This window comes from Lepus europaeus, chromosome 12, assembly GCF_033115175.1.
Source record: "Lepus europaeus isolate LE1 chromosome 12, mLepTim1.pri, whole genome shotgun sequence".
Taxonomy (NCBI): Eukaryota; Metazoa; Chordata; class Mammalia; order Lagomorpha; family Leporidae; genus Lepus; species Lepus europaeus.
The window spans coordinates 13,312,886-13,601,243 of record NC_084838.1 but is presented as its reverse complement, the minus strand read 5'-3'; the positions used below and the strand labels follow the sequence as shown (position 1 = coordinate 13,601,243).

The window sequence follows — 288,358 nt, the reverse complement described above, 5'->3', positions numbered from 1 at the left end:
GCACCCAAGACCATTTCTCCTCTTCCTATTCGCTGTCCTCAGGCAGGTCCACCCCCTTCTGGGGCTTCGCATCTAGCCCTTGGAGTCCCATATTCCAAGTCTCTATCCACAGTCCAGACTCCCTGTGCTGGACTCCACACCCATATCTCCAAACTCTTGAGCATGTCAAACGCATCCTGTCCAAAGTGGAGCTTAGCACCCACTCTTCTCTCCCCCATGCCCCCTGTCTCAGTCAATGACATCATTACTGCCCCAACCCCTCAGCAGTTACCTTTAACTCTTCCAAACCACCACTGGAAACCCATGATAAGTGGATTCTAGCAAAAAGTCTGAAATTTGTTTGGGTTAAGTGAGTCCTCGTTGGGACACTCCTCAGGGCTCACACACAAGGGATTTATTTGCCCTTGGGTTGACAGGGTGGATTCTGCAAAGATGAGCTGATCAAGCTGGCTCCAACTGTCATGAAGGGAAAGAGCTAAGCCAGTTCAGTGTTTCCAAACCAGCTCCAGAGATCTCCTTGCCTGCAGTTGGAGAAACTTGACACACGTTATTTGGATAATTTTAGCACCAGAACTTGGTGGTCAATGGCAAAAGGGCACCCAGAGAGTTCATTGGCTCCTAAATCCCTCCGTTTTATCACAAAGAAAACCTGCAGCTAAGTGCTCCAGTGGTCAAGGGGTTAAGCGCAGCTTAGCATGGAGGTTAAGAACTTGGAGTCAGATGGAATTGAATCAAACACCAGTTCCCTTGTTTGCTCACTGTGCAACCTCAGGCAGCTCACTTCTTCTGAGTTTCAGTTTCCTCATCAACACAATGGGATAAATATCCCTACCCTATAAGGCTGCTGTGGGAATTCAGTGCAATTATATATGCACAGCTACTACATAGTCCTATGGTATATTCCTATCATAACAGGGAGGCAGGGGACTGCCTCAGACTAAGAACTGGGGAGACTAAAATGACCCAGACACAGCTCCTGCCTTCAAGTGTGTTAAGGTTGTAAGCAGAGTTCAGACTTCTTACCCATCTCTTCTTCACTGTGTGAGGTTAGCAAAAAAATTCACTCTTCGAACGTTAACATTTGTCATCTATACTGTGAAGAAATGTTGTTTATTTTTGTTGGTTGTATTGAGCATGGAGAAAGGCAAGAAGGGGGAGTGGGATGGAGGGACAGAGAGAGAGAGGAAGCAAAAAGAACAGAGTGAAGACAAAAGTGCCCTGGGTATGAACAGGTGTATGCAGGAGTGGGTGCGTGGGCCCTAACCCCTCGCTGTCTCCAGGTCGCACAAGCCATCCTCCTTCTGTCCCGAGTGGCGGGGTGCCTGCTGCCATGTCATTATCATTCTACCTGCAGAGAGATTTCATTTTCTCCCTTTTACGGCCCAATTTTCAATAAGTGAAACTTGTTTAAAGGCTGCGCCTCCAAGAAAAGTCATCGTTGGACAGCAAGCGTGCACCCTCACCCATTTACGGGTATTAATAATACATGGGGAAAAAAAATCCTCAGCTTTATTTTATTTTGTCCTCCAAGTCAAGCTCTTTAAATCAAATATTTAAGGAGGAAATATTTGCTCATGCATCCTCCAGGAAGCATTTCTGGTCTTAAAGGCAAATGTGCCCCATTGAAACTGAGGGCCGACAAGGTGCAGCAACAGAATTGCAACCTCTTTAATTCTCACCAAAAAAAAAAAAAAAAAAAAAACCTTGTTCACATCACATTGTATTGATAAGGAAACAGAGACTGAGGGATGTTCCTTAGACTTCCCTGAGGTCAGGCAGCTGCGAAGCAGAAGGGCAGGGCTTCAACCCCAAGCAGGGGCCACCTGCTCTCCACATCACTACTCTGCCTCCCACCACACCCAGATGTGGACAGCAGGAGGCTGAGCCCAAAGCATGCATAGGCATCAGCCAGGTTGTGTACAGGTGCCCACCAATGGGGGGACAGGGCAGGGCAGGGAGAATGGTTCAAGAGTAGAAAATAAAACAAAGGAAAGCCCTGATTCAAGTGTGAGGCTAACTCAGAAATTCTGGCCAGGGCTTGGAAAGCTAGAAGAGATGTGAGTCTACAGGAGAGCCTCATGGGTTCACTTAAGAAGCTTGGAGTTCGGTTGAGGGTCCTGGGAGGACATCACATGCATTGGAGAGCTCAGGGCAGACCAGCATTGTGACTCAAAAAGAGAAGATACAACGTGAGTCCTTGGTGCCAGGTGCCCAGCCCTGGGCCTAGAGAAAGGGATGCAGACCAGGGGCCCATACAGGGCCTTCTCCTGTGAAGGGACAGCACGCCAGCACTGACTGGGCACCTGCCCTGGTTGGGCCACTGAGGCAGGCACTCTGCAGAGCTTGCATCCTTAAGGGACAGCTATTAAGTGCCATTGCATGCAGGAACCCCTGGGGACTACACAAATGGCCAACCCCAATGCACTGCAGGAATCAGAACAGCACACCATTCAGTTCCAGTCACCAGGCCAGGCATTTTCCCAGGGAAGCCCTATGGAGAAGACACTGCTATCCCCATTCTGCGGATGAAGACACTGACATTCAAATAAGTTACCTGAAGTCACTCAGCACGTAAGGGCAGAGAATGCTCATTCTTGGCCACCGTGTTCCACTGCCTCCTCTACTCACTGCCGCACCGCCCGGGTGTGAGTGTGCGAGGAGATCTGAGAGTAGAAAGGGGAGGATGTAACCAACATGACGAGGGTTGAACTGGGCTTTGGTGAGGAAAGACGTTTCTCAGACAGAGGACGGGGGAAGGGTACTGCATGCACTTGACAACATCCAGGGACGGTCAAGGGCAGAGTGTCTGCATGGGTGGCGGTGGGCACAGGGAAGTGGTAGGAAATGAGGTCCCAGAGAAGCTGGGGTAGAGCCCGACGGACACTGAATGCCACGCTAAGGAGGGCTGGTTCTACCCTGCAAGCAGCAGGAGGCCGTCAGAGAGGGGGATGGGTGCAGATTCCTGGTTAAAAGAGCAGCTCGAGAGGATGCACACTGGTGATTGTGTTCATGGCTTTTCTGCACTTGTGGGACACCTGTTGTTGCAGGTACTGTGCATACTTTCTCTCGGGTGTTTACCCTGCCAGGCAAGGTGTCTTTGTCCCCATTGCACAGATAGGAAGGTCATGTCAGCCCCCAGTGACCCACAACCAACCCCACTGCCCTCTCCAGACAGCAAGGCCTGATGGTGATTTGTGCACACGCACTTGCCTGTGTGCACATCCAGCACTGGGCTCCAGCAAGGAGTCCTGGGCCAGACACAAGTGTTCTTACTGATGAGTTAATCAAAAGGAAACAAATCAGTCTGAATCCTGGGCTCGCAGCCCTAGCGCCATTCCCACCCCCCTGCTGCTGTCCTGGGCTCTCTAAACAATTACATCCAGGCACACTGGCGGCCATGAGCTAAATGCTGAAATGTGTATTTCCTGCTCAGAGGGATCGCGTATCGCTGACTCCGCAAGGGTTGCGCTAAGTGCTTGAGAGCCTGGGAAGGGGCCAGGCAAGAGAAGGGATCAGCCTGAGGGTGGGCTGCAGCCCTCCCCCTGTGGTGCTCAGACTCCCCCCCCCCCCATTTAAAAGGCAAGAGCTACTGGGGAGGATTGGGAGGGAGGTTCATGTTTAAATGCATTTTAAAAACACCAGACAATCTGTGCAAGCCACAAATGGAGAGAGTAAGGGAAGGGAAGGAGGTCTGATTAATGGAATGAGTAGAAATTAGAGTAGAGAGTGGAATGGAGATTGTGGAAGAAAGCCAAAGTTCCTTTTGCCTGGGATTAAGATGTTTCAGAGGGCGCTCCGCGACCTAAGGAACCAGCCAAGTTCATTCACATCCTCGACATTTGTTGAGAATCTACCTGGAGAGCAAGGTCTCACAGCTGGCTGTCAGGATCACCTCGCAGCACTGACAATCCAAGGACATTAGGGGGATCCCCAGCTCACTGAGCAGCTCAGGGGCCCAGGTCACCTCCTGCCCCCTGCTGGGCCCTCTGGGTATAGAATTTAGACTCTTCGAAGTGCATTCTGGTTCCCAGTATGGTGTTTGTCGTGATTGACTATCTTCCTTCATAGGCTGCACACACTGTTCCTTCCCATGGTGCCTCACCGCGCCTCTTCTCCCTCACCCACCAGCATCCTGTTCCAACAACTGTGCAAGGCAGACTTTGCTAAAAGTGCCTTGGCAATGGACAGAATCCTCCACACCCTCCTGCACATCACCTCTACCCAAGGCACCGTCCTTGACCCAGGCTGTCTCCTGCCTTCCTGTGCATTCTGGTCCCCTCTCTCTTCAGCTTCACCTAGCCCAGCCACCTCTTGCACCTTGAGATCTAGCTGCCCTCATACATTCTTCACTTTCTTGGGTGTGTCGCACTCCATCCTACCCCCTGCATCTTTGCACAAGATGCTAGCTCTGTCTCCAGTGCTCTTTCTCTCTGTTCTGCCCCTGGAAAACTCTTTTTCAGGTCTTAGCACAAATGTCATTTAATTAGTGAGGGCTTCCATGACCAGCCAAGTAGAATGAGATTTCCCATCCCTTATCCACCAGTGTGTTCATTAGCTCACTGTTCTCTTGTTTTGTTACACAAATTGCAATTTGTCTGTGTGTGTTAAATGTCTGACTCTCTCCCCCACACAAGTCGGTATCAGACACCTAACGGACAGTCAACAAAATCTGATAAATGAATGAATGAATGGGTGTCCGGGAGTGACAAGTATCTTGATCACACTGACAGGGGCAGCAAAGAGAAGGCAATGCTAAGTAGAGTTTTGATGAACAAGATTGTGCTCCAGAGGATTCAGATCAGAGAGCAGGCATTGTCATTCCAAAGAGGACAGCCTGAGGCCGTGGAACAGAATAAGTGTTCTGGGAACCACACAGTGCGGTGCGACTCAGGAGTTCAATGCAAGGGAAAGGAGACTGGGGGAGAGGTTGGAGAGACTTAGAACTTGGTAACAAGACAAAGGGGAGCCGCTGCGGGATGGAAGTGATCTGAGATGATTTAAGAGTCAGGACTCTGGTGAATCAAGAGAGAGAAAGGGACCAGGGATGGCTGGGCAGGGCGGTAAGGTGATGGCTCTCGCTGGTCTGGCTGGGACACGTTCTGTGGGAGGTGGAAAGGACTGTGGGGCATCAGGAGCCATGGACCAGGAGCAACAGGGAGACAGCTAAGCTGGCAGTGACTGGCAGAGAGGCCAGTGTAGCAGTGAAACGAGGGCGCAGGTGAGAGAACACAGGAAGAATGGCTGGAGGCGCAGCGCTCCCCGGGGGGCTTCCAGCCCTGGCAGTTGATGATTTCATGAGCACCAGAAACTGAGAGGAGCAAGGGAGGAGAGCAATTCATACTCTCTGCAGCAGAGGCAGGAGGAAGAGGGAGCCACAGAGCGAAAGGGGCTTTTTCCCCTCCCACTGCTGGTATCAGGTGTCACACAGGTCAGTGTTGACTTATGAAAAGGCACGCCCACAGCACTGCAGCCTGCAATCTGCAGCTCTCAGGGGCGGCCTGGGCTGCCAAAGCCTCTCGCTCTATCCCTCCTCGGCCCACGCCTGGTAGGTTTGAACCAACTGTGTCTCCAGGAGTGTGTGGCCCACCTTCTGCAGCATGGATTTCCACCCCAAATGCCAACCTCTCTGAGCCACGTGCACCAACACAACGTTCCCTGGCAAAAGTTCAAATTGGCTTCATGGGACATAAAGAAAGAACTGGGGTGCTCAACCTGGAGAAGTGAGAGCCAAAATGCCAGGAGGCTTCTCCGGGTGCAAAAGTGAACTGGGGGTGACAGTAGCAAGTCCCTTGTCACTGCTGGAGAAGGAACTGTCATTCATATAGAATGCAAGAGTGGAACGAGGTGACTCTTTTTTCTTTTTTTTTTTAAAGATTTATTTTATTTATTTGAGAGACAGAGTTACAGAGGGAGGTAGAGACAGAGAGAGAGGTCTTTCATCCTCTGGTTCACTCCCCAGATGGTTGCAATGGCTGGAGCTGCTGCTCTGATCCGAAGCCAGGAGATTCTTCCAGGTCTTCCACGTGGGTGCAGGAGCCCAAGGACTTGGGCCATCTTCTACTGCCTTCCCAGACCATAGCATGCAGCCGGACCAGAAGAGGAACAGCCCAGACTAGAAACGGTGCCCATATGGAATGCCGGCACTTCATGCCAGGGCGTTAACCACTGTGCCACAGCACCAGCCCCTCGAGGTGACTCTTGAGGTCCCGTCTGACCCTTAGAGTCCAAGACTTCACAGGTCACATGAAAAGTTTCTTCTGCATATCCATTCTCACATCTTAGATGTCCCAAGATCTGGAAGGTTCTAACCAGCATCTCACGGCAGATGCTCAGGCTGAGGTCTCAGCCACCTCTGCCCATGTCAAGTGGCTGGGAGCATTCTGGAGCCACACGTTTCCCCTAGCCCAATCCTCCAGCCCCTCCCTCTTTGCCAAAGACTCCTCTGATCCCAGGCCCCATCAGTGTGGTCTTCTCCAAGTGTCTGACACCAAGAAGGTGAATGATGAGAGCCCAGAGGTCAACATTATGCAAATGGAAATTGATCCCTACTGGACCCAGTTCATGCACCTGCCCATGTGCCTCTGGCCATGGTTTTTCTGCTCAGTGTTGTTGGCAACCCTCTAGGGAGGTTGCCTGGCTATGACTTCACTCCAAGCCACAGAGGAGAACTGGGGATCTTTACTGGAGAGATTTGATAAGCTCCATCTCCATTCTCATGACAGGCATCCTGGCAGCACGGGGTTCCACATACAAGGCGATAGAGCTGTGGTGGCTGCTACCATTGGCCCTGTGTTGCTTGTAGGTTTGACCTGATAGCTTCTCTCAACTCCTGTCCTTTCACTTTGGCCATTGATTGATGTGTTAGCCACCAGTGCACATGCTCTGTGGCCACCATGAGCACAAGTGCACCCAACCAACACTGCAGGACACACACTCAAAGGCGAACACATTGCCAGCTCATGCCCAGCCACTGGGTGGTCTTGGGACTTAGCTCCTCCAGCAGCTGCTGAAGAAGTAAAGCTGTGCCATCTGGAAGCACAGGGGCGTTGGTATTTCCCGAGAGCAAAGGTTGACCAGTAGGAGAAAGGAGCCAGTAGAAAAATTCCTGTGTTTTCCTCCCTTGGACAGACTGATGAAGACATAATGCCCTCATATCATGACATCCTGTGAAATCAGGTTATGAGTTGCCCCAGACTGGTCAATCCAGTAAAGGACTCCCTTAGATTTATAGAACTTCTTCCTTGCCTCTGCCCTTTACCTCCATTCTCACTTCCTTGGGATCCTCTTCCCCAGTAACAAGAAGAACATGTGAGCTTTTGTCAAAGGCTCTGTTTTCTAGGAACTTGAGCCAATCCCTTACAACGTAACCAGTGAGTCCTGCACCCCTAAAAGGATCAAACTCTAGAAGAGCAAGGACCAAAACCTTCATCTTGTTGACTTTTCTTTGCAAAGCCTATGGGGGGTCTTCTCAGGTCCAACTTCTAGGCCATCCTCAACCCCTCTACTCACAAGGGTGTAGGACAGGGACACCACTTGCTGGCGTGACAGCATCAGAGGTCCCTAAAGCACAGGAGATTTTAGAGAGTCCACAAGACAGTACAGGTCAAGATACAAGGAAACAAGACCCGCATCAGGCTGGTGGCAGACCCTCCCTGCCCTACAAAAGTTCTTCTGACAACTCCTAGAGCTCCCAGAAAGAAATGCACTCAGCTTCCAGGGCCAAGGCATCTAAAGAAGCTGGACAGATCCCCCCAATTCACATGCAATTTATCAACAAAGGATCATTTCTGTCACAAGCAGTGTTGCCTAGTAACCACATTGACACATCCTTTTTATCCAGTTACCAGGAGAACAGAGCTGCCAGGTTAATGGGGGGTCAAATTCTTATGCAGAAGAGGAAAAGGTTTTGTTAACCCCTCATTCCATGAGCTCCAGAGAAGTGCAGATTTGCCCAAGATCTTATAGATCCAGTACAGGAAGCACTGGCCACTGTAGGTATTTTACATACAGGAAGGAATTTAATACAGGGGATTCACAGGACACAACACAGAGCTGCCCATCCAAATAACAAAAAGTCTCTGGCACCATTGCTGATATCCTTGCTCTCACCTCTCAGAGCTGGCAGCTAGAATATGGAATACAAAGTCTGGCTACCACAAACACCCATGTTTCCAGGACTTTGCCTGTGAGTGGCAATAGCAGGATGAAGTTGGCTGCCTCCTTCTTCTCCTCCTCCTCTCTTCTGCCTTTCAAAACTTCATATGAGCATATCTCATCAGTAGAGCTTAACTTAGAACCAGACCTAGCTGCAAGGGAGACAGGAAAAGCCATCTTTAGCTTTCTGGGAAGACACACAGAACATGGTAGGATGGATGTGGAGAACTAGGTGAGCTATTCAGGCATGGGACTTATTGGTGAATCCAGAATCCACCCACGAGTCTCCCCTTCCAGGCCAGATCTCCCTTTCCTTTGGACCTTCAGTCACCACCCCTAGCACATCAAACACTCCTCTATCTTCTCTCCTGTCTTCAGCATAGTACCTTAACTCCCAATGGTCCAGAAGCAGATCTGTATAGGTCTGGGGCAAGGCGGTCACAGAAGCAAGGTGGCCAGATGTTCCTTCTTAGAGCTAATTTATCTCTCCTGAAATGACCCTCCTCCTTTATTTTAGTGGCTCTAAGGTTTATTTGGGGATGTCATCATTATTATTATTTAAAGATTTGTTTATTTTATTTATTTGAAAGTTGTAGTATTGGAGAGAAGGGGAGATACAGGGAGAGAGAGATCTCCCACCCACAGATTCACTCCCCCAAATGACCCCAACAGACAGGGCTGAGCCAGGCCAAAGCCAAGAGCACAAAACTCCACCTGAGTCACCCAAGTGGGTAGCAGGGACCCAAGCACTTGGGTAACTTTCTGCTGCTTTCCCAGGTGGGTTAGCAGGAAGCTGGATCAGAAGCAGAGCAGCCAGGACCCAAACCAACACTCTGATATTGGCATCACAAGCGGTGGCTTAACCCACTGTGACACAATGCCAGCCCCTATTATTATTATTGTTATTGTTATCATTATTTCTTTGTATATGCTCCAACCTTCTGTCTCTGCATAGAGAAAATGCTTAGTAGGTCACATCAAATACCTTCTCAACCTTAACCCCCACAGGGTTGTCAACCATGGAAACAGAAAGACAAGGAGAGCAGAGCAGCCTCTCACTGCCTGTTGGGATAAGCCAACTCGGGAGAACCTGAGGACAGAGTTAAGGAACAGAGTTCTCTCCTTGCCCCAAGACAGAGGAGGGAGAAGACAGAGGAGCAGAATTTAAAATCTACTGGTCACCAAGTCTGTAGTCAGCCAGAGCAACCTGAAACCCCACTGCGGTGGTTTGCATTGATGGCCTCAATTTTCATCTCTTTCTCTCTACCCAATGACCACAAACATAGAACCTTGCAGGCCCCGCCTATTCCAAGAAGGGACAAGGGCATCAGTTCCCCACCCCTTCCCTCCAAGCTTGGCTCTATGAGTATGATGCAGCAGGTACAATGCAACCTAAGCCTCTACGTCTTAAAAAGTGCTCGCACCTCTCTTGCAACCGTGAGAAAGACACAGTCAACTCGGTCTTTTGTTCCAGGAGGCAAGCGAGAGACATGAGACCCAAATCCACCCCCAAGACAAGACAAACACATCCTTAAGAAGGAAGCAGTATTAATTTAAGCCTCCAAGCTTTGAGTTTCTTAAGCCATGATTTTGCAGAATCAAATGACACTTCACCAGAGAACCATAGCGTGGACCCAGTCCTTACCTTCTTACCCGTGTACTGCAACTTTAGGGAGCACACCCTGCCTTTCAGTCTCCCTCCAGGGGCACTGATCCGCAGGACATTCCTGCCCAGTGAGCAGGGGCCTGGCATCAGGAGACTCGAGTTCCAGTCCAGCTCTCCCCGCCTCTTTAAACCTCTGTAAAACAGATAGAATGAGGTCCCACGAGCTTGTATTTATAGAACATTCATTATGCACCAGGCACTGTGTTAAGCCTTTACACAGTTTGGGAAGGAGCTGCTTTTATTATTCACCTTTTGCAGCTGAAGAAACTGATACTTGGAGAAGTGCCGTGACTCACCCAAAGTCACACAATCATCAAGAGAAGGAGGCGGCTGGCGCTGCGGCTCACTAGGTTAATAATCTTCTGCCTGCGGCGCCAGCACACCAGGTTCTAGTCCCGGTAGGGGCACCAGTTCTGTCCCGGTTGCTCCTCTTCCAGTCCAGCTCTCTGCTGTGGCCCGGAAAGGCAGTGGAGGATGGCCCAAGTCCTTGGGCCCTGAATCCACATGGGAGACCAGGAGGAAGCACCTGGCTCCTGGCTTCAGATCAGCACGGTGTGCCAGCCACAGTGCACCAGCCGTAGTGGCCATTTGTGGGGTGAACCAATGGAAGAGGAAGACCTTTCTCTCTGTCTCTCACTGTCTAACTCTGCCTGTCAGAGAGAGAGAGAGAGAGAGAGAGAGAGAGATGGAGGATTCAGATGCAGGCTTTTCAGTTCCAAACCCCAATTGCTTGAGTTGTGACTCATTCCTCTTCCACAATTGCATTTCTAGGCTGCAGAGAGGAGATCAGCAAATCAGGTTTCCTGGCCTCCTCTGCTCCTAGGGTTTGAAATGGGATCAGGTTCTGGCTGCCAGATGCTGGCGTGTGAGCTCTGCAGGCAGACGCGGGGCCTCGGGGGGAAAGGGAACGTTCCAGCTGCAGCTTCCGCAGACAAGCCTGGTTGCAGATGTCTCGAGGCAGCTGGAGCACAGTGCCCACAGGTGGGCCCCAGAGTTGGAGGCTGTGGAAAGGTAGGGATCGAGTGTCTAGCCAGCCAGTGTGACTCCTGTAGGGGCAGATGGCTGCAACGCACAGCGCTGGTGAGGACTTCTCCAGGGTGCAGGCCCCTCCCCGCTCTACAGCCTCCTCCCTGCAGAAGCAGCAGCAGCAGCAGCTCCTTTGGGAGACCCAAGCTCTCTGTGTGGTTTCGGGAAATGATCCTCAAATTTCGAACTACAATCTGTTTCCTCGGTGCTCCTGTGACTCTGTAAGCAATGTAATACCCTCTAGCACCACCGTAGTGGTTTCATGCCTGAGCCCCAACCAGAGAAAATGCAAGCACTTCTCCCAACTCCTTAACTCCAATGTGGCCAAAAGCAAGACCCAGAGAAAGCAAAGAACATAGCTGAGACCCCTTGAGAGCCATTGCCTCCCAGGCCTTCCAAGTCCAAGCCTGGGCTCTTGCCATCCCACCTCCAGTAACAGGGAGAAAAGGCCAGGGATGTTGGGGGAGGAACCCAGGAGTCCTGATTCATTTCCACGGACCTGCTGTTGGTCTGGAAGCATCTTTTCTTGATGTAGAGAAAGTGGTGGAAGTTCGAGTGACCCAAGGAAGACATTAGACCCAAAGTCATTTCTCCCTCCCCGTGATCTCTGCCAGCCCTAGGCTACCTGGCTGAAAAGCCCCAGGCTTCGTTAAGCCAAAAATAGGACATTATTGGAGAAAATGATAAAGGTTCAGCACATTGTTTAAATACAATAAATAGTGGTTCTAGAAACTAACCAGGTTTGTCAACATTAAAAACCATCCTGGTAAGGGTGAGAAATGATTGTCTCAGCTGAACATAATTGTGGAAGGCAAGGCCCTATTGCCTTTCTTTTCCAATCATGTCAAAGCCTGTACTGATAGTATTTTTATTAGACAATATTTAATTATTAAAGTACTAGCTAATATATTATATATCAAACAATGCCTTCTAATATATTAACTATGTCATTCTAAATGCTAAATATATAAACACACACACATATATTTGGAAAATCCTAATTCCATGACAATGGCAGTCACATAAGTTGAACAAAATTGATTTTTTTTAATGGAGACCCCAAGTTTTCAAAAATGCCTGTGATGACTTCAGGATTCAAAACACATTTTATCTTAGGCCAACTATATTCCTTTTTCAGTTTCTATAGTTTCTATGTCAGCCCTAGTTTGCAATGTGGTGTCTTTTTTTTTTTTTTTTTATTCCCTTTTACACAATTTTTGCAGGGCTTAGCAAAAGGCTCAGTGGCCTTTCCATTGATTATCACGATGTTCAGGACACATTTTTCTGGCTCTGCCCTCCCTCACATATTGAAAACGTGGAGCTGCAGTATCACAAGCACAGACACAAAGCTGCCACTGCTGAGGGATCCCTTGTGATGGGACAGGGAGGAGAGGAAGTGCACAGACCATCATGGCACAGATCCCTGAAGCTCCTGCCCCTGGGCTAGGGAGCTTACAGAACTAAGACTGAGGGAGGCATTCAAGAGCCTGCAGAGGCCAGTGCTGTGGCACAGCAAGTTAAAGCCCCGGCCTGGAGCACCAGCATCCCATATGAGCACCGGTTCGAGCCCCAGCTGCTCCACTTCCGATGCAGCTCTCTGCTATGGCCTGGGAAAGCAATGGAAGGTGGCCCACGTGGTTGGGCCCCTGCACCCATGTTGGAGACCCAGAGGAGGCTCCTGGCTCCTGGTTTTGGATCAGCTTAGCTCTCTCCCTCTCTCTGGTTCTATCTTCTCTCTGTAACTCTGTCTTTCAAATAAACAAATCTTAAAAAAAAAAAAAAAAAAAAAAGCCTGCTAAGAGTGGGACATCCTGAAGGCTTCTGAAACCTGGAGCCAGCTGACTGAAAACTGATCTCCAGCTACCCCTCATCACGCACCTCACACTCGCCACCTGCACCTTGCTGTGTGTTCCTACACCACGCTCTTACACACTCTGTCCACTGCTGCTAGAGTGCCCTCTCCTGTACCCTCCCATATCCAAATCTGCCGACAAGCCACAGTCACAACACAGCCAGCAATCTGAGGCCTTGCTGTGTGCAGGAGGCCGTTTTCGAATAATTCATGTAAAGCTCATGAAAATTGTGTCTTGTGAGTTCATGGATTTCAAACAATTTTACACCAGAATCAAGTTATGTTTTCATTCCATTTTTAGTTTTTAAATGTTTTCTTCTTTGAGAGACAGAGTTCCCGTCTGCTGGTTCACTCCCCAAATGCCTGCATTGCTGGGGCTGGGGCAGGCCTAAGTTGGGAGCCAGGAACTCAATTGTGGGTGGCAGGGACCCAATCACTTGGCCGTAGCCTGCTGCCTCCCAGGGTCTGCATTAGCAGGAGGCTGACGACAGGAGCCATGACCAGATATCAAACCCAGACACTTCAGGAAAGGATACAGGCCTCTTAAGAAGTGTCTTCACTTCTTAACCTGCATCTTTTTTTTAAAAAAACAGGCAGAGTGGATAGTGAGAGAGAGAGAGACAGAGAGAAAGGTCTTCCTTTTTGCCGTTGGTTCACCCTCCAATGGCCGCTGCGGCCGGCGCATCTCACTGATCCGAAGCCCTTAACCTGCATCTTAACCTCTAAACCAAATGCCCTCCCCTTCATTTCATTGTTCCATGAACTTTCCAACGTGCCCTAGCATTAAGTCCTTTGTGTCCATTTCCACTGAATCTGTTCAGACATTCTAGCAGGTAAATGAGTTGCAGAATGAAGTAACTTGACCTAGGTCCCCAGCTAGCAAGGAGCAAAGCCATGCTAAGAACCAGGTCATTCATCCCCAGAATCACACTCTCCACTCTGACGCTCTGTGGGGTGCTGGGGAGGCCATAGGTACATCATAAATAACTGTTATTATGGGGAAAGGCTATAAAAGCCTCACCACGTTAAGCATAGCATTACCACACAACCCACAGGTTCCACTCCTAGCTGTATAGCCAAGAGAAATGAAAGCACATGTCTGCTGATATTCATAGCAGCATTATTTGCAATAGCCAGAAAATGGAAATAACCCAAATGGCCCTCCACAGACGAATGGGGAAACCAACAGCAGAATGCGCCTACAATGGAATACCACCCAGCCACACCAAGCAAAGCGAGGAAGCTGCAACTCAAATAAACATCACAGAAGTCAGTGGCAAGGTCACTGCAGGATGCTGACCTTGAAGAGGTTAAGTGCAGGCAAGTGGGGGCGGCGTGTGTGAGGGACATCTCTGCATCTTCCACTCAATTTTGCTGTGGTCCAAAACTGCTCTAAAAAACTAACCACTGGTTTGTTTTGTGTTGCTTTTTTTTTTTTAAAGCCACCCATAGGGCCACCATAGCAAAGTACCACAGACTGGTGGCTTAAAGAAACAACATCCATTTTCTCATAGTGCTGAAAGGTGGAAGCTTGAAACAAGATGTTAGCAGGGTTTGTTTCTCCTGAGATCCCTCTCTGTGGCTTGTAGGTGGCTGTTCTGTCCCTGTGTCCTCTTCCTTTTTATTTTTTTTTTTTTTTTAGAATTTAGGAGCTTTGACTTTTTATTTATTTATTTTTTTGACAGGCAGAGTTAGACAGTGAGAGAGAGAGAAAGGTCTTCCTCTTCCGTTAATTCACCCCCTAAATGGCTGCTATGGCCAGCGCGCTGCGCCGATCCAAAGCCAGGAGCCAAGTGCTTCCTGGTCTCCCATGAGGGTGCAGGACCCAAGGACTTGGCCCATCCTCCATGCACTCCCAGGTCACAGCAGAGAGCTAGACTGGAAGAGGGGCAACCGGGACAGAATCTGGTACCCCAAATGGGACTAGAACCCAGGGTACTTGGCACCGCAGGCAGAGGATTAGCCTAGTGAGCCGGGGTGCTGGCTGGCCTATTTTTTTTTTTAGACCTCCTCTTGCTAAAAGGACAGCAGTCACATTGGCTCTGCATCGCCGTGAATAACCTCGACTTAACGACCTCTGAAGGCAGTGTCCCCACTGACAGCCCCATTCTCGGCTCCCCGAGAGCAGGACTTCCCTGCAGAGACTTGGCGACTGCACATCACCTCACGGTACTCACGTGGTGTGGGATTGCTTTGATCTGAAATGTCCAGGCTAGGCCAACCCACAGGGACAGAAAGTAGATCAGTGACAGGCAGGAGGAAGGAGGCCTGATTCCTTAACGGGTACAGGGTTACCTTTGAGGGTGACAAGATGTTTTGAAGCTAGAGGAGCTTTGGTTGCGCGCACTGTGAGCGCTAAATGCCACTGATCATAAAGTTTAAATGGTTAGTTTAATGTTATGTAGATTTCACTTCAGTGTTTAAAAAGCAAGAATCGAAGAAGGGCCCTAAACACATAATCCTCTCTCTGCAGTCCCATCCCCCGCCCTCCCTCCCAGCCTCTCTGCAGGATCCCTGTGTCGGCTTCCAGGAGAAGGACTAGGGGGCGGATAGGCCCCAGTCTCCCTCAGCCTGATGCAAGATTAAGCTGTGTTTTCCAGAGAGGAGGAAGAAAATGACCCCAATTTCAGGAGAATGTAAATGAAACCAGTGCTCCACGCAGAATATCAATCAGAAGCAGCAGCTGCCGCGTGTCTGAGACCGGCCAGGTGTGCAGTCGGGGCCTTTGTTCTGGGCCCCGAGCCAGGCTTGCTGCCCGGGTTCTGTGGGAGCCTTCCCGTTGGTCTCCAAAAAGAGAGCTGTTTCCCAGACGTCGCATAAGGAGGAGAGTTAGGAAGAGGGTAACCAAACTAGGGAGCCCCGACGGACTGGATTAACGCCTGTCTGGACCAAACTAGGGAGCCCCGACGGACTGGATTAACGCCCGTCTGGGGCTGCAGCCCGGGGCCCACCGTCTCTGCAACCTCAAGGAGGCTCCACAAGGTCCTGGGTTCCCTCAACCCTAGGGCTTCCCGAGTTCGTCATGGTTCCTGGAGTTCATCAGCAGCAGGGACAGTGTCTCCTTCTCCCTTGGGCTCCCAGGGACCAGCACAGGACCTGAAACGGAAGAGATGGTCAACACAGTTATTAGAAGGAAGGGAGGGAGGGAGGAAGAAAAGAAGGAAGGTATTGAATAGAAAGGAGATGACTTGGGGAGAGACAGTCCACTTGATCTTGGGTTCCAATCATGCCAGGCTTAATTCTTGGGTGCCCAGAGAGGTTGAGTCTCCTCCAAGGGGCACTGAGGCAAGGGTGTGCTGGGAACCTTTACAAGAGGATGGGCTTCAAAACTCTCTTCTTAATGTGATGTGATGACTCCTAATTTGTTCACACACCTAATGTGGTTCATCAGACGCCCTGCTCCATCCTCTGCCCACACACACACACTGGTGGCCAGGGGTCCTCACACTTCTCTGGGCCACCAAAAGTTCTCTTTATTTGGAGAACTCTTATCTTTTTAAAGATCTGCTCGTTTATTTGTTTGTTTGAAAGGCAGTGTGAAGGGGGGGAAGGACACACACACACACACACACACACGGATCTTCCATCCACTGCTTCGCTCCCCAAATGGCAATAGCATTCAGGGCTGGGCTATGCCAAAGTCAAGAGCCCAGAACTCCATCCAAGTCTCCCATGTTGGTGTCAGGGGCGCAAGTGCTTGAACCATTCGCCCCTGCCTTCCTGGGCACATTAGCAGGGAGCTGGATCAGAAGCAGAGTAATCAGGATTTGAACCCACACTCCATATGGGATACCGGCATCACAAGCGGCTACTTAACCCATTGTGCCACAGTGCCAATCCCTGAAGAACTCTTGTTCAGGGATGATTTCCCTTTGTGTTCTGGGATTCACATTTGGACCTCGAGTCACTGCTCAACAGCCCAAACCTTAGCCCCAGACTTCCCTGGGAGTCCTCACTGAGCCCACACTGCTGCCTCTGCAGCTCACCTCCCACCTCTCAGTGAGCACCACCATCTTCACCTTGGGAACCTGGACACAGAAGAGCAGCAGGCCCCACCCTACGAAACTGCTCCTGGCCCCAAATTCTCAGCTGCACCTGCTGCTCCCCCAGGGCCTGGGTGCCCTCCACGGCTGTACCTTCCTCACGGCTGCATTCAGTCACCCAGCCTGTCCAGCTCAGTGTAGCCTCTCTCCATCCTCTCCCATGTGCACCCCACCACTGTCTTTCTGGTCATGCAACCCCAAATCTTGCTGCCCTTCAGCCCACCACACTGTAGCTAGAGTGAGGTCTCCAATATGATGGTCTGACCAGGCCTGCAGCTTCCCCATTCAGGACCAAGTCCAAAGTCCCCAGCCCTCATCAGTGGCACCAACTCACCGTGCTAGCCTGGCTCCCTCTCTGTTCTCCTCAATGGAAGGAAGACAAGTCTTCTTGAGTCAATTATTCTTTGCTTGTTTTGCATGAACTTGAGTTGTCTTCAAATGTGACTCTGCTTTATCTATGCAGTGCTTTTCCAAGTAGCATAGAATGAACATCTCAGGGCAGGCAGGTCACGGGAAGTCATGCTGAACTTTGTATTGTTTGCACTTAACAACTTTTCTATGACTCTTGTTGAATCCTTGGTAATGAGCCAAAAATCTCCAGGAGTTCCTTGATCTTCAGAGGTATCCAAATGCAACAAAAAGACAGAGTCGGACCTGAAATATGTGGTGATCCCGTTACACTGTGTGGCTTTACGACAGGTTCATGTGGAGCCTGGCTCAGCGTGTGGCATGTGAGCTCCAGGGCACCCTGGACACTGCTCTTCCTGGGTTTCATGTCACAGGCCAATCATAGAGGATAATTTGATCACAACCTGTAGAACCCTGATTTTTTTATTTATTGGAAAGGCAGAGAGGCAGGGAAAGACAAGCAAAGAGAGCCAGAAAAGCAAAAAAACAAAAAACAAAACAAAACAAAACAAAACCACCTCTAGTCCACTGATTCACTCCCCAAATGCCCACAATATCAGGGATTGGGTCATGCCTAAGCCAGACCCAAGAATTTTTTTTTTCCACAGGCAGAGTGGACAGTGAGAGAGAGAGACAGAGAGAAAGGTCTTCCTTTTTGCCATTGGTTCACCCTCCAATGGCTGTTGCGGCCGGCGCATCGTGCTGATCCGAAGCCAGGAGCCAGGTGCCTCTCCTGGTCTCCCATGCGGGTGCAGGGCCCAAGCACTTGGGCCATCCTCCACTGCCTTCCCGGGCCATAGCAGAGAGCTGGACTGGAAGAGGAGCAACCGGGACAGAACTGTTTGGTTCACCCTCCAATGGCCGCTGCGGCTGGTGCACTGCGCTGATCCAAAGCCGGGAGCCAGGTGCCTCTCCTGGTCTCCCATGCCAGTACAGGGCCCAAGAACTTGGGCCATCCTCCACTGCACTCCCTGGCCACAGCAGAGAGCTGGACTGGAAGAGGGGCAACTGGGACAGAATCTGGCACCCTGACCGGGACTAGAACCCGGTGTGCCAGCACCACAAGGCAGAGGATTATCCTATTGAGCCGCAGCGCCGGCCAGATCCAGGAATTTAAGCCATAATTTACAGCCTCCCATAGTGTGCATCAGCAAGAAGTTGGAATGGGGTGCAAAATTTGGCCAAACTCAGACCCTCCAAACAATGTCAGAACTGCTGGGGCCAAACTCCCACCCCAGAACCCTGACTTCAAATGTATGTGCCTGAGGGACTCTAAAAAGCAGAGGTGTAGTAGCGTTAACAATGGTTCTAATCAAAGGGAAAATATAAAGGGGAAAGGAAGTAGGTTAAGAGTGAGCTTTCCCCTTGTTCCTTGCTAGTGGAAATATAAAATGGTCACCACTGAGGAAAAGAGCTTGATGGATATTAAACACAAAATTGATGTATTATCCAATAGTTCCATTACTTGGTATATACCCAAAAGAACTGAAAATAGAGACTGAAACAAGGCCAACGCATAGTGAGGCACTGTGCACGATATCCAAAGGGTAGAAACAACCCCAATGTCTACCCACAGATGACTGGACAAACAAAATGTGCATGTGTGTGTATTTGTGTGTGTATGAGATATTATTCAGACATAAAAAGATAGATATTGTGTGATTCCACTTACATTAAATAGCTAGAACAGCAAACTCATAGAGACAGAAAGTAGATAAGAGGTGATCTCAGTTTGGAGTAGCAGGGGAGGTTACTGCTTAATGGTACAGAGGTTTCTGTTTCTGTTTGGGGTGAGTGACAAAGACCTTTCAGAAATAGAAGGTGGTGATGTTTGCACAATACTGTGAGTGTAATGAATGTCTCTAAATCGCACACTGAAAACATGGTTTAAATGGAAAATGTTATATTATACATATTTATGACAATTTAAAATAAAATTGGGGAACAGAGAGAGGAAGAAAAGTAAACAAACCCAAATAGATACCTGTAGGCTGGCTGGAAATTATTCTAGGATTCTTGATTTATTTCATGGTGAAACTGCTTGTGCCTCAAAATATGTTCATGGAATATAAATTACATTGGTGGTTATAGAGTATCAATATATAGAGTATGCCACAATTTTGTCACATTGGGGCCAGCCTTGTAGCATAGCGTGTCAAGCTGCCACCAGTGACGCCAGCATCCCATGTGTGCACCAGTTCCAGTCCCAGCTGCCCCACTTCAGATCCAGCCCCATGCTAATGGCCTGAAAAAAAGCAGCAGAATTTGGCCCAAATGTTTGGGACCCTGCCAGTGGATGAGATCTCTCTCTCTCTCTCTCTCTCTCTCTCTCTCTCTCTGTAACTCTATCAAATACAGAAATCTTTTTAAAAAATTTTGCCCCTTTAAAGACTTTTCTAATTCCAAGAAGAAGTAGAAGAAGGTGCAGAGGTGGAGAGAGGAAAGGAGAAGAGGAGGGGAAGACAAGTAAGGTTCCAGCAGAGAACAATAGAGGGGAATTTTAAACACAACCTGAGCATCAGTATAGTTTCTATCAGCCTTTGAGCTCCATCTCTGTGCATTTGCAGGTTCTACCTGCGATGCTAAAAGCATGTGCCCCACATCTGGACTTGAGCCTGAGGGTAAATTGCAGGAGCCGCCTGCCCATGGAATGTGGCCTTGGTGAAAATGCACACTCTAGGGTCACTTAAAGCAGGAGTGGAGATTTGAAAAATGGGCAGCCAGAGCACGTGGTTTCTCTTCCCTTCCAGCATCCAGACCTCTTTAGATTGTTCTCATCAGAACTTAATTCGAGATCCTCCCAAGAGCCCTGAAACATAACAGACAAAGGAGCTCATCAGCCCTGGGACAGGCAAGAGGGGAGAATAATTATATTTAGAGCATGGCACAATAGTTAAAAATAGACTGAGGGGTGCAACACCTAGGACCATGATGCCATTCACAGTGGTCAGGGGATGCTGTGTTGGATCTGGGGAGCTGGTATGGAATGATTGATACTTTGTATAAAGAATTATTGTAACATTAGAATTTCACTATTCTAACTTATTTATTCATAAGGTATCAGAGAAATAAGGAAGAAAAGAAAGTGAAAAAAGGAGGGAAGGAGAAAAGGAAAAAAGAAAAAACAAGGTAGATGAGAAATTACAAAGAAGTTCCTTTTTAAAGGTAGATAAACCCATGCATAGTTCTTTCACAATATGCATATTCAACAAACTTTTCGAAGACAGCTGTATGCATGGATTTAAAAAATTTTTGCACTGTAATAAGTGTGTCTTTTCCACTTTCCAGAAACTTTCTGAAGTGCCCTCATAGTGAAAAGAACATTTAGGAAGAGGTGGGTGGGGGGTAGTGCGGAATGAAAAGCATCAATCAGGAGGAATCTATTGCAAAAGTACAATAGCAAAGTATAGAGGTGGCCAGGAAAAAACAGTGGTGGATAAAATCAGGAGAAAGTCTCCAGATTAGTGAGAGCTCAGTAGGGAGAATAAAGAGAGAAGGCACAGGTGGAATGCTTTGATTTTTTTTTTAATCTCAAGAGGGAAGGAAGCCCATTTGGGAAAACAAAAATCTCCATCAAAGCCACCTGCTACTATCCCATTCCCCAGGGTCCTGCAAGCAGAAAACCTACTTTATGGTAACATGTGGAGTTAAAAAAAACAGCAAATGTGGGCTACAATCTATATCCTTTTGCCACGATGAAAAATTACCAGAAATTTAATGGCTTAAACCAACACAAATTAATCATCTTACCATTCTGAAGGTCAGAAGTCTTAAATGAATCTCACTAGACCAAAATCAGGACTGCTTTCCTGCAAAAAGGAGTTTCTCCAGCAGCATCCCTCACCCAACTTTCTCCTTCTTCTCACAGGAATCCACTTTCCTTAGCTTGTAAACCCTTCTTCCATCTTCAAATCCAGAAGCACCCTGTGTTCAAATATCCCTCTTAGTTCTCTTCTGTCTCCTTCTATAATTACATTGGCCCCACCCAGATAATTTGCATACACTAATTCATCTGATTAACAACATTGATTCCATCTGCAACTGAGAGTCTTCTTTGCCAGGTGACATAATCACAGGTTCTGAGGACCTGGATGTGGACATCCTTGGGGAAGGTGCATTGTTCTATTACACATGTGGTATGGTTAGCATCATCCTGAGAAAATGGCTGAAGAGTCATCTGGGAGGGGTCTGCTGTCAAGGAAAATGACATACAGGGAAATACTACCTATGGCTTGTGGCCAGCCTCACTTTCCAAGTCCTGTGAGTTTGTGTTGAATGAACTGTGGTGTAGCTGTGTGGCAAAGCTGTTGAGGCAGGTTGATTCATCAGCCTCACTGCCCAGAGCAAGCTCCAAATTCTCCTAAGCCAAGTCTGGAGAAGTAAAGATGTTCATTCTCTGGGAGCTCAGTGTAGACAGGGAATGGGGAAGCTCACTGCTCAGATTACTCCCCTGTCCTTACCATCACTCCAGAGGGTTGGGTTTGTCCACAAGTTGAGAGTAGACCAGGAGACAACAGTACATTTTTTATTATATCTTTTTTAAATATTAAGGAACTAACGCCTGCAGTGATGAAGTAATTTATCCCCAATCACCCATTTAATAAGCAATGAGCCTGGAATTTGAATCCAGATCTGTCTGATGCCAAAACTTGGTAGTTCATTCAATAAATGCTGGTATTTTAAAATGATGGATCAGCCATCATGTTAGGTTGTCCACGGATATAAGACCCAGTAACTATTTCAAGGGCTTAGATAGTGCAGCATAGGTATCTTTAGATCAGAAACCATGGGAGGCTAAGGGAGCTCACTAGTTAGCATAGGTATGTTTTCTATTGAAAGGGACATCCAAGCTAAACATTAAATTAGGAAGGACTTACTCAGATGAAGAGGTTAATAATAGTATTTCCAGAAAGGAAACAGTTTGTGTAAAGTCAATGATGTAAGAGAGATCAGAGAGTACTTGTGAAACCACCAGGAGTGGGCAAGGCTGGATAATATGTTGAACTAAGCTATGAGTTGGGGTGTAAGACAAGAATCTGCATTGGAGAGTAAGGCAGGGGTCAGGAAACATAGGGGCCTGAATGCCTGCTTAAGTGCTTAGATTTTGTCTTTTTTTTAAGATTTTATTTATTTATTTGAGAGGTAGAGTTACGGAAAGTGAAAGGAAGAGACAAAGAGAAAGTCTGCCTTCCATTGGTTCATTCCCCAAATGGCAGCAACGGCCAGAGCTGCACTGATCCGAAGCCAGGAGCCAGGAGCTTCTCCCCAGTCTTCCCACACGGGTGTAGGGGCCCAAGCACTTGGGCCATCTTCTACTGCTTTCCCAGGACATAGCAGAGAGCTGGATTGGAAGAGGAGCAGCCAGGATTCCAACCGGTGCCCGTATGGAATTCTGGAGCCGCAGGCGGAGGATTAACCTAATGCGCAACGGTGCCAGCCCCTAGACTTTGTCTTAATGCCTGTGAGACATGCAAGGCAAGGAGCATGATCCAGTCCCATCCAACCCATGATTTCTAAAACTTATTCTGGCCACTCCATGGTGGATTGTGGATTGGGGAGCAAGCCTCAATTCAGAAAACCAGCTTAAGTCGTTGTGGCTGGAATTCTGATGATAGAAAATGAGGACTTGGGGTTCAGATGTGGCTGGGAATGGGAAGAGTGGGTGGCATATTGAGGAGGAAGAATTAGTAGCACTTGGGGGTAAACATGTTGATGGTGAGGGAGGTGAGGACATCTGGGATGACACATTTACTTCTGACTTGAATGGTGGGAGTTGCCTGCCACTCACTGAGATACTAAGAACAGAGAATAGTTGTGGCACATTGGCACAGATCCAATGTCCGGCCATCATAGGTACACGTTTACCTGTTTTGTGACCTTGGACATGTTGCTTTACCTCTCCAAGCTCCAGTTTCCCTGGTCCTCACGCAGGAATAAATAATATGCTCCTGCAGTTCATGGGAGGCTGAAAGAGTGAGAGGGGTCTGATTAATGGAATCTAAGTGATGCAGAATGGGTTATCTGAAGAAAACACCACTCATTTCAGTCAGCTGAGCAGACCAGCAATTCCTGCTGCTGCTTCTCTGATGGTCTTCCCATCAAGAAGAATCTCTGTGTTAGGTTGAGGCTGTAGTTTCACACCAGGAGGTTCAGCACCTTGGAGAGCAACAGAGCTTGCCTGCCTACAGCCTCCAGTGTCTGTGAGCTGGTCAGCCCCTGAGATCTAACAAGGATTTGCATAATGGTCTATAATGTCACTGCACCCCAGTCCCCTGCCTGGCACGCTCCAGGCGCCTGTCGCTCAAGCATGCAGCTAAAGCGATGAACTTTGATGGCGTGAAAGGCTGATATTGGCGTAAAAAATGTCAAAAAATTCATCTGCTCACAATTACCATTCCAGAGGTGTTTGTGATTCTCCAACCCCAGATCTCACTAGCAGTGCCCAGGACAAACATTCAGTTTCACCAGATGACAGAATTTAGAGAAGGAACTGCATCAGGCCAGTGCTCTCAAGTTCACTCCCTTCCACTGACATCTAACAGCTGAAATTCTCAGTCCCAATTTACATAATAGGAAAATGAAACTCTGAGAAGGAAATGCTTGGCCAAGGTCACAGAGCAAAGAAGCCACAAAGCTCAACCTTGAATCTGAAAGTACGAGTCCCTGGTCCTATCTGCCTCTTTACATGTGCATTCATTCATTCAATGTTTTATTGCATTGCCACATATATGTCAGGCAGTGTGCCTAGACTATTCATAAACATATCAAATAAAGAAGTGGTTAGAGGGGTGAGCATTGGGATACAGCGGGTTAAGTCGCCACCTGCAATGCTGGCAACCCATTTGAGACTTTATAGAGTTCCAGCTGCTCCACTTCTGATCCATCTCCCTTCTAATGAGCCTAGGAAGGAAGCAGAAGATGGCCCAAGTTCTTGGACCCCTGGCACCCACATGGGAGACCTGGATGGAGTTCCAGGCTCATGGCTTTGACCTGGGCCAGCCCAGGACAATTTCAGCTATTTGGGGAGTAAACCAGTGGATGGAAATTCTCTATCTCTCCTTCTCTCTGTAACTCTGCCTTTCAAATAAGCAAATAAATCTTTAAATAACAAGAAGGAGGAAAGGAAGTTAGATGTTACATGTAGAAGGAAGGGTGTACTCAAAGAGTGATGAGTTAGAAGGAACAGAAACCTTGCATTCAAGGTTCAGATCTGCCTCATCCTACCTGTGTACACTTGGGTAAGACAATTCACCTCACTGAACCTCAGTTTTCTCATCTGTGAGATGGATATGAGATGCATCTTTGCCACCAAGTTTGCTTTTAGGATTAAATAACAGTATTACATTCAGCATTGAATACAGTGCCTGATATGTAGCTACACTCAGTATGAATTTGTTCAATTAAATAATTCAGAAGAAGTTTCATGGGGGAGGGAACTTTTGAACTCAGTGAGAGTAGGGGGGAAGAGCCATCGTTTTTTGTCTACATGAAGTCTCAAACAAGTAACTCCAACACTCAGTAGCCCCAAAAAAGAGTTCTTTTTCTCCCAAAACCTAGAGGCCTCTGGGGAAGAACTTGTGGTCCATTGAAAGATTCAGCTCATCACCCCTTGCCATGACAACAGAACAACTGTGGTTTAGCTAATTACAAAGGAAGGAATATTTTTCGAAGGAGGATCAGATAGTGAATGCTCTCCAGAGAGCACTTCTATGCCCAGCCTCTGTGCTTCACTCACACTGCAGGTACGAGAGCTCTGTCTAACATTTATGCTTTGGCTCCAGAGAAACAGACTTAGGATCTAGCGCCATCTCCATCACATGTAAGCTGTGTGACAGGCAAGTCAAGGAAGCCTTGTTCAGTTCTATCATTTGGAAGTGGTGACAACATTGTTCCAAGAACAATTTGTCCGCCTTAATCTTATCTCCCCAAGAATTTATCCAGTGCAAGGGTACATTTTAAAGCTCATGGAAAATTAAATTAAAAGATATTTGTGGCCGGCGCCACGGCTCACTAGGCTAATCCTACACCTGAGGCGCCGGCACCCTGGGTTCTAGTCCCGGTCGGGGCGCCAGATTCTGTCTCAATTGCTCCTCTTCCAGTCCAGCCTCTCTGCTGTGGCCCGGGAGTGCAGTAGAGGATGGATGGCCCAGGTCCTTGGGCCCTGCATCCACATGGGAGACCAGGAGGAAGCACCTGGCTCCTGGCTTCGGATCGGCGCAGCGCGCCAGTCGCAACACACCGGCCATAGCAGCCACTTGGGGGGTGAACCAACAGAAAAAGGAAGACATCTCTCTCTCTCTCTCTCTCTCTCTCTCTCTCTCTCACTAACTCTGCCTGCAAGAAAATTGTTGATGGCAGGGCTGGCTCTGTGGCAAAGCGGGTTAAAGCCCTGGCCTGAAGCACCGGCATCCCATATGGGCGCTGGTTCAAGACCCGGCTGCTACACTTCCGATCCAACTCTGCTATGGCCTGGGAAATCAGTAGAAGATGGCCCAAGTCCTTGGACCCCTGTTGCCAACATGGGAGACCAGGAAGAAGCTCCTGGCTCCTGGCTTCGGAAGGGCACAACTCCGGCTGTTGTGGCCAATTGGAGAGTGAACCATCAGATGGAAGACCTCTCTCTCCCTCTCTCTCCCTCTCTCTCCCTCTCTCTCCCTCTCTCTCCCTCTCTCTCCCTCTCCTCTCTCTCTGTGTAACTCTGACTTTCAAATAAATAATTAAACTTTTTAAAATTTGTTGAGGGGCTGGCACTATGGCACAGTGGTTTAAGCCATGCTTGTGATGTCAGCATCCCATCTCAGAGTGCCTGTTCAGGACCCAGCTACTCTGCTCCTGATCTAGCTCCCTGCTAATGTGCCTAGCAAGGCAGCAGAAGATGGCCCATATACTTGGTCCACCCATGTGGGAGACCAGGATGGAATTCCTAGTTCCTAAGTTCAGCCTGATGAAAACCTGACTGTTGCAGTCATTTGGGAAGTGAACCAGCAGTTGAAAGATTTCTCTCTCTCTCTCTCTCTCTCTCTCTCTCTCTCTCTCTCTCTCTCTCTCTCCCTCTCTCTCCACCTCTTCATAGCTCTATCTCTAGCTCTCTATATCTCCGCCTTTCAAATAAATAAATCTTTTAAAAATTCTTTTTAAGAACCCCACATAGAGTTTTCATAATATGTATTTCCACAAACTTTTAAAAGACCCCTGTACACATGGATTTTAAAATCTTTTCACACCAAAACAAATGCATTTTTAATTCCATTTTCCATGAACTTTTTGATGTGCCCTCCTATTTGCTTAATTGAGCACCTGTATGAGCATTGTCCTCTTTTTGGTGCTCAGGCTCTAGTTACTAAAATCCAGACTTTGCACTCCAGAAGGAACCAGTCTAAAACAGGTAATGTATAATTGACTATTACTATTGAAAGTAGTCACTGCTTGGGCATATTGATTTACTTTTGCAATAAAATATAAGCAAAAGTGATGGTATCCCTTTTGAAAAAAACTTTAGAAGTTATTACAGCTTTCCCTATATCAATTTTTCCCTCTTCCCCAAGACTGGCAATGCCCTAGATAGGACTGTTTCTGGAATAAAATTAACCTAGAATAAAGCCACAGCTGATCTGTGATAAATATGAAGCATGACCAATGATCTACCTTTATTTTAAGACACTGAGATTTGGGAGTTATTTGTTATTGAAGAATAACTTAGCCTACCCAGCTAACATAGAAATCTGTACTCTTAGTACCAATTTCAAAAATCACTAAAAAAATGCATGGTATTAGCATAAATCTAAGCAGGAGCTACAGGAAAACCCATCAGAGACTAAGAGACTAGAAAGACAGCACCAACAATGCATCACAGTGGAATATTTGGTTAAATCATTTTTTGCAATAAGTTGGAAGACAGAAAATATAGCAAACTAACTATCTTGTGAGATTAGCTGAATGGTTTGTGGAATACAGTATTAATAGCTTTCTTGGGTTGCTATTAGTTGTGCAATACAGTTGAGCTCAGATTGAGAGCAGAAATGAAAGATAATTGACTCCAGAAATTCTAGTATTTACAATGGAAAATGCAAGCTCTTTTCAAGTCCAGCTGGTAGCAGACATGATTAGGAAGGACTTCGAATAGCAAAGGCCTAGTAGCAGCCTACTGAGAAAGACCAGATCAAGACTGTGGTCATTACAGCTTCTATCAAAGTCTCAGAACTGACTCGGGTGGCACCCCCAATTACTTTCTGTTGGACAAAGTGGCCCCAGGAAGAAAGATTCAGCATATGGCTCCTCCAATAGAGATCTGAGATTCTCAAAGTACCTACAATTAAGGCAAGAGAGATATGTATCTAAAAGTGAACTCTAAGTGTAGCTAACAGTACATAGACCTAAAGAAAATTTGAGAGTTGTTTGATCTACCAACATATGAAAAAGAATGCCAATTGTTTGAGTTGTAAAATAACCCATAGGCAGCCAGTCTTCCATGGGCAAAAAGCAAGCTTATAATTCTGATTTCTTGATACCTCTTTCAAGTGTAGCCAAAGAGAACAATGAGAAGGGAAGGATCTCCAGAAAGCAAAAAGCCATAGAGAACACAAGATGGAGAGATAAACCCAGGAGTAAACCAGTGTTCCTCTATCAAGGAACACTCTCCATCCTCCAAGTAATGAGCCTTCATCATGTCTTCCCAGAGAGAAAGGAGAACAGCTATGGACCAGAGACTGCTGTGTGCCTCTCAGGTGTCCTCTAGGTGTAGAGCAGTGTCTAGCACAGTTATCCTGTCTCTGACCAGTCATAGTACATTACAGGTGTGAGGAATGGAAAGCTTGCTTTCATTTTAGACGTCACCTAATCAAGACAATCCACACCCAGACCTAGCACAGAGGCTATCTCATGACTCGGACTTGGAGCGCCATGCTGTGATTGGAAGGAACTTACACTTTGTGCCCTTGAGAGAGGGAGTGCATTACAGGGGGAAGAAAGGGACCATGAAGAAAGACTGGCGGATTTATCATTCGTATACAACCCTCCTTCCTTGCAATCCTTTGCCACCAAACTTGGCCAGGTGACTCGCTCTGGTCAATGAAGTGTGAGAAGTGGCCAAGGCCTCCTCGAAGCAGAAGGTTTAAGGCCATTGTGTAATCTACTATCTCGCTTTTCCTCCTTTGAGGACAGGCGCCATTGTTTCAGCCCTGTCCCAACATGAAGATGACCTGGGGCACAGTGGCGTTTGTCTGATGGCTGTGTAGTATGAGCAAGGAACAAAGTGCATGTTGGCAAGTCACTAAGGATTGGGGGTTGTTAGCTATTGAAGCCAAGTATAGGCTGGCCCAACTGACATCCAAAGGATGTAAATAACAAGAGGAGCTAGAGATGCTATAACAGAAAAGCAAGGCAGGTTTCATAGGAGATCGGAGGAGAAAGAGAAAATTCTGGCCAAGAGGATCAGACAAGACTTCAAACAGAAGGAGGGGGGCATTTGAGGTAAGCTTAGACAGAGCAATAGGGAGTGGGCCTTCAGCCGGGTGGTTAAGATCCTGGGTTCAAGTCCCAGCTCCAGCTGGCTGCTGTAGCTTTTGGAAGCAGTGATGATGATTCCAGTAGTTGGGTTCCTGCCACCCACATGGGAGACACGGATTCAGTCCCTGTTTCCTGGCTCCAGCCTGGGCCTAACCCCAGCCATGTGGGTACTTGAAGAGTGAACCAGAGGATGGGAAGAAATAAATCTCTCTCTCTCTCTCTCTCTCTCTCTCTCTATTTCCTCCTCCTCCTCCTCCTCCTCCTCTTCCTCCTCCTCCTCCTCTTCCTCCTCCTCCTCCTCCCTCTCTTTTCCCCCTCCCTCTTCTTCTCCCTCTCCTTCTCCCTCTGTGTATGAGTGCCTCTCAAATAAACAAGATAAATTTAACAAAAGAAAGAGCAATAGGACTTGACACATGGAAGTAGAAAGAGGACTCTAGAAAGGAAGAACAACATTAATCCTCCACAATGTGGGAAAGTCCAGACGTGGACAGACGCTTAGAACACAGTCCACATCTGCTTCCTCAGCCAGAGGTCTGCAAATGGAAGCTTCAGGGTCTGTAAGTTCCTACACTGATATTCTCAGTCAGCTTTGTCAACAATTCACTCGCATAATTATCCTTTAAAGTGATACTTCGATAATTTGAATTTTACAATCATTTCTTTAAAATGAATTTCTCAGGGATGGGCATTTTGGTAAAGCAGGGTAAGCCACTGCTTAAGACGCCTGCATCCTATACAAGAATTCTGGTTCAAGTCCCAGGTCTCAGCTTCTGAGTCAACTTTCTGCTGATACATCCTTGGAGGGAGCAGACAATGGCCCAAGTACTTGAGTTCCCACCACCCACATGGGGGACCTGACTGTTGCAGGCATTTGGGGGAGTGAGTCAGAAGGTGGAGGATCTCTCTCATCTCTTTTTGTCTCTCCACTCTCTCTGTCATCCTACCTTTCAAATAAATAAATACATCTTTTGTCAAAAAAATTAAATCAAATAAATTTCCTGGAGCCTCTGGCTGGCCACCTTGTATCGGTGCCCATGATCTGGTCAGCCTCACCGAGTGACCAACTTGAGTAGCAACAGTCAGCTTTTGATGCTGAGGTCTAGAGAGGTATTTATGAGGGTCCATGAGATGTTGAGTTTGAGAAGCATTGGTTTATGTTGAGTTTGAGAAGCACTGGTTTAGACCAAATAAGAGTGTAGTACAGAGAGGCTCTCCTTCAGAGTGTCCAGAAAGAGATGGGACGTGTAACTGAAATGACACATGAGGGTTAGATGTTGGAAGGGCCTGGAAGCCAGGCTGGGGGAACAGTGTGTCAATTGCCCAGCTGCAGAGAAAACTTCCAAAACATCTCCATCTTCCAGACAGCAACAAAAAGAAATGATGCTCTACACCACCTACAGGCAACCATGTGTCAGTCAGGCAAAGGCTAGGCTTGGCTGCGTAACAAACAGTACCAAAGCTCCGTTTCTCTCCCATATCACAGCTTAGCTGCATCTCTGACCACGTTGTCCTCTCTCCAGAACACATCCCTTCTCCCCACATTTCATGGGCCGGACGAATTCTCAGGACCAAGGCTGATGAGAATGGGGCACAGCAAGAAGAGGGGAATGTGCGCGAGTCCTGGGGGAATCTACTGCACAACGGGAGCACAAAGCCTCTCACATAACCACCGAAGCCCGCACAGGATTTCCACCTGTCCTTCCCAGAGGCACGAACCGCTGAAGGGATATAAAAGTTGAGTCCACAACACAGTGTCAGCTGGAACAGTTCCTGGCTGCGGGAGCCACGTCCCTCCCAAGGTCTCTTCATAATAAGGGAATAATAAACATTGCACCGAAATCTTTAAATGGATAGAGGAGTTTAATTATAATAATTTAATTTTCAGAAGCAAAAGCTGCTTTTATACAATTACAGTAAGACAACTTTTAATTAACTTTGGAAACTTTCTTTTGCTTGGGAAATCTAATTAAAAATACTTAGGGAACTATCAACAGAACACAAGATTCAGAAGGGGGGTTACACATGGTATTGGTAAGGTGCAGAAAAGAGATGTAGGAAACGTGTCCTTGGGGAATTATGGCCACCTGAGCTCCCCAAAGCATTTAATGGGCCCTGGGGTCTTGGGTCATCCAGGAGAGACGAGGCCCATAGCAGTGGCATGGGAAGCCTTTAAGCTTTGGTCTCTGGGAAGTGTTCTGCTTCTGTGTCTGCTACTCTGGGGACTGCCCCATCTCTGATACAGGGAACAGAGAGGAGGAGGCTGTGGATAGATTCAAAGGGCAAAGGGAAATTTCAGAGAGTGAACTCACACCGTAGGCAAGCCTGTCCTGAGAGGACACAGCAGAGTGTCTGCCCCACAGTGCCCTGGGCGAGAAGCGAATGTTCTCCACCACACAGTGCCCTGAGCCAGCGGCACAAGCATCACCCGGGAGACTGGTACAACCAGGCAGAGGTCCTCGGGCCCCACCCCGGAGCCACCAAATCTGAATGGGCATCGGTACACAACGTGAAGTTCTGGGTGTGCATGTGAAAGTCTGAGAGACTCTGGGCTGGGCTGCCGGCATCTCCAGGTGTGATGGACCAACTACCTGCCCCAGAGCCCATGCAGAGCTGCTTTAGAAAGGAGAGTCCCAGAGCTGGCGCTGTGGTACAGTAGGTTAATCCTCCACCTGCAGCACCGGCATCCCATATGGGCGCAGGTTCTAGTCCTGGCTACCCCTCTTTCAATCCAGCTCTCTGCTGTGACCTAGAAAAGTAGTAGAAGATGGTCCAAGTACTTGGGCCCCTGCACCTGCATGGGAGACCAGGAAGGAGCACCTGACTCCTGGCTTTGGATCAGCACAGCTCCAGCTGTTGCGGCCATTTGGGGAGTGAACCAATGGAAGGAAGACCTCTCTCTCTGTCTCTCTCTCTCTCTCTCTCTCACTGTCTGTAACTCTACCTGCCAAATAAAGAAATAAAATCTTAAGAAAGAAAGAAAGAAAGCACCCCAGGCCCTGGTGAGCAGAAGCCTTCGCTGGTGATGATGTCATCTTCATTGAGGATGAGGTTATCTTCCCTGCGGATGACATCATCAACCTTGGCTGCTTCCACTGCAATCAGAGAGCCAGTGAGCAATTGGTAGACCAAGAGTCTAAGCTGGCTTCACGACTCACTCACTCCAAGGCCATGGGGAATCACCATCTTCTCAAAGCCTCTGTTTTCTCAGATGTAAGAAGGAGATGGTAACTGCAGCCCAGCAGGTGCTCAGAAGGAGTAAAAGCGAGCTTAGGAGACCAAGAACAGGGCTGTGCTACCCTACAATGCATTGTACCACATCTTGCTTCAAATCACCCAGGGTGGCCATCAGGAGTCGGGGGGGGGGGGTGTCAGGACCACAACCCTGAGATCCAACTCTGGGTTGGATGCTGGAGACAGCAAGGTGCCCATGTGACCCTTGTGCTGCTGAAGGGGACAGACATAGGCCTGCATTTCAGGTCGGTGCAGGGGGGATGGAGGTAGGTGCATAGCAGGACCCTGGACCCAGTCTTGGGAGTCAGGGAGGGCTTCCTAGAGGAAGTGGCATCTGAACCAGGACCTGGAGGACCTATGTAGCCTGGCCAAGGGAAGAGCATGAGGGCTGGCTGGAGAATGCTACAGGTGGCCATGGGCAGTGAGCCAGGGCCAAGCATGACTGAGACTGGGATTAGGAGCAAAATATGAACAAGCGAGGCAGGAAGGGGTAAGATCATGCAAAAATGTGCACATGTGAGCATCATGGGAAGCCTAGGAGAAGTTTTAAGGAAGAAAAGGACATGGTCAAATAGCACCTGAGCAAGATTCCCTCACAGCTAGTGGCGGTCAGAGGTGGCCGAGGGGGGCGGGCAGCCTTCCAGCCAACAGATTCCCCGCTTTGGGCTCCATGCAGCAAAGCTGTGCTCTGTAATGCTCAAGTCTGCAAATGGAGCTCTGCAAGTCCACTCGACTCACAGAGCCCAAGGGGACTTCAGCCGCCAGCCCCTCTGAGCCCAGCTCTCAGCACCTGCCCCTCTCATCTCCCAGCCCCGGCTTGCTCTCCTCCAGCGACAGGGAACTCACGCCCTCCCGGTGCAAGCCGTTCCCAAGGAGAAGCGGGAACCCTGTGACGTGTGTGGGGGCGATGGAGGCACCCTGGAGGAAGACGCTTTCCGTAAGAGGAGTGAGCGTGATTGGTGACAGGTGCTGGCGTGAGGCGCCGTCAGAAGGCAGAAGGAAAAACACCAGCGAGAGGAACCAGGGCAAGGGCTGGGACACCTGCCAGGACCTTCCCTGATTTGACAGGCGGCCGCGGGGACAGGGAAGGGACATCCTCCTGGCCTCCTTCACTCATCTCCCGGACGCTGTCACTTCACTCCTGGAAGCTTTCCTCCTAACGACAAAGTTATGTGTGCACGGGAGGAGGGCGTGTACACACGTGTTCTTTTTTTAAGATTATTTTTAAGATTTCTTTTTATTTATTTGAAAGGCAAGTAACATGGGACCGGCGCCATGGCTCACTTGGTTAATCCTCCACCTGCAGCGCCGGCATCCCATATGGGCACTGGGTTCTAGTCCCGGTTGCTCCTCTTTTCAGTCCAGCTCTCTGCTGTGGCATGGGAAGGCAGTGGAGGATGGCCTTAGTGTTTGGACCCCTGCACCCACATGGGAGACCAGAAGGAAGCACCTGGCTCCTGGCTTCGGATTGGTGCAGCGCTGGCCATAGCGGCCATTTGGGGGGGGGTGAACCAGTGGAAGGAAGACCTTTCTCTCTGTCTCCCTCTCTCACTGTATAACTCTGTCAAATAAAAAAAGAAAGAAAGAAAGAAAGGCAGAGTAATAGAGGCAGAGAGAGAGAAAGAGAGAGAGAGAGAATCTACCCACTAGTTCACTCCCCAATGGCCAGGATTGGGCCAGGCCAAAGACAGGAGCCAGGAGCTTCATCCAGGTCTCACACGAGAGTGCAGGGGCACAAGCACTTGGTCCATCTTACACTGCTTTCCCAGGCACAGTAGCAGGGAGCTGGATGAAAAATGGAGCAGCTAGGACTCAACTGGTGCCCATAAGAGACACCAGCACCTCAGGCTGTGGCTTAACCCATTATGCCACAACACCAATCCCTATGTATTTATTTTAAAGGCAGAGTTAAGAGTGAGAGAGAAAGATCTTGTATCAGCTTGTTTAATTACCAAAGGATCGCAATAGCCAAGGTTGGGCCAGGCCAAAGCCAGGAGCCTGGAGTCCTATCCGGGTGCCAAGAACTTAGACCATCTTCCACTGCTTTCCCAGGCACATTAGCAGAGTTGGATCAAATTAGAGCAGCCCAGACTCAAACCAACACCCATATGGGATGCCGGCATCACAGGCAGTAGCTCAACCTGCTATGCCAAGATGACAGCCCCTACACACTTGTTCTTTTTCTTTTTCTTTTTAACAGGACAGTGAGAGAGAGAGAGAGAGAGAGAGAGAGAGAGAGAGAGAGAGAGAGAGAGAAAGGTCTTCCTTTGCCATTGGTTCACCCTCCAATAGCCAGCACACCGCACTGATCTGAAACCAGGAGCCAGGTGCTTCTCCTGGTCTCCCATGCGGGTGCAGGGCCCAAGCACTTGGGCCATCCTCCACTGCACTCCCTGGCCACAGCAGAGAGCTGGCCTGGAAGAGGGGCAACCGGGACAGAATCTGGCCCCCTGACCGGGACTAGAACCCAGTGTGCCTGCGCCGCAGGCGGAGGATTAGCTTATTGAACTGCGGCACCAGTCTGCATGTTCTTTTTTTTAATATTTATTTATGTATTTGAAAGGCAGAATTATAGAGAGGCATAGGCAGAGAGAGAGAGAGAGGTCTTCCATCCGCTGGTTCAATCTCCAAATGGCCACAACAGCCAGAGCCGGGCCGAGCCGAAGCCAGGAGCCAAGAGCTTCTTCTAGGTCTCTCATGTGGGTGCAAGGGCCCAAGCACTTGGGCCATCTTCTACTGCTTTCCCAGGCCACAGCAGAGAGCTGGATGAGAAGTGGAGTAACCAGACTCGAACCAGCACCCATGTAGGTTGCTGGCACTGCAGGCGGAGGCTTTACCTGCTAGGCCACAGCACCAGCCCCAACACGTGTTCTTGTACACATATTTGTGACTGTGTGCATCTTTGTGCTAGAGAACACTTTGTGTTTGCCTTTAAAGTTTCAGCAGGTGATTTTGCATATTCCTAGGGGTCCGCTGTCTCGGCATTCCCACCTGCTGGGTGGCGCCTGGGCAGCAACCTCTGCTCGCGTGTTCCAAGCTGTGTGCGGGTGTGCATTCATCGACAGGCACCGGAGTTCACTTCGCAAAACACCAGTGTGACCCTGACGTGCTCCTCTCCCCTTGAGGGCTGGGAGGAGACATCAGCCCTGATAGTGGACACAAGGGACCCGTCCACTTGAGGTGTCGCCACATCAGCCCCAAGCAGGGGTAGCTCAGAGGAGAGTTCTATGGACTCAGGACAAGTACAGGGGACGGTGGGAAGGCAGAGTCGCCAGGGCTCTCTAGCAAGGGTTAGGGGCGTGTCCCGGGTGGAGCCCTTTCTGCTCCAGCTCCACCCACCTGCACACGTTGGAGGCCCCAGGCGGCTGCCTCAGGCCGGCTTCCCGCAGCTCCCCTTGTTCACTGCAGCCTGGCCACTCTGGACAGAGTGACAAGGTGAGCCTTCCTGTAACAGCCTCTGGAAACCAGCTCCGAGGAGCTGATGGTCACAGATCCCCTGCTGAGGTTCCACTCCCTAAATCCCACACTCTGGGCTGTGGCCTCCCCTGGGGAAGCCCTGGAGCCTGGGCCGCAGTGGTTGGTGCCCAGGACCTGGAGTCAGAGGGGCTCGGCGTGGGTCCCTGCTCACCTCTCACCAGCCACTGAGCTTACCCAGATGATTTGACAGCTCGCTCACCGAAGGAATGGGGATGGCAGCCCGGCCCACCCCTGAGAAGCTCCGTGTGCCACACCCAGCCCATGAGTGCCCAGCGCTGCCAGCTCTTATTCCAACCCCTGGACGTGCCAGCCTTTGCTCACCCACGCAGACCTGCTAGCCTGGCCTGCTCTTTCTTTTCCAGCCATTCTTCAGGCATCCAGATGGCCCTGTGCCGCACACATCAGAGTCAGGAGCAACCGAGGGTAACCAGCCAGAGGGAGATTGCTAAAGGAAAACCAGCATCCACCGAACGTCACAGAAGAGCCATCACAGAGCAGCGGAGGGCAGTCCCTCTGGCCTGGGGGCTGGGTGATCAGGGAGGCCTTCCTGGAGCAGGTGGCATTTCAGCCATAACCTGAAAGACAGGAGGCATTGGCTGGATGAAGGGAGGAAAAAGAGAGTTGAGAGAGGACACAGTAGAGGAACGTGGCTCAGCCAATGCCATGGATGACAGGTGGTCTAGGAAGGGGAATGGGGAGCCAAGGAGGGGGCAGAACTGGGGCACAGAAAGGCTGGGAAGCAGAGTGAACTTCAGGATCCCGGAAATGACACCCCCAGCGGTGCACTTAGAAGAATCCCTCCAGCTGCAAAGAGGAGGAGGATGGGAAAAGACAAAGAAAGGCAGAGTAGGATGAGCAGAGCTGTAGGCTGAGTGCCCGGCCCTGTGCGTGGCCATCGTACCTGTTCATTAACCCGCTACCACCCTGCCAGACGCCCACGAGGGTGGAACCGCCCTGCCGACAAAGCGGAGGCCTGCAGCATCTAAGTCACTTGTCCGAGGTCACAGCAGAGTGACGGCAGGGAGAGCCAGGCCAGCCTCCAGGATAGGGCCCAAGCCTGTCTTTCGGGGCAGGGCTGGTTGAGGGTCTCGGGGCTTTACCTGGTGGGGCCAGGCTGGCTTTGGGACATCAAGTCCTGGCCAGACCTTTCCTGCTCTGCCATTCTGCAGCGAGGGGGAGCTCTGGCCACCGAGGTGGCAACTCAGTCTTCTCACCTCCCTTCCCCTCCCCGGCAGGAAAGCTGGGAGCTGGCAGTCGGGAGCAGCTCTCCTCCCCTGCTTCGATGCCTGTCCTGCAGGCTTGCTCCAGTGCTCTCACAGGTGGGACGCCACGGCCAGGGTTTAGGAATCACCCTGGAGTGCTGTGGAGGGTGTGTCCATCACAGCTGGGTAGAGTCTCTCCCGGAGCCCCAAGGAGGGGTGACTCTAGATGCTCCTTTGCATTTTTGCCTTGGCTACTGGGAAGCTCATCCAGCCCTATCAGTTTCCCTGTGAGGTCCTTTCTACAAATGCAGATGACTTCCCAGCATGCCTTTGGGAGAAACAAACACTCCCTTTGAGTGCCTCTCTCCTTGCTATACTTGTTTGTCCTGAGCCCCAATTTCCTTACTTTTTCTCCAACCAAATGAAAAATACACACATGCCACTTGAAATTCCACCCCCAAGACAAACACACACGTGGGCATTTTGGCAAACGTCTTTCCCAACGGGCATGAAATGGATGTTTAATTTTGTAAAAATGAGATCATGTAATTGACTCGACTGTATGTCACAGATAGCTTTTCCCATCACTGAGCTTATAAATCCACACAACTTCACAGTGTTCTATAATATGGATTACCATAATTTATTTGGTCAGATCCTTATTTCTGAGCATTTAGGTTCTTTCTCATTTTTGGTAATTACAGAGCAAGCAACTGTGTAATTCCCGGTGGAATCATTTTCCCATTTGTGTGATATTCTTCTTACAAAACACTCTTCCAAATGGTCTCTTACTTTAGTTCTTAACCTGGCAGTGTTCCTTGTATTTGGGAAGTGATTGCTAAATCTTTTGGGGAACAAGATGAAAAATATTTATAAAATAAGTAAATGATGTTATATTTGCTTATGAAAATATGAGCTATTGGGGCTGGCATTGCGGTGTCATGGGTAAGGCTGCCACCTGTGATGCCAGCATTGTATCTGGGCACCAGTTCGAATCCCAGCTTCTAATCCAGCTCCTTGCTAATGAGCCTAGGAAAACAGCAGAGATGAGCCAAGTCCTTGGGCCCCTGCAGCCATGTGGGAGACCTGGAAGAAGCTTCAGGCTCCTGGCTTCTTTTTCTGGCCTAGGCCTGGCCATTGCGTCCATTTGGGGAGTGAACCAGTGGATAGAAGACACCTCTCTCTCTCAATCTCTCTCACTCTCCCTCTCCCTCTTCCTCTCCCTCTCCCTTTCTCTCTCCCTCTCCCTCTCCCTCTCCCTCTCCCTCTCACCTCCCTCTCTATAACTCTGACTTTCAAATAAATAAATAAATCTTAATAGAAAGTCAATGACTCATTCTCATATTATGCCATCACGTTTTGGTACGACTTGGTCTTCAGCTATAACCAACTGATACAAAACCAAACTCTGACTCACAGCCCCTGTTGTCTCCAAGACTCCCACTGCCCTTGTTAGGGACCAAGCCCTGCCCCCAGCCCACCTGGAGCAGGCACGGCGCTGTCGGACCTGGATGGCCAAGTCTGACCAGGATACAGCGCCCGCCCCCCCCCCCCCCCAAGGAGCCTGCCCTCAAGTGAGACAGACCCTGAACAAGTGGTTCCAGTTCACAGGTGGGAAGCTGGCACTCAGGGGGGGCCTCACTGGTGGAGGCCACGTGACACTTTAGCGATAAACACCCAGCCTCCTGATCCTAAATCCAGAGCTCCTGGGGCCACCCAAACCCTCAAACATCCTTGCGCGCTGCTCAGAGTCCACACAGGATCCCCCCCACTGCAGACCGAGGACAGCACTGCCAGGGAGCGCTCTCCCCAGTGTGGCAAGTCTCACAGAAGGACTTCCATTTCTGTCTGAGGGCATTAACTGAAAATTTATATTTGAGGCCCCGTGTGTGGTTTTTTTATGCATCCTTAAATACCAAAACATAATTACCAGTGTCAATACATAATGTTTATTTCTTTCAGAACCGACATTTTAATTTTCCTGAGCAGGCGGGAAAAATGATATGCATAAAAATAATGACAAATATTAAAAGTCTCCCAAATAAGGGACCGGGATCACCCACGTAATCCCAAATTTAAATGCGCCCACGATCGCCGCCACATTAAAGGTCTGATAAGCCAAATTAGGTTCCATGTAAGCATAATTAATCTTCTTTTTCAACGAAGATATTATGAGGGCATTCATTTGAGTCCCAAAGGCCATTGGGAAATTGAATTATATAGATAAAGCAAATATTTGACCTTTGGCAGATAATTATTATTTTTTAAAACATCACAATGCAAATGAATACCAAGTAAACCTTGGGTGTTACCGGGCCCTGCCAAAATAAAAATCTCACTGCATATTCAGCAACCAAAGAGGCAGGTATGCGGCTCCCTTCAGCCTCCCAGCCTTTTGTGTCTAATTTGGAAGCATAAAACTTCAGCCGGGGGTCCTGGTGTTTATTAACAAATAATTGAATGGAAATCGGCCAGCACCGATTATGTCAAATTGGCAAATTATCCGTTATCGTTCATAGGTCATTAAATATGGGAAGACAGCAAGCCACGGCGGCTCCGTTGCCACAGCAATGATCTCAGGGCCAGCCAATGCCTGGCAAGGCGACAGATGCACCAGGAGGCAGGGTGCTTCTGCCGCCTCTGAGCCCGGCTCCGGGGTCCCCTGGCAGGATGGGAACAAGGCATTACGATCACCACAGCCACTCTTCCCTGTTGGCCACCTGGTGTAGAAGGAAAAGCAGGGGCCTAGGGCTGATGACGTCAGACATCTGTGGGTTCATGTTCAAGGGTCCATGGGTAGGATCAGACAGGGGCCCTGACTCTTGGGAATCTAAGGAGCTCAAGGAATCTGAGTATGCCTGCTTGGGGCACAGGCTCCAGAGTTGGCCAGACTTGTGTCTGCATTCCAGCTCCCCCACTGACAATCAGGTCTCCTGGGTCTCCCCATCTGTAAAATGGGTCTGTCTGTAGCACCATGGCGTATCCCGAGTCAGGGTTTCCAAGACACTGGGGCGTCGAGTAAGCGCCCCTTGGGGGCTGGCTCAGCGTTGCAGATGCAAAGCTGCTCCCTCACACGTCCAGGCAGAGTAACCACGGCCCCTGGCCTCCTTCCCAGTTCCAAAAGCACACAGCATCTCAGAGCCCGCAGCAGTCCCGGTGTTGGGCTACAGTCACACACAATCCCTCCTGAAGACTGTTCCCACAGCTCCTGGAGCCAATCTCTCTGTGTGGATACTGCATTAAATTCTCCAATAATCATATAAGGAAGAAGCACGCTCATCCCCTTTTCACAGATGAGGAAACTGAGACCCAGAGAGGTTAAGGAAATCCCTGAAGTGGCATCACTGGGGTTCACACCTTTAGCCCACATTCGGTGCTGCCATCCTCACCATCCAAGAGGCTGAGCTGGAGCCAGGCCACATGCCATCACCGCCATGGCCCTGGCTTCCTCCTCCTCTCTCCATGGGCACAAAGATAGAAATCCACTCTTCTGTAAAAGCCAAGGCCTCGTGTCCACCAGTGCACTGCAACAGATGTCCAGGGGCCCCGCCGGCCAGGCCAGCAGCTCCAGGGGCCCTAGGGCATGTGTAACACAGAGGGCCTGACCCGAGGGTCCAGCTGGGACCCCATCCCATCAACACAGTAGGATGTCCCTGCCTCAACTTCCTTCCAAGACTGAAACACAAGAGACAGAAATAGCCATTGTTCAGATCTAACCAGTGATTCTGTGAAAAAGGCAGGCACCTGGGAGAAGGGTAAGGCAAGCACAATGACGCTGAGCAGGTGCTAGGACAGACCAGTGACCAGTGACCGCCTTCCAGGCCCAGGGGCCGCTAGGCTTTGAGGGGACATTCAGAGCTGGCTTTGAAGGATGAGCGAGAGGCGCCCGGATGGAGCAGGGGAGGCAGGGCAGGCCGAGTGGAGGAGGAAGCGGGAGCAGAGAGGGGGAGGTGCACAGAGCAGGTGCTGAGGGGCTGGCAGGGCAGCCTCCTGCTGGCATTGGGGTCACTCCTGATGCCAGAGTTTGCAGCCCCAGGCTCCCCTCAGCCCACAACACTGCCATCAGGTACTCAGACTCACTCCTGCACCCAGGACTGGACCCAGAGCTGACCCCATCAGAGCCAGGCAGAGATGCCCTCTTCCAACAGCACTGTTGACTGCCGTGCCCCCAGCTCTGTCCAAGGCATCACTCAGAGTCCTGGCAATGGGATTGCAGGAAAAGAGGACCTGGCGGTACTGAGATTAGCCATGGCCACCCTTCCACAGAGCCCCGGCCAGGCAGCTCCGAGGCATCAACCCCCAGGAAGTGTCTGCAGCTGGAGACGTTTTGAAGCCCAGACACAAAGTTGTGTTCCCCGCCATTGTTACGCAGGAGGTTTCTATCTTTCTGATTAGAGCAGAATTGAATCTGGACGGATGAAATTGAATTTGTACATTTCCCCTAATCATACAATCTTCCAACACTCAATGTTCTAGTCCCGCTTAGTTGGCCCCAGTCTGCAGGAAGCAGGGAGATGTCCTTTTGGTGATTGGTCAGCTGGGTCCCAAATGAAAATCCAGGGCCTTCCTGAGCACTGGGCAGAGGCCGTGCTGGGGCAGGCTTTCCTGCAACGCGCCATGTGGTGCCCCTACAGTCTGCAGTGGGTTCCCAGGACTGGCCCTGAAGGTTGGCAGAGGCACAATCCACAATGAGGCTCTTGTGGCAGGTCAAGCAACCACTCGACTATAGACCACCAGGTGGACACCAGAACCCAGGGCAGAACCCAAATGAAACCTTAGCTGGTGTCTGGTCTGATCAGCTGCCTACCCACCCAATGGCAGTGCACCTGCAGTCTCTGCCCTCCCCAACACACTCACTCACCTGCCGGTCCCATCTGCCCTCAGCTTGGATTCCCATCTCCTCCCCAGGAACCCAGGGGGCCCTCTGGGGGTCTCTACTTGATGTCCAAGATGCCCCTAACTCAACAGGTGCCAACTGAAGTCATGTCACCACAACCTACACCAGGCATCATGGGCTATTTATGTGGCTATTTCATTTAATTCCCTAACGATTCTGCAAGGAAGGGCTGGCACCAACCACAGCTTATAGATGAGGAAACAGCCCGCCTTTCTTTAAAGGAGACTCTTTGGAAAGCTAGGGAATCCCTGGGCTGAGCCATGCCTTTGCTAGCTCTGTAGACCCTGGTGTACAGGGGCACAGGGAGTCTGGAGCCAGCCCAACTTGCCAGGGTCTGGGTCCCCTCTCAGATGCTTTCCTGCCTGGGTTTTTGCAAGTTACTTGTTTTTCCCTATTCCCTGGTTTTGCAGCACACTGTCCAGGATTTGCCCAGCTGCGGGTCTCCTCCCGTGGGCTTGATCAGGGAGGAAGGGGCTTTGGGGCTTGGACAGCCTCTTTCATTTCTGCATGAGTGCTGGTTGTTGGGCTCTGACCTCAGGACCGACCATAATATCCATGAGGGTGCTTCAGAGAGCTTGTAGAAAATAGAATTCAAAGAGACGTTAATTCTGGTGCCAAACATCTCGAAACCTATGCCTCGTCTTCTCATAATATCAAGTTTTCAACAAACTTTCTCAAGACTGCTTGTATGCATGGATTCCACTTTCCACAAACTTTTTGGAGACCCCTCATTTCATTGCCCCATCCTTTGCATCTTTATCCTTTGGTTCTGTCTTCAAAGGGAGATTTTGAGATCGTCCTCCACATCACTGATGTGATTTTTCCACCACCGATGATTCCAGGGGCGTGTGAGGACGTAGCAGGAAGAGGGCCATCCACAAGCCAGGAAGAGGGTTCTCACCAGGCACCAAATCAGCCAGCACCTGGACCTCACTCTCCCCCGCCTTCAGAACCATGGGAAATAAACACCTCTGTGTGTGTAGGTCAGGCCACCTCGTTGATGGTGTTTTAAGGCAGTGGCCTGAGCAGACAAGAAAGTCCAGATAGAAGCTGTGCAAGGGCAGAGAATAGATCCATCTCTACACCTGCCATAGCCCTGACTCAGGCCTGTGGATAGGCCCTGGAACCTGGAATAGGATCAAACTGAATGCCCTCAGCATGCAGGGGAGGGATCTTCTCGGGTCTGGATTTGCACAGCCAGTTCCCAGGAGATGGTCTGTGATTATATCAGGGTCCACTGATCACCCCAATATTCTCCCCATCTCAAGATCCTCAAATGTGGGGCTAGCACTGTAGCATAGTGGATAAAGCTGCTGCCTACAGCTCCAGCATCCCATATGGGCGCCGGCTGGAATCCCAGCTGCTCCACTTCTGATCCAGCTCCCTGCTAATGTGCCTGGGGAAGCAGCAGAAGATGGCCCAAGTGCTTGAGCTCCTGCATCCATGTTGGAGACCTGGAAGAAGCTCCTGGTTCTTGGCTTTGGCCTGGCCCAGCCCTGGCTGTTGTGGCCATTTGGGGAGTGAACCAGTGGATAGAAGATCTCTCTCTCTCTCTCTCTCTCTCTCTCTCTCTCTGTCCTTTTTTTTAAAAAGAGCCTCAAATGTATTTGCAAAATCACTTTTGCCATATAAAGTGATACTCACAGGGTGCAGGTATTGGGACTTGGATATTTTGAGGCCATCACTGAGCCCACACAGCTTCTAAGTTCTGAGGGAGCGTGGATTTCTCCCTGGGTCCTACTCAAAGCAGCCAAACCATCATAGGAGGGGCCGGGAGAAATAAGGATATTTCATGATTCTCAAGAACCCAGAGGAGTTCCCTCTTCTGCACCCAAATATAAAAAAAAAAGTCTGTATAGAGAAGCTTCTGCAACAAAGTAATAACAGTTTTGTAAATGTTTTCAATAACAAAAAGATAAGAAATCCGACTAAAATGGAAAGTAACAAGTGTTGGCAAGGAGAGAGAACGGGGAGAAACTGGAACATTTATGCACGACTGCTGGGAATCTGAGCTGGTGCAGCCACTGTGGAAAACGGCTTGGCAGTTCATCAGGAAGCTAAATATAGAATTACTGGATGCTGTAATGATTTCGCTCCAAGGTATATACCCCAAAGAACTGAAAGCAGAGACTCCTATGCTCATCTTTATACACAAATGCTCACAGTGCCACTATTCACGTAGCCAAAATGTGAAACAACCAAATATCCATCAACTGAAGACTGGGAAAATAAAATGTGCTATTTCTATACAATGCCATTCGGCTGTAAACAGAGAAATGCTGAGCCGGGCTCCTGCACTGGCTATTCTTTCAGCACATTCTGTTACATGGAAGAAGCCACACACAGAAGTCCACATGCTGTAGGATTCCACTTACACTAAATGTCCACAATAAGCAAATCCACAGAGACGAAAAGTCCATTCGTACAAGCCAGGGGCTTGAGGTTGGGGATGGGGCAATGTGACAGCTTGATGGGTACAGGGATTCCTTTTAGGATAATGAAAAGTTGTGGAACTAGACAGCTGTGGTGGGTGTATGATATTATGAATGTACTTAATGCCACTGAAATGTACACTTTAAAATCATTAAAATAGTAGACACAGGAAACAGCAGTGCTTAAGGGTAAGTTAGGGGACCAGCTTTGTGGTGCAGCTGGTTAAGCTGCCACTTGCAATTCTGGCATTCTGTATCAGAGCGCCAGTTCAAGTCCCAGCTGCTCCACTTCTGATCCAGCTCCCCACTAATGAGCCTGGGAAAGCAGCAGAAGATGGTCCAAATCCTTGGGCCCCTGCACCCGCATGGGAGACCCAGATGGATTTCCATGCTCCTGACTTTAGCCTGGTCTAGCCTCAGCCTTTGAGGCCATATGGGGAGTGAACTAGTTGATGGAAGATCTATCTCTCCCTCACTCTCTCTGTCTCTCCCTCTGTATCATTCTGCCTTTCAAAATAAAAATAAAGTAAATCTTTAAAATAAAAAAGGATAAGTTAGGATCCAGAAAAATGTGAATCCAACCATAAGAGAACCCTCTCACCCTGGTCTTTAAAACAGGTCTTTGGCTTGCGCCGTGGCTTAACCGGCTAATCCTCCACCTTGCGGCGCCAGCACACCGGGTTCTAGTCCTGGTTGGGGTGCCGGATTCTATCCCGGTTGCACCTCTTCCAGGCCAGCTCTCTGCTATGGCCCGTGAAGGCAGTAGAGGATGGCCCAAGTCCTTGGGCCCTGCACCCGCATGGGAGACCAGGAGAAGCACCTGGCTCCTGGCTTCGGATCAGCGAGATGCGCCGGCCGCAGCGGCCATTGGAGGGTGAACCAACGGCAAAGGAAGACCTTTCTCTCTGTCTCTCTCTCTCACTATCCACTCTGCCTGTCAAATAAATAAATAAATAAATAAATAAATAAATAAATAAAACAGGTCTTTGAGTGGTAAGCAGATTACCTTCTCTTCTCTACAGATCTAACCACACCACTAGGTTCTGCAGTGAATATTCCCATAATCTAAAGTATATAAATGACAGTTTTACTGGGTTTAAAATTTTAGAACCAACCTACAGAGAAATCATGAAAGACCATTATGGTAACAGAAGGAATATAAATGTTATGAACCCTGACAGTGTAAGAATAATTATTTAACAAGAGCTGGGTGCAGGCAGGAGACACAGAAGATACTCGTTTCTCCATTTTTCATAGCAGAGATCAATACCTACAGTCTAAAAGGAAGAAATCAAGAAATAGAGATTTAGTACATGATTAAAATTTATAGACAATCAGTGGAAGAATGAAGAATACATTTAACCACAAAATTCAGCAAGGGCCAGGCAAGGTAGAAGGCAGCAAAGAGCACAGTTCTACCACTTTCTTGGCAGGGAGGCAACAGAGACTGTGAAAAGGAGTCAAGCCACAAAATGGGTTTATATATTGAAAGGTGGGGCCCAGGGATGATCACGTGACCCAGCCTGGCCAATGAGAGCCTTCCCTGGGACTTCTTGATCAGGGCTTTCTTTGTGGGAAGATCCTTTCAGCCAAGGTTGTCAAGTGGGGAGAATGTGACTCTGGGACTTCCTCTGTCCATTTTCCTGCTACTGTGCATGAATCTATGTCATCAGTAAGTCCCCAGATGTGCCTGAAGCATATGTCGCCTGTTCTCTCACTCACTGATTTACCCTTTTGCTTAAGCAACTCTGTGGTGGTTCATTCACTCACATGCCAACCCAAGGAGTCTTCCAGGAGGAAGGGGAGTCCTCCAGCATGGAAAAAAGTTGGGACAGCAGTCCGTGTGATCTGAAGGACTTCCAGATTGGGCCACAGATGGTTTTCAGCCACTGGGACATCAACCCAAGTTCCTGCCACCCAAGAGCTACAGGTCTTGCACAGAAGTCTTAACCTCTCTTTCCTCCCTCATCATCCTATCAGGTACTCATGCTCCTGGCCAGTTCTTTCAATACTAATGTGCATTTGTAAAGGCCAGCAGCATTCAGAAGCAGAGAAGATTCTTGAAGGGAACAGGCTGTGATGTAGGTGATCTGTGCCTCTGGGAACAATGGTAGCTTTCCACCAAGATAGCATCACTTACAAATTATGTGTGGTGGGTGCCTTTTGTAAACTTTTATGGGGTTTCTTCTTATAAAAGGAATACTGTTTCTTATAATATTTTTATTATAAGTTATATAAGTAATATTGTTTATTGCAGGAAACATAGAAAAATAAAAAAGGAAATAAAAGTCATCAGCATTCCCACAATTCAGATTTAAACCCTGTTAACGTTTTGGTGGACTCTTCCACTCTGTTCTACTGATACCCATGGAATCTCACCACAGACTGCATTCTGCTTTTTCCATTCCACCTGTCAGAGCATATCTCCACCTCATTAGAAATTCTCTAAGATTGTTTTTGGGCCAGCATCAAACTCCAGGGCACCAAGATTTATTTACTCAGAGCTTCCTTATTGAATATTTTAGATGCTTCCAATTTGTCACTACTGATCACTCAGCCCAAGTGTTTTCCAGGTACTAAGAGACTTTAACCATCTGTATGCATGGTCACACTGACACAGCTAACTTTGTCCCTGTCTCAGTTCATAGTCACGCATCCGAGGTGTGAGGCAGCTGGTCCCAAGGTGTGCCAACACCACTCCACAAAGGAGGCTCAGTCCCCCTGCCTCAAAGCCAATGGTTTTTCCAGACCTTTCTGCCCTTCCTTGCTTCTGACCCTCCCTGAGGGTCACTCCAGTTCACCCTGACCCATCTAGCTAGTACTGTGTCTCTCCTAGCAGAGCCTGTGGTCTTAGCCATGTCCTTCTGGAAGGTTCTGGGCTTCTTTTTCAGCTAAGCTCCTCCATGCCAGGCTCCAGGCCCAGAGAGTAAATGTGCAGCTTTCTAAACTTCCCAAACCAGAGACCTTCCACCCCAACCCCGTCACTAGAGGTGCCTACTGATTCGCCATAACTGCCCCTCCCCCATCTGTCCTCTCTGTAAGCGGAAGAGGGTGAGGGTCGGGGAACCAAGCACAGAGGCCCCGGGGTGAGTGTCTCATCCTACAGGTCAGCTGGAGGCCAAAGGGGCAGGGAGAACAAGGACCACAGCGCGGCCAGGGGCAAAGTAAATCGGCCTGGTTCAGAAGGCGCAGGCGCCACCCCAAGAGACCCCTGCTGGCCAACGTCGGACAGTGCGAGCCTCGCCGTCCGCGGGAACACTGACAGATGGAATCCCCTGAAGTCACCAGTCTGCCCGGAGTAAGTGAATTCATGGGACATTTGAAGATGCATGAGATTGCCCTTGTGACACTGACAGAAGTGACTGAACAGTTATCGTCACCCTGACCCTGCAGTCAGCCCAGCCTCACCTGGTGCAACATAATGGAAGCCGCACACCTGACGACTGCTGTGGCGAAGGCGGTGGCATCGCTCTGGGGACAGCTCCCTTGGAGGCATGACCTGCATCTAATCACGAGGGAACATCTGACAACCCCACATTCAGAGACATTCTGGAAAATCAGTGCAAAATACCAAGAGCATGAAAGCACCCAGGCCCCTGCACCTGCGTGGGAGACCCAGAACAAACTCCTGGCTCCTGGCTTCAGACTGGCCCACCGCCGCCTATTATGGCCATCCCCGGGAATGAAACAGCGGATGGAAGACTTCTCTGTCTCTCTCTCTCATCTCTCTCCCCACCCCAACTCTGCCTTTCTTTGTCTTTTTTTTTTTTTTTTAAGATTTACCTATTTATTTGAAAGGCAGAGTTACAGAGAGAGGAGAGGCAGAGAGAGAGAAAGAGAGAGAGAGAGTCATCTTCCATCCGCTATTTCACTCCCCAATCAGCTGCAACAGCCGGAGCTGTGCCTATCCGAAGCCAGGAGCCCAGAGCTTCTTCTGGGTCTCCCACTTGGGTGCCCAAGTCCTTGGGCCATCTTCTATTGCTTTCCCAGGCCATAGCAGAGAGCTGGATCAGAAGAGGAGCAGCCAGGACTAGAACCGGCACCCATATGGGATGCTGGTGCTTCAGGCCAGGACACTAACCCACTGTGCCACAGTGCCTGCCTCTAACTCTGCCTTTCAAATAAATAACTAAACCTTTGCAAAGAAAAAAAAAATCCCTTGAGTGAGAAATGGCAGAAGAAATAGGGTGTCACTTCCTCCCACGATCAGGTTATTCAAAGACTGTGGCCGCTCCTCCACCCTATGCCCCCATAATCCACTGCGCTGTGAGCTGGGCAGTGCTCTTCCATCTGGTGTCACGCAGGGGCCCTCAGCCCAACAGCCCCGGAGGGTCGGAAGCCCCTCCCACAACCACCTGATTGAGCTGAAAGCTGGTCCCCAGGCCCACTGTCCACTGCCCTAGCCCACAGTTTTATTGCCTCTCATGGGAAACCTAGCCAGAAGCACCCGGCTAGGTTGTGTTAAGCCGCTAGTTCGGAGGCGACTGGCACGCAGCAGCAGTGGGTAACTAACGCAGTTGTAATGTGTTGTGTCCACGTGCGGACGAAGCACACACCAGGGGCATCCGAAGGCACCCTGCAGGTCTGATACCTTGGACTGAGCCCCGCTTCCTTGTGCTTCTACAAAGCCAAGGTTGCAGGCAACCCTGTGTGTCACGCAAGTCTACTGCAGCCATTTTTCCACCGCACAGAAGATTGTTAGCATTTTCCAGCAATAAAGTATTTTTTAATTAAGGAATGCACATTTTTCAGACGTGCTGCCAATGCACATGTCACAGACTGCAGTGCAGCGTAAGCATCCATTTTATGCCCAAGAACTCAGTGACTCCCTGCATCACCATATTTGCTTTGTTGCAGGGCCTGGAACCCAAGCCGCCGTGTCTCTGAGGTGCACCTGTAGGTTCAGTCGATGCTACATCTGCAGCCTTGCTCTAAGTTTAGGATTGCTTCCAGATTAATGCTCTTTAAAAGCTTTTTTTTTAATTTTAATTTTATTTGAAAGGCAGAGAGACACAGAGAGAGTTTCCATCCACTGGTTCACTCTCCAAATGCCTGCAACAGCAAGGGCTGGACCTGCTTGGGTGGCAGAGACCCAAGTACTTGAGCCATCTCCTGCTGCCTCCCAGGTGCACATCAGCAGGAAACTGGATGAGAAGTGGAGGAAACATGACTCCACCCAGGCCCTGGAATGCAGGATGTGGTGTCTCACCCTCTGCACCAAATGTCCACTCCAGGATGTTTATTTTAAAAAGAAATGCTGTTGGGCCGGCACTGTGGCGTAGCAGTTAAAGCCACTGTCCGCAGTGCCTGCCTCCCATATGGGCACCTGTACAAGTCCAGCTGTTCCACTTCCAACCAGCTCTCTGCTATGGCCTGGGAAGGCAGTGGAAGATGGCCCAAGTCCTTGGGCCCCTGCACCTGGAAGAAGCTCCTGGCTCCTGGTCCAGAACAGATGCTGGCCCAGCTCCGGCCATTGCAGCCATCTGGGCCATGAACCAGTGGGTGGAATACCTTTCTCTGTGTCTCTGCCTCTGACTCTCTGTAACTCTGCCTTTTAAATAGATAAATATTTTTTAAAAATAAAATAAAAGCTACGATGCGCTCTGTGGACACAGGGGAAGGAACTCTGAAAGGTCAGTGCTCAGGGCACACAGACACGAACAGGATCACAGATTTCAGGCGTGAGGTCTCTCTCAAACGCACAAGGACCTTCTCTCCTTCCCCAACACAGCAGAGAGCACACATTGTAAAGAGGGGCTGCCTCCTCCATCTGACTGTGAACCCAGTAAGCCAAGACATCATCCAATGTCCCGTGGGTACCCAGCACTCAACCCATGACACAGCCCAGTTCCAAGAGCACGTGACCTGACCGAGGCATGACTGGGGACAGAAGTCCCACAGCCTCACCCCACTGGCACCACCCACTCCCAAAGTCAGAGCAGGTCCCCCAGGAGTGGATGTCCCGCCATGGGGGCTACAGACCCCAGCAACACCTTGCAAAGGCCTCCTGGGGGATTCACGAGCCTGCGAAGGAGCAATTTGTACTCCAGGCTTGCGAATGAATCCCTGAACACAGGAATTAATTACTGCCTGTCGAAATTGGACTTCTTCCTTCCTTCGAGATGCATCTTCTTTTTATTCTTAATTAATTTTTAAAATTACGACGTCAGTGCGAAGTCTCATTTATTTTACTTTTAGCATTATTTCTCCGATAAGCAATTTCACTTTCTGCCAGGCGCCCACCTCGGCACCAATTTGTCACGTCGGCTCTCACTTCCAGGCCCCGACCCGGCAGGCACTGGAGGCCTCCCAAGAGCTTCCCTGGGGTCTTGGCCTCAGAGTCCCCGAGGAGAAATGCATGCCGGCCCTTGCATAGGTGCTCCATCCCAGGGCGGCTCCATCTCAGGGCTGGCGGAGGGGATGATGTGGAAGCCAGGTGGTGAGCCCAGCCTTGGGGGGTTGAGGAAGCACAGCCACACTCAGCCCCTCGCTCAAAGGGACACTTTGAGGCACAGCCTGCCATTCCCATTCTACACCTGATGACACTGCGGCCCACAGAGGAGAAATTGCCAGGAGTTGTTGGGAAAAAGAACCCGACTCGGGCTCTGACTCCAGATGTGGCAGCTCCTCCCGTGCCCCAGGGCCTGCGCAGGGCTGCTGCAGGCTGCGACACGTGGCCTTTGATGTAGACCCAGGAGCCACTGGCACCCATCCTTAGCGATACCAGTGCCAGTCTACACAGTGCTCTTCCATCTACTGGCTCACTCCCCAAATGGCTACAACAGCTGGGTCAGGGCTAGGCCAAAGTCAAGAGCCTGGAATTCCATCCACGTCCCCCACGTGGGTGGCACTTGGGCATCTTCCATGGCTTTCCCAGGGAGCTGGGTTAGTAGGGAACTGCATGGGAAGCAAAGCAGCCAGGATCGAACCGGCACTGCTTTATGGGAGTTGTAGGTGGTGGCTTACCCAGCTTCACCAAAACACACACCCTCTGCAGTAATGTCCTCCCTGTTCTGATGAACGCCCTGCCGCCCAGAGATCAGGGATCTGCTCCCCTTAACCCACCCTCCACCCACCCCACAGTCTAGCCTAGATCCCACATAAGGGGGGCTTGCTTCATCCAGAACCCTACGCTCCCCTGCATGGATGTGCTTGGCTCTCCTGGGGCCCTGTGGTGGCTTCCCTGGGGCAGTCCTCATGGCCAGCACAGAGAGAGAGCAGTTCCCCTCTGCCAGCGTGGCCGAGAGCTGTAAGCCCAGAAGCGGCTGCCACTGGGTCCCCACGCCCAGCTCACAGAGGCAAGCAGGGAGGAGGGATGGGGAGAGCCCCTGCTCTGGCTGCCTGTCCCAGCTGGCTCCCTGAGACACTAGCCCCTGCCATGAGAGGGGGCTGTCACTCACTACCCCTGGGCTCTGGGTGGTGCAGGGGGGCCAGACTGGCTGCAAAGAAACATGCACTCAGCCTGTTGGGCCCAGAAACCACCTCCAGACCAAGGCCACCGAGCACCGTGGTGAAGAACATACGCACCAAGCGTATGTTCTGACACCAGCAGAGACTCGCCGCTGCTGCTCAGCCCCTCTCACTCTTACCCTGGAGGCCGCCACAGTGGGCTCAGGCCCTGCGACCTACGCCGGGCCGGGCTCCTCTCCCAGCCCAACAGCTGGAGCACAGCCTCCCTGCCTTGCTGCGCACGGCAGCCTTTGGGCAAGAGCTCCCCAGGCCTCTGGCCAGGTCCTCCTACCACTACCTGATCATTCAGACGGCTCCATGGAAGGCCCTTCTGCCACCCCAGACGGAGAGAGTCAGCCACTCCTCCCTGTGGAACCCGAGCACACGTCATAGTCCCCTGCCATGCTATGAGTGCTTTAGTACGGCCCATGCAACAGTGTCCGCAGGGCCCCGCCCCGGGCCTGGTGTGGGGCAGTGTCACTCAGCCACAAATGTGTTTTACTGAGTGCGTACTAGAAGCGAGACATCATGCTTCTTTTTTTTTTTTTTTTTTGGACAGGCAGAGTTAGACAGTGAGAGAGAGACAGAGAGAAAGGTCTTCCTTCCATTGGTTCACCCCCTCAAATGGCTGCTACGGCTGGCATGCTGCGCTGATCTGAAGCCAGGAGCCAGGTGCTTCCTCCTGGTCTCCCATGCAGGTGCAGGGCCCAAGCATTTGGACCATCCTCCACTGCCTTCCCAGTCCACAGCAGAGAGCTGGACTGGAAGAGGAGCAACCGGGACAGAACCGGCGCCCCAACCGGGACTAGAACCCAGAGTACAGCGCCGCAGGCGGAGGATTAGCCTAGTGAGCCATGGCGCCGGCCTGAGACATCATTCTTGGTGAGCAAGACACACAAGGCCTCTGCCCTTATGGAGTCTACAGTGATGAGGGGAAAATAAATGAGGAATGACTTGGGGCTGGCGAGGTAGCGCAGCACGGTAACTGAATGCCCACGGCTTAGCCACAGCACCCCGTATCAGAGTGCAGGCTCGAGTTGAACTGCTCCATTTCCTGTCCAGCTCCCTGCTGGTGCATCTGAGAAAGCAGTGGAAGATGGCCCACGTGCTGAGGCCCCTGCCACTCCCTGCGGATGGAGTTCCAGGATCCTGGCCTCAGCCTGGCTCAGCCCTGGTGGTTGTGGCCATTTGGAAAGTGAACCCAGCAGATGGAAGATCTTTCTTTCTCTCTCTGTCACTCTGCCTTTCAAATAAGTCGAATGAATCTTTAAAATAAATAAATAAATAAAGAATAAACAATCAGCAAAACACGTGCAAAAGTGACCCAGCAAGAAGCTGGCTAAGGGGGATCAGGCATCAGGGTCGGGTATGATTATAAATCAAGGGTCCACGTGGGTCTGATTGACGTGACATCAAGGGAGTGACCATGGCTGTCTGGGGGAGGGTATTGCAGGCAGAGGGAGAGCCTGTGAGAGGGGTTCAGAGAGAAAGCAAGGGAGCCAGGGAGGTGAGTGTAGAGGGAGAGACAGGGTAGGACAGAGGCTGGGAGAGGTGCCGGCCTGTTTGGCTAAGGAGTTCACAAAATGCTTGTTGAAAGACGGAGTTGAAATTTGACAAGATCCTTAAAGTCTAGGTAACAAGAACTACATGAATCATTAAAGTTGGGCAGCAGCCATGATATTTCACGGCTCTGTGGTGACGAGAGACCGCTCGGCCAGAATGAGTCGGGGGACCTCTCAGAAGCAGTGTCTGCAGCCGGACGTGGGACTGGCAGGGGGCAGGCCGTGCACACGGGCAGCCAGGGCCGGGGGCCGTAAGAAGGTGCTAAGATCCAAAGAAATCTTCCCCCACAGTTCTGGAGGCTGGAAGCCTGACACCAGGCTGCCAGCGGGGTTTGGGCCCTCGGAGCCTGAGTGGAACCCTGCCTTGTCTCTCCCCGGCTCCGGAGGTGGCCGGCGACTCTCAGCCTTCCCTGGCTTGCAGCTGCAGCCCTCCGATCCCTGCCTCAGCTGTCCCATGGCCAAGGCTGTGACGTGAAGATTTTTCCCTGGTGCAGGAGTGCTATCCTCACAGCCTTATGTGCAAACTTCATCCAGTCTCCGTGTTTCGAGGGGGGCCTTGGAGAAGTGATCACAATAGATTAGGTCATTACAGTGGGGCCCCATAATTGAGTCCTGGTGGCTTTGTAAAGAGAGAGACCATGTAGGGTGCCCTGCCTGCCTCTCGTCAGGCGATATCTTGTGCCACCCAGGGACTCTGCCAGTAATTAAGCCATCAGCAGATGCCAGACCAACATGGCCTGATGATCTTGGACTGAGAACCAACACAATCGAGAGTTACAATAATCCCTCTTTTCTTTATGAAGTTAGACTGTCTCAGGTATTTGGTTACGGTCATGAAAGCTGAACAGCACAGCCATCTTCTCCCTGTCCCTGTCTCTTCCTCCTCTCTTACAGCCGCTCGGCCAGAGTGAGTCAGGGGACCTCTGGGAAGCAGTGTCTGCAGCCGGACGTGGCACTCGTGTCTGTTGGATTAGGGGCCCACCCTACTCCAGTCTGGCCTAATCACACCTTCAATGAGTGACTCTGCGTCTTGGGTTAGGACTTCAGCAATCATTTAGTGGGGCACAAGTCAACCTATACCCAATGCTGAACGCTCCAGGGACTCACCGTGTGCTTTGTGCCGTCCCCCTCCGTGCTGACACAGCTCCCATCGCAAGCGTGCTGCCTGTGGATCTGCACTCTCTTTTGAAGGCCCTGGTCCCCCAGCTCTCACTGCACCACCGCCTCTGATCTCCACTACAGCGACATGGGGACAGAAACTCAGACGATTCCAAACTGTATCATCACCATAAAACAAATATTTTGAAAAGCCTTTTGATGTCACTTTAATGGAGTACGGAAAACACTCTTCAGCACCCCCCTCCCCAGACTTTTTAAATTCCATCCTTTCTGCTATTTTTTTTCCTCCTTTAAAGCTTGTGTTTGCTTTCATGTTGCACGTTATTTATTTAGTCCTTGTCAATTAGTGTCTATTCTCCCAGCGACAAGCACATTAGCAGCTGCAGAGACTGGAGTTGGAATTTGCAGCCCAGTTGGAGCTGCCGAAGCCGCGCCTTCCCGACTGAGAAAACAGCACCTCTCTGTCATCTCCAAAGATGGCCTTCCTCTCCTTCCTTCCCCTTCCTGGCCTGCCAGTCCATATTCCCACCAGCTCCTCCACGGTGACCGCTCAGACGTGCTGGCTTTGAGATGCAAGTTTTCAAATGCACAGAGGAAGATGTGGCTCCTGGTAACAGTGGCCTTGGATGACAGCTGGCATAAAACAGGAGTCCGTGGCCAGATTTGGATCACACGCTCCGAACTGCCTGGCTGGGGGTTCTAACTCAGCCGGCTGAATACTCCGCGCTCCAGGCTTCCGTTCAGCAAGCACTTAACGTGCGGCACAGCCCAGCTCCAGGGAAGCTCCTGGGTTCACAGGGAACATGCCTCTGAGTATGGGAACTCACCTCGCCGAGCTTGATTCTGCAAAATGGGTGAATTAAGCGCCCCCACGTGGAGACGTCAGAACTGAGGCTGGGCGTGCAGCACCTTTGCACCCTGAGCCTCGCTGGAGTCTGCCTCTTCCGATGACCCCAGGCGTTGGTTTGAGCGAGTCAGGGAAAGGAAACTGAGGAATGGGAGCCTGCAGGGCAGAGACAGGGGCTGTCCCCAGCCCAGCCCCGGCCTTGATCTGACCGCTGAGCACCTGAAGGCTGCACACAGAGGGCGGAGGGGACGCGGGAGCCCAGTGGCAAGGCAGAAAGCAGGCTGCTGGGACGGCGGCATTTTCCCGGGCTCCGATCCCAGCATGCAGAGATCCAGGCGATGGAGTTGCTGGGGCAACATTTGCTCCCTCATCGTGAGTTCAGGAAACGCCCTCAGAAAGTCACCTTTCTCTGTCCTTGGTCTCTGGGGAGTGGGAGAGTCCCAGATCACAAAGTAACACAGTGCCTGTGCCCACAGGTCAGACATGCACACACACGTACATGATTCCATGTTTGTCGTGTTCTCTCACTACACTGTCCCGGGAACCCGTCAGGACAAAATCGGGCTCGGGGTTAAGACTCGAGCTGGGATGCCCGCATCCCATATCAGAGTGCCGAGGCTCGAGCTCCGGCTCTGCTCTGGTCCCAGCTTCCTATGATACGCACCCGGGGAGGCAGAGGTGATGACTCCCAACATGGGAGCCCATGGCTTTGGCCCAGCTCAGTGCAGGGCCCACAGCGAGAGGGTCAGGTGGAAAGGTCCTGAGCTCACCAAGGGCAGCAGCATCTCCAGAGGCCCCTGTTAAAACCAGGGCCACCTTGGCCAGCGCCATGCCTCACTAGGCTAATCCTCCGCCTGCGGCGCTGGCACTCCAAGTTCTAGTCCCGGTTGCTCCTCTTCCAGTCCAGCTTTCTGCTGTGGCCCAGGAGGGCAGTGGAGGATGGTCCAGATCCTTGGGCCCTACACCCGCATGGGAGACAGGAGGAAGCAGCTGTTTTCTGGCTTTGGATCGGCGCAACGCGCCGGCAGCAGCAGCCATTTGGGGGGGTGAACCAACGGAAGGAAGACCTTTTTCTTTGTCTCTCTCTCTCTCACTGTCTAACTCTGCCTGTAAAAAAAAAAAAAAAAAAAAAAAACACAGGATCACCTGTGCCTGGCCAGGCCTCCAAGCCACACGATGAACTTATGATGAGCGCCCCCACAGCCAGGGCTGGGGGCCATGAGGGAAGGATGTGGCCCCACCGCCCAGCTCTGCCACCCCCACCCAGAGACTCAATTCTCCCCTCCAGATAAGGAAGGTGTTGGGCCACTGGACTTTAAAGGCTGTCCTGGGGGCCCCGTGCAGGCCACGGGGAGCTGGCGTAGCAGGTGCTCTGGTGGTTGGAGGAGCCCACCCACCTTCTCCCACAAATGATCCTGCTGCACGCCTCAGATGTGGGCTCCCACCCACAAGGCCCCGGGCCTGGCAGGGGCTCAGGAGACAACAGCGTCACCAGTTCCGCACCTCAGGGCCTCGCTCTCCCCTCTGTGTAATGTGGGGTTGGCCCTGACAGCCCTCCAAGTGTCTCTGCAGTGGGGAGGGGGGGACACATGCTTGGCGGCAGCAGCAATATCACGAGGAAGGGTGGGAAGCGAGCAGGCTGACAATTATCATCACACAATATAGCACGCTAATGGCGGCATCTTTTATATCACAGTAGACATTCCGGAGCACACATCCATCAAGTGCATATAATAGGCTTGCTTTATATCACCATGCGCGCTGTAATTACACATTTCCATAATTCCTTCAGTGCATTACAAAGACGCCAACTAGAGCATCGGGGTCCTGGACCCACAGATAGCAAGGGAGTGTGTGCCTGAGGGAGGTGGCCCGCAGGCCCCTCTAGCCCCAGGCCACACAGCTCCCACCATCAAATCTGAAGGCTCCTGGGAGGGGCCCCTTTGTCCAAGCACCTGCCTGACCTGGCAGAAATCTACTCTACAGCACCCCTAGCAGCCAGCCCGCAGCCTCAGCACCACACCTCCAGGGCTGGCGAGCTCACTACCTCACAAGCTATGAAGTCGACAGACCCATTATTAAGAAGTTACACTGAGGCTGGCGTCGTGGTGCAGAGGATTAAGCCGTCACCTGCGATGCTGGTGTCCCACATCAGAGCGCCAGTTCAAGTCCCAGCTGTGCCACTTCTGATCCAGCTCCCTGCTAGGACTGTCGGGAAGGCAGGAGATGGCCCAAGTGCTTGGGCCCCTGCCACCCACGCAGGAGACCCAGAGGGAGCTCTGAGCTCCTGATTGTAGCCTGGCTCAGCCTTGGCTGTTGTGGCCATTTGGGGAGTGAATCAGCAGATGGAAGGCCTCTCTCTCTCCTTTTTCTCTGTCACTTGCCTTTCAAATAAATCAAATAAGTCTTGAAAAGAAATCACACTGCTACAAGCGCACAGCATCAGCTCCGGAGCTCATACGGCTGAGTTCACTTTGTTCAGGCACCATGTGAGCCATCTACGGCTCTCATGACAAATGACCACACACTCAGTGGCTTAAAACCACACTCACGGATTATCTTACAGTGCTATGGGCAGGAGCCTGGCACGGGCCAGCAGGACTGGACTGGCCTGGCACGGGCCTCAGGGGAGAATCTGTCTTTGCTCCTTTCTGGTCTCCTGAGGTCACCCGCAGCCCTGCACTCATGTCCCCTCCCTCGGTCCTCAAAGCCAGCTGCTCCCAACCCTCCTCTCATTGCCTCACAGCTCTCTCCGCAGTGGTGGTGGGGGGAGGGTCTCCTCTTTCAAGGATGGGGAATGACAGTGCCCCCAGGGACAGCCCAGGTCTCTGCCTTCCCTCCCCCTGGGGACTCCCTGTTGCCTCACAGGGCCTGGGGTTAGAGCCTGGCCGGCTTCGGGCCGCTGCTCTGCCTGCCCAGGGCGTTATCTCCCCATCATTACACCAAGCAGACCAGTGCCTCTTCAGCTGTGGAAAAACACATACTTTTAGGATTAAATGTGACAATACCCATGTAGTAACTGGCATACACACAGTTTTTGTTTTTATTCATTTTTAAAAAAATATTTTACAATTTTACCAACTGTATATATTTATGGGGCCAGTGTGACGTTTCAGTACTGATGTACGCTGTGATCTGATCAGTCAGGACAATCACTCTCCCCCCACCCCGCCTTTCTCATCACCTGATGGTTGGAGCCTCCAAGCTCTCTCTTCTGTTTGCTCCGAAAACACAACAGGTGGCTGTGTCACTCGAGGAGGGCGGGTTCCTTCCAGTCGTCATTTGGTGCCCATTACCCAACCTCCCTCCAGCCCCTCCCCCTCCCAGCCTCCTAACTACTATTCTGTGTTCAAACTGAGAATTCCTTTTTTCCTTAGTTTTCAGTTGAGGGGGAACACAGGGTGTTTGTCTTGTCTGGCTTCTCTCATTTCCCATAAATGTCCTCCAGTTCTGTCCGTTTTGCCACATATACGTGTTTGATGCATGGAAAATCCATAATACAAACCAGGATAAGAGCGTCAATGACATAACCTACTTTGTGAATGTCTCTCCTGAATCAAGACACAGGGAATGAATCCATGAACTCCAGGGCAGTCTACAAAGCACGGACAAAGAAGACAATCCACTCCTCTTGTTTGGCCTCTGTGCCTTCCCTAGTGCAGCCAAGGTACCATTATCATGTTCTTGTCTGGTCTCAGTTAACTTGGCTGCTTGCAATTGATTAAACCCTAAGCCTGGCCCGAGTTACAAGGGGGCAACGGGATCATGCCCATTTTGTGGGAGGATACACTGAGGCTTAAAGGATGGAAGCTCTGAAGTGGTGCCTGAGAGGAGCCTTTAAGGATGAGCAGGGGTGAGACCACAGTGGTGGGTGACAGGCCCTCAGGCACAGGAGACACATGTGCAGTGAACAGGCCGGTGAGGAATGTCGCGAGGCTGGCACCTCACGGACGCGGCAGAGCCATGCCATCAAGGATGAGCCCAGGTCCGTGGGCAATGAAGGCCAAGGCCAGTTCAGGCAGGGTTTGCATACCAAGGAGGAGTGAGGACTTGGTTTTGGGAGGGCCTGCAAGCGGGAAAGCGATTGGTCAAGCTTGTGATTGACAACCTCAAGCTCATCTGGCTGCACACACAGAAGCCCCACAGGCGAGACAGGTGAGGGTGGAATCCCCACCCCCGGGTGCCTGGCTGCAGGCAGGACGCTGGAAGGAGGAGGTGGGGACCAGGAGGTGAAAAGAGAGGCTGAGGAAGTGGGAGCCCTTGGGCTGGTGAGAGCATGGGAGAGGCCACCGAGGAGCTCCTGGAGGCCGGAGCAGCTGCCGGAAGTCGGGGAGGCCCTGAGGGAGGAGGCGGCTTGGGTAGAGAAGGAAAGGGGCAATGACTGACCGCCTTTCTAAAGAGGAGGACATCAAGGCTGACAAGTTCAACTCGCGGCCCAGAGATCGGGCAGCTGGGAGGCTGCAGAGCGTCTCTGGGCAGCTGCTTGGATGCCATCCCGTCCCCAGACAGGAGCAGCCTGCGGCTGGTCACCGGGTCACCCTGAGCAGGAGCCCGGGGAAGTCTGCAGGGGGCAAGAGAGCAGACTGTGGCCTCCAAGCCCCTGCTCACCCTTCAGCTGAATGGCCTGTCACTAGCCCTTTCCCTCTGCCTCTTCCCCGGCTCTCTCCTTGCTTGCTGGAGCAATCACCAGGGAGTCCCTAAAGCAAGACCAAAACAAGAAAAACACCCCCACCTCTGGCCACCCTGGCTTCCATGGCTCTCGCAGCAGCCTCCAGGCCTTTGGCCGGGCTTTTCCCGTTCCTGGAGGGCTGCTTCCAGCCCCGCCGGCAGCCCGTGGGCATCAGGCAGCCTCACAGTGCTGGCTCCCTGCTGCATCGCCTGGGCCCTAAGGCAGCAGCGTCACCCTGCTCTCCTTCCCCACTCCCGCCCAGGGCAGACAGACACAGGGCCTCCTACTGCTGGCAACAGAGGCCCCCCACCCCCCCCCTCCTGTCCTTCCCTCCACCTGTGAGAGAATTCCAGGTGTGCAGAGACAGCAAAAGTACACACTCTACAACCAAGTGCAGGCAAGCTTGAGACACAATGATCCCCTCCGACATGGCAGGGAGAGGGGGAGAGAGAATGAACCAGAAGCAAATTCCACAAAAAAAAAAAAAAAAATCCCTTGATAAGGTTAGGGCCATCCTTTTATACAACTGAGAGGCCTGGGCAGGGGTGGGGTCTGGGGTGGGGCTTGATTGCATATTCAAAAGGGGCAGGGTTTGGGGCCGGTCTTGAGTACCACCCATTTCCATGCCTTAATTGGCAGTACCAGTACACGGTGTCAGGTGTATGATGGGAGTGGGAGTGCCAGTCAGTCATTTTGTTATGATGACCTTGTAATGACCTAGAGAGCACAGGGACACGTCCCGCAGCCGTACTGGGCTGGCTCTAGGTTTGCTACATGGTGGAACTTGTAGTTTCGGCTACATGGCAAAGCAGGGAGACTTGGTGGTGTGGATGGGGCTGTCCTACCGGGGGCTGGGCACCCAGACCTCAGTCCCCCTCCTCTACCACCACCTACCTGCCTGTATCATCACTCCCAAGTATGCCCAGGCCTTGCCCAAAGGATGCTGCCCTGGCCAGGGCCCCTCAGCAGCCTCTACTCTGTCCTCTTCCCCAAACACCAATTGATCCATGTCTCTGCCCAGCTGCTCCCCTCCCACAATGTCTCATGGTGGCGCCCCTAGGCTCTGGCACCTCTGCCGACAGATCCAGGCTCAGCCAGGCTGATGGCGCCATTTGCAAGCCTTTGCCCAGGCGGGTGCCTCTCCCGGGAGCCCTCCCCCATCGCCCTGCCTTCTGCACCCCACAGATTCCCAGCCTTTGTCACTCTGCCAGGTCACCGCCTGGGCACTTTCCCTGTCCACCTCCAAGGCTGGGTAGCAGCTCCTTTCCTGGGGGCACGGCCGGGCTATGACCGTTTTTCATGGTACAGCATAGGTAGTTATGCTGTCTCTCCCCACACCACGCTGGGAGTGTCTTGGGAGCACACACGCCCAGGTGGGGCAGCTCTGGGGAAGGCAGGTGTTGCCAAGTCCCGTCCCAGGCTGTGTCCGTACCACCCTCGCGCACACACATCCCAGCCAGGCTCCCAGCACCAAAACGCCTTGCAGCCCAGTCACCCTCTCTCTGCAACCCTAACCCCCACCGACCTGGAGCAGCCAGGGTTTTCTGCTTCTCTGTGCCTGCAATCCCCACTGGTCCAGCTCCACAGACAAGCCGGGACCACACATTGCTCTGTTTGGAAAGACGAAGTGGCATTGACACAAAGAGAGGATCTTTCTAAACCCGTAAATGTGTAATTAAGCTCTCGAGTGAATGCTTGCTAACACTGCCATGATTTCGGTGTCTGTTCGAGGGGCATGTGGGGAGGCGGCTTGGAGCACTGTGCGTTAACACCGCCTGGCGCCCACTCCTGTCCTCTGGGGTCAGGGACAGTGATGGGGACCTGGGAAACCAAGTGTACAGAGGCCAGAAAACATGAGTTAAAGGGGACCCCAACTCCCTGTCCCCCATTGAGGATGGAAATCTAGGCCCATACAGTGGAGGAGATGGCAGGGTCGGGCTCTGGACCACCAAGAGCCTTTTTAGACAGACATTTTGCCCAGCTACCCCCAGCCCTCGGAGCACTTACCCCACTGAGCCCTGCGACCCCCAGCTCCTTCTTAATCCAGCTCCTCATGTGATCTTGGGCAGCTTGCTTTGTGGCCCAGTTCCTCATCTGAAGAAAAGCAGTTCCCCCTCCTCCACGGTGGTCACCTAGATTGCATGGACTAATGTGCCAGACCACCAGGTGGGCAGGCCCTGGCCCAAGTGTTCCTGGTTAGTCCTACTAGACTGTTCTCCCTAGCCTCTTGGGTCCCTCCAGGAGACAGGGAGGGTGGCTCCAACAGTGTCTGGCAAGTCAATGTACTTGTCGGCCCTGTCCCAGCACTGACGTGCCCTCATGGAGCTTTGGCCAGTGCCAGGGAGCAGGAATCAGCATGACCCCAGCTACACACTGACAGTCTGCTCAGGAAGACCTCTCGACTGTGTTCTCATGCATGAGGAGGAGCGAACTAGCAAGAGAAGCCCGGGTGGGAACATGCTCGATTGGGGACAGCATATGCAAAGGCCCTGTGGCTGGAGAGGAAAGGCAGAAGGGGCTGGAGCATGGGGCACTGAGAGGGCAGCAGCCAGAGACTGACACAGAGAGCAATGGGAGGCATTCTGCCTTTTACCATAGGGATAACATGATGCACTTTGAAGGCTGAAGAACTGCCCAGCTGTGGGACGGGGGACACGTGCAGAAGGCAGGGTGAGTGGGGAGGCCAGCCGGGAAGCTACTGGTCCAAGTGAGAGTCAGTGATCACCGGGACCAAGAATTGAATGAAGCATTGGCCTTGGGAGATGGTGGTCATGATGGCAGCATCGATGGGATAACGGGGGGTGAGCGAGGAGGAAGTGCACGGCTCAGGCTATGCTGCTGGCCGGAGGCAGCCGCTCCCCTGATGTCAAGCACCAGCCCAGGGATAGCTTGCTTTCTCCGCGCCTCTAGGGCCCAGCTGCCAGCACCCAGCAGAGGGAGCTGGATGAGGCCCCACTGGGGGCCAGGGGTAAACACGTCTGTCCCGGAGGCAGTGTCCAGGGCTCCTCCGGAGACAGGATGAGTAATCTTGATAATTGAATTTTTGAGTTCGACTTAACATATGGCCAAGATTGAAGAGGCAATTTGGCAGGCCGGGCTCCCCCAGGCAGGTTTCTCGGCCTCCACAATTCTGAGAACTTATTAACAAGATCACTCTTTCTCCCGTCCACGGGCCATTTACAAGCTGTTCAGGGGCTGCTGTGTCGAGGAATTCAATTGTGGGTCCCTGGGCCCCTGCCCGAGTCACTGGAGATGTTGTGCTAGAAAAGGCAACGCAGGGAAGGACCACAGGGCTTCGGGGCAGGCGTGGCCGCTGCAGCCCAGGCAACAACAGCCTAGGTCCGAGGGCGCGTGTGCGCGTTATTCAGACTCGGGTTCAAATCCTGGCTCCAGCCTTCCATCTTCCCATTCATAAACCGAGGTGCGGAGGAGGGAGGGGCACACAGCGAGGCTACTGCTGTCCACGCTGGCGCAGGTCTGGAGGGGCGGGGGCTTGACTGGCCAGCTCGGGACGGGGAGGGGGCTTCAGAAGTGAGATGGCAGTGCGACCCCCGAGGAGGCGGGGCAGCAGGAGGCCCTGGGCCCAGCTCCCCCTCCCTGTAGTTAGCCCTGCAGCTGCTCCTCTCAGGTGCAGCTCCTCAGGCGCGGGGTGATTAATCTCACTGCTTTCCGAGGACGGCTTCAGAGGCGCCCGAATTCAGCTGCCGGTGAAATTAACTCACCGAGGACAATGGCGCTTTCTCCAAGGTCCAAATTGTCCTTATTTGCAGAGTCTGTTCTTGGCCCCGATCCAGCCCAAACAAGCCAGGCTGCTCCCCGCCTCCCAGAAGAGGGAGGCCCTTCGGCAGCCAAGGCTGGGGATGCTGGGCACAACCCCGGGCTTTGGATCGCTGTTTCTGCAGAGCTGCGGGTGACCTGTACGGTCGCACAGGCCTGTGATGAATCCGAGGGGCCCCACCCCCAGCCCCGCCTGCACATGCCCTAGCCAATGACCAAGTCTGGCTCCCACAGGCTGTGCCTAACCACGGGCCAGGCAGGGTAGCAGACATCTGATGCCAGGTGAGTCCAGCCAGGGCACACCCCACTGCACCGGCCTCCTTCCCCCAATCCCCCACCCCGTCCCAGGCCCTGCCCATCCCCCTTCCCACGCTTGCTTCAGTACTCCTTGGCTACAGGAACTTAGAACTTCACAAACTGGCTCGAGACCGGCCATGAGGCGTACCGACGAAGGGTCGTGCATCTGGGGAAGGGTCCTCGAACAGCCGCTTGCAAACGGTGGGGCTCACAGCAACTCTGGGAGCAGGACTGGGCGGAAGGTCGTTCTCATTCTACAGGTGTGGACACCGAGACAGACGCACGAGGCTCGGGGCTAGCACCGCACATGCTAGCCCTGTTCTCCTGGGCAGACCGAGCCTCCGTCTGAGAAGCCAATCGTGTCACTTCTGGATAAAGCAAGTCCAGAGGACGTCACGCCTCAATCTGAATTTGCACACTGGCCTGAGGTGCATCTGTGCAGTATTTCTCAGGAAGAGAGCACAGACAGGAACCCAGGCAGGAAGGTCCATCCTGAGCACTGGCCCGAGCCCGGCACTTCTCAGATGGAGGCAGGGCAGTGGGGCGCCCACTATGAGGACCCCCTCCACTCCCAGACTGCTGGCCTGGGCTTGCTCCCCCTGCCTCCAGCTGGTGCAGCCGCGTCACCTCCGGTCACCTCCCATCATCCTGTGTCTGAGCAGCTGCAGGGGGCAGCAGGGCAGACCACGGGAACAACAGGAGGGGGTCAAGGCCCTTGGCTGTCCTGGGAAGACAGGTGTGATCCTGACCAGCACCAAAGTCCCCACGTGGCCTCGGAGAGGCTCCACCGTGGTAACATAGGGAGGTGCCTGTGCACTGGCCTGGACTGAGCCAGGCAGTTGCCACGACGCCTCGGCAGCTGAAGGCAGGGTCTCCTCACATGACCTCCCCCAGGGCCCAGTCCCTCTGCTCAGCTGTTTGCTGTGCACCTGTGAGTGCCAGGCACCGGGTCGGGGTATGCACACGACTCTGCTCTCACTTCAGGCATGGAAAGCCAAGACACTGTGGTAAAAAATGACCTACAGGAAAGATCTCTGTGAGATCCTAGTAGAAAGAACGGGCCACCAAAGGAGGTACCTTTCTCCGAAGCAAGGAGAGAACTTCCACTTTGATTGTCTAAATAAAGTCAGAGTTTATGAACTCCAGAGGTTTCCATAGCCTGGGCAGCTCATGACAAGAGCCTCGGGTGATCACTGACGTCATAAATAAGAGTATCAATTGTTAAATCAACAATGGGAGTCACTGTGCACTTACTCCCCATGTAGGACCTCTGTTCTTAATGAGTTGTACTACGAGAATTAATGGTAAAACTAGTCTTTAAACAGTACTTTATACTTTGTGTGTCTGCAAACTGTTGAAATCTTTATTTAGTATAGAGTTGATCTTCTGTATATAAAGATAATTAAAAATGAATCTTAATGAATGGGATGGGAGAAGGAGTAGGAGGTGGGACGGGAGTGGGGGTGGGAGGTTGGTTATGGGGAGAAGAACTGCTATAACCCAAAAGCTGTACTTACGAAATTTATATTTATTAAATAAAAGCTTTCTTTAAAAAAAAAAAAGACTCTGCTCTCTGGGGGCTCAGGCAGGAGCCACCACCAGCAAGGGGCCATGGGGGCTACAGGAGTAGAGGGGAGGGGCCAGAGAGGCTTCCCAAAGCAGGGAAATACGGCTAAGGACCCAGGAAACGAAAGTGCGGGAGGCATGTTGAAAAGAAAGGGTGCATCTGGGGCCCAGGCCGGGACAGTGGCCTGGAGCACAGAGCACAAGGAGGCAGGACCAGGGAGGGCCCAGAGGCGCCAGCAGGGGTCCTCGGAAACCTGGCAGGGGGCCTGGGCTTGGGGGGAAGCGGGAAGCCACCACCCTGTTTCCAATGCCTGCTTCTGCTCAGCAGTTGGCAGCCACAGGTGGACGGGGGATTTGGGTGTGGGCAGCAGTAAGACCAGAGAACCGGTTAGAAACAGAGCCTATGGGCAGGGGAAGAGGCACCGGGGCCAGGCAGGGAGGAGGCTGGGGGTGCAGGGCAAGGGGAGAACGAGCGGCTTCCGAGGAAAGCCAGCTGAAGGCGTGTCGCCAGCGTGGCGGCAGTGACAGGGCTGGAGGGCGCTCCCCGACAGAGGCCCATCTGCCCGGCTGGCGCCTGCTCTGTGCACCTGCAGCAGGCACGCGGCTGAGGCGGGAGGCAGGGCCAGGCAGTGCAGCGTCTGTCAAAGTCCGGCTGGGGAGTCCCCGTCTGTCACCTCCTCTCGGGGGTATCTCATCTGCAAACAGGGCTCAGCGCGGGGCTGTTTACTTCTCAGGAATGATCGCGAAGCTCAGAGCAAAGGTAAAGGGTAATTAACACGGAGGCCACCGGCAGGGCTGCGGCAAGCAGGCGCCTCCAGCAGCGGCACAGACAGCTGTGTGTGGAGGTCAGGACCAGCATCGGAGCAATGCAAATGCAAGTGCCCACTCAGGGCCTCAGGGCACCCCCCCACACCAAATCGGGACCGGCACCACCTGGGAGGGCGAATCCAGGACTTGACTGCGAGTGCCGCACACTGAGCAGGAGCGGGGCCCCGCAACTCCCAGGAGCCTGGCCAGCCCCGCCTCGGGGTTTGGGGCCTGAGCTTTGGGGTTGCACACGAAGTCAGGGAATCCTCAAGCTGAAACGGAATGAATGACGTAATGAGGCTCTGCGGGCTACAGTGCTGGCTGAGCTCCGAGTCCCGGTGGGGTCGTGCAGCTCAGCAGTGTGCAGCCCCGGCTCCAGGTCCTGGCCCAGCTCCAGCACAGCACCTGAGAGCTCCGGGCTGGCCGAACGCCCCGGGACGGGGCACCGGAACCTTCTGCCCACACCCCTCTGGCCAGGTTCCGGTCGGAAAAAGCATTAAGGGAGAAACCACGTTTCCTTTGTCCTGCAGAAGTGGGGAGCACGCTCGGAACAAAGACACGGCATGAGCCCCGTGAGAAGCACGGCTTTATTCGTGGCTGAACGCGTCCCTAGGAGCCTGGTCTGCTGGGGCCGGACGTTCCCGGGAGGGCTCCCCCCGGCCTGAGCTGCGGAGAGGGAGAGAAGAGACGAGACTTTGAGTCCAAAGGCAGCCAGGTCTCTGGCAGAGTTGGAGGGCGGACTGCTGCTCTGACACCTGTCAGTCATGCTGCAGCAACAGTCCACATTTCTACAAGAGGCCAACACGGTCATTAGGACCCATGCATTCAGGAGTTGTTCACCAAATGCCTACCACGTGCCAGGCACCGGTTGCTGTATTTCTCACGGGTGGAAACAGCACAGAAACCGGAACTAGGAGAAGCTCTGATGACCTAGCACATGGGCCTCGCCCTGCCCAGGGGCGGAAGCACGAGCCCTGGCCCTGCACCCGACCCGCACCCCCCAGCGGCCTTCAGGGACTTCACCTCCAGGTTTCCTCTGGCCTTCCGCAGCACTTTGTGGGTCACGACCACTGCGGAGAAAGCAGAGGGCAGCGAGATCAGAGGCAGTGGCCAGGAGGGCGGCGCCAATGCCAAAGCCCCACACCCACCCCACCCCCCACCTCAGAGGCTTCACACACGTGGGTTGGACCATCCAGAGCATCCGGACCAGACAGAGGCAGGAAGGCCCAGTTGTCCCACCACAAACCCCAGGACCCAAATACCCCCCCCCCCCCCGAGAGGGCAGGCCCCAGGCAAGCTCTTCCGACACAGACTCAGCCCTACACAGCAGCCGGTCCCCCAGGGGCACGCTCAGGAGAGGTGCACTGGGGTGGCTTTGGGGAAATATTTACTTCTTCCCTCACAGAAAGTTCCACCTGGAGGTGACAAAGTCTATTTGCAGCGTGTGACATCGAGGGAAGGGACAGTGTGGATTGCTTTTAGATGAGCAAGCAAATCTCCACGCTGGCCGCTGCCTCTCTGTGTCCCCACCCCCACCCCCTGCTACAGAGCAGAGGGGCTCGGCTCGGGCAGGGGATGTGCTCTGCGGGGTCCTGGCCCCCGGACAGCGCGCCTGTGAGTGTGTCTGCATTTTCCTGGGGACTGAACCACAGCTTTCCTGAGATTCACCAAGGGACCTGTGACCCAGAAAAGATGAACTATCACGGCAGTGGAGGTTAAAAATAACTCTGAAAGAGGACGGAATGTTCTAGAGAACACACTCCCTGTGGCAGAGCTAAGGGTCACCCGGACCAAGTCTGGAAGGGGCCCTTACGGGCAGGGCGGCTGGCAGAGCACACGGTGGCTCGGACCCAGGACTGCCCGACCTGGTCCCAGGCTCCTCTCACATGAGCAGATCCTGGCAAGGAAGATGGCAGCCTAGCAGTGGCCGCCCTGGGCACATGTGCAGGAAAGTCGCTGTCCCCTCAGTCTTTCTGTCTAACACACACTCCAAGAAGAGCTGTGCACAGCTCTCCCGGCACAGGCCAGCATTGCGGGCCGCTTCTAAGAACAGAACATGGACTACTGCCAAGCGCAGGTTCTCCTTAGCCATCCCCAGGAAGCTTCCGACTCCGTGACACTGGCAGAGGCTCCGGCACAGAGGCTGGGGAGACGCTGTGGCACCGCAGGGAGACCCAAACATGAGCAAGCAGCCTGAGAGCTGGCCCAAGGCTCTGGGTCATGGGGAGGTCAGGACCTGCTGGGTCTGGACGGATGAGCAGGAGTTAGTCAGAAAAAGTTAGTCTCCTACTCAGGCAGATGACCTCGTGGCCCCAAGGCCGCACTCCCAGGAACGAGAGAACCAAACATTTGCGGACATGCTTAGGACATACCAAGGCTTTTGCCTGAGTGAGAGTGGGAAGGAGGCGGGAGCAGGTGGCAAGGAGCCTCGTGGGCTATCCTCAGGGAGCAGCAGCAGGGATGACCTGTGACAGGCATGTGCCGGTGTGGCTCACTGAAAACCCCACCCTAACTTTGGAAGTGAGGATCTGAGGCTCAGAGGCAGAGCGAGTGACCTGCGGCAGGGTTTTCGGGTGTTCTGGGGACCCCCTTTCTTCACACTCCGCTGGACTCTGGCAGGGGGTGGCGTGCCTGATGCAGACTGGGACTGGCCCTGGCCATTCCCTGCTACCCCGTGGGGAGCAAAGGGAGGCGACACTGCCACCTTTTACTCAGTCACTTCAATTTTTAATTACTGTCCATTTTCATGTTATTTGAAAGGTAGCAAGAAAAAAACAGAGAGATCTATCTTCCACCTGCTGGTTCACTCCAAATGCTCGTAGCAGCCAGGGCTGTGCCAGGCTGAAGCCAGGAGCCCAGAACTCCATTCAGGTACCCCATGCAGGTGGCAAGGACCTGGGTACTTGAGGTATCACCTATTGCCTCCCAGGGTGTGCAGGAGCAGGAAGCTGGGCAGGAAGAGGAGCCAGGACTCAGAGCAGGCACTGGGATTCAGGATGTGAGTGTCCTACGTGGCAACTTAAGCCACGGTGCCAAACGCCTGCCCTTACTTGGTCACTTGAGAGCCAGCAACAGACCTGTGAGACTGGCAGGGTTCGGGAAATTTCCAGTGAGCTGCAGAGCCCGGCACAGGAGGAGGAGTCGCAACCCCAGTCAGCCACCAGATGCGCACGCTGGGCCAGGCCACGCCCACTCTGTGCCAGACCTTGGTGATACGAGCTAGGAGACTCCACTTTGGCAGGGGGAATGCTGCGAGAAGACCGTGACTTTCTTACAGGACTGATTTGCCACCACCACGCATGGGATTCGGCCTGGCGTAATGAACAGAAGGACGAAGACAACATTTGCTGGGCAACAACTCCATCCTGAGGTCACGCCAGTACAGTGCGGCTTAGGCAGCAACGTCGCCCCTGGCTTGACAGCCGAGGAAGGGAGGCACTTTATCCAGAGCTGCGGTCAGAGCCCAGGCCACCTGGACAGTCTGAGTCGTCTGCAAGCTCAGAGTTCAAGCATTTCACGCAGGTGACCCAGGGCACTGGAGAACCAGCTGTGCCCACGCATGAGTCCGTGCCCACTGCCCAGAACGCAAGGGCCCGTGTTCAGCCCCCTTGAGCTGCGTCGGTAACTTGACCTGTGGGAAGCTAATTCTGCCTCCTTCTGAAACGTCCTCACCTGAAACGCGCCCTGTGCGTGTCGAAGGCCGCAGACGTGCGGGGGCAGAGGGTGCTGCTGTTCCCGGACTTGGCTGAGCAAAGCATCACTTCCTGGCCCTGCTGCTCGCACAGTCCCGCTCAACGTGACCTCTGCTGGCACTGTCCAGCCCCTCCACCTGGCTCCCTCCCACGCTACGGTTCTTCGAATGCACCAGTGGGCCAGGTCAGTCCCTGCTGCTGCTCCCTGAGGGCAGCCCGTGAGGATCCTGGTAACCTCCTCTCTCCCCCATCTCACACTCAGGCAAAAGCCTCAGTATGTCCTCAGCACGTCCCCAAACGTTTGGTTCTCTCTCTCTCTCTCTTTTTAAGATTTCTTTATTTATTTGAAAGTCAGAGTTACACAGAGAGAGGAGTGGCAGAGAGAGAGAGAGGTCTTCCATCTGATGGTTCACTCCCCAGCTGGCCGCAACAGCTGGAGCTACACCGATCCGAAGCCAGGAGCTTCTTCTGCGTATCCCACACGGGTGCAGGGGCCCAAGGACTTGGGCCATCCTCTACTGCTTTCCCAGGCCATAGCAGAGAGCTGGATCAGAAGAGGAGCAGCTGGACTTGAACCAGCTCCCATATGGGATGCCGGCGCTTCAGGCCAGGGCATTAACCTGCTGCACCACAGCGCCGGCCCTGATTCTCTCTTGTTTCGGGGAGTGCAGCCCTGGGGCCATGAGGTCATCTGCCATGGTAGGAGACTGTCTAACTCCTGCTCATCCCATAAGGTTCCCGGGCTAAGGAGAAACTAAAGAGAAACTGCGCTTGGCTACAGTCCACATTCTGCTTCTCAGAAATGGTGCGGCAATGCTGGCCTTTCAGGGCAGAGACGTGCAGAGCACACTGGCCCCCCCATATAGGAAGGCACCATGGTCAGCCTTTCCCCTACCACAGGGAAACTGGTGTGCAGACAGCAGGAGGCCCAGCTGGGGCTGTGCTGCCCATGGCCCCGAAGGAAACCGCTTCTCTAAGCACACACAGCCGGGGCAGATAAGTACCAGGGGCTTAAACCATGTGTGCAGGTGCCTGGCCTCCATCTGGAGTTTCTGCGTGGCCTGGAGAGCATTTCTTGCACCTGCACCCTGCCCTTGGGCCCCCACCCTCCTGGCCAAGGCCCTCCTCCTTCCCTGGCTGCCAGTGTGCCTGCCTCCTCTGCTCGGGGGCACCAGCCCCAGCGAGCCTTTCTTGCACACGGATGTGATAGGTGGATCCTCTGCCCGACACGCATCTGCCCTGAGCCTGCCACCTGAGGCCCTGCCCAGTGCAGCCCCTGGTCTCCCACTCAGCTTCCACCTCGGTGACTGCCAGGCCTTTCCACATGAGGACACCTGCTCATCCCTTCACGCTACACCCAGCTATCACCTTGTCCACCCTCCCAGGGCAGGGCAGCACCCACCCCACTCCCACCTCGGCACTCCTATAATCCCCCCAGCCTGAGCCCTCAGAGCCAAGCCGCCACACCGTCCCCCCAGCATGGCAGCCCCTGGCACTGAGGGCCCCTCTACCTAGGCGGGTGACGTGAGCAGGCCTCTGTGCACGGGACGGGATGGATGGGGTGTGAAACGCAACCCAGAACTAGGGTGCGCGCTGCTTACGCTGATCAAAGATCACTTTTTCCTGGTGCTTGCTCTGCTGCAGAAGCTTCAGAGTGCTTTGCAACTTCTTTTCTTGCTCAATCAACTTCTTGTGCAGCTTGGTGATCTCGGCCTTCATTTCTCCCATCTAAAGAGAAGAGAAGAGAAGAATCAGGAAAACGGACTGCAAGTGCCACAGTCCTATTACTCAGCAAGAATTACAAAAATGCACAAGACATGCTCCATCGCACAGACATCTGGATAAAAATAGGAGGCCTTTTTCCTGCCGATCAGTCTGGCAAAGCTGCACGAACCCCAGCGAGGGTGAGGGCAGTGCTCGCCTGGCCGCTGGGGGAACTGCCACTTGGCACAGCCCAGCTGCGCAGTCCTGACAAGAGCCACCCAACTGCCAAAGGCCCTGACCGTAGGCCCAGCACTTCTGGCATTTCCTCCAGAAATAATAAACAATACAAGCACAGAAGACACCTGCATGCAAGGATGTTCGTCTCAGCATCGTTTGTGGTAGGGAAAAACAAGGAGCCTGACTCATTTCAATATGGATCTGGGGAGATAACACGATCCTTACGTACAGCGGAGTAATTCTGCAGCTATTAGCAATGGTGCTGTTGGGCTCTTATTTACTGATATCAAAAGACTCCTGTAATCAGTGACAGAGCCCGGAATGACGCACGCTGCGCAGAAGGCGCCCCTGCCTCCCGGAACTGAGCACACGCATCTCACTCACCGGTGCACACTCTGAGCGACATCGAATGTTAACAGCGACAGCTTCCGAGAGAGAGTTCAAAAGTGTTTAGCTTTCTTTTTTTAACTTAAAAACCATAATGGTAATTTTTCAAAAAGATTTATTTACTTATTTGAAAGACATAGTTATAGAGAGGCAGAAGTAGAGAGAAAGAGGTTTGCCATCCACTGACTCACAATGGCCAGAGCTGCGCCAATCTGAAGCCAGGAGCCAGGAGCTTCCTCCAGGTCTCCCACACGGGTGCAGGACTTGGGCCATCTTCAACTACTATCCAGGCCCTAGCAGAGAGCTGGATTTGAAGTGGAGCAATCGGGACTTGAACTGGCACCCATATGGGATGTCAGCACTAAAGGAGGCAACTTTACCGGCTACACCACAGTACCAGTCCCCGTAATGATAATTTTAACACTTTTAATGTTTAAATTTGAAAAAGATAATATGAAAGGGGTGAGCTTTGGCACAGAGGTTAATCTGCTGCTTGGGATGTCTGCATTCCACATCAGAGTGCCAGGTTCAAGTCTCAGCTCCACTTCTGACTCTGACCTCCTGCCAATGCCCTAGGGAGCAGCAGGAAGTACTCGAGTCCCTGCCACCCACATTGGAAACCTAGATACAGGCTGCTAGCTTTAGCCTTGCTTGCCCAGCGCTGGCTATTGTGCGCATTTGGGGGAGTGAACCAGAAGAAGGGAAGGAGTGCTCTCTATCTCAAAGAAATTAACTTTTAGAGACTAAAAAAAGATGCTATAAAAGTAGGATTAGGAGAAGAGGGACCCATTAGGGGAAACTATTGTAATTCTGCATAGTAGAAAGCAGATGGGTCTCCAGCCCCTGGGGTAACATACACACACGAGGGGGCCTCCTTTACTCAGGGTTAGGGGCACTCCCCTTCCTCTCATCAAATGCCCTGGTGCCGGCTCCTCTTGGTGACACACAAACATCTCTGTCCCCAAGAGGACAGATGTTGAGTCGGCAGCTTAAGAAGACTCCCTCGGTTTGCTCCCACCCTTGGTCACGGTAGTTGCACTTGTAATCAAATCACACAATTTAATTCCACGTTAGGCAAACGCATGAAATCCATGTATGATGAGAGAGAACGAGCTGTGCAAGAACTAACCCGTGCCCCAGGAACGAGTTGACAAAGGCGTCACTAAGACACACTCCCGGGCGAATCGGGAGTGGAGGGACATGTGGGAGGAACATCATCTGGAAGCAGCCGATGTTCAAATTGCTTTGCAATTTTCCCTTCATCCTAGGCAAACAGAAATTGCAGGTGACAGGCATCCATTATGGATGTGCTCTACGAAAGCACGGAAGACGTGGAACTCCAATCTGCAGACCCACATCCAAAGACAACAACGCAAGGAACAGCAAATCAATGAGCACTTCCCTGCTCTAAGTGAAACTCACGTTTCTGTGTCATTCTGTGACTCCCCGCCTCCACCAACTTTTCAGATTAACCAATCATGTCAGGTCGAGGACTTCGGGGCTCTCCCCATCACACCCTCGCTTACGCAGCAGGTTTGCTTTCATTCTCCTCCTCAGACTAGGAGCTCACAGGACTTGGGCTCTGGCCGTGGCTCCCTAGGACACACATTCTGGGACAAAGTCACTCCGGAGTCACAGTTTTTCTCCCAGAGCTGTCAAATCGGAACAGCCATGCCTGACCCTCTGTCACGCTGTGGTAGGGCGAGACTCACTTCACACCCTGCCTGGCTAACCCTTTCCTCGTTCTACAGTCATCTCAGGTGTCACCTCCTCCAGGGTGCTTGCCTGGCAGCCCTCTGCACCAGGAGCCCAGGCTGGTCCCTGCTCCCCCAAGCACCCATGGTATCCAGTGACTGTAGGAGCTGGTCACTTTCCTGGTTGCCTCCCCTTCCAACTACAAGCTCATCTCTTCCCATTGATCTCCCGTGCCTGGCACAGAGTAGATGCTGTGGCACCGCTGGCCAGTTGGTGGGTTAACTTTCATTGGCGCTCTAACACTTTCTATCCAACACTTACAAGGAACTTTTCAGACGAATTTGTCTATTGCTCCACTGGGTTCATTCTCACAGAATGGTGACAGCACGGGGTTCCAAAGCACAGCTCTGTCACCGCCCAGCTGCACGATGCAGAGGCAAGCCATGCAGTCCTTGTAGTTTCATTAGCTTCTTCTGGAAGATGGGAATCACAATGCCTAACTCCCTGGAAGTCACAATAGGATAAAATGTGATGTGGGGTGTAAGCACGAGCCTGGTATCCAGGAGCAGCTCAACAAAAACTGACCACGGTCAGAGCCAAGCACAGAGCCTGGAGCCACAACCACCCCCCAGGATGCTGCAGAATTCTCTATCCAGTGTCTGCCTGACTTCTGGAGCAAGTTTCTATCCACTTATTTTCCTTTATGTGATGAAACAAATCTCAAAAATGTACAAAAGTAGAAAGAAATGGATAATGAACCCCAGGTACCCATCCAACTTCAGCAATTATCAATGCACAGCCAAACTACACCCCTGCTCACCCTCTCCCCAGAATATACTGTAACCAACTCTAGAAGCCGTTTGTACTCTGCCATCCATACAATGGGTTAGGATCTATCTCTAGAAGAAAATAATTTTTTTTTGAAAAGCCACAATACCATCACATCTAAAAGTTTTAATTCCTTAGGACCACCTAAGCAGGATTCAGTGGACACATTTCCCTGACTGCTTCAAGATTTCATTTTTAAAATAACTGGTTTACTTCAGGACCAAATAAAATCCCCACTTTGCATGTGCTTCTTAGCACTTCCATTTCTTCTAATCCCAAGGTCCTCAAACTTACCCAGAGGCCTTGTAATGACAGGCTCCAGGGCCACTGGGTCTGTCTAGGGCAAGGCCTGAGAATTTGCAATTTTCACATGATGCTGCAGGGCCAGGACACACACTCAGAACACAAATCTACAGGCTCCCTCCAGCTACCCCTTTCCCTTTCTTTCTAGGATGAACTGTGTGTTAAGCTAACTTGTATATCTCCTGTCCCGGGTCTAGAATCAAACCATTTCTCTCATGATCCCTAGTTTCTTTTAATGGGAAAAGGGATTTAGAAACCACAAATTTGGGGCCGGTGTTGTGGCACAGCAGGTTAAGCTGCCACCATGATGTCAGCATACCACATGGTTGCCAGTTCAAGTCCTGGCTGCTCCACTTCGTATCTAGCTAGCTCTCTGCTAATGCACCTGGGAAAGCAGAGGAAGATGGCCCAAGTACTTGGGCCTCTGCCACCCATATGGGAGACCTGGATGAAGCTCCTGGCTCCTGGCTTTAGCTCAACCCAGTCCTGGCTGTTACAGCCATTTGGGGAGTGAACCAGTGGATGGAAGATCCCTCCCTCCCTCCCTCCCTCTCTCTCTTTCTCTCTCTCCATCACTGTCTCTTTCTCTGTAGCTCTGCCTTTCAAACAAAAATAAATCTTTAACAAAAGGAAAAGAAAAAGAAGCTACAGTTTGGGCACTAGGGGTGCTCCACGGTGCTAGATAGGGCAGCATTTCTTAAGCCTTTCACATGCAGAGTTGGCAAATTTTTTAAATAGAAAATATATCATGAGTTTATGGTGATATTTTTACTTTAGGATTATAGAGTCTATATTTCTTTGCTTCTTTATTTGTATCTCATTTCTCTTACAGTAAAAATATCTTAGTTCCTAATGACATTATTTGTTTTATCTTACAATAAAAATACAATAGTTTCAGAAGACCAAAGACGGTATTATTATGAGCAACATTTATACTTTTTTTTGCCTTTCAAATATTTCTACCAGGAATGTAGGGTCAAATGCCTGTGTTTTAGTCGCTGAAATGTTTCTTCCTTGTGTCACATAAAATAAGGCTTGTTTGTTTAACCTTGTTATGGATCCTTAGAAACTGCTTTTCTCTTCGGTTTTGTTTTATTCACAACTCTGTAAAGGATTTACATAGTTTCCAAGTCAAAGCTACTTTCCAAACCAAGATCTACTCAGAGAAATCCAGTTTCCCTCCCTGTCCCCACATCCCTTCAAATCCCTGCTGGTAGCTTTGGGATCCACAAGGAGAAAAGGCCTATATTTCCAGGAATAGAGAGTCCCTTCAAGCACTTCCGGGGAAGAAAAGTCCTTGTCAAGGTCCCCACGGGTGCCTAAAGGTCAACTAGTGAGGATCAGACCTGCCTCAACCTTTAACCCCCACGCCCTGTATGCTGAGTGAATTAAGCCAGTCCCAAAGAGACAAATATCATTTGTTTTCCCTGATTGGCGACAACTAACTGAGCACCAAAGGGGAAACCTTTTGAGGTGAAATGGACACTATGAGAAACAGTGACTTGATCAGCTCTTGTCCTGACTGTTGATGTACAATGTAATACTTTATCCATTTTAGTATTTTTGTTGTTGTTGTTCTAGTACTAGTGGTTGAACTCTGTAATTAACACACAATTATTCTTAGGTGTTTAAATTTTAACTGAAAAGTGATCCCTGTTAAATATAAGAGTAGGAAAAAGAGAGGGAGGAGATGTACAATTTGGGACATGTTCAATTGGACTTGCCCCAAATGATGGAGTTAGAATCGTGCCAAGGGATTCCAATACAATCCCATCAAGGTGGCATGTACCAATGCCATCTCACTAGTCCAAGTGATCATCTTCAGTTCACAGTTGATCACACTGATAGGTCTAAGAGTCAAAGGGATCATACAAACAAGACTATTGTCTGCTAATACTAACTGATAGAATCAAAAAGAGAGAGAATGATCCAACATGGGACGCGGGGACACAGCAGACTCATAGAATGGCAGATGTTCTAAATAGCACTCTGGCCTCAGAATCAGCCCTTAAGGCATTCGGATCTGGCTGAAGAGCCCATGAGAGTATTTTAGGCATGGAAAGCCAAGACACTCTGGAAAAAAAAAAAAAAAAAAAAAAGAAGAAGAAGACCTAAATGAAAGATCTCTGCGAGTGAGATCCCGGTGGAAAGAACGGGGCCATCAAAGAAGGAGGTACCTTTTTCTGAAGGGAGGAGAGAACTTCCACTTTGACTATGACCCTGTCGGAATAAGATTGAAGTCGGCGAACACTAAAGGCTTCCATAGCCTTGGCAACTCATGACTAGAGCCTAGGGAGATTACTGACGCCATAAACAAGAGTGTCAAATTGTTAAATCAACAACAGGAGTCACTGTGTACTTACGTCTCATGTGGGATCTGTCCTTAATGTGTTGTCCAATGTGAAGAAATGCTATAACTAGTACTGAAACAGTATTTTTACACTTTGTGTTTCTGTGTGAGTGCAAACTGAGGAAATCTTTACTTAGTATATACTGAATCGATCTTCTGTATATAAAGATAATTGAAAATGAAAAAAAAAACTTGGTTTTAAATGTGAAATTGCATAGAAAATTAATCAATTTTTAAAAATATCATGTAGGATCTCTCTCCTAAATGTGCTGTACATTGTGATTTAATGCTATAACTAGTATTCCAACAGTATTTTTCACTTTGTGTTGCTATGTGGGGGCAAACTGTTGAAACCTTTACTTAATATATACTAAACTGATCTTCTGTATATAAAGAGAATTGAAAATGAATCTTGATGTGAATGGAAGGGGAGAGGGAGCAGGAAAGGGGAGGGTTATGGGTGGGAGGGAAGTTATGGGGGGGAGCCATTGTAATCCATAAGCTGTATTTTGGAAATTTATATTCATTAAAAGAATTCAAAAAAATATGAAAATATAAAAGTAATAAAATGTTTTTGGACCCAAAAAAAAAAAAAGGAGCCCTCCCAACCTCTGACGCACAACTTCCCTGGCCCCTGCTCTTTTGGGACCGGAGAACCTCACCCAGGAGCGGAATCCCAATAAAAGCTCGTGAATTAATTGATTCGTCTGTCTGGGAAGATTTGTTACGTGCCAGACACCTTGCACCTACAGGTACCCTATTTTGTTGTTGCCTATCCTCCAGTTTTAAGATTATTGTAAGTAGAGCAATTCCAAGATGGCAGATTAGGGAACGACATATTGCACTAGGCTAGGGATAAATATATATATATAAGAAAAAAAAGAATGGATAGGAGGAGAGGAAACCACACTGGGAATTCTACAAGAGGAAGAGAAGAGAATGGAGAAGACACAGTTCAAGTCTTAAGAGGAAAAAACTGTCAATCCACAGCACTGTACTCTGCAAAGCTCTCATTTATGAATGAAGGTAAAATAAAGACCTTACATAACAAACAGAAATTGAAAGAAATTGCCACCATTCATCTAGCCTTGCAAAGACTGCTTATGGATATGCTACATACAGAAATACAGAAAGATAGTCATCATTATGAAAAGAATGTGAAGGCTGAAAATCCCCCAGTAAAAGTACAAAAGAAATCCAAAGTAAACAACAGGAATATTTATGGAAAAATGGCAGGGCCAAGTCATTACTTATCAAATAGTCACCTTGAATGAAAATGGTCTCAACTCTACAGTTAAAAGATACAGACTGGCCAAAAAGATTAAAAAATAAGACCCATCTATTTGCTGCCTACAAGAAACACATCTGACCAACAAAGGCACACACAGACTGAAAGTGGAAGGATGGAAAAAGATATTCCATGCTAACGGAAAGCAAAAAAGGGCAGGTGTTGCCATCCTAATATCAGACCAAACAGACTTTAACAGGAAAACTGTTAAAAGAGACAAAGAAGGGCACTATGTAATGATTAAAGGATCAATTCAACAGGAAGATGTGACTATAATAAATGTATACACACCCAATTACAGGGCACCTGGCTATTTAAAAGAAATGTTAATAGATCTAAAGGGAAACAGACTCCAATACAATAGTAACAGGGAATTTCAACACCTCAGTTTCATCAATGGACAGATCAACTAGACAGAAAATCAACAAAGAAGCAACACAGCTAACTGACACTACGAACCAAATAGACCTAACTGATATCTACAGAACTTCTCATCTCACAGTTACAGAATACACATTCTTCTCATCAATGCAAGAAACTTTATCTTGGATAGACCATATGCTAGGCCATAAAGCAAATTCAGCAAATTCAAAAAAATCAAAATCATACCATGCATCTTTGCTGACCACAATGGATTGAAGGTGGGAATCAAAAACTCAAGAATCTCTAGATCATATGCAAACACATGGACATAGAACAACATATTCCTGAATGAACAATGAGTCATACAAGAAATAAAAAAATTTCTGGAAATGAATGAAGGCAACAGTACATCATATCAAAATTTATGTGATACAGCAAAAGCAGTGTTAAGAGCAAAGTTCATAGCATTTTGGGCCTACATGAAGAAACTGGAAAGGTACCAAATTAATGAGCTATCAATGTATCTCAGAGACCTAGAAAAGCAACAGTAGACCAGACCCCAAATTAGTAGGAGGAAATAAATTATTAAAATTAGAGACTAAGGGCCAGTGCTGTGGCGCAGATTAATCTTTTGCCTGCAGCACCAGCATCCCATATGGCTACTGGTTCTAGTCCCGGCTGCTCCTCTTCCAATCCAGCTCTCTGCTATGACCTGGGGAAGCAGTAGAAGATGGCCCAAGTCCTTGGGCCCCTGCACCCACGTGGTAGGACCACAAGAAGCTCCTGCCTCCTGGCTTTGGACCGGCGCATCTCTGGCCGTTGTGGCTATTTGGGGAGTGAACCAATGGAAGGAAGACCTTTCTCTCTGTCTCTTCCTCTCACTGTAACTCTACCTCTCAAATAAATAAATTAAAATCTTAAAAATTAAAATCTTAAAAATAAATAAATTAGAGAATAAACAAAATTGAAACAAAAATACAAAAGATCACCAAAATGAAGAGCTGGTTTTTTGAAAAAATAAAATTGATACACCATTGGCACAACTAGACAATAATAAAGAAGACCCAAATTAATAAAATCAGAGATGAAAAGGAAATGTAACAATACATACCACAGAAATAAAAAGAATCATCAGAAATTACTACAAGGACCTGTATGTTAACAAATTAGAAAACCTAGAAGAAATGGATAGATTCCTGGACACATAGAACCTACCTAAATTGAGTCATGAAGACACAGAAAACCTAAACAGACCTATAGCTAAGATGGAGATTGAATCTGTAATAAAGGCCTTCCCAACAAAGAAAAGCCCAGGACCAGATGGCTTCACTGCTGAATTCTACCAGACATTTAAAGAAGAACTAATTCCAATTCTTCTCAAGCTATTCAAAACAACTGAAAGTGAGGGAATCCTCCAAAACTCCTTCCAGGAAACCTGCATCACCTTAATTCCTAAACCAGAAAAAGAGACAATAGAGAAAGAGAACTACAGACCAATCAATATCCCTAATGACCACAGATGCAGAGATCCTCAATAAAGTATTAGCTAATTGAATCCAAAAATACATCAGAAAGATCATTCACTCGGACCAAGTGGGATTTATCCCTGGTATGTAGGGATGCTACAACATTCACAAATCAATAAATACGATACATCACATTAACAAACTGAAGAACAAAAGCCATATGGTTATCTCAATAGATGTGGAGAAAGCATCTGATAAAATACAATACTCTTTCATGATGAAAACCTTAAGCAAACTGGGTATAGAAGGAACATTCCTCAACACAATCAAGGCAATATATGGCAAACCCATGGCCAACATCCTACTGAATGGGGAAAAGCTGGAGGCATGCCCCCTAAGACCCCAAACCAGACAAGGATTCCCACTCACATCATTGCTATTTAATATAGTCCTGGAAGTTTTAGCCAGTCATTAGTCAAGAAAATGAAATCAAAGGGATACAAGTTAGAAAGGAGGAAATCAAAATATCCTTATTTGCAAATGACATGATTCTATATATAGGGGATCCAAAAGACACCACCGAGAGACTACTGGAACTCAGAAGAGTTTGGTAAAGTATCAGGATATAAAATCAACATAGAAAAATCAATAGCCTTTGTATACACAGACAATACCATGGCTGAGAAAGAATTTTTAAGATCAATCTTATTCATAATAACTACAAAAAGAATTAAATATATTGAAATACATTTAACCAAGGAAATGAAAGATCTCTACAACAAAAATTATAAAACATTAAAGAAAGAAATAAGAGACATTAAAAAATGGAAAAAATCTTACATGCTCATGGGTTGGAAAAATCAACATCAAAATGTTCATAGTACCTAAAGAATTATAGATCTCAATAAAAATATCAACAACATTCTTCACAGATCTAGAAAAAATGATGCTAAGATTCACATGGAAACACGAGACCCCAAATGGCTAAAGCAATCTTATACAACAAAAACAAAGCTAGTGTATCACAATACTAGATTTTAAGACATACTACAGGGCAGTTATAATCAAATCAGTCTGATACTGGCCAAAAAAATAGATGTGTAGACCAACTGAACAGAATAGAAACTCCAGAAATCAATCTATACATCTACAACCAACTCATCTTTGACAAACGAGCTAAAATGATCCCTGGAGCAAGGACAGTCTCTTCACCAAGTGGTGCTGAGAAAACTGATCTCTGCATGCCGAGTATGAAACTAGATCCCTACCTTACACCTTACACAAAAATTCACTCAAAATGGATCAAAGACCTAAATCTATGACCCAATACCATCAAATTACATTTGATTGAACATTGAGGAACCTCTGTAAGACACTGGAATAGGCAAAGATTCTTAGAAAAGACCCCAGAAGCACAGGCAATCAAAGTGAAAATTGATAAATAGCATTATGTCAAGCTGAGAAACACTACAAAAGAAGCATTCAGCAAGGGTTGACATCCAGAATCTACAAAGAGCTCAAGAAACTCAACAACAACAAAACGAGCAATCCAGTTAAGAAATAGGCAAAGGACTTGAACAGACATTTAAGAGATGAAATTCAAATGGCCAACAGACACGAAAAAATGCTCAGGATCACTTGCCATCAGGGAAATGCAAATCAAACCCATAACAAAGTTTTACCTCACAACAGTTAGACTGACTCACATACAGAAATCAACAAACAACAAATGCTGGCGAGGATGTGGGGAAAAAGGTACTCTAATCCACTGTTGGTGGGAATGTAAACTGGTGCAGCCCCTGTGGAAGACAGTATGGAGATACCTCAGAAATCTGAATATAGACCTACCATATGATCTAGCCATCCACTCCTGGGAATTTACCCAAGCCAAAAGAAATCAGTATATGAAAGAGTTATCTGTACCCCCATGTTCACTGAAGCACAATTCACAATAGATAAGATATGGAATCAACCCAGATGCCCATCAACTGTTGACCAGATAGAAAAATTATAGTATACTTACACTATGGAGTACTACTCAGTTGTAAAAAAAGAAAAAATGAAATCCTGTCTTTTGCAACAAGATGGATGCAACTAGAAACCATTATACTTAGTGAAATAAGCCAGTCCCCAAAAGATACATACCGTATGTTTTCCCTGATTAGAGGTAACTAATAAATTGTAATACACTGGAGTGAAATGGACATTTTGAGATTCAATGCTTGTTTACAGCCCTGTCTCTTCCATAGTGGAAGAGTGTTTTTTGTTTTTGTTTTTCTTCTTCATACTATCTGTTGAACTCTTTTACTTAGTCTAGGGTTAACTTTATGATAATTAAGTAAACTGAAAGTAGAACTTTGTCAAATTTAAGAGTGGGAATGGGAGGCGGACGAGGAAGAAAGGTTGGAGCACAGGCCGGGGGGAGGGGAGGGTGAGAAGTATCACTATGCTCCTAAATCTGTATACATGAAATATATGAAACTTGTATAACTTAAAAAGATTATTATAAGCAAGTATGTGTGTATAGGTTTGTGTTCCTCAGCAACTTCCTGGATAAACTGATGCATATGAAAACTTCCCAGAGACATCCAATGGCCCACATGCAAAAGGCCATTCCCACAGCCCTGGGAAGAATCTAGGCATCATGCCCCAAGTGGCTCGGCCTGCAGAGGCCCCCGGAAAACAGTTGGGGCATCCAGCCTGCCTTCCTGCTGCCCCAGGAGCAGCCAGGCTTCCAAGCATACTTGGTCCCAGGGAGAAACTGAGTACCCATCATTGAGTGACCTGGCCCACAGAACCCCAGGGAAGCACATGTGCAGCCCTTCCAAAGACCACAGGATGACATGGGGTGGCCCTGCTCACCCTCCTGAGGCCCTGAGAAGCAGCCAGGCAGACCTCCCTGAGCACGCTGGCCCTGGAGGCTGATAAAGGTACCTGCACTGCTGAGAGGTGCCCTGTCTCGGCTCACTGGTGCAGCCTGGTCCCTAGACGTCCCTCAGACAGCTGAGGAGAGGGCATTTAGCCTAATAGTTAAGATGCCTGTATCCCACATCAGAGTCCCTGAGTTTGACTCCTAGCTCTAGCTCCTAATTCCAGCTTTCTGCCAAGGCAGGAATACCTGCCTGGGAGACAAAGGTGGTGACTCAAGTAATTAGGCTCCTGCCACCCTCATGGGAGACCTGGGTGGTGTTCCTGGATCCCAGTTCCGGCCCATCATTGTAGACAGTTGAAGAGTGAACCAGCAGATCGTGGAGTGCAAGTGCTTTCACTTTCTCTCTCTTCTTCCCTCCCTCCTTGCCCCTCCAACTCCCCCTCCAATAAATACATTAAATTAAAACAGAATAGAGAGCATCAACAGAATTGAGAAGGCAGAAGGAAGAATTTTTGAGCTTTTGAAATAATCAAGTAAAACAACAACAACAACAAAAAAGAACAAAGACAGCCTTCCAGACTTATGGACATCATTAAGCAAGCAACATTCACATTGTGGATATTTCAGAAGGCAAAAAGAAGGAAATGGGACATAGAAAATACATTCAATGAAATATGTGCTGAAAACTTTCTAAATGTTGGAAAAAACATGGACATCCAGGTCCAAGAAGACCCCTAATAGATCTGACCAAAAATGATCTTCTCTGAGATCTATCACACACAAACTCAAAAATACAAGACACAGAAGGAATTGCAAAAACACCAAGAGAAAAGTGTCAAGTCACTTAGAAGAAAATATGCATTAGATTAAAATTCTTCTCAACAGAAGTCTTGTAGGCCAGGAGAGAATGGGATGAAACATTCAAAATCCTGAAAGGAAAAATTTGCCAACCAAGAATACTATCCCCAGCAAAGCTATCCTCCAGAAATGGAGAAACAGAGACTTTCCGGAAAAGCAAAAACGGAAAGACTTCATCAGTATCACCCAGACCCTCCAGGAGATGCCTAGGGAAGTCCTACATGAGAAGCGAAAGGAGAAAAACCAGCATCATGAAAACACACAAAGCGCACACCTCCACAGCAGAGCAGACGCACGAGAGACAGAAGCCGGGCCCAATGATGCAGATCTCACTGTCACTTTCTTCTGGATTTCATCTGCTATATATTTAGATAAGGATTTTTTTTTTCCACCTTTAATAATAAGGACTATAGTTTCTAAGTATTTTTATTGTATTCATTAGATCTTAAAATAGTATTACATTGATTTCTTAAAATGAGTTGGAAAATACTTGGTCATTCTCTATTTTCTGAAAAGACATATGATTGTGCTGGTATTTCTTCTTTAAATGTTTAGCAGAATTCACCAATGAAACTATTCAGGATGACTTTTAAAATAAATTTAATTTCTTACATATTTATGGAGATATTCAAAATTTTCTTCTTTTCATGTATATTTTCTGATTTATGCTTTTAAAGAAATATATGCGCTTCAGGTAAGCTGCCAAAACTGCTGGCATAAAATTGTTTAACATCCATAACAAAATTTAAAATAGAGCTACTCTATGATCACACTACTGGGTGTATATCCAAAGGAAATGAAATCAGTCCATGTAAAAGACACTGGCATCCCCATGTTAATCATGGCACTGTGCACAACAGCCAAGACAGGGGATCGACCTAAGTATCCATCAATAGGTAAACAGATAAAGGGGTGTGTGGGTGTATAATGGAATATTGTCCAGTCACTAAGAAGGATGAAATCTTGTTGTTTGTAATTACACGGATGAACCTAGAAACACTATTAGGTGAAATAAGCCAAGCACAGAAAGGCAAATCCTGCATCTCATTCATATATGGGATCTGAAAGAGTTGATCTCCTAGACGTTGAAGAACAGAACAGTGGTCATCAGAGAATAGGCAAGGAGACAGGACAAGGGCAACAGGGAGAGGTTTTCATCAATGGGGAAGTATTACAGTTGGGAGGACTAAGTTCTGGAGTTCTGTCCCACAGCAGAGTGACTCCGGTTAACAACAATGTATGGTATATTTCAGAACAGTTAGAAGAGGAGATTTTCAAAGTTCTCATCACAAAGAAATGATATATGTTTGAGGTGATGGATACGCTAATTACTCTAATTTCATTACTACCCAATGTACACATGTATTGAAACATCACATTATATCCCATAAATACGTATTAATTCTGTGTCGGTCAAAAATAAAATGAAACAAAAACACAAAGGACCAATGACACTCAGGAAAAAAACGCCAGGTAGGAAAGGACACTGGGCTGCCGGTGAAAACTTGGAAATCTGCTTCACACACATTTCACACCAAGCAAAAGGCACTGCAGGAAACATAGGCAGTGATAAAAAAGTGGCTAGAGGCAATTTAACACTACACAGGGGGTCTGTGTACACCAGCAGCCACATCGCACATCCCTCCTGCCCCTCCTCTGGCCCGATCAATGACCTGAGAAGCCCTCAGAAAGAAGGGTGAGCTGTTACACACACAACCATCCTTGGACTAACCTGGAAGTGTGGGAGGATCGATGTGGCACGTGTGTGTGTGTATTTTATATACAAGAATATATAAATAACTACATTCAGGGGTGGATGTTTGACACAGTGGTTCAAGTTCTGCTTGGAACACCTGGATTCCACACTGGAGTGCCTGTTTGTGTTCTGGCTTCTCTCCTGATCCAGTCTCCTGAAGGTGATAGGTGATGACTCAAGTACGTGGGTCCCTGCCCCCGACCCTGGAGATTCAGACTGAGTTTAGGCTCCTGCTCCAGCCTGGCTGGCCCTGGCTGTTACAGGCACTTGGGGTGTGAACCACAGAGAGCTCTCTTTGCCTACCTGTCCCTGTCTCTCTGCCTTTCAAATAACATGCAAACAAATTTAAAACAAAAAGCTTTTAAAAAGAACTATACTACATTCTGTCAACTTAACAAAGCTAGTACTATGTGCTAAAGACAAAAGCACTGCACTGAGGGGCAGCTGTTGTTTCACACCTGTTAGTTTTAAAAATCCCAGGGCAGAGACTAGTTAGGGAGAATGGGAAGGAATTATTCAGTCATTCAAAAATAGGAAGAAACAGATACAATCCCCTAAAGGAAGACAGATCTGGGATACAGTTACAATCTGTGACACGGCTATAAAGAAACCAGCAGCGATCAGGCAGCAGCGACCAGGCGGCCTTCTGCCACTCCCGTCACATTTAAGCTCAGTCTTAGAAGGAGAGAGGGGGAAGCCAGCCAGGGGATGGCCAGGACATTCCAGGCAGTCAGACCACCTGGGGCACCCAAGCCTAAAAAGGAAAAGAGCGTGATGGGTTAGAAGGAAGAGGCGGAAGGAGCTGGACCCAGTGGGTCCCACCCTCCCTCCTGACAGTGTCACCTGCCACCCCGACCAGCTAACGTGGGTGCTAAAGCAAGGAACCTGTCCTGTGCAGGAGGAAGTAATTATCAACGTCTGCACTCAGTGCACCCAAATGTCATCCCGAGAGGCCGAGAGGGAACCATCATGGCAGAGGGGGCTGTCTCACTGTCAACTCCAGCGCCAGTTCTGCTAGATCTGAGAGCCCTCCGAGGGGTTTAAGTGAAGGAGGTGACGAAGTGGAATGCTAATTTCCCTCTGGGACTCCAGCGAGCACTGGCAGGTTGGGTGACTGGAGGGGGCTACCTATAGGGCTAACAGGTAGGGAGCTCTAATGCCACCTTCTGGGTGCTTCTCTGAGAGCCAGAGTGGGTGATCACCTTGTCACCATTCCCATGTATCCCGGACAGAGATCAGGGCATGGTTTCTCCCTGGCCTGACCCTTGCCACTCCTAGGCAGTTCATTACTGATGAACAAGGCCTTCTAAAATGCCAAGATGAAAGCTAGCAATAAGGATTGAAAAGCCAGAGAAGAGCACCTAACCTGAGAGGGACCCTGAGTAGAAAAGCGGATCTAGCCCAGGGGCACCATCCAGGCTGGAGGCCCAGAAAAGAAATAACAAACTCTGGGCTCAGAGGCGCATGCTGCCTCGCCAGCTGTGTGACCCTGACCACAGGCCTCAGCTCCCAGAGTCCACTCAGCAAAGATGTGCTGTGGGCGGGACCCACTCAGGCCAGAGCCATGGGCCGAGCCCACAGGTGCTGGAGATCAGGTCAGAAGACAGCAACACCAGGACACACACCTGCCCCTCCCTTTCACACAGACCCCACACAGAGGGCACTCTGCTGGAGGCCAATCCTGGGCTGGGCCCGGGAGGGACTGAGACACAGGCCCAGAGGCCTCCTTGAGCTTGTGAGTCACGTGCCACTGCCTACCTGCTTGCAGTGGAGGGTGCACTGGCCACCTGTGGGGAGGGACACTCTCCAGAGGAGCTTCAGTAGCCTCGAGGCCTCCTCCAGGATTAGCTTGGCTGTGCTCACGCTGGTGACAAACTTGCTGAGAGGCACCAAGTGTGGATCCTGCACAGGAGGTGGGGAAAAAGCAGGTGAGAAGCTGTCACAGTCTTGGAAAGGATTATGGACCAGCAAGCTTCAAGGGGCAGCGGAAACCTGCAGCTGGTGGGGCTCGTATCACAAGCCGAGCAAGATCCGGGGGCCACATGACATCAGGGTGTTGTTCTGAAAGACGGGTGACTTAGAGATGATGAGAGAACTTCAGTGGCACTCAGTCTAATCAATACCCTTGATGAATAACCACGGGCATTAACAACAGGTACTACGCCAAGCAGAGGATCCGCACGGGGCCACTCGCACTATGGTCCTTGGAGACTCCTGGGACAAGGAAGCCAAGGGCAACTGGACGTCCCCATCCTCAGCAGCGCTAGCAGATGGCCCTGCTGGCTGCAGATGTGGTAGCAGGGCCTGTCGAGTCTCTCTCATCCTCTCTGCTGCCAGAAGCATTTCCAAATCAGGTCAAGGCCATGAGAAAACAACGAATGTGACTCAAGGGAAATACAAAAAGCAAAAAAGAAGAAAAATAAATTAAAAGAGGCTTTGTCTTCACACATCATAAAACAAATAAAAAAAAATAAACCACACATCCTTTTTAGGTATCAAGGTGACAAAAAAAATCTTCATTAATGAAAACGCTCAATGAAGACAAAAGCAGAGTGAGAGAAGCAATCGCTTTGGAAAGTAAGCAGTCAGCACCAGGAGCCCTGGGAAGTTGACGCCTTTGAACCAGCAACCTCGCTTCCCACCCAGCGGTGAACGTGATCAGAGATGCGGGCACAGGGATGCACCGGTGAAGGAGTAACTGATTGACAACGATGGCCTCGTGGTAGCTTAGTTGGCAACCATTAAAATGCAAAAGATAAAAAAACATTAAATGAGAAAAATGTGAACTGAAACATATGAAATTCATGTATTTAGGGTGGGCTTGGTAAGACTAAAGGTACATACATCATAATTTTAACTGCTGACTTCTGGGCAGTATTTTTATGGATTTTTTATGCTTTTCTACCACTTCTAGCTTTCATACAACAAATATTTTAAACAAGCAAAAAGAATCTTATTAGTATATACCTAACTTCCTCAACAAGTAGTTATCGAGCATCTCTTCCACACCAGGCCCTACGCTCGGAGTGGCTGTGAGCAGGCAAAACAGACACAATCCCTGTCCGCCTGCAGCTATCACCTAGAAGAATGGAAAATGTAAAATTGATTTTCTTACGCTGCAGTAAAGCAGAAGAAAACACAAAGTCAAACCCGGCGTCAGGAAGCAGGGGCCTCAAGCAGCCTCGGTAAGAAGCTGAGCAAGGACCCAGAGACGCGACCATGGGAGCTCAGGGGTCTGGAGGACGGGCCGAGCATGTGTACCTCAAGTGCAAGGACGCCTGCAGGGTGCAGGGGGAGAGGGCTGGGTGGCCAGCAGGGCTGCAGCTCGTAGCCCAGCCCGTTCTGAGTAGGGCACACGGGGGAAGGGGCGAGGACAGCAGAAGCCAGACAGGAAATCAGAAGGCCTGGGGATGACATCACCTCGGCCCTGGGGCGGAGGACAGAAATGTCACAGGAAAGTCCTGTGCATGAAGGGGTGGAAGCTGCCCACAGCCCTGCAGCGGGCGGAGTGTCCATGCTGTCGCAAGCCCGTCTCCCAGCGTCACTGGAGTCACAGGAGGGACGGTGCACTGCCTGAGGGCCAGGACCTGAGCGCACAGCAGAACTGAGGGGCCGAGGGTGAGTGAGCTGCGAGACAGAGGCAGGCACAGGAGCAGACCTCTGTGAAGCAGCTGCAGTGACACAGGGGACAAACAAGCTCTCCCTCACCCCTCTAAAAGTCATCCCCAACATTCACACAACCTCTGGGCTTTGCTGGGCCACATTCCTGGTCCCTCTTCTCGGGCCCTATGAGCAATAAGCCAGCTTCCCGTCAGCGCCCTCGGTCAGCCCTCCCACTCACCAACCCCAGTGAGCATCTCTCCCTCCAGCTCTGGTGGTCAGCCTACCTTTGTTCCCAGCTCCTGACCCGTGGGGCTGGGGGCCTCTCGGGTTTGAATGTCCATTTCAGCAAGCAGCCTCTGGCCCTGATCGATCTGCCTGCACAAGGCTTCGTAGTCCTCAATCAGGCCCAGGACATGGCAGCCGCTCTTGCTGGCCCACGGGCAGTGGTCAACAGCTGGGCAGGACATGCTGGGGGTGCTGGCAGCTGAGCTGCTATTGTCACAGGAGAGGGAGTCCATGTCATTCCCAGACAGTGGAGGAGTTTCTGAAGCTGTAAAATGAGAAGCTGGATGTCAGATCCACTGAGGCAGCACCCTGAGTTCAAGGAGTTCACGATGCTGAGGCCAGCAAGGAGAGCAAAGGGAAGCCTGCACGCCCAGTGCCTTGCGACCCAAGCCTGGAAGGGAAGAGGGGATCAGCTCCAGGGCCTCCGTCTAACACCCCGCATGGGGCTTATCATTCATCTTGTGGGAGAGGCTCAAGCCAACTCAGCCAGCACTTGCTAACCAGAGCATGCTGGGCTGGCAGAAGAGCCCAGATGCAGCCAGATGGAAGAAGCTGGGGCTGTATTCCAGCAGGCCAAGGTCGAATGGGAATGCAGACAGGGCAGGAGCAACAGCAAGGTGGTGTGGTTGGGGCAGGGAGGGGTCAGGGAAGCTGGACTGAACAGGTGCCAGAGTTACACCACACAGAAACAACAGCCTGCTGCTTTCTGCCTTTTTTTTTTTTTTTTTTTTGACAGGCAGAGTGGATAGTGAGAGAGAGAGACAGAGAGAAAGGTCTTCCTTTTTGCCATTGGTTCACCCTCCAATGGCTGCTGCGGCCGGCGCATCGTGCTGATCCGAAGCCAGGAGCCAGGTGCCTCTCCTGGTCTCCCATGCGGGTGCAGGGCCCAAGCACTTGGGCCATCCTCCACTGCCTTCCCAGGCCATAGCAGAGAGCTGGCCTGGAAGAGGGGCAACTGGGATAGAATCCAGCGCCCCGACCGGGACTAGAACCCGGTGTGCTGGCGCCGCAAGGTGGAGGATTAGCCTGTAAAGCCACAGCACTGGCCATGCTTTCTGCCTTTGGAGCCACGCAAGTGAGGCGAATCATGTGCACTGCAGACAGACAGCAGGAAAGGCATCACAGACGGCCCGCCTTCATGCTGGGTCTGGAGGAGGCAGCAGGGCCTTCCCTGGCAGAGACCAGGACCGAAGGGTCTGGAAATCACAGGCCTGTGCACAGGCTGGTGCCCTGTCCAGGCAGGCATGAGGCTGAACAGGCTCACTGGGGCTTGCTCTCAAAGAGCCTTGAAAGCCACCCTAAGGGGCTACACTTTACCCCACAGCAAGAAGAACCTCGTGAGGTTACACTGGGAATGGATTACCGGCTGGGAGGAGATCACCAGCTAGCAATACTGAGGAGCTGAAATCCCAAGCCCTGCCAATCGCCCTCCTTTCCTTACTGCCACACCCACACACCAGGCCTGCTTCGTACCTGACTCTGGTGTCACTGCTCGGGTGGAATCAAGCAGGTCACATGAGCTCCCGTTTGCCATGGGGCCTTTGTCGCCATCTACAAAGTGCAAAACAAGAGAAGGAAAATAAGCAGCTTGTTTCCTTCCATCGGCACTGGAAAGAGAAGGGACTGAGAACACAGGAACACGCACACCCGCATTCATCCAAATCCTCCCCAGCACCTGTCCTGCCAGGCCCTGAGAGGACACCAGGCAGGCAGAGTGACCAGGCCTGTCCCTTCCCTGGAAGAACCTTCTTGTCAAACAAGTGGACAGGTGGTTTCATTTCACTGTGGTCAGGGTTCAGGGTGGGAGCTCAGGTGAGAGGCCTGACCCCAGCAGGGCTTCCCAAAGGCTAACACCTGTGCCGCGTTGTAAGTGCAATTGTGAGTGATCCAGGGGGAGGAGGAGGAGGAGGAGGAAGCAAATGCCAGGCAGCAGAATCAGCAGGCGCAAGGACACAAAGGACCAGGTTACCACCCAGGAAAAACAGCCGGGGTCAGGGAAGGAAGGAGGCGGTGGGATGCAAGGCCAGAGCCTCGGGCACGGTGGGACTCAATTAAGGGCTTTAGGCGGGGCAATGACAAGCTGAGATCTGGGTTTTGGGCTGGCGGAATGAACTTGGAAGCTGCTGCAGTCACCGAGATGAGAGAGGAGAGTGACTTGCACTAGGTATCAGGGGTGATGCATTTGAAATGCTGTAAGGAGGCAAAATCAGTAGACACTACACAGACGACCCGTGCAACACTTCGTAACTCAGAGAGCACATTCCCATCAACAGCTCAGTGGGCGGACAGGCACTGCAACTCAGATTCATGGGAGGGAGACCAAGGGGAGGAGGAAGAAGTGATCTGCCCAGTGCAACCCAGCGTATTGCTGGCAGAGCGCCGACTGCGTCTGGGTCTTAGCCCTGACCTGGGCTCCTTCCCACCCAATCCCCACTCGGGGGTGTGCTGACTACACCCAGCATCTCCCAAGATTCCTGGGGCTGGGGAGCCCGGTCCGCTCCGTGGAGCTGGTCCCTCCGAGGAAACTGCTCACAGCCTAAGACAGCAGCCTTTAGAACAGAACTTCACACAGATGCACTCAGATGCAATCCTGGGAAGGCTTCTACAAAGGAAGAAATGCTGCTGCCATCGGAGTCAGCCTGATCCTGACTCAAGGAAACCGGAGGCCTTTCTGCTGCGACAGCACTGAGAGCCTGAAGCTCGCTCCCCGAGGCCTCTCGCAAGGCATGCCCATGGCCACCTCTGCTCAAATTTCCAAAGCGCTTTAGCTTCCCCAAGCCCCCTTCCCGGGCCCCCAGCATGGAAGCGCTCTCCCTGCATCAATCTGCTCCAGCCCACTCCCATCATCCCTGGGTCCCACGCCCTGAGAAACCCCTAAAAAGGCCCAGGAGCAGACCCATGTTCAAGATCTAAAGCCCAACGTTGATGAAGTCGTGCCGGAACCACTGCCTCTGCACACTGCTACGGTGTGGTGTGGTTAGAAGGCGACACTGCGGCTGGCACCTTCCCAATCTCCTGAGACTCCTCTAGTAGGGTTTTAACCCAAGAACACTGCTGAATAGCAAAAAGGATAAAAGCTCCAAGTCAGAGACCACTTCAGTCACCACAGGGTCAAGTTCGGTGACTGACTAGAATCCGCAGGCATCATGAGGGTGGCAGTGACAATGGCATCCTGGGCAGGACACAGAATGGCATAAAAGCTGCTTTGGATGATGTAACTGCACGCCTGTATCTGATTAGCAAATTAAAGGAAATACACAAAGGAAAAAAAAAAACACTATGTAGCATCACACTGGGTGTTTTCATTTTTCTCAGATTGTTACTATCAAAAATTTTTAACTATCTGGGAGAAATCAATGAACCAACCACTCCAAGTTCTAAAGCAGACTGACTGGGTGCTCCTTAGGACATTTTTAGTTTTTAAATTGGAGGCAACAGACTTCGTTTCCAATCCAAGGAAAGATAAATCCAACGTTTGTGTGGTGCTTCTTTATGAAGCGCACTGATGTCTGTCCCGCTGGAGGCACACACACCCTGAGGGCATGCGGCTAACAACCCCAGACACCCGAGGTTCCAGAAGTTGGGGTGGGCTCAGGAGCAGTGCTGGACCCAAAGTTAGAAACGCTGTCTGGCTCCAGCTCTGCCACCCACCCGCTGTGTCGCTCTGGGCAAGCCCTACTTCCTCTCTGTGCCTCGGTTCATTCAGGCACACAGCAGAGAAGGCCCGGCTGACTGCTTTGAGTCTGACCTCGCTGGGCGGGTGGCAGAGGTGTCCTGTCCTCTTCCTGCTACCTTTCACAGCCTCTCCAGGACCTCACAATAAACTCAAGAGCAAATGCAAAACAGAACCACTGGCTACACCTACCAGGATGCTTCCAGATCCTGAAAGACGCTAAGAGCCAGATCACAAAATTGGGGTTCTCTTTTAAAGACAGGACTACGTGGATGGGAGGAGCAAGCCCAGAGGCCACGAGTTGAGACACACCAGGCAGAGATTACACCATTTTGCCAGAGGTACAGCTAATTAGCGGCTGGGTCCCCTGGCTCCTACAGTACACTCTGTCCACTGTCAATGGAAGACACTTTGGGGGAAGGGCACCGTTCAGGAGCACTCGCGTCACATGCATACGAGAGCTGCACTGTCGAGAGAGTGAGAGAAGCAGGTGCATACCGAGTCTGTCTGGTGGAAGGGGCCGCTCAGGCATGGACGTGGCTCGCACAGCCACAGCGAGGGCTCCTGACTGGGCCTTCTGGGCTCCCTGTGCCAGCTGCTCCTCCAGCTTGCTCTGTAGGCTGTGGCTGGTTTCGATGCTCCTCTCCAGTTGCTGCCGCAGAGCCTGGATCTCCATCAGGAGGCTGTGCAGGTCGCTGTGAGCATCCTGCCCCTTCCAACCTTCCCCTGATGCCTCTGTCCTGGCCTCTGTGGACAGGTGAGGGGAAGGCTTGCCATCTTCCACGAGCAGAGGGTCGGCCATTGCGGGAACTCCAGCATTTTCCACCCACCACCACTAGCCACCTCCCCCTTCCTAAGAATGAGGTACAATTTAAAATAACAACCCGACTTTAAAAACAAAAATATTGGCAGACTTAATTGCTGCTATTCCACAGGCTAAATAAGAGCTGGAAATTAATTTTCGCTTCTGGCCATAAAAGCCTAGCAAATTGCACACCAAACCCCGAAATTATGTCTAGTAGTAATAAAATCTATTTGGGCTGGAATTATAGAATGAAAGGGGATGATTTTAAGAGCTGCAGTATATTAAAAAGGCACAACAGAAGGGATAAGAGAAGCAAGTTGAGGAGAAGTGAAAGCTGCGAGATGACCCTTTCCTAGATAAACTTTCAATAGGGAGAAACCATCTGGAAAATTGGCTTAAAAAAAACCCTCACTGCACCTCAGAATTGATTCTGGAACGTTAGACCTTACAGTTGAGTCACTCCGATCTGGTATCTCTCTGAGGATTCAGACAGCGCCAGAGCCAACAACCATGCCCGAAGTCCAGCACGTGGGAGCTACTCCACAAATACGGGCTGAGAGGATGGCACCAGGAAGCACATATGAGCAGGGAAATTCTACTGCAAGTGATTTCTTGAGTGCCCCTCTGTGCCAGGTTCTGTGCTAGGGCACTTGTAATAAATCTCCTTCAACTCTCACCAGCGCCTACTCGAGGGATAGGGTGAACAGACATGCTTGATGTAGGCAGAAGCGGGTCCCAGGGTTCAGTGCCCCGTTGAGGCAAAGTGGGAATCCAGATCTCAGCCAGCCCAGCTCCTGAGCCCGGGGCCTTCCACTCTTTCCGCTCCTTTTTAGGAAGACAGGCCCGGAGGGCTTGCTTCATAACCTACCGACTTCCCAGGAGGCCGTCTTGGGGTTTGCTGGCAGCGCTTGAGGAAGGGGTGTCCAGCCCTACCCCTGTACCCCTGCTCCCAGCCATCCGGTGTGCTCACAGCCCCAGATGCGGCAGCCCCAGGACCGGAAGGGCCTTGGGAGAGCGCCGGGTACCTGGCGGTCTCCTGTGCTCTTCCTCCAGCTTCTCATACACCTTCAGCTCCACCCGGAGGGACTGCAGCAGCTTGTCGTTCTGCGAGAGCAGCTGCTGCCTCAACTTCACTTCCTCCTGCACCCTGCAAAGGCCCCACCACCGGGGAGGAGAGGTCAGCTCCACTTCAGAGTGATGGACTCAGCCCCCACAGCATAGGGGAAGGCGACAGGGACGTGACAAGCACAGTGACGAGTCTGAGCCGGCCATTGACACCTGTTATCAGATGCACTAAAACGTAGCTCTCTCCAATCCTCAGCTCAGATCTATACGAATGGAGGCTCAAGAGCACAGCCTGGTCTGAAACCCAGGAACATGTGATGGCAGAGACGCTGGCCTGGGAACCATGGGGACCACAGTGACAGCATGACAGTCTACAGGGACTGCAGGAGAGAGCAACCGGCATCCTCTGCAGGCTGGGGCGGATGCGCATCACTCCCCTGCTCAGGACCTCCCAGCGGCTTCCTGCCCCACTCATACAACACAAAGGCCTTAGATGGCTGGCTGGCGTGGTTGGGTGTCTGGTTACCGCCCTGCCCCCAGCGCCTCCGTCCAGACACACAGGCCTCCCTGCTTGGCCAGACCTGCTGCTGCTGAAAACACCCATTCCCCCTCTCACTGTGCTCAGCCCCCTGTTCAGAGAGCATCTCTTCAGATCCCGCCCTGGCCCTCCTTAGACACAAGGTGCAAGCCGCTCCCAAGCCCTCTTCTCTTTCCTTACATTTTCTCTCTCTCCACATAGCCTACGCCCAGCGGACTCATGACGAGCCACGTTTACCATCTCTGGGCCATGTTTACCATCTCTGGGCCACGTTTACCATCTCTGGCTCCCGCCTCGATGCAGCCCACGGGGGCCAAGGCGTGGCGGCGCTACCTGCTCAGTTCGCTGCGGCTGCTGCAGATCTCCTGGATCAGCTGCCGGTTGTGTGTCTCTTTCTCGCCGAGCTCCCTCTGCAGCCTGTCGTTGTCGCCCTTCATGGCGGCGTACTCCTGCCCGAGGTGCTCCAGGGCCGCCGTCTTCCTGGAGAGGGACTCTCGTAACTTCTCATTCTCCTTCTGTTTATCTGCAGTCACAAAAATGCGCCACTGAGAAGGGACACCATTTGTCTCCTCCAATCTGATTACACAAATACAGCACTTCGGCTGCAGCACTCCAAGAACACAAAAAAGAACGAGATTTAATCTGGCATTTATGACTTCGGCATTCCAATTACCTTATGCATTTTGGGCAGATAAATCTGCCAACATCAAGGCTGCAGATTAAACGTCACTGGGATAAAATGGGCCTGGTTTAATTTCCTATTAAATAACAGTCCGTGCAAACCCAGTTTCTTTGCCATCCCAGAGCAAACAGTGGCAGAAACTACAGAAGCAACAAGCAGGGCCCCACACTCGGCCACAGGTGTTGGGTGTGCACAGGATTCCCGCAGGAGGCCAGCGCCCTGGCCCACTCGCTCCTCGGCCACGAGCACAGCCGGAGGAAACAAACACTCCCAGAGACACAGGAGACAAAGTGGTCCAGAGCAGTGTGCTGGAGGCAGTGAGGGCAAGTTCAAGGGCGGCCTTGTGACGCCGCAGCTGTGATGGAGGATCTCCACTTCTCTGTGCCTCCGCTGCTTCACTCTGCTGCTGTGAGAGTAACAGAGATGCCATTCCCAAACGGCTCAGCACAGGCATCTTAGCACTCTGGGAGCTGCAAGCGCCCCCTATGGGCAGGCGGCTGGCAGTGCCGGAGGTGGAACCAGCACCAGCCGTGCAGACATTCATCCCATCAGGACTTCACATGTGCCATCTGAGTCGTCTCAGCAAACTGAAGGCAGCTGGTCTCCTCCTTTCTCAGACAGGAAGATGGGGTTAACACTTCTCCACGGCCACACAGGCCATTGGTGGCAGGGCCAGGGTCAGACCAGGCTTTGTGACTCTACTCTTGAACACACCAGGGAAATTATGCAGGCTCTCGCCTGCTCCTCAGACTCCAGACACACCAGGCTGCAGAGAATTCCTGACTCGTCTCTCCACGCCTCACCTCTGCCTGCTAGGCCTTTGTCTGCTCTCTTCCTTTACTTGAAAAGGCCTGGCCACTCCAGCCCTGAGCACCTAGGCCAGGCCCTCATCCATCTAGACTCAGTTCTTTAAGTCCCAGTCTCTTGGGGGTCAGGTGGCCTTCTCCAGGGTCCTGCAGCTCCTTAACCCCTCTGAATCTGTTTCCTGAGCTGGAAAACAGGACTAGCTGCAGGCAGAGCTGCTGTGACCACTGAAGGCTACGAGCTGGGGGACAGCACTGTGGCACAGCAGGTTAAGCTGCCTCTAGACACCAGCATCCCATACTGGAGCACCAGTTCAAGCCCCAGCTGCTTCTGATCCGCCTCCCAGGAAGGCAGCAGAAGATGGCCCAAGTGCTTGGGTCCTTGTCACCCACATAGGAGACCCAGATGGATTTCCTGGCTCCTGACTTCTACCTGGCCCAGACCTGGCTGTTGTGGCCATTTTGGGGGGTGAACCAGCAGATAAAAGATCTCTGTTTCTCCGCCTTTCAAACAAACAAATAATCTTGAACAAAACAGGAAACCAAGCCAGCAGGGAGGCACGGGACTGGAAGCCCAGTCGGTCAGACTACGTGTCTGCATTCTTCCCGGGACCAGAGGGCTCTGGGTCCCAGTCGCAGGCAGCTTCCTTCTTACCTCTCGACCCTTTCAGGAGCATCGTATTGAGGGCCTGGTTCTGCTTCCTTAGGAAATGAATCTCTGATGTCAGAGAACTGTGCAGCTCTGAACCATAAGCAAAAACGTTTGTAGAGCCTACAAAAACACACACAGGCAGTGATTCGCCTTGGACGGCCTCTAGGTCAGCATGGAAGAAACTTCCTAGAAAAGAGTCTTAAAACAAGAAGAAACAACATGCAATGAAAGTCACTCCTGTGAACTACATACGGCATTAGCAGAGCCCAGTGGAAGCGAGAGAGGGCCTGAAGAGGAGGTGAAAGGGGGTTCTCCCATCTTACCTGTCCTAAGGGTGAGCCCCGGGCTGGCGAGGGGGTGGGGAACAGGTGACATCACATCACAGATGTCTCTCCTGGGACCCAAACTCACCCACCTGGCTACCACTGAGGCCGCTCAGTCTGCAGAGCCAACGCTGGGCCCCTTCCCCTTCTACACTCCATTCTCTCACCTCGTTCCTGCCTGAGGAGATGGCAACGCCACAATCCCTAACCTACACTGCAGACCTGGGAGCCATCCTCCAGCACTCTCTCCCCCACTGCCCAGCTGAGCAATCATGATGGCTGGTTCTTCCCTCAAAACGCCGTGGATGCCAGCCTCTCTGTCCCTGGGCCAGGCTTGATCACCCTGCTCTACCCCTGCCTCTGTGGGATCCTTCCTGTGGAGTGACCATCCCAAACACAGTCCACCCATGCTTAGAAACACCTAATGACCCAGCCCCCAGCAAGTGGCAATCAGGCCAAGAAAACACAAGGTCCGAGCTTCCCAGTCTAGACCGCCACGAACTCCATGTTTCAGCTCCAATCTCACGGCACAGCCCACACCTTCTCCCCCTCCATGCTAGTGCTCTTAACTGCAGTCAAACTGGGCCACTTCTGTGCCCCAGGCAAACCCCGTGGCTACACACCTCCCTGACTTTGCAGAATGAGGCATTCCTTTGCCTAAAATACCCATCGCCCTCTTCACCTGTCAAGATTTCACACCCCCAACTCTTGGGTCCAATTCACTACTTCTAAGTATAAATGAAAGATCAAGGGCTAAACTTGGACAGAATGGGCCAGAGTTCACCTCCTCAGCTCTATATTCCTCCCCAAGCTCTATTTCCTAAAACCCTACAAACTTCCTCTACATCCGGCCTAGAGGGCATCTCCTTCCGACCCTTCCATGATCCTCCCGCTCAGCACTGTCCACCTTCTGAGCCCTCTGCCCACATACAGTGCCCGTGCTCACGGCAAAGAGAGCCACGGCTGCAAGGCACCATCCTCATGGGGCAGGAGTGCTTCCCCTCCCAGACTTCCACACACAGGCAAAAATGCCAGGTCCCTGCTCTCCCAGCCACCCTGAAGACAGAAGAGTCCTGTGCCACTTCTGACCGGTGAGACGTGACAGGAGGCCTGCCTGGGGCTTCTGGGAAAAAAGACCACCCACCAGCAGAAAAAGAGAAGGCAGGGAGCTGCCCCACCCTCTTCCCCATGCTGTCCTGAGAGGAGGAGATGCTGTTACTGCCTTCTTCAGTTGCTTAACCCCAAGCCTGGTGATCACTGAGCCACACACCCTGATCAGAACTGCACTGCTCTGGACTTCTTGTTACACAAGAATTTTTCTTTTCTTTTCTTTTTTTTTTTTTTTACTCAGTTCTGTAACTGTAGCTGCATGTTTCCTGGTACACAGCGGAGTTCCTGTAAGTTCTGAACACCCCATGAGGAAGGTGCTTCAGCTCTCGGGGAGAGCTGCACAACACACAGCCGCCTTCTCACAGTGTCATGTGTCCCTCCCCACCGTCTCCCTCCACTCTCCTGGCCTCAACTATGGCTTTGGCCTCTACACAGCTGCATGGCCTCAGGCAAGCCACAGCACTTCCCTAAGTCTTCATTACCTTAATAAAAATAACTGACGCTGTTACTGATACTATTATGACCGCCTGTCTTAACATCACAACTGATGATGATGGCTGGAGCCAAAAACAGGACCAAAAAAAATTTGGTCTGACTCAGAGCAGGAAAAACTCTCCAGAAGTTTACAATGAAGAGGGCTCAACTAGTCGCTCTTCTAAGGAATAATTAGGCTACAGAACAGCTGCTGGCACTCTCTGCACCTGAGCAGCCCCTGAGCTGGTGAGGCCACCTCTGATGCTAAGGGGCCGGTCTTCCTCCAGACGCCATCACATAAACTCATGTAGCTGGTGACAAGCTGCGAGCTCAAACGCTGGAGATGACAGGAGCCGTGCCTTTCCCAAACCCACTCCCAAGGCGAACCTTTCACAGCAGGGGGAGGCGGAGCCACTGCCATTCCTTTGTCTTGCGGAGATTGTGACAGCACGGTGAGAGCAGCATGTCTTTCCACCAGTGTAAATACTTTATGAATGCCTTTTTGTAAACCTTCCCATCACAGTGAATTACTCTCCAGAGCAATTGCCTGCTCCATTGTAGCTGCTGGCCATTTGAGCCCCCAAATAATTCCATAATTGGATTTGCCAGGGAAAATGTAAACCAGAATGAATCTAATTCAGGCATTACCAAGAGTGAATGTGAAGGGCCCAGGCGTGTTTTCCTTTCCCGTGTTTGATTCAGATTAATCAGATTCCCTGGGGGTGAGAGGGGGAGGATGCTGAAGGGGGCAGAGTGCCTGAGAGGGAGGGGCGTGGGAGGGGACATAAAGGAGCGGATCTGTTTACCTCGCAGGCACAGCACTGAGTGTATGGACAGACAGCCTTCAGGGGTGATGGCTATGGCAGGCTAGAGAGGAATGAGAACTGGACTCCAATACTGCCATCAAAGACTACCTTTCCAGAACCCAGCCAACTCATCTCTAAAAACAGGAATGACATTAAGAGTTCCCACCCAGGGCACAGCTTTGCAATGAACCTTGTTGAACCTTGTTGTGCTATACAAAGTTATTTTACAATTGTATAAAATCCAACTGATAACAATGATGAAAGCAACCATTCATTTGGTGAGACCCTACTCATGACACTGCCTCATTAAACTGACAACAGCCCTGTTCTATGAAACGATTAGGACTGGTGAAGGGCCCAAAGTCAGGGAGCCAATACAGAGAAGCAGGCGTCGTCACCGAGCTCCCAAATTAACTCAGGCCCTTCCAAGTGCCCCACGCTACTCTCAGCCTGGATTCTTCAGGCAATGGAGTCATACTCTCTGGAACAATAAGGAAAAAGTGTGTGCATGACATGCTGCTCAATGCAAACTGGGACAGAACTGTGGAAGTGGAATGTGCTACCTCTGGGTGAGATGGAAAATAAGGATATAAACTTATATTTGCATAACGAAATCACTCTATGGATAAAGGTAAAAATCAACAAAAGTAGGGGGAAAGATCAGGGTCAACGAGTGAAGAGTGGAACTTCTAATTCTTGAACTATGTGAAGGTCTTGCCTATGGGGAAAAACATTATCAAGTTCTCCATGGAGGATCATTCTGTTCAGAGATAACCGCTCTGCAAGAATACTGGTGACTTTTGATTAGCATGTCAGATTTACCAGACTGCTAAAATGTTGATACTGTATAACCTATGACTGATGAAAAGATGACATAGTTTTGCTTTATTTTAGAATACTTACCTATTGGTCTACAACTTCCAAAGTCAAATCAGGAGCCAGCCACAACTTGGGATGCCAAAGGCTGGCGGGCTTCTTCAATGACAGAGAAATCCACATTTATCAGGTGCCTACACTTTGTCTACAGACAGCTGACTCAGGCAAACCTGTCCCCAGGAAGCACTCGGGGGCTTGCACCACCCCGGGGAAAAGTCCTTCCTTACCTTGCTCAAATTCAGACCCCTGCCGTTCCAGCTGTTTCCGTAGCTTCTCGTTTGTCTTAATAGATTCTTCCAAACGTTTTCTCAAAGTTCGAATTTCCTGTATATGTTCCATTAGTAAGTCTACAGGAAGGAAGGGCATTTTTAATGGAAGGTCTGAAGCCCCCAACAAATTGAATAATTTATAGATTAAGCAGGGATCTTGACATTCCAAACGGCCGTGGACATACTGCGAGGCAGCCGCTCGCGATTCCTCCCTGCGCTTCCCACTGCCTCGGCTCTGTAATGATTCTCTGCAGCCCGCCACGAGGAAGCAATTTTACATCACATGGAAGAATTACATTGCATACAACTTTAATGCTGACTCTAATGCAGCCTTTTATTCTTCTCAATATCAAATATTAATTTAAAATCTTCCTTGTGGTGAAACTAACAGATCGCTCTCGAGCCTGCCTGAACTGCCTGAGAGTTGATTAAGCCACCTCCATAATGAATCCAGATAGTCTCAAGCCTGATTTTTTGAAAGGAACACGTTACCCATTCATCACTTTCTAATTGAAGGCTTGAAAATAAAGCAAAACAATGCTAATGAGAATGGCAACAACGGGGAAGCCTCCAGAGCACATCCAGTTGGCCTGAGCCTAAGCACACACCTTTCGGGGCTGCGCTTATTATCAGCCTTAGAACGGCAGCTCTCCCAGCGTCTTTCACAAAATTGCTCCCCTTCTAGAACTGTTTAAAGAGATCACCAGAGATGCTCACAAGCATCTGCCAGAACACATGGAGGCGCTCATCTCAGCAGTGTCTGCCACAGCAACAACAGCTAACTCAAACTGTTAAGTAAACGGTAGTACATTCATTACACGGCAGCGCGACACAACCACTCAAATTATGTTATAGAGACTGCATCGTATCATGGGAAATTATCATGTTGTTACGTTAAATTTTAAAAGAGATACAAAATTGGTTATTCAACATAATCACGCCTCTATTAAGAAATCAGTACAGACAGAAAACGCACAAGCACACAAAAGGAGGAAACATACCTAAATACTAACAGCACTTGCCTTTGGGGGGGACAGGCTCTAGGTCTTTCAAAATTTCTCTACTATATTCCAATATAATAAATATTTCATAAGCTATGAAAATTAAAATTTCTCAAATTTCCTAAAATGAACATGTATTATTTTTTTCAGCTTCTGCCACCTCTCCCTTGAACAAAGAGGATGCACGTCTCCAATCTAGAGGCAGGTTTCTAGAGCCAGTGTCGGAAGCATAATCACATTAAGTATCCAAAGGCAAAACTAATGTCTAATCCATCAATTAGGGTACACTCCGTATGTCTTAGTAATGTTTGTTTTAAAACATTATACTGATGTTATGACCCAGTTTTAATTCCTCCAAAATGGCTTTCATTTAAAAGTAGCACAACGTTACAGATCTTTTCCTAATTAAATAGTAATTTTGCCATGAATTTGAATGTTTATGAGATGACTTAATTCCCAGACCGTCAGCCATCTCTCATGAATGCCAGAGCATGGCAAGGCATTGTGGGGAAGGTCTGTGGCCCCCAGTGCGGCCCAGCACCGCAGAGCTGTGGGCGACACGCTCTTGGCTCACCCAGCCCAGCACCTCCCCACCACTGCCTCGTTGCCCTGCACGTCTTCCACTGGCGGCCGGGCAGGAACTTATCTGCTTTGACTGCAGCCTCCCTTGCTGGCTTATCCCAGGCACACACGGCTGGCTCTGGGGAGATCGATGCTCAGGAGCCCGCTACACAAGCCATCCGCTGACTCTTGGCCAGGAGCGGGAACCACCACTGGGGCTTAAGGAAACGTTCCCAGGTGAATTGGACACCGCTTGTTAATTATGCAGCCACACTGACGGGGAAGGAAACATTACACCAGCCTTTACAAAACTGGAGGGCACTGTCTACCTCTCATAAAATCTCACTCTTCTGACAAATGCTAACTCTAAGACCATATAGTCTGCAAGAAGAACCATCACCACCAAAAGAAAAGAAAAAAAGGCATTATCTTTTGTCTAGTAGTTCTAATTTACAGAATCTGTGTTTTTTTAAAAAAAATACTCCCAAGAAAGGGAATGGAATGGCTTCAGGTTCAAAGATACTCCCTGCAGCACTGTTTACAATGGCAAAATTCTGGAAATGGCTCAGATATTCAGCAATAGGGGAACATAAGAAAAAGTGCAGGCCAGTCACTCCGAGCCTACTGTGAAGCCACCAAAAATGGTGTTACGTCACAGCATGCAGGAAAGCATAGGAGAATGTCAAGCAAGAAAAGGAAAACTAAATTACCTCTAAACACAGATGATAGATGACAAAAGGAGAATCAGATGCAGAGAATAAAAAGCTGAGGAGGAACAAACGTGAAAGGTAACAATGGGAGCGGGAAGATGACGGCAAAGAGCACCCTCCAGGCAGGAAGAAGGGAGGGCACTGCCCAGCACCACGGCAGGAAGAGCGCCTCGGGGACCTGAGTGTCCCAGCTGAAATGTTTTGGGTTGCTGTGCCTCCCACCTTCTACTTCCTCAAACTATCAAAGTAGCCTCGAGGGAACGGTCTCTGGGGTCTTGGCAAGGGACTGAATCCCACACCAACTGACCCAGGTGCAGAAGGAGGTGGCACCAGGGACAGAGAAACGATCTGTGGTCTGACCGAAATTAGGCAAAGGCAGGGCTGACTGAGAGGAATCAAGTACTCAGAAATACAAGTCGCAGTAGGGCACAGCCAGAAAGCCCAAGAAATGCAGGCCAGGTGACGGCTGCTGGAGGCTCCCAGCTCCCAGCTGGTACACAGAGAATGTGCACTTCAGGCTCCTGGGGTTACCTTCCAGCTGTGCCCCTTCATGCCTGTAGAGGGATGGGAGGGTCTCAGAGGCCATGATGGGGACAAAGGCCCCCAAGAGATCTCTTTTACATACTTGGTGGGGCCTCCATGTAAATTTTCATCTGGAAAAAAAAAGATCCTGTCACTTAAAAAAAATTCAAATTTATGACAACAAAGACCTAAGTGATCAAGTGTCAACAAAGAGCCAGGAGCAAAGAAGTGCCCGTGTCTACTTTGTGCTGCCCCACGCCCAGCCTGGGTGGCTCAAGAAAAGCCCATTAGGAGGCAGAGACCTCGGCTGAGTCCGCACCAGGGTTTACAGACTGAAGCCAGATCTACCACCTCTTCTTGTAAACAAAGTTCCTGGGACATGCTCGTGCCCATTCATTTAGCAACAGAAATGGCTGCTTTTGTGTAAAAGCTGCAGAACTGTCTGTTAAAATACTGACTACGTGTCCCTTTACAGGATGTCTGCTGACCCCTAGTCTATCTGGTCTGCTCTACCTAATTCCCTGAACCTTTGCAATATACAGAATCACACACACAGTGCCCTATCTATTACACCAACAGGAAGGAACGGTGGCTGTAAGTACAGAGAGGGTGAAGAGAGGTCAGGGGCAGGTTCCCTGGGAGGCTGATTCTGCCAGCTGAGTCCATAGTCAGAGGCAGAACAAGGGTATTGTGCACTGGATGCATCTCCAAACCCCTGTGTTGATACCCTGAGCCCCAGTGGGATGGTACCAGGAGGCAGGGCCTCTGGGGTGATTAGGTCATGAGAGTAAACGCCAGAGAGTTCTCTCTTGCCCTCTTCTTCCATGAGGGGACAGCAATCTACAACTAGACGAGGGCCCTCACCAGAACCCAACTATGCCAGCGGTACCCTGATCTCAGACTTCTGATCTCCAGAACCATGAGAAACAAACTTCCTCTGTTCACAAGCTACCCAGTCTACAGTATTCTGCTACAGCGGCCACCCCAGCCAGCCAAGGGCCACACTAAAAGGAAACACAGCAGATTTACACACTCACAAAACATCAGAGCAGGAGTAAGTACGCCGGGGCACCTGCGACTTAAAGCAGCAGGGGCTCTGAAGTGACCCTAAGGAAATTAACCAAACTTGCAGTGACACATGGCCCTGCTGCTTTCCAGCCTGCCTGCTGCTGGAGAAGGAAGCAGCAGGTCATTAAAAACTAACAGGGATTTTTCCCCAACCACCATGGCTCTCTCCACTGACAAAGGATCCTAGAAGGGCCAGCTTTGGTCCTCACAGGATCACCGTCCATCCAGAAGACTGTTCCAGTGTCACCACACTCTGCCTGCTCGGGCTCGACAGCATGTGACTGTTTAAATCTGGCCCAGCTGAACGCTTGGTAAAGCCGAGCTTACCTTGAGAAAAGTTGTTCGCCATAACCGAGGTCTTCTCGGTCTCACTGTCTTGCCTGGGGTCTCCTGAGAAGAAGGACTTTTCCGACACTTCACAATCAGACAGCAGGTGAGAGGCTGACGGCTCTGGAGACTCGGGCAGAATATGCTGGTAGGTTGAGTTGTCTTCCTCAATCCTTAACCATTGGGATGGAAAGAGAAATCATTTCCCACACGAGACTCCCAAGCTAGGACCACAAATCAAGAGCCCTTAAGATTACTTCGTCCTTTGTAAACTCCTCAAATTTGCAATTTCCGCCAAACTTCTTGTTTCTCTACAGCACGAAGCGATGGGCTTGAGTTAGGAGCCAACAAAAAAGGGGAAGCAGCAGGTTGTGCCTCTCCCATGGTCTGGCTTATAGGACAACAAATGGCTCGAATGGCTGGGGCTGGCCAGGCAGAAGCTAGGAGCCAGGAGTTTTATCTGGGGCTCCGGCATGAGTAGCAGCGGCCCAAGTACTTGAGCCATCTTTTACTTGTTTCCCAGGCATATTAGCAGGGAGCTGGCTTGGAAGTGGAGCAGTCAGGACTTGAACTGGCACTTACATGAGATACCAGCATTATGAGCAGTAGCTTAACCCACTACACCGGTCATGGGTCAGGCATTTAAATCCGACTTGCTCCTCTGAGGTAGGGAAGACCACCCTACTTCACAGTTGGTGAGGCTGAGGCTCATCATCAACCCACTACCATCCCACAGCTTGGTAGGCCTGTCTGGCTCCAAGGCCCCAAGAGAGTATGGGAAGCCAGCTCTAAACCATGAAGTGATATTATGGATGTAAAAATCTCAGAACCCTCCTGGTCCCTGGGCAGGTCCCAGTACCATCATCCGGGCAATCATCTGCTTATTAACCTGTATTTGCAAGGACCAACTAAGCCATGGATAAAAACCACCTGGGAGCCGCGAGCAGCCCACGTGAATCTCCATTATAAGTAAGTTCTTTAATTTAAGCTCCTTTTTTCTCCCCCTTTTTCCTATTACTTCTTGTCATTGGCCACAGTCTCATTATTCATGAGCTCAGACAAGAGCAAAGGACTCCAAAGCTGCAACGCATTCATTAACAGGTAAACACCAGATGCAGCTTTGCCCAGACAGCGTGATGGATGCACAGGCTTGCTGTGGGTTTGCAAAGTGCAGAATGGGCCAAGGGCACCCATTTAATTAGCTTACGAGTGACCCATGAGAGCTATGCCCACAGCTGAAAAAGGAAAAACGGAAGGGAAAGAAATCTGTCAGAAATAGAAAGGGGTGACACATTGGCAAAGCGGGGCTCTTCCCTCCCTCCCTCCCACCCACCCATCCTCCACGCAACAAGTAGTCTTCCAAATGCAAATCTGATCTTGTTTCCTTCAAAGACTCCCCTCTTCCGGAATAGACTTGGGCCTCTCAACACAGCCTTGCAAGACCAGCCCAAGGGGCCCTGTCCTCTCTCTCCAGCCTCAGCCCTCAATGTACCAGCCAGACTGCCCAGAGGGGCCATGTTTTCCTCACTCAGCCAGGGCACCCAACAGCCCTGAGCACCTCAGATGTATCCTCTGCATCTCAGCTACAACTGCCCCACTCGGGGAAGCTTTCCTTGCCCTCTCCAAATGTGCCAGTGGCATGTGCTCTGTTACTGTAAGCATGGAGGTGGAGGAGTGAATTTGGGGGATCTGTTGCAATCCTGCAGTGGGAGAGGAGCATTTCTTTTAAATCTATAGAATCCTTGACTCAAATGTCCTTTGGCGAGTTGTGATACCCTGCCTGCTCACTCTTTCGATGCTGGTGGACTTCATGATGCTAATAAAATTTAAAACCCTGAACCCCAGACTGGCCTCTATTTCTTTGTTTTATCCCAAATGGCCACTTCTTGAAAGAGGAGGAGAGGATCCAGCAGCCTCGACAGACAGCACTCAGAAGCTTTAACAAGTTAAGAGAGGAGAGCAAGACTGCACAGCTGGCCCTGGACGCAAGCTAAGAAAATACACAATTCCTTTATTCCACAAACATTTCCTAAGGACCAACAACATGCAAAAGAAATGGAGCAGATATTCAAGATACAGTCTTTGTCCTCAAAGACAATGTGGAAGAACAGTAAGAACACAGTCTTAGAACATGACAGATTCAAGTTCAAATCCCAGCTCCACCGCTTAATGGGAAGTATGCAACTCCGACCCAGAGGCTCCTCATCCTCAAATGGGAGTAAAAACGCTCACCTTGTAGGTGAGAAGCAATCAATGTGAAATGCCCAGGGCAACAACTGACACATGGCAATACATTTAATGCTAGCCAGCTCCTTTCTTCTTCCAAGAAATTCTGGGGGTGGAACAATAAGAGCGGGAAGTATCATCCTACCACGAGGGAAGTGCTAGAGCAAGGATACCTTACCCTGGAATGTGGCAGCGAGGCAGGTCTTAGGGAGAACCAGGTTCATTGCTGTGTGAACCGATTCTAAACACTGAACCTCAAAGCACACGAGGAGTGTACAGCCTGTGCACGGCACGGTCCAGAGAACACTAAGAAGCCAGATACAGGGGAAGCAAGGGGTACACCAGGGGGAAGGGGAGAGAGGAGGAGAAAAAGGGGAAAGGGAAGGAGAGAGGAGTGGAAGGGAGTGGAAAGAAGTGGTTCAGGTTGGGAAGGGCCTCAAACTCAGACTAAGGAGCCCAGAACATATCTCGCATATCCCGGGGAGCCAACAGAAGGAATATGTCACCTCTCTTCCAACCCCCGACAGAAATGCCACGAGTCACCTGACACGAATGGATGAGGGCTACAGGATACACAGCAGGAACTCTTGGCTGTGTACGGCCTTTGTCAGTTCCATGGATGTTTGTGCCTTATTTACAAGAAGCAGGAGACTCGCAGCATGGGAGGGGGCCAGGACATTAAAAAGCGGGCAGGCCAACTCAGCCCAGAAAGTCCCCAGCAGTCTCCTTAACAAATGCCACACACTCACCTCTCCACCAGGTCACTCTGCGGGCTCATTTCCACTCCAACAGATTTCCCTGGAAGCAGAAATAGCATTGAGAAAGAAGGAAATCATTCCGTCATAATCTCTTGCTCATACATCTGCAGAGGCGCTGTCCCATTTGTTTAAACACTCTTGCTAACAATCTTGGGTATTTAACGTAGGATTCCCAAGAACACAATTCAGACTGCAGACTCCCACTTGATCACGGCTCTGGCATTGCTTCCAGGTGACAGCACTGAATCTAAAGCCAACCACAAAGGCGTGGCTGGGTGCAGGTTCTTCTTCCTTCTCTAAAACTCCGATACTAACCAAATACAATGGGGAACACAATCAAAAACAGACCACCCCTCTCCCAGTACCACCCACAGACATGTTCCTGGACTCTCTTCCAGTCTTTTCTCCCCACATTTTGGCATAAATGCTACAGCTCTGTGACTTAATTTTTTCACTTAGTACTTTATTCTTAGAATGTCTCTTGGTAAATCAGCTTTAGAAACATCAGTTTTTTAAAAAGATTTTTTTTTTTTAATTTATTTGAGAGAGAGAATATCTTTCATCCACTGGTTCACTCCCCAAATAGCCTCAACAGCCAAGGCTAAGCCAGGAGCTTTATACAGGTCTCCCACATGGTTACAGGGGCCCAAGGACTTGGGGCCTTTCTGCTGCTTTCCCAGGATCATTAGCAGGAAGTTGGATCAGAAGCGGAGCAGTCGGGACTCAAACTGGCATCCATATGGGATGCCGGCATTGAAGCCAATGGCATAACCAATGCTGCGCCACAGTGCTGACCCCAGAAACATCAAGTTTAATTACCACACCAGTATTCCATTGCCGGCACACACATCTCATGTTTTTTGCCAACTCCCTACTTGACATTTAGGTCATCTGCAAATACTCGCTTTTATAAATAAGTAAAATAAACATCTTTGTGCATGTAGCTTTATCTGCATTTAGAATGTTTCTTTAGGAAAGTCTCTCAGAAGTGGAACTGCTGAGTTCAGTTGAAAAAGCCACCGTCTATGCCAGCAGTGAGGACAAAAAGATGACAAACAAAGCCAAGCTCAGAACGCGGTTGGGCAGAAGTGGCTCTGCTCCCTTCCCGCCGTTGCAAGGCAGTCACGTGAGCCCAGACGTCAGACGGGCTGACAGCTTCGTTCTGAAAATACTGCAGAACTCTGGAAACTGCAGGCTGGGGGAGTTCCTTGAAGAAATTGATGGGTGGCTAAAGAAAAAAACAAACCCTTCTATGGCTGTACTTGGAAATGAGACTATAATTAAACTGCACCCACACATACAATTTCCAAAAGTCCTCCTGAAAGGCAAAGTGCTCAAACTCCACAGAGTGGAGGAGCAGCTCACTGGAGCCTCGCCCGTTCGCTGTCTCGTGCTTCCTGCCCATAGACTCTCAAGGCAGCCATCCAGGCTCCATCTCCACCCCGCCAGGGCAGCCACCTGGCACCAAGAGCCAGTGTTGGATCACTGTGCACTGCAGCACACTGCCAGGAAGGAGCCAGCAGGGCTGGGTGACCCAGCGCCAGGCCTGAGTCTGGGTCTTCAATACCCACTCTCTCCTTTGGGCCCCATGACAACCTCCAACACAGGATCAGGGGCTCCATTTTGCCACAAGGCAGCAGAGACCCAAGAAGGTCCACATTCCGCCTCGTCTCTGGCTTTGTCTAACTCGCACTCTCACTTACGTAGCTGCACTTCACAGAGAAGTGAGATTTCTAGACCATCCCTGACAAGCTGCGACAGCTCGGTCGGCATTTTTCCTCTCGTGCCTGCACCGGAGCTGCTTAACCAAGGTTCAGCTGATGGTGAGACTCTGAGCCCCTACGTGGAGGATGGGCCACCTGCCCCAGCTCAACTTTCCAATGAGCTTGGGAGTTCTGCATGGACTGGCCAGGCCTAGGGAAGACTGACACCCTGCTTCACACTAACCACTGTTCTCCCCAAGTTCATCTCCCTCGGGAACTGCACACACCGGGCACCTTTGGAGCAGGGCAGGTTTTAAGCGTTCCGTTTTCCTCACCACAAACCCATCTTAAAGCCATCGAAGCCCTTTCCTCCATTCTCAACAAAACCCAGGACCACAGAAGGAAGTGCCCCAATGCTACCAGCAGCATGAGTTTCTCTTTCTTCCAGAGACCCTTTGGGGAGACTGCAATAACTCAGCAACAAGTGCATTCCACCCATGTCCCTATCCCAACAGGATTCTTCAAAACCTACCAACAAATGGCTATTTTGAGATTCACAGGGAGATCCTAACACCCCAGAGTGAATTTCTTGGTGGGAATGGTCTTCACACAGGTGGCAGCCACCACCTGGTGGGCCACAGCTCCAGATACATGTCATGAAAATGCTGCTCCTGTCTCTCAGGCAAAGCCAGCTGCAACACCTAAAACCCATGTAGTGTGTGGCAGCGTGGGGACTTCACCTTTTCAAAGAAAAACCATCAGTTATCCCACCATACCTGAATAGGCCAGGGAGGACTCTGACACAGGGTGGACTTGTAAGTGCGGAGCCACCTTCAGTTTCTGCTCTACCCTCGCTCGTCCTGTTCACGGTCCCCATTTAAGAAGCCTCTTTTGCAACAGTACTCCCCAGCTCACAACGCAGCAATCACAATAAGTTCAAATACTTCAGCCTGGTGTCTCTTATATGACCCAAACATTGCTCCCTTTCAGTCTCAGTGGTAATGGGCAGCAAATACCTACAGTGCGTCTCCAGATGCCTGCGCCAACACTCAACATCCAGAGATGGATGAGCAGCCATCATGCCCTCAACGACTTCACATCTGAGTGGGGACAATGGGCCCCAAGACAATTACACAGGGGCAGCACAGGTCCTGCAGGAGGACACACGCTAGAGACACGCATAACCTAGGCTGAGTCATCAAGGAAAATTTCCAGGAGGTGGCAACAGAAGCAAACAACTGCAAGCAGCACCAAGGTTGCTGGAGAGGACCAAGCGCAGGGCTCCTAGGAGAAGGCCCTCCATGTGATCCGGCAGCCAGGCGGCTGTGCAGGACCCCTCATCATTGCTGTCACCCTCTGAGCTCCCACATTCCCCCAAGTCAGACACCAGACACTTTAAATAATCTCTCTGTATCCTTACCAACAACCCTGTGAGACAGGCGCTGCTGTCTCCATAAGGAAATATGACCCATAAAGCTGGGATACGAACTCAAGCTCGTGTGGCTCCAAAGGGCCTGCTTCTTCCACCCCAACACCCTGCGGCCACCGTCTATCACAAGATCAGACAAGATTGTCATAAATGAGCTCCAAACAACCTGGAGGTAAAGAGGAGAAACAGAATTTGCTGCTTCTTGGGAGGGCAAAGCTAGATTCCTGGAAAACCAGAATTTCTCAAAGTGGAGAGGGAGTGAAAACCTTACAGGAACGGGACTGGCTTGAACGGAGGTGCAGATGAGGGAGATGCAAGGCCTGGCTCACAGAACAATGGGGCCAGTACACATAGTGTGATAGGAGTGTGAGAAGCAGAGTGCCACGATGGTTAGGACGGTAGCTGTGGAAGCAAACAGCCTGTGTGACCCCAAACAAAAGAATTAACCTCTCTGCTCCTCACTTCTTTAATGAGGGTCAAACATACCTCCTCCTAGGCTGAAAGCCATGCCCAGCATATCGAAAGCACTCGACAGACCCAACGCTTCCTCACTTCTTCGCTGTTTCTGCATTTCATTATCACCATCATCAGGTAGAGGGTAACGGGTGGGAAAAGAGAGACTGCAGATGGTCCTGAGACGTGATTTCTTCTCCTCTCCATCACTAAGGAGCACCAAGGCAAGGGGTCCCAGCGGCTGTGCCAGCCTCTGTGCATGCAGCTGAGCCTGGCACACAGGGTGGGCTCACTGAACACAGGAGCTATCTTGCCATCTCTGCTTTCCCAGTGCCTAGCGCAGCTGACTCAGAAATGCAAGGAGACAAAAATACCACCTTCGTGATTTGTGCACTCGCCTTGGGAGCCACCCCAAACAAGCATGAGCTGAAAAACCTGGTTGCAACACCAGTTCCTGATCTACTTTGGTGCTCATCCTCTTTGGCAATATGAAAGTGACCCTCATCCCCAAACACCGCAGCTACCCACAGAATTGTGCAGGGTCCCTGATCCCCTAGTAGAACCCCTAGTTTAACAGAGCTAAGGAAGAATCCCAGCTGTACTTTTTTTGAAAGACTTATTTATTTGAAAGGCAGAGTCACAGAGAGGCAGAGGCAGAGAGAGAGGACTTCCACCCACTGGTTTACTCCCCAAAGGGCCACACTGGCTGGATCTGGGCCGATCTGAAGCCAGGAGCTTCTTCCAGGTCTCCCATGCAGGTGCAGGGGCTCAAGGACTTGGGCCATCTTCTACTGTTTTCCCAGGCCATATCAGAGAGCTGGACTCGAAGTAGAGCAGCTGGGACCTTAACAAGTGCCCATATGGGATACTGGTACTGCAGGCAGTGACTTTACCCACTATGCCACAGCGCTGGTCCCCCAGCTCTACTCTTAAGCATTAAGAAACCACACTATTATCCTACTTCTTAGGTTCTACTAATTACAGGACAGTAAAGAAACAGGAAGGATATGCACAGAGATCCCAAGAGTGTTCTTTATAATAGCCCCAAACTGGAAACAACCTCTATGCCCATCTAATGGGGAATGATTTAATAAATTACAGTAAATTTATAGCAAAGACTGCTCTGCAGCCACAAAACTTACAATGTATATTAATATTTATTATCTATAACTGAACAAAGGGAGAAATTGCAAATAGTCCTATTTCCACAAAAATACATATATGTACAAAAAAGGTCCAGGCGTATAAACTCTGGGGTATTTGTGCTTTGTTGTGTAAATGATGCAATTATAGGAGTATTTGCTTATCAGTTACTCCACAGTAAACATGTACTGCTTTGTATTAAAAAGATTCTATTTAAATCTGTAAGAACTCATGCCATGCAACTGCCTCAAAAATCAAACCGCTTTATGATAAGCTCCTCTGGTAATTCCGGAGCCAGGCCCCTTACACAGGCATCCAAAAGACCCATCCTCTAAGGCAGGAGCTGTAGTGAGCTCCTGAGCACTTCCACACCTCTTGTAGAAGAAAATAAAGTTCTATGTTGTGTTGTCTGCTAAACCCCTGCTGTTTCTGCTTCCAGACCCTAAGGAAGGAAGTGGATTTGCCCTGGGTGTGTCAAGGTCCACAAGCACACCACAAACCAGGGTGGCCAGCAAGTGCAGGAAGGGAGCTGGTGCCAGGGGCTCCTCACTGTCTCTCAGCCTCCCACTTGTGAGTGCCCAGGGTGAGGCTTTGTAGGAAAAGAGAAAAGAGACGACGGAAACGCCTCAGGCCTGGCAGATTCAGCTGTATCCTAAGGACTCAGGTATTTCTCCACTACTAAGATGAGAACTAGCTGACTTGCAAAACATCAGCCAAGAAGAATGGACTTTATAAAGCTGGGAAAAGTCAAAGGCCCTCCAAGGTCCTGGGAAACTGGTATTAGGAAAAGTCCACCTACAATGGGCCAATGCGGTGGGCCCCTTTAGAACCAGGGAAAAACATTCCCCTTCTATCCTGGGCCTGAACACAGGTGGACCCCCGAGGGCCATCTGCTTTGTACCTTTGAAGACTGAAGAACACATTCAGATCCTGGTCCCACCAAGTCAGTGGTGACTTTGATAAACTCGCCTCAGTGAGGCCACATTACTCACCTGCTAACCTGGTGGTTCTGAGGCTTAAGTCCAACCACAGCAATCAGAAACGCCAGCAGGTGCTCACTTAGTATGCAGACCCATGCTCACCCACTGAGCCAAGTCTTCAGACCCATGGTTTAATTTAACCCTTCTGAAGAGTCCATGAACTAGTTATTAGAACGCTGTGTTTACAGGTGAAGAAACTGAGGCAAACAATTAAGGTTCCCAAGGTACACAACGTATAAGTGGTGACTCCATTCTTCTTTGCTGGACATGGAAGGCAATATTCCTGTGCCTCGGGGCTGCCATCTGTAGGCAGGGCTGGGTTCAAACCTCACCTTTCCAAGGTTACAGTTTACATCAACACACATGACGCCTCATGAAATACAAGCAGGTCTTGTGGAAAGAGGTTTTTGTGCAGACACTGGATGTGGGATCCCAGCTCTGCAATTCACTCCATACATGATCACAGAGGAGTGGCAGCTTCTCACCGGGCCACACTCTCCACAGACTGGGATTCATTCATTCACTCATTCATTTATTCTTATCCCAGAAAATACATACTGACAGTCCCCTGCATGCCAGATGTGTGTCCAGCACCACTACAGCAATCCCTTGGGGCAGGGAGGACTAACACATCAGTGCACATTCAACAGGCCAGGCCGTGATGAATAGAACAGGGGAATGGAGCAGGGTGAGGGAAAGGGAATGCTGGTTTGGGGCAGAGAGCGCTTGGCTATTTTACAGAGTTGTCAAAGAGGGCCTAGGGGACAAGGCAGAGAGAGAGGCCCGAGGGGCTGAGGGAGCACAGAGCCTGCTGGGGCCCAAGGGCAAAACTGCAAGGTCAGTGTGGCTGGGGAAGGGGTGTGAGGGAGACTGGGGCAACTGAAGTCAGAGCAGCAGCCAGGGCTGTGGCACGGGGCTTTGTCAGCCTTCACCTGCACTCACACACTGAGAAAAAAGGAAAGTCTCTGGTTTTTGAGCAGAGAAGGGGCATGATCTGACTTTTATTTTTGAAAAGGTCACCCTGGGAACTGCACAGGAGCGGGCGGGGCAGGGCAGGAGGGGCCGGCCACTGCCCAGGTGAGGCGGCAGCAGCAAAGCCTGCTGGGACTGGGAACTCACGTGGAAGACGGAGCTTCAAGGGGGCAGTCAGTGAGGAAGGAGAACAGAACTAGCGGGCCCACTTAGAAGCCACGTGAGCCAAAGATCTCCCCAAGGAGAGGGGGCACGACCTTGTCAAGCGCTGCCGAGGGCTGAGGGAGATGAAGACTGACATCCACACTGGATGTGGCGAAGCGGAAGGCGTTCGTGACTCAGGAACACTGTTGGGGCAGAGAAGCGGGGAGGACTGCAAACCCAATCCGAAGGCATTTCAAAGAGAAATGGGACTAGAAAGAAATACTAATGTCTGTGAAGGAGAGGCGTGAAAACAGTGAGTACAGAGGCAATTTTACAAGATAAAAGTTTTGACTTTGCAACCACATTAGTGTTTTTCCTATTCAAAAACTGAAATTAAATTAAAACAGAGTAAAAAAAAATCCTAAAATTGAATGCAAATAGAAACAAATGAATCTAATTTATTTCAAATGAATACCATAACAACAGTGTAGAAAGAAGAAACCAAGTAACTTTTCAATTCAATACCCGACTATACACCCTCAGCCTGAAGACTGAGCTATAAACAAATCCTGAACTCTTGTTGGAGCAGGTTTGTTTCTCACAGTGGTATGTATGAGTGGAGCAATTCTGGAACTCTCCGCATATCTTACAGAATTAGCAAATCTGCAGGTATAGTGATATTGTTAGAGAAAGGAAATACAAATACGTAAGTGGAAAAGACAAGAAATAACTCAGCGGGTTTGGATTGGAATTGGGTATTGCTGTGAAGTAATGATTTTCAAAATAAATTATGCACATACACATACACTCACACACACACACACACATCTTGCTTAAGGAGCCTAGGAAAAAACAACCCCGATTAGCAGTAAACGTGGCCAGCACCAAGTCTCTGCTGTTAAACTCCATTTCCTGGGGCCAGCACTGTGGCATGACAGGTAAAGCCACCCCTGCAATGCCAGCATCCGAAATGGGCACTGGTTCCTGTCCCAGCTGCTCCACTTCCAATTCAGCTCCCTGCCAATGGCCTGCGAAAAGCAGCAGAACATGGTCCAAGTGCTCGGGCCCCTGCCACCCACATGGGAGATCTGAAAGAAGCTCCTGGCTCCTAGCTTTGGCCTGGCCCAGCCCTAGCTGTTGCAGCCATCTAGGGAGTGCATGGAAGAGCCCTCTCTCTCTCTAACTCTGACTTTCAAATTTAAAAAATAATTTTTCAAAAAAGAAAGCTTTATTTCTTTCTAACTTGGTACTAAAGATGTAAAAATAACAAGGAAAAAACCCAAAAGTATCCTCATTAATTGTTCATCCCTTACACAGGGAAATACTGTAATTTACAACAAAGAAGCCTGTCAGACAATCTTAACCAAGTGATCAAAGTTAGTATATCCAAAAATGGGACAAACTGGTCTCATGTGCCACCTCCATATAATTCTAACAGGGACTCCACGGATCCAGGAAAGGAAAGAAAAACATAACAAAGAAAAAATATATGATGTAACTCTTCAGGAGCCCCGAGGGAGGGGGAAATCGGAGACAGAGGAAACACAGACAATGCAATCTTCAAATGTTGAAGAGTTTGCCAAACCCACCTGACTGAGCACTCTGCACTTCTTTGCAAAGCAGGCTACTCTAATGTCAGTTCTCTGATTGGTTCTTATAGCATGCCTCACTGGCAGACTCCCTGATTCTTTATTAACACACACTTTCAGTCTCCTGGTTGGTTGTTATTCTGGTCTCCTGATTGGCTGTTAACTCTGTCTTCTGATTGGTTCCTCTGTCCTTCCTCTCATTGGTTAAAAATGCACTCACTTTTCAGAAAGCGACCAACCAGAGAGCACCATGCTGGGTATAAAAGAGCCAGCACTGGCAAGCTTCTTCGGCAAGTCCTCCCTTGGAGTCCTCCTCCTGACTGCAGTGGCAGGAGGTGTCCCACTTTCAATATATCTCATTCTGCTCACTGTTCTATCCACAAAGAAATTTTTCTTTGGTGTGAGACAAGAACCAAGATCACCCCCATCATCCCACAACAATACCATGAGAACAAACCAACACTTAAGTGACATTCCTGCCAAAGCCTTTGCGGAAACAATGGACAGTCCAAAGTGAGGGACAAGCCAGAACTCTTCAGGTACGTTAATGTCATGAACCATAAAGAAAGGGTGAGAACTGGCTGCTGCAGATTAAAGGACACCACAGAGACATGACCACTAAAATCAACATAGGAACTGGGTCCTCGACAGGATCAGGCATAAAACTGTCATAAGAGGTTTTTTTTTTTTTTTTTTTTTACTAATTTTACTAAATGCTAATCGATATAATAGTCCATAGACCAGATAGTAGCAAATAAGCTGATACTGCTTGTAGTACTGGCAATTCTACTGTGCTTGTGTAAGAGACTGAAGTATCTAGAAGAAACATGATGCTGTCAATCCTTTCTCAAGAGCATTCAGGAAGATTGTGTGTGTGTGTGTGTGTGTGTAGAGGGAAAGAAAGAGAATGACAGAGCAACTGCTGAACACTGATGGAGCTGGGTAAGGGGCAGATAGGACAGTTATTGGTTGAACAATTTCAATGTAGTAACACTTATTGAAGCCCCTAGAATACAGCAAAGATTTCCTTTCAGCCTTCCTCTGGCCACCCCTGTGGATATATCCTGGTGTGGTCGGTTTTTGTTCTGTTTTGTTTTACCAACATTTAAAACTTATGAGTTATCACCGCAGAAACCCAGATTTCCATCCTCCATGGACAATTCAGAAAAACAGGCAGCTGGCAGCCAGTGCTGAGGGGCGGTGCCTTCTGGCCGGCTTCACTACTGAACAAACCTTACCAGTCCAGCCCAAGTGAAACACCAAAACTGGACCCCTAGTTGGAACAGTGCAGACCACCAGCCACATGGAAGCAGTCACTGTAAAGCAGCAGTAGCCAATGTGGTTCTGCTGTGGCCTCAACAAAGCAGAGGGATGAGAGGGAAGCAAGGCCAAGCCGCTGGTCCCCCACCCCCAGCCCTGTGCCCCTCCAGGAAGCCCCAGATCAGTACTGAGGCATCTCAGAGCTCAAGGACCTCGCCCCACTTACCGTTGAGAAGGAGCTTTTCCAAATCCTCCAGCAGCTCAGCACACTGATTCAGCTGCTCTTGGAAACCCTCGGCCACGCAGCAATCCACGTCGCTGGCCTGCAGCAACTCCTCAAACGCCTTAATCATGGTGTTCATGTGTTGACGGTAAATGACACAGATGCCATGGCTATCCTTAATCTGCTGCCGCTGAAGGGACAGCTCCCTGGCTTGGGACTGAACTAATGAATCGTATCTGATAAAAGAGGGGAAAGAAAATGCTTGTGCCATTTTGGAATTGAAGTTTTGTGACCTTAACACTAATTGGAAAAATGACAGAGCACAATTTTTAAAAGCCTGCAGCTGTACAAGTATATATAGTTCTAGAAAAATGGAACTGTACAAGGTCACTCCCTCTTCGATTTCAAAGAGCCAACAAATGTTGGAACAAAGATTCTCCCACAATATTTTTAACCTCATAAAGCCCCCAATTAAGGTACAGATTGGCAAGGACTCAGAAGAACAATTAGTTTCCACATACTCTTCAACAACAGTACCCTGAATTGTGGAAACAAGGGTCAAGGAACCCACCAAGAAAGTATAAGGCAGAGAAAAAGACAGCACGCTCTTGTCCCAAGTGAAAGGTCAAGGAACAACCATGTCCCGAACCACCATCCACTGAATGGCAAGATCTGTCAGTCACTGAATGCAGTGATTTCATAAGTCCTTCAGCACATGGTCAATGCCCCCTCCTTTAATTTTATTTATTTTCTTGTTTCAAAGAGAGAGAGAGATCTTCCATCCACTGGTTCACTCCCCGAAATGCCCACAACAGCTGGGACTTGGCCAGGCCATAATCAGGAGCCAGGAATTCCATCCAGGTCTCGACATGGGTGGCAGGGGCACATGTACATGGCCCATCACCTGCTGCCTCCCAGGTATATTAACAGGGATCTGGATTGGAAGCAGAGACAGGACTCCTTCCCACTCACTCTGACATGGGATATGGGCACCCCAGTGTCCTCTCTTACAAAAGAGGAAACTGACTGCAAAAGGAGGTAAGGGGTGAAGATGAGGATTCAAAAGCAACTGTGCCTTCAAAGCTCTGCTATGCAATACCACCTCCTTACCACCACCATCATTTTTGCCAACTTTTCCTATGTGGGGCCACAAGCATGCACTGAGAAAAACACAGGTTACAGGAAACATGGCTCATACAAGCTGTGGCCACAGAACCTGGCTCCAGAGAGTGGCTTGGGCGATGCTTCATTTCATCATGTTACTCCTCTCCTGAAATGTCAACAAGGGGCAGGTGTTAAGCTGCTGCTTGCAATGCCCCCATCCCATATGGGAGTGCTGGTTTGATCCCAACTTCTCTACTTCCAATCCAGTTCCCCACTAATGTGCCTAAGAAGCAGCAGGTAATGGCTCAAGTACTTGAGTACCAGCCACCACAGGTGAGACCCCAATGGAGTTCCTGGCTCCTGGCTTCAGCCTGGCCCAGTCCCAGCTGTTAATGGCCATTTGGAGAGTGAACCAGAGGATGGAAGATCTCTCTCTCTCTCTCTCTCTCTGTGTGTGTGTATGTGTGTCTTCTTTCCTCTATCTCCCTCCCCACCCCTTCCTCTGACTTTCAAATAAATAAATCTATTTAATAACAATACATGGACCTGGCAACCACTTGTGATGTTATGTTCACATAGATCATATTATGGGTGGAGCCAATTTAATGGAAGAGAAAGAACATGGCTATTGGAGTAGTATAATGTGGGCATGAACCTTGGCCATGGCTCTATGACAAAAGTTCACAGACAAGTAGGATTAAAAATGTTTATTTTAGTGCAAAAAAATTTGAAACCCATACATATGAGGGTTCTTTGAAAAGTTCACGGGTGGAGGAGAGGGGCAGGAAAGTTTGGCACAGCGGTTAAGACACCACTTGGGAAGCCTGCCTTCAATATCAGAGTACCTGATTTAAGTTCCAGCTCTACTTCCAACTCTGGCTTCCTGCTTATGTGCACTCTGGGGGCAGCAGGTGATGGCCAAGTACTTGGGTCCCTGCCACCCGTGTGGGAGCCGGGGGTTGAATTTTATGCTCCTTGCTTGGGCCTTGCCTGGCACCAACTATTGCAGGCATTGGGGCAACAAGCCAGCAGGTGAAAGATTCTCTCTTTCTCTCTCTCTCTCTCTCTCTCCACCTTTTAAATACAATAAAAATACATTTTTAAAAGTTTGAGAAAGATGCATATTATGAAAAAACTATGCATGGATTTCAAATATTTTTTGTACCAATAAACTTATCTTTTAATTCTATCTTGGCACAAACTTTTTAAATTACCTTCACATTCCCAGGCAAGCTCCAACAATCTCTTTGAGGCTCGGTTTCCTTATCCATAAGGACGAGTTTAAGACCACCTCCCTCTTAGGTGACCCGAAGACCTGAATAAGAAAACTGCCTGCCAAGGGGCCTGACACAAGCTGCCTTCAATCTCACCGCTCGGGAAGTCTTGAAAAACTCAGTTTGGCTCCTGACAATTCAGAACAATGTATTTGTCTCAAATCAGTGACAGATGAAGGTCAACTTTACGAATGATCTCATGTTTGCCGTATCTTATGAGGAAAAATGGTATATGTCTATAACCATAAAGCGCTATCTTCTTGACCTAAGAATTCTTCTCTTTTGACACAGGCTTGTTTCTCTAAGATGACCTTAAAGGGTAAAGATATGGAAAATATTTACATTCCTCCCACCCTGCCTAGGCCATTAGTTTTAGTTCCACTAAACAGCCAAAGCCAGCAATGGAGCCCAGGAATAAATAGTGCAGTTCAGCAAAAGCACTGTCACTCAGCAAGCGCAGGTACAAAACATCTACCCTGAGCGGCCAACCTGGGCAGGGCAAATCTGCACTGCCCGCTGCAGAGGACCCATGGCGACTCCTAACTGCCATGGCATGTGCCGGCACTGTGCTTTCTGGCCTCACGTTTCCCCTCCCCGCAGAGCATGGCTGCCTGATCCCCACCACAGGGCCTTCCCCGGCACTTCAGCCCAAAGCAGAGCAGCATGCCCCGCTGGCTCTGGGCTCCAGCCTAGTGGCAGTACCAGGGAACCTTAGCCTTATATCGGACGGAAGGCAGAGGCAGGGAGTACCTTGAGGGGGAGAGATCTCTGAACTTATTCTGCAAATTGCGGAGTTCACTGAAAAGTTCCACGTTCAGATTCTGCTCCTTCTGCGGCTCAAACTCCTGTCCCACCAGCTCCTGCTTGAGGCTGCCCAGCCTCCTGCCGTCAATCATCTCCAGGGCCAGCGGATGGAGGATTTTCATGTGTTTCACGTAGCGCACCTGGTGCAAACTTGAAAAGGTCATGTCCTCCTTATCAGTACTGCCCTTGGGCTTGTTCAGGCCATCCTGGGCCCCTTCTGTCCCACACAAAATGGTGAGGGTGGCCTCACTGCATGGGGAGTGCTTCTGAAGCTGAAACAGGAAGTTCCGGTAGCCTTCCAGCTCCGTTTCCAAGTCACAGATTTTCTGTTTTAAGTATTCTGTGTCATTGGAGGCATAGATGTTCTCAGACTGATCAGTCCCAATCCTACTGCCTTTCATAGAAAGCTGACTCTTGGAACTCAAGTAGGCGGCCACTGATGTAGGGCCCAGGAAATCTTCAGGGTTTTCTTTGCATGTTGGCAAGATGGCGAGGTCATCAGGCAGGCAAATTTCAGAGTCTGAAAATCAAATACAACTATGTCAGCATCTGCTTTGCTGAAATCCATCCCCTCCATCACAGCCACAGCCAAGCCCAGCCCACTGCCACCGCATCTGCACCAGCTTCCCCTGTAGGTCTCCCTCTTACCGCTAATGCACCCTCTTCCTGAGAACAGAAGTGCCGTAACCTTGCCCCATCGAAAGCTCGCCAGTCTCCCCACCATCCACCTGAGCGTCGGGTGCCAAGAAGCCCCTGGAACCACCCACACAGACTTCCTGCTAGATTCACCCAAATTCCCTGTGTTTCCCAAGCTGTTTCATGTCTCGGGGCTTTCACGTGCTCTGTGCTGGGTGTCAGGAATGCCCCTGGCCCTCTCTCTACTCTCCCACACACTGAGCTCCTACTCGGCTTCAACAGAGCTCACTTTCCTTCCTCTGAGAGCCCAACTTCCAAACTCCACAAGAATCTCCGTGTGTTTCCCACAGCACCTCACATGTAGCACTCCAGAAAAGCACCCTGTGCCCGGGTGCTCGAGCAGGAATTACGGCTGCTCTTTATTTAGTTACACATCATGTAGTCATCTGGAAGCTTCTCCCACAATGGGACAGCAAGGTCCTGCACAGCAGGGCTGTGGCTTTCTGTCTGCACAGCTGCAGCACCCAGTACGGAGTTCAGCCCAGAGCTTCAGGCAGGGACAGGATGAGAACCGTGGAGGGCCCACACAGGCAGGAGAGAGAGGCCTTGGCATTTCCACATCTCTCGGTCTCCAGGTGATGGATGCCCCTTGAATGAGCTGCTACACTGTCGAGAAACCCTGAACAGAAACACATCCTTACAGTTCGCATAACTGCGCAGCGATGCAGCCCAACTGTGCAGGGGAGTGCTGCGGCAAAGAAGACACAACACTGAAGCCAGGGGGAGGCAGGCTCATCGGCTGGCTACTGCGGTCTTAAGCAAGGAACTTACTAGCCCAGCACCTCCATTTTCCCCGTATGTAAAACAAGCAAAGAGATGCTTAGCAGGCCTCACTCCACAGCTTCTGTCCTTAGCAATTCTAAAACACTGCCACTATCCAGGGGAAAGCTCAACTCAACATAAGGAGCTGTTCAAGTGCTCGAGAGGCAGCAGCATGTGAGAGGAAACCCCATCTTTGATCTGGTTTGGAGGACCTGGTTTCAAAGTCTGGCTTTGCCACTTCTGAGTTGCATGAGCTTCTTAACACTCTGAGCCTCAGTGGCTTCATCCATACAATGGAAAGAACACCATCACTATCAAGAGCTGCGGTTGCTGGTTTTGTTTTTAGGATTACATGGAATGACACCTGCAACAAGGGTAACACAATGTCCAGGACATGGCCGTGACGAAACTCAGCTAATGGGAACGTGTGCTGCTTCGCAGAAGCATTCAGAGATGGAAGGAGACACCCGTCACGGGAGGCATGCAAGTGAAGGCTGGCCTGGGGAGCCACTCCAAACGCAACACTGCGGCCTGGAAGATCTCTCCAGAAGAAAATCACACAAAAATCCCCGTCAGACTGCACACGCCAACTCCAGGTCCTGCAGTCTGCTCCTGGTAACTTCAGGTGCACACTCTTCTCTCTGCTCACGATGCAAATATCACAAAATAAACTTGTTCGTTTTAGAAAGCAGCTGCTCCACGACTTAAAGGAGGCACTCCAAATACAGCACTTTCACCGCACACGATCTGTTCTGATCTCTAGTCTACGAGGGCCTTGAGGGTGCAGACCACGTCATCCACCTCCTGTTTCTCCCGGGTCTGGCACAGGGCCTGCGACAGAGGAGGTACTCACTAACTACTTCTGGCTGAGAAGGATGAGAGCAGGAGAGGGAGGAAGGGGAGGAGAAGGGGAGACAGACACTCACAGGCTTTGCTTCAGTCACCCTTGCTAGGACGATGTGTCCCCCCAAAGCTCATGTGTTGTAACCTTAATTCCTTAACACAGCCGTGCTGAGCGGTGCTGGAGGGCGCCTCAGAGGCAGGTGCTGAGGTCATGGGAGCAGGGCCCTCACAAATGGATGAATGCTTTTCTTGAGGAAATGGCTAACTATCTTGGAAATTCAGCCTGCTTTTCTCTCTCCCACTTTTCTCTCTTCTGCTGGCACCATTGCGCTCTTCCAGTCTCCACCATGAGCCGAAGCAACATGAGGCCCTCCACAGAAGTCACCCAAATAACCCCATGCTCTTGGGCTGCCCGGACTCGGGGACTGTGCACCACACGAACCTCTCATTTCTAAAGCACCCAGGCTCAGGCACTCTGTCACGGCAGCACAAGGTGGACCAGGACCATGCTCGCCGGCAAGCAAGCATCTGCTGTGACATCCCCGTGACGTTTCTAAAGCACCCAGGCTCAGGCACTCTGTCACGGCAGCACAAGGTGGACCAGGACCATGCTCGCCGGCAAGCAAGCATCTGCTGTGACATCCCCGTGACGTTTCTAAAGCACCCAGGCTCAGGCACTCTGTCACGGCAGCAGAAGGTGGACCAGGACCATGCTTGCAGGCAGGCAAGCATCTGCTGTGACATCCCCGGGATAAGGCAGCCTGGCCTAGTTTGTGGCAAGCAGAACAGAGAGGAGCTGGGATGGTTGTCACTACGTGAGGCAGAGCAAAGGCAAGTCCTGCGGAGAAGTCCTTCTGTGAGACAGGCGGCGCCGGCTCTCACGGTCAGAACGCGGGAAGGGGTGCGCTCTTTCCTCACACACTAGAAACTTTGTCCTAGCGACTCAGCACACGTTCAGACACGGGACTCTCAACAGCTCTGACCTCAGCAGCGCCCCTTCGGCAGCCGTGTGTGCTTCAGCAGGGGGAAGGGTCTCATTTTCAAGACCTCAAAGCCAGGATATGTGAGTCTCACTGGCCGGCACTGGCTCAGCGAGGAGGCTGGGATATTGTCCAGTCTGGAGCCCTCAGCCAAGGTCTGCAGGAGCTGCTTCCTCTGTTTACATTAAGTATCACCGCACGGTGGATGTGGGGAAGGGAGGATGATGAGCTACCGTGTACCTCTGCACGTGCGCGTTTACCAAGGCCTCGGGACGCTAACTATGCACCAGGTCCCAGCCTAACACACTCAACTCCTCACCTACCTCACCTGTTTCCAACAACCTTGGGAGGCATCACAGTCTCCCCGTGTAGAGTTTGAGGTGAGTAAGGGTGGAGGCCTCCCTCCGAGTCTGCCAGCCTGCCCCCTACACTCTCTGCCTCCTGACAAAACCCCTGGCCAGCAGGGAGTCCTCACCCACACTGTGAAGGCCACTATGCTTAAGGATCCCCTTCGCCCACTTCCCAAGCGTCTATCGAGGGACTACTGGAAAAGATGTCACGCACGGGTCAGAGGGCAGTCACCGACATGTCAACTCCAGTTAGACCAGGAAGGGGAAGCATGGGGGCTGATGGGAGCCCCCAATGTGTGGGGAACTCAGGAAGCACTGCCAAGCTAGGGACCTAAAGGATGAAGCACCCACTGGCAACCGCACGTGCCAAGCTCCAGAAGCACACTCCGAAAAGCAAAAGATGTCCTTTAACAAAGGAGTCCCGCGGGGAAGGGAAACCGTCAGAGACCTTGACTGATCACCAACCCTGAGCGAGAAATCAAAAAGCTGTCCACAGACCACTCGTTTGTGTTGTAAGAAATCTCGCAGCCCAGACGTTGCCATAATTTGCTAAGGGGTCTTACTGCCCACGCAAGGGGCCTTCTGCTGCGAGTCCAGCCGAGCAGAAGCACAAGCTTGTGTGTCTGCTGCTCTGACGTCAGGCCTCCGGAGAGTGCACACTGCTAGGAACACGGCCTACCGCTCAGACCCTCTGCAGAGCTGCTGTCCCAGGGGCCAGCCCACAGCCAACTCAGGATTCCTGCTGACCGGGATTTCTTACAGAGAATCAGATCTGGGATAAAAGTGATTTTTTTTTTTTAACTGAAGGGAAAAAAAGATCTAAGGCAATAGAAGCATTTGTCCATCCTAGTTGATGGGAGCATGGGTGATTGTCCTAGAATTCCCTGTGATTATCTGTATGCTTATCAAGTCATACTTTCCGAGGGAAAAGAATACAACTCGCCCATGGCCTCACTCACATGTCTGCACCCGTCCTGCTGCCTGGGCAGGCAAGGCTGACCCAGCAGACCTGGCACCAAGTTCCTCTCTGATCCCTCCTCCCCGTCCCGGCTGACGGAGACCAGCAGTGAGCACACCTCAACGAGAGCAGCTTAGGTGAGGGCTAGCAGGTGCTGGGCGACTGCCTCCCTGGCCTCTGAGGCCCCCGGACAGCAAGCACTGTGTCTTTCCATGGTGACCCTCCAGAACCCAGCCCGGTGCCAGGTAGAAAAGTGTCACTGGCGGACTGATGAACCTGGCGACACCCTACCAAACCGTGAGCCTTCCACCTCCTTACCAGCTGGTGACCCGGGGTCAATTATGTTCAAAACTCCAGCCTCCCCACGTGGTAGCCGGGAACATGAATGCTGCCCCGAGAGGGCTGTTGGCAGCGTAGTGCTAATTCTTACAGAAACACCCCAGACGGTGCCTGGCACGCGGGAGCTGCTCAGTACACACTGGGGTTAAGTTCTCACCGGTCCCATAGCTTGTCTGCTGATCAGTGTCCACCATGTCCTTGTCTCCCAGGTCAGAAGGTGTGGCTTTAACTCCATTTTGCTCTCCTGGGCTGTCCTGGTAGGCCGCTCCCACAAAGGGCTGAGCTAGAGGCATTTGCAAAGACAAAGAAAAATAAATAAAGCTACAGACTTGAAACTTAGCCAAGCAACTCCAAAGAACACAAAGATACAACAGGGAAAATAAAAACACTGGGGAGGCAAAATGCAATTTATAAGATAAAATTAATCTATCGAGCTGCCATAACAGGACATAAAAAGCATAAATAAACTGAAGCTTGTCTGAAATGGTTTAAGTCCAGTCTCTCAAAAAACTGTGAGGGAGAATGAATCCCATCAACTCATGCCCACTTCGCTCAAGAAGAGATGCCCCAAGGACTTCCAGTGACTGTGGGGATGGAACCGGGCTGAGGTTGTATCTCAGCAAGAAGTAAAAACAAGGGAGCGTGCCGGGACACCATGGGGTGAGCCACGGTTCGGTATGCCCACATCTCACATCAAAGTAACGAGCCCGCCTCTGTGACGGATCCGGTCTCCTGCTCACGTGTACCCTGGGAGGCAGCAGGCGATGGCTCAAGTACTGGAGTCCCTGACAACCACGTAGGAGAGCTAGATGGGATTCCTGGCTCCTAGCTTTGGCCTGGCCCAGTCATGGCTGTTGTGGGTATTTAGGGAGTGAATCAATGAACAGAAGCCCCACCCCACCCCCGCCTTTTATATAAGCAAAAACAAACTTTAAAAAGGAAAAAGAACAGTGTGGAGTGAAACAGCACATCCTGGGCAGAGTGCCAGGGCTTCTGCTGGGCTCTCTTTGGCCATAAAATCTCTCCTCTTACGGAGCCCCCTGCCCAGTCCCATCCCAGACTGGACGTTCTTAGAAGGCAGAGACTATCTGATTCATGTCTCTTCTCTCTCTGCTACACCCAGCGCTCGAGGCTGGGAACAGAGCAGGCGCTCAGGAAGCGCTCACGGAAGGCATGGGTGGATGGGTGGATGGGTGGACGGATGGATAGGGAAGCAGCGGGGGAACAGAGCAGTAATTCTGCCAAAGGCTAACTTATCTTGAAACTTCTATCATGGGAAATAGAAGAAAGAACCTAAGGTTAAATGGAAGACACCTCTGGCTATAGACTATCGTCAAATTCACATAAGTATTACACATGAGGCTTTATGAAACAGTAAAGAAAACAGACTTTGAAATCAGCCAAGCTACTTCACACACAGTTCAGGAAGTTAGGAAGAGTGTGACTGCAGCCTAGCCACTTTTAAAACTGCTGCCTCAGCTGTAAAATGGGCTCACTCACTATGCCTGTGCCAAAGACTGCTGAGAGAATTCAATTAGATCACATATTTGAAATGTGTAGTGAAGAGTTCAATAAATTACAGGTGCTTGTTTTGTCAATACTGCAGGAAGCTCAAGTCTCCAGAGTCATCTCCAAACAACTCTGGAAATGCCCTAATCGGATGCAAATCTCCCACCCTGGCGCTCATATCCCTCACCAGCAAATTTCAAAGAACATCAGTCTCCTCTCACCTACACACCCCTCTTCCACGTGAACCCAGGCTCTCCCCAAGGACAGGTTCCACCCGCAGCCTTCACAGAAGGGGCTTTTGTTCCCGCACCCCTGAATCATGCTCCCCACTGCCCTTCCACAACATTCTCTCTTACTTGAACACTGTGGCCTTGCAGCTCACGCTGCCAGACGACAGCACCACCGACTGCACCTTACTGCCTGCGTCTCGGCCCCTTACAGTGGGATGCCTCCAGTTGTCCACTCTTGCTGTGTCCATCTTCTCCCCCATTCCCTGTCTGGAATGCAGGTCCATCAGGCCCTGCCTGCTTGCCAAAAAGGTCACCCATGACTTGCATGTTGCTGAATCCTTGTCTTTCTTGTTTCATTGCAGTCTCTGACACAGCTTCTGGGAGGCCAAAGTCTCTTAGCTCCCCTCCCGCCTCCCTGGCTGCTCCTTCTCTAACCTACAGGTATCCCGAATGAGTTCCAAACCAGACCCCTAATGTTCCCCTGCACCCACCTCTCCTGTGGCCTCTCCCACCTTGATCTGTCCTAGTGCTTCACACCCAAAGCAATCCTTTAAAGCAGAGGTCGGCCTACATTTCTTAAAGAGCCCAATAATCAATATTTTAGGCTCTGCAGGTCACAGAGTCTCTAATGCTACTACTCAGCTAGGGAATCACAGCACACAACAGCCACAGGACTATGCAAATGAACCACTGATTTACAAACACTAGCAGCAAGCTGGGTTTGGCCCACAGGCTGCAATTTGTCACTTCCTGCTTTTAGGCCTTAGTTGGTTCATGACATTCTTCTGCTCAAAACCCTTGGCAGCTTCCAGTCTTCCTCCCAAGATGGTGAATGGGGTCCTCACTTCCTCTGTCACCTCTCTCACCTTCACATCCATCACCAAGCCCTGACCCATCCCACATTCCCCATGTCCTCTGCCCGGCTTGCTCTTTCTCTGCAGCACTGATTTCCTCCCCTGTTACGCATTTGCTTCTCACCCAGTGTCTCCCCCCCATCCCAACAAGAAGGTGAAGCTAGAAACACAGATGTCTTTTCTCCAGTGCCTGCTTGGCAAACAAACAAATTTAATAAAGATTTCTTAATAAATAAAAATGTCTTAATAAATAAATATTCTTTTAATTGTGTTGCTGCCACTTCCTTACAGCAGGAGTTCAACACCAGGAGTCAGGGCAGAAATGTGGCCTAGAAGTTAAGCTGCCAGTTATGTGCCCACGTATCACATCTGAGTGCCTAGCTTTGGTTCCTGATTCCAGCTTACCACTAATACAGATCCTGGGAGACATCAGTGATGGCTCAAGTAGTTGTGTTTCTACCCACGTACATGGGGCATCTGGCCTGAGTTCCTAGCTCCTGGCTTGACCCCTCAAGCCACTGCAGCCATTTGAGGAATGATGTAAAGGATGGGAAGGGTGTGTGGGTGTGGGTGTGGGTGGGTGTGTGTGTCTGTCTGTCTGACTCTCTCTATAAGTAAATTTTAAAAAAAGTAAAGTCTGTGGAAGAATGGAATTAAAAGATAATGCTCATTTTCAATAAATACATTTAGAAAAGTTGGGTGGGAGGTGGGTCACTTCTAGAGAAAGATACAAAGTCAGCACGTTTTGGAACTAGCCCCGAGACACACCAGAGAACCCTGCAAAGAGAACTTTCCCCTGCCCACTCCTGATGCCACAGTCAGAGGCTTCCAGAAATGACGTCAAGCAAAACAGCCCAGATTCCAGTCACTGCACAACTGGGGCACCTGCAGACAATTCTAGCAGTGACCCGCAGGATCTGGGAACACTACAAGTCCACTTCATCCAGACTCCAGAATAAAACAAAAGCAACAGATGTATTTTCCTTATTGTGTTCCCTCTGTTGTGCATTTGTCACGAGTCAAGATTAATCGCTGCAATTCATGAAATTTATACTCAAACTTATTGCAATTCTAAACAACAAGGTTGACATTTCAAGCAGTTCTACTGGGTTGTTCGTCTAACTCGCAGAGAATACATTTTTCTTGGCGCTTACCATTCAGAAGTGTTTTGTCGGGCGTGGGCCTCCCCTCCGTCATTGCTTCAGCCAGAATTAACTGTTGGTGCAGTTGCATATTGTGAGTTCGAAGCTCCTTCAGCTCCCCCTGCAGCTGCAGGATCTGGTTCTGCAGCTGAGCCACCATCTCCTGGGTGGCAGGGAGGCGATAAACACTTCCTAATGACTGGCATGGTTTTAGGAGGATGGGCAAGCGGGACTTCTTAGCATCCTGTAAACACACACATACACAACAATGAACGCAACAATCTCACACCAAACACATACACCAGGATTCAAACTGACTGCCTAGACTTCTAGTTTCGTTAATGGAAGTCAGATCCATTCCTCCTCCAGTCAGAGAGTTTGTATCTTGGCAGGTCCCTCCTGACTGTCGAAGGCACACACTGTCAGCCCTGACCCACTGTCTCTTTGGACAACCCCAGTGCTCCATACATGACAATTTTTTTTTTCCGCCACAATCTTCTAGGGAAACATTTTCTGCTCCTAGTCTATTATCTCATTTCCCACCCATTGCTTACTCTAAGCCGAAATGCCTCCCACCTTCTCTGGTCCACCAGACTAATACTGATACTTCCCAGGCTCAGAGCTCCCAATCCATCCTAGACATCTTCAGCAATGGTCACAGGCACTCCAGAGTCAATTAAAAGCTCAACTCCTCAATTCTGTGGCCCATGTCCCCCCCACAAATCTATGCCACTCAACTGTCCTGTCTTGGTGAATCACACCAATACACTTACTGCACGGTCCAGAAACCCAGGAGTCATTTCAAAGCCACCTTTTATTCTCATCATTCACTTTTTGTCACTTAGCAGTTTCCATTAATCCCAATGCCCAAGTTGTCTCTCAATCCTTTCACTTCTTCTCACACTCCATTGCTGCCACCACCCAACTCCAGGAAGACATCAGCTCTCACCTGGGCTCCAAGGACAGCCTTCTGAGTGCTCTCTACATGTTCCCTTTGCCCTCTGCAACCCATGTTCCATGCAGGAACGAAAGGGCCAACCTACTAGACTGCTCTTCTGCTTAAAACTATCTAATTGCTTCCCCATTCTCTCATGACAGAAACCAAAGCCCACCCCACGGCCTACAGAGTCCGGCCTGCCCCGCAGCCTGGGTTACTGTCCATCTCCCACTGCACCCGAATCTCCAGCCACGCTGGCCTTCTGCTCAGTCCTGAAGATGCCACGTCTTTCCACCTCAGGGTCACGGCATATGCTGACTCCTCTACCTGGGACACTCATCCTGGCTCACCTCCTCTTCTCCCACTAACCCCAGAGTCATTCTCAGGACGCGGCTCAAGTTTGCCTGATCAGAAGAATGGGCCCTAATTTCCAGAACCAGCTCAGGTCTCTTTGGTATGCACTCGCTGACCCCCATATATATAACTCTCCTCAGAAAACAGTAGAATCACTAGAGCTAAATGCCTGCGCCATGACTTGTTCACTGTCTAACTTCTGCACTGCCTGCAAGCTCCAGGGTTCAGGGGCTCTGCACAGCTTGGCCATCCTCTAACCACAGCTTCCACCAGCACAAGAACTAGTACACAGTATGTGTTCAACAACCATTTGTGGAATGAACGCACAAACTCGAACTCTTAGGCTAAGTGGTGCTGGTCTTTCAAGTTGGGAATTTTAAATATATTCAAAAGCTGAGGTGAGAGACTTGAATATAGACCATATAAAGAACAACTGCAACTCAATAATAAAGACACAAATAATCTAATTAAAAGATGGGCAGAAGATCTAACAGACATTTCTCCAAAGGAGATACATACACATGGCCAACAGCCACATGGGAAGGTACTCTGCATCATTACTCATCAGGAAAATGGACATTGAAGCAGAATATAACACACCTTATACCCATTAGACAACTATATTCACAAAGTGAACAAATATTGGTGAGGCTGTGGACAACTGCAACCTTCATACACTGCTGGTGCAAATGTCAAGTGAGGACAGCTACTTTGGAAAACAGTTTGGTAGCTCCTCAAACAGAGTAAACAGAGTTACCCTCTGACCCACCAGTTCTACTCCTAGGGATACACCACGGAGAAACAAAAGCATGTCCACACAAATGGGCACACGGAAAGCAGTGTTATCCCTAACTAATGGGTAGACTAATAAAGTGTGTTATATCCTAGGGAACATGTTTGGTGGTGGTAATAACAAATGAAGTACTGATAGATGCTAAAAAAAAAACACAAAAAAATCCCGAGAACACTATGCTAAGTGGAAGAAGCCATTCACCAAGGACCACATATTGTACAATTCCATTCATATGAAATAGCCAAAACAGGTAAATCTGAAGAGAATTAAAGTAGATAGTGGCTGCTGAGGGCTGGTGGTGGGTGGGTGGAGAGGGGGACGCTGGAAGTGATTGTTAATGAGTATAAGGTTTCTTTTTGGGATGATGAAATTGTTCCAAAAATGACTATAGTGTGGTTGTACAACTCTATGAATATCCTTTTTTTAAAAACCACTGAATTATATACACTTTGGATGGATGAACTATGTGATATGTGAATTATATCTCAATAAAGCTGTTATCTTCAAAAATTTAAATAGTGGAAAACATAAATGTTATAAGCATAAAAATAAACTCTTGAGGTTTTTTTTGTTTTTGTTTTTGTTTTTAAATTTAAATAGTGGAGAAGGAACCTGCTAGGAAAACAGGAAATATCTGGGATCCAGTGAATGAGAAGATTGCAAAGATGTCTCAGAGAGGCCCCTTGATGCATGTTCTAGGATGTAAAATCCTCTCAAGTACATTCTTCCCAGTCCTCAGGTCAACTCTGCATCACCAGCTTTCATGAGATAACAGACATTATCATGCCTCCTGTTCCGAAGAAGAAACAAGATGTTGAACAACAGGTTCAATGTCATACAACAAGGTTCAACGGTGAGATGTCAAAGAAGCTCTTCAGACTCCAGTGCTGAGTTAAGAAGGGTGAGACACTTACAGCTCTGAACCTTCAGGGGGAGAACAAGTTCAAGGACAAGGGCACCACCTGGGAGGAGGTAGATGCCCCTGTAAAGAGGGCTGGAAAATAACAGTCATGTGTTTGGTCCTCAGTCTCCACCCATCTTTATTCCTGGATCCAAATCTGTGTGTCATATGGCAGCAGAAAAGATATCTGCAAGTGCACAAATGCCAAAGCCAATTTCAAGCTGGAAGACTGCCGTCAGTCAACCTAATGCCGGTTCTAAAATAACACTGCACAAAATGCTGCCTTATGGCCTCCACACAGAGGCACCCCTACCACCTTATTAAAGATGTCATGTTGAAACTTCCTGCTTGGGAATGGAAGATGGCCAGATGCTCACACACTGAGTTCCTATCATGTACAAAGCACTGGCCTAGGCACTGGCCATATATTACCGCAGTTAGCCATCATGGCAGCCTCAGGTTCTCTGCCACACTGATCCCACCCACTGAGAAAGGTCAAGTGACTACCTACCCAAGGACTCAATGCCACTCAAGAGGCCAGGACCAATGTAAACAGACGTGTATCTGTGAAGTCTGTCTCTTATCTCCGTAACTAAACAACTGAAGGACATTGGATCTCCTGTCTCACCCTCCCTGCTGCAGTGATGTTCCTTTTAACAGACACCCGAGTTCTGGCTTAAGCCATGGGATTACTGACTCCTTGACTATCCGAAGACCACAAAGAAAGTCAGTACATTTTCTCCGACTTTGCAGAAAATGAAGGCCATCTCCTTCCTTGAGAAAGGCAGGCTAATGACATCTCTGTCCACCTCTAAATCCAGACCTCAGCTTACATCGCTACTGCTCCACTTAGCAGCTGAGTCACTCCGGACCCTTTCCTAGCCTCTTCCAGCCTATATTCACCATACGTAAAACGTGGGTAATGCCTGCTAAACTCAACCACTTACTGAGAAATTTAAATAAAGTGACAGAGAAAGAGAGGACTGAGCACAATCCCTGGTACCTACTGTGGACACTAAAAATAATAATAAACAAATAAACGCCGTCTCCTTCCTTTTGAAAACACAAATGAGAAGGATAATTTCAAACTAAAAAAACATTAATACATTTTGGGAAATTAAGTTCACTCAATTATCCAATTTCCCTGAACACAGAATGACATCTCCCACAAAACAGAAAAAAAGCAAACAAAAAACCCCACCTACTTTCCCTACTACACAGGTACAAACTGAAGGAGCCGGGGCAGATGAGAGCATTTCTATTCTAGCCAAATTGCACAAATTTGCATTTTGAGTACCATTAATATAATGGCTGTCTTTTTTTTTTTTTTTGTCTCTACTGATATCTTTAGAAAACCCTTTTCTAGAAATTACAGTTTTGGTGCATAATTTAAAACAATCAAAAGCAATTTTGCTAATGATATATCTAACTCTCTTTGGTCTGCACAAAAGCAGTAATTTACTGGTCAGAAAATAAACTTAATTTTCCATTCTGATGCCACGAAGCAGTGTGTACAGGTGATTTCTCAGATACAAAACAGTCATCAGAAACAGGAATACCAACAGTCCTCACTGGAGCGCGATTAGAAACATGACTTATTTTATTCTCTAGCAGAACACATCTTCCTGTTACAGGAGCCTCAGCTCCCAACCCTGCCTTCCAGACAGAGTGAGCAAAGGCCCAATCAAACATTGCCAAGATAGTCCAGTTGCTTGGTTTTTCACATTCTTATATAATTTATTTACTTGTTTATTTAGGGACAGAGAGAGAAAGAAAGCTCTCCTCTGTTTGTTCATTCCCCAAACAGGGTAGAAGCTAGGAGCCAGGAGCCCAGGAACTCAGTCCAGGTCTCCTCCGTGGGTGGCAGAACTCAGTCACTTGAGCCATCACTGCTGCCTCCCAGGGTCTGCATTAGGAGGACGCCGGAGTCAGGAGAGAGCCAAGGACTGAATCCAGGCACTGCAATCTGGAACGAGGGCATCTCAAGCCCCATCTTAACCGCTAGGTCACCCCAAGAGCCAAGTTTTTGGCAATCTGGCATATTTGGTGGTATTTCCAGAGAAGCTTGGAGACAATACCTCCTGGGAGGAAAACAACATGCAGACATTCACCCAACAAAGCCAGAGCCTCCCATGTGAGGCTGTCATGGCTGGAAATGCGGCTTGACCCAGGGAAAGCGTGTCAGGCACCCTGGGAGTCCCCGCTCAGCCCCTTAACTGCTGGCTAAGCATGGGCATGGAGACTTCTTCACCTTGGCAAGTGTTGGGAGGGTACAGGAATGCAGACAAAACCCTAGAACAGCACCTCTTCTCCAGGAAGTCTACACAAGACAAAACCTAGGTCAGGTGATGATCACGCTACTGCAGTTTGCAAAATGAAATGTCCGTCAACAGGTGAGAACTGGATGGATTCTGACGCCTCCCCACAATGGGATCTTACGCTGCTGGTAAAGGGAAAGGTGATCCTGATACGGAATGTGGAAGAGAAAGCTGCAGGTAGATAAACTGGACTCCACCGTGACATGCAGGTGAGAGAGAGGCAGGGGTTCAGGAGGAAGACTGAGGGATGGGAGTGGAGCGAGCAGAACAGGAGAAAGGCGGTGAGGTTAGGTCAGAAGCACACCTGGGGCCAGCGCTGTGGCATGGCAGTTAAGGCCGCTGCCTGCAGTGCCAGCGTCCCATTTGGGCGCCAGTTTGAGTCTTGGCTACTCCACTTCTGATCCAGCTCTCTGCAATGGCCTGGGAAGCAGTGGAGGACGGCCCAAGTCCTTGGGCCCCTGCACCACGTGGGAGATCCGGAGGAAGCTCCTGGCTCCTGGCTCCTGGCTCCTGATTGGCACAGCTCCAATTGGCCTTTGCAGCCAATTGGGGAGTGAACCAGCAGACAGAAGACCTCTCTCTCTGCTTCTCCTTCCCTCTTTGTAACTCTTTCAAATAAATAAATAAATCTTAAAATAAATAAGTAAATAAATAAATAAATAAAAGAAGCACACCTATAGGAGCAGGCCAGGAGAAGCACAGGCAGAGGAAGACCCTGGACTTTTCTATTCATAAAAACAGAGCTTTTGTTTATACAAAATAAATATACAGTTAATATATGAAAAGTGGAGTTTTTGTTTGCATAAAATATATACACAATTAATATACAAAACAACTTACTTTGTTGGTCACAGTTGGGAAGGAAGGGGTAGGGGCCTGCCGCCCTGGCACCCTGCCCAAATTCTCCGATTGAGGCTTGGCACTGAACACGGCATCTGTGGGTTTCTCTTCCCAAGCCTCTCTTGCTCCTTCATGTGTGCACCCGGGAAGGCTGTCCTCCGTGGCCTGAGTCTGCACTGAGGCGTGTCTCAGCTCCACCCTGGACACTTCACCAGCCTCTGCCAGCTGGGTCCCCTGGCACGACTTCAGTTCATCTTGTGGTGTGGAGAACGAGTCAGCTTGGATGAGATGGTCAAGGCCACCTCTTAGCGGGAGGGCCGTCAGCTTCGGCTTCTCAGTTTTACCATCAAGGCATTCTCCAGAAACTTCCTGCTCTGTCAAGTGTATTCGCTCCCCAAGCAGCTCACGCAGCACCTTCACAAGGTCTGGCCTGTTTGTCCAAAAGGGAAAGAAGCACAAGAACTAAGCTTTCTTCTCGGGCCTTCTCCCCTGCTCAGCTTCCCAGGTTCCCCCAACAGACTCTTGCCCTGATTCTGTGTAAACAAAACACAGTGAGTACTGCAATGCAATGTGCCAGGAACCATGCAAAGCACTTTATCCTGTGTAACCTCAAGAACTAAGTAAGATAGGTACTGGCTTGTCGACTGTAAGCATAAGGAGAATAGAATTAATGTAGTGCAAAGTGCACAGCAGTGAGTGGGTCACATGGATGTGTGAACACAGGCTGGGTCCAGGAAGGAGCAAAGAGGACCACAGGGGTCCATGTCAATTACAGCATCCCCAACTCCCACTCCACAGCCCTGGGGATCATTCCCATCTCCAGGAGCAAGTGTGGCTTTGGAAGAATCTGATTTCAGCTGAAGCTGCGTGAACAGTTCCCATGGATACATCTCTGCTTTTACCAAAGCTCTCCAAGTCACTCAGAAGGATGGAAGAGATGACACTTCTGGGGGAAACCCTCAACCAAGGGGAAAGAGAGCTGTGGGGCAAGCATCCTAGTGTCCCATCCCTCACAGTCCCTTAGAGCCTGCCCAGCAGGATGAAGCCAGCTATCCGCAGCAGAAACCAGGTCAGTAACACACCCTGCCTGCTTTGGCTTTCCTTCCTATCCTACTCTCCCTAAGTCCTCAGTCCTGTTCCCTGGTGCCTGTACCAAGTTCGCATCTCAGGCTCTGGTTTCCAGAAAACCAAAACTAAGTCAGCATGTACTACACCTGGTATGATGCCCAGCATGGAGCACTCCAAGAAGAGTCCCATGTGGCTGTGTTTCTTGGGCCAGGCCCTGTATGGGACACCAGGGATACAAAACTGCCCACCAGGACTGAGACTGGTTAGAGACAGATATGGAAACAAATCAGTACTCTGCATGGGACAGACAGAAACAGAGGCACTGTAGGAGTTTCAGAGGGTTACCAGGCAACTATCCCAGGGTGTGCAGCCTGGGGCCATAGACAGAAAGTCAGGGAGGATATCCACGGCCCACACCAAGGCCAGCTGGGGAGGGTGGGGAAGAACAAAGCTAGGAAGGTGAGGCTGCAAAGCTAGGCAGAGGAGAAATAAAAAAAGAGTCATGCATGCCACATTAATGACAAAAGGGCTCCTGGAAGACTTCAAGGCCATACATGAGCTTGGGAAAGGCAGTCCCAGCTGATGGAGAGTACGGAGACCACCCATCAAGGTGATAATGTGAGGCTCCTCCTACCCTACTCTGATGACAGCAAAGAATATGTAACAAAAAAATATTTTAAGTGCACTAGAGAGTTCAAAAATCAAGAAAAAGTACCCAAAGGTCTGAAACAGAAGAGGAAACTCATTGTCATGAAAGGGAGCTGGGCAAACATCATGCAAATTCCTAAAGAGTCAAGCTGAGGCAGCCCCAAAACTAGGGCACAGGCAGGGCAGCCCCAGCAGCTAACAGAGGCAGACTGAACCTGCAGGCAAAGTCACTCATGAGAAGACCACAACCCAAGAAATGAGAGAATTGACACTCAAGAAAAGAACGTGAAGATCTTAACATAAGAATGTTTAACTCACCTAAAAAATACAAGAAGACAGACTCACAACAAGAGGAGAGGAAATTATGAAATTGAGACCAAAAATTGCAGAGGAAGGGGCTGGCGTGGGCAAGCATGGAGGCAGAGGAGGGTGGAAAGCTGCCAGGATCTTCCAGAGGGGAAACGTGGGTCTGCACGAGGCTGTGGCAGTCAGCAGAGAAGGGAGCAGGACTGGCCTCATTATTAGCTCTTTCTTCTTTTCCCTTCAGTTTCATTTACCTGCCTTCTCTCAAGAAAGCTTGTGAGACAGCCCAGATGCTACCAACTCCTCTAACACTCCTGTACCGCCCGTTCCGCCCATTTTTGCGACCCCCGGCAACAACACTACTGAATCTATCGTCCCCACTAGAGCCTCTGAGGGCAAGGGAAGACCCTCTCTGTAGCTGGATGCCTATAATCAGGACCAAGGTCAGAGCCACGTCAACCCAAGTTCAACAGCTGCATCACACTGACGTGGAGAGAAAAAATAAAAACTATAAAAAACAAAACTCAAATGCAGGTAACATTTTTCACTTTTAACGTGGAACTATTTAGACTACACAAACCATCTTAAACTATTGTAAGCTCAGACTTTAAAAATATTTCTGGTATTCCAAGCATCAGGGGATGCTAAACTAAATTTTCCTTCCTCCTCCTTCTTTAATATAGATTAAATAAATAATAATGACAATTATTATTCAACTAGCCAAAGGAGAATTATTACTCAACACCCAACAACATACAATAAAACCCAGGAAAAAGCTTTTACAAATGGGTAGTAAAAGGTGGTGGAAAGGCCATTATAAAATCCTAAAGTAGTGGTGCCAGTAAAGTAAAACATTTGAAGTGTTACTTTGCTAGAAATCTGAACAAAAGACTCATTAAGCTGTCACTGTAACAAGGACCTTTGGAATGGCTCAGTCCAAGGGTCTTGCAGAGGCCCTAATATTGTTTATGTGGCCGCCTATGCGTCTCTGCCATGCACAAGGTGGACAGGGAAGGAACTAATGTTTACTGAGCACTTAACACATCCCAGATTCTTTACACTGAATCCTCACAATAAGGCAGGGAGATGGGGGCTGTCATTAATACCACTCGACAGATGAGAACATGGACTCAGAAAGATTCAGGAAACCCTCACCAAGATGGCACAGCAGACTGGAACAATCCAAAAGAGCATTGCATTTGGTCTACCACGCTGAGCTTTTAGTTGTCGGTACACTCATTCAAACATTTACTGAGTGCCTCCCGTTTGCCATGTAAGGGAGTGGGGATGCATACTGGGGGAAAAAAAGACTGGAGCCTACTTTTCATTAAAGAGAAGGCAGACATTGATAACATACATGCAGTGATAACTAAATAACAGAATGTGAGGTAATGGTAAGTACTATGGATTGGTGGGAAGGAAAAACAGTCAGGAAACAAGGGAGAGTTCTGATACAAAGCACAGTGTCTTTAGATAGAGTGGTCAGGAAAGGCCACTCTCTACAGAGCTGACATCTAGCTGAGACATCATACACACCTGGGAAAAGCACACTGCAGACAGAACTATTTGCAATTGCAAGGCCCATTGGTGAGAACAAGCTTGGATATTTGAGGAGAAGGCTGGTATGACTAGGATCCAGTGACAAGAGTGGTGGTGGTGATCAAGACAGAGAAATGCAGAGGCTGTGTCATGGAGCTCTTATTTTGCTCTAAGAACAAAGGGAAACCCATTGGAGAGGGTTTTTTTTAATTATTATTTTTTAAATTCATGCATTTGAGAGACAGGTTTTAATTATTATTTTTTAAAGTCATGCATTTGAGAGACAGAAAAAGCTCCCATCTGCTGGTTCACTCCCCTAAATGGCCACAATGGTCATGGCTGGATCAAGCTGAAGCTGGAAGCCAGGAACTCAAACAGGTCTCCCACATGGGGACATAAACACAATCACTGGAGTCATCACCTGCTGCCTCCCAGGGTCTGCATTACCAGGAAGCTGGAGTTAGCAGCTGGAGCTGGGTATCAAACCCAGGTGCACCAATGTGGGATGCAGGTGTCTTAACCAGTATCTTACCAAGATTTGACTAAACATCCACATCCACTGAGGAATTTAAAGGATGGAAGAAACATGATCTAATCTAAGCTTTAAAAAGATTACCATAGGGGTCCACATTGTGGTACAGCAGCTTAAGCCACCTCTTTCGACACCAGCATCCCATGCTGGAATGCTGGTTCAAGTCCCAACTGCTCTGCTTATGAACTCAGCTATTGTGCCTGGGAAAGCAATAGAAGATGGCCCAGGTACTTAGGCCACTGTCACCCAGGTGGTAAATCTGGATGGCATTCTGGGCTATTGTGGCCATTTGGGGAATGAACCATGGATGAAAGATCTCTCTCTCTCTCTACTCCTCCACCTCCTCTGTCACTCTACCTTTCACACAAAAAATAAAATTTCTTTGAAGAAAAGATTATTACAGATGCTCTACAGAGAGTGAACTAGAGAGGGACAAACATGGAAGCAGTGAGACACATAAGGAGACTGCTATTGGAGGAGTCCAAGCAAGAGACAACGGCAGCTTGGACTAGGAAGGTGGGTGTGGAGAAGTGAGCAGTGGAATAAAGGATATATCCTGCAGATGGAATCCACAGGACTTATTGATGGATTTGGAGACTGAGGAAATTAGACCTCTGGTTACAGCAACTGGGTAAATGCAATGCCATTAACTGACATGGCAGGGTAGGGAAGAAGCAGATTAGAACAGGGAGTGGGTTTTGAAAAGATTAACATTGATGTGTCCTTTAGATGTCCAGATGGGGAGGTCGAGTATACAGCTGGTTGTATGAGCCAAAGCATACAGTTGGCTGTATGAGCCAAAGACAGGACTGAGCTACAGGCATGAGCTTGGGAGTCACATACCATACTCTAGAGCCGCAGGAGAGTGAGGAGGGAGAGAGAGAGAAAGGAGCAGGGCTGCGAACAGAGCTCTGAGACACCAATACCCTCTAGCAAAGGGCACCGAGAAGAGGAGGCCACGAGGAGAACAGAAGGCCAAAGAAAGGCCTGTTGCTGCAGAAAGCCTGACACTGGACACTGGGATTCACAACATGAAAACTGTTGCTGACCTTGGTGAGTAGAATGAAGGGTATGAAGGCATTTGGAATGGGATAAAGAAAGGGGAGAGGGAGAAAGCAGACACAGTGAATACAGATGACTTGACAAGTCTTGCCTTGAAGGGGAATAAAGAAATGGGGCAGTGGCTGGAATGCATGTGAAATCAAGATTATATTAGCCTTAAAGAAAGAAGAGAAATCCTTAATCATATCGTCCCCAAGGGCTCCCCTTTAAATTTTTATAATTTTTTCAGCTATCAAATATCACATCTAATTTTAGGTTGCCAAGATGAACAAAAAAACACAGGGGTAAAATCCCAAGCCATGTCCTCTAGGGAATGGAGGCCAAATGAGTTGGAAGTAAAGAGGGGGCTGGGGATCGCACACACAGTGAAGACAATGGGAGACAAGGGACCAGCCAGCCCATTCTCTACAAGCCAGGCTGGGCCCCACCTTCAAGGAATGAGTTGATCTGACTGATCAAGTGCAAAACAAGAGAGAAACTAATGTCCAAGCCATTTCCTATTCTCTGGTGGACAGGCAAGCTGAATCAGAGTTACTCTTGGGGCCTAGCTCCTCTGCAGGACCCTTTGGCCCCGAGGTGGTGGGCAGGTCTCAGGTCTGAGTCTATCAGAGCTCTGTGTGGGGTCACACTGTCAACACTGGCTCAGAAATTAAGACAATCACTGACTGGCTGCTGTCACTTGCATATGACAAGAATCTTACCTGGAGTTGGTGGCAAAGGGCAGGAATAACTGGTCGGGCACAATTTAAACAGTAACATCACCAAAACCCTACTTAGTACTGACTTGGACCTATACTTTATGTCCATTATGTCATTTAATCCTTATAGGACCCCTATGGGGCAAATAAGTATCATCACCTCTCATTTTACAGATGAAGAAACCAAGATGGGGAGACCCAGTCTAAGGTCTAAATGGTGTAGCTGGACTACAGCGCAGCTCTGTCTGGCTCCAAAACCCTGCTTTTTCCAAGACACTAAAAGCGTGGCTCTACTGACATGGAGCCAGTGGTACAGAACGAAGGCCACTGCAGAGATCAGGGGCTTTTCTTACACTAGAACTGGACAGCAGTGGCCTGCAAGTCGATGGAAAGACACTAGTGGGGTGCTGGAGGGGAACAGACAAGCCCACGGTGGATGTCACAAGCTTGCTGGCAGGGGTGGCTCACGTAGTGCTTTCTTTGAAAATTGTAACTAAGTCTAAATTTTGAAAAAATCAGCAGATTTAAAAATACAAACTCCGGGCTTCTCCTGGAAGATGGGATGCTCAGAGCCCGTGTGCCTGCCTGACAAAACCGGTCAGGGCCGAGACACCCCTGTCCTGGGAAGGGACACACACATCGTGGTGGCCCATTTTACGTTGTGAACATGGCTGCACTGAGGAATACCGAGAACCCTGGAAAAGCGTTATTTTGGGAGTGTCTGCGAGGGGGTTTCCAAATGAACTTAGCAGGTGAGTCTGAGTGGACAAAGTGGGAAGACCCAGCCTCACAGACAGGCTTCATCCACGGACTGGGGGGTCTGGACAGACTAAAGGAGAAGGCGTTTGGGGCTTTCACCGAGATGGACCTGGGACAGGCTCAATTCTGTCTGGCATGGCAGCTGTTGGTTTGCAGACTCCACAACCACGCCTGCCGCCCCCTTGCTGGCACTCAGGCTTTTCAGCCTCCAACTGGCACTCACGTCCTTGGCTTCTCTGGTTCTGAGGCCCTTGGACGTGGACGGAGCCACACTGTTGGTATCCCAGGCTCTCCAGCCTGCAGGTGACCTGTCGTGGGACTTCTCAATGGCCATGACACCCCTAATAAATTCCCCTTGCTAGACTTGCATGCATATCCTATCAATTCTGTTTCCAGAGAACCCTGATATACACAGCCCATTGGCTACAATGCCACCACGGCACACTGCACTTTTCCCCTGTTCCCACGCCCCAGTGCAAACCTTCATGGTCCCCAGAGAGAGAGACTGGTATCTTTCAGCTCAAGAATCAGCTGTGGTCGCCTAACTCCCTGTGGCAACCACCCAGCACCACCACTGTGAGTGTTCCCAGGAGGACACAGACGTTAGGGATCAGGGAAGGTTCACCTGGCCAAACTCACACAAGCAGAACACTCCACACTCCAACACTCCAAGCCCCCTTGCTTCTGGCTGAAGAAATGTCCATCATGAGGTTTACCCCACCAATGATGTAAGAAATACCAGGCTTCCTGGTGCTTGCCAAGAGTCAGGGACAAAAATTACCAACTCCCTTTATCTGTGCTAGAAGAAAACTGAACACTTTCACTGAACACAGCCCTCGGGCCAGCCATTCTTCATAAACATTTGTTTTCCTTATTCCTCACAGTAAACCTAAGATGTGCTCAGGGAAACTGAGGCACTGGGAGATAACAGCATAGCTCTCTCTGGCTCTAATGCCCAAGAAGCAGTTATGAATAAATAAGGAAGAACATACAAGGGGCAAAAATGACTCCTAAAGGATTAATTTAAAAAATGTGAATGGACAGACTGTTTCTCTTTTTTGTGTTAAGGAAAACAAAACATGGTACTTCCCACACAGGAACGACACCCAGCAGATCTAGTGAGGAGAGAATTCTAGTGTGAGCCCTTCCTGGGGCTCCGAGGGATCGCTCTCAAGGAAAGCATCCTCTCCTCTTTCAAACGGGCTTGCAGGCAGCTTTGCTGGAGGCCCCTCGCAGCCAGTAGCACACAGTCTCATTACCTAATTGCATGACTGGCAAGATTCCTTCCCAGTCATTTCAGGAGCTCTCTTGGATAAATTACACGGCACCATCATCTAAATCCATTTAGCAAAACGAGTCTGTTCTCGCCTCAAACTACAGAGACAAAGCCGGGGTGCGGCGTCTACCTGGATTCCAGTAACAACACGGCCTTCTCACTGAAGAACGGAGCCAGGAGGCTCAGGAGCTCGCCTTCTCCGAGACTCCGGTCTCCAGGGCTGCCAGGTTTTTGTGGCTCATCGTAGTCTAAAATACCGGAACCTGGGTGCCTTAAGTATCCATTTTTGCAGCCTCCTTTGGAACAGTCCTCCAGAACCTGCAAATAAAAATATTTGGTCAAACACTGAAATGTGGCAGGGAATGGGAACCTGGAGGAGGGCAATGAGTGAGTGCAAGTAAGCCAGAGAGAAAATCACAGGGGCAGCAGGGGGAGGGAGAGAGGCACGCAGGCACATGGTCCACACACGCACGCCATACATTTCTTCTTCTCTGCCTCAGTTTCCTCCTCACACATGGGGGCAATGATGCTACCTCCCGAGGTGGCTGGGACAGTGAACTGGGAAGGCCAATTCAAGGTAAATGTCTCACCTGCTACAGGGACACACACTGCAGGTGCATTCTCCCAACCCAGGGTTTACTCCTCATTAGTTCTTCCTAAGAAGGCTATGGAACCCCAGGCATTAACAATGCTTTGTTTGGTCATTGTCCATTTCTCGCAATGCATCCTCCTTATTATATATCAGAAATCCAGCTTACTCTCTACAGACACATACTAATTAACATGGATTTGATGTGTCTCATTAGGAAGGTGGAAGTTCCTAATTCCCATGAAGATGTTATTTATGGATCCACTTTCTTGGGTCATTGAGGGTCCCAGAGGAGCAGCACCAAGGATGCATCTAGTTAAAGCCTGTGTTGGGCATGTCTTGAGCAGCCGCAATTAGCATACTTTCTTCCCCCATCCCAAGCTGTAAATTTCTTCTACCAGTCTATAAATAACTCCTCTTGACTTCATTACTACTGGTGATATACACACTGGGCATCACCCCCCATCTCTCCACCCTGGTAAAATGATTAAGATTTTTAAATGGAAGACAAGACCCACACAAATGAGCTGTTATTTATAGGGTCTTGTTTGCCACCAATTTCATTATTAAATCCATCAAATAAGCAACCTCCAAAGGAGGAAAAGTCTAGAATATAATAATAAAAACACTAATTATCATCATTTACTGAGCATTTATTACATGCTTTCCTACTTAAATCTCACAATAATCTGAAAAGGGAATGTTATCATCCTCACTGATAAGGATGCTCAGGCTCAAGTTAAGCAAGGAATTACCAAGGTCACAGAGTAAGCAGTGGCAAAGCCAAGACAGGTCTGTCTGATTCCAAAGCCATACTTTTCTTTCGCTCTCCAAAACTATCTACGCTTCAGTATCTCCCCTTCCTGATTTCACAAACTACAACACCTCTAAAGCCAAAAGTGACAACTCTATAGCCTCCTATCTCCCACCACATTCAAGGTGTTAGGGTTCTTTCAACCCTGGGGAGTATCAGCTCTAAATTTGACTGTCAATGGGACTGAAGAACATTCTCTGTGGGTGGGGGCAAACTCTCTCAACGCCCAGAGGACAGGGAGCTGGGTTTCAGATCAGGAGGTTGCAGAGGGCTCCTGAGAAGGTGAGTTCAGTCCCATCAAATGATCTTGGAGTTACGACAGAGCTCTTGTACACACTCTGTCACGGACTCCCCCTGTGCCATGAGTAAATCATCTCCCCCCACAGGCCAGAGTTTCCACAACATAAAACAAATGTGTTGGATCAGCTCTCTAAACCTCTGTCCAGGTGCAGCATCCAATCCCTGTTATTCTATAACCACCCCCTTTTTATGTGCAACTACATGTTTGTTCTCACGTTGGTAACTTCAGAGAGGAAGAAGACATAGTCTCTTTGTTCTCCAATGGCATACAGCAGGCACTCAGTACAAGCAGGGTGAACAGAAAACCCACTGGACTCATTCCAGGCTGGAAGAGTGGCTTGGGCACAGAGTGGGACAGACGGAATAAGCAGTCAACTGCCATGTTCCTACCTCATTACTTGGCTCCAAATGCTGCTCACCCAGGAAATTATCCCCAGCATTCTCTCCAATTTTGATCGTGTCCTCATCTTCTTTGCTAGCGAGAAGCTACATGGAGCATGGAATGGTGTGAAAACGCAACCCAAAAAAACACGCAGCATGAATATGCATGAGTAAGTCAGTGATGTCTTTTTTTTTTAATGCAAAATAAAAAATACAAACAAAACAAAAAGAGGCAGAAACAAATGCCAAAGCCATGAAATAAAAATTAGCCAGAGTTAGAATTGCTAGTTCTGGCAGATCACACACAGCTGCCTGGGATCAAGCATCATTTAAGAAAAAATTCCCAAGAAATAACAACGCATCTCCCCTCGCCCTTGCGTGGTCTTTCCCGAGCGGCTGTAAATAGAATATGCTGTCTGTTGTGCCACTGCCATTCTTGCCTTTACTAAATTCACTTTCAGATTATGTAAAAGTAACAAGATTTTGGAAAATGGCTATTGATGGAATTGAAAATATCAAAGAGGGAGAGAGCAGTAAATGAAATTTATGCTGAGCCCATTTATGCATTAGGTCCCTACTTAGCACAGGGCAAAAGCCTCCAGCTCAACTGTCACACCACTGGGATGGAGAGGCTCAGCAACGTTGCTGTAGTTTGCTAACAAAAAGTCTACATTGCTAATGAGAAGAGTATCAGGCCTGCCCGATGATAAATGCACACTTTGGGGAATGAAGGACAGTTACTTATAAAGACTGCATGAATCCATAATGCTTTATAGAAGCATAAATCCCAAAGCCTCTCATTCTGCATTCCACAGAATGGACAGTGCAACTTTCTCAGGAAAGTCAGATCTCAGCTCTACAGAAGAGCAAAAATCCTACTCGTGGGATATCCAAATTAACCAAATACGCACACAAAATGAGAAGGGTGGCCACTCCCAGGAAGTGAGTCAATCGAAAGTGCTCATGTCACCAATGCTGTAGCTAGTTCCCCCCAAAAATGTTAAAGCCACAGAGTGACAGGTCACTCAGGCATTTGGTACACAAGAGATGCCTATGGCTCTCTCTCAACACTTCTGTTTCATGAATCCCTACATTTGCTCAATACTCTCATTAACTCAGACCAACTTAAATTCTTCTGGTCTTCCTTTTGGAAAAAAAACATTTTTCGGAGGAAAAACTAAGGAAAATGACTTCAGAAAGCTTCTCAGGGTCAGAACACTTTCAACCTATCTTTACCCAAATCTGAAAACTGATAATCAAAATCCATACTAGCAAGCATTAACCCAACCAGATACAGGTAAATGTACTTATTAAAGGTATATCCATTTACAAAGCTTACTCTATCAGCTTCATCTCTCATCATTAAAACACAGAACAAAGAGGACTATTAAACTTTTCATGGAGGTATAAAATGGTAAGCCACTTTGGTAAAAGATTGGCAATTTCTTATAAACTAATAACCCTATGACCCAGGAATTCTACTCAGAGGTACCCACCAAGAGGGAAGGGGAGAAGTTTGTTCACACAAAGACTTGAACATCAACTTTTACCCAAACATCTATTAATAAACCAATTCTAATATATTCATACAGTGAAATACAGGTTGAATATCCCCAATCCAAACTTGGAAATGCTTCAAAATCCGAAACTTTTTGAGCTCTGACATAAAACTCAAAATAGTTTTGGGTTTGGGGGCATTTGGGATTTCAGGTTTTCAGATCACATACTTAACCAATCCATGCAAATACTGCAAAACCTCAATGAAATCTCACATCTGAAACACTACTGGTCCAAGCACTTGGGATAAGGGATACTCAACTCATACTATTTAGCAGTAAGAGGGAACAAACTGTTGACTCACGTAACAACGTGGATGAATCTCAAAAACAGACTGTGTGAAAGAAGCTTCTACAAAAGAGAATATGCTATTTAATACATTTATATGAAGGTCTAGTTCAGGCAAAATTAATTCACCATGCACCAAAATTAGAGGAGCAGCAGGGGTGGGCGGTTGGGGATGGTATTGACAGGAAGTGACTAAAGGACCTTGATAGGGGCTTGGGTTACACAGGCACATACATTTGTAAAACTTACAATATGGAGGCTTACAACATCTATATTTCATTGTATGAAAATTTAACCCTAAAAGAAAAACTCTGTGGGGCTAGAGTTGTAGCATAACAGGTAAACGCGCCACTTGCAACGCCAACTTCCCATAAGGGTGCTGGTTTGTGTCCCAACTGCTCCATTTCTGATTCAGCTCCCTGCTAATGACCTAGGAAAAGCAGCAGAAGATGGCCCCAGTGTTTGAGGTCCTGCTACCCACATGGGAGAACAGGATGAAGCTGCTGGCTCCTGGCTTCATCCTGGATCAGCCCTGGCCATTGTAGCCATCTGGAGAGTGAACCTGCAGATCAAAGACCTCTCTTTCTCTCTCCCTCTCTAATTCTTTCAAATAAATAAATGAATCATTTTTTTAAAATAATTATAAACATGCAGGCGTAAGTATTCAGGGGAAGCACAAGTATACTGATGTTTGCAATTTTAATTAAAATTCATCAAAAAGATAAGACAGAGCGATGATGGACAGGTGGGAAATGCTAACAGAATCTAAGTGGAGCATATATACACAGATGTTCACTATAAAATTATGTTCCTGTATATACACAGGTGTCCCCTTGCTGTGTCTGGGTTTTTCAGAATTAAAGTTTGGGGGGAAAGTCTCTCCCGTCTTTAAGAGAAAAAACAGTTAACAGCAAACTCTCCCGGATTCCCCGTCCAGCTCTGGTCACTGAGCCCTTCCCTCTGCTCTCTCCAAGCTTCTGGAAAGGTTCTCTTCTCACCCTCTGTAGCATAGCTTTTGCTGCCACCACTGTCCACAAACTGCACACAAAAGCTCCCCAAAGACCTTCTCAAACCAGAGATAAATCCACACGAGTTAGCGGGGAGGACTGAGAAGCTGCTCCCCAGCCCCACGAATAGGAGAAGGGCTTCCCCTCGGTTTGGCTGAGCAGAGCCCAGCTCACACACATCATTCCAGGTGGAAACAGCAAAAGCACCAAAGCTACTCCGCCTTTCTAGAACCACACCCACCCCATTCTTCACACACCAAAATAAAAACTTTCACTCCTCTTTACCCCTGCTGATTTGGTCAAAATTAGAAGTAAACTCAGTTTCTAATTAAAGGCTATGGACATAGAGAAATGTTCCTAGTACCAAACACGACTTACCAATTTTCAAAGACACACAACGAGATGTCAGGAAGAATTATAAGTCACCTACCTGGGCTCTGGTTCCAGCCCTGCCACCAAGTACGCCAGGCCTCCAAGTGTCAACCAGCTCTATCCTCACCTCCTCACTCCGCCTCTCCCCTCCAGCCAAGGCAAGCGAGCTCCTGTCCCCACTCTGATGAAACTGCCCAGGCCATTTGTCTTACTGGGAATCCTCTAAGTCCTCTCTTTCTTGTCTTCTCAGAGTATCTGACACGATGAAACACTCCCTCCCTCAAGTGCCACACTGTAACTCTGCTCTCTCCTATTCTCCTCCTGCCTCCTGTGCTATTCTTTCTTGATCTCCTCCAGGAAGAATCTCTCCCAGCCTCACTGGGAGGCTGGGCACTTGCCCCTCAGAGCGTCCTGCACTCACCCATCACAGCCCCCACCATGCTCTGCTGCAACTGCCCCTCTGGTTCTTTGCGTCACACACTAGGCAGGGCAGGGGCTCTGCGCTCACAGTTTAAACATCAGTGCCCATGCACAATAAAACAGAGCCGGAAGAGCAGACACATGAATAAAGATGTTTTCCAAAATGACAATTAGAATTCAATGGCTTTCAGGATCACCTCTGTTCTGGCCGCTCAAAGCAACCCTCAGAGCACAGAAGCCTCAGATATGCAGACTTACCCAGCAGAATCTGCACTTGTAACAAGGTCCCCAGGAAACTCATGCTCAACTTCAGGAGCACTGTCTACAGTGCTGCTAACACACTCTGAACACCGGCAGAGGAGGCTTCTATCTCCAAGCCTGCCTCACACTTACTAAAATTTTTTTTAAAAATTAAAATAGCTGTGTTTTATTGAGTGCATACTACAGGCCAGGCACTGTGCCAAGGGCTTTATAAATCACATAAAATTCATAAAACCTTATAACAGTCAAACTGTTAGTGAGTTCTTCTTTTTAATGAAATTATAACTACTCTGACAAATCAGATTTTATTGTTACAATAACAGAATATTTAACAAGCACCTTCTACTTCTAAGTGCCATTTCTGTCCTCTATAGGGTCACACAAGGTCTACTTCTTGCTCAGCATGACAGCCCTCCAGATTTCCAAGTTCACTTCAGTTACGCCCCTTTACTCATGTTCTCTCTCCATGCCAAAAAAAAAAAAAAAATCTTGTTTTTTAATGCTGCAAATAATGACAGTAGAAGTTGATAATAACAGTAATGAATCCTTCCTTTCAAGTGCCTGCAATATGCCTGACACAGATCCCATCACTTAGATGTGACAGCTCCATGTGTCTCACACAGTTCATGGCTGTTGATGCTCACTACCCCAACTGGAGGGTGGTTCTCAACCAAACTTCCTACATGACCTAAATTAATGAACAGCAAACAAACAGAAGAAATTAGGGGCAACCACATCAGAGATCATCTAAATGCATATTAAGGGGCTGGTGCTGTGGCAAAGCAGGTTGGACCTCCACCTGTGGCGCCAGCATCTCATATGGACACCAGTTCATGTCCCAGCTGCTCCTCTTCAGATTCAGCTGTCTGCTAATGGTGTAGGAAGGCAGGGAAAGATGGCCCAAGTGCTTGGGCCCTGCACCCATATGAGAGACTAGGAGGAAGCTCCTGGCTCCTGGCTTTGGATCAGCCCAACTCTTTCTGTTGTGGCCCTTTGTGGAGTGAACCAGTGGATGGAAGACCTTCTAAGTCTGCCTCTCAAATAAATAAATAAATACTTAAGAATCTGCATATTAAAACCACAGGATATCTGTTTTCCATGGCTTTGATAATAGTTTAGGTGCCCCCCAAGAGCCCATGTGTTAAGGGCTTAATGCCCAGTTATAGCATTGCTAAATGCTAAAGCGGGCTTTGGGGGTGACTGCACGGGATTAAGCTGCTGTGGTGAAGGCTCTGGGACCGAGTTATGGTGGCTTTTTGAAAACAGACATAAGGATATGGAGGACAAGCAAGCTCCCTGACTCCCACGTGATCAGGCCTCCATCCTCATCAGACTAATGTGGTGGCCCAATCTTGGACTGTGAATCTCCCAAATCGTGAGCCAAAAGAAGCTTCTTTCTTCATGGGTAGCTTCTCTTGGGTACTTCAGATGCAGAAACAAAAAGCTGACTGACTCTGCTCTTAATCTCCTGCTTAGCTGGTGGTTTCTGCATGAACTGTCTGCATGCAAGGAGTCAGCATTGCTGTCCCCAGCTAGCGGGGTTCTACATCAGGGCAACTGTTTTTGAAAGGAAACCTGACTAACTCTATCAGGGCCTTCAAACTACTTAAACCTTTTTTTCAAATTAAAAGTTGTGGGCCAGAGTCATGGCACAGCAAGTTAAGTCACTGCTTGTGATGCCAGCTTCCCATTTCAGAGTGCCAGTCCCTGTCCCAGATACACTGTTCCTGATTCAGCCTCCTGCTAACATGCCTTGCAAATCTGCAGAGCATGGCCCAAGTGCTTGGGCCCCTGCCTCCCATATGGGAGACCAGCATGGAATTCCTGGCTCCTAGATTCAGGCTGGCACAGACCTGGCTGGTGTGATCATTAGGGGAGTAAACCAGCAGATGGAAGATCTCTGTTTCTCCCCTCTCTCTGTCGCTCTGCCTTTCAAATAAATAAATCTTTTTAAAAAATTAAAAGTTGCTGGGGGAGGGCATATGAAAATAATTTTTAGAAGTACTGTATATCTTTCCTTTGACCTAGTAATTACATAGCTGGGTAACAGTGTATGGGAAAAAAATCCTAAACACAGAAAAAGATCTGTGTCCAAGGACACTCATGTAATTTAAAATAGTGAATCACTGGAAACAATCCACAGGTCCAACAAAAGCAAGGCAGTTAGTTAAATTTCAGCACATTCACAAGATGGAATAAGATGCTACAACACAATGGCAAATGGAAGACACCGGAAACGAAACTGTATTACATTACAAGTGTGTGCATGCCTGTGTTCATACACACAAATAACGAAAGATCAATTCCAAAATGTTAATTAACTGTGCCTGCTTTAAAAGAATGACAGGATTGGGGCAATTTCTTTTCTCTGTTTTCCAAATGTTAGGTAATGCTATCGTTTAATTAAATATTGGCAAAAAAAAAATAGTGAATTTTAAAAACATAAAACATTCCCTTTTTTCCTGTCCTTTTCTGATTTGTAGGCTCCTAGAGAGCAGGAATCATGCCCAGCCCCCACTCTGCACATTCTGCTGCTCAGGAAACACCATGGACAACCTAAGTATTCCTGGGCCATTTCTGCCTTGCTTCTCGCTGAAAGAGAACCACATGGGCACAGCAGGCTCTCCTCTTTGGCATCCCACCCTCAGCCCAAACTCCCACTCCTCCCTTAGCTCCAGATCATCGTGGGTACATACATCACCCTACCCATGCAGATCTCCCCAGCCCATTGCGGGGGAAGACAAGGAGCTGTGCTATAAAGGACAAGGCTATTCATAGGGAACATCAAAATGAAGTGCAATCTGACAAATGACTCAAATCTGAATCGGCTGGTATTAAGATCTCCGAGTAGGCAGGGGAAAAAGCCTCTGTTCTCCAAAGGACATAATGGGACATTTAACAGATTTTTTTCAAAGGGCAAATGAACAAACAAAACTCGCCAGTTACGACTCAAATGAAGTCGGTAAAGAACAAGCTGCTTATTAAAAATGCTGCCTGGGAGGAAGCAAACCAGGACACTTGCTTCTTCCTAAATGGATTGTAAAGATTCTTGGTTTTCAAAATTATCTGGAGCCCTGCAGGCTAAGATCAATAATGTTCCCTGTCTCAAAGAGAGCAGATGGCCGAAGCACGGCGTGAGTACCTTTGAGTGTTTCCCACTTTGACGGGAGGAAGAGACAGCTTGAGGCTGACAAATCTTTAGCAGGAAATGATGTGGCAGTGAGTATGAGACCTCCATCTACCTGTGTTCCAGGTTCATTAAAGATAACCCCACACAAGAAGATCCCAGTTTTGTACTTAAGGGACCCCGAGACCAAAAGGCCTTCCTGGGCTTCAGGTGAGAACCACTCCAGGCTTCTGAAACAGCACATGCATGGAGCGAGGCTATACTTGGGGGAGAGGTAGGCCGAGGCAGGGGCTTAAGGGAGGAAGCAAAGCGCCTTTGTCACTGTCACAATGACAGGGTCCTTGCACCACATGGCACAGGTTCTTAACAGAGAGAAATCTATGGCAGCACATCCATAAGGATCAGCACTGAGACCCAGAAGTCATTGAATGAACAAGGCTTCCTTCCTCCTTCCTTAGCAAGGATGTGCACACAGGGACTTCAAAAACTTCTTGGAAAACAGAACTAAAAGTATAAGTTTATTCTGATGCAAAAAAGAATTGGAAGGGGCTGGCGCTGTGGCACAGCAGGTTAAGCTGCCATCTATGACACAAGCATCCCATGTGAGCACCAGCTCAAATCTTAGCTGTTCCACTTCTGATCCAGCTCAGGGGAAGATGGCCCTAGTGCTTGGGCCCCTGCCACCCACGTGGGAGATCCAGATGGGATTCCATCTTTGAAAATAATATTTAAAAAGTGAATTAACTAAATAAATTTTTTAAAATAAATTAAAAATTTTTTAAATCCACATATAGTCTTTTCAAAACACAAATTTTCTATGACTTTTTTTGTTTTGTTTTACATTTTTATTTGTTTTATTTATTTGAAAGGCAGAAAAAGAGAAAGAAGGAACTCCCAACTGCCGGTTTACTCCACAAATCCCCACAATAGCCAGGATCAGGCTGGGCAAGCCAAAGCCAGAAACTCCACCTGAATCTCCCCATGTGGGTAGCAGGGACTCCATCACGTGAGCCACCTCCTGCTGCTTCCCAGGAAGCTGGAACTGGCAGCAAAGCCAGGACTCACACCCAGGCACTCCAACATGAAATGTGGGTATCCCAAGCAGCATCTTAACCACTTTGAAGACCTCTCACCTGTCTGTCTATGTTAATGTATTCACTGAGGCTCCATCTACACTGCCCAAATTATCTGGGCATATGGCAATTCCTCAGGCCTCTCTGAGACCACATCACTTACCTGGGTGTGCCATCTGCAGCACAGACACCAGGGCTGGACCAGAGTCAGAGGCATCAAAATACATCAGGGATGTTCACGGAGACATGACGAAACCTGAGAAGGCTGTGGACAGACCAGCTAACCTAAAGGGGCCCTCAAAACCCTGGCACAGCAAAGGGAATTTCCATGAGAGATCTCCCCAGGACAGCTTCAACCATGAGGAATCTCTGGGGTTGTTAGATTTTTGTAAGCAGTGCATGTTAACAGGTTTTTTCTTACCTCTCTTTGTTCTGTTGAGTCAGGTCTGCCATTTCCCTGGAAGCCCATGCAGGAAAGATCAAAAATAGTTTTCTTCAGGTGCTGGTTGTCTGTGTACAACTCCTTCACTAGCTGTATAAGGTCACTGACCTACAAGGTAAGAGCAAGGAGAGGCATGACTGCCCAGCACCAGGCTTGGGCTTCCCCCAGCCACACCTCTGCACCCAGGCCTTCCCACCACGCAGAGGCTGCAGCACCACAGTTATGGAGTATGAGGCTGCCTGCCTGAGGCCTTTCTCATTTCAAACACCTGTTCTAATCCCAGAGCCACCACACATCAAGGCAAAGAGACCCAGGGCCAGCTGCGTGATGCAAGCCTCAGTTTCCTCGCATGCAGAAAGGTTACTGTGAGAACTGAACGTGATCACGGTCCCACAGGGCACTAAAGGACTTGGCAAGTTTAAGTGCTCAGTCAGTACTACCTCTGTTTTGTACTAGAGACCCCCTGCAGGAAAAGCCCGCCACGGCTGAAGTTGCAGCGACCGTGTCACAGCTTTATTTTATAGCATCGGCCTTCTCTGTACACCTGTCCAGCAATACCAGTAATGATAATACAGCAACTCACAGGTGCTAAAACTCTTACACCCTTGCAAAAATCCCAAGGAGAGGGCTGGGCTGGGGTGCCCAGACCTACTTCAGAACACAGATACAAAGTAGTTAGTTGTTGGAGTGGTGTCTGCAGACCTCCACGAGGGGTAACATCGCACACTGCGGAGTCACACAGAAAAGAGCAGCTGCTTCCACAGAGGCAGAGCCCGGCTCACAACTGGGACATCCAGACTCCCAGGCCAGGGCTCCTCCTCAAGGCCAGGGTCACAAGCATCTGAGCACTCACCACGGTGGTTCCCCACACGCTTCAAGTCCCAAAGGTCGGCAATTTCCAAAGACTTCTCAAAGGGACAATCGTTAGTTCTTCAAATAGAGCAGAACCTGCACCCTGGCTACACAGAGATGCTGTTCAACATATCCGGACAGGACTACACATTGGATCCAACCCTCAAGCTGGTGGTGGGAACAGACATTCTGACTCCACAAACACCACGTGCGAGCCACCTGGGCTACCTCCCACCCTCACTCCAGCTGCACGATCATAATGGAGCTACGATCAGCTCCACTTCCTTCAGCTCCAAAAACTAACCGCTGCCTCAGATGCCCAACTCCTCACAGTTCTTGTTCTTTCTTACGGTTGGGCTTTACCCAGGCTGTTTCCCCTCTCCTCACTGAGAAAGCCCTCCCACTAGGACGAACTCCTATTCATCCTTCAGAATCCACATTGTGCAGAGAAGCTTCCCCTCATCAGGGAGCACCGACCTCTCAGCAGCCGCCCTCCCCTTCCCTGCCCCCTGCATGCCCTCATCCAGCTCCTGTCTCAACAACTCTCGCCATCGGCTCTTCCCACGCCTGCCTCCCGGCCAGAATGGAACCTGAACTGCAGGCACAAATAAACCAGGATTTTACAATAATCCCAGGCTCCTCTGTGCGCACACTGCCTACTCTCCACAATGGTTCTCAGAACCTTTAAGCACAAACCGCACCTCCGATCAACAGATTGAAAAGCCGTTCCAGTTTAAAAACAGATTTCCTGATTAAATCTGGAACTTTATTCATCCCCAAAGTGTCTATTTTCTCCTACTACATGTGCCAGGGAAGCCAGAAATAGATAAGACATAATCACTAATTTAAGATGTCCCCGGCCCAGAGAGGAGTAACCAGATAATTACAGATCAGCAGGGAAAGGGCGCTGATGCAGATTCTGTAGCAACAGAAAGCTGAGTGACCTGGGGAGAGGTGGCTAACTCTACACGAAGCAGGAGAGCTTTTCCTGGAGGCACCAGAGCCTGCTGAGTCCTCCGGCCTGAGAAGGAAGGCGCCAGACACGGGAGGGGCACTCCCAGTGAGGCCTCGGGAGGAGCGGGGGTCCCAAGGCAGAGAGGAAAAGGGAGAAAGGACAGGAGAGCGGCTCCCAGAGTCTTACACCTCTGATCAGGAGCCCAGGAGATGAGTCTTAGGAAACACACTGCAAGTTAACAACAGGTCAGTACCTTTTTCTTCAGTTCTTCTTGAGAAAAATGCTCCACTGGCAGCTGACCGTGCTCTTCAAGGCAAATACTGAGATAAGATGTTTGGTCACTGTAAAATGAAAATGGTTCTTCTGCCAAAAGAAACAAAAAAGGCCAAGACCAGGGAGAGAAAAGAATATATCAGAAACAGTCACGCCCACAACTGACCCCAGTCCAGTCCCTCTAAGGCCATTTGAAAGGGGAGTCGGAGAGGGGCGTCTCAGCCCCGCCTCTGGAGCAACAGCAATTTTCCCTTCTCCATGGGCTGGTATCTCAATATACCGTCTCACCATGGGCAGCAGGTTTTACTGTGGCCAATTCGGGGTTATAATTTGCATATCAAGTGTTGCACCTAGAGCCCACTCTGAACGGAACAAGCAAACAGTGATTCCAGTTTAAGTGAGGGAGTGACTCTGGTTAGGTGATAATACAAGAAAATTAGATGTGACCCTCAAGGGTAGAGCTCCAGGGAAATAAAAACGCCTGATGCAGTTCTTACTGCCCCAGAGCCCTGGTGAGAAGCAGGCACACCACGGGCGGAAACTGCCCACCACAGCCGAGACAAAAGAGCCTCTGGACACGCACGCAGCGGCTGCTTCCTATGCAGCACACATCACCTTTAAAAAAAAAAGATTTATTTATTTTATTTGAAAGGCAGAGTTATGGGGATGAGGGGGAGAGAGTGAGAGAGAGGGAGAGAGAGAGAGAGAGAGAGATCGTTCTTCCATATGCTGGTTCACTATCCAAACGACCACAATGGCCAGAGCTGGGCCAGGATGAAGCCAGAAGCTTCACCCGGTCTCCCCCGTGGGTGGCAGGGGCTCAAGCACTTGGGCCGTCTTCTGCTACTTTCCCAGGCACATTAGGAGGAAACTGGATTAGAAGTGGAGCAGCAGGGACACAAACCGGCACCCATGTGAGATGCTGGCATCGCAGGTGGCGGCTTAACTCTCTAAGCCACAACCCTGGCCCAGCAAATGTCACCTTCTAACAGAGAAGGAAGAGCATAGAGGGTGATGTTTACCGAGCCAGGCACATCCACAGATACGACCTCCCCTACACATGTAAGAGCTGACAGACTTCAAACACAGCAAAGACCACTACAAAGAGCCTGACTTCAAAGGAAGATGACCTGGCTCAAATCTGGGCAAATCAAAGCCCACAAACACCTCTCAGCCCAGCCTTAGTTTCTTCATCTGTAAAATAAAGTGAATACTGACCCTACCCAATGGCATGACTGTGAGGATCGGAAGTGAGAAGGGTCTAGCACTGTGCCTTGTACATAGTAGGTGCTCAAGAAACATCAAACTTGGGTCAGCACTGTGGCACAGCAGGTTAAGTCACTGCTTGAGACACCAACACCCCATATTGGATCCAACTCCCTACTATCACGCCTGGAAAGCAGCAGAGGATGGCTAAAGTACTTCAGTCCTGCTACCCACATGGAAGACTGGATGGAGTTTCTGGCTCCTAATTTCAGCAGGCCCAGACTGGGTTGTAGAGGCCATTTGGGGAGTGAACCAGTGGATAGAACATCTCTCTCTCTCTCTCTCTCTTTCTCTCTCTCTCTCTGTCTCTGTCTCTGTCTCTTGCTCTGTCACTCCACCTTTCAAATAAATAAATAAATCTTTTAAAAAGAAGAAGAAACGTCAAACTTACCTCTGCTGTTACCAATCTCTACCACATGTGCCAAGCACTGGGCTAGAGATCTGGAGAAGAATGAGACCCCAGCCCAGATTTTAAGGGGCTCAGTTTCCCAGAAGAGAGAGGATCAAGCATTGCTGTGATGAGCAAAGCAACACAGTCCCACAGGACCCTCACAATGTAGCCCTCCCCACCCTCCCCGTCAATGAATCTCCAATGCCACCATGGAACAGCCGTCTCTCCCCTCATGTCACTTCCACCCTGTGCTCTCTGTGGTAGGTGCTATGGCAGGAAGAGGCCAGGCATTTGGGGCAGAGAGGGTAGCAAAAGAGAACCGCAAGTCCCCACGGGGATTTGGAGCTACAGCATCGCATGGTGCAGAAAAGAGGAGAGATAGCAAGAAAGCGAGCCTGCCACTAACCCTCTGCAGAATTTATACAATGTAATGGGCCTTCTACTATGAAAGGCCAAAGCCAGAACACAGAGCCAACATCAACATGATCACCCCAAAAAGGACCCACAGACTAAACCCAGCAGGTGCTTCCGCCCCTCATGAAGTTCCAGGGATTTCTTCAAGGTCAGCCATGGCCCTCCCAGTGGGAAACCAAAGGGAAGCACATACAAGACAGCACACACCTTCCCGCCTCCGAATTTCGCTGATCATCTCCTCCAGGGTCTTCTGCAAATTCCGATATGAGAGCACATCCCGCTCCAGCTGCTTCCGTAGGGCAGAAATGCTGTTTAACTCAGCCTGCAAGTTGCTGATACTTGGTGGGGGGAAACAAAACAAAAAACAGAAAGATACAGAAACTTTAAAACAGAACTAGTCGTGCTTTAAAGATGCACAGCCCTAGAAGCCTCCCTGCGATATTTATGTCACCTGTGGGGTTTTTGGTTATAAAAGCAAATACATGTCTATTACAGAACATTTAAAACATAAAACAATAAAACCAAAATTGCCATGATCTCACTTCTGATTAACAAAGAATAGACTGTACTTACTCCCAATCTTTCCCCCTGTATTTTCACAAGGCTGAAATAATGCTGGGTACATAATACTGAATTACACACTCCTTATTAAAGATCTCCCTACATTTTTGGAAATTGTTTGCAAACATTATTTTTAATAATCATATAACATTAAATCAAGTCAATGCCCTACCATTTACTTTAACTCATCTCTGCTGTGTCATTTCCAGTCTTGCTACAGACATAACATATAGGTGGGAATAACTTAATTCTCCAGTGTTTCCGTTTGGAGAAAGACCTTGAGCGGGCTTGGAGACAGAGGGGAGGCTCTCCAGGGCCTGGGTGTCGCTGGGCGTCCAGGCTCCAGAAGTGAGGGAGAGGGAGAGGACTCCTGCTGTGCTCCTTCTCAAAGAGGCCATGCTGGGGGTAAGGATGAGGCCCAGGAGGGAAGCAGGGAGAGTGAGGCAACAATAAAAGGCAGAAAAGGACCAATGGGACAAACAGAAGTCCACTGTGGTTGGTTAACCCTCAACACGCACAGAGTGAAGGGATCTTCTCTGGGGGTTGGGGTGGGGGTTGGGGTGAGGGGTCAAGTTTGAGGTGCAGGTGACACAATGCTGAGCTGTGGCAGACAGCTTGCTGGAAGCAGAAACCCAGAACCTAGAGAAGGTCACAGCAACACACACTTCCCAGAACTTGCCCTAATCGCCGGGAGCCCAGTGATGGCCATGTTCTATGTCTGCACTGTCTGACACAGGAGCATACAGTTGCCACTAGCTAAATGTGTCTCCTGAGTATGTGGAATGTGGCCAACATACTAAGGAGCTGAATGTTTCACTGTGTTAAAGTAACTTTAAATGTGCAGAGCCCCATGGCTAGTGGCCGCCACATGGGATGGTGCAGATCTGGGAGAAAGGCTTGGGCTTCTGCCCTGCATCCTTCAGAGACATGGAGCTTAAACCCAGCTCTCGGAAGAGCACGGAGACCCTGCTGACAGCTGTACAGCATAAATCATGCCGCACTGTACATCTCTGAGCCTGAAACCTCCAGGTTATTTTCTTAAGAAGGGTTCCCAGCAGTACAATTACTGGGTCAAAGGATATGAACATCTCTAAGACCACTCAAGCACATCAGCAAATCACAAAGCCTCCTTTTTAAACACCAAGAAAGACATCACTCTCTGTCCAACTCTTGGCCCACAGGTCCCTAAGAGGGTCCATCAAGAGCTTGAAGCTATCAGTAAAAAGTCATGAATATGTGTATTTTTTTTATAGGAAAGGAACTGGAAACTTTCCTGAGATGTGTCAAAAGGGGTGCATACCCCAGAATGGTTGGGAGCCATGACATTAAATACCTGTGCCACAGACTCAAGCCCTTCCCGTTCAGAGATTTCTCCCCACTCCATCCATCGAGCTGCAGCCATAAATCAACACATATTGGAAGGAAAATAAACCATTATGTCTAATCTCCCATGCCTGCTGCTTTGAGGACAGCTCACTGTGAAGCAGTCTTCATGCAAGGGAAGGGGCCCCACCAGCACCTCGCTCCCAGTTCCATTTCAAGACAATCGTAATGATCAATTTGTAAGGCTGATGGAAAACCCACAGAGGTGTCAGAGCAGCGCGTTCGCCTGGATGCGGCTGTGCTGCAGAGACATTTAACCAGGGAAGAAAGGAGATTGTTTTAGCACAGCCCCTGTGATTAGGGCTGGGAAGCTGACTGCTTCACTCCCTCTTCCATCTTCTGACAGGGTGAAAAGTACACAGCTGCTGCTCCTGTGCCTGTCATTTATGTTTTCCCAACTCTAGAATCTTTTCAAGGTGTGAGGAGTTGGCGGAACAAAAGGTGCTTTGCGCAGAAAGAAACAAAAGCCTTGCACATTTTTTCTTTCTGGAATGGGGCAGGGGAGGCTGGGGCCTGGGAGGAGGCAGCAGCAGAAATGAGGCGTTACGGAAGGGAGGTCGAAGGTCAGAACAGCACATCACCACTAACTAGCTCCATGACCTGGGGGTAGACGGTGACACCGCCTGGGTCCTGACTTCCTCATCTGGAAAATGCAGCTAATAGTACCTGTCCCTCCAAACTGTTGTGGGGACTCAGCGAGACAGTACATGGAAAAGAGCTTAGCGTAGTGCCTAACACGGTCTAGAGGCTCCACACACACCGTATCCTTCCTCCCTCGGGCCCCAACAATTCCCACACAAAAGCATGGTATTTATGAGTCAAAATTTCTGATTCTCATGAGCTTTTCAGGAGAATTCTCATCCAGGAGCAATGTCAGGGGACATGTGGCAATGTTTGGAGTCATTTTTAGTTCCATTACTATTATTATTTTTATATATTTGAGAGGCAGAGATACAGAGAAAGATGGATAGTTCCCACGCATTAGTTCACTCCCTAAATGCCCACAAGAGCTGGGCTTGAAGCTGGAAGCCAGGAACACAATCCAGGTCTTCGGCTTGTGTGCAGGAAGAAAATTACCCAAGCCATCACCACTACGTTCCAAGGTCTGCGTTATCAAGAAGCTGGAGTCAGGAGTTGAACTCAGGTACCCCAATATGGGCTGGCTAAATGCCCAATCCCTGAAGACATTTTTGATTGTCACAACTGGGGTGAGAGAGGGCAGGTGTGCTAACATCCAGGTAGAGTCGGGGATACTGCAAAAACATCTGACAATGCACAGGACAGCCCCTCTTGGCAAAAAATTATCCAGCCACAAGGCCTGAGTTTCAGGGAAGCACAGACCATACTATTCCACAAGATGGGTGGTATGTCAGGGAAGGCCTGGGGGACCTGAGCTCCGATCACTCTGAACTGCAGAACCTGGCTAATGCACTTGACATCTTACAGAGCACATCTCCGCTTCTGTAACATGGGGATAAGGCCACCACTTCTACATGCTGCTGGGAAAGAAAACCAGGAAAGGCGAAAGGAGCACACAGCTGCCCTGATGAGCCTCCTCCCTCCCTGCACTCCCTCTCCTGCTTTAATCACAGCACGCCCTGTCTCTGCAGTCGTCACCTTTACTGCCAGTTTCCAGAGAGCAGCAGTGCGCACACAGAAAAGGGAGCTCCGCCTCCTTAGCCACACTGCGCCCTCGGGAAAGAGCAAGGTCTGAGGGTCCAGAAACTCCCCGCATGCTAAGTTTAGGTAACTGGGAAACTGAGGCACGTGTAAGCTCTTCATGCTGTTGTTATTCTGCATGCTATTTTCTGGGTGCCTTCTGTGCCAGACAGTATTAGGTCTTCACATAGCATCCTCTCTTGTTTCCCAACAGCTCTATAAGGAGGGCTGGCTGGGTGAGTAGGTACACGGGAGGGTAGCTAGGTAAGTAGGCAGGCAGGCTTCTCTCTCTCAATTTCATCAACACAGACACTGAGGTTCGGGGTGAGAAATGACCCCCAAGAGCTCAGAGTTGCTGAGCGTGGAGCTGGGATCTGGGCCCAGGTCTGCCTCCCTCTAAAGGGCCAGTGCAAGTGTGAAGGTGAACAGCAAGTCCCTGAAGCAGCCTTCTTAGTCAGAGCCCTCAGCGGCCTCAGACCACCAAGCTGTGACTTTTCAAAAAGCCCGTGAACCCCTGAGCCACTCATGGTACTCAGGGCTCGGGGGCAGGCACAACTACCCACAGGACCTCTCGGTGCCGACCCCTGCCTGGCCCCCACCCAGAGAAGCTGCCTAGTGAAAACTACACTTATGTGGCCCTGCTTTGAGTTTCCCCATGTGGCTCAGCCCCTTTCCCACGTAAGAATGGCCAGCAGCTGGGGCTTCTTGAAAAACCCCTTCCAGAGTATGAGGCCTGTGCCCAGAATTCCACTCATGCTTTCTTTTTTAAAAAAGGATTATTTATTATTTATTTGAGAGGTAGAGTTACAGACAGTGAGAGGAAGAGACAGAGAGAAATGTCTTTCTTCCGTTGGTTCACTCCCCAAATGGCGGCAACAGCCAGAGCTGCACCGATCCAAAGCCAGGAGCCAGGAGCTTCTTCCCGGCCTCTCACGTAGGTGCAGGGGCCCAAGGAGTTGGGCCATCTTCTACTGCTTTCCCAGGCCATAGCAGAGAGCTGGATTGGAAAAGGAGCAGCTAGGACTAGAACCAGTGCCCATATAGGATGCCGGTGCCGCAGGCGGAGGATTAACCTACTATGCCACGGCGTCAGCCCCATCACCCATGTGTTTTCATTTGCTCCAAACTCACTTTGGATTTTAGAAATCTAGAAATCATCTCCTAATTTAAGTGGTCAGTGCTAGGGGAGGGGCATTCCTGCACAGAGCACTTCCCAGGGAGGCAGATCAGTCATGGCAAAGGCACAAGGTGCTGGGTGGTTGGGAGGGCAGGAACACCAAGGCAACAGCTGTCCGGGGATACACTGGGCCTCTTGACAAGGGAGCATTCAGGCTGAATTCTCAGTGTGGAGAGGCAGACAAAGCTGAGAGAGACTGAGCCTGGGCTGGGTGCAGAGGTGGAACCACATGGCCCAACGGACAACACAGAGCTCATCGCTCCAGAGCCACGGGCACTCCTGAAGAGAAGCCACATGTAAAAGACACAGAGTGTAATGTGCCCGCCCACGTGGACCCATCCCCAGCCCAGCTCCCAGGAAGCCAAGCCATTCTTGTTCCACGGCCATCCCCACCCACTTCCTCTGCTTCAGAACTGTCTTGAAACAAATCCCAGACATCAATCACATCTTTCAACTGCAAAGATCCCAGAGTGTGGAAAGATGATTTCATAGTGTGAGAAATCCCTGAGGCCAGCCCTAGAGTGAGGCCCAAGCAGGCTGCTTGCTTGCCTGTGGACACAGCCAGAAAGTGGAGAGCACAGGCCAGAGCAAGTCCACTGGCCTGTCACTGGCATCAGACCATCTTGGCAACTCTGCAGACACACAGGTCACTCAGACAAACAGAGACTAGTGTGCAGTCTGGGCTCGAGTCACTCAATGCCTGTGTGACTCTGGACAAGTCCCTTAACCGCTCACGTAAAACAAGGATAACATTCTTACTTACCTCCCAGGACAGCCGCGGGGATCACAGGAAACAACACAGATGGCAGCACTTTCTACATATATCATAAGGAAATTTAACTTCTGAGTAAACATTATCACATGTTTATCCTAATTTTGATGCCAACAGCCAGGCAGTTCTTGACAAGAAACAAGTATACCTGATTGTTAAACACGACAGTCACCAGCCAGGCACTTTATCAGCTTCCTAGGAATCACCAGCGCTTATTCAAGATGTATGTGTGTGTGTCTGCACGTATGCGTGTCTGATGTCCAAACAGCTCTTACCTGTCTGCGTCCTGCAGAGACTTCACCAGCTGGGCATAGATGTCCTGCTCTTTCTTTAAGACCTGAATCAGCTCCTCATAGTCTGACTGTTGCTTTTCCTGGAAATGACAACGGGCATCTGACATTAAGGGAAGAATTTTAAGAGTCATCTTTATATTATGCAAATGTATGAGGCTGGTTCTGGAAGGCAAGGCCCTGTGCCAGGCTCTGGCTCAGGCCACAGTCAGAGAGCACCACCTGCAGGAGGAGTGAGGAATGACCATCCATCACCTACCCCAGCACAAAGCTGAGAGTTGTGCTTCCAACGCGAAGCGACTCCAAGATGGCTGGATAGGGAAAAGACACGAGGATTTTGACCAGGAGAAGGTAGCAGAAGAAAAGCAGAGGAAGTGCATTCCCAAGGAAGAGTTGGAGAGAAGTTTGCAGTGGAAATTCTACAGAAGAAAGAGGGGAGCTGTGGAGCAGTGTGGACATGCAGCACGAGTGGGGACACCACTCACGACTCCCACAACTGGGTGATGGAGAAAATGCCAACTTCTAAGAGCGAGGGCACCTGTTGACCAGCCCAGTGGACAGAAGGCACCAGCTTGACCCCAACAGAGGCTGTGGTGGATCTCCTGTGTGCACAGCCAGGGGATTTTACCACAGAAGAAAAAAATCTATGCTCCCCACTGACTTTGAATTTGCAAGGACTGGCAGGGTACTGGGCACCCACTAAGGTCTGTGAGGTGCTCCCATCCCCTCAACCTATCACAGACTCCAGGATTCAAAGCACCAGGGTGGGGTACCCACAGGCAATTGGCTCTGGGAATGCCCCTGCTCTGACAATGGGGCAGGCTCAAGGGACTGAGAGTAGGTCCTCTGCACCCCATGGCTGTGGGAACTCTGTGACTGCATGAGAGGGTGTGGAGTGCAGTTGAGTTTCTGGGCAATCACTGTGTCTGGCCTCAGAGGCTCCACGCTCCCTGCCTGCTGTGGTGGGAGTGGTGTCATTGATGAGGATTCAGTGTGCACACTGGGGACTGCACAGATCCTTTGTGTGGGTGGGGGTTGTACTTGCTGTGGGGTAGCCCTGGCCATTGATCACCCTGGAAGAAAGGAGGTAACTCCGTGATTACACCAACAGGCATGATCACACCCTCCCCTGCTGACAGTATGAGATCGACCACACCCAACGTGGGTGCCACCCTGGATTCTCGCCCCTCCCTTGGTCACTGACCAGAGCTACCTGGCTCCACCCAGCACATGACCCCTGGATATCCACCAAAGGAGCACAGACTCCACTGAGCCACAGAGGCACAGCACAAAAATAACACTAATCACAGGTGAAAACCAACAAGTGTTTCCAAAAATGCCTTAAAATCAATGTTGAAATATGAGAAACAAGAGCAAGGAAGACAACACGTTTCCCCAAAAAGAAACAACACTTCAGTGTTAGAAGGTGAAGCTGCAGGGATTGATGCAATGCCTAAAAATGAATTGGAAGGAATGATCATAAAATTACTCAAAAACAGAGAAGCTAATTTATGAGATAAGGAAATCTGCACATGATAAAGATAAAAAAAAAGTCCCCAAGAGATTGAGATACTGAAGAGAAATCAAACTGAAAGACTAGAAATGAAGAATTTGGGGCCAGTGTTGTGGTGTAGTGGGTTAAGCTGCCGGCAGCACCAGCAACCCATATGGGCACCAGTTCAAGTCCTGGTTGCTCCACTTCTGATCCAGCTCCCTGCTAATGTGCCTGGGAAAGCAGTGGAAGATGGTTCCAATGCCTGAGCCCATATGGAAGACCCAGATGGAGTTCCTGGCTCCTGGCTTTGACCTGGACCAGCCCAGCCGTTAAGGCCATTTGGGGAGTGAACCAGCAGATGGAAGATGTATCTCTTTCTCTCTCTTTTTCTGTAATTCTGTCCTTCAAATAAATAAATCTTTAAAAGAAAAAAGAAATGAAGAATTCAATTTGTCAAGTAGAAAATGTAGTGGAAAGCTTCTTGGTGATGCAGATGAAACAATACACAAGATAGAAGACAAATATTTGGAAATATCTGTCAGACAAAAAAAAAAAAGAAGAAAAAATCAGAAAAACTGAAAGTAGTGCTCAGGATTCATGGGATACTATTAAAAGACCAAACATAAATGTCTTAGGAGTTCCTGAAGGCACTGAAAGGGAGAATAGATTACAAGCCTATTCAGCAAAATAATGGCAGAAAAATCCCTAATTTGAAGAAGAAAAGGGACATAAAAGTACAGGAAGCACAGAGAACAATGGACATGATCAGAAAAGAACTTCACCACAACACATTAGAGTCAAACTTTTCACAGAAAATATTAAGATTCTAAATGTGTGCAAAAGAAATACCAGATTACCTTTAGAGTATCCCCATTTACACTAACAGCTGATTTCTCATCAGAAACCTTATAGACTAGGAGAGAATGGAGAGACATAGTGCAAATACTAAAAGAAAAAAACTGTCAACCTAGAATCCTGTACCCAGCAAAGCTCTCACTTATAAATGAATGTGAAATAAAGACCTTCCAAAACAAGCAGAAATTGAAAGAATTTATCATAACTTGTCCAACTTTATAAATATTCTTTATTTTTAAGATTTATTAATTTTATTTGAAAGGCAGAGTTAGAGGGAGAGAGAGGGAAAGAAGGGAGAAGCTCTCTCCACTGGTTCACTCCCCAGATGGCTATAACAGCTGGATCTGGGCTAATCCAAAGCCAAGAGCCAGAAGCTTCTTCCCAGTCTCTCACATGGATGCAGGGGACCAAGTACTTGGGCCACCTTCTGCCACTTTCTCAGGCACATAACAGGAAGCGGGACCAGAAGTGAAGCAGATAGGTCTTTAACTAGCACCCATGTGGGATGCCAGCATCACAGATGTCAGCTTTAACTGCTACACCACACCACAACCCCACAAATTTTTAAGGATGTGCTACACACAAAAACAGAATAACAGTCATCATGATGAAAAAATGTGAAGGCAGAAAATCTAGAAGTACAAAGGAAATCAAAGAAAACAACAGGAATATGTGTGGAAAATTACTTATTAATTATTATCATCAATAATTATCAATCATTACTTATCTATAATAATTCTGAATGTAAATGGCCTAAATTCTCCACTTAAAAGATACAGAATAGCTGAATGGATTTAAAAAGCAAGTCCCATCTGTTTGCTGCCTACGAGAAACACCTCACCAACAAAGGTACACACAGACAGAAAGTGAAAAGATGGAGAAAGATATTAAAAAAAAAAAAAAAAAAAGGAAAGCAAAAGCAAGCATGTGTAGCCATCCTAAAAGACCGAAAAAAGAAATCTTTACCTAATATATACTAAACTGATCTTCTGTATACAAAGAGAATTGAAAATGAATCTTTACATGAATGGAAGGGGAAAGGGAGCGGGAAGGGGGAGGATTGCGGGCGGGAGGGAAGTTATGGGAGGGGGGAAGCCACTGTAATCCATGGGCTATACTATGGAAATTTATATTCATTAAATAAAAGTTAAAAAAAAAAAAAAAGACCGAAAAAAAAAAAAAAGATTTTAACACAAAAGCTGTTTAAAAAAAAAAAAAAAAAAAAAAAAGAGGGGCTGGCACCATGGCTCACTTGGTTAATCCTCCACCTGTGGCACCAGCATCCCGTATGGGTGCCGGGTTCTAGTCCCGGTAGCTCCTATTCTGGTCCAGTTCTCTGCTGTGACCCGGGAGGGCAATGGAGGATGGCCCAAGTGCTTGGGCCCCTGCACCTGCGTGGGAGACCAGGAAGAAGCACCTGGATCCTGGCTTTGATCAGCACAGCGCTGGCCATAGCAGTCATATGGGGAGTGAACCAACGGAAGGAAGACCGTTCTCTCTGTCTCTCTCTCTTCTCTCACATTGTAAATAACTCTACCTGTCAAATAAATTTAAAAAAGAAAAAAGAAAAAAAAAAAAAGAAACACAGAAGGTCATTATGATTAAAGGATCAAGTCAACAGGAAGACGTGATTATAATAAATCTATATGTGCCTAATGCCAGGGTGCCTGGCTATTTAAAATAAATATTAAGGCCAGTGCCGTGGCTTAACAGGCTAATCCTCCGCCTTGCGGTACCGGCACACCGGGTTCTAGTCCCGGTTTGGGCGCCGGATTCTATCCCGGTTGCCCCTCTTTCAGGCCAGCTCTCTGCTATGGCCCAAGAAGGCAGTGGAGGATGGCCCAAGTGCTTGGGTCCTGCACCCGCATGGGAGACCAGGAGAAGCACCTGGCTCCTGGCTTCGGATCAGCGAGATGCGCTGGCTGCAGCGGCCATTGGAGGGTGAACCAACGGCAAAAAGGAAGACCTTTCTCTCTGTCTCTCTCTCTCACTATCCACTCTGCCTGTCAAAAAAAAAAATAATAAATAAATATTAAGGGATCTAAAGTGAGGCACAGACTCCAATACAATAGTAATTACAGACTTCAACATTCCACTTACATCAATGAACAGATCAACTGACAGAAAATCACCAAAGAAACAACAGAGCTAACCTACAGTATGGACCAAATGGACCTAATACATCCAGAACATTTCATTCTACAGTTGAAGAATACATATTCCTTTAATCAGTGCACAGAACTTTCTCTGGGAAAGAGCATTTGCTAGGCTATAAGCCAAGTGTCAGCAAATTCAAAACACTGAAATCAAACCATGTATCTATTCTGACCACAATGGAATGAAGCTGGAATTAACAACTCAAGAATCTCTAGAACATAAGCAAACACTTGGAGACTGTACAACACACTCCTGAATGAACAGTGGGGCATTAAAGAAATCAAAAAGGAAATTCAAGAATTCCTGGAAACAAATGAAGATATCAATTCAACATAAAATTTATGGGATGGGCTGGCACTGTGGTGTAGTAGGCTAAGACGTCACCTGATGCACTGCATCCTATATGGGTGCTGGTTCATGTCCCTGCTGCTCCCCTTTTGATCCAGCTCTCTGCTATGGTCAGGGAAAGCAGTGGAAGACGTCCCAAGTACTTGGGTCCCTGTACCCATGTGGAAGACCTGGAGTAAGCTCCTGGCTCCTGGCTTTGTATTTGCTCAGCTCCAGCCATTGCAGCCATTTGGGAAGTAAATCAGAGGAAGGAAGACCTTTCTGTCTCTTCCTCTCTGTCTGTAGTTCTAACTTTTAAATAAATAAATAAAATCTTAAAAAAAAAAACTTACAAGATACAGGAAAAGCAGTATTAAGAGGGAAGTTTATTCAATTAGTACCTACATCATGAAATTGGATAGACATCAAATAAATGAGCTATCAATGCATCTCAAGGATCTAGAAAAATAACAAACCAAACCAAGGAGAAGCAGAGAGAGAGAGAGAGAGAGAGAGAGAGAGAGAGAGAATAAACAAAATTGAAATAAAAATATAAAATTTTAGTGAAATGAAGAGCTAGTTTTTTGAAAAAATAAATAAAATTGATATACCATTGGCCCAAATAACCAAAAAAAAAAAAAAAAAAGCTACAAAAAGACCCAAACCAACAGAATCAGAGATGAAAAGGGAGCTGTAACAATGGATACCACAGAAATAAAAAGGATTATCAGGAATTACTACAAAGAGCCATATCCCAACAAGTTGGAAAATCTAGAAGAAATGGATAGATTCCTGGACACATACAGTTTCCAAAATTGAGTCATAAGTACATAGAAAACCTAAACAGAACAATAGACAAGACAGATTGAATCAGTAATAAAGATTCTCCCAACAAAGAAAAGATCAGGACCAGATGGCTTCACTGCTGAATTTACCAGACTTTTAATGAAGAACTAATTCCAATTTGTCTCAACCTATTCAAAACTATTGAAAGGGAGGGAATCCTCCCAAACCCATTCTTCATGGCATCACCTTAATTCAAAAACTGGAAAAATATACAACAGGGGCTGGCACTGTGGCATAGTGGGTAAAGCTGCCACCTATACAGCCAGTATCCCATATGGGTGTCAGTCCGAGTCCCAGCTGCTCCACTTCCAATCTGGTTCTCTGCTATGGCCTGGGAAAGCAGTAGAGGATGGCCCAAGACTTTGGGCCCCTGTGCCCACATGGGAGACATGGAGGAGGCTACTGGCTCCTGGCTTTGGATCGGCGCAGCTCTAGCCGTTGAAGCCATCTGAGGAGTGAACCAGTGGATGAAAGACCTACTTCTCCCTCTCCCTGCTCTCCCTCTCCCTGCTTTCCCTCTCCCTCTCCCCCCTCTCTCTCTCCCTCTCCCCCCCTCCCTCTCCCTCCCTCCCTCCTCCTCTCCCTCTCCCTTTCTCTCTCTCTGCCTCTGCCTCTCTGTAACTCTGCCTTTCAAATAAATAAATAAATACATCTTTCAAAAAAAAGATACAACAAAGAAATTACAGTCCAATGTCACAGATGAACATTGATGTAAAAATCCTCAACAAAATACTAGCTAAATGAATCCAATGACACATTATAGTAATATCATTCACCCAGACCAAGTAGGATTTATCCTTGTTATGCAAGGATGGTTCAACATTCACAAATCGATCAATGTGATACATCACATTAAAAAACTGAAGAATAAAAACCATGTTATCACCTCAATACATGCAGAAAAGCATTTTATAAAATACAACATCCTTTCATAATAAAAACCTTAAGCAAATTGGGTATACAAGGAACATTCCGTAAGACAATCAAGGCAATATATGACAAACCCACAGCCAGCATCATATTGAATGGCAAAAAGTTGGAAGCATTTCCACTAAGATCTGGAACCAGACAAGGATGCCCACTTTCACCACTGCTATTCAATAATAGTCTGGAAGTTTTAGCCAGAGCCATTAGACAGGAAAAAGAAATCAAAAGAATACAAATTGGAAAGGAGAAAGTCAAACAATCCTTATTTGCAGATGACATGATTCTTATATATAGGGGGTCCAAAAGACTACACTTAGACTATTGGAACTCATAAAAGAGTTTGGTAAAGGGACAGAATATAAAATCAACACACAAAAATCTAAGCCTTTGTATACACAGATAATGCCATGCCTGAGAAAGAACTTGTAAGATCAGTCCCATTCACAATAGCTACCAAAATTTTTTAAAATAACTTGGAATAAATTTAACCAAGGAAGTGAAAGATCTCTATAACAAAAAATTACAAAACAGTAAAGAAAGAAATAGAAGAGGTCACAAACAAATGGAAAAATCTTCCATGTTTGTGGATTGGAAGAATTAATATCAATAAAATATTCATACTACCAAAAGCAATTTACAGATTCAATATGATCCTAATCAAAATACCAATGACATTCTTCTCAGATCTAGAAAAGCTGATGCTAAAATTCATATGGAAACACAAGAGACATCGAATATCTCCAGCAATCTAAATAAGATAAACAAAGTCACAGACATCACAATACCTGATTTCAAGACATACTACAGGGAAGTTATAATCAAAACAAACTGATACTGGCACAAAAATATACATGTAGACCAATGGAACAGAATAGAAACTCCAGAAATCAACCCACACATCTACAACCAACTGATTTTTGACAAAAGAGCTAAAATCAAGCCCTGGAACAAGGAAATTCTCTTCAACAAATGGTGCTGGGAAAATTGGATCTCTTCAAAAGCATGAAACAAGACACCTATCTTACACCTTATACAAAATCAACTCAAAATGGATCAAGGATCTAAATCTAAAACCTGATATCATCAAATTACTAGAGGAAAACATTGAGGAAACTGCAAGACATTAGCATAGGCAAAGACTTCTTGGAAAAGACCCCAGAAGCACAGGTAATACAAACCAAAATTGACAAATAGGATTACATCAGGCTAAGAAGCTTCTGCACTGTAAGGAAACACCAAAGTAAAAAGTCAACCAACAATATGGGAGAAAGTATCTGTAAACTTTGAAACTGATAAAGGATTAAGATCCAGAATCTATAAAGAGCTCAATAAATTCAACAACAACAAAACAAACAACCCAGTTAAGAAATGAGCAAAGGACTTGAATGGATATTTTTCAAAACATAAAATTCAAATGACCAGACACATGAAAAAATGCTCATGATGCAAATAAAACCACGAGGGTTCACCTCACCCCAGAAGAATGGCTCTCCTACAAAATGAACAAAAAATAAATGCTGGCAAGGATGTGGGAAAAAGGTACCCTAATCCACTGTTGGTGGGAATGTAAACTAGTACAGTCATTGTGGAAAACAGTATGGAGATTCCTCACAAATCTGAAAACAGATCTACCATATGCCCCAGCCATCCTACTCCGGGAATTTACCCAAACAAAACGAAATCAGCATATGAAAGAGTTATTTGTACCCCCATGTTTATTGCAACTCAATTCACAGTAGATAAGATATGGAATCAACCTAGATGGCAACCAAACAATGACAGGAAAAAAAAAAAAAGGTGGTATATATACACTATATACTAATCAGCCATTAAAAAAAAAAAAAAGAATGAAATCTTGCCTTTTACAACAAAATGGATGCAACTGAAAACCATTATACTTACTGAAATAAGCCAATCCCAAAAAGACAAACATCATATGTTTTCCCTGATCTCTGATAATTAATATAAAAAGGTAAGGTATATAAGCAAAATTGACATTCTGAGATTTGATTATTGTTTCCAGCCTTTGTCTCTACTGTTGAGGAACAGTGGTGTTTTTTTCTTCTATGTGTTGAATTCTTTAGTTTAGTATAGGGTTAAGCTTATGATATTTAAATAAACTCAAAGTATACCATTGTAAAAAGTAAAGGAGGGCCAGCGCCGTGGCTCAACAGGCTAATCCTCCGCCTAGCGGCACCAGCACACCAAGTTCTAGTCCTGGTCAGGGCGCCGGATTATGTCCCGGTTGCCCCTCTTCCAGGCCAGCTCTCTGCTATGGCCCGGGAGTGCAGTGGAGGATGGCCCAAGTGCTTGGGTCCTGCACCCCATGGGAGACCAGGAGAAGCACCTGGCTCCTGCCTTCGGATCAGCACAGTGCGCCAGCTGTAGCGTGCCAGCTGTGGCGGCCATTGGAGGGTGAACCAATGGCAAAGGAAGACCTTTCTCTCTGTCTCTCTCTCTCTGTCCACTCTGCCTGTCAAAAAAATTTTTAAAAAATTTTAAAAAATAAAGGAAAGGAAAGGAAAGAATAAGAAAGGAAGGAGGAGGGAATTTGGGAGCATGGGTAGGAGGGAGGGTAGGGTGGGAAATATCACTATGCTCCTAAGTGAAATTTGGTCACTATATATATATGTGTGCATGTGTGTGTGTGTGTGTGTATTCACAAAAAAGACTCATGAAATTCCATGAAATTACTACCCCTAAGAGCTGATGGTCATAGCTTCCACAATGCTACAAAGAACGCTTTGCCATGCTGTCTTGAACTCTTAAATCAAAATCTGACAAGTGTTAGGGACAAGGGCGAGGAGGGTGAGGGAGACGCAGGCATTTAACCTAATGGTTATGACACCAGTTAGGATGCCCACACCCCACATCAGAGCACCTGGGTTCAACCCCTGGCTTCAGTTCTTCACCCCAGCTTCCTGCTAATGCAGACCCTTGGAGGCAGCAGTGATGGTTCAAGTAGTTAGGTTCGTACTACCCATATGGGGACCCGGTTTGAGTTCACAACTTCCTGCGTTGGCCCTCAGGACATTTTGGCACTTGGGGAGAGAACCAGCACATGGGAGGTCTTTCTTATTGTATCTCTGTTTCTCTGCCTCTCAAATATAATTTTTTTTAATTTTTAGGTATTAGGGACATGGGATTTACAGGTAGAGGAGGCCAAGTATGTAGCACTTGGGAGGCATCCAGAATGGGATGGTGATGAAGAGATGTGAGTTGACCTATACCACTTTCTAGCAGTTAGCCATGGGTAAGCAGCTCACCAAACCTCTAGGAAGCTCAGTCCCCTCATCGATAAGTTGAGATGTAATTTTGTAACTGAATGTTCATAAATGCAAACTTTTTTTTTAGCTTGAAAGTTGGCTCTGCAACTTACTAGTTCTGGGACTTTGGGAAATTACCTACTAGGAGTCCTGGTATTCCTACCCAAAACCAGGGAACAATAACCACCACCTTACAGAGTTATGGAGGAGTTAAAACATAAACTGTACTGTAAGGAACCAAGGATGCCTGAAGAAATGGCTGAAGCCAATGTTGGGACAGGATACAAAGTCTCAGTGATGCAGGATGAGTAAAAGCTGGCAACGTCATGCACATCACGGTGACCAAAGTTAGCAATACATGGTGTGCTTGACATCTGCTAACAGGATAGATCTTAAGTGTCCTCACCATAAAAAATAAAATGGCAACAATGTAAGGGGACAGATATGTTTATTAGGTTGATTATAGTGATGATTTCACCATGGATATATACATCACATCAAGTTGTACACCTTAAGTAAATATATAAGTTTTACTTGTCAATTATACCTCAGTAAAGCTCAAAAAAAGGAAATGCTTAAATAATGATAAAGTGTTGTCAAAAGAACACAGATGCCAGTTTGTAAAGGCTTCTACCAGCCAAATCTGGGACAATTTGAGCATCAAAATAAATAATGATAATAATGGATTATAACCCATTGAATAAAATAGTAATTCATGAATATATACTGATACATATGAGAGGAATAGGAGACTTCTCTTTATAGTAAATGATAATTAATAAACATAGAAAGATGAGTGAAATTAGGAAAACCCCCATTTGACAACCATCATGGTAATAAGTAATTCAGCCAAGAAACAATCGCTAAAAACAGAAGGTGAAAACCTGAAGATCTAGATACCTACAGACTCAAAAACACCTCCCCCAAAACACTTCTTAAATACAAAGGGAAAAGAAGTAATTGCACAATCAAGACATCTAGCAGATACTACCTTCATAGAGTAACCAAGCATAGCTCATATGGGACAGGTGAAACCATGGACCATCAGATGGGTCACACTGAGAACTCAACGCCCAATGCCACTATACACACTCAGACCCAAATTGCATAGGTTGAACCTAGTGGCCTGGGAAAAGCAGTGGACGATGGTCCAAGTGCTTGGGTCTCTGCCACCCAAATGGGAGACCTGATGAAGCTCCTGACACAGCCCAGATTGTTGTGGCCATCCTGCGGGGTAAAACAATGGATGAAAGCTCTCTCTGTCTCTCCTTTTCTCTTTGTATCTCTTTCAAATAAATCAATCTATCTTTCAAAGAAAATTAACTTTATGACCTCTAATGTAAATTTAGCATTGCTTCCTTTCATTAGGAACTGAAGGAAAACAGACCACAACAGTAGCATGATATTACAGTAACTTTGCCATTTAAAAAATAGTTATTTTTGGATATGCTGCAGATACTTATTCATTTTACTTTGAGTGACAGAGAGAGAGATGGAGACACAGCTCTCATCCACTGGTCCATTCAAAAATGCCCACAAGAGCCCCTAGATGGGGCCAAAGCCAGGAGTGGGAAGCTCAATCTGTGTCTCCCATGTGGGTGGTGGGAACCCATCACTTGAACTGTCATCACTGTCTCCCAGGGTGTACATCAACAGGAAGCCGGTCAGGACCAAACCCAGATACTTCAATATGGGACACAGGTGTCTTAACCAGCATCTTATCCAGGCCAAATACCCACCCCTTAAAATCTTTATTCTTACCACTAATTCAAAACTAAAGCAGTCACTGTAGATCACCACTAGATCTTAACACATTAAAAAAGAAGCACTATTTCTATAGTACAGTTATGTTTATATTTTGATAACTGAATTTTTAAATATTTGGTTCCCTTTAGGATTCTATGGACATCTATTTTACATTTAAACATTTTTCCAGGGAGGGGTGCCTGGCTTCAGCAGACTGCCAAAGGGATGCAGAAGGCAAAAAGTGCACAAGTCAGGTCCAGCGTTGTGGCTCAGCAGACTAAGCCACCATCCACAGCGCCAGCATCCCATGTGGGCACAGGTTCAAGTCCCAGCTGCTCCAATTCCAATCCAGCTCCCCACTAACATGCCTAGGGAAGCAGCAGAGGACAGCCCAAGTGCTTGGGTACCTGTACTCACATGGGATACCAGACTCCTGGGTTTGGACTGGCCAGCTTTGGCCATTGCAGCCATCTGGGGAGTGAACCTGCAGATGGAAAACCTCTCTTTCTCTGCCTCTCTCTGCCTGCCCCCTCCCTCCCCCTCCCTCCTTCCCTCTCTCTCTCTCTCTGCCTTTCAAATAAATAAAATAAATCTTAAAAAAAAAAAAAAAAAAAGGTCACAGGCCCCTGACCTGGGAGGATAGTGCTGTGTTTCCAACCTATGAAACAAAGGCCAAGGCACTGCTGGTCACTTCAGGGTTGTAAATGCTACATCCCTAGTCTGGTCATGCCAAGTTAGGTACCCAGACTGCTAGAAATGTCAGATCCTTTGGTAAATCATTCCATGTGTCACCAGCACAAGGAGCTCGCTCTCAAATGCCTTTTGTACATAATAGTAGCGGGTGAGATTCTCTCAGCTGCCACCTGCACAGAACCTGGAGGATCCCAGAGAAGTGAGTGGGTGAGAAGAAGGCACCAAGGCACCAGAGGCTTCAGGCCCCATGCCTGGTGCTCTCCAGACATTCCCTCATCCAATCCTCACAACCACGCAACCACACAGGGGGCTGTGTGCTGCCACGCTCGCATTTTAGACAGTAGGCTGTCCAGCTCAGAGGGCTCATCTGCCCAATGTCACAGTGGGGAGGCAGGGTGTGGGCAACAAGGCCCATGCTGGCCCACCATGGACACAAAGCACTGGGTACCTGGCGAGGGTAATATCATCACTGTAAGCCCCACAGAGGCCAACAGAAGAAAGCAAGAAAAGGCAATGACAAAATCAGAACCCTACTGCTCCTTGAGCACCTGAGAGAGATGAGGGGTTAAGAGTGTATGAAGTTATTAATGTGCGATGTGACCTTGAACAAGATACCCAGGCTCTCTGCGCTTCAACTTCGTCTCCTATAAATGCAGGTGATAATTCTACCTAGCTCACAGGAGATTAAATGAGTTAATCTCTACAAAGTTCTCAGAACAAAGCCTGGCACAGAGTAGCACTCGATAAATGTCAGCTGTGACTGATGGTTCGGCTCCGGGTGCTCTGCCAGTCACTTGACATAGATCATCTCTAATCACCACAACGTTCCAGGGAAGCACATTAATCTCCCCATTTTTCAGATGCTGAGACTGATTCTCTGGAAGCAGAGGTTCATCTTTTGAGTCCACTCAGCCAATAACTGCTGAAGTCAGTTTGTGCTTAGGTATGGGTCTTCAAAGCCAGCCAAAACGGGCTTCAAGAAACACCAGTAAATAAAGAGTGCAGACCCGATGGATGTACATCTGTGGAGCACACATCCCCACGAAAGAACTCCACCCCAGGACCCTGGGCCTGAGCCGGACTCCTCAAGGCTGGGCTCTACGCCAGGAGGACAATGCACTTCCATGCAGGGCCTGGGCGCCCAGCTGTTCCCCTCTCCTCTTCTTTCAGGCAGCCTTCCCAAGCCTTCATCTGAGCTTTCAGGCCAGCACCCCTGCACTCTCCTCAGCTCCTACTCTCTTCCTTTCCATCTCCGTGAAACCAGGAAAGTCCACCTGAGCCCCAGGGGACTCTTCCCATCCCTAGACCCCCTGGATTGTCTCAGCCAGCTCTCACCAGGGAAGATGCCCGCCTCCAGCCCCAGAGCACCCTGCATGCCCCTCGGCCCAGGCCAGTGTACAAAGCACCTGACCACAGATCTGAGGGCTCCTTGCCAGCAGCCGTGTCCCAGGCCAGGCCCGGCGACTGACACAAATCAAATGCTGCCACAAACACTTGCTGAACTGATGATTAAATAGGTAAGAGGGGAACACAGGGACCGATATGAATCTTAAGAGCAGAGATTCCTGTGGATATTTTGCATAATGAAAGCCAGAGTGAGTCAACGTCTTCCTAGAAGCAAATTGCTCACCCATGTTTGAATAAATGAACTCTTCGGAGCCATTTGGGTCCCATTTCATCAATCACCTATTCCCCTGCGCTGAATCATGCCCCATTAGAATGAAGTCAGGTGGCTCCCTCAGCAGAGCTGACAAACCAGTCCATCTCCTGAGCACAGAGGCAGTGGGCCCAGCTGCCAGGGGTGAGGGGTGAGGGGTGAGGGGCGGGGGGCGAGGGGTGGGAGACCAATTAGATGCACCTGCTCAGCAGGAAGAGCCCATCCCTCACCCCCCCACACACAGGTGACAGCCCATCACAGATAAGACTTGTCACTGCCACACAGCCACTGTGGAGCTGACCCTGCAGCGTGTTCTCTGCAGCCTTTGGAGTACCCACCCTGCTCACCACCGTTCCCCAGCCTCATCTGACAATGTCCCTAAAACACGAAGGCAAGTCCTGGGCAGACTCCTCTCCTTTGTGAGCCAGGCCCTGGCCCACATAAACCAGTACAATTCTACCCCAAGAATCCAGGGGTTTAGACTGAGACACCAGATGCCTGGAGGGTCTGAGTAGGTCACAGACAGGGACCCAGAGAGTGGGTCTGCTGCTGCCAAGTCTACAGGGCTGCCAGTTTCCACCTCCCTGAGCTGTGGCTGCTCAACCTGCACTCAGTACCCGGGAGAGCCTCCAGTCCGTGCCTGGGCAACACTCCCCTTCATTCCCATTTTGCTCAAACCACTCCGTGTTGCATTCTGTAGCACACCACGCAAAGAACCTGATCTGACGCACTTCCGTTATTTCTAATCCTCTCAGAAAGCAGGCAGCAAACAATTCCCCACTTGACAGACTAGGAAGGTAAGTTTCAGAGAGATGGAGGGCCTTGTCCAGGGTCACAGAGCTGAGCAGCAGGACCAGCATCTGACACCAATGCCAGGACAGGTTCTACTCTACCTCTGTCTCCTTAGTCACCTGAAGGAGACACAGACGCAGACCACAATCTGAAGAGGCAACAGACATGTAGAGAGCAAGCTTAATGGATCACTACTGGTGATCAGGGCAACATAGTGGCCTGGTAGACAGATGGTGTATCTATCTCAGTGGCTATGTCACATTCCTGCAACAAATACATTTATTTCAATACTCAGAAAATTCAGCAGCAATGTCCCAACCACGTCAATAACCAAGCTATCAATCTCTAGCTGCAGGAAGTTAAATATGGTCAGTGTGTTTTACTCTCTATTCTCCAATTCCCTGTTCATCTAGCATTAATTCTCAGACTCACACAATGATTAGAAGGAAAACAGACTGCCCAGCAGGGTCTGTAGAGACATCATCATAGCCTCAAGTTCTCTGTAAAAATGGGCAGAGAATAAACTCTAAATCAACACAAATGGCCAAGGGCATGGAAGAAATCCACGTTTCCTACAAAGAGAACTACTACATGAAAGGCCTACCTTTCTTGAAAGGAAAGAAATCTGCAAGGCTGTAACAGCTGGGATTTCTTAAATTGACACCTAGAAATTTACAATTCTTAAGTGATGACTTATAATTCTTTAGCTGCTATTTTCAGTTAATCTTGCAGAACAGAATTTAAACCTTTGCTGAAATTCTTAGGTATTTTGCAGACTAATTTAAACGTCACCAGGATCTGAATATTATCAAAATGCTCACGCAGTGACTTTGTACAGACATCACCCAGCACGACAAACTAAAACCAAAATGATGCACACCATAAAACTAGTGAAATTAAATTTTAAAATGCTCAACCTATTCAATCAATTTATAAGCATTATATTGAAAACTTAGATGCTTTTTACATGACTAAACTGTGGTTCAAAATAACAAAGCTGAAACATATTCAAATTAGTTAAGACATCTAAAAAAGCCGACATCTTGTTTGAATGTAGTCTATACTTTATTACAGGTTGATGTGCATCCAAGCCCAACTAAATCCAGTCAAAGTCAACTAACTCGATACAAGTTAGTTAGAATCACAAAATGTGAGCCCCCTGAGATTCAGTCATCAGGCTTGCCCTGGGTTATCTAATTGAAATGACAGAGCCCTCAGAGAAATCTAGGCCTCCAGAATCCTGGCCAAACCTATGGGTTCCGTGCATCCACACTGACACACCCAAGGGACACAGCAAATTGCAAACACACAAAGGGTCGGAATTAAGACAGCACTCCAACTGTTCAGCCAGTGATGTACCCAGGACCAAATCTGACACCGAGCTGGTACACAGCAGAACACCCAGTACTGGTGGCTAAAACAGGAAATACTCTACCTATGCCAGTTGGAAAGCAAATCTTGGTCCATCCACCCCAACCACCTCCCTGTGATCCTTAGACAACGCCCCCACCACGACCCAATAACTACAGGGTGGTGTCTGGCACGAGGGCAGGCCTCCAGCTCCCCACTGCAGCCCTACCGCCCGAGCTTGTTCAGTGGCTGATACCCATGCTGCACCAGTTGTTAATTATTTTGAGCAACACCCTTCACAAAGCCACAAGTTATGCTCCGAGTCATTCATCAGAGAACTAATTTGCCTAAGAGTTCTCTGTCTTCTGAATGTATGAACTTAATTAAAGCCAGGTTTGGGGGCGGGCGGGGGGGGGGGGGTGGTGGAAGGACTTGGCCTACAATGAACTCCTTTCTTTTCCCATATCTGATTGCCTGGCTGTATTAGCCATTCATTCACTCAACAAATATTTAGAGACCAAGTACTGGGCTGAGCATTGCAATCTAGAGGTGATGGCCAGGTTCCCTGCCTGTAAAGTGCCTGCCCACAGTGTTATACAGGGGCCCAGATGAGGGGAGACAGAAAGGCGGGTCCAATACAAAACGGTGAACAGGCAGGTGAATAGGATGAAAAACCTAATGTACAACATGAGCACTAATGTTGACAATAGTGTATCACTTTCTGGATTTTTACTAAATGAGTAGATTATAGCTGCTCTTGCCACAGTAGGGGAAAATGGGTAACAATCTGAGATGATGGATAGGTGAATTTGTTCTTCCCCAGTAATCTCATCATCTATAGCTATCTTATACAGTGGTAGATACCTTAAGTATACACTTTTATTTTAAAGAATCAAAACCAGAAAGGTGGATTCTCTAATGCCAACATAAGAAACCTGGTGTGCCATCCCTGGAGGGGCTGCCACATGCTGAGAGCTAGAGGAAGAAGGCAAGGCTCCACAGAGAAGGTGACACTAGAATGACACAGGCATGCTCAGGAGTTAGCAGGTGAACAGGAAAAGGCATTCCAGGGAGACAGAAGAGCACACGGTCCAGGGAGGTACAAACACGGTGTCTTCAGGCATCAGCAAAAAAAATCAGCCGCTGCCAGAAAGGAAAGGTAACATAATTGGAAAGACCATTTGGCGCCAAATGAGGAAGAGCCTGAGGTGCCATTTGTTGTGGGCATCTGAACAGGAAAACTTACTTGACACTGGGGACTGCACAGCTCTTCAGAAGTGAGCCCTGAGGCAGGAAATAAAAGGCCCATCTTACAACAGCACCTCAATGTTGTGTGCAGTGCAAAATATCAGTGTGTGGTGGCAGGCTATAAAGATGTGCGGTATGCAGAGAAAACAACTCCTCCTGCCTGCTGCAGGCTGTTACCAGCAAGAAGCCATCTGAGACTCTAGATCACAGGACTTACCAAATACATTTTGGAAGAGAATACATTCACACGTGACCATCCAATTCCAGTCCCACTTACCTGGGAGAAAGTGCAGCTGCTGCCTGGTGCCTGGACAGAAGAGCACTTCTCTGTTACTAAGGCTTCATCCCAGAACTCGGGATCTTCTGCAGTCACTGGCCCATGCTTCTGCTCTATTGCTCCCAGATCATTCTCACTGAATTGCTAAGGAAAGCAAACAAATTATAAAGAAGAGTTCATCAAGAAAAAAATATTAAGAGAATGCTCCCAAACACTTTAAGGGAAGATACCTCATTTTTCACAATACCCATGTATCCCCTAAATAATTTCCATCATCCCAAAATATTAAGGATTACACAACTGAGATGAAACTCCATTTCTAGGTAATTAGGATTTGGAAAACACAGCATGCCAGCAAGGCAGAGCCAAGGATGCTGGCAGAAGTTACAGACATTCCTTGCTCGCCTCTTGGTGGGTATGAAGGCTAAAACCCAGGCTCTGACCCAGTGGAACCAGTTCCAAGCCTGGGTCCACCCTATCAGGGTGAGATCTCTGAGTCCGTTCCCCATCCTGCAGACGTACTGGGATGAATACAAGGCTTGCGGATCAAAACCCAACAAAGTCCACATCAGCAAGGAGATGCGACTTCCAGGAAGGAAAAGCCAAGACTGCAAACTTGGCGACAGTTATGGCCTGGTCCCATACGAAAGGTGCCATCATGTTCTTGCATGATACAGTTCCCCTCACTAAGTCCTCAGGAGATCTGACATCCAGCAGCAGCCCACATGTCTCGTCTTTGGGCCAAGTTCAAGCACAGAATCTATTTCTAACCACTTAAAATCTGGTGACTGCTGACCCAGGAATCTGCTCATTCTCTGTCAGCAATTAAGGGCTGGAACCACATCTTGTTTGTAAGTACCTAGCAGAATTAAGCTATCAGATCAGACTTTCACAAAAAAAAAAAAAAAAAAATTAGGTGAACACAAAGAAGAAAGAAGCAGAGGCAATTCTTTGTAAAAATCCACTGAACTGTAGTAGGAAGATCTAGGGATCAAATAACCAACGACTTTCTAGAATTGCCACGAGCCAGCTGTGTTTAAACTGTACTTTCCTTCTTAACTGTTTGGGTCCAACTGCACATATGAGGTTTTATATTCAAACAGTACTCCCTGGCTTAAGTGAAAAACTAACACGCCCTATCTGAGCCCTTCTCCCTGCTACCCCTAGAGAAAAACAACTTTCAACTCCTTAGCCATTTCTTCTGGTATTTTCTTCCAGGTTTCTATATTATATGCTCATTCTCATCTTCTCACTTTCTTAAATTTAGATCTTCATTGGCTCCTAGCAAGTTTTTAAGAATGGAGCTCTTGGGGCCAGTGCTGTGGCATAGCAGGTAAAGCCACCACCTGCAATGCCAGCATCCCATATGGGCGCTGGTTCGAGTCCCAGCTGCTCCACTTCTGATCCAGCTCTCTGCTATGGCCAAGGAAAGCAGTAGAAGATGGCTTCGGATTGGCACAGCTCCGGCCGTTATGGCCATCTGGGGAGTGAATCAGGAGATGGAAAACCTCTCTCTCTCTGCCTCTGCATCTATGCCTTTCAAATAAACAAATAAAATCTTAAAAAAAAAAATTGAGCTCTTATATCAACTGTCCTTCAACGCTTCCTAATAATTATACAGTTAAATCAATATTCCACATTCACATACTGCTCATGGTTTAGTCTTAGAGAGTCCCATCATTATATTTCCATTCATGTTCAAGTCTTTAATTTCCTTGGAATTAGTAACTGCTTTGTTCTATGGGTGTTTACTTCATTCATAAAATTAAATTACATACTTAACATTATTTCTAAGCTCTCTACAATAACTTAAGGATTCCCCTCAATGGAGTCAAACATATGAGGTAAATGATCAATTCCATTTCAGTTTTTTGGGGAAATTCAGACTGAAGCCCTCCTTTGACAGCTGGAATCTGGGCTCTCCACCTCTCTCTCTCCCTCTCTCTCAGTAATTCCTTCACTTATACACATATGGGATCACATACACCCAAGAACGAACTCCCTGCAGAGAGGACATGGGTGGCAGACGACTGTAGGCACCAGAACTCTGGAAATGCCTTTACTCCACATTCACACTGCCGGCAGCATGGCTGGGTGCGGAACGCTAGGCTGGCCACCCCTCCCCTCAGAACCTGAAACCTCGCCTGCCTTCCAGTGTTGCTGCGGAGAATTCCACTGGCGGAGCCCAGGTGCTTTGCACAACCTTTATTCTCTCTCTGGAATCCCTTCAGATCCTCTCCTTCCCGTGTGCTCTAAAACGTCTCAACGACGTGCCTTGGCCAGAAACAGAGCTAGCCTTTTAGTGTAGGAACAGCAGTCCTTCCACTTGGAGAAACGATCCCCTAGCACTTTGTGGTTTTCTTTCCCTCTTCTTCGTCTACTTTGTCTTTCTGGAACTCCTGTTAGGCACTTTTTAGACCTTTTGAATCCACCCTCTACTTTTCCTATCTTTCCTCTCCTGTTTTTCCATCTTCATGCTTACCTCTATTTTCTGAAAGATTTATTCAACTTCATCTTGCAGCTTTTCTAACTCTTCTATTAAACTTTTTATCCCTGCAATCACACTTTCAAGCGTCAGCTGGTCATTCTCTGCAGTGCTGTGGACTGAAGAGGGCTTCGTTCCCCCAACTCATGTAGTTTAAGCCCCAAAGCCTAATGTTAACAGTCAATGAATTAATGCTAATGGCTCATGGATCAGGGTAGAGCCTTGATCTAACTAGGGCAGCCAGGAGGTGGTCCCCATGGGAGGCTTTTAGGTCATGGGTGCTTGCCCTTGGAAGGCAGTTCTCACAAGAGGGTTGGCTACTGAAGCCAAGTCTGGCCTGGCTTCTCTCTCTGCCTCTGGATCACCACATGCTTGTCCATCTGTACCTGCTCCTCCGCTGTCAGCCTCCTCCAGACTGGGGCCACCTGATCTTGAATGTGATCTTCCAAACTGTCAGCCTAAATAAACCTTTGCCTTCCCAAGAAGCTCCTCTCACGTATGTTAGTTAAAACAAGAAAAAACTGGCTAACACATCAAAATACTTTATCAGATCCTAATCTTATTTTTTAAATTTATTTATTTATTTGAAAGTGCAACAGAGAGAGAGAGAGACAAAAAGATCTTCCATCCCCAAATGACTGTTAACAGCCAGGGAAAGGACAAGCTAAAGGAACTTCATCTGGGTCTCCCACCTGGGTGGCAGGGGCCCAAACACTTGGGCCATCTTGTGCTGCTTTTCCCAGACCTTTAGCAGGTAGCTGGATTGGAAGTGGAACAGCTGGGACGTGAACCGGCACCCATACAGGATGCCAGCGTCAAAGGCAGTAGTTTCACTCACTGTGCCACAGTGCTGGCCCTCTGCTGGGCCCTGTTTGTGCTTCCACTTCTCTGTACTTCCCTGTAACCACTCTTTTCTGTTGTAGAATACCCTTGTTGTTTAATCATACAGTGAACCTTGGGAGAGTCGGCTCAGACTGACAGGTAACCATGATGGATACACGTTTAGCTCTGCATCCTTCTGAAACCTCCTTCAAGTGACATCAAAAGAACAGAAAGCTGTAAACAAACAAGGACTAACTAGGAAAGCGGGAGCAGGCGCAACACTAGGTGTGAGTTGTCAACGTAATTCAGATAGATGCTCTTTACATCTTTAGATAGATGATCTATGGGTGAAATTTTGGGATTTTTTTTTTATTTTTTTTTTTATTAAACTTTTATTTAATGAATATAAATTTCCAAAGTATAGCTTGTGGGTTACAATGGCTTCCCCCCTCCCATAACTTCCCTCCCGCCCGCAACCCTCCCCCCTCCCGCTCCCTTTCCCCTTCCATTCATGTAAAGATTCATTTTCAATTCTCTTTGTATACAGAAGATCAATTTAGTATATATTAGGTAAAGGTTTCAACATTTTGCCCATATAGCAACATCGAGTGAAAAAACTACCATTGGATTACTAATTATAGCATTAAATAGCAATGTACAGCACATTAAAGACAGAGATCCTACATAATTTTTTTTTTCAAAATAATTAATTTTCTATGCCATTTCCATTTTAACACCAGGTTGTTTTTTTTTTTTTTTCATTTCCAATTCTCTTTATATACAGAAGATCACTTCAGTATATAATTAGCAAAGACCTCATCAGTCTGCGCCCACACAGAAACGCAAAGTATAAAAATACTGTTTCAGTACCAGTCATAGCATCACTTGGCTTTAGACGACACATTAGGGACAGATCCCGCATGGGGTGTAAGTACACAGTGACTCCTGTTGCTGACTTAACAATTTGACACTCCTGTTCATGGCGTCAGTAATCTCCCTAGGCTCTAGTCATGAGTTGCCAGGGCTATGGAAGCCTTTAGAGTTCGCTGACTTTGGTCTTATTCCGATAGGGTCATAGTCAAAGTGGAGGTTCTCTCCTCCCTTCGGAGAAGGGTATCTCCTTCTTTGATGGCCCCGTTCTTTCCACTGGGAGCCCATGAGAGTATAGCAGGCATGGAAAGCCAAGATATCATGGGAAAAAAAAAAAAAAAAGACCGAAATTTTGGGATTTTAAAGCTGCTGAGTTTTCTTCTCCTCCTTGAAGTGTTTTCACTTTCTGTGTACATCTCTGTTGTCCATTCCGTCTTCTGTCGTTCTGAAACCCTTCTCTCCTGTTTGATGAACTTGGACCATCTACTTACTTGGAAGAGTGAAAAGAGCTCAGAGCTCTGTGGGCGAGGAGAGGACGTGTCACTGCCAGCCTCAGTAAAAGATGCTCAGGTGGAGACCCGGCCATATCGTGGAAAAGCCCAATGGCCAGCATCCTTCAGTCTCTCCTCGCAGAGGAATCCCACTGCCGCATGCGCACCTCCACTCCCACCCCATTTTCATCCAAGCCACCCTGCTTTCAGCTGCATCTGGCGGCCCCTCAGGCCAGAGCGTCTTGGGCTTAAGGTCTCCAGAGACTCCTGCTGTTGAGGACAAAGGGTGACCTAGAACTGCTTAGAATTCCAGCCAAAGCTCCTGTTTCCACAGGCCCAGGGACACTGGATGTCTGCTGAGCCTTTCTGGGGTTCTGCAGCATACGTCCACTTGTTTCCTGTTGGCTTTTCACCTCAAAGGCATGAGACAGAGCGTGCAGAGAGCTGAATCCTGTGCAGTTACCATTCATCCATGCACTCATCGCCCAAAATTACGTTGACAACTCACACCCAGTGTTGCGCCTGCTCCCACTTTCCTAGTTAGTCCTTGTTTGTTTACAGCTTTCTATTCTTCCGATGTCACTTGAAGGAGGTTTCAGAAGGATGCAGAGCTAAACGTGTATCCATCATGGTTACCTGTCAGTCTGAGCCGACTCTCCCAAGGTTCACTGTATGATTAAACAACAAGGGTATTCTACAACAGAAAAGAGTGGTTACAGGGAAGTACAGAGAAGTGGAAGCACAAACAGGGCACAGCAAAGGGCCAGCGCTGTGGCACAGTGAATAAAGCCACCACCTTTGATGCCAGCATCCTGTATGGGTGCCGGTTCACGTCCCAGCTGTTCCACTTCCAATCCAGCTGCCTGCAAATGCCTGGGGAAAGCAGTACAAGATGGCTCAAGTGTTTGGGTGCCTGCCACCCAGGTGGGAGACCCAGAGGAAGTTCCTGGTTCCTGGCTTTGCCTGGCCCAGTCCTTGCTGTTGCAACCATCTGGGGAGTGAATCAGCGGATGGAAAGCATGCACAAGCTGTCTCTCTGTCTCTCCCTCTCTGTGTAACTCTGACTTAAGCTGGCAAAGCAAGTGCACACAGTGGAAACATCTCAGTGTGCGGGCTGAGCACTAGAGCAATGGAGGCTTTCACCCCGTCCTTCCTCTTCCGATGACCCAGAGCAAGGCCTTCCTCTCTCTGAGCTGCTGTTTCTGGGCCTGAGCCCAGATGACATAAAGAAAGCTCCACAGTACTCTGAACCATAGCAATAAAGACCAAACCATATTCCTACAAAAGAGTTTTTAAACACACATTCTAAGTCAAAAGATTTAAATAGAAAACAAAGCCGTGATGGTACCTGGGGCAGCGGGTCCTTCTGATTGGCACGCTCCATCAGACACCTGATCACTTGTTCCTGACTCTGCAGCTTCTTACTGCTCTCACTCAGAAGACCTTGGTAATGATCCTCTACTGCTCTCTCTCTCTCCTTCCCTTCATTGAGTAATTTTTCAACTTCATTTCTAAGGTCCTAGCAGGAGAAAAAGAAAACATGGAATTTACTTGACAATGTTAAAAAAAAAAAAAAAAAAGTGACAACCTCTTGGCCGTTTGACTTGCCAAATCATTGCTGCAAGGCAGCATGCTAACACCTGTGTTTAACAAATGTGCACTTGATTCTCTTTAAAAACCTTAGGAAAGTCAACTTTAAGAATGACCTGAAATTTGGAAAAAACTTTATGCACAAATACTTATCATAACATTATATACAATGCTGAAAAAAAGAACTAGATAGCCAACATAAACTACTGATAAAGAGTCTGGTACTAAAAGAAACACAATTACTAGAAGAATGAACCAGGACACTGAATTGGATATACAAAGGAAAGTCGGTTGTTTTCTAAATGTTTATACAAATGTTGTGAGGTTATGTAGGAATACATTAAACAGTACAATATCCTAAGGAGAAGAATTACAGGAGATTTTTCAGTTGCTTTTTCTTTATTTTTCTATGTTTCCAAAACTCTCTAAATAGTCCTTAATAATGAGAAAAAACAACATTGTGTGAAAACCATTTATAAAGAATTTATAGTATTATTGAAAATGCTGTTACAATGTTAAGAAAAAATAGTATACAGTATGATTGTGACTTCCTAAACATATGTACTATTTATAATATTGAAGCACTATGTATAATAGCAATAGGCTTTAAAACAACCCAAATGTGTACCAGAAGAGGAATAAAATATGGTACATTCTCACAATGGAGCACTCAACTCATAAAGGAGAAGGAATGAGGACTTGCTCTCCATAAATACACTGCCCTAAAGTAATCTTCAGCATATAGTGTCAAGTGGGGGGCAGACCAGGAGACATCAGTATGGATAGCATACAGCCATTTATTTAACCATAAAAGAAATTAACTGGTTGCCTATAAGGGATAAAAGAGTACATGGTAGAACAGACAGTGATAGAGACTAGGTCTCACTTTCATAAATGTGAGGTTGGAACCACTTAAATTTTTTTTCTCTCTCCCTTCTCAAATAAAATTTTTAAGTTAAGGGGGAAAAGTGTGTGTGTGGGAGGTGTGGGCTGCAATTGGCCTAGCAGTCAACCGGTTGGGATACCCGCCTCCCACACAGGAGTGCCTGGACTCAAGTCCCCGCTCTGCTTCTGACACCAGCTTTCTGCTACTGTGTGCCCTGGGAGGCAGCAGGTGATGGCTCAAGTACTTGGGCCTCATTCCTTCGTAATCATAACCTCTCCTCTCCCACCAATGGCTCTACTGCCAACCTGTGTGTACTGATGGTCCTCTTCCCCACTTAATGCTGTATAATTGTTCAAAATTTCTCTACAGACAAACCCCCCTACCTACAAAAGATGAGTGACTTTTCTCCCAGTCTTGGCTGGAATCAGCTTTCCGGTCTGTTGGGTGTTCCCCAATAAACCCTTTCCCTTTAAAAAAAAAAAAAAAAAAGAGAGAGAGGGAGGTGCCTTTCTCTGAAGGGAGGAGAGAACTTCCACTTTGACTATGACCTTGTCTAAATATGATCAGAGTCGGTGAACTCGTAAGGCTTCTATAGCCTTGGCAACTCATGACGGGAGCCTAGGGTGGTTACTGGTGCCATAAACTAGAGTGTCAATTTGTTGGGTCAACAACAGGAGTCACTGTGCACTTGCTCCTCATGTGGGATCTCTGTCCTTAATGTGCTATACATTGTGATTTAATGCCATAACTAGTACTCAAACAGTATGTTTCACTTTGTGTTTCTGTGTGGGTGCAAACTGTTGAAATCTTTACTTAATATATACTAAATAGATCTTCTGTATATAAAGAGAATTGAAAATGAATCTTGATGTGAATGGAAGGGGAGAGGGGACGGGAGAGGGGAGGGTTGCGGGTGGGAGGGAAGTTATGGGGGGTGGGAAGCCATTGTAATCCATAAGCTGTACTTTGGAAATTTATATTCATTAAATAAAAGTTAAAAAAAATAACACTGAAAGCAGAGCAAGCAAGCAAACAAACCTAACTTTGCATCAACTCCCTCAGTTAACCAGCGAGGAATGACTTCAGTGACATTAGAGTAATTGGGAATGGGTGTCTGGTGTGGTCACTAAAATGCCACTTGAGATGCCCCCTTCCCATATCAAAGTACCTAGGCTCACGTGTTGGCTCCACTCCCGATCCCAGCTTCTGGCTAATGCACACCCAGGGAGACAGCAGATAACAGCCCAAGTACGTGGGTCCCTGCCACTCAAGTGGGAGACCTGGACTGAGTTCATGGCCCCTGGTTTCAGTGTGACCCAGGCATAGCAATTTTAGGCATTTAAGGAATAAACCACTACATGGGAGATCTTTGTCTCTATCTCTGTCTCTCTACCTTTCAAATTAATTAATTTTTGTTTTTTAGGGCAGGTGTTTGGCAGAGCAATTAAGACACCACTTGAGATTCCTGCATCCCATATCAGAGTGCCTGGTTTGAGCCATGGCTCCTCTGCTTTCAATCTCACTTCCTGCTGGTGTGCACTATGAGAAGCAGCAGATGATGTCTCAAGTGTTTGGGTCTCTGCCATCCATGTGGGAGACTCAGATGGAGTTCCCAGCTCGTGGCTTCAGCTTAGCCCAACCCCACCTTGTAGGCATTTGGAGAGTAAACCAGGAGATATCTCTCTGTCTCTGTGTTTCTCTCCACTTCTCAATGGAATGAAATAAGGTAATTTTTTTTTCATTGAAATAATAAGGGGCCAGCACATGGTGCAGCGGGTAAAGCTGCCGGCTATGGTGCCGGCATCCCATATGGGCGCCAGTTCAAGACCCAGCTGCTCCACTTCCAATCCAGCTCTCCGCTATGGCCTGGGAAAGCAGTAGAAAATGGCCCAAGTCCTTGGGAGACCCAGAAGCAGCGCCTAGCTCCTGGCTTCGGACCAGCGCAGCTCTGGCCATTGAGGCCATCTGGGGAGTGAACCAGCAGATGGAAGACCTCTCTCTCTCTCTCTCTGCCTCTCTTCTCTCTGTGTAACTGTGATTTTCAAATAAAATAAACAAATCTTTTAAAAATTTTTAAATAAAAAATTAATTCAATTTAGTTTTTAAAATGTTTAAGAATAATTTGGACATCCTTCATGATATTTCTAAGGGGAAAAAGAATTAAAAAGCAGCTTATATTATTCTTAGTAACATTCTAAGTATTATTATATTGTATTCTGAAACTGTATGCATATGTAATATATATTTTCAAATAAGCAATTAATGTAATAAGACTTTAAGCATGAAAAAAGAAATGTAAACATAAAAAGTTAAAACTTGGGGCTGTGGTATAGCAGGTAAAGCTGCCACCTGCAGCACCAGCACTCTATATGGGCAGGTGTTAGAGTCCTGACTGCTCCACTTCCCATCCAGCTCCCTCCTACTGCACCTAGGAAAGCAGTAGAGGATGCTCCAAGTCCTTGGGCCCCTGCACCCATATGGGAGAACCAGAAGAAGCTCCTGGCTCCTGGCTTTGGCTGGCCCAGCCCTAGCCATTGTGGCCATCTAGGGAGTGAACTGGTGAATAGAAGACCGACCTCTCTCTCTCTCTCTCTCTCTCTCTCTCTCTCTCTCTCTCTCATTCTGCCTTTCAAATAAATAAAATAAAAAAGTTAAAGATTATAGATCTTTTAAAACACCAATATGAATTTATATTTTGTCATTCCCTCTTTCCACTTAAAAAGGCTATAATCAGCATCCTCCCTGGTACCCACACTGCTGGTTCTAAATACTATTCCCTACCACACAGGACAGGGCTCTCTAAAGCAGTGGTTCTCAACGTGCGCTCCCTGGAACAGCAAAATCAGTATCAAAATCAGTTGGCCCCACCCAACTCTGAAAGTAATCAGGGCTCAGCAATCTGGTGTGCACTACTCTGAGGTGTATACCTCAGAGAAAGGGGTGACCCACACCTGGGGCTGATGCCTGCTCACACCAGAGAAGGGGGTTATCAAAGACTGCATGTTCACACCCAAGGATCCTGATAACCAACCAGAATAAGCATTTCCTCTGTTCAAGATAAGACAATTGGAACTGTAGTAAGGAGAACTGCTAACAAATTCAAGTTCAATAACAATAAATTATAACACAAGAAATTAAACATCAAAACGTAAAAATTATGAATTTCTGATACCTTAAAAAAAACCCTCTGGTCACTCTGTAGGTAGAATAGGAGCACCCCAAAGATGGTCACACCCAAACCACCAAAGGGCAAAGCGAATAAATGTAACAAATAGAATTAAGGTCACTAAGTGGTTGCCCTTAAATAAAGAAGTTGTTCTAAATTATCCAAGAGGGCCCAATATAATCACACGCACCCGTAAAAGTGGAAGAGGAACACGGGAAAAGATTCCAGCAGCCATGCTGGGCTGAGGGATAGGAAGGCATTGTGGGTCTAGAATTAGAGGATTAGCAGCAGGAGAGGGGTCACCAAGCACGCAGGAGGACCACAGCCCTGCCAGACCCTCTGTTCAGCCCAAGGAGACCCACTTCAGGATCTGACTTCCAGAAGGAAGGATTTTAAATTTGTATTGTTTAGCCACCAGGCTCAACTTAATTTGTCACAGCAGCAACAGGAAGCTAATACAGCAACCCCTTGGAGAATTCTAGAGAACACTCATGTTGTGTCTTTTCTGTATGAACTGCACCTCACGGTAACTCAATAGGTGATGAAAAGCAAGTTTATCTTCATAGAAGTCTTCAGCTATAAAAGAAGGAACAATGCAATTCATATCGTCATTTTGTAAACAATCATCAATGGCAAGGAATATCACAAAAACTGGGATATCAAATATCCAGAAGGAACAAAGAAAACACTTGAAAATTAAATGTTAATTTTTTTTTTCTTGGGCAAAAAGATGATGATGAGACCTTTAGTCCAAAACAACTAGACCGAGAATCTATCGCAAGCTGTAAATGTCAGTAAATACGAGTAGGAATTCAATTCTGAAGGAGAAAAGTCTGCATTTTTTATTATTCTACAAATGTAGGAACTCTGAACATCCCATACAGGCTGGTTACAGGACACCTCACCCATCCCCAACAGACACCAAAATCCACGGATACTCAAGCCACTTCCATAAAAGTTGTAGTTTGCATACAACCTGCACACAATCTCCCGTACACTCTGCCATTTCTAGATTACTTATAATACCCAATACAGTGTAAATGCCTTGTAAATAGTTGTTATACTGTATTGCTTGGAAAAATGACAAGAAGAGTATCTGAACATGCTCAGCACAGACACAATCTTGCTTTTCAAACATTTTTAATCCAAGATTGGTTGACTCTGGATACAGAATCTGAGGTTGCAGAGAGCCAACTAACAACACAAAGCAACATTAACAGAAATTTAAGACTAAAGAACAAGAACATCCTCCCATAATATAGACAGGCCAACAAACTAAAGACTTTGCAAACTGTAGATGCTCCATGCAGTCCCTGCCCATCTGGGGCTGTAATTTTTATGAAATTTTAAATTTAATTTGGGCTTTTTCCCATTTCACTTTATTTATTCCATTGTGCCATGACCTACAAAGAACACACAGCAATTAAATGACACAAAAAGAACAATTAAAAACAAAAGAAGAGTTTAAGAGTATACACAGTCAAGAAAAAGTTTTTGGTTTTGTTTTTTCTAAGTACAGGGATGAGACAGGTCTGCAGAGCTGCTGTACCCAAGTTCTGCTCATCCTGTTGGTCCCAGAGAAAGGCAAGACAGGCGGCTAGGTAGTGCTGAGTGAAAGGCAAAATGTGGTCTTCCTGGTTATCAACGTAATGAACATAGCTTACTTCACTCTGGTATTTCCACACCATCTCCAGCCATTTGCTCTTATAGCAAAGAACAGCTCTGTGCAAACAAACAAGCTTTGTTTTAGTTTTCTAATAATTTTTAATTTTTATTTTGGAATGGAAGAGAGAGAGAGAGACAACACTCTTCCATCTGCTGGTTCACTCTCCAAATGCCAAGACTGAAGTTGAGAGCCAGGAAATACATCCAGGTCTCCCATGTGGATGGTAGGGATTCAACTACTTCAGCCATCACCTGGTGCCTCCCAGGGGACATTAGTAGGAAGGCAAAATGGAAGCAGGGCTGGGACTCCAATTTGGGATGCTACCAAAATGCCTATCCCAAATAAGGATTTTCTTTTTCACTTTTGATTTGTTTTCTAAATCTAAATCCCCATAAATGGAATTGCCAGGTCAAACAGTAGGCATGTTTTGAGGATTCTTTCTACAAACTGTCAAATTTTCTTCCAAAAAGATGGTAATGAAAATGCCATCCTCAAAGAGTAAGTTGTTTGTTTACCCACATCCTCACCAGCACTGATACTTCCTCAAGAGTTTGCTAATTTAACTAGTATGTAATGGCTCTTCACAAGGGTGTGAATTTGTATTTCACGGACTGCCAACCACGTTTCTGTATGTCTGACTACTGTTTGGATTTCCCCTTGTGCCTTGCTGGCCACAAAAGACAATGTATTCAAGGACACAGATCAACAAAAAGGTAGTCTCTGAAGAGTCACCCACGGTGTGCATACACACACACAAACATACAAACTCATTCTCCCACTGCGTCAGAAAACCTGCCAGGCAACGTCCATGAGTCTTACCAACATGAGCACAGATGAGACACAGCGTGACGAGCCACCTTTCAGGAGTACTTCATCCTGCTTGTGCGACTGCTCTGCTGTCCATGTTACTAAGCAGAATGAGGGCACACCACACCACCACCACCACCACCACCACCACCACCACCCCCGCACGTGGAGGTACACTGCAGCTGAGCAGGCAGTGAAGTCTCAGAGCCACTGAGACACATGCTACTAGGTCAAGTACTGCTATCATTCCAGGCAATATGCTAGACGCTTTCATATTTACTCTTCACAACCTGGGGCCAGTACAGTGGTACAGTGGGCTAAGCTGCCACTGTGACACCAACATCCCATACTGGACTGCAGATTCCAGTTCTGGCTACTTCGCTTCTGATCCAGCTCCCTGCCAATGTGCCTGGAAAGACAGCAGAGTATGGTCCAAGTATTTGGGTCCCTGTCACCCACATGAGGGACCTGGATGGAGTTCCTGGCTCCTAGCTTTGGCCTGGCCCAGACCTAGCTGTTGTGGTCCTTGAAGGAGTAAAACAACAGATGGAAGATTGACTGATATCTCCCTCTCCATCCCTCTCTTCCCCGTTCTGGCTCTTCCTCTCTGTCACTCTACCTTTCAAATAATTAAACCTGTAAAGACCTACAAGGGCCTCTGACAGCTGGGTCTGCACCACCTTGCTGCCCTCCTCTCTCCAACTGGTTCTGCTGCCTTCCTTGTTGGCCCCCTTACATAAAAGGTATTTTTTCCCCATGCTCCAATATGGGATGCCAGTGTTGCACACAGCAGCTTAACCCACTGTGTACAACACTGTGTATATATACTGCACTGCATCTTCTCTATCCATGGTCACTTAGGTTGATTCCATGTCTTGGTTATTATAAAAATGCAGTGAACGTGGAAGCAGATATTTCCTCAGCACACTGACTTCAACTCCTTTGGATATATACTCAGAAGTAACATAGCTGGACCATATGGTAATTCTACTTTTAGGAGGCTTTTTAAAGATTGTATTTATTGGGGCCGGCGCTGCCGGTAGAGCTGCCACCTGCAGTGCCAGCATCCCATATGGGCGCCGGTTCAAGTCCCAACTGCTCCACTTCTGATCCAGCTCTCTGCTATGGCCTGGGAAAGCAGCAGAAGATGGCCCAGGTCCTTGGGCCCACACCTGCAAGGGAGAACCGGAGGAAGCTCCTGGTCTTGGATTCGAATCAGCACAGCTCCAGCTGTTGCAGTCAATTGGGCAGTGAACCAGCAGATAGAAGACCTCTCTCTGCCTCTCCTTCTCTCTGTGTGTTAACTCTGACTTTCAAATAAATCTTTAAAAAAATATATATTGTATTTATTTATTTACTTGAGAGGCAGAGTCACAGAGACAGAGAAAGGATGAGAGAATGATCGTCCATCCACTGATTGACTCCCCCAAATAGCTCCCACGGCCTGGATTGGGCCGGGCAAAAGCCAGGAGCCAGAACTCCACACAGATCTCCCACATGGGTAGCAGGGGCCCAAGTTCTTGAGCTGTCTTCCACTGCCTTCTGCGGCACATTATCCGTGAGCTGGATAGCAAGTGGAGAATCCAGGACTCAAACTGGCGCTCCAGTACGTGATGGTGATGCTGCAAGCAGCAGCTTAGCCCACTGTGCCGTCACGCCAGCCCCTATTCTTAACTTGTTGAGCACCGTCCATTCTGTTCTCCGTAAGTGCTATACTAGTTTACGTTCCCCTCACAGTGTACAAGGCTCCCCTTCTCTGCATCCTCACCAGCATCTTCCTTCACCTTTTTGTTAAGTCATTCTAACAGATGCAGGTAATTTTAACTTGCATTTCCCTGATGAGTAGGGATATTGAGCATCTTTTCATAAACCTGTTTGCCATCTGTATGTCTTCTTTTGAAAAATGTTTCTTCAAGTCCTTTGCCCATTTTTAAATCAGGTTATTTGTTTTCTCCCTGTTGAGCTGAGTTCCTTATATGTTTTGGATATTAGCCCCCATCAGATGTAGGCTTGGCAAACATTTTCTCCCCATCTGTGTTTGTTGTCGCTTCCCTTTGCTCACTGCTTCTTTTCTCGTGCAGAGCTTGTTAATTGGATGCAATCCCATTTTGTCCATTTGTTCTTTTGTCACCTGTGCTTTCAGGGTCATAGCAAGCATCACTGCCCAGGCCAATTTCACGGAGCTCTTTCCCTGTGTTCCCCCTGGTAGTTCTACAGTTTCCGATCTTACACTTAAGTCATTAATCATTTTGAGTTTGTTTTTGTATGGTGTGAGATAAGGGTTCAATTTCATCCTTTTTCCACTGGATCACCAGTTTTCCCAGCACCATTATTTTAGCAGGCTGTCCATTTTTATGCCAGTACTGATGCTGTTTTGATTACTGTAGCTTTGTAGTATACTTCAAACTCAAGTAGTATCCGTCCTTTCAATTTTAAAATGTCCACAAACCACGCTAAGCAGAGTGTGTTCACTGTTCACATGGCCAGTGACTACATGTCCATTTCCATCACCTCCCAGATTCAGGGCCCTCCTTCATTTAAATACTGCCAGACCCATATTTTACTGCCTTGTTCCATTCTAGCATATATATGTATGTCTATTCAATAATCACTTATTCCACTCTCCTTTTCATTTGATATTTTTAATTTAGTTACCTAAGTTAACAACTTCTTAAGTGATAAAAGCTACCAATGCTGTGCCACATTTCTCCCACAGCACCTCCTCCAACCCAACCAGGTTCTTAATGTGACAATGATCTGTGCCACAATTCCACAAAAGGTATGTAATTTTGTCATTCCTCAAGATTAGGGGTCCACTGACTTGACCCCAGGATTGTAAGCAAGTGTGTGTGTGTGTGTGTGTGACAGAGAGAGAGAATGAATGAATCAACCAATCTTGGGGATAGAATAATCACAAGGGTCTTGAGGAAAAGCTAGGACTGCAGGGGGCATAAACCATTTCTCTCACCACAGCCATTCACAACAGAAACCACATTTTTTCTGAACATCAGCTATGAGCCCCAGATGGGACAAAGCATTTACATGGACCACCTCTGACCTTACTGACTGCCCCCATGGTAGGCAGTATTAGTCCTGCTTTTATAGAAAGCAAACCAAGGTTCACAGAGGTTAAGAGACTTTCACACGGCTTTACAAGTAAGTGCCAGTGCTGAAATTCAAACCCTTCCAGGAATGACCCCAAATCCTCTGCCCTTTGCACCCAATTTCACTAGTGCTAAGACCAGAGAAGGGGAAGGCCCACTCTGTGACATGGGCTCTCACTGGTCAACCGTTCCAACAATCAAACTAATTGTACAGCTTCTCAAGGACTTGGATTGATGAAATGCCCAGTCCAACACTGAATGAATGTCCTCCTAGTGAACAAGATAAGAACAAGGGCCTTGGACTCACATGAGCAGCGGTCAGAGAAGGCAGAAAGTAAAAATACCACTGGGGTTGGGGCAGGGAAGGGAGGTATGGAGCTGGCCTTGAAGAGGAGCAGCTGCCATGGCAACACAAAGATAGCCAATGGGCACAATGCTCGCCACCAGCGGGGCTGTAATACATGTTAGGAGGAGGCATGGAGACGGCATGCCCAGCCGAAGTAAAACAATCAGAACTGAAAACTGATAATCTTGGGTACTTTCCCCAAACCTCTTTCCATATTTCTAGCTGTGAAAGCAGAAAGATCTCACCCTGAATCCTGGCTCTGCTAACCAGCTGTGCAACCACAGAAAGAGAACAAATCTGTTTCTTGTGGACTCCCAGTGTCCTTGGAGAGTTAAACGAGAGAACACAGGACAGGTGTTCAGCAGAGGCAGAGCAAACAGCCACCGTCTCACCTCTCCCAAGCTGGCCCCACCCTAGGTTCCCTCCTATGGCCACAGCACTACCATCCACGAGGCCACAGGTGGGCTCTCGCCCCTCCCTCTCCCATGCACCTCATGAGACAACAGGTTATACAGGTACAAGGCACAGCACGTGGTCCCGACAAAGCAGAGAGAGATGGGTATGGGAGTGGTGCTTCTTACGCCAGCAGTGCCCAAGTCCTGCCCTGCCCTGCCCACTACTCCTACCACCCCCAGTGCTCTCAAGGATCTGTCCACAGAAACAAGAGCAGAATGGGAATCATAGCACAATTCTGTGACAACCTCACAGCCAGGGCAGGACTTTCTGACACAAGCGAGGTTTTGGAGGGGAAAGGTAAGTGAAGCTTCAGGCCGCTGCCCGAGTCATCCAACTCAAGGAGAGGCAGAGGCGGACAAGGAGACGAAGGAGGCCATGCAGACACCAGCCTGCCCAATGAAGGCCAGGCCTGGCGAACTCTGAAACAGCAAAGCGAAAGTACCTGGGACTTGGGCCCCCGCACAAAGGACCAATGAATAACTGGGCTCCTGAAGGACCAAACTGATGGCTCCTTGAGCCAGGAGCAGTTACCACAAAAGAGGAAGGGCAGAAGCTCCTGGGGAGCAGAGCATCCCCTCCCCACTCCCCTGCCTCCATCCCACTGTCCCTGCCTTCTTCAGAGTTGGGCCCTCACCTGGGCACCATGACAGCTTCCTAACTCAGCTCCCTGTCTCCAGGCACCCCACCAACCCCATGCAGACCTTGGCTCACTACATCTCTGCTCAGCCTCCTTCAGTGCCTCCGAATTAACTGCAGTGCAAAGCTACCCTACGGAGCTGCCCACTCACGGCTCCAGCTTACCTCTCAGCCTTGCCTCCAGCCAGTCCTCTCCCCCAGCACACCATTCCAGGCTCCCTGCCTGGTCCATCCAATCCCCTCCATCCAGAAAAGGCATCCTAAAATCTCCCCACCCAACTCTGTCTACAGACAGCATGCCATCTTACAAGGCCCAATCCAAGTGCCACCACAGAGCCCTCCAGCCCTCAGCACTTGTCCTCCCCAAGACAGCACCAGCACTGTCTCCTACAAACCTCCACAGCACTCAGGGAGTGCTGGCACTTCACAGCTCTCACAACCACCCAGCAGACACATTTGCCCATCAAAACGCTGAAGTTCAAAGAACCCAACTACTTAACCAAAGAAAGTACTTGAATCTGAATTTAAAACCAGGTCTACTTGTAGGGGCTTCAAAAAGCTCAGGAAATTTTGTATTACCTTTGATTTCCTTTTTCATCAACTTTCTGAAGCTCCTCCCCTTCTTTTCATTCCACCAGGAGTTTTCCAAACCAAGCCCAGGAAGTCCTAGGATTAGGAATTCCCACCCCGAGCTGGTTAACAGACTCTTCTAACCACATGCTCCTGGGTCTTCCTGGTGAAGGTGATCCCATAGGTTTGGGGAAGAGCATAGAAATTTGTATCTGATTTTAACACAAGGAACTACCATCCAAGGAATCTGCAGTGATCCCTTGAGTACACCTGTTTTACTTGCTTCTAAAGAGTTTACAAGAGAAAAGAAAAAAGCTGAACCCACCCCCTCCCCTATGCGCGCACACACACACACACACACGACTACCTTGCTTTAAAGTGAGTGCTGCTACAGCTAGGTCTGTATGATGACAGCCACGATGGCCCCCATTTCTACACTAATGGGCAATGTTCCTTTAAGACTCACAGATGTGCTCTGGACCAACACTGAGCAGATCAGGGCTCTCTCGGAGCAGACCAGGCGATTTCAAAAAGTGGCTTACGTGAAAAAAAAAATCCCTAAATCTCAGAATCACATTAGCAATAAAAAGCCGGGCCTTGCACTTCTTCCCCCAGCCAGCCAGTCTGCTTGATCTCTGGCCACGTGGAGAAGGAAAAGGTGCTCAGCCAGCACATGTCCACCTCATCAGGTTTCTCTGTAAGAAAGATGTCGACATATGCAGCAGGTACCTTAAATACACACAGGAAACTGCTCCAAAATCTGACGTCACTTGGCGACAGGAGCAGAATTTCCAGGACTGACGTAAGACAGCGGTGCTCACGTCACACTATTTGCAGCCTCAATGCTCCCAGGAGCTGTGGCAGAAGCAGGACGGGGCTGGGGAAAGTGGGGGCACTGAGCCTCCCACACCTCACTCCACCCGGAGCAGCTCCACTTTCACGTGTTCTCTCCATAGGAATTTATTTGAGCAAAGAACTCACTGCTTCCAAACAATCAATCACCGGAACAGGATGGTCTCTGCTAAAGAGAACTACCAACCATGCCTTACCCATGTGGTGACAACTGTGAATTCAAACACATTCTGAGCAACGGGCTCAACGTGGCTCTCGCCAGAATGCCAAGTCAGAATGCACAGGAGTTGAAGCTCAAATTGCACAGGCATCAAGGCCTGGGTGGGTCCGGCACCTTGCAAGGTACCACAGCTCTCCAAACCCCACCTGAAGTTGCAACAGGACTCACCTGACTCCTCCCCCAGTTCCACTCACTGTTTCCTCCATGCTAGCCTCCTGCGTGCTCCCCAAGACTTGGCCTGGCTCGTGCCTCTACCAGAAACACATGTCTACCTCCCATCCACCCAGGCAAACAGCTCCATATCCTTCGAGTCTCCGCTCAAAGCCGCCTCCTCGGTGAAGCCCTCCCACTCTGGTCCCGTTGCACAGTTCTATTACCTGTGCTCCCAAAGCACCTGGCCCAACCTCCTCTCAGTGCTAATGAAGCCCCACTTTAACCAGCTCTCTGTCTGCAAGTCTGGTCTATCTGGCCACCAGACTCTTTCAGTCACTGCGCCTGACTGGATTCAGCTCTGTCCTCCCAGTGCCCAGGACAGAGCCTGACACAAAAATGACAAAATATGGAGATTGATAAGAGAAAGTCTCCCCACTTGTGCCCCCATGGAGAGTAGAGCAATTCTGCACGAAGACCGATGAGGAGAGCCTTTTAAGCAACTTTAACAGCAGCCCCGTGCAGAAGCCACAAGGTGCTCTGGAGTCCGGCAAGCTAAAAGCGCTGACCCCCTTCCTGGAGGGATCAGTCAGCTGGAAAGGAACAGACAAGCACTTTCTGCAGAGACAGGTGAGTGTTGATCAAGGAAGAAATGAACAGCTTGACTCGACTGGGAAAAGAGCAAACCACGTTTATCAGTCAGCAGTGACCAGGCGATTCCAGCACGCAGTGGTTTGTCAAAGACCTACCCAGCCCCTGCCACGCAATTAAAAACAGGGGATGTGGAGTAGGCCGTGTGGTGCAGCAGGATAAGCTGCCACTTGAGAGGCTGACATCTCATACCAGAGTGCCTGGGATCGGGTCCCGCTTCCACTTCCCATCCAGCTTCCTGCTAACGTACGCCCCGGGGAAGCATCAGGTGACAACTCAGGGAGTTCCTACCACCCATGTGGGAGACCCAGATGGAGCTCCTGGCTCCTGGCTCCTGGTTCTGTCCTGGCCCAGCCCTGGCTGTTGTAGGCATTTGGGGAGAACAGACAGAAGACATCTATTTATTTATTTATTTATTTTCTCTCTCTCTCTCTCTCTCTCCCCTCCTTTCAAATAAACATTTTTTTTTCTTTTTTCTTTTTTTTTTTTAATTTTTGACAGGCAGAGTGGACAGTGAGAGAGAGACAGAGAGAAAGGTCTTCCTTTTGCCGTTGGTTCACCCTCCAATGGCTGCCACGGTAGCGCACTGCGGCCGGCGCACCGCGCTGATCCGATGGCAGGAGCCAGGTGTTTATCCTGGTCTCCCATGGGGTGCAGGGCCCAAGGGCTTGGGCCATCCTCCACTGCACTCCCTAGCCACAGCAGAGAGCTGGCCTGGAAGAGGGGCAACCGGGACAGGATGGGTGCCCCGACCGGGACTAGAACCCGGTGTGCCGGCACCGCTAGGCGGAGGATTAGCCTAGTGAGCTGCGGCGAAGGCCAAATAAACATTTTTTTTAAAGCAGCAGAAGAAATCTAATACATTAAGCATGAACCTCTCTGTGCCAGGACCCACAGTAGGCATTTGCTCACATATTAAATTTTTATTCACTTGTTTAATCCTAAAATAGGTATAATCAACCCTATTTTAAGCGAGTAAATATTATTTAGAGACATTAAACAGCTGGCTCCGGGTGAAGCACCTCTAATGAAGCTGGGATTCCAAACCAAGTCCTGCACTGTTTCCCACTATTCCAAAGACACCTACCAGAATGGCTACATGTCTAGTGCCAAGGCAGCGGCATCATCACCAAGGCTGCTCCCATTTATTGCTCATCTGTGATTTGCTAGGTGTTATGCAAGTGCTCTTCCCTCTGTCCTACAATCCGTACAACCAACCCCATTTTTCTGATAAGAAATGGCCCCCATGGTTTGGAGAAGCAGTTACCGGTCCACAGTCAATGAGCTAGGAAGCAATGGAGCCAGGATTCAAATACAAGTTGATTCCAAGGTCTCAGCATTCAGAATCCCTTTTAAGAAACAGGAATTTACAAAGACTGAACTTCTTCTAACACAGGTCATTTGCACTAAACAGTCATCCTACAAGGATGCCAATGCGCAGTCTTCACAACTGATTTTTCTTTGAAAGGCAAGGGGAACTTTGAAATTGGTAGGAAATAAACAAACAAACCTCCTTCAGGCCTGTGTTCTTAGTCCTAAGCAGCCCTATTTTGATCACGGTTCACCAAAACACATACTAAATGTCAGCACAATCTCATCTGGAGCCATCCATCAATGAGTACCTGTGACAACAGGAGGGGTTTGGGCTGAACTGCCCTGAACTTAAACCTGCTCCTGTCGAAGCACACCGATTAGCCAGGTACAACTTTAACTAGACTTCTGGGCTTCTGCCAGAAAATGCATCCCCACAGAGCTGAGTGCACGCACTTACCAGGGCGGTGGGTGACGGGTCTCCTAGCAGATGACGGCGTTAGGAGACTGGCCAGGGAATACAGCCACACTGCTGCCTAAAACACCTGCTGCTCATGAAGGAGAACAGAGGGTGACTCGCTCCGGTGCCCCCAACCTGAGCAGACTTCTGGGCACCTGAGCCAGAGATGGCAAACTTCAAAGACAGAAAGTTCTCTCTCTCACCCTTAACCAGACAGACACACACACACATACACACACAGAGTCCTGCACAAGCACACACTAAAAGGAGAGTCTTAAGTCTCTGAGGTTAAACAGAGCATGAGGGTCAGAGACGTGAGGGCAGTGAAGCGAGACTTCAGACAGCACTCCCGTTACAGACAACAGGGGTCACGACACTGACTTGGGAATCCCAGTTTTCTTATTTGCTTTCTTCTGCGAAGGCCTCCTGAATTTCCTTGAGGGGTATGGGTCCCTCTGGTGGCAAGGAGGTATATAAAATAATACAGGGGCCCTGTCTGTGAGATCCTCCTGTTTTGACCTTCCTCATGGTTAAGATCCCCAAAGTGCAAACCAAAGCTTGTATTCACCAGAACCCAATCACAGTGCTCAATGCATATGTTGAATAAACAAATGAAGGAGGGACAAATGACAGCACATGCTGAGTCAACTGGCACAGGTCACTGCAATCACAGGCAATTAAAACCAACAAGCACGACTGACTCCCGCGGCCCAACCTGTCAGTGTGTGCGCACGACCAGGCACGGTGCATGCGTCCGCCCTGATCCGAGCTGCCTTTTCGCAAAGCCATTGTCTCCCTCCGAAGTGCTTAAGAACGGGCACAATGAGATTGGCAACCAATGTTTTTGGCTTTGGCAAAGGATGGTTTGATCACATCCAAAAGACAACCAGTTGCTTTTCCATCAGAATTCAGGAACCATTACAAAAACTAGGGCCGCTTGACAGGGGTCCTGGGCGCAGGCTTTAAGTCAGGGCTCATCAATGAACAGGGCTGTAGTATTTCCAACTGACTTTGTAGCTTCTGTAGCTGTAGTCCCAGGGACCGCGCACTTCAATACTTACAAGTTTACCGACATGGGTGACACTGATCCGGCCCTGTGCACAGCTGCTTTTATCGAAGGGGGTATTGTTGAAGACCCCATGCACCGCTCAGAGTTTTCTTCATAGAAACCGATCAGAGCCAATTCTTCCCTGAGGCTCAGTGCCAGCGAAAGCTGTCCTTTTATCTGAACACGCTCATAGTGCAGACACCGGAGACCTCGTAACGGAATTTCCCTTTTTACTCTCGCTGCCAGGAGCCACCAGCTGAATGTTAAGTCCCCTCTTTAGCTCTGAGAAGGGCATCGCAGCGTGAACTTCTACGTGCTCATGCTGTGGTTCCATTCTATTGGGCACCCTTTTGTTTCCTTAACCCTAATGCCTTTCTCTTCATTTCCACTCTCCTTTAAATAGTATGCTTTTCTATGACTTCTGCACATGGTTTTGAAACATAAAAGGGGACAAAGGACAACTTAAAAATTTTCAATTCATCAAAATATTTCAACTTGATCTTAAGAATGGACAAGAGAGTCTTCAAAATGTTCACAGAAAGTGTATTATGAAGAAGATACACAAGGATTTCACTCTTATTTGGCATCCAAACAAACTTACCTTTTAATTCCATTTTCCCATGAACTGTCTAAAAGTCCCTTTGTAGAAAGCTGGTAGAAAGCTGAACGTGTATCAGTATTTCTTTCTGCCAAAAGCACAGTTTTCTTACCATAACTACTGATGGTTTGGCATAGGCACAACACAGTGTCTTAGCTGGATCCATGTCACACATGTAGCACTTTCTATATGACCCTGGTCAGGTCATTTAAATGAGGAGTCCCAGCTTACTCTGTAACAGGGGAGTACCCCTCTCTGTGCCCAAACACAGGGTTGTGGGCATCACTCACAAAGTGTACAGTCCAGGCTGAAAGCTCACACCTCTTTGTGTCTATCATCCCGAGCAGTAACTGTCACAAGCGAAGAGGGTATTGAAAGCAGAGCTGAATGCAGATTCAGAACAAGGCTTGTGCTTTGGACATCTTTCTTACCAGTGTTTTCTTTCTCCTACTTGTGGGATGCAGCAAAGTTCAAACAACAGCAAGCTGAATATTCAAGAGCTCTTATGGGTGAAGCTTCCATATGCACCAAGACAAGCCCTAAAGACCACACCTGGGCATCCCCATGACAGCTAGCAGCTCCTTCTCTCTTTCCTGAACCCTGACTTCTCAGAGCCTGTCTCTCGTGTCAAGGGAAGGCATTTTCTCACCTTCTTCTCCTGGTTTACCCTCACCCATCCATCCTTCAGGCAGCCATTAGTCTGGTCCTACTGCAAATCTGACCCCATCAATCCTCTGCTTAACTCCCCCTCCGCAGGAGTCACGCTGCCTAGAGGTCATGTCCAAGCTCCCAAACCTGCAGCTGAGGCCCTCTGCAAGCCCACTTTTCTCCAGATCAACCTCCTGCCATGTCCCTAGCAGCCCTTCACTACTGCCCCGAACCACACTCTTCCTCCTCTGAACTTTCACCTCGACTGCCTGTTAACCTTTACCAGTTCAGGAGTTACTTTCCCAGGAGCCTCCTCCAGTCTTCTCGCTATGTTCCAGGGGCAGTTTGTTCCCATCTCTGTGATGCGCTTGCCCCATGCCTAGGAGGGGGCCTGCAAGACATACTGTGTGTGGCTGAACGTAGGAATGGATTCCCTTTCTCCACCAGGGCAGAAACAGAGGTCACCAAAAGGTCTGGGTTTTTGTCTGATGTTTCCATCCGAAAGCAAGCCCAGCAGGTGTGGCGAGGTGAATGAAACAGACTACTCAACAGAAACAGCCAGCAAGACAGGCAGGGCCAGCGGGTTGGGGCTCTACCTGGGTATCCACCCTAGCCCCGTGAAGAAGAAACACCATCCCAGCAAATCCCCCAGCCTCTCAACAAGCCAGGATCTGGAGCAAAACATTCATGTGAGACGGACACAGCCAAATTCTTAGGCCACAGTCAGAAGGCAAGCAGAATCACCACTGTGTTGCAATACACATGCAAGAAGGAAACCCTGGCCAAGTCATCTTGTCAGGAACACATAAGTGACCTGATGCACACAAGCAGTCACAAAGAGATGCCAGGAAGCTCTGAGTCACAAGCATGCCCACCTGAGACAGGCATTTAGAGGGCACAGCTGCTGTTTCGCTCTGCCCAGTGCCCTGTAACAAACACTGCTTCCTCACTGGGTACCCCTCAGCTGCTCCAAACATGTGGCTCAAGAGGCAGCTGCCAATGACGGTGCACACAGACACACTGGCTGGTGTGCCCGCATGTGCACACGCACAAAAGCACACATGACCCGAGCTGGCCTTCTCAGCACCTCACCCTTCTGGCCACGCTGATGAGAAGACAGTGGGAGTAGCAGAGTGTGAGCGTCCTCCTTCCTCTTCTCCAACACACTGGGAAGATGCAGTTCCAGCAGGGCTGGCAACGAGGGGTCCCGCCATTCACAACCGGAGGAAGCAGATGCAAGAGAAAGCAGCCAGCTCACAGACACAGAGTCTGTCCTGGCTGTGTGCCAGTGCCTCCATCCTTCCAGCAATTTAGTTACACAAGGCAATAAACTTCCCTTCTCGCCACAGCTAGTTCAAGTGGGGTTTCTGTCACCCACAAGGAAGTCACACCCACGGTAGACCTCGGCTCGATCCCTCCCTCTTGCTGTCATTGTCCCCATCCATTCCTTGCCAAGTGCTGTGACTCCTTATGAAGACATAAGCGTGTTAGACAGGGATACATGTTTTTATCAACAGCAGGTGAAATTCTTTTAGAAGCACCAGGGTTTACATGAATATAAGTGAATTACAGAACCAACAAACAATATCTGAAAACAGAGAGAGGGGTAAGTGAATTACAGCAGATCTACCTGAGGGAGTGCTACAGAGACATTTCAAATGCTCACCAAGAGCAAGTTAGAATGTGAAATCATTTACATATGACGTAAGCATATGTAATTGTGTTTGCGTTTGTGTGTGTAGGTTCCCACCTCCACCAACCCCCGCCACCCAAATTTATTGAATGAACATTTCCATGAGAGCAGTGAGGAAGTATTGGGAGAGAAACTACATTAAACTAAAAAACCTGTTAGCAACACTGAAGGATGTAAGAATGGGTTATGAAAGCTGCGACTCTACAAAAGGATTAGGCTTTTCTTACCCAGAAAGGCACACGACTCAAGTCTCAGCCTTCTCCTCCCGCCCAAGAGTCACCTCTTCCCTGAAGTTCTCCCTGACTACTCCCCATCCCACGAGGATTCTCTGTTCTGAGTATGTTACATCAATTAGCTCTGGACTTTTTAAACTGCTTTACATTTTGTCACATACAACATTTCTATCAGCATTTAAATAAGATACATTCGGTGTTCAATAACACTGAATAAATAGAGGGAACAGGTATTTTAATAGCATGCAATAAACTGGTACATTCCAATATTGCCAGTGGCAGCATAAACTGGGCCAGCTCTTTGGACAAATAATTTGGCAGCATGATTAACCAGTATAAAACATTCATACTATCTGGCCTAGTAACCTCACTCCTCAGAACTTATTTGGGACTTTTTTCTTCTTTCAAGAGAAAATGCCCTTATGCTCAAAGACGCACGCTGCAGCATTAAACAGTCAAACTGCTCAACAGGGGAAGTTATCAAGTAAGGCCCATGAGGTCACTCAGTGAGAGCATGCACCCTACAGTCAGTCACCCTGGAGCCACGCAACATGGGAAGGTGTCTGCGGGAGAGAGGTGACTGAAGAACAACAAACAGAATTGAGCCTCTGCTTAGACCACGAGCCCAGGTACACCCAGACTGCAGGGCAAGACTGCTTTGTTAGGGTGATGGAACTGGAGCTGGCATTTCTTTATTCTCCTACATTTCCATTATTGCTCTCTTACTGTTTGTGGAAAGTTATGAAGACACACCAATACTTGCTTTTCAATGTTCTTTTCGGCATTCACACTGGGATTTCAACCTATGGACCCTGACATGTTGCAACCACAGTCCCCAGAGCACTGACTACTGGCACCGGAGCTTCTTCTGAGCCCTCTGTCCTGCTGGCTCTGCCTGCCCTGGCTCTCAGGCAGGTCAGTGCCGTTCCCCAGGGCACTGCAAGATCACTCAGACTCTGACCCCATCCTACCGGACTACGCCAAGCTTACGCATCTGGATGTGACTCTCAGGAAAGATTAAGTTAAAAGACGCTGAATACTTAAGTGTAAATATAACTGAAGTTTAATACACCTACCAAAATCAGAGAGAATCCTTAAATGCTAATACCCAATGCTGAAGAGAGCCTTAAAAAGAGACCACACAGAAAAACCTGGTAAGATCTTTCTGGAAAGCCATTTGAGTATATCTATATGAAAATGTTTAAAATATTCGTATTCTCTGGCCCAGTAGCCATACCTCTATCAGAAATAATCAGTAGATAAATATTTATGGACAAGGTTTGCTGCAACATTTGTTGTAAGGCAAAAGAAGTGAAATGACTTCAATGTCCTACAACAGGGGAAGATTTAAACAAATTGTAACATATCCAAGTGATGAAATAGTATGCTGGCACCAAGGAAAAAAAGGATTTCTGAAGAACATTCATGACATGGCAGCACACCAAGGAAAGAACAGTGAAGAAGAAAACGCCAGATACCAAAGTGCATTTTCAGCTTGACACCAATAACGCACGTGCGTGTGTGAGACAGAGACAGGACAAAAGGAAGGAAATGTCAAACAGCTAAGCCCGCTCGTTTCTACGTGACGAGAGGATGAGTGAAGTATCCTCCTTTTTACATTTCTCAGGTTTTCTCAGTTTTCTGCCTCAAATATCACCCTGCAGCCACAGACAGCCCACACGACCCCCGGCCACGTGCACGGCCCCCACGAGAAGGGAACTCACGTGGATGGTGCGGTCTCCCTTGCTCTTCTCTCCTCGGGCTTCCTCCAGGGCCCTCTCCAGCCTCTCCCTCTCCTGCTGCAAGCCGCTCAGCTCCTGCATGACCTTCTTCATGTCCCTACGCAGTCTGTGGTTCTCTGTGCTCTTGCTCAGGTTTTCTGAGTGCAGCTCAGCCAAAAGGGCTTCTTTCTGGGTCAGAGCAGCCTCATAGTCTTCAGACTCCTGAAGGAGAAGGGACAGAGGCCAGATGAGCTGATTTTCATACTTCATTAAGCAAACCAAGAAATCAGCACAGATTCTCACCTTGGGAAGAAAAAGAGAAAGATTAACAAAGACAATTTTCAGAATAATATGGAGATTTTAAATTAACATGGAAAAATGGTTATGTTATGATGCTAATGGTAAGAGGGGAAAGATCACAGTTGTATAAAAGTAGTATTCTTTTAAAGACTAGGAGACAGGGGCCGGCGCTGTGGCGCAATGGATTAACGCTCTGGCCTGAAGCACCGGCATCCCATATGGGTGCTGGTTCTAGTCCCGGCTGCTCCTCTTCCAACCTACCTCTCTGCTATGGCCTAGGATAGCAGTAGAAGATGGCCCAAGTCCTTGGGCCCCTGCACCCATGTGGGAGACCAGGAAGAAGCTCCTGGCTCCTGGCTTCAGATCAGCACAGCTCCGGCCGTTGCGGCCAATTGGGGAGTGAACCAGCAGATGGAAGACCTCTCTCTCTCTCTCTCTGCCTCTCTTCTCTCTGTGTCACTCTGACTTTTGAATAAATAAATAAAATCTTAAAAAAAAAAAAAAGACTAGGAGACAAAGTGTGAAATGCTTCCAGAAACTGTCTTTGGTGAGGTGGGAATGTAGCTGATTTTTTTCCTCATTTACCTGTTTTTTTAAATGTTCTATGATAAGTGAGGTTACTCTTAACAATTTTTTTAGCTATGTCATTTATTTTAGGAGACAGAAAAATTAGAGTTTCCCTTGAAAAGCAGAGACAGGTGCAAGCACTGGCAACAGCAACCTGTGTCGCGATGGCAGCAAGGGAGGCCAAAGGCCACCTGGAAGGCTGTAATTTCAGCAAAGTTCAAGAGCTAAGTGTGTCTTCAACATCTTTATTTCATTAATACACAGTGCACCTGAGAAAACACCTACGTGACTCTCAAACACACAAAAATGCTTTCATCCACCAAGAAAAAGATTCAACTAAAACAAGTTCTCATTTAGGAAGCAAGAGTGTTTAACAAGCTATCTGGCGAAGAGCAGGCTATGAAACAGCGCTCTTCATAGTCACGTGGCAAGAAGTGGCCACGTCCCTAGAAGCCAGGAAACATGCTAGGAGAAACATAAACTGTTACAGCCCCCTGTAGCCAGATTATCTGAGGGTACTTCAAAAAGTTGGCAAATGAAACCAAAAGATAGTAAGTGGGGCCAGCGTTGTAGTCCAGCAGGTTAAGCTGCCATCTGCAATGCTGGCATCCTACATGAAAGCCAGTTTGAATCCAGGCTGCTCCTCTTCTAATCCAGCTCCCTGCTGATGTGCCTGGAAAGCAGGATAAGATGGTCTGAATGCTTGGGTCCCTGCCACTCTTGTGGGAGACCTGGATGAAGCTGTAGGCTCCCGGCTTCCATCTGGCCCAGCCCCAGCCATTGCAGCCATCTGGGGAGTGAACCAGCAAATGGAAGCTCTCCTTTCTTTGTGTGTGTGTATGTGTGTGTGTGTCTTTAACTCTGCCTTTCAAATAAATAAAGACAATATGCGTTTTTATGAACTTTTTGAGGATTCCTTGTAAATGGCAAGTGTGTGTGTGTACGTGCAGTACTCATCTCAGCAATTCCCTTCCTAGGATTCAATCTCAGAAAAATCCAAAATATAGCAGGAAAAAAAGTCTCATATATAATATCATCTATCACAGAATTACTCCCAACAGTATAACAACCTCAACATGTAGTAAACACAAAAATGGATGAGCCCTCATTTTTGTGTTACCACACAGTGGTGCTGTGGTATAGCAGGTAAAGCCTCTGCCTGCAGTGCTGGTATCCTATATGGCCACTGGTTTGAGTCCCAGCTGCTCCACTTCCGATCCAGCTCTCTGCTATAGCCTGGAAAAGCAGTGGAAGATGGCCCAAGTGCTTGGGCCCCTGCAACCACATGGGAGACCTGGAGGAGAGCCCTGGCTCAAGGCTTCAGCCAGGCCCATTCCTGACCGTTGCAGCCATTTGGGGAGTGAACCAGTGGATGGAAGATCTCTCTCTCTCTCCTCTCTCTCTCTCTCTCTCCTTCTCTCTAACTCTGCCTTTCAAATAAATAAAATCTTTTTAAAAATGATAAAGTCACAAAAAGAAATCTTAAAATGATATTTACAAAGATTAACAACATGGAACTATTTCTAAGTTGCAATGTTACCTGAAAAAGCAGAAGACCAAATTGTAAATGATTTTTTAAAAAATCTATGCACAGAAGAAAGTATAGATGGGAAAACATCAAAATGTTAATGGTGGCGGGGTGACTTCCCGATTTCTCATTTGTTTCTTCTTTCTAGGCTTTGGAGGGAAAAAAACTGGAAAAAAGTAATCTACGCAAAAGAAAATAAACTTTTTTTTTAATCTGTTCTTTTAAGCAGACTGAGGCTCAAGATTAAGAATTCAAAAGCACATGACACAGGCTGTCCAGGTCACAGCTCACATCATGGAATAAAGGCCCCACTTCTAGGCCCTGCCAGTAAATCCATCTCCATCACCATCACTAGGTAGGTCTTAGTTTTTTAGGAGAGGGAGCTACAATTACTGTTAACCTGGGGGCCACAGATCTCTGCCGGCCCTGGGTCACCTGGATCCCAGCAGCTGGTCTCCCACACCCTAACTGCTTTCTAGGACACAGCAACACAAACAGAGGGTAAACACTGTTCAAAGCTCAAAGTAAGTTGTAAAGCCTGTTAGTTTTTTTATTCCTTTGAAATTAAAATTTTTTAAAAAGTGAGAAACCTAGGTCACAGGGCCAAAAATTAATTTAAAAAGCGTGTGGCAGTGCTTATTTAAATAAATTAAACAAACAAAAGGTAAATAATGTCCATAAAATGCTCACCTTAAACAATATTTATAGCTACCTTTTATTACACACTGATTATACATGCAGAGCCATGCCAAGTGCTTATATATGTCTTATATCTCTATTTCTCAAACCAACCCTACACACATCACTTCCCCCATCTAAGTAGCTGAGACTCGGCACCACTAAATGACGAGCCTGTCATCAGATGATAAGTGATTAAATCTGGGACTCAAACGACTCCAGAGCCTGGGTTCCTTCCACAGCACCACACTACCTTGCCCTTACCATGAAGATTCCAATTAACACCAATAAACTCGCAAGAATTAAAACAAAAAGACTGAATTCGAGGGGAGAAGGCTAGAGACAGGAACACTAGTTAGGGACTGGTTAAACATGGTTATTTAATAGTTACTATAAAGTGATGAAGTTCTACAGGATTATCATGTAAATAATGATGACAAAGCCTCTCTAACAGTCCAGGCTTGTGAGTCCGGCACTTAGGGCAGAGGGTAAGATGCTGCTCAGGACACCCACATCCCATATCAGAGTTCAAGTCCCTGCTCTGTTCCTCCAGCTTCCTGACAATGCACACCCTGGGACAACGAAGCAGATGACAACTCAAGTGGCTGGGTCCTTGCCACTCACGGGGGAGACCCATATTGAGTTCCAAGCTCCCAGTTTTGACCTGGCCTGGTCCCAACTGCTGCAGGCACTGGGGAAATGAATCACTGGACAGAAGTTCTCTCTTTCAAATTAATTAATTAATTTTTTAAAGATTTATTTATTTATTTGAAAGAGCTACACAGAGAGAGAAGGAGAGGCAGAGAGAGAAAGAGGCCTTCTGTCCGCTGGTTCACTCCCCAATTGGCTGCACTCATCCGAAGCCAGGAGCCAGGAGCTTTTTCCAGGTCTCCCACACAGGTGCAGGGGCCCAAGCACTTAGGCCATCTTCTGCTTTCCCAGGCCATAGCAGAGAGCTGGATGGGAAGTGGAGCAGCCAGGACTTGAACTAGCGCACATAAGAGATGCCAGCACTGTAGGCAGTGGCTTTACCCACTTCACCACAGCACTGGCCCCAATTAATTAATTTTTTTTTAAAAATATCCAAGCTCAAAGAATTCAAATTCACAGATTCTATCCATTTAATAAAAAAATATTTTCAGGGTCAGCACTATGGCACAGCAGGTTAAGCCACAGCCTGCAGTGCCAACATCCCATATGAGCACCAGTTCACTTCCCAGCTGCTCCACTTCCGATCCAGCTCCCTGCTAAGGCACTGGGAAAGCAGCAGAAGATGACCCAAGTGCTTGGGGCCCTCCATCTACATGGGAGACCCAGATGAAGCTTCTGGCTCCTGGCTTCAGACCAGACCAGCCCCAGCTGTTGTGGCCATTTGGGGAGTGAACCAGCAAATGGAAGATCTCTCTCTCTCTCCCTCTATGTAACTGTGCCTTTCCAATAAATAAAATAAATCTTTTTTTTAAAAAAAAAAAAAAACTTTCCATGTTAGATTTCCCTTAAGTAGCTCCTTGAGAAATTTCTTTAGAGAGCTTTTTATTGTTTTCTGCATGTCTCCCAGGTGGCAAATATTTGGCCCAATAAGACATGGTCAGAAACTGAAAGCCAGATGTAATATTTACCAAATCATTCTTGCCCATTGTGCAGAACATGGTAACTTTAATAAAGAGTCGGAAAGCCCAGCTTTAAGACCAGTTCCAGCTATGTGACTTGGGAGAAGATGCTACCTTTTGGAGAATTAAGTAAAGGGTACACAGAAATCTGCTACATGTGAATCTACCATTGTCTCAACTTAAAAAAAAAGACTGGATGGATCTGTATTTCCTGCCTTGGCAAGAATGTTAGGTTAAAAAAAAAGTTATCAAACAAAATACATACTATGATTCAAATGAACTTTCAAAGTTGATTTGTATATCTGTACAAATATGCACTGAAGAGCCAAAGCATTAACAATTCAAGTGAATATCTTTGGAGGGAAGTTTATTGATTTCTATCAACTTCCTCCTACTACATAAAGTATTTTACATATTTCCTACCACGTGCATTTTTACTTCTATAGCTGGAGGGAGAATGTTATTTCCAATTTGGAAATACTTTTTGAACAAGTATGAAGGTACAACCAGCCAGCCCACAGGTAACCTGCACAGTCCTACCTGTAACTAGAATTCATATCTCTGTGCCTCTGTACTTGGGCAACTGCTCCAAGGGCTTAAGTCCCACTTGCTGTTGCTGCTGTGTAGGCCTCATGCCAGCTCCATCAAGTGTGGCTGCTTTATTCGAGCTACAATTACTCTGCACCACGTGACAGCCCAAAAAGGTCCCAATACATAAAAGAAAATGCATTTACCAATGTCTGTGGGACATTCAAACTGCATCTACCTCAAATGAAATAGTGCAAGTGTATTATGTGCTTTTTCTCACACACACACAATTAGAACAGTAAAAAGAACACAGCTTTAGAGACAGACTTGAGTTCGAATCCTGATGAAAACATGCTCAAGTTCCCAAATCACTGTCTCCTTGGGTAAGGACTAAACGAGGGTTCCCCAGAAAGCCAACCTTCCGTGGATAACCTGAGGAGTTACAGCAACTCCCAGTCTCTGCGGACAGCAAGACAAGAAACCTGGCCAACACCATGCAGGGCAAGACCTCAAAAACCATCCTTAAAGTCTTCTGACTGGGACTGAGGGTTATTAAATTTTAAAAAGTAGGTAATAAATCTGGGTAACATTTAAATCCACAAGACTCCTTTCTTTCCTTTGGGGCGCCACATAACACGGAAAATGCCACCACACTTACAGGGATGGCTGCTGTCTCTCCCTATCAATTGCCATTTTTTTAACTTTAACAGTTTTGTTTAAAAAATTGCTATTTTTTTTCTTAAGCAACAGAAAATACGGATGGTTCTCCTAAGACTTCAGCTTTTGAAGCTTGTTATTTTCTAAGCAAGGGGAAACCCCCAGCATTAACTGTAATCCCAGCTCTATACGATCAACTACTGCCAAAATGGTGGGAGAAGGCAACTCTGAGATCCCAAAAGCAGAGATCGCCTATGCTCCTAGTGTACCATGATTGAAACCAGGTGAATTCAGTTATTCCTACTGTGAACCAAAGCTCTGCCAAAGATATGACCCGAGACATGAATCTCAGAAATCAAACAGCCTTAAATCAGATTTAACTTCTAACTTCTACTTTGCAACCAAAACCAACATCAGTACAGGGGACAGAAAGACAGCATTGTAGGCAGTGTTCCATTTTGATAATGGAACTTTACTGATTAAGTTACTAGTAAATAGGCGTGAACTCTAAAGGGAAATGAGAGACATGGGAAAATATTACAATAATTAAAAGCACAAAACTAAAATGTAGAACAAGAGAGGGAAGGTCAGGGGGTGACCAGCAGGAGCCCTGGCAGTACAAGGTTGGGGGACAAAACAGGAAAAAATGTCAAAGACATCAAGGCTGGAAGGGACCTGGGAGGCAGAAGGTAGGACTGCAGCATCAGGGGAGGACAGGTATGGGACATCAGGTGAGAAAAGCACAGGCCGTCTGGAGGGAGACCGGCTCTGGGGTCCAGTCCTGCTTCTCTCACCAGGTCTGTGCCCCTGGGAAAGACATGCGACCCTCACAGTAAAACAAGGATATTAACAGCGCCTACTTCACAGCACTGCTGCATGGATAACTGAGACCATCCATGGGGAATGCTTAGGAGGTCTTGGCACAAAATATGTGTTCAATAAAGGCCTGCTGTTCTTTGCAATTACTACATTTAAATCTTGGCCCTGCCACTTGCTAGCTGTGTGGCAGTGAAAAAGCTGTACACCCTCACTGAGCCTCAAAACCCCACCAACAAAAGGGGATGGTAACCACCTTCCCCCACAGGGTTGGGAAGATTAAAAGAAAAATCCACCTATCCTGCACTGTCTGAAATGTGGCACCGAGTAAACTCAGCATCCCCAACTCTTGGGGTGGCTGTCATCATCACTCTATTGAGGAGGGGGGCTGGAGAAGCTCCCAAAGCTAGTAGAGAATTTCCCTGTAATTAGACCAAGCTAATTCTGCCACTAAAGACCACCCACAGTTTTCCTTATTAAAATCATCCAGGTTTCAAAGTCCTGACCTCACCAGGAGAGAGAATCAAAGAGACAGCCACTTAAACCAAAGTGAACACTTACCTGTAATTTCTGGGCCTGTGCTTTCTGTGGGGCCTCTCTGGCTTTAGCAAAGGCAGCACTGAGTTCTTTGATTTCAGCATTAAGTTGTTCAACCTGGGGAAAAATAAGGAATAGCAGCCAAGTATGCAACTGGGCTCTCCTCTCTCTGCACACCCCAAAGGCTCCTCCTGCTCCCTGTGCAGAGCTACAATCAAGGCTTTGTAGCCAGAAAAGACCTGACTGGGACTTCAGGCTTGGCCATTTATTAACTGGATGACTCCAGGCAAGGTATTTAACCTCCTTGAGACTCAACTCCATTGACCATAAAATAAGGATTCCACCACTCACTCAACCCTAGGGTCCTTCAGATGAAATGAGGTTACGTGTATTGGTGCTAAAACAATGCCTGACTCATCCTGTTGTTATTATTAGTGTCCAAACAAATGACCCACCCAACAACCTGGCCTGGCCATTCTCATAATTCCACATCTTCTAATGACGTTGTCCTATGGCCCAGAGTCAGCCACAACTCCCATGGCCACACTCTGGACTGGGTCAGCACCAACAACTGCTCCACCACCGAGACTGAAGGTCTCCATTTTCAGCTGGGCCTTGAACTCCCCAGACGATTACCAAGCACAACTTCTACTACCATGAGCCAAGTCTCTGGGGCTGCAGACAGGTGGTGATGTCAACTCCAGCACCGCCTCGGCTCCTTCAGCACCACAGTCTCCTGGGCAGTTTCCTACATCTGCAACCGCCCCTGCTGTCTCCATTGTGCATTCCTCTCCCTACCCCAAATCATGACGTCCCCTATACTGCCATCCTCCATCTCCTTGGATAAGGAGGTCAGCGCTCAGAACCTGAACTCACACCTGTACATCAGTGAATCCAGATCTCCCCCTTCAGGCCTGGGCTCTCTCCATGCATGAGCCATGCCATCTACCTGCCTCCTGGACATCTCACCTGGACGGTCAGGGGCTCCTCCGAGTCAGTACTTTCTAAACAGATTCATCACCTCCGCCACCCTCTCCCTCTAACCTTCACACTCCATGTTCTTGGCCTTGAACTTGGGTGCTGACACCACCACACCTGGTCAGGCAGCTTTGGCCGCCCCTTCCCTACATCTAATCATCAGTTGTTCCAAATTTAGTTCTAACCTTTACTTGTTTCTATTTTCATTCGAGTCTCTCTCTTCTGGAACCCTGCATTCCTAAGTGCTGGGACCACTGCTCGAAGTCAGCCCTCCCTGGCTCTCACAGAGGCTACTGGCCTCCCTGCCTCTGTTCTCCCCCTCCCGCAGCTCACTCTCCAAATACAGCCAGAGACCTCCCTAAAACAAAAACGGGTCCCAGCCCCTTCTCCTCACCAGCCCACAGAGGTTCACCAGCCAGCCAGGTGGTTGCAGAAGCCAGACTCCCCTCACTGCCAGGCCCCCGGCGACTCCTCCAGCTGCATCTCTGGCCTTAGGAGTCTTGCACATCATGCTTGGGTAACCCCAACTGTGTGAGCCACACGTGCTTTTCAGGTTCCTTCCTGACTTAACGCCTTGAATGACGACAACAATCTCTGCTTGCAAAGCCTCGGGATCTCAGTTCCCTTCCCAGCGAGCTCCAACTCATCCTTGAAGACTCGGTTCAGGCCCAGCTCCCCACATACACACTATTCTCGATCAACTCCCTCCCCGCCCTATCACAGCGCCCAGCACTCTTCTTCCCCAGCAGAGCCGCGAGCAGAGCTGGGTTTCTTCTCTGCATCTGTGCCTCCTCCTCCAGTTCCTGGGGCACAACAGACTGCTGTCCTAACCACTGACCGAAAACAGCCTGGACCCGTCAGCCACCACGCGATACCCCAGGAACAACCGCAGGGCTCTCTAAGTGGTTCACAGCCACAGCCTTGCCTCCCACTGCACCCTGACCTCAATTTCCTGTTTCCTTCCAAAGATGAGACCCGCCATTGTCCAACATGGCAGCCACTGGCCAAGTGTGGTTCCTGGCTCGTGAAACGTGGCTGCTCTGAACGGAGTTGTGCCTTAGCACAACTGGACTTCCAACAGTCCTGAAGAACACGTGCCAAACGCTTCATTGTCACTTTTCTTTTACTGATCACATGTTGAAACGGTAGCGTTCAGGAGATAAGTATCATTAAATTAGCTTCACATGTTTCTTTTTAGTTCTTTTAATGTGACTATGAGAAAAGTGAAAATTCCATACTTAATTCATCAAACAGCACCAGATCATAAGGTCTAAAAGAATTTCCAGTTGACTAGAGGGTCCTCTGCTCACTTTCTATACTATCTCAGCTCGGTTATAAACTTTTCATCTAAAGCTAAAAATTCAGGGTAGGACAAGCCAGGCTCAGAAACTAATAAAGAAAAATCTCACTTCAAGTGTATCAGACATACCTCTTTTTCCTTTGATTTTAATGCCATGGTTAGACCCTGAATGGCTTTATCCCTCTTTAAACTATTTTTCTTCTCTGTAGCAATTTCTCTTTCTTTCTCTCTCAGGTCCTCCTGAAGTGCCTAAATTAGATTAGAAAAAGATTCACAAAGTTGACGCGCTCCGACCGAAATGCACTGTAAATATATCTTTAAGAGCACACTCAAATGCAGTTATTCTATCTCATTCCTGTCAACCTGTGATTAATGCTCCAAGCCGAGCTGAACGCAGTGGCATCAGCTGCGAGTTACTGCGTTCCCGCTCACAGCAGCAGGGCTGGGCGAAGGAAGGGGATCCGATCAGTTAAGACAGCGGCAGCTAGTCCTGAGGGCAGGACTGCAATGCCTTCTGGAATTTGAATACAGTCAGGCAGGAGTCTTTGAAACGTACCAGGTTATTTGGGGGGAAATAACAGATCATTAATTTCATGCCTTAATGCTACAAAAGCTGGCCAAGAGTTTGGTTTGATGGAGACTGAGCTGTACATTTCTAGTCCAAGTTCATTTCTAAAGGTAATCACTGCTGCCTCCCTCCTGGGCCGTTGTGAAGATCAAATGAGAGAATGAATGTGAGAGCGCTTGCTAAGCTGGCAGGCGTGACACCAGCGCTGGCTACAGGGACGGGGACCCATGGAGGACGGGCTTCAGAAGCAGACCGGCAGATCTGAATCCCGGCTATGCCTGCTCCCAGCCATGTGCTCCGGGGCAATGACCTCGCCTCTCTGAGCCTCAGGGACCACAACTGCAAAACAAAGCTGTTGCGGAGGCTGAGAAACCAGCTCCACGGGCACACAGTGGCATTTGGGAGATGACAGCCAGTGTCACACATCATTAGCTATCGTACTCAGAAGAAGACAAGAGGCACGAATAGGATAACTTTTCAATACATTTTTAAAAATTGTATCAACATACCTGGATCTTCTCTTCAAAAGGACTTCTCTCCTTCTGACACTCCTTTTGTGCCACCTAAGAGAAGAGAAGAGCTGGCGCCCAGAAGAAGCCCACGACCCAATAGCCTGCCCAGGGTTCACAACGAGCCCCTTGGTTACTGACTTGCCCCTACTGCTGTGGAACTCATCTGAACACCGTCCCTCCTTGCCTCCTCCCACTCAAGCCCACCTGACCTGCGTGGAGACAGATGTGAGGGCAAGCAACCCCGGACGGCACCCAGAAGATGGGAAAATGGGTAGGAGGACCAGCAGGAGGTGACGGCTGATGGCAGGTGAAAACTAAACTGCCGTGGCCAACAGGGACTCTGCCCCACATCGAAGCCAGGATGCCCAGGACCACCCAGAACCCCTGCAAGGTGAAAGTGCATCAGGGTCCAACCAGACTCAGCTGCACGGCCCTGTCCTGCCCGCCCTCTTGCAAACAGCTTGCCCTGAGGCTGCCAGAGTGAGGGGAGAAGCCTAGGAGGTGCTGGGAAAAAACCTAAAAATTTGCTGAGCCTGTTTCTAAACTCAACAAGGGGCCCGAGGTCTCCCCCTGGCCAGGGCGCTGGGAAGACTGAGTGCAGTGGGGCACTGGCCCCCGAGGTGCCCAGCACAGGTGAGCTCTTAGCTCCCTCCCCGCTGTCTCCCAAATCTCGGGCCAGAGCTGGCCTCAAGCCTGCCTCTCAGCACGAAGGCACAGCAGGCACGTACAACACACCAAGGAAATGCAAAGGATGAGACAAAGTCCCTGGGCAACAACAAAGCAACGCAGCTCGACAGAGGTGAGCAGGTAGGGACTGCTTTTCCCCAATCCTTCACGTGAACAGAGCTCCCCCACAAGGCAGCCGCAGGGCCGGGCAGAGACCCCTCCTCCCACGGTGGAGTCTGATCTGCTCCAGGCCCGGCACCTCACCTCCGCTCCTCTCTCCTCCTCTTCCCCTCGGCGTGCCCCAGGTGCCACGTTCGCATCAGGAGATGCCATCTGAGACTTCTCCTCTTCAAGGCGCTGAATTAAAGCTTCTTTGCTCTTCAAAGACAGCTTCAACTCCTCAATCAGTCTAAACGAGAACAAAATTTAAATATTAATTCTAAGCTGCTCTCAGAGCTCAGCGGAGGCAGAGGAGGTAGGAAATGGGGCCAGGCATCTTCAGAACCGACGTGTCCAGTGAGTGGACACTAATGGCATTGCCTTTTGCAGGTCGGAGATGAAAAGCGAGACTCTGGATGACACAACTGGTCCCCCGGGTCTGGCCTGACCCCGGCCGGTCCCACTCAGAGTCGCCAGGCTACGTTCTGCTCCATCACACCCTTGCTCAGAGGCCAGCAGCACTGGATCCCTCAGTTTCCCAGCCAAGGAATCTCCAAGAGAAATCTACCACCAAAGCCTAGGCAAACACAAGCAGTAGAGCAGAGCTGCCCCAGGGAGTGTGGGACACACAGGGACTCACTCCTCAAGGCTTTTCAGAGCAAAGCTCCAAAACGCACTGCCTTGCCGGACAACACATGGCTTCACAGCCCTGGTTCTCAGGGCTGACAACAGCTTCGGTCCCCTCTCTTAAAAGAAACCATCGCCCTCTCTGTCACCATTCAGTAACCTCACTTCCTCTTCCCTTCCAAAGCCAGGCTGATCTGTGCCTCAGTGCCTTCGCACGTGCTATGTATTCCCTCTACATAGAACGCCTTCCCACCCCTACCTCCACCTCCACCTGATAAACTCCTATGCATCCCACCACCTCCCCTCAAGGAAGCTTTGCCAGCCCACAGCCCGAGGACCTCATCAGGGAGAGCCGAACACATCCCTCTCTGGGCCAGCAAACACCCCCGCACCGACGGCCGCTTGACCATCGCAAGTGATTCAGCCTCGCTGAGACTGCCCTTCCTCGGCTGTAAAACGGGGATAACGTGCAGTGTGGGCTGGTGAAAAGCTGCTTAGAACCACCCTGCACGGCTCCTGGCACAACTCAATCAATGACATTGCTACAAGCACTACTTGTTTTTAAATTCAACAATTAGCACCTTTGTCCAAGGAACCCTCAGAAGTGCATTTTTGTAGCTAAGGCTAGAAAGCAACTTCGTTTGGTTGAAAACCAAACCAAAACAAAACAAAAGCAAAGGCCCAGGCGCCTGGCAGACCTGCCCTGGTGAGGCAGGAGCTTCCCGGTGAAGGGGAGGGGGAGGCGAGCAGCTGAGGCGCCAGCCACACCAGCACAGTGCCCCAAACACCTGGCAGAAGAGTAAGAGCGCCCTCTAGGGGTCCAACTCTGAAATCCTCACGGAAGTGGACAGGTAAAAAGACTGAACTGTACACTTTTAAATGGGTGCATTGTATTGTGTGTACTTTACAGCTCGATAAAATTGATCTTTTTTTTAGTGACTTTACATCAAGTTGTAGAGTGGGAACGGGAGAAGAGGATCAGGCCTTGTGGGGCCTCGGGCCGACCTGAAACACCAGGCCCATCCCCAGGGAGCAGCAGCCTCCATCCAGCAAGATGATGGCCCCACGCTGCCAGGCTTTCCAGAGAACCTGGAAATCCAGACGCCTAAGTGAAACTTCAGCTTTTAAATATTGACAACTACCTACAGCTTTTTTTTTTTTAATTTTTATTTAGGGGTACAGGGGGAGCCTGAAAATGTGAGGCAAAAACTCAACCCACATGGGTGGTAGGAGCTCAATTACTTAAGGCAGGAACACTGGCCCTTCCTTAAGTCCCTCTTCCAAAAAAAGATGAGAAGCCAAGCTCGGCAGCACACGCTACAGGAACCACAATCACCGTAACATGTGCAGGGTTCTGCTGGGCAAGGCGTCCTCATCCGACTCCCGGATTCCTGAGGAGCCCTCCCCGCCCCACACCCAAGCAGAGCTGCTCCCTCCTCTGCTCCTGTCAAAGCACAGAACCCTGAATGTGCCCCTGTCACAGCAGCAATCACCACCCCAGCCACCCTCTACCAGGGGAGACCCAGGGAGGCAGGACGGTGCCCACGTCTCTGCTCTCAGCATCCTGACCACGGCCATGTTGAGTAGCAGCTAAGGAGTGACTCCAGACCTTCTTCAGCCAAGCCCAAAGTCACATCACAACCACCCCAACTCCGCCCACGTGCTCACAGACCCCTCGGCCCCACAAGCTCCAACGGAAAGCAGCATCTTCGCATGCCCTCCAAACACAAACACCTCTCCTCACCTGCCCCCAAACTCAGCAAACTGCACTACCAGCCCCACAGTGGCTCATGCTCGAACCTGCAGCTCCTTCCCTCATCTCCAAATCCACTCATCAACATCAACCCCTTCAGGCCCACCACGTCCCTCCACCGTCCATTCAACTCCACCTGTTTCTCTCCATTTCTAGTTCTGTCTCCTCAGTGCCCGTCACCATCACCTCTTGTCTGGACTTCTGGGTCAGCCTGAGAACAGGGTCCAATCCAGCCCCAAGGCCAATCCTTTCCCGACAGGGCAGCCAGAGGCCCCTCTGGAAATTCAAATCTAGGGGCCAGCATTGTGGCATAACAGGAAAACCGCTTGTGACACCAGCATCCCATGTGGGCACCGGTTTGAGTCCTGGTCGTTCCACCTCTGATACAGCTCCCTCTTAATGCACCTGGGAAAGCAGCACAAGATGGCCCAAGTGCTTGGGCCCCTGCATCCAAGTGGGAGAACCGAATGCAGCTCCTGGCTCCTGGACTGAGCCTGCCCCAGCTCCAGGCTGCTGCAACCATTTGGGGAATGAACCAAGAGATGGAAGATCTTGTTCTCTCTCTAATTCTGCCTTTTAAATAATTACATAAATCTTAAAACAAATCTGATCCCGTCATTCCCCCCAGCAGATGATGAGCTCAGAAGTGGACAGTGGGCCTGCTGGGGCGAGGGGCTGGGTCTGCAGCACTCTCTCCCAGGTTCTAATGACAGCTGTGCTAAGCAGAACATGCTTGGGAAATAGTGGACAGAAAAACACAAGGGCGCAATCAAACCAATGAACTAACGGCTGGGGCCCTCTCGGGCCTTTCCAGGTAGTTCTGTCCCAGGACCACATTTCAAACCGCCCAGAGCCCTCCCGTCTCTGCCCCTCCTCAGCGGCAGCAGTCTACTGTCTGTCCTAGGCAGCTGCCCCTCCTTCCATCCTATTCCCTGGGTGCCCCACGCCCAGCGTAACTGGGGGGCACTTGTAGTTCCCTCACGAAGATAAGCCGAAAGCCTCTTCGAGACTTCACTGCTGATCCGCTGGCAACACAGAACGGTTCACGTGGAATCTCTCCGTCCAGAGGCTCCTCAACTCTGCAGGGATGGAGCCTGCAGAGGCCAGAACAGCGCAGCAAAGGGCAGGTCTCCAAGAGGGCTTTGCTTCCTGGCCACGCAGCCAAGGAAAACACGAGGTCTCAAACAGCAAACAAGCGAGACCTACTCCACGGAGGTCCACAGAACCGCTTCCTCACTCACCCCGAGATAACCAATCACAAGGCTTCCATTTTCAGATCAATGCTAAGACAAGCCGTAAAGCACCAAAGAAATGGCAGCTCCTCCAAATGCTGAGGCCAGGGCACGGGATCAACGGCAACCAGGGGGGCTCCCTCGGGGTCCACTTCCTCCTCTGGCACAGACAACCCCAGTTTGTTCATCTGACTTCCAAACAGTGAATGTGTTTTAGAACAATTTCTAGCAAATTCCAAGCAAGCTGGGCCCTCCGGTGGATAGATCACAGGATGGCCAGCAGTTCCACTTATGTCTAGTTACCTCAACCTTCCATTTAGAGAGCACCAAAGCAAGACAACAGCGTCAAAATGTACGCCCCACAGCAAAGAGTGACATCGCAACTTCCTCTTGACAAGCTTTAATAAAGAGATGGGTTACAAGATACGAGGAACAGGAAGGACGGCTAAAGACCGCTACACTGTCCATGCATTCCTCGGAACCAGATGGCATACTGGACCCTGGGTCACGGAAAGGCTCTGTACTGGGTCTTCACTGCTTTGCTTCCGGCCCTTCACACTACACTCTGCCTGCATTAAAACACAGTGTGGGGCCAGCACTGTGGCCCAGCAGGTTGGGCCACTACTTGTGAGGTCAGCGTCTGGTATTGGAGCTCTGGTTCAGGCCCGTGCTGCTCTGCTTCCGATCAGCTCCCTACTGATACGCCTGGGGACGTAGTGGAGGATGGCCCAAGGGTGTAGACCCTTGCCACCTCTCTGAGGGACCAAGATGGAGTTCTGGGCTCCTGGCTCCATCCCAGTCCAGCTCCAGCTGTTGTAGCCATTTGGAAAGTGAACCAGCAGATGGAAGGTCAGTCTTTCTGTCTCTCACTCTGCCCTTCAAATAAATATATAAATAATAAATATCTTTTAAAATGGTTATGGAGAACAAGCCACACAAAATCCACTATTATTTATTATGGTGACACGGTCACTCACTGCTGCCTTGGAGAACTGCAAGGAACAGTTTCCTCTGAGAGGACTTTTCCCAAGTCACTGGTCTGTTTAACCTTGTGGACTCTGAGTCCTGAGTCTACGAAGATTGTTTTTCCCTTTTTCCTTTGGCTACCAAGAAGCTTACAGCCAAAACTGAATGCTGGTAAAAATCGCTACCTACTAACTCTACCCCGGCCTTCATATGACTATTGAATTCCTTTTCTTTTCACCCGGATTTTACATGTTTTCTATGCTGGACACGTTTTGGTAAGGCACCGGAGTCTTGTGGGAAACGAGGAGAAAAGAGACGGAGAGAAGGAAAGGCAAGGATTCTGCCCGCACGCTCCCAGGCAATGAGACGGCAGGACTTGGCAGGGACGAGCGCCACACCTGTCTTTCTCCTCCAGCACCAGAGGCATCTGCAAATCCCCCTCGTGCATCCTCTTCACCTCGGAGAGCTTGCTTTCCAGGCTCAGCCGCAGAGCCTTCTCGGTTTCCTTCGCTGCTAAAGTCTTTTCCAGTTCTGCTTGGGCGGCTTTCACATCCTAGAGTGAAATTAAATGCATTTGATGCAATTTTTCAATACAATTGGGAACATTTTGAAAGGAAATTGGATTAAAATATAAATATTTATGACTTTTTCTCCGGCACATTTCCCCTCCCTGAATTGTACTATACATGGAAAGAATCAGTAATAAATACATTTGCCAGCCATTTTTCCCTCTTGTATCCTGAAGAGTAATAGGCATCTCCAATGGAAAAGACTCGACTCTACAAGATCTGTATTTTTGGTTTTGAAAAATCAGATCAATATTTACAGCTTCGGTGAGAACAAGGAGAAACGCACCTCTCCCTGCTAACCATGCATAAATTCCAAAGCCACCGTAATCTCCACACAAATTCATCCCACACCTCACTGCCCCCTGCACTATTTTTTGTTAAGATAATGACTGCACAATTCTAAAGTACATTTTCTCTATCTCCAAGGTGATTTAGGTGGTGAAAAACTCTATGTTCTTTCCAAGAGCTCAGAGAAGCCAACAAGAAAATCATCTAAACCACACAGGCAGTGCCTGTGTTAGGGGAAAAGGCCCTGGTGCTCATGACAGGGACCTGGGAATAGACGGGGATCTGCAGCTGCTCATGCCAACTGCCTCTGATTACAACACAAAGTTCAAAATCCAGTTCTCCCCCTCACTTGCTGTGTGATGTGACATAGGCACTTAACCTCCCTGGGGGCCAGCTTCCCAATCTATAAGACAAGGGTAAGCGCCATCCCATCAAAGGTTGCTGAGACTCCGTCAAATGCCTGCTGTATCACAGGAAGCTCCAGAACAATGTTGATGGAGTGGGCATTTACCCAGGGGCTAAGACATTGGTTAGGGTGTCCGTGTTCCGTATCAGAGTACATGGGTTCAATTCTCAGCTCAGGCTTCTGATTTCAACTCTCTGTTAATGCAGACTCTGGGAGGTGACTGCTCAAATAGCTGGGACCCTGCCACCCATGTGTAAGACTTGGATTGAGTTCTCAGTTCCCAGCTTCAGCACCAGATCTGGCCCAGCTCCAGCCAAAGCCAGTGGATGGGCGCTTTCTCCATGTATCTGTCTCTGTGCGTCTCGGTGTTTGTAATTGCTGGCTTCCTCCTCCCGGCCCTGGCCCTCCACAAGCGCCTCCTCAGGCCATCACTGTCTTTCCAGGAGGCCTACCTGTCAATCTCAATGAAAGCTGCAGGAAAAATCATTTCCCATATTCTCAGACAACAAACGACAAAGCTGTTATTTACTGAGTGTCTATGAAATGCCAGGCTCTGAGCAAGAGCTTTGTTTATATTATCTTGATCCTCATCCAACTCTAAAAAGTTAGAGACTGAGACAGTGCAGTGTAGAATACAGGTTTGCAACCACACTCACTGCCTGATGTTTACTGCCCCGTACGACCCTGTGCAAGTGACTCAGCCACTCTGTGCCTGTTTCACCAGCTACTTAAGCAAAGAGAGAGAGAGAGAGAGAGAGAGAGAGAAAGCAAGAAAGGCGGGAAGAAAGAAAGACAAGACAATGAACAAGGCAGCTTCTGTGCAGAGCTCAGGAGGCTGCCACACCCAAAGGCAGCCCCCTCAGACAGCCAGCACTGCTGCTACCAACACAGCCACTATTGCAAAGCAGGCCTGCAGTCCTCATTTTTCAAGGGGAGAACAGAAGCACAGGAAAGGCCAGTGCCTGTGCAAGGAGACAAAGCTAGCAAGTGACAGAGCAGAGCTCTGGCACCCCAACACACTGGGCCGTACTTACTGGGAAAACAGGATGGCCAAGCCAACAGGTTCTCTCTCTTAAAAGCCTCATGATTGCATTTTAACTAAAATTCAGCATGTGGACCTAGAAGACCTTTCCTTTGGTTCCAATCCCACCACTTACCACCTAGGCTTGTTCCATGCCCTCTGAGCCTCAGTTTCCTCACCTGTATCTTGGATCTGGTATCTGTGCAGCCCCAAGAGGACGGCACGAAGGCTGATATGAAACCATGAATGGAAAATCGTTACGTTCCCGCTTGTTGGAACCATTTCTCTTTGTATCTACCAAGGAGGACCAGAGTTTCAGACACAGAAGCAGAGATGAAACAACAGACATCAAAGACTGAAAATCAAATAATCAGTATTCTGAATATTAGCTTAAAACGGGAGAAAACTTGCCAACATCAAGGAACAAGATTTTTTTGGCCAGGAAACACCCTGACTCCCATCACAGTCACAGGAAACATCTAGCCGAGAATAAGTACAAGGAGAAGCTACACACAGTGCCTAACAGAGAGAAGACATCCACTGGGCGCTGGCAGGGTGGCTGGGAGGCGGCGAGGTGCTGGGGACAGGAGGTGCATGAGCAGCAGTGGCCTGAAAGTCAGGAGATTGGGTTCTAGCCCCAGGTAACGTCACATAAAGTCATTTCACCTCTCTGGGCCTCAGCCTCCTCATCTCACAACAGAGGACAGGCTTCAGAATCAGCTGTCCTGGGTTCAGGATTAAACCTGGGCTCGTTAGCACTCCGTCTGTACCTCGGTGTCCTCATGGGGTTAGATTATGGGTGTAAAGTACTTACAGTGAAGCCAGGACCCTGGAGATGTTCTCTCAAAACCCTTGACAGTTCGCAAGGAACAGAACTGTGCCCACCTGGTGTTAAGGCCCTCCGAGCCCCAGACTTGCCTCCTCTAAAAGCAGCATCTTCTTGGTCAGGAGCTCTTCCACCTGCTCCAGCTTCTTCCGAGCATCTTCTTTCACCTGCTGGATTTCAGAGCCGCCCCCTTCTGCTAGGCTCTCCACTGCTTTGCTGCAAAAACAGGCAAAGGGGTGAACATCTCAACAGCCCCAAAGAGACCAGGAATATTTGTTGTTGAAAAAAAAAATTAACACCTGTAACTCAACAACATAGATGAGAAAAAGTAAGAATCACCCACAATCTCATCACTCAGGATTGTACACAGGCTTTCAGACCATTTCTACAAAACACAACCTTTTTGGACATATCAATGAGCTGGTTTTTACCCCTTAGTACATAAAAAACGTCCTTTTACATCAACATATATAAATCATTATGTGTCTTCATATGTAAAAGATACATATTAACTCACTGTATGAAAGGTGCTAGAATTAAATCAATTCCTATTTTTAAAATATTTCAATTGTTTCTGGGGCTGACACCGTGGTGTGGTAGGTAAGGCTGTAATACTGGCATTCCATGTGAGTACCAGTTCCTGTCCCAGTTGCTCCACTTCCAGTCCAGTTCCCTGCTGATATGCCTAGGAGAACAGTGGAGGATGGCCCAAGTGCTTGGGCCCCTGCACCCTGTGGGAGACCCCAAGGAAGTTCCTGGCTTCTAGCTTCAGCCTGACCCAGCTCTCGTCATTGCAGCCATCTAGGGAGTAACCCAGAGGATAGAAGGTCTCTCTCTGTATCTCCTGCTCTCTCTTTAACTCTTTCAAATAAGTAAATAAGTCCTTTAAAAAATAGATATTTCAGGGGCCGGCACTGTGGTATAGTAGGTTAAGCAACTGCCTGTGGCACTGGCCTCCCATCTGGGTGCAGGTTTGAATCCCAGCTGCTCTACTTCTGATCCAGCTCCCTGCTGATGGCCTGGGAAAGCAGTAGAAGATGGCCCCAGTGCTTGGGCTCCTGCACCCACCAGAAGAAGCTCCTGCCTCTCAGCTTCAGATCGGCCCAGCTCCAGCCATGTGGCCATTTGGGGGGTGAACCAGTGGATGGAAGACCTCTCCTCTGTTTCTCCTTGTCTTTGTAACTCTCCCTCTCAAGTAAATATATAGTATTTAAATATATATATTTATTATATATATTATCTATATTAACACACACATAACACATTCGTCTGATAATGCTCCTGAACGTTCTGAATATAGTTCCTGGTTCAAAGAAAGCATCCAATAGATGTCAGTGTAATTTATTATAATAAGCAATGTACAGTAAAAGCATCCTTGTATGTCTACTGTCCGGTGAGTTCCTGAGGACAGATTTCTACATGGAATGGCTGGCTGGGTCCAACCATAAGCACACAGGTAAGACATCCTGCAGCTATTACCAAATTTCCCACCAGGAAGCTTCCCGCAAGGCACGCGTCCACTGGCGGCGCAGGAAAGGTGGCGAGCTAATGAGACAAACCACCGCAGAGAGAAGCGGGATGCGGCACCAACCAACCTGCAGGAGTGAGGGCGGATGCTTCAACTTGTGCCACCCAAGGGAAAGCAGGCTAAATGCTCAAAGTGTGTGAGCGCCAGTCTCCGCACAGGGCGCAGGGCCCAGTCTCCGCACAGGGCGCAGTTGGGGCAATGACGCAAGCAGCCTGCACTGTGTGTGACCCCAACAGGAAACGCAGGGTGAGCACCGCTGTGGCTCCATGGAAGATTCTCTCCAGGTGACGAGTAACGGTGGGGAAGGCATACGCCAGTCAGACCCAGGACCTCAACCATGGGCGCCAAAAGAAAACCAGGGCTGGATGTGGATTTGCGAGGCTCAGACTCTGAGCAGTCAGTGTCTGATTTCAAGAATGACTGCAGGTTTCCAGGAGGCAGGATAATAAAGGAAATGGCTCCACCTAAAGTTAGTTTCTCAGAAAAACTGTACCACAAAAAAAAAAAAAAAAAAAAAAAATCTCTCCACCACCAGCCTCCCATGCCCTACTTGAGGGGTGTTTCAACCTTCCCTGGCTGACTGCCTTGTGCTCAGAGGCTCACATGTGCAGGCCACGTGACTGGTACTGAGAACCACGGAAAGTCAAGAGGGCCATCCTCGTCCAAGTCTCAAACACAAGGTGTCTGCAAAGAAAGACGTTACTCGGATTTTTTCCTCTCACCAAGAAGACTTCCGATGGCCCCCGTGCAATGACATAATTTTAATGAAATTCAGTGTGAACAATCGGGAAGACGAGCAGGGGCTCTGAGACTGGAAGGAGCGGCTTCCACGCTTCCACTCCGTTACGTCCTCAGTGTGGCTCTGCGTAAATTACCTCTCACACCTCGGTTTCCTCATGTGAAAAATGAGATGATTACCTCCTAGAATTGAAGTGCTCTCCCACAGGGTGCCTCTGCCCCTCGGATCTGAGCGCCTGGCATCCGAGCCCACAGCCTCACAGGCCAAGGCCACACTGGCCCCGCTGAGCTGCGGCGAGAGGCCCCATTCCACCCCACTGCTGGGGTCTGAGCCAAGAATAGATCATCCACGGGCCAGCACCGAGGCCACCATCTCCACGTTCTGATTAATGCCATTAGACACCCTCGGCCCCCACTCCCTCTGCTCCCCTCTGGCTCGGCACCGTGGCAGATTCATGGAGACCCAGTCATTTCCGTCACCCTGTGAGGGGCACTGCATTTGCCTTAAGTACCAGCAGCCCCTCCTTCCGGAGCCCTGGGTACAAGATTATCCCCGTCCTGAATTCCATCTGCCCACTCACAAATGCAGCAGCCCCGGGCTTTGTGGAGCTCCTCTACGACCCGACCCTTGCCCCTCGACCCCCACCCGGCCCAGTCTGACCCCGACGTTTTACCCTCTGAGTCACAGACACCGTCAGGATGCCAACCGCAGTTTTTAACAAGCAGGGGTATTACTCTGTTTGTTTTGTGTTTTAGTTATTCCACTAAAATATACTCCCAATAATAAATGTCCCAACTTTTCATTCATCATCTTTGTATCTTACAGTTACTGCAGCAATAAAATTTATACCCAGTAGTATGGTGCAATTTTCCTCTACTAATGGAATTATTATTTTTGTTTGTGTTTTAAAGCTTCAGAGATAAAATTTACTCCCAACAATATGACTGCTTTTGTTTTTAATGTCCTCTTACTCTAACTGCTAAATAACATCAGAAAATCAGCAAACAAATGCTTACTTCACAACATGACAGAGGGGGCTTTGGTGTCAGCCCAGTTCCAGCCCCTTCACCAACCTGGGCAGCTTTCCCCACTCCTGTGAGCCTCAGTTTTCTCTCCACTGAGATGGGAATGCTGGCTGCCTCACTCGATGGTTACAATGATCAAATGCAATAAAGCAGCTGAAGTGCCAGGCCCAGGGTTCAGGATCAAGTAGGACCTCACTAATTGCTAATTCAAGCCTTCTATCCTTGTCTTATCTTACTGAATCTGAGCTAACAGAAAAGGTAGACAGCAAGACCTAAGGAGAGGAAAGGTTGCAAGAAATTGGTCTAACATAGTTTTCCAACTAATACACAACAGAACTTTCAGTAGACACCATGCTCACAACTTTTTCAATACTCAACACTTTCTCTTGATTCTTTCCACTCTAAATTCTAGTTCATAGGAGAAAACCAGGGGCATTTTCTATGGCAGATCCCATATCCCAACCCTGTGCCTCCCCACCATGAAAAAATCATAAAGCAGAGAAAGTGAGTTGAGAGCATCACACCTCATATTAGTAACAATATTTCCCATCAACAAGGGTCCACCACAGGTACACAGGGGGGTGCTGAGCAGTTAGGGCGAAAGGAAAGGAAAGGCACACGCAGCAGTTACAAAGCAGACACTGTGGGCACATCCTACATCCACACAAGCAAATAAAAAGAGCATGAAACCTAGTGTCAGACTGGAAGTCAGGGACTTGGGTTCTAATCCCAGCTCTGGCCTTTCTGGCTAGAAGTCACCCAACCAAGCTCAAATCCACTCTAAGTGAGGGTATTCCTCCAGATCTTCTGATCTCCCAGGATAATCAGGAACTGCAAATGGATGTGAAAACATTTTAGGCTCCGAGCATGCTATACACATGGTGCTGTCACTGTATGTCTGAAAAGTCTGTGAGAGACCGGCGTGGGCTAGAGGACGCTGGCGTGCAAAGGGCGGCCAGGATGAGACAGGGACGAGGTCCACCAGGGCAAGGCTGGCGCAGCAGATGCGTAGAATCTGAGAGTGGCATTTGGGGAGGACTGGTGGGGGTGAAGGAGGAGCAGGTGGTCACAGGGAACCGCTCTTAACCCTAGACAGAGTAGATCTTGACCTCCTCCTTCCTACCCCTCACCAAGGACTGCTGATTCTGTTTCCTGAATGTCCTTCCAGTCCTCTCCACCCTGCCCAGATCACGTGGCCTGCTTCCCAGCTGGGCTACCAGCTCCCACTTGAACTCCCCCTACTGTCCACTTTCCATCCAGCATCCAGAGAGACCTCGGAGAAACAAAACTCTGATCGGCTTAAAACGCATGACCACTTTCCATCTGATCTCAGGGGGAGACCGAAATCTCCAGTATTCTCTAGTTCTCACATCTGCTCAGACCCCCACATTCCCTTCACCCCTTACCTCGGTCGAGCCCCACTTACCCCGGGATCTCCTCTCAAACACTATGGCTCAGTGACGCCTTCCCTACAGGGTTTCCACTCCTGCAGCAAGACACTCCCCTACTCCCTTGATTTCTCTCTTCTCCCACTCTGTATGTACACCTTTTTTTTTTATTATTGCAAGCACCTTATCACCACCAGCCCCACTAGAATATTAGCCTCAAGGTCAACACTGTGGCATAGCAGGTTAAGCTACTGCCTACAGCACCAGCATCCTATACAAGCTCCAGTTCGAGTCCCAGCTGCTCTGCTTCCAATCCAGCTCCCTACTAATGTGCCTGGGAGAGCAGTAGAGGATGGCCAAGTATTTGGGGCCTTGCACCCAGGTGGGAGACCCGGGAAGAAGCTCCTGGCTTCAGCCTGGCTCAGTCGCAGCTGTTGTGGCCATCTGGGAAGTGAACCAGTGAATGGAAACTCTCTAACTCTGCCATTCAAATAAATAAATAAATAAATAAATTTTTTAAAAAAGAAGAATGTAAGCCTCATGTACCTGTCTGGATCACCAGTGTGTCCCCCAGAAACCTACTCCAATACAGCAAATGCTTGACAAACATTTTCTGAGTAAATTAACGAAGGTGGACAAATACAAAGGGCCTCGAAGCCCAGCCTGAGAGTTGGGGAAATACACACATGCAAACTTTAACACAAGCCTCCAAACTCTGCATCCTGCGTGCTGGTACTGAGGAATGCACACAGGTCTCTGTGATAACACAAGTCCTAGCCCAGACCAGCAGGAGCGAGGGCGCTGAACCCAACTGATCAAATTCCGTTACTGGGCCTTAGGCCTGATTAAAGAGCCTTGGCCCCCGACCCAGAAAATGAGGTGCTTCCAAACAATAAAAAAAAATGTGTAATTCTGGCTGTACTCAGTAATTCATTCTCTCATCCAAAAACACCGTGTGGCCAAGCTGAGGTTAACTCAGAGAAGGCCAGGAAGGGGCCCTCGGTCTGCTCAAAGCCCACAGCAGGCAAACGCCCAGGTGCGGGCGTGGCACCGAGAGTGAAGCCGCGCCCTCGGCCCGGACTCCTGGCACCTGGCCCACCACAGCGTGGGAACGAAGCATCTTTACACAGCGGGGCAGCCCTGGGACGTAGGGAGCAAGGCCCCGCACTCCCTGGTGTCCTCACTTTCCCCACTCTATCGCTGCCCCTCCGTTAAACTCACAAGTCTGCAGGTGTGACACACAGCTCACCAGGCTGTGAGGCAGATCCTGTGTGGCCCAAGCAATTCCATCATGAATGGTTCTAAATCATGAACTGGTCACAGGCTATAGTCTCTGAACTGTGCTTGCTGTTCAATAAACACAGGTTGCGGATCCCTTATTCAAAATGTTTGGGATCTTTAAAAGTCTTTAGAATTTCAGATTTTGAAATATCTGCATATATGCAATGAGATATTTGGAAATGGGGCCCAAGTCTAAATGTGAAATTCATTTATGCGTCATACATACATGGCCTCGAGGTAATTTTATGCATTATTGTTGGTGCACCTGTGTTCTGATTGGGATCTCTCCTAAGGTCAGATTGCATGGTGACACAAAGTTTTAGATTTGGAAGCATTTCAGATTTCTGGATGAGAGATGCTCACCCTGTATGTGTTTGAACAAATGACTGAACTAATGAAAACTTTCATTTTCAAATGTTTTTTAAGCTCTAGAATCCCTTTCAAAGAAAACATCACAACGAATTCTAGTACATATATTAGGTTTCCATTTTAACAAGTTATTCTGCTTGAGGCTCCACCTTCCGCCTCCCTGCCTCTCCCTCCAGGACCCTTCAAGTCCCCTAGGCTTTTACAGCAATAAGAATGAATGCTACCAATACAATGGGCACCACAGATAAACCTCACAAATTCGCTGCCAAGGTAAGAAGCCAGACATGGACAAGTACACACTGGAAAATTCCATTTATATAAAGTTCAGAAACTGGCAGAACTCAGGACTTGTTGGGACATGGATTAGAAAGTGCCCAGTATCTCTGGCGAGAAAGGTAAGTTCTGAAGGCACACAGGGGACTTCCGGGAGCTGGGAATGCTGTGCACCCAGATCTGGAGGTGGCTCCACGGTTGGCTTTGTGACGATTCACACTGCTGGACACTTGGGATCCAATCCAGCTCAATTTCCCCTAAGTCTTTAGTGCTGTAAAAGCTGGGAATTAAACAGAAACAAAACCCTCCCTGGGGTCCTCAGAGCCCCGCTGGAAAACAAGCGGCTCAGGAAAGTCCTGGGTCCTGTTCTGACCAAGCAGGCAGCCAGCACCGGAAGCCCTGGCAATCTGTAAGCTTTGGGCAGGATGATGGGTACTCACGAGGCTTTGATGAGCAGCCGCTCTCTCTCCTGGAGCTCCCGCTTCAGACTTTCCACTTCCACCTTGAGCTCAATGTTCTTCCAGATGAGAGGAGGAAAGAAAAGAAAGAGCTTAAAACACAGGATCCGTGCCTCATGGCAGTGGGGAAACTGCCTGCAGCACAGGCTAACTAGGCGATGCCTGTAATGGGCAGATGTCAGATTCAAAAACCTCACTAGCCTCGGGGCACAGGGAAAAGGGGATTATTAAGCACTGGTGGTCTTGAAAGAAAGCCCTGGATTTGTGGAGACTTGGAACAATTATGTAAATGTTCCAAGGCTCTAACAGCCAGAGCATTCAAATATCAAGGCGTAAATGTCACACAAGTGAGGCTGATTTAAAAAGTGTTTGCCTTCCACCAGGCAAATTTACAAGCAGTTCTGCAGTTTGCTTTCACCATTCCAAAGCAATTATTTCTGGTTGTTTACAATCACGCATGTGGTGGTTGTAGCAGTAGGAGCATGTTACAGCTTAAAAAAATAAAACATATGGGTAGAAAAATAGGAGGCCACATCACTACCCATCTCATTTCAATGTAAGATTTCGGGGTGCTCACAAAAAAGCCACAACCACACGGGGCAAGCTGTCTGCAGGGAGACCAGTGTTCTCTTCACCCACTGGAACAAAGGGAGTCACTCACAGCCTTGGGCTTGCAACGCAACGTGAGAATCCAAAAACAGAGTCTTTGGCAGATGGAACACAACAGGAGACAACAGAGCAGTGGTGGGCTTCTCACACTTATCCACAAACATCCCCCAGATGGAATATTAGATGAATACATGGAGTACAGACAGGAGGGCTAGGTGCATAGCTTGCAAGAAAATCACTGTAAATCCAAGTTTTCTCCAAAATCTCTCTCCTCTTTTAATAACCTGTCTATTTTATATTCCACTCCAAACACATGCCACGCCGTTGGTGGAGCACATCCTTCAGGTTGAGACGTGCAGCCAGAATGGAAACATCATGGGACCGGGAAGACGTGTTTCAAATTCTGTCTCTGCTCTTTCCCAAGAGGAGAGCACGTCCGTTAGACTATTTTTCTCAAGGATGCTATCTAAATTTATAAACACATATATAAACTGTATTATATATAAGTATATATTTTATATTCCAGTAATTCCTGAACCAAAAGTCAGGATGCCTTCTAAGTATAGGATGGAATACTATGAAGCTATAAAGAAGAGTGAGGCAGTTCTTAAACGACTATTAAGGGAAGATGTTTTTAAGCGAAAAAAGCAAGGTAGAGAACAAAATATGCTTATGTTTATGTAAGAAGAGGATTTACACACATACACATATACACACGTGCATGTACATGGAATTCCTTTGTGTGAGGAATGGATAACATTGGTTAGATCTAGGGGACCAGGAGACAAGGGTGGAAGAAAGTCTTTTCAGTGTAAACCTATTATGTGTTTTGAATTCTGAGCCATGTGTACTTACCCAAAAACTTAAACTGGGGGAAAAAAGCAGGGGAGGGGAACTAACTCGGGCCATCTAATCAGACAAGGGGAAGGAGCAGCTGGCGCAGTGCAGGACAAGGCAGCAGAGCGGGCTCGATACACCCCCCTCCCCGCCCCCGCAGAGCAGCTACAGGCATCAGACAAGCTACAGATCGCCCCCAGCCTCGGCTTCTTCCCCTGGAAGAACGGGGACAGTCCCCAATGCACAGGGCCGAAAATTAGAATAAGCTAATGTCACAAGCTCTTGGTAAGTGTCTGCGGAATGAAGGAGTGAGAGCATGAGCACCCACTGGCTACGTGGGATGGTCTGAGATGCATGGACACATATTACACAGAAAAGGGTTTCCCGTAAACTGGGACTGTATCAGCACTCCCTTTCCAGAAAAAGGGGCATCCTCATGGCCTGTCCACCCCCACGCAGAACGCAAACAACTGTGCCCTCGGGGACACAGGAACTTCTCAGGTCTTGCAAAGGCTCAGCAGTACAGTCCGATCCCTCTGCAAGACAAGTTCATTTAAGCTCATCTGCTGAAACTCAAGGAGAGTTCTTTTTCCTCCTTCAAAAGTTTCCACTGGTACAAACTTCAGAGGAGAAAAAAGTGGAAAAATTCCCAGGCCAGGGGCTAATCTACCAGAAAAAAGCCACGAAATGGGCACTGAAATATTGTTTGTACTCGTGTCTTTTCAAGAAAGCCAAGTTCTGTTTTCAACTTTCAGAACCAAGGTTTGTTTTCAGACAAAGACCTCCAGGTCAAGACTTCAAATGGGAACAGACTCTCTTTCTGACAGTCATAAGCAAGCACACAGGAATACAAAAGAGTCAGATCACAGGAAAACTGACAGTCCTAACGCTGGGCTGCCACCGAAGCCTCGACAAGACAATGATGATAATTGTCATGCGTTCACTGTGTGTGCAGCTTTTCATCTGCCATCTCATTTTAATCCACACAAATAACCCTGTGACACAGGGATTCTCACTCAACTCTGCAAGCCAGCTCAGAGAGCAGAAGCGACCTGCCTAAAGTTACATGAGTTGGTTGGTAACAGTAGGATTCAGTTCCAAAGCCATTCCACTGGCTGCTTCTAAATAATTATTAAAAAGCAACTGGGATAGCAGATCACAATTCTGAATTTCAAGAGTATAAAAGACTTCTTTAAAAGTGAATCATGTGGCCCCATATAGGCACCGGTTTGAGTACCAGCTGCTCCACTTCTGATCCAACTCTCTGCTCTGGCCTGGGAAAGCAGTAGAAGATGGCCCAAATCCTTGGGCCCCTGCGCCCACGTGGGAGACCTGAAGGAAGCTCTTGGCTTCAGATCGGCACAGCTCTAGCCGTTGTGGCCATCTGGGGAGTAAGCCAGCAAATATAAGACCTTTCTCTCTCTCTCTCTCTGCCTCTGCCTCTGCCTCTCTGTAACTCTGCCTTTCAAAGAAATAAATAAATCTTTATACGGCTCACTAGGCTACTCCTCCGCCTGCAACGCCGGCACCCGGGGTTCTAGTCCCAGTTGGGGCACCAGTTCTGTCCCAGTTGGGGCACCAGTTCTGTCCCAGCTGCTCCAATTCCAGTCCAGCTCTCTGCTGTAGCCTGGGAAGGCAGTGGAGGATGGCCCAAGTCCTTGGGCCCTGCACCCGTGTGGGAGACCAGGAGGAAGTGCCTGGCTCCTGGCTTCGGATCAGCGCAGCGCGCCGGCCATGGCAGCCATTTGGGGGGTGAACCAATGGAAAAAAGACCTTTCTCTCTGTCTCTCTCTCTCTCACCTGTCAATAAATAAATAAATAAATAATAAACTCTACCTGTCAATAAATAAATAAGTAAATAATCTTTATTAAAAAAGTCAATCACGTACCTCTTAGCTTAATATTAAGGTCATCCTTGTATCTTTATGCTCCTCATCATACAGCAAACTAAGTGAAAGCAGGTCTAACCAATCACACTAAATCTGAGAACAAATACTAATCAAATTTCTGCTTGGGACGTCTATAGGAAAATACACAGGGCAGCAGTGAGAAGTGGGCTACTCACAGTTTTGTAGATGTGCTCTGTGGGGCCATCAAATTCCTGCTGCATTCTTTCCTCGAGGAAATAGATGCGGAGTTTTAGGTTAAAGTTTTCTTTCTTCAATTCAGTGATTTGCTGGCAAACAAGCACAGAAGTGATATTTAAGTGAACAACAACAACAACAAAAAGCAGAGGGTCCAACAGGCAGGACCTATACGAATGCCCACAGCTTCCCAGGACACCAGATGGATTCAAGTGTTCAATCCTGCAGAGCACTTCCCTGTGCCACAACTGCACCGCTCCAGAAGAATCAAGTAGTTACTGAGTCACTCAGCAGACTCGGGACAATTTCAGCATCAAAATGAATAATGACAGGAATGAATAATGAATGAAGGAAGAAGAATCCATGAGTTCACACTGATAATAAGTGAAGAAGTAAAGAAAGAAAAGGATGGCCGGCGCCACGGCTCACTAGGCTAATCCTCCGCCTTGCGGCGCCGGCACACATACCGGGTTCTAGTCCCGGTCGGGGCACCGATCCTGTCCCGGTTGCCCCTCTTCCAGGCCAGCTCTCTGCTGTGGCCAGGGAGTGCAGTGGAGGATGGCCCAAGTCCTTGGGCCCTGCACCCCATGGGAGACCAGGAGAAGTACCTGGCTCCTGCCATCGGATCAGCGCGGTGCGCCAGCCGCAGCACGCCAGCTGTGGCGGCCATTGGAGGGTGAACCAACGGCAAAAGGAAGACCTTTCTCTCTGTCTCTCTCTCTCACTGTCCACTCTGCCTGTCAAAAAAAAAAAAAGAAAGAAAAGGAACGAAAGAGGGAAATTGCTGCTTTACCAAAAATTTAAAAATAAAGTTAATAAACCTAGAAGAGTAATGGAAGAGAAAACCCCCATTTCACAGCCTCTGCATCACAACTATCTGAGCAAGACTCATCAATACTGGTAGCATTACACGAAAATCATGGGAGAACCTCTGTTCACGGCTTCAAGATATCACACCACAGCTTCTTAATTACAAAAGGAAAAGGCACCTTTACAATGTGGAGAACTTGCAAATACCACACTCATCATGAGAATACACTGTTATCCCCACTGACCGAAGAAAGTGACGCCAAGGGCTTCCTGAAAGTAATCTGACATAAATCCTACAGGGGAAACCACTCCACCTGAAGAGCTGCTGTCCACAACTGTTAGCCCGTGGCTAGTCAAGAGGACTCAATCAGACAAATTTAGATTGAAGGCATTCCGCACCACAACAGGCCTGAACTATTCAAAAATCTTAATGAAAATCTTAAGGCAAAAATAGTCAACTAAATGGAGGTTAAAGAGGCCTGACCACTAAGTGCAATGGAATCTCAAATTAAAAAAAATAATAATAATAATAATTCTCCATGACAACTGGGAAAATTTGAATAACAAAGTTATATTAGATTACAACACTGCGATTGTGACATGCTGAAGAACTTAAGGGTGCTCTGTTAGGATAAATGCAATGACTGTAATGAGTAGGGAGGGAGGGGAACAGAGATCAAGCTAATGTAGAAAAATATGAGTTGGAGAATCTAGATGAAGAGTGCATGGATGTTTGTTGTACTGTTTTGCAACTTTTCCATAGGTTTCAAATTTGTGAAAATCAAAAAGTGGATGGGTAACAGGAATATTAGAGAACTGGTAGTTACTGGGAACCGACTACATAACCAAGCACTGATCTAGATCATGAACCTATATATCTGGGTCCTTAAAACAACACTGCTACACACAGGGTAAAGACCCAAGATTCCTATCTTGCTGTCTGACTCCAGGGACCAGACTCTGCCCTCAGGCCTATGGAAAATACCCAGTGTTTTGCTTTGCTTCATCAAGCAAGCTTTTCTGAGCAGGCTAACCTAACACCATGAACAGATGCTGCCTACACACTAAAGCATTCTCCTAACACATGTTTCAAAAGCTCAATGTGTTTCCAAATCCTACCACCATCCCCCCAAGTTCTCTCTGCTTCACATATCTTTGAGTCTCTGCCTTGTGAAAAGAAGACTGCCCCTCCACAGCACCACTGCAAAGAGAATGACAGAGGCACAGTCTAGGGAGAACTTTAAATGAATCCAGGCGATGGTTACCCTGGGGAGGGAAAGTGGACAGTGTTTGGGAGGAGCCACAAAATGTTCCACGTCTTGTTCCTGGTCAAAAGCTACGGAGTTCATTCTTTCTTATTAAATTCATTAGAGCATTTACACATGATTTTTTTGTGTATGGTATATGACAATTTTAAGAGCTTTTAAAATCAAACAGCCCATGTTTAATTTAAATTCTTAAAAGTCAACTGGTCCACAGAGTATGCCTGCCCACTCAATGAAATATCTTGGACTCATAAAAAAAGAGACCGTTTTGTGTACTCGTAGGAAATTATCTCTAAGAGGAACTGTTAAATTAAAACACTGTGGTTCAGAACATTATCTAAGGCTGGTTATCATCCTAACAAAGGCCAAGGGAGGGGGAAAGGGTGGAAAAATGGGCGATGCTGGACAAAGGGTCCAAAGTTTCAGCTGGAAAGAATAAGCTTTGGGGATCCACTGCACTGAGTGATGACCATAATAAACAATGATAGTTCAGAAAGGGCAGGGCCTAGGAACACATGCTCACGTGCTGGTGTCACGATATGCATCAGAAAGTATGCGGCATACCTGCTTTCCCTTCTGAAATGTGCACCGTATAAATTTTCTAATAAAAAGATAAAATAAATTTAAAGTAGTAATTGAGGAATGCATCCTTTAAGGCTATTTGAATTGTGAAGACACGGTGTGGCATGCATCTGTCATTCCCTTTCCGTTCTCAAAGTCACCACCACGCAAGCTCAGTCTTCAGCGGTAAGACAGAAAGACCAGAGACCTCAGAAACAACAGTAAGTTTGATTTTAACACTTTCTCTCACGTGCAATCCTAGAACTGCTACCTCTTTGAGTCTGTTTCTTCCTCTACTTTAAAAAAAAAAAAAAAAAGATAATAGAACTAATCTTAAAGGTTCTTATGAAAGGAAATAAATTGACTCAACTGTAACAGGATAAAAATTGAGTGATTAAGATATCTGCAATACATACAACTATGCTGCAAGACTTAAGGATGGCCAGTCTTCAAATGAGTAGGAACAGGAGCCAGCGTTGTGACGTAGCAGGTAAAGCTGCAGCCTGCAGTGCCAGCATCCCATATGGGTGCCAGTCCAGTCCCGGCTGCTCTGCCTTTCAAATAAATAAACAAATCTTTAAAAAAAAAAAAAATGAATGGGAAGATAGAAAATTCCAGCAAAGAAACAAAGATATTAAAAAAACACACAGAGATTTTAAAACTGAAAAGTACAATAACCAAATACAAGTGGACTGGATAAGCTCAAAACATGGAGTGAACTTAAAGAGAACACAGTAAGGGCAGGCACTTGGTACAGCGGTTAGGATGCCAGCGGGGACACCTGCCTCCTCCATGCCTGGGTCCAAGCCCCGGCTCTGCTCCTAATTCTAGTTCTCTGCTGAACGCACATCCTGGAGGCAGAAGATGATGCCCACAGTCGATTCCTGCCACCCACATAGAAGAACTGGACTGAGTCCCCGCTCCTGACTTTAGCCTCGGCCTGGCCCTAGCCACCGAAGGCATCTGGGGAGTGAACCAGCAAATGGGAGCTCTCATTCTTTCTCTGCCTCTCCAATAAATAAATAAATAAATACAAACAAACAAGGAAAATTACAGAGGCCAGAAGAAGTGAAACATAATTATTAACTGCCGAAAGAAACTGCTGTACTAGAGTCTATAGCCACTAAAATTATTCTTGAGGAACAAAAGTAAAATACAGACACTCTCAAATAAAGGAAAAGTAAATGAACTCATGCCAATAGACCATCTCTCAAAGAAATGATAAAGGAAGCTCCAGAAACCAAAGGGAAATGATACCGGAGGGAAACATGAAACTTCAGAAATGAAGGAAGAGAAAACCTCACGGTGAATACTGAGATAACTAGACAAGCAATTCAACTGAAAAATCCACAATTCTTTAAAATAGGGATCATAGTTGAAAGCAAAGTTGTAACACAGCCTGGTCAAGTTTTTAATCTACATTGATAACATGTATATTAAAAGATAATAAACAATGGTAACATTTTTACATTTTACTTATGGTGAAGAAAAAGTTAAACACATACCTACAATAATCTCTAAAGCAATCAAAAAATGCTTTTCATGTTTTTTTAAAATAACCTATACAAAGAGATATGCTCAAAAACAAATAAATTTATAAAAATAATTCAAATAATCTAAGAGAGGTTTGAAAGGGGAAGAAGAAGAATGGAAAGCAGAAGTAAAAATAGAAAATAAGTAAGAAAATGGTGGGTCTAAATCAAACATTTTGATATATGTTAAATGGAAATGGAAAAATACACAAAATACAATGAATTTTTAAAAAGCCAACTACAGATCTGGTGCTGTGGCATAGTAGGCTAAGACTCTGCCTGTGAGCCAACATCCCATATGGGTACCAGTTCGTGTCCTGGCTGCTCCTCTTCTGATCCAGATCTCTGTTTATGGCCTGGGAAAGCAGTAGAAGATGGTCCAAGTGCTTGGGCCTCTGCACCCATGTGTGAGACCTGGAAGAAGCTCCTGGCTCCTGGCTTAAGATTAGCCTAGCTCCAGCCATTGAAGCCATTTGGGGAATGAAACAGCGGATAGAAGATTTCTCTCTCTGTCTGTAACTTCACCTCCCAAATAAATAAATAAAATCTTTTTTAAAAAGTTTAGGGGCTGGCACTGTGGCATAGTGGGTAAAGCCACCACCTTTAGTGCTGGCATCCTTTATGGGCACTGGTTCGAGTCCTGGCTGCTCAATCCAGCTCTCTGCTATAGCCTGGGAAAGCAGTAGAAGATGGCCCAACTCCTTGGGCCCCTGCACCCACATGGGAGACCCAGAAGAAGCTCCTGGCTCCTGGCTTCAGATCGGTGCAGCTCTAGCTATTGTGGCCAACCAGGGAGTGAACCAGCAGATAGAAGATCTCTCTCTCTCTCTCTGCCTCTCCTTCTCTGACTTTCAAATAAATAAATAAATAAATCTTTTTTAAAAATTAAAAAAAAAAACAACTAAATGCTACATATAAGAAACTCACTTTAAATATAAGAGGTGAGATAAGAGTAAAAGAATAGAAAAAGATATAGCATGTAAACACTAGTTAAAAGCTAGGGGCTATTAATACCAGAAACTATAAGCTCTAGAGCAAAAAAACAAACAAACAAAAAAAATCAGGGATAAAGAAAAATATCGCGTAGTGATGAAAATAACATAACAAACCTAATGTGTATATTATATCTTCAGACTCCTAAAGTAAAAGCTGACAGAACTAAAGGGGGAAAAGTACAAGTCTACAATTATAGTTGGAGACATCAACACTCCTCTCTCCTTAGCCTACAGAAAAAGTCAACAAGAAAACAGAAGGACTGAACAACACCATCAAGCATCAGGGCCTAATTTACAGCCACACAACGCTCTACCCAATAACTCAAGTGAGCAAGGACCATTCACCAAGATATCCTGAGTCATAAAACAAACCTTAACGAATCCAGAGGAACTAAGACCACACTATGTTCTCCAGCCATTGTGGAACTAATCCAAAAATCAGTAACAGAAAGAAAACTGAAAATCCCCAAATATGCTGACATGAAATAACACGTTTCTAAACAAAGAGGAAGTTCCAAGGGAAATTAGGAGACATTTTGAATTAAACAAGATTGAAAATACAATAAATCTAAGTCTGCAGGATGCAGTTAAGTCAATGCCTAGGGGGAAATTTATACTAACAAACGGTTTGGAAAAGAAGGTCTCAAATCAGCCATCTAAGGTTCCATCTCAAGAAACCAGAGGAGCAAAATAAATCCAAAACAAGGAGAATGAAGGATATAAAAAAACATAAAGGTAGAAATCAATGAAATAGAAAAGAGAAAAATCAATTTTAAAAGTTGGTTCTTTCAAATGATCAATGAAATTGATATACCTCTGGCAAGACTGGCAAAGAAAAACGAACACAAACTACCATTCTAAGAATAAGAGAGGGTTTATCAGTAAAGATCCCGTGACAACTCAAAGGACAAGGGGATAACGCATGCGACTCTGCATGTAAGGTGAGCAACTCAGACTAACCCAAGGGAGAACGGATAGAGCGCATGTCCACACGACGGGCAGCACCCAGCAGCTGGGACACACACGACATGAATGAATTCAGACACGACGCTGAGGGGAGAGCGAAAGGGCACATGACTTCATGGTTCCATTTCTATGACATTCCGGGAAAAGCAAAATTACAGGCGTGGAAAACAGAGCAGCAGCTGCCAGAGGTCTGAGGCAAAGAGAAGGGTTGACCACAAAGAGGCAACACAGGGGAATCTGGTGGTACATTCTGGTCGTGATGATGGTTACACGAACCTAGAACTGCACACATGTATTTTAAACATCATATACTTGTGGCTGACAGTCGTTCTAAGGGAGTAAACACTTGTCAAAATTTATCCAACAACTAAAAGGAGTGAATTTAATTTTATGTAAATTATGCCTCAATAAAGTTGATTTTAAAAACTAAAATGGAAGATAGCAAGATATGAATAGCTACACCCGGATGCTAATGCATTCTCATTGATTATTTTGTTCAACACTTAAAAAATAATTTAACAGCATATAATTTCTTTTTAATAAACACACTTTCAGAGCTGAATACAAGAAAATGACAGGCCTATTCCAACTGAGTATATCTTCGAACTGTCTGCCTTAGCTCTCTTGTTAACACTTAAGGTTTCAATTTGGTGGCTAACAAGAAACAATTGGTAGGTTCATTAGAGCCACCTTTTAAATATTTTAAGGAAACAGCACATAAAACATTCTTTCAAACAAAAAGTCCACCCTGCCAGATGCTTCCTATAAAGAGAAACCTTATTATATTACTCAGTGACCAATAAAATATTTATGGAGGTTGCTTAGAATGTTCGCATTGTGTACAATGCGAACATTCTCAGCAACCTTTGAAAGAACATTTGTCCTATTTATAGATAAAGAAGCTTTTTAAGAAAAATAAAGCAAAAAGCAAATATGCCTTCAGAAGGTCAGGCAAACGCCAAGCAGGCCCAAATGAATAAAATGAAATACAAGCACCATCTTTTCCACAAAGGCCACTTCTCTGGTTCTCATCACTTCTCTAACAAAGTTTTCTCTGGGTAGCCACACAGAGCTGGCCTAGGGAACCCCTTATAAATGTCCTCACCCTCCCTCTGCTTTCCTTACCCCTCCAGTGACCCCACTGTGCCGTATCAACTGGTCACTTGTCTTTGCACCCAACCCATGTCTGAGAGCCTGGGAGCTGTATGGTTCCTATATGTTCTAGCCTGAAACACAGAAACAGTTACAAAAGGGCCAGTGCTGGCTGGAAGGGCAGACACGTTGAAGACTGTGAGGCAGTGAGATTTAATGGGAGCCCCATGGGCTTCAGAGTCAGACAAATCTGTCTCACATCACTCCCCTGCCTAAGCACCCCACCACTTTTTTCCCATCATTCTCAGACTAAAAACTCCCTCCCACAGCCACGAAGTGCTGTTGGACCTGGCCCCTGCCACCACTCCCAGCCTCATCAGGGATCATCTTCTCCATGGTCTACAACGTACCAGCCTCACTGGCCTCTTTCTAGTCCTAACCCCTTGTCTGCCTGCAAATTCCCCCCGGGGCACTTGCCAGAGTATCTGTGTCTCATCCCTTCCACCTCAGCTTGGTCACCAGGCCACCAAAATTCAGGTAGGATTCCCTAACTACCCAGTATAATGTGGTCCCCAACTCTAAGAACTCCCCTACCAAGTCACTCTCTAACACACAGCTCTTCTTTAAATTTTTTTTTAATTATTATTTATTTAAAAGGCAGAGAAACAGTTTTTCCACCCACTGCTTCACTCCCCAAATGATCACAATGGCCAGGGACAGGCTGAGACAACTCAGGACCTCAGAACTCAATCTACTTTAATGAGTTTTTTTCGTGTGTGTACTCTTCCCTATAAGAGAAACAAGCTCAAGGGAAAACACAAACACACACACACACACATACACAAACACACACAACTTTAAGTGAAAGAACTAAAAACAACCTATCATACACTGGGAATAAACAGCCCAAAATATAAAACCCCCTCAACGTGACTTAGAACTGTCATGGGCAGAAGCACTCACGCAGGGCTGTACCCTCTGCAGTTTGGTCCTGGGAAGCCAACTGTCACTGTGGAACTGCGGCCATCTGAAGTGGGCAGTGCCCGCCATGACTATGGGCTGGTGCTCTCTGAAGCTGGACCGGGCTGCTCTCAGCCCAGGAAAGATCCGGCAGGAGCCCTGGCCAGTCCCTCTGGCTTTCTCCGACTCCCACACCCCATCAGAAACCTTGCCTGGCCACTAGAGGGGACGGAAAACCAAAACCAACAACATAAAAAAGCACCAGTGCAACTCCAACTGGCCCCACTCAACTGAAATCAGAGCAAAGTTATCAGTGGCTGCAGGAGCCGCCGAAGCCCATCCGCCCAGACCATCCTTCTCTCCTGGACCTCGGGGGCTGAGAGCACGGGCTCTGGGGTCAGTGACACCCACTACACACCCCAGGCTTGCGAGTCATGTGACCTTGGGAGAATTATTTAACAGCCTTGGGCCACTAGCTGGCACATCTGTAAAATGAGGATAAAATCAGTGACCGCACAGGAGTGTTGTGACAACTGGATAAGCTGGCGCACCTGGCAGGGGCTGGCACCTGGCATGCAGTAAGCACAGGACGGCTTTAAAAAGTCCTTCAAAAAGGAATCCGTTTCTCACTCAAGCCCTCTATAAGCAGATCTTTTGGGCCACCACTAGTTTTTTTTTAGCCTCTTTCAAAGTAGAAAAACTGTTAGAGTCACTGAGACATAGCAAAAAGCATGAACTCTTGCTACCCACAGTTGCTGTCTGGCAAACAATACTGCACGTAAGAGAATTCTGCCAGCAGCCACTAAGCGAGGCAGGAAGGGGAGGGGGACCCTTCGGAATCCGTTTCTGATGCCAGGACTCTCCCTGGTGTCTTCAAATCACCAAGAAAACTCTTACTGGGGAAATATCTACTCATTAGCAAACAATACTGCAGCAGTAACAGAATTCTAAAACCAAACCCCAAACACTTGGAATGCAGCCACCTTATGAAATCAACTCTTTTTAAACTCTTTTTTAGCTTCTGTCCATGAATATAAGTGGGTGATTTTTTTGTATAATTTGAAATGAGTTAAATTCCATGGCTTTCACTTAATATTAAATCTTACGGATTTTTTCATGTTGTTGCAAAATTACACATTATCACTGAATTGCACTGAACTGCGTCCCAGCCAATTATCTAACCATCTCTCTACTGAGCATTCCTGCACTCGGGGCACTGCAGTGGAACGTGCACAAGCTTCCCACCCAGGGAGCTCAGGCTTGAATGGGCCTTCCTCCAGGCTCTCAAACACATCAGCTCGCGGGCAAGTCACTTAATCTCCCCCAGCCTCAGCTCTTCATTGGTGGAATGCCTTCAACACAAGCTCGCTGCAAGAAGTCAGAGATAACTGATGTAAAATATAATTTCCCTTGTTCCCCATTTGTCACAATTACACTCAGTGTGGCAACAAATACCTTCATGAGTGGAGCTTCTTCTGCAATTGGGCTGTTTCCCTAGGATAAATCTCCCCAAAATGGATTACTGGGCTCAAGAGTAATTTCATTTTTATGACTATCAAAATCTCTTTCCAAATGGCCTTCAAAAAGATTGTAAAAATTTACACTGCCCAGCCCGCCATCTGGCCAGGCTTTTGGAGGGCACGGACAGGACATGCAGAGGTATGGGAACACAGAGGGTTCACTCACTAAGTGAAAAGCCCTCCTACTACACAAATGAAGCCCTGTACTTTTAACACTGACCAGAAAGAGCCACCAGCCATCAGCCAAGCTGGACTCCGAGTACTCTGCACCAAGGCCTGAAGTGCAGAGACCTCCAACGGAGAAACCGCAGCACTCACCTGGTCCTCAACCACTCCCACGGCCCCGCATCCCACTTCTCACTCTCCGGCCTTGCGCTCCCACCCTCGGCCTCACCTGCCCTCCTCACTGCTTGCTCTCCCAAGACTCTGGCTCTGCACAGCCCCACCCTTGTTAGCAGCTGTCTGCTGCCCCTTTATTAACAACCATCACAGCTGCCCTCCCATTTGCTGAAGACCTGGTAGACCAGGCACTGCCCTAGCACGTTACTGAATCCTCAGCACCCCCTGAGATAAAGCAAATAAATTGTCAGGGTTAGTAGCTCAAAAAGGTCACACACTCACACAACCAACAAATATCTGTTACGTGCCTACCATCTTGCTAAGTTTAGTGCTGAGTGACAATGAGTAGAGGAGACACATGTTAAGACAGTCGTAAATGCCGTGGTAGAAAAGAGGGTGCTGAATGCTTCCTAAGAGAAAAGAGTGAGTTAGGGAAAGGAGTTAGGGACAGCCTCTCTAATGATGCTGCATTAAAGCTGAGGCAGAGGGCGGCGCCGTGGCTCAACAGGCTAATCCTCCGCCTTGCAGCGCAGGCACACCAGGTTCTAGTCCCAGTCGGGGCGCCAGATTCTGTCCCGGTTGCCCCTCTTCCAGGCCAGCTCTCTGCTGTGGCCAGGGAGTGCAGTGGAGGATGGCCCAAGTGCTTGGGCTCTGCACCCCATAGGAGACCAGGAGAAGCATCTGGCTCCTGCCTTCGGATCAGCGTGGTGCACTGGCCGCAGCGGCCATTGGAGGGTGAACCAACGGCAAAGGAAGACCTTTCTCTCTCTCTCTCACTGTCCACTCTGTCAAAAATAAAAATAAAAAAAAATTAAAAAAAAAAAAAAAACTGAGGCAGAAGGCCCAAGCACCTATCATTCAAGGAAGGGAGCGAGAGTGTCCCAGGCAGAGGGAGAAGCACATGTGACGGTCCTGACACCAGGAAAGCTGGGTGTGGTGGTGAAAGAACAGCCTGCACGGCTGGGTGCAAGGCAGAGAGGAACACGCTGAGCTCGGAAAGACACGGAGCAGAGGGCCTCGTAGGCCACAGCAAGAAGTTCAGGATTTTAGTTTTTCTTTTAAACATTTCTGGGTTTTTTGGTTTTTAAGATTTATTTTATTTATTTGAAAGTCAGAGTTACAGAGAGAGGTAAAGACAGGGTACTGGTTTACTACCAAAATGGGAGCAACAGCAGGAGCTAAGTTGATCCAAAGCCAGGAGCTTACAGCTTCTTCCTGGTCTCCCATGTGGGTGCAGGAGCCCAAGGACTGGGCCATCTTCCACTGCTTTCCCAGGTGCATTAGCAGGGAGCTGGATCGGAAGTGGAGCAGCCGAGACTCAAAACAGCACCCATGTGGGATGCCAGTGCTGCTGGCCAGGGCTTTATCCCACTGCACCACAGTCCCAGCCCCGAAGTTCAGGATTTCATTCCAAGGTCAAAGAAACATCACAGAAACACCAGCAGAAGCTGAAAATTGATGAGCAGAAATCCGGAGGCAGTCGCTGTGGTAGAAAAGACTCTTTAGACTCAAACACACTAAGTTTTCTCAATTCCTTAACTGATCCTACTCTATAGGACCTGCTGTTTGTTGCATGTAATTTATACTTAAAACCTCTGAGGGCTGCCGGGGTGGCATAGCAGGTAAAGTCGCCGCCTGCAGTGCTGGCATCCCATATGGGCACCAGAGGAAGCACCTGGCTTCAGATAGACACAGTTCCAGCTGTTGTGACCAGTTGGGGAGGGAACCAGTGGATGGAAGACCCTTCTCTCTGTCTCTCCCTCTCTCTAACTCTGTCTCTCAAATAAATAAAATAAAATCTCTTTAAAAAAAAAAAAAGAGAGACTTATTTGAGAGGCAAAGTTACAGAGAGTGGAGTGGGGAGAGGGAGAGAGAGGGAGGGAGAGAGAGAGAGAGAGAAGGAGAAAGGAGATGTTCCATCTGCTGATTCACTCCCCAAATGGCCGCACTGGCCAGGGCTGGGCCAAGCTGAACTCCATCCCAGTCTCCCAAGCACTTGGGCCATCATCCATTGCTTTCCCAGGCACATTAGCATGGAGCTGGATCGGAACTGGAGCAGTCAAGACTCAAACTGGTGCCCATATGGGATACCAGCATCACAAGCAGCAGCTTAACCTGCTGCACCACCATGCCAGCCACCAGTTTTGGTGTTAACACTGAGAAATTGGCAACAAGGTGCACTGTTCCATAGTCGGAGATTATATAAATGATGGTTCACTGAGCGCTGCCCTCCTTCAGTGTTAACAGAGAGGGAAAGCCATCCGCAGCATTCCCTGTCGAGTCAGAATCAAACTCTTCCACATCCTGATCAGGACAGCCACCTGGCCTGGATGCGCCAAACTCCATTCAGGGTCTTCCATGCTCACTCAAAAAAAAAAAAGTGTAGAGGGAAGATTTTAGTATTCAGAAGAAATCGCAGAGATATGCACCAGCCATTACACACACTGCCTCCCTGGCCTCCTGTGGCCTGTGACATCACCTAACAACCAACAAGACAGTCTGACTTACAAACAGCAGGCCACACAGGGGACAATGCCCTCAGTTAGTGAGGACATAGAAGTGGGTTACCAATTTAGAAACCCAGGGGAAGCACATGGTTGTCACATGTCACAGGCACAGCATGGTGGCAGGCCACAGAAAGGCCTTCTCAGGCCAGAAGACCTGGGTTCAAAGCCTGAGTAAGCCCCCAGCCCTGTGTAGGCAGCTGGGTCACCAAGTATCAAGTAAAGGGCGGGAGAGGTGATCCTAGAGCTCCCCAGCTCTGACATTCAGACTTATTCCATGCCCTCAGCTCTGCCTTTGTCCCTCTGCTCAAACCACAGCAGCTTTGCCTCTCACACCTGCCCACCGGCCTCACTCCCTGCCATATCCTCTTCCGGCAGAAGCCAGCCTGGGTGATCTTCTGGAAGCACAACACGGGGCGTTTTCCTCCCCAGATTAAAATTCATCACTGCTTCTCTTTCATCTAGGAGACAAAAACCAAGCAAGGCAGCAACATTTATGAACCTGCACAACCTGTAGGGTCTGACCCCTGCTTGTTTCAACAGTCTCACTCCCCTCAGGACCCCTCCAGAGCCACATAACAGCCAAAGGGAATATAGCTTCCTGACCTCAGCACGTGCTGTCACACCCCTCTCCACATTACGCATGTGAGCCCTTATGCCCGGGACACTCTCCAGGCTGTTCACTGTGGCAACCCCACCTGTTCCTGATGATCCAACTCGGGCAACCCCTCTTCCAGGGGAGGCCATCCTGAATCCTCCTGTCAGGTTCAGAGCTCCCACTCCCTGGCCCCACAGTGCCCTGTCCATACCTCATCACTGCATTCTCCTCCTATCATCTTCCCAATTAAATTGTGAGACTCTAGACAGAGAGACTGACCTCCTCTTAACCCACTGCAAACTCCAAACCCCTAGAGGACAGCCTGGCAAGGGGGCACATGTTTGAAAGTGTTTATTGAACGGATGAACTCTGAGTAGAGGGAGTTATGTCTGGCAAGACCCTGGCTAAATGCAACTCCTGATGCTCGGATCCCAGTCAGCCGAGACTAGCACAGGAGGAACCCTGAGCTCTCCCTTCAATCCAGAGGACTCTGTCCCTTGTTTGATATGCACGCTGGTTCCAGAATTCGCTTCAGATGCCAAGGGCACTTCCTGTGATCATCCCACAGAAGGTTCAGACCACTACAGACCTCACTTCACAGCTTGGGCCAAATGAAAAATTCCAGTGACTTCTAAAGACCTGAAAGGGAGACACTGAGAACAGTGCGGCCATTTCAATTTCAGCTCAGAATTTGCTCTTGAAAATGCTACAATAAAAAATATTAATGCCATAAAAACCTAACAGCAGCCGAAGGACCACAGTCATAAAGAAAAAATATAAATCCTACAACATATTGGCAGAGGTTCCCCCTCACCTTCAAGAAAAACAGGACTTAGGGCATCAAGAACACATCTGAGCAAGGGAAATTTGAATTGCATGGCAAGATCAAAAACATAATAAAAACAGTAACAAGTACAACACTAACAAGGAGAAGGAGAAATAGTTCCACGGGGAATGTACTCTGAGCTAGGCACACCAGCTTCCCATAATCTTCCTAACAGCTCTAGTAAGTAGCCCATTTTAAAGACCAGGAAGGAGCTGGTAGCACAGCAGGTAAAGCTCCCGCCTGCAACACTGGCATCCCATATGGGCGCTGGTTCCAGACCCAGCTGCTCCACTTCCAATCCAGCTCTCTGTTAATGCACCTGCGAAAGCAGCGGAAGATGACCCAAGTGCTTGGGCCCTTGCACCTACATGGGGACCAGGAAGAAGCCCTGGGCTCCTTCTTTTGGCCTGGCCCAGCCCCAGCTGCCATTTGGGGAACGAACCAGCAAATAGAAGAGCTCTCTGTCTCTCCCTCTCTGTAACTCTGCCCCAAAATTAAATTTAAAATAAAATAAAAGACCCGGAAGTAGAAGGAGGTTAAATGGTGACTGATCCAAGTTCACCCAGCAGAAGTAGACAAACATGCAGTCTGGCTCTACCAGCCAAGGTCCTGGGGCAGCCAGGCTGCAAACCACTCCTAGAGGCAGCCTGCCTGCCTGTCTGTCCACTTCTATTACAAGCTGGAGAAACTGAGGCCCAGGGGTGCCCCACGTTTCCCAGTTTCTCCTACAAAGAATAAAGCAGGCGGGATTCAATTCCAGGATTCCTTCTGATTCAAAAAGCACACACTAGAATGCGAAACCAAAATTCTAATATTCTGTTCAATTTTCTCATCTAGAAATAAAATTTAAAACTGCCCTTCAAAAGTGAAATAACTCCTCATTTCACAGTGCTGTTCCGATATTAAAGTAATGTACATAAAGCGCTTAACACTTCAAGTGCCCAGCTCAGACCAAGAGCTCAATAAACAGTAGCTATTATTACTCTTATAATAAAACAGGAACAACCATTTAATAGCGGAGCGTATTTTAATTATACACGATATGGAATAATCAAATCTCATTCGTTTGAGGCCCCAGACCTCACAGCACAGATCGAGTTGTTCAGCTGGAATTATAACAACTCAAAGCTCAGAAATTACTTGTTTCCATTAGAGATCTGACAAGTCATTTCTTCAATTGGTCACTGGTGGTTTGCAGATAACTATTAGCAGTAATGAGTATTCTAAATTAAATTCAGAGACAGCCCCACTCTGCTCTGTAAAGACAACTGGGGAGACAGCGACGGGATGGTGGCGCGCCCTTCTCTTGTGTCTTCCGTCTTCTCTGTGATAAATACCTCCCGTGTCCTGCAGAGTATGGATTCCATTTGGTTACAAATGAAGAAGGCTCTAATTCTTCCCATGATGAATGAGCGCACTGCACAGGTAACTTGTTAAGGAGAATTGGAATTGGAAAAATGACGTTATTTTTCTGGAACTTGACAACAAATCCCCTCTGTTAGCAAATGAAAGACACAATGCTGGCAGACACAGAGCGTGGAAGGCAAATCTATCAGGGAATAATCCATTCTCAGACAAATACACACGGTTCTGGGCACAGGCTACTCACATTTTTATTCAACAGCAACAAAGGTCGAGCCTACGCAATGCAAGGTGGGGGCACAAAGCAGTGCAAAGAAAAATGGCTTTGGAATCATCAAACACCTGGATTCAAATCTCATCTCTAACACTCCCTTTACTACATGACTATACAGGAGACTCTCCTAGCCTTAAGATTCCTCTCTGTAAAATGGTGATAATGCTAAACACCTCGAGAGTTGCAGCAAGGATTAAATGGGGGCCGTTAAAAATGTGCCTCATACAAGGCCTTTGGCGAACGTGAGCCCCCTCAGCTGTGCACCATGGTAAATCCACATCTCCCAGGTAGCAGAAATGCACCAAACCCCCCAAAGCTGAAGCTTGCTGATGTCATCAGAACCCACAACTGGCCCATGAACAGCAGGGCTCACTGTGTGTGTGAGCAACAGTGGCCACAACAGAGAGTGCCCACAACACGTGGCCCTCCTCCTGCCTCGGGCATCATTCAACTTAGGGGATCTTCAATAAGCACAGCTCTCTCCTGGGGCTGGCTGGACATTCACACCTCCACTTACGTTTTCAAAGTCCTTCATGTTCCGTGCTCTGGTGGGAGACACCTTTTCTTCTGGCACCTTTGGAAGCACTGTGGAAAGTTGAAACAGACATAGGAAAATGTCAAGGCATGCAGATGGCCGATCACTCCGAAGAGGAGGAAACACGGAACAGCTTCCCAGTGTACCCTGCTGGGGCTTCCTGCCGGGTGTGATTTACGGCTCTGAGTCCAGGAAAAGCTCTAAGGCATTCTACTTCAAATATTCACAAATTAAACTCACCCCAACGTGTGCGAATGGGGACGAGTACAGAAAACACACGGGGCACGTGGCAAAGCAGACTGTCCCCATGTGTGCCTCCTCCGTGACAAAGCCATTTTGCTGAACAGGGTCTCATCTTCACGTGGCGGTGATGCAAACAAAGCTCATCTGACTCACCTGACAGCAGGGCCTGGCAACTTCACCCTTAAAATGCCAGACAAGAAATATCTGAGCTTTCACAGGCCATATGCAAAGCCCAAAATCTGTCACAACAACTCAAGTCCCCTGCTGTAACACAAAAACAGACAATCCCTACACAAAGTGGCTGAGTTCCAATAAAAGTTCACCTCCGAAAGCAGGTCTACGCAGGCGTGAAACTGCTGGGCCCTGCTTCTGAGTGACAGGAAAGACTTCCGGTACCAAAAGCTCTCCACAGCCTCCTTCACTCTACAAACATTTATTACACTTCCTCTCTGCACCAAACACCATTCTGTTTGCTGCGAAACAATGATGAAGGAAACGGTGATCCCGCACCCAAGAGCTTCCCGGTCCCAGTGGGCCAGACTGAGAGGTGAACGCATGTCACCAAGCTGTGCAGCGCACCTGGCGCTGTGTAGGTGTTGAGCAAATGAAAGAATTCGTTCTTCCTAAGGAGATGCACTGGGAGGCTGCTTCCTGCTCGGCACCTTTCTACGTGTGACTGCATCAGGAAACAAAACAAATGGAACCTGTACTCCAGAGGGAGCAGACAGATGGCAAGCAAATAATAGGGCAATTACGTGATATGTTAGCAGGAGGTAAATGCTACAGAGAAAAATAAAACGCATCAAGACAGGACACAGCAGGGGTGGCGTGAGGACAGTAAGATGGTCAGGCAGGGGCTCACCAAGAGGGGACATCTGGGGACTTGAAGAGAAAGGGACTGTTACCTGGGGAGCAACAGCTCCCCAGCTCCAGGGAGCAGCATGCACAGGGGGCCAGAGGAAGAGCCCAGGGGTCACTGGGCCGAGCAGAAAGGGAGCTCAGAGACACAGGGGGGCAGATTATGCATGGTCCTGAAGGCTCTTCAAGGGCCTGAGGAGCCGCTGGCACTCGAGGAGCAACATCGTCAGACTTAGCTTTCACAGGCTCCCTCTGGCTGCCCTGCTGAGAACACACGGAGGAGACTTTGGAGAGAAACAAGGAAACCAGTGAGGAGAAGAGGAGAATACTGGAAAATCAAGGCCAGGAAGCACGTGTTTTGGGCCAGGGTGGCAGGAGTGCAAATCAGTGAGGACTGGTCTGATTCTGGATATTTTCAAAGGAACCAACAGGAATAAATGAAACGCAGCAGAATACATAATATTCCGAGAAGAAAGCGCACCTCAGTTGGCCGTGAGCTTTGTGGTGCTCTTAGAGAGGCAGCAGGCAGATGAGAGGGACAACAGGCAGGAGACACCCGGGCAGAGGCACAGAGCTGGCAGTGGGCATGGTGTTCAGAAACCACTCCGCAGGAAAGAGGCCCAGCAACGGGCAGGGAGGACTGTGGAGTGCCCCGCACACACGGGTGTGTTTTCCTGTTCCTCAGGTGGGCCAGGCCATCACCTGCATCTGGGATGGCCACCCCCTCCCTTTTCCCTGCTTAGGTCACACTCATTCTCAAGTCTCAGCTCCAGTATCAGTTTCTTAGGAGACTCGTGGTCAACCCACCTCCTCCATGGCAGGGTTCACCTGCCCTCATCCTCTGTCACAGCAGCTTCAACCTCCTTGTCCCTAGCACTGATCTTATGTTTAAATGTTTGTCTTTTAGCTTGATGGTACCCACGTTCAAGGCTGAATTCCAGCCCTTAGCCTGGAATTCTGATGTGAAGCAGAGGTACAGCTGAGTTAAGGGGTAGGCCTTCCAATGTACTGCTTCTAGCTGCCTATGGCCAGGAAGAGGGAAACCAGGCTTATTGGACTGTGTGTTTAAGGTAAAAGTCACCAAGTTCCAAAGGAGAACCCAAGGGTAGCCTCCAAGCTAAAGTATTCTCCAGAAATAAAAACTCTTCCAGATGGACACTTGGCACAGTGGTTAAGACATTGCTTGGGACACCTGCATCCATACCTGAGAGCCTGGGTTCCAGGACCTAGGTCCACTTCCAACTCCAGCTTCTTACTAACGCACACCCTGGGAGGCAGGTGATGGCTTAAGTAATCGAGTCCCTGCCACCCATGGGGGAGATCTGATTGAGTTTACTGCTGTTAGCTTTGGCCTGGCCCTGCCTCCATCAATATAGGCATCTGAGGAGTGAACAGCTGGTAGAAGCACTCTCACTCTCGCTCTTGTGCTTTCTCTCTCTCTCTCCCTCTCTCTCTGCCTTTCATATCAATAAAAAATAATCAAAAAATAAAAACAACTTTTTTTTGCACATATCTGCTCACTTTAGAGGAGCAAGAAAAGCACAGGTCAAGGTTACTACTAAGGTATTTCAACAGGGCATGCTATCAGCACTACCCAGAGACGTTTACGAAAGCATTCACTTTTCTCAGAAATAAAATCCAGGAAGAATGTTTCACAAGGCCCAAACTGCAGTCTCCTCATGATCTAACACAAACACAACACAAGCTTATCGACTCGGCCCCATCTCCTGTGGTCTAATCAGCTATTTGCCACCAAAGGGCAAGCCCAGGTAGGAATGCTGGGGCTCAGCCACCAAGTGGGATCCAGCAGGCTGCCTGGAAGGCCTTGGCACACCATAGGCCACTCAGCAGTGGAGCCCAGCAGAAGCCCTGTGCCAGATGTAGTCATCAGTTCAGTGTCCAGCCTCCACGTGGTCATTCTGTTCAGCAAGCACTGCCTGAATTCCTACAGCGTTGGTAGCAAGAACCCAACTCATGAAAGGTGGCCTAAAGGACATCAGTTCTAGCAGATAGCAAGTCAACACAAACATAAAACACCGACCACCTACTGCGCGCCAGGCCAGGGTAGGCTCTGGGCCCCAGATAGGAAAGCCCAGTCCCAGGCCTCAAAGCACTCACATTCTAGAGTCTACTCCTCTTATTCTTTTTTTTGAAAAGCAGAATGAGAGAGAGATCAATCTTGTATACACTGGCTTACTCCCCAATGCCTGCAATAGCTGGACTGAGCCAGGCCAAAGTCAGGGACCCAGAACGCCACCCTAATCTCCCACATGATGGCAGGAACCCAACTACTTGGGCCATCACCTGTTGCTCTCAGGTGTGTTAGCTGGAAGCTGGATAGGAAATGGAGGCAGGGCTCAATCCTAGGCACTACTATATGGGATGCAGGTATGTCAAGTGGTGTCTTAACCCAGTGCCTCACTCTGCCTGCCTCATTCCCCTCCCTCTTACCCAGGAGATACTGGCTTTGTGTACTTACCACCATTCCCCAAACCTGCATTGAGGCTGACGCCCTCTAGGTCATCTGGTAAAGTGGGAACAAGGCCACTAGGAGAGAACACATGGAGGGAGAGATGAGCCCATGTTTGAACAACAGAGACTGTAAAGACTGCCCGATAAAATAAAAAATTAAAAAAAAAAAAAAAAGAATGCCTGAACCGCATATGACAACCCAACAAGCCACAGCCAAGAGGGACATACAGCTGAGCTACCTAGCAGGCATGAAGCACACAGGTTAAGAACTGCTTTGGCTTTAGAATGAGGTCCAGCTCTAAAAGTAGCTGAATGACCTTCGGCAAGGTCATCCATTCACTTGTCACACACCAAATGTCTTGTATACCAAATAGGTGCTGGGGCAGAGGCACTGTGCCAAGTGCAAACTTCTGAGCCTTACTTTCTTAGGCTGCTAAGTGCAGACACCACACTTTCTTATAAAAATCAGACTAACAAAGAAACCCTGAGCACACAGTAAGTATTCAATAAGTGGCACCCACTGTCTTTTGTCATTTCTAAGATTTATTTATTTGAGAGGCAGAGTCACAGACAGAGAGAGGGAAAGACAGAGAAAGAGGCCATGCATCTACTAGTTCATTCCCCAAATGGCCACAATGACCAGAGCTGGGCTGATCCAAAGTCAGGAGCCAGGAGCTTCTTCCAGGTCTCCCACACAGGTGCAGGGCTCCAAGCCCTTGGTCCATCTTCTGCTGCTTTCCCAGGCCATTAGTAGGAAGCTGGATTAGAAGTGGAGCAGGCCGGCGCCGTGGCTCAATAGGCTAATCCTCTGCCTGCGGCGCCGGCACACCAGGTTCTAGTCCCAGTTGGGGTGCTGGATTCTGTCCCGGTTGCCCCCCTTCCAGGCCAGCTCTCTGCTGTGGCCCGGGAGTGCAGTGGAGGATGGCCCAGGTTCTTGGGCCCTGCACCCACATGGAAGACCAGGAGAAGCACCTGGCTCCTGGCTTCGGATCAGCGTGGTGCACCGGCTGCAGCAGCCATTGGAGGGTGAACCAACGGCAAAAGGAAAACCTTTCTCTCTCTCACTGTCCACTCTGCCTGTCAAAAAAAAAAAAAGAAGATGAAGTGGAGCAGCCAGGACTTGAACCAACACCCATATGTGATGCTGGCGCTGCACACAGAGGCTTAACCTACTACACCACAGCACTGGGCCCTGTTTTGGTCATTATTATTATTACTAATATGCCTATCACAATCAAAAGGTAAGCATCTGGGAATCAGGCACCAATTTGCCTAAGATGTCAAACAAAAACACAGAATTTACTGATCCAAGAAATTATCCTGGATGAATTATACAAATTGGTTTAGTGAGAATCAGGAGACATTGAGAAAAATCTACACCATAACAGGAGGTGTAACAGGAGGTATTTAGGACCCTATCGTGGACCACAATCTAGGCTCTGCCATGAACCTCTCCAAGCATCACTTCCTTTGGCTGTAAAAGAGCAGCAGCTATTTCGCAGAGTAACCAGCAAACAAGATAACAAAGCGCCCAGCAAGGTACCTGGCATGTCATGAGTATTCCACAAATGGGAGCGAAGGTGTCCCTGTCACCTTAAAACATACAGTGCTTCATAATTCATCAACCATTTGCCATTATTACACCTGCCTGACTCCTTGAGGGCCACACACTTTTCAAATGAACGCCCCAAAGTCCAGACAACTTCAGGGCTGGCACCAGAGTCATCCGGAAGTCACATGGAGGACCAAGTTCAGAATCCAGGCCTTCTCTGCCTGCCCTCCATGCCACCTCCCAGTCCCACGCTGCACACTAGGAGCAGCTGGAAACTCAGGCTGCCTGCTTGGCAGTTTGTTCCTTCCACGCCTCCAAATCTGCTCCTCGGTCAGTTTTGGTGATCATCAAACTTAGGAGCTGAAATGAACCTTCAAGATCAAGACCAAGCAAAAACTTGGAAATACCATGAAATTCTAATATCAGGAAAATGATTACATAAAATGTGACTGCTATAACTGAAAAATGCAAACAGAGACTCTGCTCAGGACAGGTGTATGATCCAGCAGTTAGGATGCCAGTTGGGACACCTGCATCCCACAACCAAGTGCCTGGGTTTCAGTACAGCTCCACTCCTGATTCCAGCTTCCTGCCAAGGCACACCCTGAGAGGCAGCCGGTGATGGTCCCTGCACCCACGTGGAAAACCTGGGTTGAGTTCTCAGCTTCAGCCTCAGTCAGCCCCAGCCATGTGAGCATCTGTGGAGTGAAGCAACAAATAGGAGTTCCCTCTGCCTGTCTGCTTCTCTCTGCCTCTCCAACAAATAAAAAAGTTTCAAATGGTGGACTTCTTTAAAAAAAAAATTATATTCTCAGTTATTTAAAATCACATAGATACATTTATGTTGAAGTCAGGTCAAGTCTATTTTGGAAATAAATGGGCTGTAAATACAAAAAACAAAGGAATATACTGAAATATTAAAAATCATAATTTGTAGGGAAATGAGAGATGTTTTCCTCTTTTGTAATTTTCTATAGTTTTATATGCATTGCTAAAAGGTCAAAGTCCAGTCTCTAAACTAAACTCATAAAAACAAAATCAAGGGGCCAGCACTGTGGCATAGTGGGTAAAGCTGCTGCCTGCAGTGATGGCATCCCATATGGACGCCAGTCCAAGTCCCTGCTGCTCCACTTCCAATCCAGTTCTCTGATGTGGCCTGGGAAAGCAGTAGAAGATGGCCCAGGTCCTTGGGCCTCTGCACCTGCATGAGAGACCCAGAAGAAGCTCCTGGCTTCAGGCTTCAGATCGGCACAGCTCTGGCCATTGTGGCCAGCTGGTGAGTGAACCAGCAGAAGGAAGACTTTTCTCTCTCTCTCTTTGCCTCTGCTTCTCCACCATTCAAATAAATGAATAAATAAATCTTAAAAAAAAAAAAAAGAAAAAGAAAATCAAGTCCAACCACTACCTAATGCAGATGGTAGCCCAGAGGCCCAATTTCAGACACCATGTTATTGGCCAGCCCTGCCTACAGTCTGGCCCAATGTTCTCAATCTGGGGTTCTCTCTACCACAACCATTAAATTAACTCCCACTGGCCAAAACAACCCATCAACAGCTCAAGCCAAGATGAGTCCCAGTTAAACATTACCTGACAGGCCAAGTCCAAGGTTTGGGTCTTTTTTTTTTTTTTTTTTAAAGAAAACTTTTATTTAGTAAATATAAACTTCGAAAGTACAACTTTTATAGTGGTTTTTCCTGCCATAACCACCCTCCCACCCACAAACCACCCCATCTTTACTCCCTCTCCCATCCCATTTTTCATTAAGATTGATTTTTAATTATCTTTATATACAGAAGATCAACTTAGTATACACTAAGTAAAGATTTCAACAGATAGTACCCACACAGACACACAAAGTATAAGGTACTGTTTGAAGACGAGTTTTACTGTTAATTCCCACAGTACACCAAGGTTTAGGTCTTAGCTTCCAACAAGCAAACACTGAAGTTAAAAACTGATGGACATCTGAGCTCTTCGATGAAACCACTCTGTAGCATAAAAATTCCTGCCTGGTTTCTGAGAAATTTCCAATTGTGCTTTATCTGCCCATCTTTAAAAAGCTAGGAACCTCTGCCATCCGCACCCTCCAGCCAGTCCCAACCACACTTCCAGCCCCACTTCTTCTTCCTGTTCTGATCGTCCACACTTACCCTTTGCATTAAAGTTGGGGCCTCATGGAAACCCACTAGAAATAAAATAATGCAACCAGAAGAGGAGGACTCAGCTACAAATTTAGCAACATATGGAAAGGAAGACTGAAGGAACCTTGGAGCTCAAAATTACCAAGGTAACCGGCAAAGCTGAGAACAAAATCCAGGTTCCTGGCAATCCTTCCCCTTTTTACATGTGTCTGGGCTCCTATACAGAAGCGGCACATGGTAGCGCACGGGTCTCCTCACTCCTAAGATAAACCACGATCCTAAGAAACACATCCCATGGTGAGTTCCCACGCTGCAAGGCACCAGGCTGCACCAATGCCATGCCCAGAATAGGGCAGCCAGTCTCCCATTTGCCCCTTAAAACAGGTCTTCTGTAGGAGGTGATATTTTTTAAATGCTATTTTTTATAAAATAATGAAACAGAGACCCAGATAAAAAGGTAGAAACCTAAACTGACCTGACTCCAACCCCAGTGCTCAGAACCCCTACACCACCCTGATGTCCCAACGCGTTCCTTGAGGGGTCATGGTGGCATGGACCAAATGAACCAAAGCAAAGGCTTCCAGCAGTGAGCACAGCACAGAGCCACTGCAGGTGCTGCTGGGCGACCACGAGGGAACTTCACAACGTTCAAAAAACAGGAATCACACATTTGGTGTAGTGGTTAAGCCACTGCTTAGGATGCCTTCATCCCAGCACCCCATACCAGGTGGTCTGTGCTCAAGCTCTGCTCCTGATTCAAGCTTCCTAGTAATGTGGACGTGGGGAGGCAGCACGTGATGGTTCAAGCACTTAGGTCCCTGCCACCCCAGTGGGAGGCCTGGACTGGGGTCCAAGTTCCTGGCTTCAGGCTTCTGGGGGCATCTGGGAGTGAAACAGCAAATGGGAGTGGGCCCACACTTACATGCATGCTCTCGCTCGCTCGCTCTCTCTCTCTCTCTCACACACACACACACACACATACATACACACACACATATACTCCTCTCTCTCAAACATTTTTTAAAAGAGAAAACCAATTCAAAGGTAGCTTTCTGTATAAAAAAATTTAAATACATGCAGTTTGTCTCATAGCATGCATTTTTCACCATCTTTTTGAAGACTTCTCATATGCATGGATTTCAAAAAATTTTGCATTGAGTCTTTTTAACTCCATTTTCCATGAACTTTTTGAAGTACAACTGCATTCGCTGAGTGACAGAACGGACCCTACCTGAGCTTGCTCCCTCTTGCTCTACTGTCACCCCAAGGGAACAATCTCTTTCTGTGCCAATACATGCCAACAGCAATAGTCCATGCACACCACTAGACCCGACACAGACAAAGCACTTCACGGATAAAAGGTTAAGACAGACGTCAACAGAACTGGACAACACAATCACAATTACACCAATAAGCACTCTAAGAGCAATTCCTTTTTCATTCTACATTGATTCTTAGAGAATATATAAATACAAAAAACTACACACTTGAAGTTTTCCTTGACTATTCCTCACTCCCCTCCTTTCAACCTTTTTCTATATGTTTGTACAGAGACATTGTTTTGTCTTAAAAATAAAATATAATCCAGTTATAAGTATTATTCTGCAATATTCTTCCTCTACTAAAGATGTAGCCTAAAGATGTTTTCATGACAGTACAAACAGATCTGCCTTAATATTACTGCTGTTGACTTTCCAGGGGAGACATGGGGAGGTCCCCACCCACTGAGGAGAGGGGAAAGGAGAGGGCCTGCTCCCCCCTTCACCCTACCTCCCACCCACCCCACTCCAACCAGCCCCCCACCCCATCCATTGGTTCACTCCCCAGATATGTGCAAGGGTTGGACCTGGGCAGACTGGAATACAATTAAAGTGTAGCAGGAACTAACTCCTTAAGCCCTCACTGCTGTCTCCCAGGGTCTACATCAGCAGGAAACCAGAGCCAGGAGCTAGAGACAGAAATAAAATCTAAGAAATCCAATATGGGATGCAGACATCTTAACCACTAGGCTAAATGTCCACTCCTGCTTCAATATTTTTTACTACAGTTTTTCAAACTTTATTAATCATGATCATGAAAAGAATAATTACCATTAATTCTCAAAATGTTTTCTATTCTCTTTTTTGTAAGATTTATTTACTTATTTGAAAGGTAGAGATACAGGCCAGCGCCGCAGCTCACTAGGCTAATCCTCTGCCTGCAGCGCTGGTACACTGGGTTCTAGTCCCAGTTGGGGCACGAGATTCTGTCTCAGTTGCTCCCTCTTCCAGTCCAACTCTCTGCTGTGGCCTGGGAGGACAGTGGAGGACGGCCCAAGTGCTTGGGCCCTACACCCGCATGGGAGACCAGGAGGAAGCATCTGGTTCCTGGCTTCGGTTCAGCACAGCGTGACGGCTATGGTGGCCATTTGAGGGTGAACCAAGGGAAGGAAAACCTTTCTCTCTGTCTCTCTAACTCTGCCTGTCAAAAAAAAAAAAATAGGCCGGCGCTGCGGCTCACTAGGCTAATCCTCCGCCTTGCGGCGCCGGCACACCGGGTTCTAGTCCCGGTCGGGGCACCGATCCTGTCCCGGTTGCCCCTCTTCCAGGCCAGCTCTCTGCTGTGGCCAGGGAGTGCAGTGGAGGGTGGCCCAAGTCCTTGGGCCCTGCACCCCATGGGAGACCAGGAGAAGCACCTGGCTCCTGCCATCGGATCAGCGCGCTGCGCCGGCCACAGCGCGCCTACCGCGGCGGCCATTGGAGGGTGAACCAACGGCAAAAGGAAGACCTAGACCTTTCTCTCTGTCTCTCTCTCACTGTCCACTCTGCCTGTCAAAAAAAAAAGCAGAGATACAGAGAGAGAAGGAGGGAGAGAGAGGTATCTTCTCCAAGGACTTCTTCCAAGTCTTCCACATGGCCACAGGGGCCCAAGCATTTGGGCCATCATCTGCTGACTTCCCAGGCACATTAGCAAGGAGCTGGATGGAAGTAGAGCAGCTAGGACTCAGAACTAGCACCCATATGGGATGCTGGCACTGCAGGAAGAAGCTTAACCTTTCAACCACAGCACCAGCCCGAAATGTGAAATTGAGTTTGATGACTACCAGTGGCCACAGTCAGAAAGACTCCTGTGAAGGGATGTTGTATTTGTCCAATCCCCTACTGAGAGTAATTCCATTTATTTCCAAGTTTTCCTCTTATGAATGATGCTGTATGAGTATCCTTATATAGGCACCACTGTGCAGATAAATGAGGATTTCTCTAAGATAATAAGAAGAGAAATATTTGGGTCAAAACATATTATCATACTTTAAATGAGCAAAGGATTTGAACAAACATTTCTTCAAAGAAAATATGCAAATTACTAATAAGCATATGAAGAGATATTTAACATCATTAGTCACCAGAGAAATGTAAATCAACACCACAGAGACCCCATTTCATACCTCCAAGTATGGCTACAATCAGAAAGACAACAACAAGTGCTGGTGAGGGTGTGAAGTGACTAGAACCCTAAAGAGTGCTGATGGGAGGGACAAAGGGCTACAGTCACTTAAGAGTAGAGTTCTGCAGCTCCTCACAAATGTTCAATACTGAGTTACTGTATGACCCGGCAAGTCTACTCCTGGGGATATGCCCATCAGAAAACACATGTCCACACAGAAACTCGGGCACAAATAAAACAGACAAAAATAGAGACACCCACCCCCTGAAGAGTAACTAAATAGGAGAGCTTTATGGTCTGTAAATTACAAACGTAATTAGAATTAGGGGTACGCATTTGGCATTTGGCGCAGCAGTTTAGGAATCACTCAGGATGCCCGCATCCTGGATCAGAGTGCATGGGTTCAGGTCCTGGCTACACTCCGGACACTGGCTTCCTGCTAATACACACCCTGGGAGGCAGCTGTGACGCTCAAGTGGTTGAGTCCCTGCCACCCAGAGAAGAGATCAGGACTGAGTTCCCAGCTCCTGGCTTCAGCCTGGCCCAGCCCCAGCTGTTGTGAACATTTGGGGAGTAAACCAGAAATGGAAGATCTCTGCTCCACCTCTCTCTCTCTCTCTCTCTCTCTCTAAACCAGAAATGGAAGATCTCTGCTCCATCTCTCTCTCTCTCTCTCTCTCTCTCTCTCTCTCTCTCTCTCTCACACACACACACACACACACACACAGAGTAAATAAATCAGTAAAAACTAAGAGGGCAAAGTGGAGTTTAAAAGAACAAAAAAAGAAATGCTGCCTATGTCTATCAGTGTTACTGCGAATATAGTTTTGTCAAACTTTGCTTCATACCTTTGTTAAACCAATGCTTAAGAATGCTATACTACTGGGACCAGCATTGGGGTGTCACAGGTGGAGCTGCCACCTGCAACACTGACATCCCATGTGGGCACCAATTCTTGTCCCGGCTGCTCCACTTCTGATCCAGCTCCCTGCTGCTGGCATGGAGGATGGCCCAAGTGTTTGGACCCCTGCCACCCATGTGGGGGACCCAAATGAGGCTCCTAGCTCCTAGCTTCAGCCCAGCTATCTGGAGAGCAGGCCAGCGGAAGGAGGATCTCTCTCTCTCTCTCTCTCTCTCTCTCTCTCTCATCTCTTTCTCTAATTCTACCTTTCCAAATAAATAAATCTTTTTTAAAAAATGTGAGCCGGCGCCGCGGCTCACTAGGCTAATCCTCCGCCTTGTGGCGCCGGCACACCAGGTTCTAGTCTCGGTCGGGGCACCGATCCTGTCCCGGTTGCCCCTCTTCCAGGCCAGCTCTCTGCTGTGGCCCGGGAGTGCAGTGGAGGATGGCCCAAGTGCTTGGGCCCTGCACCCCATGGGAGACCAGGAGAAGCACCTGGCTCCTGCCAATGGATCAGCGCGCTGCGCCGGCCGCAGCGCACTACCGCGGCGGCCATTGGAGGGTGAACCAACGGCAAAAGGAAGACCTTTCTCTCTGTCTCTCTCTCACTGTCCACTCTGCCTGTCAAAAAAAAAAAAAAAATGTTATACTACTATAGTTTCAATGATTTGTGATTACTGTAATATTTACTCTATATGAGTAAATGGCCATCTATCCATTTAATTATTATTTATAACTCTTGCCAGTATTCCTGCTAAACCAGGGCTTTACTTTTAATTTGTTGGATCTTTATTTGGTGGAACATTAAGCCCTTAACTGTAATGTAAATTAAAATATTATCTCAAAAACTAAAAACAAGAGGGGGAAGGAAGATCACTACATTGTTTTTAACTGTAGCTACAAATCATATTGATTACATTAAAAGCAACAAACTAAAAGGTAAGTTTATTTTGGCACAAAAATTTTGAAATCCATAAAGTTTTTCTATAGCTCTGCATGAACTTTTGAAGACTTCCCCTCCTATATCTCAATACAACTTTTAGGCATGTTTTGAATGTGAATAGATAATGCCAAATTGTGGTCCCGAGAGACTGTACCAGCTGATATCATATGTGTGCACTTTTCCACAGTGATCATAACACAGCACAGCACGACTATATATGGAGCCTATATTTACACAGTAGTCATTTTTTCCAACAGACACGGAACAAAACAGATTCCTTCATCAAATATTTATTGAGCTTCTCCTCTACTCAGCACCAGAGACAGCCCTCGGTGTTAAAAATACGATGGAGAGGCCGGCGCCACAGCCCACTAGGCTAATCCTCTGCCTGAGGTGCTGGCACTCTGGGTTCTAGTTCCAGTTGGGGCGTCAGTTCTGTCCCGGTTGCTCCAATTCCAGTCCAGCTCTCTGCTGTGACCCGGAAAGGCAGTGGAGGATGGCCCAAGTGCTTGGGCCCTGCACCCACGTGCGAGACCAGGAGGAAGCGCCTGGCTCCTGGCTTCAGTTCGGTGCAGCACGCCAGACGTGGCGGCTATTTCGGGGGTGAACCAACGGAAGGAAGACCTTTCTCTCTGTCTCTTTCTCTCACTGTCTAACTCTGCCTGTCAAAAAAAAATACGATGGAGAGTGAAACAGACATGCTCCCCTGTCCTCACTGAGCTTGTATTGACAATTCAGGGTGCTCTCCTAGAACACCCCGATCTACAGTACCCGCCCCGTCCAAGGACAGCCCTCCCACTACCATCAGATCCTCACAGAAATTTCACTCCACCATCCTTTCCCAGGCCTCTTTTTTTTAACATTTTTTTTTATTATTATTTGAAAGACAGAGTTAGAGAAAGAGGTAGAGACAGAGAGGTCTTCCATCCGCTGGTTCACTCCCCAAACGGCTACAACGGCCAGAACTGAGCCGCTCCAAAGCCAGGAGCCAGGAGCTTCTTCTGGGTCTCCCACAGGGGTGCAAGGGCCCAAGCACTTCGGCCATCTTCCACTGCTTTCCCTGGTGCATTCACACAGAGCCGGATTGGAAGTGGAGCAGCCAAGACTGGAACCTGTGCCTACATGGGATGCCAGCACTGTAGACTGGGGCTTTAACCCAGTGAGCTACAGGCCCCTCCCAGAGCTCCTTCTACAAAAGTACATGAAGACACTCTGCCCATGAAACTATAAACTGTGCCATGAGGAAAACATTTCCTTTTGGGCCACTCCTCATCAGGCAGTAAGCACTCAACGGTCATGTTCTGGAGAACTCTGTGGATAAATAAGCTTGGGCCCAGACCTCAGGAAGCTCACAGCTGCAAAAGGGCAGACTCTTGGGCATGAAAAGAAAAGAATGCACCCACAGTTGTGGGCACTGAGGATCTGTCCAGGAAGCAGTGCATCGTGGTAAGAATATAACAAAAGTAGCTGGCATTTACCGTCCTCCCCGACAAGTGGTAGGCACTTAAAAACCTCACTTCATCCATGTAACCATCCAATCAAACAGGCACTATCATCAATCACACAGAAACTGATGTTCTGAAGGGTTAGCTGACTCACTCGAAGCAACATCTTGAGGTGAGTGTTGAGTTCTGTGGTTAGAACACCACTTGGGGTGCCCACATCCCACATCAGAGTGCCTGGATCAAGTGCTGGCTCCACTTTCAGTCCAACTTCCCGCTAATGCACACCCTGGGAGGCAGCAGGTAATGGCTCAAGTACTCGGGCCCCAGTGTAGAGACCAAATGGGAGACCCAGACAGAGTGCCCAGCTCCTGGCTTTGACCTGGCCCAGTCCCTGCTGTTGTAGGCATTTTGAAAATGAACCAGCAAATGGAAGATATTTCCCTCCCCCACCTCTCTCCACCTTTCAGGTAATGTGAAAACAAACCAAAAAAAAAAAATTTTTTTTTGACAGGCAGAGTGGACAGTAGAGGGAGACAGAGAGAAAGGTCTTCCTTTTTGCCGTTGGTTCACCCTCCAATGGCCGCCGCAGTAGGCGCGCTGTGGCCGGCGCACCGCACTGTTCCGATGACAGGAGCCAGGTGCTTATCCTGGTCTCCCATGGGGTGCAGGGCCCAAGGACTTGGGCCACCCTCCACTGCACTCCCTGGCCACAGCAGAGAGCTGGCCTGGAAGAGGGGCAACCGGGACAGGATCGGTGTCCCGACCGGGACTAGAACCCAGTGTGCCGGCGCCGCAAGGCGGAGGATTAGCCTACTGAGCCACGGCGCCGGCCTAACAAACCAAAATTTTTAAAAGCAACACATCCACTAACTGGCTGACCCAGGATTCAAACCTTGTCACCTTGACTCCAGAACCCTGGTTCTTTTCACACCAGCAGGCAACATGAGAAAGGGCCTTGGCTTGGGCACAGTCCCTGGGGCCAAAATCTGGGCCTAAGTCTCACAGGTCTAGGGCTATTTGGGGCTCCCAGGGGTGACAATGTCTAGAAGAAATGACACGCACTGACCTAATTCACCAAAAGTCTAGGGACAACTTGGACTCCAATTTAGACTTTAAAACTAGCCTTGGAAACTACCAAACAGAACGGTGCTCAGAAAGTCGCATATGAGAATAATTTCCCTTTAGGGATTTTTCTCTTCCATTGTGATCACCCAATGGAGTGTCTCCCTCTCCCCTCTCCGCTCTCCCCCCCTCCCATCTCTGCTACTCTTTAAGGGCCAGCTCAAGTGCTAGGAGCTCTGTAAAATCCTCTGAGAATCCAGTCAGTCAGAACTGGTTCAGAGAACCAGCGGAAAGGCAGGACAGGGACTGAGAACCAGGCTGTGGAGTCAGTAAACTTGGATTTAAATCATGATTCGATTGTGCACTCCTTGTGTTATCCCAGACCATTCACTGCGCCTCTGTGAGGGGACAGCACCATCACTGTCTGTTCAGTGAATTAACAGTCACTGAGCCCCTATTATGTGCCAGGTACCCAGGTAGCAACTGGGTGACAGAGATGGACAAAATGCAGTCCCTGTTCTCAAATGGGTCACAGTCTTATCTGGAAGACAGATAAGTTAACAGCTAACGCCTACAGTATCCAGTACAGGAGCCACCGACCACAGGTACCCATTTGAACAACTGAAATGTGGTTAGTGCAAATGGAGACACACCGTTAAGTCTAAAACTCAGACTGGATTTCAAAGACTTAGCAAGATTTTTAAAAAATGGGAAATATCTCATTAATAAGTTTTTCTATTGAATACAAGTTAGAATGATAATACAGGTTGAAAATCCCTTATTCAAAGTGCTTGGGACTAAAGCATTGCAGATTTTTTTGGATTTTGAACTATCTGCATATCCATGAGATAACTTGGGGATGAGACCCAAGTCTAAACATTGAAATTCATATACACCTTACCCATATAGCCAGAAGATAATATCATAAAATATTTTAATGTCCTGCATTTTGCTTTTTGTTTTAAAGATTTTTTTTATCTATTTGAAAGTCAGAGTTACACAGGGATAGGAGAGGGAGGGAGGGAGGGAAGGAGGAAGAGAGAGAGAGTGAGTAAGAGAGAGAGAGAACAAGTGAGAGAGAGAGAGAGAGAGAGAGAGAGAGAGAGAGAGATATGTTTTCCCTTTGCTGGTTCACTTCCCAACTGGCTACAATGGCCAGAGATGCACTGACCCAAAGCCAGGAGCCAGGAGCTTCCTCTGGGTCTTCCCATGTGTGTGCAGGGGCCCAAGAACCTGGGCCATCTTCTACTGCTTTCTCTGGCCACAGCAGAGAGCTGGATCGGAAGTGGAGTAGCCAGGACTCGAACCAGCGCCCATATGGGATGTTGGCACTGCAGGTGGCGGTTTTACCTGCTATGCCACAGCGCTGGCCCCAATGCCCTGCATTTTGACTGTGACCTGTCACACGAAGTCACATGTGGAATCTTCCACTTGTGGCAACATGTCAGTGCTCAAAAAGTTTCAAGTCTAGGAGCATTTTAAATTTCTGATTTCCCAATTTGAGATGCTCAACTTGCATATGGAAATATTAGCTTAAACAAAATATATTTACAAGGCTGGCGCCATGGCACAGTAGGTTAATCCTCTGCCTGCAGCGCCAGCATCCCATATTGGCATCAGTTCTAGTCCCGGCTGCTCCTCTTCCAATCCGGCTCTCTGCTGTGGCCTGGGAAAGCAGTACAAGATGGCCCAAGTCCTTGGGCCCCTGCACCCATGTGAGAGACTGGGAAGAAGTTCCTGACTCCTAGCTTCGGATCGGCACAGCTCTGGTCGTTGCAGCCATTTGGGAAGTAAACCAACGGAAGCAAGATCTCTGTCTCTCTCTCTGCCTCTGCCTCTCACTGTTTGTAACTCTACCTCTCAAATAAATAAATAAAATCTTTTAAAAAATAAAATATATTACTAATTCTACCTATTTCAATTTACTTTTTAAAATATGGCTTCTAGAAAACTTTTAATTATAGACATGACCTACATTGTATTTCTGTTGGGCAGCACTGGTCAATCAAATTCAGTTAAGTCATCAAGGGCTGGAGTAAGGTCACTGACAGGTGAGGGTGGCCAGAAGGGTAGAGGGCACAGATGGGGAGAGGGAGTGTCAGCAAGCTTGCTAGCAGTGACACCTGAGACCTGAGACGTGGCAGGCATGAGTAAGGCCAAGGGCAGTCAGGAGGGCCCCTCCATGCAGCAGGAGCAACAAGTGCACAGGCTCAATGTGAGGAAGGACACGGCAAGACCTAGGGTGACAGATTCTGGCAGCCAGGCATAAGGTGAAGGGGAGGAAACATGATTAGGAAATTAGGGAGAGAGGAGGCTAGAGAGGCACACCGGGTCAGACCACGAAGAATTCTGGAAATCACGTTAAAGAGCTTCATCCCGATGACAGGGAGGAGCTGGGGAAGATGCAGACAGATTAGCTATCAGGAAGGTGTGCAACACCTGGGTCCTGCAAAGGCAAGGAGAGGAGGGAAAGGAGAGTATTTGCTGATCTGTTGAGTAAACTCATTTTAGTCCTTATGCTAATCCTGGGCTTAGCACAAACCCATTTTATAGATGATGAAAATTGAAGTTATAAGAGGATGAGTGACTTATCAAGGTCACAGGGTAAAGCAGCAGAACTGGGATTCAAACTGAGCTAGGTCTGGGTTCCAAAGCCAAGCATTTGGTCAACCAGCACTGAGATGAGAGTGGCGCCAGCTGAGAGACTAATGGGCTTTATCTTCATGGCAATAAGTGTTAAAAGTACATAGCAGCAGACTGGGGGGATAAGATTTCTATTTTAAATAGTTTTCCAATCCAGCTAAGAAATGGGCAAAGGACTTGAACAGGCATTTTTCAAGAGAAAATACAAACGGCCAACAGACACATGAAAAAATGCTCGGGATCACTAGCCATCAGGGAAATGCAAATCAAAACCACATGAGGTTTCACCTCACTCCCAGTTAGAATGGCCCTCATAAGAAATCAACAAACAATAAATGCTGGCAAGGATGTGGGGAAAATGGAACCCAGCTCACTGCTGGTGAGGATGTATTTTAATGCAGCCACTGTGTTAGACAGTATGGAGATACCTCAGAAATCTAAATACAGACCTGCCATATGACCCAGCCATCCCACTCCTGGGAATTTTCTCAAATGAAATGAAATCTGCGTATGAAAGAGTGATCTGTACCCTCATGTTTATTGCAACTTATTTCACAACAGCTAAGATATGGAATCAACCCAGATGTCCATCAACTAAAGACTGGAGATATATATATATATATATATATATATATATATATATACTGTGGAATACTATACAGTGGTTAAAAATGAAATCCTTTCATTTGCAACAAAATGGATGCCACTGGAAACCATTATAGTTTGTGAAATAAGCCAGTCCCAAAGTGACAAATATCATATGTTTTCCCTGATCTATATAACTAATAGAGTACCTAAAAGGCAATCTATAGAAGTAAAATTGACATTTTGAAACTTGATATTTGTTTACAGGCCTTTACTGTTGAGGAACAATGTTTTTTTCTTCATACTATTTGTTGAACTCTTCACTTAGTTTAGGGTTAATCTTATGAGTATAAAGTTAACGGAAAACAGATATTTGTAAAAATTAAGAATAGGAATAAAAGAGGGAGGAGGAGGAAGGGTGGGAGTGTGGGCAGCAGGAAAGGTAGGGGAGGAAGTATTAGTATGTTCCTGAATCTGCATATAGGAATACACGAAATTTGTATACCTTAAATAATTTTTTTAAAAAGCTAACCATATTCTAAAAAAAAAAAAAAAAATGGAGTTTTCAAGCTGTAGTATTAACAACTGCTGGTGGTTAAAGGAAGCCAGAACAGTACAGGTGAGAGGCAGTGGTAGTAAGTGGTAGTTAAGATGAAGAGAAGGGACATGACGAATTCCACCAAGATCTGATTAGGCAAAAGCTGCAAAGAGCATTGTACATGATACACAGAGTAAACATTTTCCAGATTTGCCCAAGACAGCACCGCTTTATTCCTACCTTGCTGTTCAGGCATAAATACTGACTGTGCCCAAGTTACCCTTAAAAGCATCCAGTTTACACATTAAATAATAATTTCATTCACTAAGAACCTGTTGAGCAAAAGCAGCAGCCTGTCCCTAGGAAAACTAGGTAAGCAGTGTGGGTTCGGTCAGGACTCTCCTCCCCTGCCTTCCATCTACTCTCCCATCAGGACCCAGGTACAACCAGAGACCCAGCCCGGCGCAGTCTAGGACCCAAGCAGAACCTCCTGCCACAAGAGACCTCAGCCCCACCAGCAATGGGGACTTGAGCAGTCTAGGAACCAAGCAGAACCTCCTGCCACAAGAGACCCCAGCCCCACCAGCAATGGGGACTTGAGCAGTCTAGGAACCAAGCAGAACCTCCTGCCACAAGAGACCCCAGCCCCACCAGCAATGGGGACTTGAGCAGTCTAGGACCCAAGCAGAACCTCCTGCCACAAGAGACCCCAGCCCCACCAGCAATGGGGACTTGCAGTGCCTCCGGGGGAGATCCGCTGGAAGGCCACTCTCAGCCATTATTCCTCAATCTCTATCACTACTGATTATAGTAAGAAGAATGGCAACACAAGAGCATCTTTTCAGCACTCATTATATGCCAGGCACTAACTACACTTGCCCAGTGAACTGCCGGCAAGCACTGCCTCTTTCAATCTTCACCCCAATTCTGCTGCGTGGATATTAACACCGGCCCATTGTGCGGATGATCAGATTCAGTCACTTTACCAAGGTCACCAGATGACTAAATTTATAAGTCTGGATTTGAATCCAGTTCTAACTCCAGCCAAGGAACTTGAACACTGAACTTCACTGCTTCCATCCTCAGTGGCCACTCTGTGACCTTAATAAGAAAAGTCTGGGCGCTGGCACTACCTCGGCCTGCTCTTTCAGACAGCCCCTTAACTCGGCTTTCACCTCCTCTTCCAAGAACGCCCCCAAACAACAGAAGCGAGTGTGGGGCCAGTGGGGACCCCCACACTACCAACGCAAAGCCTCCCTCCGTAAAAGAACCTGAAGCCGGCAGGCATACACACACACACTGCCCGGCACCAAACACTCCAACACCCGCAAGAGCAAACCCCAGGGCCCCGATCAGCGGAGACCCAGCCCGATGACCGCGAACCCCCTCACGGCGCCCGGGCCGCACCTGCAGCCGCTGAGCGTCCCCGGGAGGGTGACGTCCTCTTCCAACACCGAGTCCATAGTGGATGAAGAGGCGATGGAGGCGCTGGTGTCTGTGGGGGCGGCGCCACTAGTTGCCCCCGCTGTCGCGACCCGCCCGTCTCCCCCGGTCCCCGCCCCCCTTCCAACCCAGCTCTTGTTCTGACTCCCGCGGCGCCGCTGGAATTCAAACCACAGCGGCCGCCATCTTTCCCGGCGCTTCTTCCTGCGGAAACAAGGCGGGGCCACGGAGGCGCGCGCTGTGAAGCCAACCTGCGGCGGCGAGAGGCCGGGCAGGGAAGCGTGGATGGGCGCCATCTTAACTAAGGGCAGAACGTCGGCGCTTTGGCACACAAAACTAACGAAAGAGAAGGAGCTGCCATTTTTTATGAGGGCATTCCCGCAGGAGCCCGCAGGTGCCATCCTTGTTGAGGGCAAAAACTGGCTGTGGTCCGTTAGTTTAAGCGGGAGATGGGAATACAGTTCCTATGGGAACCTCAGAGTTCTGAGGCAGTATTTGCTTTTCTAGAATGATGACTCTTTGGATCTGTGTCTCCAAAAGGCCCCCACCCATATATTAAGATGCTGATTCACTTTAGAAAAATCCTACCTGTGGAATCCTAGTTGTTTGCACACGTAGTTTGAAACAAATGGTTCCTCCCTCCGATACAAAGGGTCAGTCACACTCCACTCCAAGCTCGCACTTAGTGGCCCTTTATTGCCATTACTACTAAAAGGCGCCTGCAATAGCTAAACCAAGGCTAGAGAGGAGTGATTCCCCCCTTAGTAATATGCACTAAGTCTGTGAACTGGAGCCAGATCCGTGGCTCCTGCCAACTAAATGAGGACTCTCCTGAGGCTGGCATTGTGCTACAGCAGGTTAAGCCCACCTCCCATATCAGAGGGCCCACAGAGTGCCTGGTTCTAGTCCCAGCTAGTGCACTTTCAATCCAGCTTCCTGCTAATGCGTACCCTGGGAGGTAGCAAGGTGATGGTTCAAGTACTTGAATCCCTGCCACCCACCTGGGAGACTCGGATGGAGTTCCTGGCCCAGCCCTGACTGTCGTGAGCATTTGAAGAGTGAAAAAGCAGGTAGAAGATCTCTGGTGGAAGATCTCTCTTCTTCTCTTCTTCCCTCCTCCTCTTCTCCCCTCTCCCTCAGCATTAGTGAGGCTTTCAGAGCCCAGCCTCTGCACCTGTCCCTCTTCCTTCTGCAGACCCTCAGCCACCACCAGAATCGGTCAACAGCACTAGCCCTAAAGAGGGAGTGGGCTTGGCACCTGGCATGCACTGCCCCAGGGAAGGGGCGGTCCTTGAAGCCCCAGAACCAAACCTCCTGGCCACTGCTAGATTCAGTCCAGATCAGTGTGTCTGAAAGTGAGGCAGTGTCAAGATTCCCACCCTGCCCCTACAGATGACACTGTCACCTCGACAGACCACTGCTCTCTGGATCTGCTTCCTCATCTGCTAGATGACCGGGTTGAACTAACTAACGGCTCAGGATCTTACAATGCTGGCACTGTTTTCTCTTTCAAAGCTACTAACACAACCAACCCTTTTCTGATGAGTGAAGCTTGAGTTACAAATCCTGTCTTCCTAAATGAAGAAACCAACTTTGCACCCAGCACATGAAAGTTCTTGGGTGGGGCGGGGGGCGGGGTGACAAAACGAAGAGGACGCACACATCCTGAGCACTTTATGAGTCAGGCAAGTCATACGCTCTGCCTCATTTAACCCTCCAAATGCCCTTCCATAGGAAGTGCTGCTGTTATACCCGTTTCCCGTACACTTGAGAGGAGTGACTGACCCCAAAGAAGGTGTAAACAACTTACTCAAGATCCCACTGCTGGCAGGTTCCAGAGATCTGAGCCCAGATCCCGCTACACTCCAATGTCATGATGTTTCAGACAGCCTTTCTTCCCCATTTGTTTTTCTCTACTTTAGAATTTAGGATTAGGGAGTGAGGTCTACATCCAGACAATGGTATTAAGGGATGTGTTCCCCATGCTCTATTCCTTCTTAATGTGGTCAGCCTCATCGCCTTACTGGAAATCTTTTGTGTGGATTCTGACTCCAACTTATACTATGACCTAGAGTCCCTGCCCCTTGCTGCACCTTGGACCTGATGTGTGTAAAGAGGGGTGGCCACTGTCAGGCTACCCAGCCGTAATACCCAGTTAGATACTTTAGAAACTATTAAGAAGAACGAACCTGAAAGAAGTTATTACGATTAACCTATTGCCCTGTTCAGCAAGTCCATATTCCTGGGTTATGTGCTGAACCCTATAGTGAGGCTGGAAACTGAAAATAGAATCAATTGCACAAAGGAAGGGCTATTTAGGAAGTTGTTGTTCCTGCTACTATAGTGATTTCATGGTCAGGGACAGAGGCCTTTGCCTAATCTCTGTCTCACTTTGGCTCTTCTTTCTGCCAAACTTGGAGGTGACGTCACTGCCACCAGCTGTTTGGGCTCTCTGAAGCCATCTCCCTGACAACAGTCACCCAGCTACAAAGCTAGCCATTATTGTTCCTTGGACGAGATCATATCAAATGGCTGGGAAGAAGTAGCTTGCTGCCAGATGTTTTTCATTTGGACAGAACACTCCCGAAGTCTTAGCAGCTCAAGACACTTGAGCTGCCACTACCAACAGCAAGAGTAATTTGTTACATGATTAATGCATATGAATTGCTACTTTGCAATAATTCATCCTCCCCGCACCATGGGGGCAGATTGGGATGAATCCTTTGCTCTGTGGATAAAGAAACAGAGGCTCAGAGAGGGAGAGAAATGTGCCCAAGGCCATGTCGCTTTCTTTCCTTCTGCTTTCCACTTTGAAATAATTTCAGACTTAGAAAAAAGTTGCAAAAATGTTGCAAAAAAATTTCTCATATAACCTTCACCTAACTTCCTAAAATAGTAGCATCTCACATAATCATGGCACAATGGTCAAAAGCAAGAAATTACATTGGCGCAATACTACTTACTAAAGACTTTGCTTAAATTAACCAGTTTGGGCATTGCTGACCATTCTCTGATCCAAGATTTCACATCACATTGTTCTCACATCTCTGTCAATCTCTGGCGGTTCTTCTCTGTCTTCCAGGGCATTGACACTTTCTAGACGTTCTTGCCAGTTTTTTGGGAGGATGTTCCTCCTTTGGGGTTTGTGTGGTGTCCCCTCATGATTAGATCAAGCTTGTGCACTCTGGAAACGACATCAAAAGAAGACATGCCGTGCCTCTCCAGGGTGCAGATCAGAAGGCACCTGACGTTCAAGGGCCTCATTAATTGGTGGTGTTAATTCTGATCTCTTGATTAAAATGGTATCTACCACGTTTCTCCACTTTGCAATGACTATTTTTCATTTTGCAGTTAATAATCTTGGGGTTGCAACAAAGCCTTTATCCCTAATGCCTTCAATTTGGACTTTATCAGTCCCCAGTCTCTCTCATCTAGCTTGCTGTTCCCACTGACTTCAATGGAGTGATTACAAGTGGACTCCTTACTAAAGATTAACTCACTAACTCAGAGCTGGGGAAGCTTTTTTCTGCCAAGGGCCATTTGTATATTTATAATGTCATTCACGGGCCATACAAAATTGTCAACTTAAGAATTAGCCTGCTAGATTTATTGAGTTTCAAGCCCCATCTGTGGTTGCCTTGGCAGGGCCAGACCAAATAATTTTGCAGGCCTTGTAGACCTGCAGACCAGACTTTCCTCACCCCTGCACTAAATTAAGGGAATGGTACAAGAGCCAGGCTTGCCCTCCAGAACTCCTGATCGTAGGACACAGAATTCAGTGATCACCACTCTAACATCAGCACCAGACTCTGTTTTGGGATATCTTGCAGGAGCTTTAAGCCCCGATGAGACAAAAGTAATCACCCATCTCCCTGCGGATGCTAAACAGGCCAGAGCCCACTCAGCCATCACAGCATCTTTAGAAGAACACACTGGCCTCCTGTCACCACTGACCAGCCCAATACAAGCACTGTGGACCAACCAGAGGCCCACACATGAGCTGATCACTCTCTGCTGAACCCCCCACTTTAACCCATCAGATTCACCACCCTTAATCCTTGACAGAGCCCAGGAATTGAGCAATAGCTGCTGGCTTCTTGCTCTGTGCATTGCAAGTGAGCCCCCACTTTCTTCCACCACCCCCATGTCAGTGATTGACTTGCTTTATGCTGGGTGAATGGACTGAGTTGTGGGGATTCTTTAACAATTCTTCCAACCAGTTTTTGGGGTGTTCTATAGCGTGGGAAAATATTGGAGGCTATGTCTTCTGCTTGCCATACTCCACTCACTGATTTTATCATCCATGTATATTTCTTATTCATAACAATCATTACAGGGCTATTTGCTCATTGGTAGTTTTCTCTTTTCATAATTGCTTCCATATTTTTTCATTGGAATTTTGCAAGGAAGAGTTTTCTAGTCTCTCATTTATTCACGTATTCAGTTGTTAATTTGCACTAGTAAGGACTCGTATTTTATTTTATGTGTTGTAATCCAGTATTATCATTTTTTAGTTATACCATTTGTCCTAGACGTGGCCAAGTGAGCCTTGTAACATGTAGCTATGCTTTGGATCAAACCAAGACCTGTCTGGTCCAGCGTCAGCAGGATTTCTGACCAGTCTGCCTCCTTACTCTCCAGAACTCTTCCCAACCCATTCTCAACATTAGAAGTCCTTATTAAGGATCAGTTCCCGGGGCCAGTGCTGTGGCGCAGTGGGTTAACGCCCTGGCCTGATGCGCCAGTATCCCATGTGGGTGCTGGTTTGAGACCTGGCTGCTCCACTTCCTGTCCAACTCTCTGCTGTGGCCTGGGAAAGCAGTAGAAGATGGCTCAAGTCTTTGGGCCCCTGCACCCGTGTAGGAGATGCTCCTGGCTCCTGGCTTTGGATCAGCACAGCTCCAGGCATTGCGGCCAACTGGGGAGTGAACCATCGGATGGAAGACCTCTCTTTCTCTCTCCCTCTCTCTCTCTCTCTGTGTAACTCTGACTTTCAAATAAATAAATAAATATTAAAAAAAAAAAGGACCAGTTCCCAACCAGTCCTATGTCCCCTCCATGCTTTTCATTACTAAGCCCTGGTGCCTTTGATCATCCTCAGTAACACAGCCAGATCCCCATGTATGCAAACCCAGGAGCTGACTGGAAGGGAGCCAAGGGTTCCTGGAGAAATTACTCTGAGATGCCATGGAGCAGTTTCAAGCATGCTCCCTGGCTGCACATTGGAAGATGTAAAACAGCAATAGCTCCAGGCACACAAGGGCAACTGAATTAATCTGTTGGCTGGCCATTTTGCAGATTAAAAGGAGCACATAACGTCTTACGACTTGCAGGATCGAGTGGGAAACTCTGCCTCGCCCTTAGAGGCAGAGTCCACGTTGAGAGAGCAGGCCAGCACCAAGGGAGGGAGGAGCACAGCACTTGCCATTGCCCACAGTCCCTCCTTCCTCACAGGGCCAAATGCCAGGCTGCTTTGCCTTTGTATCTGTCCTCCCGTCTGGCTGGCGCATCACCAGGCACCCTACACAGCCTGTGCCCGGCGTGACGACTACCAAACGATGAGCGGAGGCTGAGCTTCACTCAGGGCAATGCTTGGCTGGGCAAGCGGTGAGCTCTTTCCAAAGAAAAGATGCCTCTTTCCAAACACCCAAAGGAACCATAGACGCTAGTGATTCTCAGTCTAAAATACCTTTCCTTGCCCTTCTCTGCACAATTCCCAGAGTCCTCCCAACCAGTGTTTAACAGAAAATTTTGGGGTCCAGCCTGGTATGCATTCACCTCTCCGGATTCCCAGAACCCCCTGAGCCTGTCTTCCTTTTGACACGCACACAACTTTCTAGTTTTCTATTAACTGAGATGTCTCTCCTGTTACACTGTGAGTTTTTTGAAAACAGGACTTTATTTTAAATCATTTTTTTAAAGATTTATTCATTTATTTAGTTAGGCCAGCGCTGTGGCTTAACAGGCTAATCCTCCGCCTTGCGGCGCCGGCACACCGGGTTCTAGTCCCAGTCAGGGCGCTGGATTCTATCCCGGTTGCCCCTCTTCCAGGCCAGCTCTCTGCTATGGCCCGGGAAGGCAGTGGAGGATGGCCCAAGTGCTTGGGCCCTGCACCCGCATGGAAGACCAGGAGAAGCACCTGGCTACTGCCTTCGGATCGGCAAGATGCGCCAGCCGCAGCGGCCATTGGAGGGTGAACCAACGGCAAAGGAAGACCTTTCTCTCTGTCTCTCTCTCTCACTATCCACACTGCCTGTCAAAAAAAAATTTATTCATTTATTTTAAAATCAAAGTTACAGAGAGACAGGGAGAGACAGAGAGAGAAACAGATATTTCATCCTCTGGTTCACATCCCAGATGGCCGCAATGGCCAAGGTTGGGCCAGGCCGAAGCCAGGAGCCAAGAGCTTCATCTGGGTCTCCTATGTGGGTGGCAGGGGCCCAAACACTTATGCCATCTTCCACTGCTTTTCCCAGGCCATTAGCAGGGAACCGGATCAGAAGTGGAACAGCTAGCATGGGAACTGGTCATATGAGATGCCAACGTTGCAGGCAGTGACTTAACCTACCATACCACACTCTGGCCCTTAAATTAGTTTTATTGAGATGGAATTTACATGCAATAAAATACACCTACTTTGAACACATATTCCGATGAGCTTTGACAAATTTATACACGCACCACCATAACCAAGATACAGAAGGTGGGTGTTGCAGTACAGCAGGTTAACCTGCTACTTGAAATCCCTAAATCTCTTATCAGAGGGTCAGGGATGGAGTCCCAGCTCCACTTGTGATCCAGTTTCCTAGTGATACACATGGAAGGCAACAGGTAATTGCTCAAGTAGTTGGGTCTCTGTCACTCACATGGGAAACCCAGGAGTTCCTGGCTCCCAGCTTTGGCCTGGCCCAGCCCTGGCTGTTGAAGGCATGTGGGGAGTAAAAAGCAGGTGGAAGATCTCTCTCTCTCTCTCTCTCTCTCTCTCTCTCTCTCTCTCCCCTCCCACCCACACCCAGCCTTTGAAATAAACAACCATAAATAAACATTTTTAAAGATACAGAGCAGTAGTCTCTGATAGAACTTTCTGGAATGATGGAAATATTCTAAACTTGTGGTATCCAACATAGTACCCAGTAACCCATGAGGCTGTTGAACTTTGGAGGTGTGGCTAGATGACTAAGAAACTAAAGTTTTAAATTTTTTGTCTTAAATAACTTAAATTGAAATAGCCACAGAAGCCTAGTGGCTACTGTATTAGCATAGCAATAAAACATTTCCATCACCCCCAAAAGTTCCCTGGTGATCTAGTCCAAGTCAATCTTCCTTCCAGCTCAGGAAATCACCGACCTACTTTCCTGTCATTTAAGATTTGTTTTTCCACAGTTTTGTGTAATGGGAACCATACAATATGTTCCTTTCATGTCTGGTTTCTTTGGAGAACAGGAACTTCCAATTTGGTGTCCTAGGATCTATTATGGTGCATGGCAGATAACAGGTGCTTAATAAATGCTGGTGAAAAACGATGAATTAATGAGTCTCAGCCGGAATTAATGATCTTATCCACAAAGACCCTTTTTTCCCCATCTAACAGAATGTGGCGTGAAAGAGGCCTTCCCAGGGAATAGTTAACAAACCGTCTTGGATGTATCCATGGAAAAACTGAACTCCAGGTGCGGTCAGTGGCCTGCCCACTTCTCTCCGTACATTTGTAACGGAACATGGATTACAGCCTAAGTGTGCAGACTCCCAAAAACAATAGCAATTCAGCCTAGAAAAAGTATCTCATTTCCTTCCTTCCAAATTCACTGAAAGCCTAGGAATAGCCTTACTCCAACAAGGAGTTGTAGACTGACTTTCTAGTCAGAAAACAGGCCCCCTGCTACCTGAACGGATTCTCCACACTAGGGAAAGAATAACGCTGCATTTTCTGTAAAGTTTTATTGAAAACTAAAAGGAAAGCTATCATTCATTGTAGGCCTTGCATGTGCCAGAATGCTTCATCTGTAGGCGGCCAATTAATCTCACGCCCACTCTAACAGGTCAGAGTATAACAGAGGAAGACAATAGGACAGAGAGTCATATATTAAGTTGCCCAAGATCCAACGGTTGTGAAGCCTCCTCTCAAACCCACACCCCTCTGCTTTCAAAGCTGAGATCTATACTGCAAGCTTATGTCTTCTGGGAGCCAGAAAAAGAGATTGCCTGTTGGTGGTCCAATATGCGTCTTTAAATTAGATAGCAACAGCTCATTAATACACGTTGTTGATGGCTGGAAACTTCACAGCTAGCCAAGTTGGGTGTCAGTTATTACCATAGCCTTTAGTCTATGGTTTTCTGATCTATTTCTACTTCCTTCTTGGTATGCTTAACTGATACTTTAATCCTTAATTGTGAGGTTTGGCCACTTCTTTCTTTTAATACAAAAGAGTGAGATTCAGATTATAAATTAATGAACTTACTCTTTACCCACAACAGTATCTGCTAACACTGCTACCTTCTCATTGCGACAGAAGGAAAGGCAAAGCATAACTACTGCCAAACCCTTATTCTTGTCTTGGAATTAAAGGCTTCTCCGTGGCAGGCACTTCCCGTGGGGATAAACGGCCCATTGAAGTCTATACAATTTGCTTAATTATCCCAAAATTATTATCTCCACTAACGCAGACTCTTAATCGACAGTCGTTAATGTCTTTATCCTTGTCTGGAAGAATCTCATCTCTTGGAAAAAATAGCTTCTTCAAATGAGGCTGGATAATCCCCTAGCCATGGTGATTAAAGATAACAATGGCTCATTTGGAAAATGTTCGGAGAAATTAAACTGAGATGTAGGCTGCTGGCTCTGCACGCTATTGAAAGTAAAAGAGAAAGGGAGGCACCCAAGGCATCCGCGTATGGGACTGGGTTTGCTTCCTCCCCAGTCAGCACATGCCACAGTGTTTAGGACAGGCACTCCAGCTTGTGGGTGAGAGCCCCTGCCCTGAAGGAATGAGCCACATCAGCAGCATGCCACGGAAGCAGAGTCTGTACTGTGTGTTCCCAGGGTCACGCGCAAACAGCTCTTCCTACCAGTGATTCGGTGACTTCCAAAATAACAACCTACTGGGTTTGCTTTGGTTTGGTTTTGGCAGGGGGAGGTCAGTTAAGACTGCACTAATTCACAGCCTACAAATCAAAGTGTCCTTACACATCTTTACAATATCTACCAGCATAAAAAAACTACGAGCCGACTGATTCGCTTATTCATTTATTATAAGTTAAAGAACTTATTTTAGTACCAGGACCTGTGCTTAACATTTGGAATTCAAAGACGAAGACAGCCCTAGCACGACAGGCATTTGGCCTAGCTGTTAAATGTGGGGTGGGCGTTTGGTGCAGCAGTTAAAATGCTTCTTGGGACACCTCCATCTGCATCAGGGTGCCTGGCTCAAGGCACAACCCCAGTGCCTGCTAAGGCACGTCCTGGGAAGCAGCAGGTAAGTGATGGCTCAAGTAGTTGGGTTCCTGTCACCCATATGGGAGACCCAGGTGGAGTTCCTGGCTCCTGGCTTCTCCTGGCCCAGCCTCGTGTGACAGGTACTTGGGGAGTGAACCGATGGATAAAAGATCTCTATATGTGTTTGCATCTGTGCCTTTTTTTTTAAATGCGAATGTCCCATATCAGAGTATGAGTTTGAGTCCTGGCTCTGGCTCCTGACTCCAGATTCCTACCAATGCATGTTCCGGGAGGCAGCAGTGACGGCTCAAGTATTTGGATTACTGCCACCAACATGGATTAGTTCCCAGTCCCTGGCTTCAGCCCCTACCATTGTGGATATTTGGAGATTAAACCGGTGGAAGGGAGTTCTCTCTCTCTCTCTCTCTCTCTCTCGCTCTCGCTCTCGCTCTCTCTCCATCGAATAAATAAGCAAAAATAAAAGAAGAGCCCTAGCCCTCAGATTGAACAGATAATCTGGAAGCAGAGATAAAAGGGGGTTAAAAAAAAACCATCTCTCTATCCTCACACTCTTCACTTCTAACACCAAATGCGTGAACTATCCACACTAAGCAATTCTCCAATTCTCCTTGGGCACCAACTGGGTGTCCCATAATTTAACTCAACTCCAACACTAACTACCCGGAATTAGCATCAGATCCCACAGGTTAAGGGACACTTCAGATGTCAATTGCAAGTTCGGGTCTCCTGACCTTTGAACTAATTGGTTATAGATTGGGGGGGGGGGTGTCCTACGACTCCCTCCTCAGGGTTCAATAATTCGCTTGAGTAGCTCACAGAACTCAGAAAAACACTTATGCCTACTATTGATTATTATAAAAGACACAACTCAGGAAGAGCCTAATGGAGAGATGCATTAGGGCAGGGAGCTTCCATGCCCCGTCCAGGCCTAGCCCCCTCCCAGCACCTCCATGTGGTCCTCATCTTAGAAGGCCACTGAACCCACTGGGATTTTTTTAAAATTTATTTGACAGGAAGAGTTATAGACAGTGAGAGAGAGAGAGAGAGAGAGAGAGAGAGAAAGGTATTCCCTCCGTTGGTTACTCCCTAAATGGCTGCTATGGCCAGCACTGCACCGAGTCAAAGCCAGGAGCCGGGTGCCCCTTCCTGGTCTCCCATGTCGGTGCAGGGGCCCAAGCACTTGAGCCTTGGGCTCCCGAGCCACAGCAGAGAGCCGGACTGGAAGAGGAGCAACCGGGACTAGAACCCAGTGCCCACATGGGATGCCGGCACTGCAGACGGAGGATTAACCAAGTGAGCCACAGCACCGGCCCCACCCATTGGGATTTTTAGGATGGCTTCATCATGTAGGTGTGACTAATTAAACCATTGGCCATAGTTGATTAAACTCAATTTCCCAGCCTCTCTCCTCCTCCCTCTAGAGATTAGGAAGTGGGGCTGAAAGTTCCACCCCTCTAATCATGTATTTGAGTCCTCTGCCAACCAGTACCACCATCTTTAGAGACCTCTCAACAACCACTTCATTAACCTCCAGAGGTTGACAGGGCTTTGGTAGAAATCACAAGAGCCGGCGCCAGGGCTCAACAGGCTAATCCTCCACCTAGCGGCGCCGGCACACTGAGTTCTAGTCCCGGTCAGGGCACCAGATTCTGTCCCAGTTGCTCCTCTTCCAGGCCAGCTCTCTGCTATGGCCCGGGAGTGCAGTGGAGGATGGCCCAAGTGCTTGGGCCCTGCACCCCATGGGAGACCAGGAGAAGCACCTGGCTCCTGCCTTTGGATCAGCGCAGTGTGCCAGCTGCAGCGCGCCGGCCGCAGCGGCCATTGGAGGGTGAACCAAAGGCAAAGGAAGACCTTTCTCTCTGTCTCTCTCTCACTGTCCACTCTGCCTGTCAAAAAATAAAAATAAAAAAAAAATCACAAGAGACATTTCCTTCACCCCCATCATTCTGGAGCTATTTCAAGAGCCAGGGATGAAAGCCAGATATTGTAACAAAATATTACTCCCATAGTTGAGGAAATTACAGGATTTTATCTCTGGTCAGAAGCTGGAGGAAGAATGCTATAGCGGAAGTGGAGCAGCCAGGAATAGAACCGGCACCCGTATGGGATGCCAGCACTGCAGGCGGCAGCTTTACTCACTATGCCACAGTGCCAGCCCCAATTTTCTTAATAGACTTTCATCACAAGGATGAATACAATACTATGAAAGTGTTTTAGACATTTCTTCTGGTGTGGTATACTTTGCCTTGGAACATTGTTAGATCTGCCATCCTTTTCCTGTTCCTTTAAGATAATATCCAGCTCATATAGAACCACATGTATAAATAGGTGCGATTATGAAGCAATAAAACTAGTCTTCTGTGACTAGAAAAGAAAAATAGGGTTATAAAATTTAAATACTA

At 48.3% G+C, this 288,358-nt stretch overlaps 1 protein-coding gene across 1 annotated transcript; it reads right to left on the bottom strand.

The window, feature by feature from the left end:
• Window positions 1-65,192: 65,192 nt before the first annotated feature.
• Window positions 65,193-276,616, bottom strand: CDK5RAP2 (CDK5 regulatory subunit associated protein 2). Its single transcript, XM_062207679.1, has 38 exons — window positions 276,467-276,616; window positions 259,834-259,901; window positions 256,236-256,303; window positions 240,096-240,206; window positions 236,567-236,643; window positions 229,616-229,739; window positions 226,812-226,966; window positions 221,941-222,085; window positions 221,008-221,061; window positions 220,060-220,179; window positions 217,677-217,769; window positions 210,435-210,653; window positions 188,968-189,138; window positions 182,952-183,095; window positions 165,301-165,398; window positions 159,681-159,811; window positions 157,383-157,492; window positions 155,302-155,430; window positions 146,785-146,880; window positions 144,822-145,009; window positions 136,807-137,236; window positions 130,676-130,907; window positions 127,086-127,211; window positions 121,947-122,520; window positions 118,822-119,054; window positions 108,914-108,962; window positions 105,939-106,111; window positions 101,708-101,827; window positions 97,895-98,011; window positions 96,088-96,277; window positions 95,177-95,298; window positions 93,845-94,093; window positions 91,147-91,224; window positions 89,673-89,938; window positions 87,544-87,687; window positions 71,280-71,406; window positions 67,010-67,056; window positions 65,193-66,652 (listed from the first exon to the last, which is right to left on the bottom strand). The coding sequence occupies exons 1-38, from the start codon at window positions 276,520-276,522 to the stop codon at window positions 66,596-66,598; spliced, it is 5,691 nt and encodes a 1,896-aa protein (XP_062063663.1). The 5' UTR covers window positions 276,523-276,616; the 3' UTR covers window positions 65,193-66,595.
• Window positions 276,617-288,358: the final 11,742 nt, after the last annotated feature.

Bases quoted from the DNA above. Each gene is read 5' to 3' on its own strand.
- CDK5RAP2 (XM_062207679.1), bottom strand. From the start codon at position 276,522: ATGGACTCGGTGTTGGAAGAGGACGTCACCCTCCCGGGGACGCTCAGC. The intron at 122,521-127,085 runs GTGAGAACTTAA...TTTGATTTTCAG, and splicing joins GCAGACAAGCTATGGGACCG to ACTCTGAAATTTGCCTGCCT. The intron at 94,094-95,176 runs GTACCCGGCGCT...ACCTGTCCACAG, and splicing joins AGAGCACAGGAGACCGCCAG to AGGCCAGGACAGAGGCATCA.